Source organism: Micropterus salmoides, unplaced genomic scaffold (genome assembly GCF_014851395.1).
Source record: "Micropterus salmoides isolate LMB-PRFRI ecotype aquatic unplaced genomic scaffold, ASM1485139v1 Ms_hic_scaffold_17, whole genome shotgun sequence".
Classification (NCBI taxonomy): Eukaryota; Metazoa; Chordata; class Actinopteri; order Centrarchiformes; family Centrarchidae; genus Micropterus; species Micropterus salmoides.
In genome coordinates this window covers 32,726,282-33,001,252 of record NW_024040817.1, presented here as the reverse complement: position 1 = coordinate 33,001,252, position 274,971 = coordinate 32,726,282, and the positions used below count along the sequence as shown (strand labels likewise).

Genomic DNA, 274,971 nt, shown 5'->3' with positions numbered 1-274,971 from the left:
AGTTTGTTGAGTCTGTTAGCATCCACTTCCCTCAACCTGCTGCCCCAGCATTCAACAGCAAACAGACTCATAAAACATCCTCAGCATCGTCTGGCAGATGTTGAAGGGCCTCAGCCTCCTCAGAAAAGACACAAGAGACAGCTTTGGCCCTTCCTGTAGAGGGCTTGAGTGTTCTTGGCCCAGTCTGGTTTGTTGTCAGTGTGCACTCCCAGGTACTTTTAGTCCTCCGTAGTGTCCACACCAACCTCCTGGATATAAACAGGGCTCACTGGTGCCTTGGCTCTCCTTAGATCCACAACCAGCTCCTTCGTCTTTGTAACATTGAGCTGTAGATGGTTCTCACACCATGTGACAATGTTACCCACCAGTCCCTTTAATTGCTTTCCAGTTACATTTATAGCATCATGTGGTTTTATTCGGACTAGGTTTGGATGGTATCACAGTATCCTGACTTTTAGTCCAGGTCAAGCTTGAAAAACAGTACACTTCCCATAATGCAGAGCATTATAGTTTTTACCCACCCTAGGTAAATTCCCACATCTCTCAAACTCCACACCTCAAGTTTTTTAACAGAGGCTGTCTTGTCCAAGCTGATATAACCCTAAAGTCATCATGTGGTGGCTCACCATGGCTAGTAAACTCATCAAATGGGAAATCCGTGTGTGTACAATTTTTGTGTGAAATAGCTTAATATTGTTAGAATTATACTGATGATGAATTGATATTAATGTCATTTAATATAGTGACAAGGACAACATTCTGAGGGACACACTGAATGCTGTCCTTGCAGCATGAATACAGATCTGTTCTGCTTCCTGAAACCTTGTTGTTGTTTCTGTGACTCCCATGGCTCCCAACTGAGAGGCCATTATTATTACAACTCTATTATATAATTTGCTTTCTCTGTACCTCGTAATCCTCTTTTCATCTGACCAATGTGCTGTGTCAGATAAAATGCCTGATTATTGTATTGTACAAAGCCTTATATTGAGTGTCGAGTTCTGCCAGGTCCATAATTCAGAATTCACTTTCAGATGTGTCCTGAGAGAGACTCAGAAGCTACTCCATTTCTAGTTTACAAACGCCACGCATTAAAGTGAAAATCCACCCCCCACCCTCTCTCTCACTCTCTCTCTGCCCAACCGGTGAGGCTGATGACCGCCCACACTGAGTCACAGTTCTGTTCAAGGTTTCTGTATCTCCTAAAAGGGAGTTTTTTCTTCCCTGTGTTGCTCATGGTGGGAATTGTTGGGTGTAAGTAATATAACAAAGACTATGGTCTAGACTTGCTCTGTAGTGCAATGACATAACTTTTGTTATGAATTGGCGCTATACAAAAAAAATTGTATACAGTAAAATTATCTCTACTTGTCAGAAGTTTTACAGCTTTCCCCACCTCGCTTTCTCTTTCTTACATCTTCTCTCTACATCCTTTAAAAAAATATTCCCTTCTTCATGACACTCGCTCCAACAGAGCACCAATTGGCTGAAGTCTGCTGCCATGCGTTCTGTGATTGGCTAAAGTCTTTGTTCATGCATGGGGCATGAGGGCAGGGCGTGTCAGTATCCTCTGGAGGAAGTCGGTTTTAACAGTGGTGCTGCTACAGTCAGTTGGCTTCAGACCGGAGGGAAATTCTGCTATTGCCGCTGAGGTTACTTTCACTTTTGGAATTTCAGTTTGATTTCTGCAAAAGGCAGGTCACCTGTCTGTCCTGTGTGTCAGCTGTCTCTATAGAATTAAATCTGTCCCTTCATTGCACATTCACTGTAAATTTACTTTTAGTATGAGTGTTTCATGCCCTTCCCCGTAATCCCAGTGAGATGTTACGATGTAGGTAACACATTCTAGTTTATGTCTTTCAGTCATGCATACACTATTAAGAAACACATTCACCACAAACTGGTGAAAAGAATGTTTTTTTGTTGATGTCATCAGTGCAGTAAAACATCTAGCAGCGTGTCCCTGCATTTCTCCTCCAAAGATATGTTGTACAATCTAGAGAAACAGCAGCTGTTTCAAGAATTCTCCACCATAGTAATTTAAATTTCGAGCAGCACACCACAAAGCTTGTTCAATCATGTTTTTATCAACTTAGAAATATAGCTAAAATTCGATCTATGTTAACTTTTAAGGACACCGAGACCATTTTACACGCCTTCATCTCATCACGCCTGGATTATTGCAACAGCCTTTTCACCTGTTTAACCCAAAAATCTATTGATCGACTCCAGACTGTCCAGAACTCAGCTGCCAGGCTTTTAACCAGAACAAAGAAATATGACCACATTACTCCTATTTTAGCTTCATTACACTGGCTCCCAGTATGTTTTAGAATTGACTTTAAAATTCTATTGATCACTTTTAAAGCTCTTCATGGCCTCTTGCCTTGTTATATTTCTGACCTTTTAGTCCCATACGCACCAGCACGTACCTTGAGATCCTCGGGCAGAGGTCTGTTGTCTGTTCCAGAGTCTCGACTGAAAACTAAAGGGGACAGAGCGTTTGCTGTCAGGGCCCCGAGGCTCTGGAACAGCCTGCCCGAGGAAATCAGGTCGGCTGAGTCAGTGAACTCTTTTAAGTCCCTTCTTAAAACATACTCTTATAGGAGAGCTTTTCCCGATCTTATTTGACTTTATTTTATCCCTTTTATTATATTTTACTAATTTTATATTAAATTTTCATGCTCTTATCTTTTTTTGTATTATTCTTTACACTTGTTAAAGCACTTTGTAACTTGTTTTTGAAAAGTGCTCTACAAATAAGGATTATTATTATTATTATTATAATATGTAATTCGAGTTTAACTCAGTTTTGGGGAAATATAAGCAGAATCATTATATGGAACAACTTTAACTACTTGTCCAGAAATATAATATAGCAATATAATAAGCTATTTCTTTTGATGAAAAGTCAAGAGACAACACACAGATTTGCTTTTTGAGTGGCATTAACCTGAACGTCAGCAACAAGATGTAAAATAAGCAACAGAAATGTGACTGAAAGTAAGTGACAGAAAATGGAGGACAACGACTTTATACATGGTATTTCAAACCTTGCTATCTGGATCATTCTGATCTGATAATCAAATCATTTTTCTTTCATTCAAGGATCCAAATGATGTCACTGACATTCAAATCAAACCAAGCTTATTGTCTAGTGAAATTCATTCTCTGCATTTAACCCATCCTAAGTACTAGAAGAAGCAGGCAGCTACTGTACAACTCCAACCAACTCCACGTACTGACAGGAGAATTAACCTAACATGTTTTTGATGGTAGGGGGAAACCAGAGCACCTGGAGAAAGAACTTACAAACTCCACACAGAAAGACCTGGGACAACCTAGGTTAGAACCCTGGACCTTTTTGCTGTGGCCAAAGTGCTATCCAATAGACCACCGTGCTGCCCTTTGGCTGAGTACATCAAAACAATGGCAGGTTGGATTACAAGGATATGGATTTGACCACACCGGGATTTCCAAAATCCCAGCATCTGGATCTGAAAAGAGAAAAACATGTCAGACTGGCTTTCTCTTTCTAATGTATTGGTTCTTTTTTCTGGCAAATGGACTTGAAATTGAACATTTAATAGTCTTTCCACATAATCCCTTTTTATGTGACCACTATGTAATAACGTTTGAGTTCCTATTACCAGACTACACGCCGTTAGTCAGTGGATCCAGACCAGAATAGGTAGACTTGATAACCACCATGCCTGATCGGGGAGGAAGTGGGTAAATACTGAAATGATCTGAACTCCTATCTTATCTCTAATTGGTGGAATTGGTGTTGTTACAACAATCCTCATGGTGGTGTAGTTTAGTGTCAATGCTTGTATGTGTAAACCTACAGTACAAGCTTATTCTGATTCAGATTCAGATACCTAATTATACTGTATCTATCAATCAAGCCAGATGGAACAAAACTGACAAAACTGAAGTTACTGGTCATCTTTGTGTCACAGAGGTTGTTTGTGACCCTGAGGTGATGGGAACAAGCTAGGGGCGGCTGTATCAGTGTGAGTGCCTGAAGGCAGATTTCTCTCAAGTCAAAAACACCAACAGTCTGCACTGTCTGCTGTTTGGAGAACAGTCTGAGAACGCCCAGACTGAAAAACACATCCAGCCACCAACTGGACTCAATTCAGTTTTATTTATATAGCACCAATTCATAACAGAAGTTCTCTCATTGCACTTTTCTAGACTTTCATCTAGATTTTTAAAGAGCAGCTGTCTGTGGTTATTTGTGTATTGTGTTGTAATAACAGCTTGTTGTGACGGTCAGAAAGGGTTCACTCTTCACTGTCCACCTTATTAATGTAAAATACTGTTTAATTTTTGGCATCTTTGAAACATTTGGTTATTGGTCCCTGATTCCAGGGTGGTGTCGCATATTTATTGATCTTTATTAATAATTGTGTAATATTATTTAACATTATAAATATTTCTAAAATATCTTCAATATTTTGCTAATAACCAGATCCCAACACCACCCTCATACACAGCCCCCCCCCCCCCCCCCCCCCCCCCCACCTAGGTTTTCCACCTGTACACACACAGCCAAACAAAGCATACAAGATGGAACATGCATCACACACACACACACACACACACACACACACACAAATACGTGCATGTGTGTGCAAAACAACACGTACACATGTGTGTGTGTGTGAGGGCCTGTAAGAATGAATGAGAGACTGAGGAAGGAGTGAAGAGACTAAGGGAGTGTGGAATGTCTGGCTGCAACAACAGCAAAACCAGTTTAACCATGAGGACAGAAGGACCTCCACCTGACCTCAGCCTTACTGCTCCTCCCTCCAACCACCCACACCACTGTTTATAAGCAATGGTCAGCATATCAATTATCTAAGAGTTCCTGTTTTCTGTTCTAATATAGAATGGCACCAGAAGTATATAGTAATGGTTGGAGATTAGTTTGTTTATGGAAAGTACAGAGTTTCATGACAACGGAGCAAAGCAGCTAGTGGATCTCATGGTGGTCTCATGTCTCAAGTTTATAAGATGCTGGAAAGATGAGAGCTCAAACAGAGAGGAATTCTCTCCCTGGGCAGCACTCAGTGGAGAGATTACATGAGTGAGCAGAAAGAAATGAGATATTGACATAGCTTGTGGAGAAAAAAATGATTATCTTGACAGGGGTTGAGTGAGCCATTGAGGGAAGCTTGCTAGCTAATGCTAAACTTAGTTTGCGCCCTTCCATGCTCACACTTACTATTTTGAGTGCATAAGCATTTCTGCTGATGCAGTTCTTTTGCTCGTTGCCTCATTGTCATTGGTGTCCAGACAGCATCTTGAACTGAGGGGAACACATTGCCATGGTTCCTCCTGCAGCCCTGTGGTCAGACTCTCACTGCACCTCCATTCCAGAACAGTAGATAGTGTACACAGCATACTGCATGTTAGGCTACATCCACACTACTACATTTTTGTTTTAAAATAGAGTTTTAAAGCAAAAACGCTCTCCGTCCACACCAGCATTTTAGCTGCATATCAGAAATTATCTCCATCTCCATCAAAACAACTAAATTCGTGACTGTCCACAAAACAGATTGTCAGGAAGCAGATTGTCTACTCCGCTTCAGAAGATTCGGCTAAAGAAGAAAGTAGTACTAGAGACAAACAAAGAACAGCAATTGTATCAAATCATTAAACCCTACGCAGAGTCACAGTCTAACACACTTCTCTGTTCCTCCATTTCAGGAGTTACTTAGTGAAAATCCTATAGTGACGGTGTCTGTCCCCCGACCATCGAAATTATTTAAATCAAAGGTAAACAGAAGAGGAGCTGTGCATAAAAACCTCATAGAAATTAAAACCACAAGAGCAATAGTGCAAAACAATAGGAAAATTAAATGTGGACTCTCTCTCTTCTAAAGGTGTACTAGTAAATGAACTAATATCAGATTATGATATTGATTTATTTTGTCTTACTGAAACCTGGCTGTGTGATGTTTTACCCTTAGTCAGCACTTCTATACTAGATATGATCAATCTATCTCTATCAACATGCTATGTACCACAGTACTTTAAAGTAGCTGTAATTAAACCTCTTCTGAAAAAGCCCAAACTTGATCCGGATGTTTTAGCCAACTACAGACCTATATCTAACCTTCCATTTCTCTCTAAGGTTCTGGAGAAAGCAGTTGCTAAACAGCTGTGTGACTTTCTACAGAGCAATAGTTTATTTGAGGATTTTCAGTCAGGATTTAGAGCTCATCATAGCACAGAGACAGCACTGGTGAAAATTACTAACGACCTCCTTATTGCATCAGACAAAGGACTTGTCTCTGTACTGGTTTTATTAGATCTTAGTGCTGCATTTGATACCATTGACCATCAGATCCTATTGCAGAGACTGGAACATTTCATTGGCATTAAAGGAACCGCTCTAAGCTGGTTTAAGTCCTATTTATCAGATCGATTTCAGTTTGTACATGTTAACAATGAGTCCTCCATGCATGCCAAAGTTAGTCATGGAGTTCCTCAAGGATCTGTGCTGGGACCAATCCTCTTCACTTTATATATGCTTCCTTTAGGCAATATTATCAGGAAATATTCCATAAACATTCATTGTTATGCAGATGATACTCAGTTATATCTATCGATCAAGCCAGATGAAACTCATCAGTTAGCTAAACTTCAAATGTGCCTTCAGGATGTTAAAACCTGGATGACCTGTAATTTTCTAATGTTAAACTCAGATAAAACTGAAGTTATTGTTCTGGGGCCTAAGCACCTCTGTGACGCATTATCTAAAGATATAGTTTCTCTTGATGGCATCGCCCTGGCCTCCAGCACCACTGTGAGGAATCTTGGAGTTATTTTTGATCAGGACATGTCGTTTAAGTCTCACATTAAGCAAATTTCAAGGACCGCCTTTTTTCACCTACGTAATATGGCAAAAATCAGGAACATCCTGTCTAAAAATGATGCAGAAAAACTAGTCCATGCATTTGTTACTTCTAGGCTGGATTACTGCAATTCCTTATTATCAGGCTGCTCGAAAAAAGTCCATTAAGACTCTTCAGCTGATCCAGAATGCTGCAGCACGTGTTCTGACAGGAACCAGGAAAAGAGATCATATTTCTCCTGTCTTAGCTCCTCTGCATTGGCTTCCAGTAAAATCCAGAATAGAATTTAAAATCCTTCTTCTTTCCTACAAAGCTCTTAATGGTCAGGCACCATCTTATCTTAAAGAGCTCATAGTACCTTACTACCCCACCAGAGCACTGCGCTCCCAGAATGCAGGATTACTTGTGGTTCCTAGAGTCTCCAAAAGTAGACTAGGAGCCAGAGCGTTCAGCTATCAAGCTCCTCTCCTGCGGAACCAGGTTCCAGTTTGGGTTCAGGAGGCAGACACCATCTCCACATTTAAGAGTAGGCTTAAGACTTTCCTCTTTGATAAAGCTTATAGTTAGGGCTGGCTCAGGTGAGTCTTGAACCATCCCTTAGTTATGCTGCTATAGGCCTAGACTGCAGGTCACCTGCTGCCCCCCGTGTTCCTGCTCGGCGTCCTCTGCTACAACAACTATTGTTACTAGTCCTATTATTATTATTGTTATTATAATCATTAACATTACGATTGTTATCATTAACACTACTTTAGATATCTGTACCATTTTTCATTTAGTCTATAGCAACATCACCTTTACTGTCTGTACCTCTGTGTGTGTATATTGTGTAAGCTGCCTCCCTCCCCTCTCTCCTTCCATCCCTCTCTTTTTCCCTCTGTTCCTTCTCTCTGTCCCCCCCCCACAAACCGGTGGAGGCAGATGACCGCCCACCATGAGCCATGGTTCTGCTCGAGGTTTCTGCCTCTTAAAATTTGCCCCTTCGCCTAGAGCTTGCTCTTGGTGGGAACTGTTTCTGTAAATAACATCACAGAGTACGGTCTAGACCTGCTCTTTTATGAAAAGCGCTGTGAGATAACTGTTGTTGTGATTTGGTGCTATATAATTAAATTGAATTGAAATGAATTGTAAAGAACCATTTTCAAGAAGAACCAGATTTGTTTGCACAGACCAACAACAAGGTGGAACTGTTACTGACAGGGAGTCGTCACAAAGTACAGCGGCATGCACAGAACAAGTGTTTAAGTGTTATTTACACAGTACAAAATAATACCAAAACTAAAACTTTGTCAGTAGCATCATGAGCGTGTACTAACTGAAGTATCCAAACTTGGACAGAGCTATGGTGCAGCTAGAACAAGGCAGCTAGTGTAGCTACTGACGCAGCCTGAGCAGCACCAGCTTAGAAGATAGCAGAAGGATCTTGTCGAACAGCCAGCGGGAATGCAACGTGAACTTCCACAGGCAAAGCAGAGGGATCGAGCAGGCTGAAATAGGTGATGAGAAACTTCAACAGGACGTGCTTAGAGGGACATCTCAGCAACACCGGAGGGGGACAAAGGTTTTACTGAGTGCTGTGTACCTGTAGCTACTCAAGGTGGCTGAGTGTGAAAGGGAGGCAAGCAACAGGTGCACTGCTGTATTATAGGGCATGCATGTAACCACCTGATTGGACGGTGAGTGCAAAATAGGTCTCCTAATGCTGAGGCAGCATTAAGGGAAATAGAAATATTACACACATTATGTTCAGTCCAAGATGTTCAGAGTGTGGTAGTAGATAGAGATGAGATGCAGCCTCATTTGTATAAAGCTGTTGTGAAATTTCATTTCAGGGAAATTGTGTTCCTTGAAAGGCTTGTGGTAGGTCATACTAAAGTTATATCACACAGCTACAACTTTTGCTTCAAACTATCTCATGTTTGAGTCTAAAGCTTTCAAGCAGTTCATCTCCTGCATTCTGTCGTCATCTGCAGCATAAATGTCATATTCATTCCATTTTGTTTTGCATGCATCTCTCAAAATGTGCAATGTCTTCCAACTGCTATGTGGTTGTCCTTGAGGCAGGCCTGTGGTAAACAGTCAAAGGACTGCACGTTCCACACGTTCAACAATGTTCCACAGAGTGCAGGCCCCACCCACTGTCACATAGTGTACCATAGAGACACCACCGCCCTCAGACACGCTTAACAGGTCACATGACAGCTTTTGTGTTGTGTAATGCGTTTTCCCCCTGCACACAGAGAGCCAGAGGTGCAGCTATTTGTAGGCCATTTCAGAGTAGGCCCATAGCAGGTGGTTTATTATGAGTGACTTATCAATAGATGAGGGCAATGGCAAACGAGAGTCAAAGCCAGCATAGCCCAAAGCACCAGTTTATGGTAAGATTGATGATGATCTAGCTTATTTATTTATTTATTTATTGTACTCAAGGACTCAGCTGAGTTGAATTAAAAGTCTTTGTTAGGCCAATGGCATGTCATCAGAGTTTGCGCTGAAGACAGTTCTGTGTTCACAAACATTTGTTGCAGGGAGATTCAGGGCCAAGTGAGACACAGGAAATATCACAGACAGCTCACAAGTGTAACATTAGGATAACTAAATACATTTGTACTGTGGCTAGCTACATTAACTAGCAGCTGTTCCATGTTTTTCATAGTAGGAAGTCAGTGGAGTTTTGTATTATACTCAGTCTCTGTGACTGTGCACCCGAGCCACACTAATAAGTACATTGTGTTTTCAAAAGTCATTAGGAATGAGCATTGAAGTGCTTTATTTAAATTAAAAAAAATGGGGCGGGGGGGCGCATGCCCTTGAACCCCCCTAGCATTTCAGTGTCTCCCCCAGGTTCAAAGTTGCTTCTATGCCCCTGGATAGAGCTACATAAATGTGTAAAAGCTGAGAGGAGTAGCTGGGTTGTAGTTTCCTAAAATGTATGTTTCAGTTAATGAGATTGTGATTTTTAATGTAATATTAAGATTCAACCATGCATTATCCCAATCAGGCTCCCATCAGGCTCTTCATCTTGCAACTACTGGCTTCCATAATTATATAACCAGAGGACAGAATGTCCCCTTGAGGGTTGCTGAGGCAGTACAGTAGTGGAGTGTTTATGTCTATATGTGTCAACCCTGTGATAAACGTCTGTGAAGTTGTACACTGCCTCTCACCGAGTGAGTGCTGAAATATCCATCACCATGAGCATCATGAGTGGGTATAGATGTTTAGATGATGGATGGATGGATGGATGAAAAACACTTTAATGATAAGACCTAGGATGAAAACATTGCTCAAAATCATTAAAAGTTTTAACATGTAAAATCTCAGCCAATCCTAACCTTAGCCTGGATGAAGACTGTGTGACACAGTGAAAAGCTCCATTACTAACCTGGGAAACTCAACTCAGATTAATACAAAGTAATATTATAGTAGTTTTTGGAGACTTTTTTATTAACCTGTCCCACCCAGCAGCCTGGTATGCAGTATGAGGAGCTGGATACCTAATGTGCTAGACAGATTTTGCTTTAACTAGAGAGTTTTAGAGAGATTGACTGACTTTAGACCCACAGATCCAAAGCCCCGAACCACAGGCCCCCATACATCCCCAAGGCAGCTCAGCACAGCCCCAACCCGAAGCCCACCAACCCCACCCTTGCCAGAGCCCCCTCGATAGTCAGGCAGTCGCTGGAGACCATACCAAGAGCAGTCTCAGTGCTGTGGTGTGGTCTAAACAGTTGTTTAGTGCCAAGAAGTTGTTCGGCTTTTTCAATTATTTTACAGAGCACACTGGGTTGTAAATATAAAAATATATATATATGTTGCTTCACACCTTCAGAAAGTCAATCCTGGATGGCAACTCAGTGAGAGGACACCATCCTGCCATCTAGTGGTTGGTATAGGATGAACAAGGATTCAGGGCTCCCTTGCTTCCAATCTCAAAACTGAAACTCAAAAATCAAAATTACTTTAGGCTTGAAAATTTTGTCTAAAGGAGCAGGTCCCGTGTCACAGTTCTTCATTTTCAGCACACTAAAATTAACCTGATTCTGTTCAATTCTGTACCATAAACTATTTACAGCTTGGCACTGTACTCACTGTACAGGTGCGTCTGAAAAAAAAAAAAATTGTGAAAAGTAAATTTTTTCGTAATTTGTGAAACTTTCATATATTGTACTTTCATTACACATAAAGTGAAATATTTCAGGCTTTTTTGTTTTAATCTTAAAGATTACGGCTTACAGCTCATGGCTCAATCAATCTCAAAATATTTAGATTATTACAATAAAGAATTAAATTTCGACCTGAGAAGAGCCTTTAATCTCTCAGTCTGGTTCAGAACACACAACAACAATCATGGGTAACCACAGAAGGTCGCTTCTGAAAGGGCTGGCTGTTCACAGTGCTGGATCAAAGCATATTCATGGAAAGTTGAGGTCCCAGAGTCTGGAGGATAAGTGGAGAGGCACAGGATCCAAGTTTCTTAAGTCCAGTGTGAAGTTTCCACAGTCAGGGATGTTTTGGGGTGCCATGTCATTTGCTGGAGTTGGTCCACTGTGTTTTAGCAAGTCCAGAGTCAATGCAGCATCTACCTGGAGATTTTAGAGCTTTATGGAGATGCTGATTTTCTTTTCCAGCAGGACCTGGCGCCTGCCCACAGGACCAAAACCACTAGGAACTGGCTTGCTGACCATGATGTTACTGTGATTGGCCAGCCAACTCACCTGACCTGAATCCCATAGAGAACATATTGTCAAGAGGAAAATGAGAGAAACCAGACCAACAATACAGACGAGTTGAAGGCCTCTGTCAGAGCAACCTGGGCTTCCATCACACCTCAGCAGCCACAGGCCTCCGTGCCACGCCGCACTGAAGTAATTCATGCAAAAGGAGCCCCGATGAAGTACTGAGTGCATAAATGAACCTTTTTGAGAAAGGTTCAACTTTTCAGAAGGTCGATATTTCTGCATTACACATTCTTTACTCTAATATTTTGAGATATGGATCTTTGATTTCCATGAGCTGTAAGCTGTAATCATCACGATTAAAACAATAAAAAGCCTGAATATGTACTTTATGTGTAATGAATCTAGAATATTTGTGTCACTTGTTGACGTAAATTATGGGGAAAAATGACTTTTTCACAATATTCAAATTTCTTGACTCAGAAGACACAAAAACAAAGGTCTAAATCTGTGCAGCAGAGTCTGACATAAACAGCTGATTCTCTGTGGTGTAGGTATAGTTGGCTGTCTGATAGCAAAACGCTGAAAATGTTAAACACATAGCGTACACTTGAACTTATATTGATATTTTTCAGTGGGCCTTCTTTTAGGGGGCTAAAACCCATTATCTGCTACCCCTGTCCACAGCTGGACATTGCTTAGCTTTAGTGCTGGTACACGCTGACTGCCATCTACTGCAGGTAAAACACTGAAGCAGTGAAAGCAGACTGAAAGTTGGATTTTTTGGAAAATCTGGATGAGGTTGTTGGGTGAACTTCAGCTCCCATGAAGAGTTGAGTCACATTATGAAATAAAGAGTTAATAATAGGGCCACTGTTAGGAGGTAGACCATTTCCAACAGTTTGACACACTGTCCAGTGTTCCAGTCATATGACAGAAATGTTAATGAAGTCACACTTGGAAGCAAATTGTTTCAACCTTTATTAAACATAGCTTGCAAGAGATAAATATTACAAAGTTATTTCCTCCAAAATTAGCTTATTTTTTTAATCAATGCATAATTGTCAATCAACTGGCAGTATTCAAACAGCATTATTTTCTTTTACTTTTTTGAAGACCGTTAAATATCAAGTATGTGCAAAAGGTCAGGATTGATGTAAGCAAAACAAAATGGACTTCAATTAGTCTCAGGTCGATTTCATCATCTGTCTCTGCTTCCACAGATGTTTATTTCAACATTATCAACATTATGCAAAAGAAACTCTTCTACAGGCAAATTGAAAATTGATAAAACTGATTTTGCAATTAAATGTTTCCCTGCATTAGCAACAACAACTAATAGAAGATAAAACCAAACAGTAGAGGACCATACATGTTGTATGCTGGTGTTGGCAGGAAAAGTGGTCACTGATTCAGTGTCAGCTCTTCTTGGGTCAAACAGCAACTGTGGCCATTTAACTAAAACCATTGTATAGGGTCAGGCCAGGGTTCCACTGATGAAAGAGATTAAACATGGATGGAATATTTAGTGCCACACTTCTGTATAAAACTGACTATTTTTATGCCAAACATTCCAATAGTGTTCCCTCCAGAAATCCCTTCTTAGAGGACAGGTATTAAGTTAGTAAAAGCAAGTAAATCGCGTGGAAAAGCTGGAACCCTCCTGAAAGCCAGGTTAGGATCATGTCATTGTTCTTGTGTGTTTAAGCCCATTATGTAATTTATTGTCTCACTTACCCCCAATAGTATACATGCCTATAGATATAGCTCTTTCTAGAATCAATGTCCCTGTTGACCTCTGCCACTGTGAAGAGCTGGAACTCTTTTCTATCGAAGATGTACTATGAGAACCGTCTTCAGTGTATTCTTTGGATTCTTCAGAGCAGCAGAGACTGTGGAAACAATGGATTTTGGAGATGTTGCTGTTTAGTTTTTAAATGTCATCTTACAATGCCAGTCCTGTCCTTTAGTGACAGGACCAGAACCAGTATCACTGATACATCAGTCTGACCCTGAATCAAACCATTAGTTCAGGAAGGTCCCTCAGTTCTGCCCATTTAATCCCACACACACATAGTGAAACATTCAAAGTGCTTTTATCTAAAGCAAGGTCAGGAAACCATTATGTAAGAAACAAAGTTATTTCAAGTTTCAATGCCCCAAAAGAAAACAAAAGAATTGTGTAATGTGTACCCAACTGCAGACCCAGTCTGTCTGAACCAATGAACACTTTCCTGCCAACTAACTAGTCCACAACCAAAGCAAATGCATTCAGGGAGACCGCTGCAAGAAACAGAGGAGGGGGGAAAAGAATCCCAAACATTTTGCACATTTGTTACACAATAATACACAGTGATCACAAAACGAAATGACAAGCTTCACAATATTCATGGCTTTTTGTTTGCTTTTCTACACAATATACAACCATTTAATTTCTTTTTTCAGTACAAGGGAGGAAAAAATGCTTATGTACAATAAGTCATTATTACTTCAAACCTAGCAAATATCGTGTCATTTATTTCATAGTCAATACATTTTTCTTTTTTTAAAACTGCAATAGAAGGAAAACAGAACTCAATTGAGACCTCAGAAAAAGAATGACTTTTGAATAAAAATTGAAAAGAATCTGCAGTCCAAATACAAAGGTGTGTGGATGCATCTTCAGAAGAGCAAGAGACAGGAGCTTTTTTTCTAAACTTCAGCTTGGCAGCAATAGGAGATGTATGACAAAAACATTGCTAAAAATTTACCCCCGATATTTAAAACACATGAAAATATATCTCTACATCCAATTTCAACTGTTCCACCAAAGGGAAAATCCATTCATGTTTTTTTTTATAATAAACAAGAACGATGTTGTTGTTCCAAGTGTAAGTTAGTCTACACTTCTGAATCGAATCCTAGGTAGTTTTATTGTCTTGGCCTAAGTCTTGTTTACCATCGGGTCATTCTGATGTGGTGACGGGCAGGTCTGGATTCCTCAAACACATTTTCCTAGCATCATAACGTGATGAACCAGAACAGATCCATCTGGCAGTCTGGCTGGAAAAAACACCACGAACCACTGTGCATATATCAATGCAGAGGCAAAGTGTAAGTGTGGACACACAGATTCACATAAACAAATACACGTGACAATATGGACCTGGAGTTGTGCAGAGGCTGTGCAAGTACACCACAAATCTCTCAACCCTGTGGAGCTCCATCAAGGACATCCACTGGAGAGGTAATGTATATCTTACTGTGGTTCCGTTTTGGGTTTATCCTAAATAGTCTTGGCTGGAGAACAGGAGCTAATGAGAGAACTGAAGTCCTTCCCCTTAGCCACACAAGGTGGTTTTGTTTCATTGGCCTTTCAAAAAAGGCTCAAACTATAACACATTCTGCTACTGCATTAGCCTGAAAAAACAAAAAAAACAAAACAAGCCCTTCATCACCCAACATACAACAATTATTTTGTTACAATGACAATTTCCCAGTTAAACCGTAGAGTGTTAAGATTTTCCTAGCAATCAGAAGAGCTGATAGAAATTTAGTTCAGAACATGGACCCCAGAAAACCCCGGTATCACATATTAGCTTTTCAGCCAGGATGAGAAATAACACTGAGCAATGAAGACTAGTGGAACGGTGGTGAACCCAGAAGTGGGGCTTTGTTAGCCACTAGCTAACTAGCTGGTGGGCTAAATTAACAAACATTAACACTTCTACTGCCAGCTTCTACTACTGTGCAGACAGTAGTTATGTTTCAATCAAAGGCGTTGACAAGACTGAGCAGTTTTACACACACACACACACACACACACACGAAGTGCTTTACTTTCTTTTCTCATTTGATTCTTAGTGAGCTAAAACTTAGCTGTTTGAAAATAATGTATACTTGTATAAAAGGGGTTTTAACTGCCACCTTAGCTTCTCTTGCTTTTTAGCTTACAGCTTACATTTTAGCATTGCTTGCCATCCAGCAGAAAAAGCTTTAACAAGAATATGCCACATGTGGCTTTACTTAGTATAGCAGTGCATTGAGCTACATGCCAACATCAGGATGCTAACATACTCACAATGACAAAGTTAACCAAGTAAGTTGCAGGTATACTGTTTGCCATGTTCACCATGTGAGTTTAGATTGTTAGTATGCTAACATTTGCCAACAAACATGGAGTGCAGCTGAAGCTGATGAGGCTGTCGCTAGTTTTGCAGGTGTTTGGTCAAAAACAAAAGTGCCCAACAAAGTGACATTTGGAATGTGAGTGTCTGCACAAAGTTGTACAGAGGATTAAAAGCTGAGTGCGAGTCCAGAATGAAGTAGCTGAGTGCAATGTAACCAGACAAACGGTTGGATATTATCCAAACACAAACGTAATCAGTGACTGTTCCATTCACACACATTACCTACACAGAAACTGAGATAAACATTATGTTGCACATCAGCTGTTGCCCAGGACTGAAGGAATCCAACATGGCTGCCAGAACACACGTTAGACCTGTAACCCTCTGCAACAGTGTCTGTCTCATGTCAATGATGAAGCCGTGCCATGCTATTTCACCACAAACGGATGATCTCTATGAACACTTTATGTGCACGTGCTTGGAAGATGTTTTCCATGGATTTGGTGTCCCAAAATAAGTCACTAAACAGTCTTTGCATGGTATTTTGCACATTACCAAATCAGACATAAGATTTGTGGAAGTAGTGAGACTTCTCTGTAAACTTCATCTACTTGATGAACTTGACTAATCAGACTGAAATGTGTTGGAGGGTCAGCTCAGAGCCCACTGCCTGCTTCTTCCATCTCAAACCAAAACTGATGTTCCAGCCTCTGTGTCATTCTGTAAGGACTCCCCATGTTCCATGAAATAATACTGCACATGTACTGAACACTGCTTGAAATGCTTTCTACTGTAAACTGGGAGCCCACCACTCCTGAGGAAAGCACTGAAATGTTGTTAGTACATTAGGGTTATGCCAATTTGGGTGATTTACAGCCACTACCCAAGGTTCAACATACATTATTTACCCCTCACTTGCCCGAGGTCAATTTTAACATGCCCCTATACAAACTGTTTGTCGGCAGCCCTCTAAGCTGCCATGCAAGTGATGCTGTGAGCTCTGTAATGCCACTCCAGCGAAGTGTTTCGGAAACTTGACTTGCCTTTGAAAAACGACCCTGTTTGCTCGCAGACTTGTGGCAAACTGCACAATATTAGTTATTAGTTATTCTGAAAAACCACCCAGCTAAACTCCTGTTTCCAGGATAACTGAAATGCTCGCTTGCGCTTCAGCTCATTCTCGCAAGTGCCTGAATGGCCCTGCACGTGTGCAGCTCTCAACAGAGATGAGAAGGAAACGAGATGCCTCACTCCTTAGCTATCATCAGGTCCGAAGAAACCCCATCGGGCAAGTGAGTTGCTAGATTTACCAGCCTGACGTGGCATTTTACTTGCCCTGGGCAATCGGGCAATCCTTACTGTTGAGCCCTGCAACAAAAAAATCACAGAATTGAGCTGAACATTTCCTTCTTGTTGGGCTGTGCAAAAGACAAAACACTCATTAAAACCCTTTTCAATGAAATTCTTTAGACTGTAGTTAAGGTGCATTCCCAGTGGTCTCAATTGCCCGTTGCTCTTCATTATTCCTGCTAATGTGTGCACAACGTCAGTGTTTATGCTTGCTTCAGAAGGTTTTTAACAGAACAAGATCATCTATCACAAGAAACAGGTCAGGGTGGGTCTGACACAGTGAAGTTAGTATTTTATACACTGTCAGTATTTCAGCACCAGAGTGGATCCAAGCAGATTACCAGATCAGCTCTGGGGACAAATTTCGAAATATGAGGTGGGATTGCTTTGGTGACACTGCATTAAAAGGTGAGTCAATGGGACCCTGTGCTAATGCTGGTACATCTACCAACAGCAGCTGAGTAAGTAGGTAAATTATGATTAGACCATTCATCACTCATTACAACATACCTTGATGCAATCCACAATGCTCAGAACATCTCCCCTGGCCATCAGCCAGCATCCAGACCTTAGCCACTCTCAATTGTAACATTCTTTTCCTCTTTAAAAAAATGTTTTTCCAATTGGAAATATGCAAAGTGCTCCTCTGGAGTGAGGCAATTTGTGTGCAGAGCATGCACACGATGATTGATCCATGTCTCTCCCATAAAGATATAATCCACAACCTTTCCCCCCTCTGAAGCTAGGTATCTATACATAATCCATACCCATGTTTCAATAGTTTCTGTTTTTAAGCTATGTTGATTATTATCGTCTCCAGGGGCTAATACCTCTCAGGTACGCCACCATTTCATCAGGAGACGCCGCAAAAAACAAACAAATAAACAAACCAAAAAAAGGGGGGTTGGAGGGCAACAATCAGAAAACAATTAAAAAATATAACAAGAAAAGGAGCCCATGTTTCTAGGTACATAATCTGTGGTTTGGATTCACAAATTGTGTTTCCACCTTCAGATGTGAGTTCTTTTCACTTTCTCAAAAAACATGTGATGCCAAGAGGAGGTGCTGGGTAAAAAGGGTTCAGTCTGTGCATACTGGATAACCAAAGGTATTGGGGGGACATGAAGGGGTCAGTGGCAGGTAGTGAGATGGGATGGAACTAGGAGGGAAAATCAACTTGCTTCGTTCTGAGTGGAGACCATCGTTCCCCTGTGTACACTGGGTGAGTTTCTAGATGATCAGCTCCCTCCTCACTGGAATCCCTGTCGACTGCTGATCCGCTGAAGTTGCAGTCGCAACGTTGCTGTATCCGTCAGTCCTGATTAGTAGAACTACAGTATGTCCCACGTGCATCCGTCTGGTAACTGTTAAAATCTGAGCAACAAGAGCAGGCTGACATCTGAAATGAAGAAACGGATGATGACCTTTTGATGGGGAATGGTGGGAGCCCACTAGCATAGGAAAAGGTTTTCCAAACTCTGATCACACAGGATTCTCTTTTGTACACATCTGCAACTTTAGTCAGTCATTTCCAGTTATTAGCTCTGATGGTAGCAGAGGTTCTCCTCAAGATTTGGGGGTACTACCCTGAACTCCATGTTGAACATGGAACACGTATCAGTGTGAAATCAGCTCTTGAAACTGGCCCTTTGGACGAGTGTGGGTGCCCCATTTTCACAATGGGCTCTTCATCCGAGCAGTTACTAACTAAACAGTCTGTCTGTCTTTGTTCCTATCAGTATTTTCCACTTTGTTACTTCAAGTTAGCAAGCTAACACTTTTTACAAAGCTTCAAAGTTGATAAACTTTATGTTGCATAGCAACCAGAATGCACCCTGTTGATCTTCTGTTACTAGCAATAGTCACATCTAAGCTTTATAATAGAGTTGAGAAAACAAAACCTTACATGATTGTGGCCTAAAGTGGCCCTACAATGATTCACTGTCACTCCCCAAAGTAAAGGTGTGACAGCAGAAACAGAAAATTAACAAAAAACACTTAGAAAAGAAAAAAGCATAATGAGTAATAGTAACTGAAGCAGAACTGGTAGTTGCAGGTATAATAATAGTGCTACCAACAGCGATAATAATGGGAATTATAATTGTTAAACAACGCTGACGAAGAAGATTTTTACTATAATAAGAACATTTGAGATGCACTGACAGTTTAGTGTCTTTGTCCGACTTGGTGGGTTGTCATGGGTTGGTTTAAAGTAGGCACACGGACAGGCACTGCATGCTATGGGGAGTTGGGGTGGGGATGTTGGTTGGTCTGGGAGTGCATCGGTATGGGGTAGGAAGGCAGGATGGGAGTGGCTTCAGAGGGGCAGGAGGGCTGGGCGGTGCTCATTTCTGTCCGGTGATGGACTGCGATATGGATCGAGGTGGGATCATGTCCAACAGGTACTCTCTCTGCCGGTCTGCTAAGCTGGAGCTCTTATGGGCTCCAACTGCCGCTGGGTTCAGATAGGCAATATTTAACCCTGGGGGAACAAGACAGACACAGAAGGAGAATATTGTAAGACCCATCAACAGCTTACTTTAACTTAAGGCTTGGGAGTTTCCATAAACTCTCAAATAGTGACTGGAGCCTTTATTTACTTATGATATCCATTTCTTTATTTGAAACAGGCTTCTATTAGAGACATGCTGTTAACCCTGATACTACTAGTATATTTTTTCATAGTCCCTCTTTTGTGATCTGCTCAGCAATTCCTCTATGTTTTGTCACTCAATTATTAATTCCAGTCATTTCTACTTTTCGGGGGGGGGGGGGGGGGGTTGGTTCAGTGTTAATATACTGTCAAAAAAGCCAACATTCCTGCTAAATACATACATATGTCATACAGAGTCTACAGCCATGTAGAACCTTCTTGCATTTCTTCACTGAAGAAAGCCTCACAAGTTCTTAAAAGTACAAACCGGGTTACAATTCTTGTGGTGGAAAAGGACTAAATGTGAGCATCTGAGAAGGAGCAGAGAAACATTCTAGACCTGCACTATATGAACAGTGCAATGAGATAACTTCTGGTATGCTTTATAAATAAAATTAAACTGAATATCGCCGTTTCTCCCTTCCTTCATCATAGGGAACATGAGATCTCTGGCTTATGATAAATGAGTAATCTGCTTTTGTGAGGAGTCAGAGGGAATATCGGGCATCCATCAAGACCAGCGCCATCTTCCATCCTACCGTGTGCTAGGCCCGAAGTGAGAAGGCAACAAGCTTGTTAGGGAAGGCAGGCTCAGTAACGGGAGGAGGAATTGAGCTGGACTCTCTGGAGGCGGTGACGGAGAAGAGGATGCTGCCCAAGATGGTTAGCATCCTGAACATTGATACTGTGGCGTGTCGTGTTGCCCCCCTCCCTTCAGGCCTCCCCTTAACTCCCTTCCACCAGAATAATTGATGCTGTTTTGAAGGCAAAGAGTTTGGTTTGATTTAGATTTTTCTGTTCACTCACTTTGTATTTTGTTAAGTGATCTATTATTCACAATCTATTAACGTCTATTTTTGAAAACATTCTTACTTTACAGCATTTTCCACACCTGCCTAAAACTCTTGCACAGCACTGTAAGCGTCACATCAGAGTCGGTATCAGCAGATCCCCAGTTTTAAAGGACTCATCAACATGATCAAGATGTCTCTGAAGAACATGAAATAAATCAGGCACATAAACACACAGCAGACACTGTACACTAGGTACCTGGGATGTTGTAGATCTGGCGACGGCTGTCATGCTGCAGTCTATTGCTGCTGCTGCCGCTGCTGCTCCCACCGCTGCCACAGTGCTTGGCACTAGTCATTCCCATGAGGCTGCTGGCCACTGACAGCTGGGAGGCCTGGGCGAAGTTGGACAGGACACCTCGTGCCGAGTTGGACAGACCTCGCTGCAGAGAGGCCTGAGGCTGGGGAGCCTGAAGATGGTACAGACATCCCATTAACTTCATAATCACTGGCACACAGTGCACTAATTACATAGTGACCGTTAGCAGATGGAGTCCATTACTGAATTTATTCAGTTATCAATTACAAATACCAGATTTGCTGGTACAGCCAATCCAGTTAGGGCACATTTCTTTGTTTCATGTCGTTATGAACTTTTCAGCTAATAATCTTTGTTGGGCTCTTGTAACTTGTTAGGAGCAGTGATTTTAATAGCCAACTCAATAGTCAATTCACACACACACAAAAAAAGAATGTTCACTAATATAAAGTGAACAGAGTTGTTAACGTTAGCCCTACTTTATCCAGTTTACATGAGCTTTGTTCATCAAGGACTCATCATGGGCACTTGTTTGGCTGTTGTTCCAAACTTACAGGCAGACAAACAGAACTATTTAAGACAAGTGAAGGCACGTGTGAGGTGTGCGTCCAATGGCATGCTGTAGAGTACCTGGCGGAGGGCATGATGTCGGATCATTGTGTCAGTCTTGGAGGCGTTGGGGCCAGTAGGGGCCGAGCTGGGAGAGAGGGCCGCCTGCTGCTGCAGCCTCTGTTCAATCTCCTGAAATGGAGACACAAACACATTTAGTAATATACATGGATAAGCACAAAAAAACAAAACAAAAGAAAAAACAAGTTAGTGGTTCTCAACTGTGAACACATTCACCAGGCACACCAGGTCTAGATCAGCCCTCTTAGATGGCCTCTGTAAAGGCCAGCATTGCTCATGGTGGTGACATGTTAACTTTAAATGACTCACAATTTGCACCGTCACAATTCTTCACTCATATCCATTTCTTAAAGACACAATGTACTCAAAAGTAAAGGAAACTGTATACCAAATAATAAAATAATATATAAATAAATAATAAAAATAATAAATAAAATCACTTTACGGATTTAGGGTGTACGGCTGGGAAGTAAAATGAAGATGATATTCAGTAAGTGATAGAACTTGTTAATACAAATATATCAGACATTTCATTTAAATTCCAAGAAAGAAGAACTTCTTAATAGGAAAACTACAAATAAGAGTAGAAAGAATACGGCCAACATGGTATAGAGGGGCAGTGGTGCTGACCTGCTCCTGCTGCAGGGCCTTCACAAAGGCGTTCTTCAGCCTGTTGGTGTGCTCTGCTTTCAGAGCCTTCTTCTGATTGGACGTCATGCACTGCTCGCAGAGGATTCGCCCGCTCTTCTCTTGCTTCCAGTGCGGGGTGAAGTCGGTTCTGCATTGGGCACAGAAGAAAGGCTCCATGCGGGCCAGCGTCCCTCTGAGTTTACCTACAGAGAAGACTCTCCTTCAGCCAACAGTAACAATCTCAAGCCCAGGAGATGTGTTGTTTGGAGTCTAAAAGTGATGGGCATCTGAATGTAGAACTATTCTCACATTCCTTTTAGGTAGAGAAGGTACAAGGACTGCTGCCCCCCTTTAGGTTGTGCAGAGAAGTTTGGTGTAACATTTTGGTACGTTGTCAAAAACAACAGCTTTTTGTACCTTACTTTATCCAGCAGTTTGATCTCTGAAGTTTTAAGCTCAGACTATAAGAGAGTGACACAGATGAGTGTGAGCTGCTTACCCTGACTGTCGAGAACACTCTGCACCACCTCCTCCAGGCCCACCATGTAGATGAACTCGCTGTTGGCGGCAGAGGGCAGGAAGTGAAGGAGCGGGGCGGGGGGTTTGGGAGGAGGGATCTCCAGCAGGGTTTTCTCCAGCTGCTTCCTCAGGGCCAGCTTGGCCGCCGCCTGGCTGCTGGCCTGGTCGGCCATGGAACTCACCCCTCCGCTGGCCGAGCTGGACATGGTGGATGGGCTGACAGCTGAAGTTCCGCCAAGGCCGCCCGCCACCCCGCCTGCCCCCGCTGCTGCCGCCGCCTGCATGTGGGCCAGGTTCATGTACATGGCACTGGAGCTTGAGCGCTGGGAAGCTGCCACCTGCTGGCTGGCCTGCAGTGAGACACACATTTGCTGTTGCTTAGCAAAGTAGTCACTTAAGGTTTAAGCTGCCAGAATAACAAAAAATGTGCTGGCTGGCCTTGTAAAAGTGAAGTCATAAGAAATGTTATGTTGCTTTTGTCTATTGACTATTTGCCAGTGAGCCAGGCTCGGTATGATTCCATACCTGCTGGTAGCTGACGGCATTGGCCATGCTGCTGGAGCTGGAGCGAGACATCCCAGGCTTGGAGGAGACCCGCTGGCCCTGCAGCTGGGCAGGGTTGGGGGCTATCACTCGCTGGGACATCAGCATGGGCGGCAGGTTGGCATTGGCTGCTGACCTGATGACTGTATGGCCCTATAGAAAGGAAAAAACAAAGAAGAGTTTTAATGAAAGGCTCAAAGTACACGTCCTCCTCTATAATAGTTAAACTTCATCTAATGTATGTGTTTACATATTACTAGATGGCAGGTTTGAGGGGTGAGGAGTATGGATTTTCTTGGTTCTTTGAAGCCGGTTTAAAATTCTCCTGAAACTGTTGCCAGAGCAACAAGTCCTTAACAGTCCAACACCTACTAAAGTGCAGACTTACTGACCAAGATGTTTCACGGTCATTTTTCATTTTTATAGCAGGCCCCCCCATGTTTACATCATCACTTTTTACAGCTCAATGCTGGTTGGTTCTGGTTGTTACTCCAAAAAAGGCTGCCCCATGATTCTGGAAAGTACTGAGTCTCTTCTCCTCTGCTGCCCACTCCAACCTGTGAGACCCAGGAGTAATTGATCAATCCTCATCATTTGACACCCACAATTATCTTCATGTGTACCGTTAAGCACCAATATACCAAGGCAAATTCCTCGTATGTGGGAATAAACCTGATTCCTATTCAGATCTTGTATATACTAATGTAACGCATTGTTCTCGTCTCTTGCTCTTGGCTGTCTGCAGGTAATCCAGAATGCTGGCTATTCTCTAGGACAAATAGATGATCTCTCATCACCCCTATACTTAGATCTCTTCACTGGATCCCTGCGCATACAGGATCCAGTTCAATACTCTCATCATTGCTTAGAGAGTGAGCACTGCACGGTCAGGGTCCTGCATATGTGGCTGAACTTACACCCTTCCTCATCAGTTTGCTCTATTAGGTCTAATCATAATAATTTCTTCACGTGGCTCGAGTGGTCATTTGTGATTTCTTTCTTGTGTATTAATGTTTTGTGAAAAGTGCTACACAAATGAAGTTTACTTATGATTATTACTGAAAAGTCTCTTGCACATCCATCAGGAACCTCCACCAATCATGTACCAACATCACTTCTAGTCTGACAACACTCACTGGTAATATCTAATGTTTAACTGAGGTAAAAGTGTGGAAACATTGTGGAGGACAGCGTAGAACAAATGACACACCTGTAACAACAAAGGAACATGTGAAATGAGACTTATGTCCATGAATCTGTTGCCAAAGTCCCAACACGCCTCTACCTCATGTACATGCAATTACATGATCAGCACACAGTTACTTCAAAAATAATGAAAGCTAAACATCAATTCTAACCTTCATGGATGTGGGATTTATTGCAGGGCTGTTGTATTAGCCTGCATTAGAGTTAGCTAGGTGGACATAATAAACTGACAACAAGTGTTTGATACTGCATAAAGCTCCTTTTTAAAATATGAGGCACTTATGTAGCCATGTTTTAGTTGTACACAGATTCATACGGTTATACGCAGTGTGGGCAGCAGAGGGCAGCAGCTGTTTGGTGAGTTAACTGGAAACAAACTAGTGAGAACATCACCTGCCACACAAAGCAGACTGATGAGACAATCCAGCACACACACACACACACACACACACACACACACCTGCTGAATATTTAATACCATCTCAACATGTAATGGAGGAGCAGGGCTTCATCGTGCAGGAACAAAGGCTTCCAGCAGGAGGCCGTCTAATAGTCAGAATAGGGCCTTCTACAAACCCATTTGTTCTCTGAACTTAAGCCAGTTCTAACGGCAGTCTACATGATGTCTTAACCCAGTGGTTCCTACACAGAGCACTTCTGTTTGTTTATGTCACCACATGAATCTTTAGGTCTGCTCAACATCCACGACCCACCTAAAGTGGCTGTTGTAGGTTGAACCCTACTTAACCTTTACTCTGATACAACCTTTAGCCTGATCTCACATAGTAGACGTCGGTCTCTCCACACTCACAGTGCTGAAATGAACACGTCATCACTGTCATGATGAGACTTTTGGAAAACTTAAAGTTAGAGATTAATAACATCTTACATTTACTCATTTAGCTGACACTTTTATCCAAAGCGACTTACAATTGTTATACATGTCAGAGGTCACACGCCTCTAGAGCAACTAGGGGTTAAGTGTCTTGCTCAGGGACACAATGGTGGACGTGTCACAGTGGGGAATTGAACCCAGGTCTCTCACACTAAAGGCATGTGTCTTATCCACTGATCCATCACCACCACCCTCTTCATCAAAAGGCATCAGTACTTTGTTTAAGAATTCATCTAAATGGGATTTTAGGGGGTGGACTAAAGACCACTTCAGGTCAAGTCCAAGACAAGCACAGTCACATTTAAATGAAATAATCCCTCTCCCAAAACCAAGCTGGAACATGGACGTTTGTCCTGTTAACGGGGTCCTTCAGTGATTTCAAAAAGAGACAGATTTTTTTGAAATGTCTAAATCTGTGCAGTAGAGGCTGAGACACTCTGACCTTATACTTTCTCAGAGGGCGTACACGAAGGCTCTGTGTGGAGATCAGGCTGCCTCCTACACATTACTACGCTACCAGGGCACCAGCTGATCAACTGCGCATGTGTGGAACGAGTACGCCAATCTGACTCCGGGACTTAATATAAAGCCTCGAATACACTCCAATGCGGACGCACACACGGACAGCTGCAGACTCAAACTACTTCTTTTTATACTACTTTCTGGAGACAGCTTGGCAGACTGCAAAAGTGTAAGCTAAATAGCTGTTTCTTAAGATTAAACCTCAGGAGCCTCACTAACTGTAACTTCAAACACAGATGATTCAAGTAACTTTTAACTGAACTTAACTTTTCCGGTGGAGGCAGATGGCCGCCCACCCTGAGCCATGGTTCTGCTCGAGGTTTCTGCCTCTTAAAAGGAAGTTTTTCCTTGCCTCTGTCGCCTAGTGCTGCTCTTGGTGGGAACTGTTGGGCTTCTGTAAATATCATCATAGAGTACGGTCTAGACCTGCTCTTTTATGAAAAGCGCTGTGAGATAACTGTTGTTGTGATTTGGCGCTATATATATATAAAATTGAATTGAATGATAAATTCCCAAACTGACCATCAACGTTATCCTTGAAAATATGTACAAATAAATAGTGCTAAAATATATAGACATTTAGATGGACAAAATGATGCCCAACAACAAATCAAACCTAAAACAAGTGAAACATATTACAGATAACTGAGTTCAGCACATCAAGTCAGTTTATGTCCAACAGCTCACAGCAGCTGTTTCTGCTGATTTCTAACCACCTCAGAGGAAAATAGACGTTACATCCTCACTCTGGAGGTGTGGAAATGAAATGATTACATGTATAAGAACACACAAACACACACAGACCTGTGCAGTGCGGAGATTCTGGGGCTCAGGGTTGTGCAGGCCGGGCCTCACAGGCAGCTTTCCCAGGCCAGGAGAGCTGTGGATGGGAGGGGGCTGCACAGAGGACGCGGCGTTCTGGACCACTGGGACCTGCACACAGCCATCAACACAGCATTAACAGAGCAATACAACAACTACCAGTTCTGTGATGCCAACCCCTGCTCTTTGACTTCTCACAACACATATTTCAGATCATATTACAGTAGCCATTTACAGCCTGACCATGATAATGGCCAAGAATTAGATGTTTAATTACAATACTGATCACATATTTCAAATACTGGCAAATGTTTTACACCACACTGTGTTCTAAATGTTGCAATTAGTTTTTTAAGGATTTTTAAGACAGAACAATTCTGATTTGAGGATTTTAAAATCCATTACAATATATCGGCCAATACTCTTTTTCCTTCCATCTCTGTGTCTTTTCAAATTGTCATTTATGGGCTGTTATAAACACTGACACACATTAATCTACAGTTTGCTCCTATCAGCCGATAATATCGGCATGATACTTTACTGGTCAGGCTCTACCAGAGTATGACTTGACTGACACAAGAGACATTGAATCCTGTTGGACCCCGACCAATCAGTGCAATCAGGTAAAGGGTGCCAAGGAGCGACACAACTGTTTCACCTGCAAGTACAAACAACAGCATTCCTCTTTCTCTACTCCATCTTTACAGCAGAGGAGCTCTGTGCTACTGTTGGTCAACATCAAACACCACATATTAGAAACTCGGCAGGAACAACCACAATGACACACTACACTGGACAAACTACTTTAATTTTCCATCTTGACAGCCCATGTATGTCACGTCGGGCCGTTACTTGGCTGATATCAATCCTTCATAGTGATCATCCTGTCTGCTTCTGTTGCTGTCCAAGTTAGCATCACTAATGTTGCAGCTGGGAAAGGTGGAGCTGGACTGACAAGACTTTACTGTTTCACTGTTAACTCTGTTGCTGTGTAATGCGACCTTGTTTGAATGCGTTTACTTGTTTTTTTATGTTGTTGTTTCTGGTGTTTGGTGAACCAAAGACTTGCTCACTGAAGATTTTTTCAAGAATCGGTTTGGCTATTATTTATGTACTTCTTAACCTATAATAACATATCATAGTCCAATAATCTGAATCTGCAGCAACCAGAAACCAGCTGTCAGATAAATGTAGTGCAGCAAAAAGAACATTTCCCTCTGAGACGTAGTAGGTAAGAAGTTTAAAGTTGCATAAAATAAAAGCACTTAAAACTGCATCTATGTACAGTAGAGAAGCAAACGCTCGTTCCAGCAACAGACTGGACTCTGCTGGACACTGTGTTGGGTGTGTGTTGGCTATCAGCAGCAGCACTGACCTTCTGCACCACGTTCTCCTTCTGCATCTGACTCTGTCGGAGCTTCTTGAGCAGCACCAGACGAGCCTCCTCCAGACGCAGCTCCTCTCTCAGAGCTTTGATCATCTGCTGCCTCTCTTCTCCGGTCTTCCCCTGGATACACACAATCATGGTATCCAGATCCAGACACGTTAAAGGCAACTTATTACACAGCTTTAAATAAAGGTGCTAATGAAGTTAAAAGCAGCTATTTGACCTCTGTGTGAAGTGTTCAGTTAAAGGAAATGTTTGGATCCTCTTACATTCTGATATTTGGTGCATTTAACCAGCTATTTGTGATGAGGTATTTTTTTCTTTCCTTGACATGCCTGATATCCTGTACTTCTACTTCAGTCAAGGAGCCCCAACAGGTAACTGCATTTCTACTGTAAAATGTAGTTACCTGTATCAGTTTCTGATTTTTTCCTCATTTATGGCTTTCCATGTGATGCGCCACAGATAATCCTACAGAGAGAAGCATGCTCTACAGCTTTAATGTCTTACTAAAGTACTAATTCGGCTTATTAATCCAGGCCTGCGTCTGACGTGCTGCAGTATATATAGTGGACCTCTTAAAGCTGTGCTGATGTGGAGTAACCGTTGGTGGTGGTTTTACCTTGAACATGTCCAGGTTGGCCTGGTGCAGGCGCTCTTCAGGGCGAGGTGTTGTTCTGGGACTGGACGCCTCATTGTCTGACAAGATAATGACATCTGGAGACGGAGTTCGTCTGTCATGGTCCGCATCACTTCATGGGAAAACAAGAAAAACCAATTGTCCAGTCAACTTTTGTAGCTAATGGTAACTAATCACACAGCGTTTACAAAGTGCCACAGGTGAATACAGAAAGGAGGAAAATGTCTGATCTGTGTTATTAGTGAGTTTGGTTACTTTGTAGCAGCATGGTGTTGTTTGAATGTAATGTCTTAACATACACACAGCAGACGGGTGTGCATAATGACAGCACAGTTTAATCACACATATCTGTCCTGAGCATGGCATGAAAATACCAGACACATAGACAGACAGGTGAAGTGATTTTCAAGGTCAAGTGACCAAACTGTCAGGACGCTGGTCGCAGCACAGCCACCAAACAGGGCCTAGTGTGTTGCCACTGAGAACAGCAGTCTGCAGGTTTTAATTCCAACCACAGGCTCGACCCACTGGTTAGTACTCACTCAGGTAGAGGGGAACTCCTTTTGCTTTTCCACAGATCATATGTCGACACGTGACAGTAGAAAAGTAGGAAATAATCACGACTGATGGCTGAGGTTTCTAAGTCCAGGTACTGGTTGTAGTATGCAGTACATACTACATACAGCATACTGCTAGGAAATGCAGTATGAAACTGTTAAATGGATTGATTTTGCAGTATGTCTATAATAGAAGGAATATAAATTCTAAGTACCGCTTATAACATTTTTGTCTAATTACAAAGCTGCAACAACTACAGATGCACCGAGAGATGCATTTTTCATTTTAATTCTACTTAATTCTCCAAACTTCTTCAGTGTTTAATCACAAACTACAGTCATCTGCTCACCTTGCTTTTCCCTTCAGACACACACACCTACACCTGTTTGTCTCTCTCTCTCTCTCTCTTTCTTTCTGCTCTGCTGACTTTGTCGACAGTTTTTTAAAGATAACTCGAGATTTGAAATTTTTCGTCCGCGATTCTAATTCGTTTTTTTTTGTTGTTAATTACTGAACGAGACCACCTTGGTGGTTACTGCTTTACCTGGTCTGTGCTTTAGAATATCCACGTGTGTCCACGTCTGTTTTATATGTGTGCGTGGCTGACAATAGCCTGTTTTTTTTTGTCTTTATTACAACTCCAATACAAAGACAGAAACTAAATTAAAATAAAATAAAAAGTAAGTTCAGCTCAGGAAATTAAGTAATTTACATATATCAAAAAGGCTTTGGGGTTTGAAAAGTGCTTAAAAGCTTGTATGTATTATTGCATTTCATTCATAAAAACTTTAAATAAAGGTCTGCGGTTACAAAATTTACTTTTGAGAATGTGAAATTTTGCTAAGATAATAAATAGATTCATGATAAATACTGTTTTTGTTCTAAAATGCAGACATCAATAAAGCCAAACAGCACATCTTTGTACAGCAAAGAAAACTGGGCAAAGATGTTACAGATGATATTTTGGGTAAAGTCTTTCCAAAAAGTAACAGTACTGGGAAAGTGTGGCAGAGGCAGAGTCGTCCACTGCAAAGAAGAGCAGCGCTGTGCCCCCTGTGCAGCTGGAGGATACTGTGGAAGCTGAACTGAACAGCTACCAGATGACTCCTACCTAGATCTCCTGGCCTAGTGGAAGTTGTTCACTTTTCTCTTTCGTGTGACATTTATATTCCTATTATTATTTAATTATCACTTTTTTGATAATCATGCCGTGGTTTGTCAACTAAAAGGCTATATGGTGGATATCAGTAAATAATGTTCTATTGACAACCTAATAAGTCCTATTAGTAGAAAAGGCCAAAGTCCACCCCAAAGGGAGTTCCCATCTCCCACAGAAAACACTGCTCCTGAACTACCTGAAAACAGCTGCCAGCCTTTTCTTCCGTAACCTATTTGCGTCACTTTGTAAGACAGGTCATGATGCTCGCCCAGCAGCTAGTGTGGCACGCCCTCAAAAACACTGGTGGAGAAACCCAGTGACTTTGATATCAAGTTATCAGAATTTTCACTAGTCCCAAAGATAACCCCTACTGACTCCCATCCCAGACATAATGCATGGAATGACAGCAGAAATGTTCTTTCCTCTGATTCAGATAGAAGCTCTAGTGATTTTATTCCCTTGCTGGCCTTCTCTTCGACCCCTGCCTGCTTTGGTTCTTATGTGTGAATACTTTATTCTCACCATCTTCTCCCAGCGCTCATATCCACCGGCTCATCCAGGATGTTCTCCTTCCCATTCTTACTGGGTCCAACATGGCCACCATGGCCTCCAAGCCTCAGACTCCCATTCAGCTTCTCCTCGTAAGCAGCACCCATTAGGCTCTGGTGGTGCAAGGTGCTGGCTCCGGGGCCCTTGCCATCTCCCAGGGGCCCCGTGACCTCCAGGGCTGCTAGGTCAGCTAGGTCCTTGCGTTTCAGTAGTGCCAGCATCTTAAGGCGCTCCATGGCCTCGTGGCCTTCCATTTTGAGACGCTTAGCCAGTGCCTCCTCTCTTTCGCTGGGTGACTCCAGACCTCGCTTCAGCAGGTTAAGCCTCAGCGCCTCCTCAGACATCCGCTCCATCCTGGAGGAGACAGGAGTGGGCAGAAGGGTTAGCAGAGCCACATCAAACATCAGCTATCAGGATTGGAAGATGTGTTCCAAGCTAAAACCACATTTGATTTCTGACATGGTTGGACAGCAAGTCAGAACCTGAACCTTTTTGATTCTGAAAAGTTATCATTATTATTAAAAGTGTAAACTTCTTGCATGTCTTTATGCTCCTATGAACACTGAATATTAATACTCTTAGTGGTAATTGAACTGGATCTGTTTTCACATGGTATTAACATGTGATTGGTTTTTAGATATTCAAATCTGGATCAGGAAAAGCCTAATGTATGTTTTAAAATTACAGATGATGAACAAAGACATTAAAACATAATGCTATGCGGTGTTAAAATATGTAAGTTTGTAAAAATATGAGACTCACGTAGCTGCTATAGGAGTTTAGCGTGTGGGTGGGGGGGTACGGAGGGAAAAACCATCAGTTATAATACTGAATTTGTAAAAAATAGGAACTACAAGCACAACAAATTAAAAATACTTAACTAAAACAAAAATACTAATCAAATAATGTGATTCAGGTTAAAAGCAAACATGAACAATCAGAGACTAGCTACAGCATACCTAAACAGGTGATAGGTGAAGATGGCAGTCAATAAGACACATGCCTGATTCAGTTCCGCTGTGACATTGATAGCGTGAATAAAAGCGTCAACTAAATGATTTTAAAGGACTGCTGGGGTAAAATAAGTGAAGGTTTATATAGCCCACTTCATACAACGGAACCCAATACTCATGCTCAAACCCCATTGGCTCACAAAACTGGGGCCTCAGGAGGGAGGACTGCGGTTGGACTATTCACGAGCAAGGAGTGTTTCATATCCAACACCACCTGAGTCAAATTAAGGTTTTTAACTACCCAATAACCCCCGTGACCTAAGAATCCGTGCAGTGAAATACCAGGATGCAACAGGGATAAATAAATAACCAGGCAATGAGCAGCTGATGGTAAGCTCATTCAGATGGAAGTGGGTTAACACAGTAGCCTAAGAATAGCCTGGATCTCTGTACTTGACGGTGACAAATACATTTGATTGTGTGTGCGCGCGTGTGTGTGTGTGTGTGTGTGTGTGTGTGTGTGTGTGTGCTTGTGTGAACATGTGATTCATACCAGCAAGGAAGACTTCTGTTAAGACGACAACAAGCCAAGTCTTATGAGCACATTAGCTTAGTCATGTGATTTGTCTTTAGCACGGGGCCGACAGAGCAATGAACCAATCAAGATACTGCAGCAGAGCACAGAGCTGGACCAGGAAATGACAAAGCAGAAACACTCACTGCAGACTTCCTGCAGGCCCAGTTTCAACCCATTACCTTTTTAAACTCTTACTGCAGGAACCCTACAGTGCATCTGAAATGACTGAAACGGGGTCTCATCTGGACTCACAGTATGTCATTATGGTTGAGTTATGCAGTAATTGCTTTATGATTATTTTGAGCTAGTAGCACTGTTTTGTGCTTGTCCTTCTGAGCAGGTCTGGACTGTATTCTTTGTAATATTACTAACAGAGATGCAACAATTCCCACCATAAGCAAGCGCTTGGCGACAGAGGGAAGGAAAAACTTCCTTTTAGGAGCTAGAGAACAACGCACCTGCAATAAATATGATCTTTACAATTTTATAGTTAGAATCATTGAAAGAGTTGTGACCAGAGGAATCTTTCCCACTGCTAATGTGTGAACGCAGCATATTGCTCTGGCATGTGTAAGAAACTAATAGAGGTAAACCAGGTACAATGCATTACAGTCACATAAAGCCACAACAACCTAGGAAGTGGCTCAAATATATCAATCCGAACAAGGGACAATGTGAAGACAACAGATCTAGCAACTATGAGACACTAAATGACTAAACACAGACTTTTGTAACTTAAAGGTCACACTTGACAGATGTCTACAGGCAGCTAAGCTAACAGTAGTTGACCCTTCGCTAAGCCACGGCCACCTTAGTTACTGCTGCTAAGTCTGACAAACGTTCGGAGCTGTTAGACTTTCATCACGGCGCTGCCACTGTCTATTACTGCACTCCCCAGAGAAATATTGTCACATTTGTTGGAAAAAGCGATCTCACAAAGAAGCAGACACTTTTGCACTTGCATTATACATTTGAAGGTTGTATTCAGGCTGTCAGACTGACTCAAACTGATGTGATAAAAATGAAAGATAGAAGCCAAAGCCTACCGATCACACAGTACAAGTGAACCATCGCATCCCCCGACGATTGAGACAAAAGACAACGATATGAACGATCAACACTGATTCTGTAAAGCTGGGTAGACCTCTATTCATTATTACAATCATTAAAAAGCAGAATAGTAGGGCTTTCTTACGTTAGAGTCAGCAGGAAGTTTGCTAGCATTAGCTAACTAATATTACATTAGGAACGACATTCTTTTGGATTTATTTTAGGTTTTGGAAAGAGAATAAATCGTACTTCTATCAACCTCTCTGGGTAGCTGCTGTAACTATTACAAGTGCCCCAAGAACAGTGTTCGACCATATCTTGGAAAAATACAGCAGATGAAAGCAAGAAAACGACGCCTTTTGCATTAGAGTCAATGGAACGCATCCATGAAAGTGTCGGACTTCAGTTAGAGCGAGTCCTATACTGTGCTGTGATTGGCCAGCTCTGTATTCGGGGGGTGGCTTAGCGAAGTGTCAATTCTAACAATGCTAGCCAAGCTTTCAGCAGGTAACACCACGGCAAAGCTGGCAGTACTCATAATCATAGTGAGTTCCAGTTGTAAGAAACTTACTGCTGCAGATGAAGGACACATAATGCTTACAACACTTACTGACAGAACAGTGCCATCAGCTCAGAGCTGCAGAAAACAGTGGGACCCTGGAACACCATCTACTGTCCAGAGAAGTCTGCTCAGAAGTGGCCTTCATGGAAGACTTGTGGGCAAAAAGACATACCTCCGACATGGAAACAAGGTCACGTGACTCCGCTATGCATGGAAACACAGGAAGTGGGGTGCAGAAAAAAGGCAGTTTTTCGCTGAAGGGCTGGAGAGCGGTACAAGAACAAGTGTCTGCAGGCAACAGTGAAGCATGATGGAGGTTCTTGCAAGTTTGGGGCTGCATTTCTGCAGACGGAGTTGGGGAGAATGGTCTCCTCAGTGCTGAGAAGTACAGGCAGATACTTATTCATCATGCAGTACCATCATGGAGGCATCTGACGGGCCCCAGATTTATTGTGCAGCATGACAACGAGCCCAACCATACAGCGAAAGTCATTAAGAACTATCTGCAGCGTAAAAAACAACAAGGAGTCCTGGAAGTGATGTGGCCCTCAGAGCCCTGATCTCAACATCATGCAGTCTGTCTGGGATTACATGAAGAGACAGACGCAACTGAGGCTAAAACCCACAGAAGGACTGTGGGGGGTTCTCCAGGCTACCTGCCGAGGTCCTTCAAAAACTATGTGAGAGTGGACCTAAAAGAAGTGATGCTGTTTGAAGGCAAAGGGAGGTCACACCAAATACTGATTTGAATTTTCTGTTCACTCACTTTGCATTTTGTTAATTGATAAAATGGAGTTCTGGGATTAAAACATATCCTCCGTGTTTTCTGTCCTCCATGTCAGACTGTTCGGTATGAGTGATTGGAAACAGTTGTTTTTCTGGGTGTGAACAACTAAATGTGCAGGCTTCTCCTCCATCATGACAGACATCATCGTGTGTGGCCAGGCAACATGCAAATGGATGCTTTCATTTCCAGCACTGCACCACGGCAACACCTGAACTGACAGAATTTGGCAAAATGGCATGTACGCCGGAGCGCCAGTGACTGTAATTCAGACCGAGATTTAATTGGCTCCGTTATCACTTAATCAGCTTCCTATTAGCAGATTATTCCTGCTGGTATCATTTCCCCTCATCTATTGTATCATGTTGCTGTGGCTGCCACCGCTCTAATCTGTTCATTCTGCCCTCCTCCAACATATCTGTTATCCTTCTCACATCTACAGCAGCTTCTTTGATACAGGGAGGAGTCTTAATGATCTCACAATCCGGGCCTCCCCGCCGCTGCTTCTTCTTCTCTAATTAATTTGTGACGCAGCTACAGATCCCAGTCATCGCCTCCATTTGCAGAGAGAAAAACACAAGCAGCTCCTGCAACCTCTCGGCCAAGCCTCCACCTTTAATGAGCCAGAGAGCACCACTGAGAATGGCGCTGATGAGCCAATCAGGGTCTGCCTTGTGCTGCGCGTCAGTAACTGGCACCCCACACCCTTCCCCTCCCCCTTCTCCAGGCCACTGCCGCCGCCGACTGCCTTTACATAATATAATGACTGTTTCAGTCAGCTGCTACACAAGCCACACACTCTTTCCCTCAACCAAACCCCCTACCCCTCCCACAATCCCGCCCACCATCCCCCACCCACCCCACCCCTCTAGCTTTGGCGCTCTGCCAGGCCAATGCAATAAAGGAAAAAGAAAAGAAAGAGACATGGCAAGAGAGAGGTAGACAGAGACAGGGTGGAGGTTGATAAAAGGTGAATGAAGCTCCACCAAGACAAAGTTGGACAGGTAGATATCTTATTCCTCACACTGGCACCACTTTGTAGAGGTCTAAACGGTGCCATCCACGTACAGCACAGCATTCCAACAGTAACCCCCTCTCCTGCTCCAGCTGTACAGTACCACAAAGAAACCCCTCCCTGCTCCTCTACCCTCCCCCAATTCCTCAAACCCTCCGTCTCCCCCCGCCCTTTCACTGTAAAAATAAACACATGCTTACTTCCAGGGGCCCCTTAAATGTAGCCAGAGCTGAGGGCTTCATTTGTCTGTGCAGGCATGTGTGCATGTGTGTGCATGTGTGTGTGTGTGTGTGTGTGGGGGGGGGGTAATAAAGGAGTGACATAGCCAAGACACACTGAGAGCGGAGGGATGTTTTTTCTTCATCTTGCGCTATCCTCGCACAAGTCTTTGTGTAGGAAGAGAGAGAGAGTGTGTGTGTGTGTGTGTGTGTGTGTGTGTGTGTGTGTGTACGTGTACTGGGCTAGAAAGGAGGCAGAGATGGCAGCTCTTTCCTGACATAATGCCAACACCCCCCCCCCCCAAACACACACCATGTTCTTTATGCACAAAGCTGTCGATCAGACAGCTACTGCTAAAATGTCCTCCTCAGAATGAAACCTTTCGTCACACTACTCCTGTAAGTCCACAGCAGAGAGCCCCCTCCTGTCCTGGTCTGGCCCATGTGGCTCAACACCAGGTTAACACTGTTTGCCAAACAGTCACATTGTCAGCTAACTGGGTCTAATGGTAATAAGGCCATTTGCAACTGCACTGTGGAATCTGCTGTTCATTTCACGCATGATCTGCATCATGACAATTCATTTGGCTGATGCAACTCCACTCCTCCCAGTCCGCCTTCTGTCTCTCCACCACCTCCACCTTCTCCATTTCCTGGACGCTTTTTAACAGTTTGATTCATCAGTGAATGTCAGGCTTATCGTTGAGGTGCAGGAGCCAGATGTGTCAGCCCTGACTTCCCATCTCTACCCAAAGACAAAAAAGGAAAAAATGTGCAACTACTGATCTGGTGCTGTGAATTACTAACCGCCTCCATTCATGCCATTAATCCTACAGTCAAAATGGTGGTGATGGGTGCAAAATGGCGGATGTGGCAAAAAACTGGCAGGGCCAAACCCAAATCAAAATTTTAAATCATACCTTTTCCAATTTTACACTGGATTTTCTTGTTATGTGATGTAAAGAAAAGTAGTTGTCACGGCACAGATAGTACTGGTAAAATGATTTTAGGTACAAAGCGGCTGTGTTGTTTAAGATGGCGGCGAGACAATGAAACATGCAGCTGCAGTAACAGATTAATGACTTAAAAGGTTTATCCGACGGTTTATAATACTGGCAGACAGGAGTTTACAACTCTGGATAGTTATCACAGGAGGAACTATTTTATCTTGGAGGTTAACCGTAGAGATAAGTAATCCACCAGGAACGTGCTGTGGCATGTGTGACTGCTCAATGTAGCCCTTCACAAGACCTGCCCTCTTGACAATGGCAACCAATCCCAAAATAAACGCCAATTGTGAAGTACAGGCAGAAAGAGTAGGGTCTGTCGGTTGCGGTTTGAACCATGCCATTCAAAGTTGGCCACCTGCAGAGAGAGAGAGCAGCGGTGGTTGAGCCAGCTAGTGAGTAAACGAGGAGATCGAGCGGGTTAACAAGAACAAAGCAGCTAATCAGAAAAAACTTTGTTTTTACAGCGATGGTTACGTTCTAATAGCACAAACAAACATCCTGCAGGAAGGAGCCACACAGCAGAAACCTCACCTGTCCACAGAGGACAGAGGACACACACCCCTGACAGAGAGCAGAGGACACACACACCCCTCACAGAGGACACACACCCCTGACAGAGAGCAGAGGACACACACACCCCTCACAGAGGACACACACCCCTGACAGAGAGCAGAGGACACACACACCCGACAGAATGTCAAATGTTGAGTTGAATGTTATAAAGGAAGCTTCGATCTCCTCAGTAAAGCCCTGCAAAAGACACTGAATTCATCACACATCTGCTTTCGGAGGCTGAGTTATACTAATGATGTTAAATAAAGCAGATCCCTGTGGAAAACTGCTGGAGTGCCCCTTAAATGTGAGATGGTATCAGCAGCACTGATCCAAAGCATCATCTTTGTGTCTGCACTGAAACTCAGGTATCCAATCACCATCATCAGTTAATCTGATGATGGTGATGATGATAATAGCTGATTTGATTAAACACAAATTTGTTTTGGAATAAGCAACATGTAAGCATGTTGTCATGGTAAAAACAACTAGATTTTAAGGTAGGAATTACAGCAGGACTCAGCTTAAAACCCTTATCATGTCATTATTTCCATTTGCTATTGTGAACCAGGGGCTTTTGGAGGCCCCAGGGAATCCGGCACCCTGGGAATGTTTTGGTAATCCAGTCTCAGGAATTGGTGCAGAAATTCTGGTATCATCTTAACACTGATGTGAGACGTCTTCAAACAAAACCCAGTCCTACTGCCATAGTAGGGTATTGAGTATGTAACTGTGAAACAACATAAAACCTTGGCTCATCTACAAATGAAGGGTGAAAAAAAAGACAGACCTGCCTTTCCAAAACCTAGGAGGCTGTACGTTTCCCCTCAACATGCTGCTCTGCCTCACCTCAGGTGTTTCATGGTTCCAGTCCCACAGTGCTTCTGTTCAACAGCCAAGAGGAGATTTAAAGTTTTCCAGCAAAACATAAGATGCATGATGCTAGCAGTCCACATAACAGTCAGTATCATATAAAGTAGCATGAGGGCAGCCCTCAGCAGCTGTGTTTGCTGGCATTTAGGTCATGTTAACTGTGGCAGTGCTGAGCTTTGCGCTGTGTACGGTCAGGCTTGTGCTGAGGTCACACTGGGTGAACAGCAGGAAGCGCTGCACACATTACCATCACAGCCAACACACACAGCATCCAATGTCCACTGGAAACGCTTTCTGGTCTTCAGCCGCCACATTTATTATATATAGTTTAGATGTTTTTGTCGACATGTTTTGTGTTTTACAGCAGCCAGCTCTTTGGCTGTATTTAATGTGACATTCTGTTGCCTCTAACTTTCACTGTCATCATTTTAAATTCAGTAGAGCATTGTCATTAAAGATTTTATCTCAGCAGCTTGGTAGTGACTGCTGATCAACATAGCATTCATACTCGTTCAGTTGTCTGTCAACAGAAACAGAACAATATATATATATAAAACTATATGGTGAATTTAGGTGCATAAAAACACAGGGTGATCACACTTCTCTCTCCAACATGATCAGAATACTGACTTTGGTTCAGTGTGTCTGTTTTGTAAAGTGCAGACTTCATACTCCACCTGTTGCCTGCTGGGCCAGCTGTTCTGACTGGGCCGCAACTGGCAACAGTTTTTTGGTCTTGAAAGTAAAAGTTTTGTGACAAACAAAAAAAAACAAACAACAAAAAAATTCAGCACAGTAAAGGGACTGTACTGGTATAGCGCCTTTCCTGGAAGAGCAGAGGACTGACTTGCCGACCTTTTGTTTAGTGGCGACTCCACCTCCTGAGCCACATACACAGTAGAGTAGGGAAAAGAGCTTCACGTGGAACTCTCTGGTCGCAGACTTGGGGAATTTTACCCCAAAAGGAAGGAGAGTCCCCACAATGTCAGTAATACACGCTCTCACACACGAATGACAACGGACTGTCTCCGGGAGCCACAACGCAGTTGGATGCTTTACATCACGTCACTAATAGGGTGCATGTATAGGCAAGTGAGACAGTCAGAGGGTGTCTATGAACAGAAAGAGAGCGGACAGTGAAACTGAACCAGAATGTGGTCATTCCTGGATATAAGTGAACACACTTCTCTGGTTTTTCAGTGAAGTACAAACCGCGATGCTACTGCTCACAATCAGAAAATAACCTGTTGCAGCTGTCTCACATGAGTAGGTCCAATGTACGTAGGTGGAAGCAGGTTGAGCAGGCCCACATCACACACCTGTCTCCTACACAAGAGGAATCAGAACGTTGGCTGGGAGCATCGAGTGTAGTCCACAGTAGGGCTAGGCAATTAATCATTTCGTTTTTTTTCCCCCAATTCCAATTCTGACTTCCAAACTTATTAAAAACAAGATAATCGAGATAAAACAATTGTTGTGTCACATTCTGCTTTGCAATGACGGATTTGTTTTGTGTTATAAATCCAGTGCCCCCCTTTCCCCCTTACAGTGGTGACTCCCACCCAAACGCACTCTTACCCAGGCTGTGAGCTCGAGCCAAGATGACGGAAAGAGAGCCTTTGGTCAACAAGAAAGGTAAAACCAATTTGGCTGTTTGGAAATACTTTGGTTTCAAGTAGTCCGACGAGGACCATTACAGTGTTTCCCACACAGACTTTACTTGGGCAGGCCACCCAGGTATGTGAGCAGCCGCCATAGTATATTTGGCGACTCATTTGAATTAACTCTAATATTACTTTAGAAGACGCAGACACGGTGGATGCACAGTTACAAGCACTGACCAGGTAAAGCAACAGTGAACACACCTGTTGGTACTGATGTCATTCAGTACCACATTGTTCTTTTTGGTTTCAATCTGCGACGTCATTTTTTTGGACTGTGAACTTAGTTTAAAATTGTATGAATTGAAGTATGAAGTATGAATGTGAATTATGTGTTAAGTGAGTGTGATTATGAGTGTGAACTTGCACTGAACACTGATCACGCCGCAGCATGGCTCTGTAGCTGATAGTGTGATGTTATACAGTGATACACGGACCTATAGCAAACAGACAGTGACATGTGAGACACTGCCAAAACATGCTTCATCTGCATCTACATCAAAATGCACAGCGACACGGACCAGATTTAAGGATCAGTTGTGTGTGAACATATTACAAAAAGGATGCACCAGTAATGTACATTCTTGGTTTAGTATATGGATCCAGATTTCCACCAAACCAAAAAATTCACCTCCTGAAAAGACTACATGGAAACCAACGGTTGTTTCAATTGTAGTAGCAAGTATCCACGGTACCAGTCATTCTCATTCTCACTCTAAGACATTAGGGAAAATAAAACAGGCAAATCGGAAAGATCCATTCAAAGAGTGAATATTCGCCATCTACCCGTTACGTCCTTGCTAATGCCAACTCCAGTAACAAAGATGTGGATCATCACCATCAGAGGAAGAAGACCCAGTGGATTAACTTTCTTTTTGGAAGAATTGTCCCTCCAACAACTAGAAAACACTTATATGTGTGCACTAACCATTTTATAGTGGCTTGCTTTCTCAACAAGGACCAATAACATAAGACTCTGTGGCTAATGTGGCTTGTGTCTGCTGTACACACACTGGAGATTTGTTGTCAAGAGAAGGTGTGTGAACGTTAAGTCAACTGAAGCCAATTAAATAACCAGAGTTGGAGGATGGTTGCTTTTTGAGGAACTTCAGACTGCAACGCTAGCTCAGCTGGCTCTGTTGGTACCATAGACAGTATATAGGTTGGTGCGCTGACTGGTAGGCTACTTGTTCATGTAAAGGTCTATCTGCCACACACACGTTTTGCCCCATTTCAGAAATAATTCCAGCGTCCCTGACTCAGACTAGGGTTGCAATGGATCACAAAGCTGCGTGTTCGGATCATACTGAGGTTTTGAGTCACAGATCAGATCATTTTTCAGCAAAAAATATTAGGGTTAACTTCAGGCTTCGGCCCTGATGAGCCACCTCTTACTGACAGTTCCACCTGTATTTGTTTCACTGACGCTGCTGGACAGCAGAAATAAAGATGTGTCCTGTCCACAGTGCTGTGACTGTCTGGTAGAAGCTGCTGTGTGTGGTAGAAACTCCTGGTTGCTAATCACACAACAGTCCTTCAGGAAAGTGCCAGAGGCAGCCAGTGCTAGAAAAGATGGAGAGATGTCCGGGAACAACAAACCCCTCCCTGTGCCGACAGGAGGCAGTGGCTCGGCTCTTTGGTCCAGCTGAATCACACACACACACACACACACACACACACACACTGACAGTCTGGCTGTAAAGGATGCTGATGACAGGGCTGCTGGGAATATGACCAAAATTTGCATATGGCCAGATCTTGACACTAATGAGGCCAATCAGAATGGAGCCCATAGCAACAGAGTTGTAATTGGTCGTGTGGGGCGGCTCAGGAGTTTATGGTTGTGGGATGCAGATTAGAGCCAATGGGAGAGAAGATGCTGGTGTTGTTTTGTCGTTGATTGAATTGATTCTACTTACAGAAGTCACAACATACAGGACGGCAGTGTGATAACTCCACACACCTCCACCTGCTGACTGTGATCCACAGCACGTAAGACACACACACCTAGCGCTAAGACACAATGCTGCTCTTTATTAAACTAGACAACAGCTCATTGTGGGCGTTGCTATGACAACCAGTCGTCTATTTTTAAGCCGTGCCACTAATCAATTCCTGTTCTGCTGTCGCCTGAGGGGTGGGGTGTGCATGTGTATGTGAGGGTGGAGGGTACTGATGGGAGGGGATGGGGGCAGTGGTAGGGGGCAAAGGGGAGGAGGAGGAGGGGTGAGTGTGCAGTTGGAGACAAAGAGCAACGCAAAAGTAGTGAGAGAAGGAGACAGTGTCGAGGATTAATCTCATACCAACACACTCCACAGCAGTTCTCCATCCACATTCCTGCCTGAACGCGTCCACACCACCCAGACGGCTTCTGACATCATTAGGTACTGGTGATCATTTTAATAACTGGTTAATCACTTTGAACCATTCAGTTAGTATAAATTACAAACATTTCCTGGTTACAGCCTCTCCACTGTGAGGACTGGCTTTCATTACTTTGGACAGTATGGCATTGTTATTATAATATATTCTATCATTAGAATTAAACTAATCATTAGTTGCAGCTAAATATATCTTTAGGCGTAAAAAAAGCTTTCTTAGTGAAAGTGGGATTTGTCCACCTCAGCCTGCTAGTGTCCCAGCACTCCTCCTTAATGCCAGCTGGCTCTACAGCACCAACATCTAGCAGTGAAAATGAGTGTGCGTGTATGTGAAAAAATGAGTTGGGCACGCAGCTGAGTGACTCAGAGTTCAGACGGTGAGGTTGGTAAAATGCAGAGATTCACTAAGCTACGACTCCAACAAATCTGCCACCCCTCTCTCTCTCTTTCTCTCTCATTGGCAAAGAGCAGCAGCGTACATGTAGCAGCTTCTTCTTTTAGCCGCCACGGACCATCACTTTCACTGGGTAAAATGTCTAAAACTTCTGAACCAGGACGCCAGTATTTGGATCAAGTCGCTTGTGAAGAACAAGGTGAAAAAGCCAGTAGGTAAAAGGTGTTGTTTATTCTACATATTTAATCAACATGTCATATCTTCTGCTACTCATACAATCGTCAGGTTGTAGTTACAGGTTGTCAACATTAATTAACCTGCCAGTAAAAAATGGTTTCTGCCTCTGCCAGATTTGATAAGGGATAAGAAAGGATTTGGATTTGAAATGAAATGCCACCAAACCCCAACCTTAGTGAGCGGCTTCACCTGGAGGACATAACAGGTTCACGACTCAACAACCCCAACCTCCACCATGCAGGCAATTGGGACAATCTGTAGTGTTGCAGTAACTAAGCTATGATCACTAGCCAGCTCCCCACCCATTAACTGCCAGGTGACACCCATGTACAATATAACTATTAGGTGTTTATCTATATTACACACATTATATGATACATATCTCACATACCCCACAAAACCAGAACCAACTTGAATGCCATGAGGTTTACTAAGCACAGTCTGCCCACTAGTTGATTGTTTGGAATGGTAGGAAAGGCCACATAATGATGAAAATGGACAAACATCCTCCAGAAAAAGGGCTCTAATGTTCACAGCAGCCTGCCATTGGATGATGCAATATGAGCACAGAAGTGTAAAAAAAAACAGTGGAAGGGTTGCAACAGAGAAAAGATCAATCATTCATCATAAGCGGCTGGATTCATCCCCCGGTGATCATGAATATTTTCAACACATTTTATAACAAACCCAAAACTAGACAGGCTGACCTGAAGATGGTGCAAGAGGAAAGATCAGGGGGTCACCAAAAGTAAACTGAAGCTCTCCGTGTTACCTACTATTCCCACTATTACCTACTGAGTCTATTCACTCACTGCACATGATAACATGTTACGTAGTTTAGTCACCCAACCAACAGATCTTGTTCATTTCAAATCCATTCGGAACTCAAATGTTTGCTAAAAAAAAACAGCAGCAAGAGGAAAAGCACTGTAGACTGGATGTATGTCAATTACTATATCATTATCTTCTTAAGACTCATTAGCATTTATGAAAATTGTGCATGGGATCACTGCATAACCTTTAGAACATCTTTAATGCACATTTGATATGGTGTTTTATTTCAGATAAAGGTATTAGTTGTTATTTGAATGTTTATGCAAAACACAAAGTGCACAGTACAAGTCATCTGTAAAATTTCACCCACATGGCGTTTACTGTGTAAACTCTAGGAAATGGACCTTCTCTTTTTTGATATTAATGTGGAAAAATTCTCTCTCTAAAAGTGTTAATTTCTCTGAGGAATACACCGTGAACGTCTTGTTATCACAGTGTTTACACATTTACAAGGGGGATATTCTGCTGTCGGACTTCCCCTGAAAGCAACTAATGCAACCCCAGCGAGTGCCGTGATAGTAATCAAGTGGACCCACCTTGTGCTGTGAATCTGTTGTTTGTACCCAAGCCATAACGTGACATGTAGAGTTGCAATATAAACATGTAATGTTAAAAACTGAGGAGTTATCTTGCTGTTTTTGGGACTGTGAGCTACACTTTCTCAGAGCAGCTGAAATACACACCCTCCCATTTTCCCGGGATTCTCCCATATTTTACCATTCTATCCCGCAGTTATCCCATTTAAATACATGCACAGAAAACCTGCTCAGAGGAGCTAGCCTATTAAAGTCCATGAGTTAATAACATAGACTGTATATAAAAAGGTTGATAACTGAATTAAAATGAATTAATTTATCATTAAGGTGAAAAGACAGCTCAATCACATTTACCGAGGTTACTTCCCCAAACAAAAGACACAAAGAGGAGGGAAGACTAAATCTTGCCAGCATGTGAGCAGACTCAGCAGGGATGATAATAAATAAATTGATCTACAGGAGAAACATATTCAAAAGCAATAAAGAATGCCTGAGAACATCACTGCATTATATTCTATTGTATTTATGTATTTAGAATTGTCACCTGCCGCATGAATTTTGTTTCCCTTCATATAAATAAAAACATTTCCACCATAAATTGGTGCAGAAAAAAAATCTGGAAATTAAGTCTTCAAAGTTCAAAAATATTCTGGCCCCCAGAACCCCCACTTATTAAGTTCCTCATCAGTCTCTGGATTTACACAAAGATTCTGAGAGGAACATTGGCTTATTAATTAAATATATTTACTATTCACATGGCTTTTTTGTTCCCTGGGAAAGAAATCAATCTGTTGTTTGTCATTCAATTATTACATCTTTTTGGATAGGGGGTGGTAAGGGACCTGGATTATGGATAGAACCATTGATCTAGGTGATTGCATCATTGAATATTCACAAAGTTGGCTGTTGAATGTCATGAACACTTTTGAGAACACAATGTCAAAAGCACTAATGTAATATCTTACTGAAGATGGCTTCATTGTAAACGTTTTTCCAACTGACTGGCTGTTTTTAAAAAAAAGTGATGGCCTCATCTATCGGCCCAACCCCACCGGCAACTGAGTTTATCACAATGTGGCAAATGTGTGCATAATTATTAAAAAATAATGCAGTTTAGGAAAAACCAACTAGACTGATGTATAGTTTGATAAAGTGCAATCAATAGATGTTTATGGTTTAATAAAAACCACAAACAACCCCCAAAAAACATATGATCTGTTGACCAGGCTCGCGTGGTTTCACAGCATACCAGGGTATTTAGAAATCCTGGTATGGCTTTCAGTACTGTCAACATTTCCACATGCCCCTCTCTATTAAACTGATACAGAGATGCTATATTGAGCCAATATAGTGTACACCCTCAACACAGGCGGGCGAGGCCGCGTGAACCTGCCTGACATCATCTACAACGTATGATGATAATCCTTCACTTTTCCAGCAGCTGGTAAACAACGCACACAGGAGCTGTAGCTGCAGCCTTTATTCTGTGATAGACTGTAACCGACACTGTACATTTACTACTGAACTTCCTGCTCACCTGTTCCTCCGCTCCGCTGCATTCACCTGCTGCTCGCTCTCTCTCGCTCAGCCACACACTGACTACGCTCAGCAAAGCAGCGACTCGTCGGCGACTGTGAGTGGTGGGATAACACTACAGGACTAGCGAACGAGGCTCTGCCCCTGTTAGGGTTTTGGGTTTAATCCCGATGAGAAAGGTGAGCCAGCCAACAGGATGACATCTTCTCTGTTCAGCCCACTGAACTGTTGGTATCTGCCGCAGCAACAAGTGCCATCAGGTCCTCCAGCAAGAATCTATGGAAGAATGCATTTAATCCAGCAAGACTTGTTGAAGCTCAGATTTTATTCTTTTTTAATTTTACACAAATATGTATGGTGATGAAAAGTCAGGAAGGTAAAGAAATACCACCCAGTCCTGCTGTGGATCATAAAGCAGTCAAGTGGACTACTGTGATCCTTTGTGTTAAAGTGAGCGTTCCCTTATGAGGCCAGTAACAGAAAAACCACCAACTAAAATGGAAATGGTGTTATTGTGTTCCCTGAGGTAAAAGCAGAGAAACTGTTTACAGAAATTGTTACTAATTATTCTTATTGTTAAACAGCAGAGGTGTGTGTTTCTTGTTGCTGTGGCACTCCTTCTGCAAATTAGCCTCATGTTCCTTTAAAAAAGGCACAGACGTAATATTCTCTCTGTTTTTTTATTTTTGCCCAGGGAACACAGCACAGTCAAAACGCATTGAGCCAGTCTGAGCCGGTTTGTAACCTCAGGGTATGGAATTATCTCTTAATATGTAGCCGTTAGCGGTCAAGACGTCACACAGTAAGAGAGACAGAGAAGCAGGGTGGGAGGTGAGGGGGAGGAGCAGCCTCTGTGTTTTTAGAGCAGAAACAGAAAAATCTCTTCCTTTAAGAGCTGGCCCTCTGACAAGAAAAGACTGAGTGCAGAACTTCAGACCACAGGGTGGGGCAGACGCTGTTTCACCAGCCAAACGAGAGAAAAAAGCAGCGGGAACATGAGACATGAAGTCAGAGCAAGGCACTCGGAGGTAGCAGACATCTTAAAATGGGGCTCAGTGTGGCAGCCAGGAGGACTATCAATACACTGCACAGAAATATGCCACATAAAATTACAGGATCTCTCTCTCTCTCTCTCTCTCACACACACACACACACACACACACAATGACAAATGAAAATTGAACAATGATGAACAACATGGGTAGAGTAACATTTACTTCATTACATCAGTAAATTGGACTTGAAGTTTTAATGCAGCTCGCTTTTTACTCAAATACATTTTTAGAGAAAACTGTTTTACTCCATTACATTTGCATACATTCATCATGCTATTATATTTAGCATGAATAATGCATAGTATTTTACATATACATGTACATATATCTGCTGTTATAAACGGACGATGCCAATTAAATGGTCTACTAATCCCAGGTCTGCTCCCGCTCTGTTATCCTACCACAGCCATGCCCCCTCATGACTCTGTTCTTTGGCTCAATATGGCTGAAGCTACACCAGGAGATTCAGATAAGACAAAACATTTTTGGCCAAACTTTTTCCATTGTCAGAGTACGGCTTTCAAAGACGCTAGCGGCTAATATTAACAGAGCACAGTGCAGCAAGCTCCAGTTGTGAATGCTGGTTTAAGGTCAGCTCCTGGAGACCTCACTCAGAAGGGATAAAAAGGGTGACGGGTTTGCAAATCAAACCCTTGCGGGGGGAACAACATTTATCACACATTGCAAACAAATTTGGGAGGTATGGTGTCTCGTCTGTGGGGTTATGTTTTTTTAATTAAAAATATTAAATTTCACATCCTTTTGGGCCATTATTATTACCATATATGTGTACAAAAAGTTGGAAAAGCTACAGGAGATTATAAACAAACAACACTCAAAAAGCTAAACTTGCTAAAGATGTCTACTGCGGATGAAATACAGCCACTAGATGTGGGAAACGTTAGTTAGTTTTGATGCTCTCCACAATGATTTACATTAATGGAACAGCAGCGGCTTTGGGCCTCACCTCCTTATAACAGCAGGAAACCCTGTATATGACCTCTTTTGCGTCTTAATTTACTGCATTTGACATTTATTTATAGAAATTAATATAAAGTAGACAACATGAGAACCACCTACCTTCTGTACAATTACCAAGAATTTCATTCGTACATTGAAATTTGGGTTGCACGATTTGGAGAAAATGTCATATTGCAACTATTGTGCACAATATTGCAATTACTATTACTGAGTCTACTTGCTTTATTATCAAGGAACATGCAAAAAAACCTGACATTTTGAAATACAGTTTGCCACCAGTCCAAAAATTCAGATTTTGCCACACTGCACACAGCAGAGGAATTAGTTTATTACTAATAAAAAGTATAATGTTCAGTTAATAGTATACTGTTAGCATTATTATATTAATATATAAATTACTATAGTTATTATAGTTTCATATAATATTATACTTTTTTACTAGTTTACTAATTTCTGTGGGTTGTTTTCATTCATTAAATCACTGTGCAAGAAAAATGTTCTACACTGGTCTCTAATTTGTTAATAATTACGAACTTGTCTATAATCATGTGTGGGCATGGATAACGAGCAGACTGCAGTGCACACAGAGACGAACACAGCACACTTTTTTGTTTAATTAAATCGCAGCCTTTTTGCGGTTCTGAAATCACACAGAATGACATCGCGATTGCAATTGCGATTAGATTAACTTAATCGTGCAGCCCTAATTAAAATACAAAAGAAACCTCTCCTCATTAGCTTAAAAGGGTTAGCTTTCATCCCTAATTTGCTTTACTAACCTCAGCTCCTCCATGGTCACCATCGTCCTTTAACAACCAGTTTTCAGACTGCATAATGTTACTGAAATATAATGCAACTATCAGGAGGTGCAGTATGCGTATAGGACAGTTCAGTCTAAGCTTGTACCTGATGTTCTCAACCCTGGAGCGCTAGGCAGTAATGACTAATTGCTAAACTGCTAAACTGCTAATTAACGTTGCTGCCTATGAATGTAGTTAACGTTACACACATACTGTTAGCTTTCCTGCTCAGTTTCCACACCGGACTCTGAAGCCCAGGGCAGATGTTAGCAAACGCTAAAGCCCTTCTCTTTCCATCTGCCCGACTGACAGCTTCCTGCTAATATTTAACTGTGCTATGCTAGCTTTTGCCGTCACTTTCTGCCGGTCAATCTCACTCGCTCACACACACACACACACACACACACACACACACACACACACACGCACACACACACACGCACACACACTCGCAAAGCACACACATTAAACACGGCCCTATTCTTCAAAGGAGCTACGCTGCTCTAACAGCGCCTCTCACGTAGATGTCCTTTGAAGAATGAGCAGGAGGAGCTAGCCAACAGTGTGTTACTGTGCTCGCATTTATAATAATGATAGTTGTAGCTTAGTAGCTGCGCTCATTCATTCAGGCCCCCTCCTGATGACATGAGACAACATTTAATGGGGACATGACCGATATAATATTTTGACCACGGACGAAGTGTATACAGTACACCTGTACTTAAAGGACAATTTGTGTTGTAACGTCACATCATTATGACCTAACGAGCCTAAATGAGTAATATGATATCAGACATGTTCTTCAAAAAAAATACTTACTCGACTCAACCTATAACATGTTAGAATAATGCAATCTATAAATGTGCATCAAACTGTTGTGCCTTACACTGTTTAATGATGTGCTGTGTTCACTAGTTCGTTATTCAAGTATAGGCCTATTTTCAGAAAGATATTAGGGACTGGTCTGGCCAAGTGTGTAATCTTTACTGGAATTTTAATAGTTTAAGGCCACTGTAACAGGTTGACATGCTTTATATTTACATTTTGAAATGACAGACAACATGTTTGATTTGCTGATTTATTCCCAAATCGTAATACAATATAACATAGGAGACAACTAGCATAAAAATGTGATAATAACTTGGGATTTTGTGATCACACTGCCGTATATGCAGCAGATGATCTAATCAGGATATGATGGCTGACCATTTCATCACACACAGACCATAAATGCAGGTGTATGTTCAATTCTTTGAAATGTCAGAGTAGATCATTTTCTGCTCTAACTCAAGTAGTTATTTTGATGACCACTTTTGCTTGTACTTGACTATTCGTTATTACAGAGAAGAGTACTTTAACTTGAGTACGTTTTTTGGCTACTTTACCCCCCTCTGAAGAAACTGAAGGGTGTAAAGTGAAAGTTAACAACATATGGAATCTGACCAGACATTTGATGCTAACTTTTGGCATTTCACTTTAGTGGGGTAACAGATCCAGTGGATCCACGATCCGCTTGTCATCACAGAATAGATAATCAGATTGTGTCTTTGTTGCCGCATTAGTAATATCTGCTGCCTTCCCTTCATCTCACAGCTCTGCTGCCTGTCTGTTGCACAGCAGCCTTCAGTGTTGATAGGCTCTTACACTCTGATGTGTAACCAATCAGATGCTGTAGGCAGTAGACTATGAGGACTATAGACAGAGAGAGGTGGCTCATCAGTGCCAAAGTAGCACATTTTAAAATGAATTTAATCCTAACTTTTTTGTTTTTGCTGATCTGAAAAATTATTATTATTATTATTATTATTAAATTATCTGATCCGTGACTCAAAACCCTGGCCCCTCGTGCGCCTCGAGGAAGCAACAGCCATAGTCTCATTGCCGTAGGCCGGCAGACACGCCTCTGAAGTATACACTGAACTTATCAAGCGTGAAATGTGCAAAAGATGTGACAATGTGTGATCAAGGTGTCATAATTTATTATTTCAAAATACTGAATCTCTTAGCACGCTTCTTTATTTTGGAAAATCGGCAATGTTCAAATTCACCACATTGCCATGGAAATGCCGTTTGACAAATTCTATCAAGTTTCGCAATTTAGCATCGCAAAGGTCATTAGATTGCACTGCCAACATTTATAGTTGATCAGATTTATTCTCTAGGAGATTCATTAAAGTACATTTTTTGTAAATGGCAAAAAATGTCACATTCAATTCAAAATGGCTGACTTTCTATATGGCTCCATGAGGCTTTTTCAAATGTTTAGAGACGTTATATCTGTCTCCAAAATTTTGTACTTCTAGGCAAAAAGTAAGGCAGGGGCTGCCTCGTTAAACTTTATAGGCCTCCTGGCCTGAGCCTAATTGTTGAAACACTTTGCGATTTCCGCCAGTCCTGACATGATTGCAAAATGTTTTGAGTTTTCAGGCATCCCAAGCCTGTGACAAATGCATTACCAAAGTAGAATAATAATCTTTTCTACTACAAACAATACACAGACAGAGAACGTGTCCCAGGGACAGAGAGGGAATAAAAAATAAAAAATAAATAAATAGATAGATGCAAAGTAGAATAATAATCTTTATAAAAACAATAGGTTCCTTGCACTTTCTGTGCCAGGGACTGCTGGGCCCTGGTAAATCAGGATATCATTTGTAAAGATCCCATAGAGTACCATATTTCATCAAGACCCTGATCCTGGCTGCACCCTTCAATGTACAGTGAGCATTAGGAGGATTGCATTCAGACAAATTGACTCGGGTGACCTTGTGCAGCACCTGGCTAAATGCAGCACAGCAATGCAGCAATGATCTGCACACTACTTGCTCACCGGCTGGATTAGTCACAGCTGCACTACCAGACTGCTGGGCCAGTTCTATAACTGACTTTGAGGCGATCATTTCCACACATTTTACTACAGTTAGCAGATACCATTCCCTGCTTTTATACTTTGCACACATTCATTGAAATCACACTAATCAATTTACAGGTATCACCCAGAATAAAATACAGATTTCTCTTCTCAAACACAGTATAGCATACAGACTTCTGCAACTTTACTGTGACAAAGCAAGCCTTCAGATTCATTTGATTTTATCATCAGAATAACTGAAATGTGTCTTGCGTCCAAAGATGTACACTGTTTCACATAGATAACAAAACACAACATTTAACCAAAACAAATACTCAGGGCTCCAGACTAGCTCTTTTTACTAGGAGCACGGTAGCCCCTAACGGAATATTTTAGGGGCACAGGCAGAAAATTTAAGGGTACGATCTAGGATTGGGCTGATAGATGATCCCATTGTCCATCCTGATGTTTCATTGTAAACAGCCCTAGCACACATCTTAAATCAACGTGCAAAACACTTTTTTCCCCATTTTAACTGTATTACTTTTAAGTGCTTCGGTGATTAATACAGAAACTACAATATGCTGTTTTTATTTTAGTTCACAGTCCCATTTTAATTGAATGGTCCTTAACAAACGCACATAAGATACGATAAGATATACTTTTATTAATCGGCCATAGGGGAAATTCAGGGTGTGGTGATGCCGTTTCATTTGTGTATCTGTCAGCATATTTTATGTTTTAAGCTGCTGTTGTGCTTCATCAAGGTGTTGTGTTTAAAGTGTGTGCTGTCAGTTGCCTCAGCAATCTTGGTTTACCCCGCATTTTGTGGACTACATCTAGTGCAGTAGATAAAGTTCATTGTGTTGGTATTTTTGCTAAATCTAAGCCATGTAAACTCCCTCAGCCACGGGCGGACTGGCTCAATAATTCAGGCCGGGAATTTGTCTCAATCCCAGACCACCCTGTTCACACAAACCACCGCTAATTTTGTAGACTAACCCTATTTACTGATGAAACAGGTACTAAACTAGGAATAGGTTTGGCCACTTTGTTCATCTGGGAAGAAAGTTACCCACATTACAAAATACAAATATTTGGAATGTTATTGTGATAACCATTCTATTGATAATTATCACAGTAAATGTAAATTCTTTATTACTTTCAAGTTTAAAGGCTGATTTTTGCTCCTGACTTAAAATTGAAGAAACAAGATGGTTAATTGTGGTGTTAAACTTTTCTTTATGGTCAGAACATGACTGCAACATTTGATGTCAGTAGATCACTTCACAAATCTTAGGGAGAAGTTTCAAAACAATTATGATCAATCTTTTTTTCAAAAAATATCACTTTTCCTCAAGAAAATAAATATCTTAATAGAAAAATTAAGAGCTAATTTGTTTGTGAGTCAAAGAATTAAATCAAACATTTATTGATGATATACTGAACATTTGTTATATTGTTATAGAGTAAAATTTGATTGCGATAATGATCATTGTTTTATTGCCCAGGTCTACTTAGAACAGCCACTATTTTGCTTCCTTATGCGAGGACACGGGGTTGAGATGTAGCTACATTCTCGCTCCCGAGGCTCTCTCCGACTACAACAAAACACTGCAGCTATCGACATGCAGTCCACTAACACTACAAAACAACAGGCTCCCAGCACAACGTAAGTCTAAAAACAACAGTAAATCTTTATGAGATAAGGCCTGTCACACCAAATGAGATTCAGTTGATGTCAGAAAAAAGTCACATCTGAAAGTCACAGAGAGAGTCACATTAACTCGCTGGCAAACTTCCTCATCCGGTGCAAAGTTGTATCGCTTTCCAAATTACTCCAGCTAACGTGATCCACATTACTATCCTGTGAACCACCGGTATAATGTCAAAGTGATTTAGCCTGAAAGAAAGGATGGAACGGTAAACAGCAAATTTGGAGCAGATTGTTTACTAGCCTATAGCAAGGCAGGGCAGCCAGCTAACATTACATTAGCTCAGACCTGCCGCTGTTTGCTCCGTAATGTTTAATATAGATTTATTGCCTTCCACAGATACTCAAGTACCCTGCTTCTCCACAGTCACAGTCACTGTAACTAACGTAACCCACATAATATACAATAGGGTACTGCAACAAAATGACGACAACAACACAGAGGAAGAGCCATCCACTAACGTTACAGTAAAGTTACTTACTGTGGTCTAACTGTTATAAAGTGTGGACAGAATCTCGTTATAATGATCAGTCCAGCTCACTAACCGTTTAGTTATCACCCAGTACATTTAGCTATGTTGACGTTGCTGAGCCTCCGGTGAAAGACACACAAATAGTAATGATAGTTACCGAAAAGCAGACAGGTGAGCTAACAACGATGTAGATAGGGCTGAAACGATTCATCGATTAATTAGACTACTAAAAAGCATCAACGCAAATTCTTTTCTTTAATCCATATAACACTGTTTTGCATGGACATTTATTACTGCTGCACTTCGTGCTTACGCTGTGAACACGACATGATTATGATGGCGCTGTTTGCAAAGCGGAGGAAGAGACAGAAAATAGCGATGGACGAAGAAGAAAGTGTCTCAAGTATGGGATTATTTCAAGCTAAAGAAAACAGCAACTCTAGTGTTACTGTCTGTCCACTGTAAAACAAAACTTGCTGTGGCCTTTACGGTCACTGGATCTCAACCCATTTTCACAGCTGGAAGATTCTGGACCACCGTGTAAGACAATGCGCTCCAGCACCAACTCAATAGGACCAAATGATATAAAACTCATCTTCAGATCTACTGTATGCAGTGATGTCTGTGACCATCTCTGGCGCTGTGTCCTGTTGTTCTCTCTGGTTTATGTTTCTTTCTCTCGGCTTGTACTTGGCTCTATCTGGATCTCAATGAGATGACCTGATTAAATAAAGGTGGTGTATAGAAATGAGGGAGAATCTGTCAGAGGGATGGTGTTCATCCGGCTGGCACCTCTAACCTTGCAGGTGCTTGTGGAGCTTGTCGAAAATGTTTAAGCACATTTTGGATTCGCCATCACCTTTGTAAAACAACAGCCAATTTTCAAGTTCTACACATGATTTATTGCCTCAAAACCTCTCAAAGTGTATTTAGTGATTAAATGGCGTACAAAACTTATAATAGAAAAAACATTTTCTTGTTAGCCTCTCTCTTCGCTGCTTTTCGCTCTCACATGAATGCTTCTTCGTGAGTAATCTTACAGTCTAGCAGTCATGGCAGACAGTGGAAGCGATACTGCCCCCAGCACTTCCGGTAGTAAGAAGATTGCCATCTCTCCCTTAAACAGCATCTCTGTAACAACGCATTGACAATGAAATTTCACGTCGACAATTTTTTATTGTCGACGTCGTCGATTACGTCGACTAATCGTTGCAGCCCTAGTAACAATCCAACTACATAGATGGTTGAAATGCAGCTATTTAAATTTAGCTAGCGTAACATGGCATTATCACATATTACAGCATTATTACTGACCTCTATTGCTGCTATTTTCATTTCTTATGCTGATGTTATTAGTAGGGCCGCACGATTAATCTAATGGCAATCGTGATGTCGTCATGTGTGATTACATAACCGCAAAAAGGCTGCGATTTAAAAGTGAGTGTGACGTTCTCTTTTCTGTGTGCGCTGCAGTCTGCTCATTATCCATGCCCACACCAGGTGTGCCTCTCACATGTGCCTCTACAAACAAATGGGCCTACGTGCAATCAGAAAAATGATCAGGACAGACAGAAGAAAACTGGGAGAAGATAAGGGAGGTTTGGGTTTGGCTCACTGGCCATTTAACGTTAGCTGCATCAGTGCCTTTTGTTGTTCAACATGTTCAACTTTTCATAAAGCGACGTGTCTGTCAGTTTCACTTTTCGTTAACTGACCAATCAAAGCCTGGATGGGGCGGGACTTAGACGTACTACAGCAAACTTTACTGTTTAATGTTGAACAATATGATTATTGACAAGTTAGTACTTGTCAATTAAGAAAGCAATGTAGAGCCTTTTTCTTGCACAAGGATTTAATAAATAAATAACCCCCCACAAAAATGAAACAGCTGTAACTGGATTTAATATTCTACTAGTGGTAAAATAGTAGGCTATACTATTATATGAAATTATAATGAATATAGTAATTAATATAGGCTACTAGATTATTGTTATACTAACAGGATACTATTAACTGAACAATTTACTCTCTACACTCTCTATTCCTCCTCTAGATTGTGGATAGAGCCTCTGCAGTTCACTAATGTAGATTTAAGTGCAATTTATACTTCTGCGTTGAATCGCCAGCGTAGCCTCTGTGTAGCCCCTGCGTAGCCTGACGTACACCTCCTCAAAAATGTAACTACACGTCAAGGCAACATGGACCGTAAGCACTGTGACTGAGCAGATGGGTAGCCTCGCAATGCCGCCGAGCCAACAGTAAGTGCCCCGTGCTTTGAAGTAACTTTTACAGCGGCTTTAACGCGGTGGATCAATAGATTTGGCCGTCACAACCCGAGCAAAATGACTCGTTTCACTCAGGCATCAGAATGTGATCCATTGTGTACCAGCTGCACATATACAATTTTATCCCCATTCACGTTAATGGAGGGCTTAACCGGAAGTTAGTCTGCTCTGCTGCCAAAAATCAACACAGTGGACGCTGTAGCGCTACTGCTGATCAGCGTTTGGGAGCGTAATTGCAGAATGACAGACACCAACGCACAAGTATAAATGCATGGCTACGTGCGTACCTTATGCAGGAGTATAAATCAAGCATTAGCCGTTGCCAGTGTGCCAATATTTGCTCATTCTAGCTGCCTCCTCCATAGACCAACAAGCTCCCTTGGTTCTTTTTTACTAGTTATTGTTATAAATGCTGTTTAACTTTGTTCAAGTGGAGAAAAACATTTTAAAATGTCAGTATTTTGTGCATTTTCCTTTATAATCAAGCAAGTAGTCCCATTTATTCCATTATAATCGAATTGCAAATCGCAATATTGTCCACAATAATCTCAATATGACTTTTTCTCCAAATCGTGCAGCTCTAGGTATTAGTGTAGATTCAGATACTGGTTGAACTACGTACTTTACAATGCTCTAGCCACACCATGTTCACTCCACCTTAATAGATCTGCTCCTTTTCTGTCCCGTCTAGTGTAGTTATATGGCTGTGTCTTGTCGTCTAAGTTGATTTTTGTAATCTTGTATTGAGTAACAAGGACTGTGAGAAACGGCCCTTTGTTCATTTGAGTACTCGATATGTGGATGAATGACAATAAACAAACTTTAACTAGCAGCTAAAAAACATACTGTTAGCTTTCCTGCACAGCTTCCAGACCGCAGTCTGAAGAGATGTTAGCTAGCACTAACCGCCTTCACTTTTCCAGCAGTTGGAAAACAACCGCTGGCTAAAAAGGAGAGGCTGCTAGCTGTAGGTTTGGAAAGCTGCTGTTGAATTTTAAAGCACTAAAGAGTTCAATTGGTTACCTTAAAAACATAAAAAGTCAAAATACACACAGTGAGACAGTTCTGTTGATTGTTTGATGAAAACCATGTCTTTTTGAAGAAACAGCTGTGGTAGGCAAAAGTTGGAGAAACTAGCAAAAGACAGATAGATTTTGAAAAAAACAACAACAAACAAACAAAAAAAACCACACCACATCCCTCCAGGTCTGCCTCCAAAGACACTCTCCCATAACACGTGTTCCTGCCTGGTTCCTGCGCAGCGAGATCTCCAAATGCTACATATCTGGCCATAGCTACCACAGACACTGGATTTGTGTGTCAGAGCACTGAAATTTATTGATTGATGTTGGGATGCAAAGAAAATCTGAACCTATAGAGAACAATCGCCCCACTTCTTACAGCATTTTAGCTAGTTGTTTTTACTGACCACACCTTCTGCTTCCTGCTGAAGGGAGACAAATTAACAACTCGCTGGTGAGCATATGGAGCAGCTGAAGAGACTAAAGCGAAGCCATCAGTAATGTTATTAGTACTACTACGACAAGTCAACATGTCTGCTGTGAAAGCTTTGGAGAAAATACTGAACAAACAGTAATTCAAACACTGTATTGTATAGGTAAGGTGCATCTTTTATTGTGAAGCAACCACAGCTTCCTGTGGACTTAGTTAACACCATTACCCACAATGACCTACTCAGCGAGTAACAATTGGTCTACATAAAGATAAGTAGGAATGCACCGATCCCAAAGTGACATCGACCTGATACTGACTCAAATAGCTAGATCGGGTATCGTGACAAGGGGCCCAATATATGTGCGATACAGGTCAATGGATGATGCTGTCAACTTGGGACAGCATTACATCCTGCAACACCTCGACGCTCCAGGGACATGCAAGGCTCCTGTTCTTGGACTTCAGCTCGGCGTTCAACACCATCATCCCGGACATCCTCAGCACCAAAGTAACCCAGCTCACTGTGCCAGCCTCCACCTGTCAGTGGATCACAGACTTCCTGACTGACAGGAGTCAGCAGGTGAGGCTGGGAAACATCACATCCAGCTCCCGGACTATCAGCACTGGCGCCCCCCAGGGGTGTGTGCTCTCCCCACTGCTCTTCTCCCTCTACACCAACGACTGCACCTCAGGAGACCCATCTGTCCAACTCCTGAAGTTTGCTGATGACACAACGGTCATCGGCCTCATCCGGGACGGTGACGAGTCAGCCTACAGACGGGAGGTTGATCAGCTGGCTCTCTGGTGCGGTCAGAACAACCTGGAGCTTAACACACTCAAAACTGTGGAGATGACCGTGGACTTCAGGAGGAGCCCCCCCACTCTGCCCCCCATCACCATACTCAACAGACCTGTGTATGCTGTGGAATCCTTCAGGTTTCTGGGTTCCACTATATCCCAGGACCTGAAGTGGGAGCCCAACACTGACACCATCATCAAGAAGGCCCAGCAGAGGATGTACTTCCTACGCCAGCTCAGGAAGCTCAACCTGCCTAAGGACCTGCTGATCCACTTCTACACAGCCATCATCTAGTCTGTCCTCTGCACCTCCATCACTGTCTGGTTTGGATCTGCCACCAAAAATGGACAGGAGCAGACTACAACAGACAGTCAGGACTGCAGAAAAGATCTTCGGTGCCAACCTGCCCTCCATTCAGGACATTTCCAGAGTCAGGAAACGGGCAGGACATCACTGCAGATCCATCTCACCCCGGACACAACATGTTCTAGCTCCTCCCCTCTGGTAGGCGCTACAGAGCACTGTACACCAAAACCAACAGACACAGAAGCAGTTTCTTCCCACAAGCCATCACTCTGATGAACACCTGATTTCTGACTCACAGTGTCAGGAACATTTCCTGTGCAATAACCCCGTAACTCTGTCTCTAATCAGCCACCTGTTTACTAGCTAACATTATTTATTCACCATTTTCAATTTCAGTGCTGTTCATACAGTTACATATTGTCATATTGTAGATACTGTATACCAATCCACCTACCTTAAGTCATAACTCCTGCACAAAATACTTATACCTATTTATTCCAGCATCCTTTGCACTATGCTTCATCGCACTGTGTACATGTGTCCATGTATGCATGTATATGTACCTGTATATCACATCCACTACTCCTGCATCCTTTGCACTCTGCTCACTGCATTATTTGTCTATGTCTATATTGTTTTTGTTCATAGTGTGTATATTTGTGTTGTCTACACTTTAGACTATGTCTGATTTTAGTTTATTTTTATTATTGTGATTTTGTATGAGTAAGCACATCTTGAGCAATGTACAATCCTGAGTCAAATTCCTTGTATGTGTACACATACCTGGCAATAAAGCTGATTCTGAGTCTGATGACAATTCATTTGACAACAGAAAACTGTCTATCGTGTACAATTATGCTCTATCGTTTATTTCGTTGTGTTGAAAATTCCACACTTCACTTTAATATTTTGGTGAGAGCTTTGTACTGCGGTGAAGTTAGCTTATGTGCAACTGCTGTTGGACTCAACAGTAATAACGTATTAGCTTGTGTCGAGCCGGAGCCGGGGGCGAGTTGGCAACATAACCGGGCTCAGCAGCCTCTATAGAGACAAAGTTAGCTTATGGCAGAGGCAAAGAGACCAAAGAGGATGTTGACAAAGGAAGCTAAGAAGAGAAAAAGAGAGCAACCAAGTCGAGAGCTTCGTGAAGCTAAAGGCTGCAGGACAGGCGCCCAGCTGGCCTTCTTTCTGTTGGACTACTCAGTAATATTGCTGTGTCTTGTGTTGTCGCACACGCTTGCTAGTTTTGGATCGTAATGTAATAATAACAAATGCTCATGTACAACTGTCCTCCTTTAGAGAGTGGCAAATTACACTAATCCCACCAAATCTTACATAATGTTGCCTTACACACGATGAATGGTTCCCAGTCTCTTCCTAACAGTGAGGAATACAGTTTATTAATTTTACACTGGTATCCCATTGGCCCATACCCAACGCCCAGACACTGGTATCGTTTCAGGACTAAAAAAGCTGGATCGATGCATCCCCAAAGATATGGTTGTTTTGTGACTCTTCTTTGTCAGCACATACACTGTAGATACAGCAGGGAGGAACGGTGAGGGAGAAGCAGCCACTGTGAGGGGTAAGATGAAGAGATGCATGTGACTACAGTTTGAGAGAAAGAAGCCAGTCGGCCAATATGCACATGAAAATGGATCCAACCTGTCCTGAAGAGAGACCCATGGTTCTGTCCCATGATCCACACTGGTCCACAATGCCCCACACTGCTGGCTTCATTATTTGAAAGTTGCTTTTTAAAATGATCTTAATGCTATTTTATGGGAGTACAGATGGTATTTTGACATTTATATTTATTCAGTGTCAAATGAATATCTATCAGGTAGCCTAAACACTTTATTTGACCTTGTATATCATTAATTTATTACTGAAATGGCGAAGTTTGGACTTGAGCCTGAGACCAGCTGTATGTGTCCAACATGTTAGGCTTAGTTTTGCCTGAAGCCTAAGCTGTGACTGAGACGTCCTGGTCCCCAGTGAACAACTACAGAGAGTGCTTCATGTCATACAAACTGCCCCTGCAGCATGCAGCACACCAGGTATAATGTCAGAAATGTTTGGATTAAATATTATACCATGCTGTCTAGACACTTTCATTTGAAGTAATTGTTACATGTCATGTCATCACTCCCACCAGCGGGTGGTATATGAAGATTGTTTAAATGAAGGTTGTTGAATATATAGATTTAGAAGTTCGTACAAAAGTGGCTCAGGTGGAAAAAGGCTATACTAAAAATTGTGAGGTTTCATACCCAGCTACACTGGGAAACAAAGTTTAATAAAGCTGAATGACTGCTGATTGACAGGTAGGTAACCAGCTACAAAAACTACACTACAATACTCTGCAGGTACTGCACCCATCTGTCATAACAGTATGGTAGTCTTCATCTGGATGCTACTGGGGCTGCCAGGGGACTCTGGGCTGGAAATAGGAAGAGGAAGGGCTCCATCATTGAGAATACTACAGTTCATTCACACTCTTCAACAGCAGGGACCATTCATTCATACAGACCCACTATCACTATGTGAGTGGAGGGCTGTGTGTATCAAGGTCTGCCAACTTTTATCTCAGAAGCAAAGGCTGTAGGGCTACTTCACTGCCACGCTCAGATGAAAATGTGTGAAGTGAGCACGGGGAGACACCACCAGAAACAAACAGCCGGTTGATAGTAATACACTGCTGAAGAAAGTGAAAGGGATGCATGTTTCATGGCACAAAGTGATGAAGCAACGCAACCGCCTTTCTGCTGTCTGTCAACTTTTCATTTTACCAAAAATCCAAGTTTTTATTGACAAAGCTTTCCTTATCCAAAGCTGCTGTAAATGACTAAACTAAATATGTATCAACTGGAACTTAAAACGACCAATTCATTTAATGTCTTGTAACCTTTTGTAATGGAGGAAGGTAACATCATTTGACTATCCACCTCTCCATCTCAGACTGTAAGCCTACAGATTCGAAGGAACAATCCAATCCAACCACAAAGACAGTGATAGCAGTCAGATGTGAATCAATCTGCATGTGACTCCTGAAATCTTGAGGAGCAGAGACCCATTATGGTCAACAGACACAAAATGAGCTCCTGTGTACTGCAGAATAATAGGCAGCACACATTAAATATTGATTCCCGTTTGGTCTCTAACGTCATCTAGACGTCCACCTCCGTTAATCCGCCGCTCGGCCTGAATAAAGCCCTTACAGTAAAATGTTGGCTGTGCTGTCAGGCGCCAGGCAGCCATTTAGGTGCATATGGAGCCAGTTGAGTCTCTACGTAAATGGCTGATGCATTTCGAATTTTTCTTCCTAATTGCCGTGAGCCATGAGCACCCCCGGCCTCCTCCTAACGCCTTCTATTTCAATCCGCCACTTCAGGCAGCTTTGCTTCAAGAAAACCCTTCTCCCATCTCATCTCATCCCGGTGCTCTTTAAATAAGCATTAACACGTATTTGGAGGACCCTGGCTCTTTCTCCAGTCTGAGTTAACCCCTAGAGACTCTGGATCAAACAATGAAACGGATTGGAGGCATACCGCACACCGTTTCCATCACAATGAAAACACAACATCTCCGTTACAGTTATTATCAAAGCACAACGAAGCGGCTAACGTTAGATTAGATGCAGATATCCACCAATGTTTCTGCCGCGACTCCAGACCTTTAAATGTAAATTAACGGTTCAAGGCGACGGCTGCTGGTCGCCAACATGTCAGCCTGCATCAACACACAGCAAAGCAAAGCCGCTCTATTGTCTATCAGAAAATCAGCATATCCACCGGCAGGAAAACGACACAGCTAGCCGTCCTGCCGCGGCACGAATCCCGCCGCTGCCATTTCAAAACATCTCCCGCCGGAGCCAGGCCTCGCGCACATCCTCGGACTCACCTGTGTCTCCTTCGCCTCGGTGTGTACCGTCTCCGGGTTCACGGTCCGGTCCTGACGCGCTGCAGCGGTTCCTCACCACCAGTCCCCGGCACCGGCAGGCAGCACTGAGCCGCTGATTGGGCCTCGAAAGACGCTCACCCCCTCGCTGCAGCCAGACAGACAGCTCATTGGTCAGGCAGTCACTCCGTGAAGCCCAGACAAACAGCTGAATGGCTGTTTGTCTCCCAAGCAAATCCAGACAGACAGCTGATTGGTCCTCCGGGTCTGATAGCTGGAGTCATTCAGACAGCTGATTGGTACTTCATTTCCGCGGCGGAGATAGACAGAGAGCTGATTGGTTGGTAGTAGTGTTGTTGTCTGTGTCTGGATGGAGAGCCATGTTAACTCCAATGAGGCTAAAGAAACAATGTGTTCGTTTACATTCATGAAAGGAACGCGTTGGAAGCTTTATATTTCAATTGTTTAACGTAGAGTAGGCCGGTTTTCTTGACGGAGTCAGGGATTAAGAGAAACGTGGTTGTTTCTTATTTACAGCAGATACCTAATTTCTTGTTACACCGGGTATCTATACATGCATGTTCATGACAAAGCCCGAAGACAGGGCAAACACAGCTGTGACAGCAGCGCGGGCGGATGAACGGAAACGTCATTAGTAGGCTACTATCAAACTGCTGTCTGCGCGCCGTCAGTCCAGAGAGGAAACTTCAGCCTGCAGCATCGAATGTGCCACAGTTAAAACACATTGTCAGGGATAGGAGAAGAATGTGACAACTGGTCAGCTGTATTCAACTGCGTGGTTTACTGTAACCAGGTTATTGCAGTGCAAGTATGCGTTAACCTAATTTCTGCATGTGCAGACGGGTACAGTGTGAACGATGTCAACAACTTGGCTTGCAATGAAACAGGTCGACCGTCGTACACCGCTATTGTCAATTTAGCCTAGTTGTTACAGCCGCTCATTAAGACAGAAGAATGACTTTGACCGGAAATGTTTAAACATTTGAAATGTCAATTCGAGATTTATTTTTTACATAGATGTCACCTGTGAATGGACAATGGCCATCACAAATAAAATGCCGGTGGACTTGCGGACCTAATTTGCATCTTGATAAATTAAATGATTTATTATCTACTTTTTTTATTTTCAGTTGTGTTTGAAGCAGGCACTGTATGCATGTCAAGGGAACCTTTTGTTTTCCGATGTCAGTTCTGGCATGCAGCAGCTCTGTAGATTACTGGTATATAACATATATGCGTTTCATATGTGCCTCTATTTATATGAGGATCAAATTAATACACATCTTAGTTTTGGAAATGAAAACGGGGTTTTCCCACAATCTTGTGGAACTGTGTCACAGTGGAACATGCAGGTCCGGAGGCACAGTCAGGCAATGCTATAGCCTAATACACATTTTAACATTGCCTTACAGTCTGCTGACAATGAATGAAGTTAGATGTTGCTGGTAGCAGCTGTTCATACTGATTCCCATGTTACTCCCGTGGAAATTGAGCCCTCTAGTGGATTCACTGGTTTTAACACATTTCAATTATAATGAAGGTCTGCAGGAGACCTATTGTTTTTGTTCTCATTAGGAGTCCAAGCCCTAGGGGGCTGGGGGGGGGGGACGGACACACGCATGCAAAGCAGTTCGGATCCAAGTAAGAGCGTTGCTGGGAATCCTATTGAACTTGCTCGCTTCCCCTTTTTGGTTTTGGCCTGTAACTCCCACATAGTATGTCGCACATTCAAAAACCTTATATCCACACATTCTGTAAGTTGAGCTGCATCTTGTGATATAGGCCACGCCCATATTGGCCTATAATTGTTTTGCCCACAAAATTGCAAAATGTGTAAAACCAACAACCAGTGGCGTTGAGATTACAGTCACAGGAAGTGTGACGGAACAGGAAGTGATCTCATATTTCCATATAACTCAGTTGGAACACAAAATGTAGGCTAGTGCCTTCCATGTCAAACTGACGCTCTGTCCAAAATTTGGCGCCAATCTGCCAAACGGTGGCACTTCAGCTACAAGACCTACTTTTTCAAACTCGTAGGTGGTCAGTCCAATCGACACGGAAATTTGCAAGTAGAATTTATGGAGCCTTATGATCAAAAGTTACTCAAATAATTTTGTTAAGAAGTTAAAGAACTTACTGTGGGTTGAACAAAACAGGAATGATGTCATAGCTCCAGAGGTCTACCCGATTACCACAAAAGTTGGGCCTGTATTTCCCATGCTCCACTAAGGCATACCTGTAAACTTTGGGATTTGAAAATAAGGAACATTTTGAGGCACCCTGCCCCAGGCCGTCTCACCACGCCCCACATACAGCTTACATTTAGACAAGGGTACACACAGTGAAGTAAAATGTTTTCCAATCTCTGCTGCTCACCTCCTCTGGTCGCCGGGAGCCAGCAGTTTAGTTCACTATCTATTCATGTTAATCTATTGCTGTCTATGAAACACCAGAGAAGTAATTACAATTACATTTGTGGGCACATTTAGATCCAGTTACTAGATTTGGGGATGGTGGGTCCCAGGCACTCTGAAGGCCTCAGTATGATTTGGTGCGTCTTTGCAGTCTTGAAGAGATTAATCGTACAAATGCAGGTAATACTGCACACTTTTAGACAGGCTTTGTAAGACATTCGTGGCATTGCACTCACTGAAAAGTGACAGAGGTAGTTGAAGTATTAAAGAAATAGAGCTTGAGAGACAAGTTATAGCCTGCCCACTTTTCACCTGCACAAGTCTGACTAGAATCAGGGGGCTGCATTGGATTGCATCCATTGAGACATGAAGTCCAGTATGAGCACAGGGTTTGAGTATGAAGGCTTTGTAGATGCCAAAACACTGCACAGCAGTTTATACTACACCGACACTGTAACTTTTCTTGCGACAATGGAGAGATATACAGTAGAAATGTAGTGTTCATGTTACAAAGTAATCCACCAGGAATGTGAACATGGATCTATGTGACCGGCAAATGCAGCACCGTGCTGGATGACGCTGCAATGCACTGCATCAGAAATTGAGCCCGGTTGAACTTTTCTGTCAGACAACACTGCCATGCAGAAGTTGGCCCCCCTGGGGACTACGATTGTCTGCTCAAAATGTCATGGCGCTCCATTTAGTAGCTGATATTTCAGCATTTCTGTACCAAAGTGGCAAACTAACACTGCCGTACATAAAGCCATTCTGCTAGCATGGCTAAAAAGACAGCTTTAAAGAGCAGTTCAAACCCTGCTTACTTTCACAGCTTTCAGTGGGCAGGTGGACAGGTGGTGGTGAGGGAGTTTCTGGGGCTATTAGGCAATCTGACAAGACAAACACTTTGTTTAAAGCATATTGAGTCCTTAACCTCTGTGGCTCATTCAGGCCATGTCACATGAGAATTGTTGAGGTCTTAAAAATCCACATGGCGGTCTTAAGACAACAGTGCACGAACCAAGGTGAGAAACTGCCTCAGAGCAGGTGTTCAGATAGCACTGTAAGTAGCGGACAGCCAGTAAGGGATTTTGTCCTTGTTGCACTAATGGCTCTTTCTGGTTGGACAGGGCATTTGGGACTGGGATCTGGGAGGATAGTGTGAACCTTTGTGCACATTATGCTCTGTTCTTCAAACATGGTTCAACTAACCCAGGCTTAGGTAATGTTAGCAAGCTAAAATGATCCTGTTGATTTTTATCCAACTGACTGGGTTCTTTAAAGGACTGACTAAAATTAAGTTAACTTTAATAACTGCACTTTATTTCTTAACAAAAACAAAATGAGCATCTCATCTAATCGGTTGGGTGCTCATGAGATTGTATTGTTTTAGCATTTTTTGTCCCATTAATCTTACAGATCACTGTAACTTTTACTGAGTTTCTCTTGTATCCCAAACTATATTGGGGCGGCAGTAGCTCAGTCTTTAAGGACTTGGCTGGAAACTGGAGGGTTCAAGTCCAGCTTGGACCAGAGATATGGAGTGTGGACTGGTAGCTAGAGAGGAGCACTGGGCAATGCCGAAGGTGGCCTTGAGCCCCCTGAACCCTCAAACGCTCAGAGTGCCGCCCTGGCAGGGCCCTCACTCTGACATCTCTCCATATGTTTGTGCATGTGTGTATTTCAGACCTGTGTGTATAATACTAACTTGTTAACAACAGAGTGGAAAACATTTCCCCTTGCGGGATTAAAGTATGTCTTTTTTTCATATTCAACATTGACACGTTGTATTGATTAACACGCTTTAGCCTACTTTAGCTTACTGAATAGCCTCTTTTATCATTAATAGATTTTTAAATCTGTAATGAATGAGTTCTCCTCTAAAAGTAAGTTTATGTAATAAAGTAAAGTAAGTCTTGGTCATGGTCCAGCTTACTGTTAATAAGCTGCACTTCTGCAGGTTTGGGTAAAGACTTGTTGCTAAGACAGCAACTCTTGATATACATTAAGCCACCGCTGAAGAGCTGAAAAATCCAGGCTTGTGTCAACTCATCAACAATCAAATCAACTTCTATATATAAATATTCTGTTATCCATGTATGAAGAACAGGACACTGGAAACAAAAAAATATAACATCGTTGTATTACTTTAGCACACCTGGTGCTAAAAATTGTGCATATTACAAGTAGTAGATACTTTAAAGTCTGAACAAAATATTCTGTCTTTAGTGACTCAGTATCAAGAGAGACATTGGGCCTTATGCAAGCGCCATGCGTAGGTTTATACAAGTGATTTAAGAGAACTTGCCGCATTCACCAATTTCTCGTATTTTGAATTTTCTCTTAGGCATGAATACAATTTACAAGGTCCAGGCCAGTCGTAGGAGTAATGTGCATGTTATTCTGCCTTATCCAGTCCTTTGTTTTTCACTAATGGATTGTACGTTCAATTAATTTTGAAATCAGAATAACATCAATGACCTTTTAATTCCACAAATTATATTCATATTATTCTGTTTGCCTCTGCAATTTAGTTCATAATTCAAAATGTATTCATATAGCCTAACGATATCATCACTCATTTCAATTGGTAATTGATGATATTGTAACACACTGTATCTAAACAACTTAACTGAAGCACTAAGGCTATGTTCAGACTGCAGGCCAATGTGACCCAAATCAGATTGTTTTGCCCATATGCGACTCAGATCTGACACAGTGTGAACAGGCCAAGTCACATGGAATCTGATCTTTTCCAGTTCGGAATTGGGCCACTTCCATATGTGGTCCAAATCCTATACAGATCGGATCTTTTTAAATGCGACCTCAGTCTGGACACTCAGGTCGCGGCAAAACTGCTGCAGACAGAACCGCGCTCAACGAAAAAGCTCCAAAAAAAGCCATAATTAAACACGTGGCTCTCTTCCTTCTCTACCTCGCTATCATCTGCTCACAAATTTCTTTTCTTATAACTAAAATCCACCGGACCGCAAGCTCTCTTCTGAGTTACGTGCATGCTATTTGTCCGAGCAGACACAGTGGGGGGAGAGAGGGAGGGAGTTGTGGGGCAGATGCGTTGTACATCGACAGAAACCGTAAAGAAAAGAATAGAAAGCTGGGAACACTTGCCATAATTCGGGTTAAATGTGACCCGTGAGAGGACAATGAAAAACGGGAGTCTCCCGCTAACCGGAGCTAACCTCTGTTGCTCCTTGTTTACTTCTGTAGCCTGCAACAGCGTGCTGCGTGACATTGTGGTATTGTTCTGCGCATGCGGGTCACTTTTAGGCCGTGGACAGTTCACACGGGAGTCTGATATGGGCCACATTTAAACTATAATGTGAACTGTCAAACAAAAAAAATCGGATCTGGGAAAAAACATCGGAATTGGGCGTTAAGGCCTGCAGTCTGAACCTAGCCTAATTGAAGGTCACGTCTCTGTATATAAAGTGTAACCTTGCTTTGCGCATCAGGCCATTGGGAGAGAGTGACAGCATGCTGATCTACTGGCAGACACAGATGATTGGTTGTTGTCGCAGTTTCGATTACCAGGGGCTGTGTTTCAGGCTTCTCTAGTCTGCATGTCCATTTGTCCTTGGGCATTGCTCCTGAAGGCCATCAGTGTGTGAATGATTAGTTCTATTCTGATTAGCAGTTGGCACCTTGCATGGCAGCCTCTGCTAGAAAGGAGCTATATTTTCCATTATGGATCTCTGATAGCAGGACTTCAAGTGAATGAACACTTCCTGACAAATGCGCCAGGACACGTAGCCCTTATATATATCTTAGACTGAACAAAATTATAAACTCAACACTTGCCACCATTCATCAAGAATGAAAGAACGAATGGGCTGAGAGCAAAACAGTCTCCACCAACTTTCACCACTGACTGTTTCATTTTTATACAAACCAAAATATGTCAGGATAATTCCAAATAGGGTATATTCACGTAACTTTTCTTCTTATGGGGGCTATAATGACAATTTCATATGAGCATTGATGGAGGGAGCCTGAGAACAAGAATTTCATTGTCAACAATTGCTTATGTGGTCAGTTTGTTTTGTAGTCTATCATTGTCAAGTCAATGTCTGAAATATCTTTTTTTTGGTTTGTATTGATGTCATTTTCGATTTAAGATTTGATTGTTTAATTTTACATTGCAGGTGTCTGCATTTGAATGTTTGAATGTTATGTTATCAGTGTGTTTTGTAGAGCCATAAATAAATCAAAAATATGTTTTGTTTCAAATTCAGAATTGTCTGTATTCACAGAACATTTCAATGGCTTTGTATACTTGAATAAGATCCATTACCATGACTAATTTCATTTATGTCCATACAAAAATAATCCATACTAAGAAGAAAATGTGTTCCGTTTCAGCAGTAAATGGGCTCTGGTAAGCTGGATGTCGCATGGTCCTGCTCTGTGGAGATGTCTGATTGCTGCCAGTGACACTCGATCAGAGCATCATACAGTTCCTCACTGAGCTCCATGAACTTCCTGTTGGCCTCCACCACATCAAGCGTCGGACTGGGATCTGCAACAGAGACAGGGGCTATGAATTTTCCCAAAGTACCAGAACTTTGGAGGGGGGACTTGCCTTGCAGTGCATTTCTGAATTGTCAAGTAGAGGCTGCTCACTTTAAGTTGAGCATTTCTGGTGTTTTGCTTGTCTCTTTCCCACTGTTGACTCTATTACATTAGCAAACCAATAAATCACAATCAACACCCAGATAGCACACACACAAGTCGGAAATAGCAGCCGATGTGCAGTTAGTCCTGCTGTGTGTTTACAGTTAACTGCTGATAGAGTAGGGTTGGGCGATGTCTACAAAATTTCCATTGGACGATGTCTACATTGAAACATCGGGATGGACGAGGACATCGGGGGCACGTGCACGGTGGGATAGCGGTCATCTTATGTGCATGTGTTCACTCACACAGACTTCACTTGGTTAAAAACTTGGTAGCCTATGACGTTACAAGTTGCGGTGGAAATTTTTCAAGCAGGGACCAGGTAAAGCAGCAGTGAACACACAGGGTGCAGACGTTGGTTTCCTTTGTTTGAAAGGCTGCGTCAGGATTTTACAATCAAGATGCCTGCTTAACATCGTGACGTCTGTCAGCCATTGCCGATAGACGATGCCATCGTTAAGTTTTCATTTCTACAAGGAGCCGAAGTAATGTCCATCTGCGCTGGAGGTGCCCTATTCTGTTTCCAGACCTACCAAACTGTTGTGTTTCTTTCTCTGTGCTGGAGTTCTTTTAATAACTTGATGGCTTTATCCAGTTTGTTATTAAACTTGTTATGAACTTGAATTGTGTGTCTCTTAAACTCCCACAGACAAAAAAAATATTTTTAGTGGTCATCTCGGGGGGAATGCCCCCCCGGAAGAAAGTTTTGTACATTTAAAGTTAAACATTCATTTGGTGCAAAATTAAGAGGTTATCTATGAATAACTTTGCACTCTTGTAAACAATGTTGTGCTCTAGTAAACTATTTCATCATAAACCCATTTTATAGCTATAAAGGTGTTGAAACAGCAACAAAAGTCAGCAAATTTATTTAATGTTTTTCCAGCAACCCAAATTAAAGAATAGAAAATAAGCAATTTCCCAATTTTATTGTTGTTGTTTTATACTTTCTGTGAATATAATCCAATTAATCTTATTTCCATACTGTATAAACACCTTATTTTGAAAACCGTATGCTGTCACGTGTATCCTCGCGCTAAATTCATCAAGTCCAACCCGGTCTGACCATAGACCATATATAATTAATATAACATATATATTGTATGTGGTTCTCGTACGGCGTAACAAGAAGACTTCATAGCCTCTCTTCAGGTAGGACTTTCATACTGCAACACTTGTCTTTGAAAAGAGAGAAACTGACAGGATGAAGTCGCTAACGTCTTTGTCAGCTCGCTCTGGTCCGTTTCAGTTACCATGAAGGCTTTAATACGTGTGCACTCCAAATTTAGGCGTGGCTAGCTTAAAAACGAGTGACAGAAACAGGCCGTTAACGTTACTGTAGTTACCTCAAAAGAAAAACGGTTGGCCGAGACACGCTGTCTCACAGAGCTAGATTAATCACTTGGAATTGATATATTAGATAACCTACAGTGGGTACGGAAAGTATTCAGACCCCTTTAAATTTTTCACTCTTTGTTTCATTGCAGCCATTTTCCAAAAATCAAAAAAGTTCATTTTATTTCTCAGTAATGTACACTCAGCACCCCATCTTGACAGAAAAAAACAGAAATGTAGAAATGTTTGCAAATTTATTAAAAAAGAAAAACTGAAATATCACATGGTCATAAGTATTCAGACCCTTTGCTCAGTATTTAGTAGAAGCACCCTTTTGATCTAATACAGCCATGAGTCGTTTTGGGAAAGATGCAACAAGTTTTTCACATCTGGATTTGGGTATCCTCTGCCATTCCTCCTTACAGATCCTCTCCAGTTCTGTCAGGTTGGATGGTAAACGTTGGTGGACAGCCATTTTCAGGTCTCTCCAGAGATGCTCAATTGGGTTTAAGTCAGGGCTCTGGCTGGGCCATTCAAGAACAGCCACGGAGTTGTTGTGAAGCCACTCCTTCGTTATTTTAGCGGTGTGCTTAGGCTCATTGTCTTGTTGGAAGGTAAACCTTCGGCCCAGTCTGAGGTCCAGAGCACTCTGGAAAAGGTTTTCGTCCAGGATATCCCTGTACTTGGCCGCATTCATCTTTCCCTCGATTGCAACCAGTCGTCCTGTCCCTGCAGCTGAAAAACACCCCCACAGCATGATGCTGCCACCACCGTGCTTCACTGTTGAGACTGTATTGGACAGGTGATGAGCAGTGCCTGGTGTTCTCCACACATACCGCTTAGAATTAAGGCCAAAAAGTTCTATCTTGGTCTCATCAGACCAGAGGATCTTATTTATCACCATATTGGAGTCCTTCAGGTGTTTTTTAGCAAACTCCATGCGGGCTTTCATGTGTCTTGCACTGAGGAGAGGCTTCCGTCGGGCCACTCTGCCATAAAGCCCCGACTGGTGGATTGCTGCAGTGATGGTTGACTTACAACAACTTTCTCCCATCTCCCGACTGCATCTCTGGAGCTCAGCCACAGTGACCTTTGGGTTCTTCTTTACCTCTCTCACCAAGGCTCTTCTCCCCCGATAGCTCAGTTTGGCCGGACGGCCAGCTCTAGGAAGGGTTCTGGTCGTCCCAAACGTCTTCCATTTGAGGATTATGGAGGCCACTGTGCTCTTAGGAACCTTAAGTGCAGCAGAAATTTTTTTGTAACCTTGGCCAGATCTGTGCCTTGCCACAATTCTGTCTCTGAGCTCTTCAGGCAGTTCCTTTGACCTCATGATTCTCATTTGCTCTGACATGCACTGTGAGCTGTAAGGTCTTATATAGACAGGTGTGTGGCTTTCCTAATCAAGTCCAATCAGTATAATCAAACACAGCTGGACTCAAATGAAGGTGTAGAACCATCTCAAGGATGATCAGAAGAAATAGACAGCACCTGAGTTAAATATGAGTGTCACAGCAAAGGGTCTGAATACTTATGACCATGTGATATTTCAGTTTTTCTTTTTTAATACATTTGCAAAAATTTCTACATTTCTGTTTTTTTCTGTCAAGATGGGGTGCTGAGTGTACATTACTGAGAAATAAAATGAACTTTTTTGATTTTTGGAAAATGGCTGCAATGAAACAAAGAGTGAAAAATTTAAAGGGGTCTGAATACTTTCCGTACCCACTGTATAGTAATATTCATACTGGTTTAAATAAATAATTTTATAGTATTTTCCATCTTTCCTGAGCAACCTTTCAGTGAAAGGAATTACAGGCCTGTCCCAAATACAGGCAGGGTGAGTTCAGTGATTGAGGAAATAAAAGCCAGAGCTATTAATTTAGCTTTTATGGTGTTTTTTAAAGTTTTTATTCTAAAAACATTTTATTTGGGGAGGTTGTTGCAGTATTGGTTTCAAATTATATCCTAAGTGTCATTCCTGTCATGACCCATGTTTATTTATGCAATAAATTTGGACTGTTAATCAGCAAAAATAAACAATGTGAAGCAATCACCTTAGGGCTAAACAATGGAAAATAAAACTGATACACCAGTCAGAAATGAAACAGTGATTTGCAGTCCGCATTACCAACCTTCAAGTCCATCCTCCTCAACAGCTTCACTTTCCTGAAAAAAAAAAACAACAACATTAAAATGATTCACAATTGATAGACATGAATAAGTGATGGGTGTCAATACTAGCTTTTAACAGAGAGAGCTTACCTGAGGTGGGGGATACTGTGTGTAATCATACTGCTGATAGTTGTAGCCATACTCTCCTCCAGTCTGATCGTAGCCCCAGGAGGAGTAATACCCAGGATAGGCATGCTGCTGGTACTGGTTGTACTGGTCATGGTTGTGTCTGTATCCTGTGCTGGACTGCCACGATGATCTGTGCTCTGACTGCTGCTGCTGCCGGTTCCTTAAACTCAAGAGGGAGCAAGAGACACACTGCTGTACTCTACAAATCATTTGGCTTGTGTTCCAGGCCCAAATAAGTCAGCTGCTGACAAGAGGAGTGAATTCCTTAAGGAAAAAAAAAACCAACTCACTTGTTAGCAGCCAGGCTCAATCTCAGAGGTTTAGCACCCAGTCCCACAGCACCCTGACACTCCTCTAAGGCCCGCTTCTGCAGCCGCTCGTCTGGGAACTGAACAAAGCCACAGCCCCTGCAGCAGACACACAGGCAGTGCTCATGTTTGCTGCTTTACTCCAATGAAAACAACTCAGCATAGGTGTACTGTACTGGGTGTACATGAGGAGTGTAGGTTACTCAGTCTAAGTATTTTGATGAGTACAGCTAGTCTGAACCCCTCTAACCTACTAACACAAGTGAAATAATGAAACCAGAGATGTGGCTCCTCATGGCCCACAATTAAATTCTTACAACATACACTCACCTAAAGGATTATTAGGAACACCATACTAATACTGTGTTTGATCCCCTTTCGCCTTCAGAACTGCCTTAATTCTACGTGGCATTGATTCAACAAGGTGCTGAAAGCATTCTTTAGAAATGTTGGCCCATATTGATAGGATAGCATCTTGCAGTTGATGGAGATTTGTGGGATGCGCATCCAGGGCACGAAGCTCCCGTTCCACCACATCCCAAAGATGCTCTATTGGGTTGAGATCTGGTGACTGTGGGGGCCATTTTAGTACAGTGAACTCATTGTCATGTTCAAGAAACCAATTTGAAATGATTGGAGCTTTGTGACATGGTGCATTATCCTGCTGGAAGTAGCCATCAGAGGATGGGTACATGGTGGCCATAAAGGGATGGACATGGTCAGAAACAATGCTCAGGTAGGCCGTGGCATTTAAACGATGCCCAATTGGCACTAAGGGGCCTAAAGTGTGCCAAGAAAACATCCCCCACACCATTACACCACCACCACCAGCCTGCACAGTGGTAACAAGGCATGATGGATCCATGTTCTCATTCTGTTTACGCCAAATTCTGACTCTGCCATCTGAATGTCTCAACAGAAATCGAGACTCATCAGACCAGGCAACATTTTTCCAGTCTTCAACTGTCCAATTTTGGTGAGCTCTTGCAAATTGTAGCCTCTTTTTCCTATTTGTAGTGGAGATGAGTGGTACGCGGTGGGGTCTTCTGCTGTTGTAGCCCATCCGCCTCAAGGTTGTGCGTGTTGTGGCTTCACAAATGCTTTGCTGCATACCTCGGTTGTAACGAGTGGTTATTTCAGTCAAAGTTGCTCTTCTATCAGCTTGAATCAGTCGGCCCATTCTCCTCTGACCTCTAGCATCAACAAGGCATTTTCGCCCACAGGACTGACGCATACTGGATGTTTTTCCCTTTTCACACCATTCTTTGTAAACCCTAGAAATGGTTGTGCGTGAAAATCCCAGTAACTGAGCAGATTGTGAAATACTCAGACCGGCCCGTCTGGCACCAACAACCGTGCCAAGCTCAAAATTGCTTAAATCACCTTTCTTTCCCATTCTGACATTCAGTTTGGAGTTCAGGAGATTGTCTTGACCAGGACCACACCCCTAAATGCATTGAAGCAACTGCATGTGATTGGTTGATTAGATAATTGCATTAATGAGAAATTGAACAGGTGTTCCTAATAATCCTTTAGGTGAGGTGTATACACTCACACAAGGTTGGCTAATGCCTCGAGCAGACTACACGACTTTCAGTGTCGGCCGATGGCTGTGCTGTTCACACTACACAACTTGCCGTCATGTGACGGGAGTCTTGAAGTCGTTCTGACTGATCGGTGACAGGGGGTCACACACTACAGAGGTTGTGTCACCCGACGCTGGTCTCCAAATCATGTTTTGTCAGGAAAACACAGGTGAAATGTATATATAGAAAGAACATGCCTGAAAGCACACGCAGGTGGCAGAGACTATCTGAGCTACAGAAAGCTGGAGGTGAGTAAAAAGTGTTTTGCAGTGAAAAGTAGCTGCCTGCTCTCATTGGCTGGATGTGGATGTTGAGTCGGCCGACTCCTCCAGATATTTGGCATGCTAGATATCTGGCAGACGTCGGCGATGTGTCAGGGAGCCGTTTTGATGCGTCGTAGAGTAATTCACACATAAAGACTGGCGACCGCTGATCAACCACTGATTTACCCCTGATCACAGCCTCACGGTCGCTGAGCTCTCTGACCGGCAAATTGGGCTTAAAACTGTGTAGTGTGAACTAGGCTTAACCAACAGCAACAACTGAATATGGCCACAATAGGTGGGTTCATTTATGCAGTGTTTCTCAACAGGTGGGCTCTATGGTATGTAAATGAGTTTCACACTTCTGTCACACTACTTCTATCCATATATATTCTCTCTCCCATCCATTTCAAGGCAGACAGGGGTTTCCAGATCTGCTGTCCAAGCTCTTTCGAAGAAGCAGTGGTCGGCCAAAGAAACTTACAGCAGCAGGTGAAAAACACAACATGATTACTTCCCTGTAGCAGTGCCAGCAGCTCAGAGCTGCTGAATCCATCTCCAGTCCAATCCAACTTTATTTCTAAAGCACATTTAAAAATGAGCAGGATGACTACTGTGACACAATAATGGCAACAATGTTATTTACAGCTGTCGAAAATACATCTCCTCCCTGTTCTCATGTCTTCCTTTAGCTTTTTGGCTTCAAGTGGGTCAGATTTTCAGGTCGGAAAATCTGGAATTCCAGATTAATCTGGAAAAATCACATCCCTGGTGCTGTACATTGAAATGAATCAATACATAGACAAACACAACGGCAACAAACAGCAACATACAGCTCTCGTCCTTGATTAAAAGCCAAGGAGTAAAAACTTGTTTTAAGTCGCGATTTAAAAACCAGAAGGCTGGGGGACAGTCTGACATGCAGAGGCAATTCATTCCATAGTCTTGTGGCTGCACCTGAGAAAACTCAATCCCCTCTGTTCTTCAACCGTGTTTTAGGGACAACAACAAGTGACTGGTTTGCGGACCTTAATGACCTTGAAGGAGCATGCAGATTCAATATAGCAATATAGGCTGAAGCTAGTCCATGAAGGGCTTTAAAACCAAACAACAGAATCATTAAAATCAATCCTAAAATTAACTGGGAGCCAGTGAAGGGAGGCAAGAACAGGGTTGATATCAGTCTTGCTTACAAGTTCCAGTAAGAAGACAGCATTTTAAAAACAGTGGGACCCTGATACACCATCTACTGTCATTCCCTAGTAACATTTGCTGTATGGTTGGGCTCGTTGTCATGCTGCACAATAAATCTGGGGCCCGTCAGATGCCTCCATGATGGTACTGCATGATGAATAAGTATCTGCCTGTACTTCTCAGCACTGAGGAGACCATTCTCCCCAACTCCGTCTGCAGAAATGCAGCCCCAAACTTGCAAGAACCTCCATCATGCTTCACTGTTGCCTGCAGGCACTTGTTCTTGTACCGCTCTCCAGCCCTTCAGCGAAAAACTGCCTTCTGCTGCAGCCAAATATTATCAGTTACCACATCTAGAAACCCCAGACTGCCTTGAAATGTCTGCTAGGACAAGTACTTCTTAAAAGACGCATCGATGAATTGTTGAAATAATCTATAGACGTTTCGAGTACTAAAATCATCGTTAGCTGCAGCCCTATAGGAGAGACCTTGCTGATGCAGTATAGCCACCTTGTGCCTTGTTGCTGTGCTCAGTCTTGCCATGGTGTATGACTTTGACAGTAAACTGTGTTCAGCAGCCTCACCTTGTTAGCGGAGTTTGGCTGTTTCTCACCCAGCTGGATTCCTCCTACACAGCTGTTTCTGTTTCACTTAATTATTGTGTTTCAACCTACATATTGAATTGGTGATCATTAGCACCTGTTTGTATAAACGTTTTTTTGATTTATTTTTTTCTTCTGTTCACTCCCTTTGCATTTTGTTAATTGATACACGTCTATTTTTGAACGCATTCTGACTTTACAGCATTTTTCCAAACCTGCCTAAAACCTTTGCACAGTACTGTATATGCACACAAACACATTTGTTACATATTTTCTCCATATTGTGATATTGTGTGGTGACATGTGAATACTCACTTGGAGTTGCCCATGCTGTCCAGCACCACTTTTCCACCGCGACAGGAAGGGTAGCGGTTGTAGAAGAACTCATAAAGCATCCCATCATCCACCTCTGGAGTTAGATCTCCCACAAACAGAGAATACATCTGACTACAACAAGAGGGAATATAGAGGGAGGTTTTTATCACAGTCCAGCTAAGAAGCCATATGATGTGTTAATAAAAAGGGGGAGTCAATGACAAGTAAACATCTTAATGTGAAAGTCATCTTTGATATCCTGCTTCTCAATTTGTACTCACCCGCTGTCTTGTTTCCCAAAGGTGGCTCGGTTTAACTTAAATCTTGTGGGCTGTGAGAAAGAAACACAAGTCCAGCATGCCATTTATCAGGGGTCTTCATTAATTGAGATATGGAAAAAAGCATGGTTACTGTGAATTATAAATGCTCTTCATACCGGATTGGCTCCTGGTAAGGCTTTTCCATTGATTTTACGGAGACACCTCTCAGCTGTGGCCTCGTCTGTCATTTCCACAAAACAGTAACCCAGAGCCCCCCTGGGTGACAACACACTGTTTAACATCAGAATACAGCAACTGCAAAAGGACAACTGCTCGTGGATTTAGTTCTCACCCTGTCATCTTGTTGCGTATGATTCGCACATTAATCGCCTGCTCTCCCATGGTGGAAAAGGCTCTGGTGATAAACTTCTCATCCATGTAGGTTTCTAGCTACAGAGCAACACAAAAACATACTGGAAAACAGAGCTGAGGAATCATTCTGTAAGGGTGAGGTGGTTAATACAAGGCATTCAGTCCACAAAATCCAATTTGCAAGTTAAGTGGGAAGTGAAAGTGATCGGCCGATTCTCCACCATTACACCACTCAAAGCTGTGAAGCAGGTGCTGGAAATTATAAGAACATCCAAGTCAAAGTCCATTTTCACATTTTTAAATCTGTGTACAAACTGAAAATGGGTGATGGCAATTTTTTCTCCATCCAGACAATGTCAGACTGATCTATATACAAACTGCTTAAAAAATAATAACAAAAGGTTTCACAACTGTTAAAGGTGTTTTAATAGTTGTGAGGGTCTCCTTGCTAATCTGTTCCAGGTTTGACAATCTAAGTCCAATGGTGTTTGACCTGCACCTGGTCTGGAGGGACCTGGATGTAGAAAATACGTGACAAACAGAATAACGTTAAATGTTTCATAATGTTCTTCTAGTCCGTGTTTGACAGATGTAAGCACACCGGGGTTTAATGTAGACCTGGTCTGCTTTCATTTGGATTGAGAAAAAACTGTGAAATCGCCCTTTTTCTATTTTTACATACAGAATAAATGTTCCACAAGTTTCCCTTTAATGTTCCTTTCTGTTTAAACTTGTTTCATCCTCGTATAGCTGTTCGCAGACTCCATCGTCCGCAGCGGAGGAGCAATCACCAAACAGTTAACGTTAACGTTAGGCTTTACGTTACGTGTTGCATTACTAGCGTGCCGAATCAGCAACATTAACGTTAATCAGCAGTTTTTCCATCTACTCGACACAAAGATCAATGCATTATTAAAGTGCTAGTTTTCTAAAGGGAGTCTTGAACTAACGTTACATTCCACTTACAACGTAACATTAAGTGCTTTTGTAGAGACAGCTAACTTAACACGGTGGTTACAGTTACGTTAAATGATATATCGCAATAAAAAGTCATCAACTCACGTTCCCCATCCATAACGTACTCATGGTGTTGCCGAAGACGTGAATATTCCAATGTGTATTTACAGAAAATGCAAGTCGTAAATTAAGCCGAACCTCAAAACATACACATGCTAACTAGCACAGTAGTAGACAAACAGATAGGCACCAACATCACGTCCGTACGTCTTCTTCTTCTTCTTCTTCTTCCTGGCGGTGGACATCCATAAACGTCGCATTACCGCCATCTGTTGATTGAACAACGCCCGAAGACAGTCTGCGTTTGACTATTAATGCAACATCCAAGGATGTATTCAACACATAAAAGATTCAAAGGTACATATAGCTAGGGGGACTACTTCAAAATAAGAGAAAAATATAAAAAACAAAAAAAATAATATCACAGAAAGACCTTCAAACGTGTACAGAGATTAAGTAGGGTGAATTCAGGTTGAGTGGGACACTTAAGCTTCTGAGTACAGGGTTAATTTTGTAAGCCAATCACAACAATTGTGTTGTGGACTGGGTTCTTAACAAATAGAAATTCACACAGCTGCTACCCCCGAATCAATAGGCCTCCTTCAAATACCATGCTGTCTTTGTGTCCGCTCCGGTAAAGGTCTCTGTGATTGTCATATACCGTTCACCAGGACAAACTGGTAACTTTGTGGAGGAGCTAGACACACTGCTGTCTTCAATCCCAGAGCATGACTGTCCCCTACTTGTCCTTGGTGACATGAGCATTCACTTAGACAATTCAAACTCAGTAGATTTCCTGTCTTTGATTCAGTCCTTTGAGCTAACACGGGTTCTCAGCCCCCCGACCCACAAAGCTAGCAAGGTGCTTGACTTCGTTCTTGTCCGAAACTGTGCCACAGAGTGCCTAACAGTCACACCTCTACATGTGTCTGACCACTATGTCATTCAGTTCAAGGTATGCCTACAGGAAAAGCCCATTCTTCCAACACCATTGGTTTCTCACCGCCGCAACCTCCGCAACCTGTCTGCCACTCACTTTGCCTCAGTGGTAGCTTCCGCTCTACCCTCCCTCAACACATTTTCCTCACTTGAGGTCAATGATGCCACACAATCTCTGTGCTCTACACTAAGCTCGTGCCTGGATAGCCTGTGTCCTCTATCCACCAAGCCTGCTCGCCCAAACCAGCCCCACCCGTGGCTAACTGATACCATCTGTGGGCTCCGTACCGATCTCAGAGCGGCTGAAAGAAAATGGCGAAAAAACAAAGACCACGCCGACCTTAAGGGCTACCAATTGCTCCTATCCTCCTTCTCAACAAGCATCAGTGCTGCCAAAACTGCGTTCTGTAATGACAGAATAAGCGGTGCCACTGACTCAAGGAAATTATTTTCCACATTTAAAGCGCTACTAAATCCTCCTCCACCACCCACAAACTTGTCTACTGATACCTTTGCTGCCTTCTTCACAGGCAAAGTGGAGGCTATAACTAGCCAATTCTTTGAAACACTCAAACTCAATCATTGTAGCAGTCCTACTACATCTTTTCCTCTGCCCTTCCAGGTCAGTGGTGGTTCACTCTCCTCGTTTACTCCTCTCACAGAGAGCGAAGTATCAGAACTCTTGACCCGTAGCCGTCCATCTACATGCCCACTGGAACCGATTCCTAAGAATCTCCTCCAAGTCATATTGTGGTCCCGACAATCACTCATGTGATAAATACTTCTCTGGCTTCAGGAACCTTCCCGACCACTTTCAAAAGGGCTCGGGTTACACCCTTGCTCAAAAAGCCTATCGAAGAGTGTCTCTCCTACCTTTTTTATCCAAAACTATTGAACAGGCAGTATTCAAACAGGTCTCAGAATTCCTCTCAGGGAATGACCTCCTAGATCCATATCAGTCTGGTTTTAAGAGTGCCCACTCTACTGAAACGGCTCTTCTGTCTGTAACAGAAGCCCTAAGGTCAGCTAAAGCTGCAGCCCAATCCTCGGTTCTTATCCTGGTTGACCTATCAGCTGCCTTTGACACAGTCAACCACAGGATCCTGCTATCCGCTCTCTCAGCAATGGGCATCTCGAGTAAAGCACTCCTGTGGTTCGAATCCTACCTCTCGGGGCGTTCCTACAATATTTTCTCTATACAACATAAGGAAAATCAGGCCCTGCCTCACTCAGTACGCCACCCGGCTTCTGGTACAGGCCATGGTTATCTCTCACCTCGACTATTGCAATGCCCTCCTAGCAGGTCTCCCAGCTTGTGCGGTGAAACCCTTACAAATGGTTCAGAATGCAGCGGCACGTCTGGTTTTTGATCAGCCCAAAAGGACTCATGTCACTCCATTACTCAGTGACCTCCACTGGCTCCCCGTGGCCTCCAGAATCAAATTCAAGTCACTAATGCTGCATACAGAGTGACTACTGGGTCTGTGCCCATCTACCTAAACTCCATAATACAAACTTACGTTCCTTCTCGGCCGCTACGCTCCTCCAACGAACGCCGCCTGGCTCTGCCATCCCTTCACACAAAGCAGTCCCAGTCCCTGTTCTCATCTGTGACACCACGATGGTGGAACGAGCTACCACACGCCATCAGAGCAGGGCGTCCCTCTCTAACTTAATGAAGCTCTTGAAAACTCATCTCTTCCGAGAACACTTCCTCTTATAACACCTCTAACTCCTAACCTCTAACATGCACTTCCTGTGCTCTTCTTCTTCTATCCCCTACAATGATCTTGTATTGATTGCACTTTTTGTTTTGATTGCATTTTTTGTTAACTCTTACTTCCTTCCCTAGGTATCTACCCCATTGATGTGATATGTACTGTGAGCTCTTACTAGTATTTATTGCTGCTCTTACTAGTATGTATTGTCAGTTGTAGATCTGTAGTTGATGCTCTGTTGATGCTTGTATGTTGTTCCTCAAATGTAAGTCGCTTTGGATAAAAGCATCTGCCAAATGAGTAAATGTAAATGTTGTTGTTGAATGTCTATTGGATATGAAACAGAGGTTGTGATTGGTGTGACATCAAAGAAAAAAAGATAACATTTTAAAGTTGCTGGTAAGAATAATGTATCTGAGTATCAAATTTATGGTTGGTAATTTCTTAAATACACTAGGGAAGAAAACTCAACAAGTGGACGGAAGAGAAAATGGCAGCGGACGTTGAGGAATATAAAGGACAGTAACCTAAGGTAAGGTTTTTAGCCAAGGCATAGAACACCCTGAAATTGACATTACAAAAGTGAGTGAAAGGGCTGGTGAGAGGCATCAGGTAAAAGCCCCACATAGTTTCAGAAATGCATTTAATAACTTACATAGCCTAGTATTAATAAACTGAAGACATTTTGCCTTTAGGCTACTCGCAAACATGATTTTTTTTCACACATTGTTGAATATTTTTAACTAAATTATATCTCTTTGAGTTACTGTATGCTAACACATTGTATATGCTGTTAAATGTTAATATCATTTTAAAATGCCTATTAATGTGTTATTAAATGTTGTAAAAAGTATTTCTCATGTTTCTCAAATAATATAGTGTCCCACTTTATCTAACAAAGTGTCCCACTCAACCTCATTGCTTCCAGTTTGCCGAAGATGGTGACAGATGATGTTTAAAGATAAACAATTTGATAATAAATAAATAAATAGGCTTAATTTCACCGTAGGTGTCTTCACAACAACCTATTTAAAAAAAATACATACAATTTTAATACATTCTAACTGATTTAGGTTGTTTAAAAGGCAATTTACCAAAAAGTGTCCCACTTTACCTGACTTCACCCTAGGCCTACCTTCAGAGCCTTTTGTTGGAAGAGAAACGAATTTTTCTACAATAAAGTTCAGTTTCCTTCTCAAAGACTATAAATATTTTTTTTTGTTTGTAAATTTGCATTTACATCTTTATTTAAGAAATTTTTCCAGAAACAAAATAAAATTTATTAGAAAATAATGGTCGCAGTGCTGCTTTTCATTACTGAAACCTCCAAAAAGGACATTCTGCTAGAACCAGCTGAGACCTGGATATATATAATCATTAATAAATATACAAACATCCTGCCAAAATTGTTTTACAAAAGTACAGTGCCAAAACAAATGTAATATCGTTTCTATATGAGTCTCATAGAAAGTACATTTAGGATCGATGTCATTTTTAAACCTCTTCAGATCATTAACAAACTGGTCCCAAATGCTGGTTAGAAATCGTGTCTGACTTTCACCGGCGCTTCAAAACGTCACCACGTCACATGACATTAAAACCTTGTGGGAGCAAGGCGGCTGCAGGCCCCGAGTCCGGCGGCTTTTGCTTTTCTCTGACTGCATAAAGTCGGAACCCCACTATTGCCTGGTTTGGTCATTGATGCAGGTAAAATGTGTCAGACTTGACGGCGCCGTTGTTAAACCCTGCCCCTGCAGTCGCCTGCGTTACGTCACGTTAGACCACCAAGTCAGCGAAAGTCAGTCTCGAACGCACGAGACTTTAATATAGCCATGAACAAAATGTTAGACAGGGCACCAAGGAGATCTGGGTTGTCTAGCTCTGCTTTAAATCGTTTTATGAATAAGTTTGATCTGATTGATGTGTGGAGAAAACTGCAACCAGAGGAGCGTTAATTTACCTGGTCCAATAAGGACTGCTCAAGACAATCTAGAACTGACTACTGGCTGCTATCCAGATGTTTTTTGGATAATAAAATTTCAGGCAATATCTGTAACACTCCTATCCCTAATCGATCATAAAGTGATTTATATTTCCATATCGCTGTCCTTGGACCAATCTTCAGGCCCAGAAGCCTCATTCTGGAAGCTAAATAGTTCCCTCCCTGAGCATGAACAGGTCAAACTACAAATTAAGGAAATGATCAATACTTTTTGGAGCAGAGCAAAATCTCAGAGTTCCTATGGGAGGAACTGGGAGCTCCTAAAATATGAGATAGGTAAGTTTCTAAGGAAATTTGGTGGTGATCAAGCCAAGGAGAAAAGAGCAGTGGAGGATGATGTTATTGTGCAGCTAGCTTCTCTTTCCCAGCAGGAGGACCTCTCTAATGAGGAGAGTATAATAAATTTCAAAATAAGTTAGATGGCATATATAAAGCAAAAGCTAAAGGAGCATATGTTAGATCAGGAAAAAGTGGATAGCAAAGAGCAAAACTCTGCCTACTTCTTAGATTGGAAAAAAGGCAATCCTCACTGGTTACTGTGGATCAGATTAAGGTAGATGGTCAACTCCTTTATAGAGTCTATCGGCCCCTGCAAAGTTATATCCCCAGAGGAAAGAGAATTCTGTGATTACAGTATTTCCCAGGGGGAGGTGTTAACAGCTACCAGAGGTCTGAAATTTAACAGAAGCCCAGGGTGTGATGGCCTAACAGCAAAATGTTCATGAGAAAACGACATATTGCAAACAACATTAGATTAGTACTGGACATATTAGATTATTGAGCTTGTTAATGACGATAGTTTCACACTATTGCTTGATTTTTACAAGGCGTTTGATTCACTTGAACACTGTTTTATTTTGAAAGCCCTTAAAAAACTTGGATTTGGAGATGGTTTCTTCAGAACTGTCGGAACCCTATATAAGAATCGCAGTAGTGTGGTCAAACTGAAATTTGGCACTTCGCCTAGACTCAGTTTGTGACGTGGCAACAAGCAAGGCTGCCCAATTTCTCCTTATTTGGTTTTGATCGCTTCACAACTCCTTGCTGTTCATGTCTCTAACAGTGCCTTGGAGGGGATAACTATAGCTAATAGACTAATATTATTATTAGTCAGCTGGCCGATGACACCACTGTTTTCCTGAGAGATGCTTCCCAGATTCCTCCTCTATTAGATTTAATCCATGGTTTCTCGCTCTCCAAAGACCCAAATGCAAGAAGTCTGCTAAATTTTAACCCAATCATCGACAAAACACACAAGAAATGAAACCATTGGCTTCTAAGGGATTTATCTAAAGCAGAAGGCATATCCAGACTCACTTACTTGGCTCTGTCTTTGGATGTTGACACTGTGTTATCCAAAAGAACTGACAATATGTTGTTTAATTTTGTGTGGAAAAACTCACTATGTTAAAAGGTCTGTGAAAGTATTGATCACTTTTAAAGCTCTTCATGGCCTCTCGCCTTGTTATATCTCTTAACTTTTAGTCCCATACACACCAGCACGTACCTTGAGATCCTCGGGCAGAGGTCTGTTGTCTGTTCCAGAGTCTCGACTGAAAACTAAAGGGGACAGAGCGTTTGCTGTCAGGGCCCCGAGGCTCTGGAACAGCCTGCCCGAGGAAATCAGGTCGGCTGAGTCAGTGAACTCTTTTAAGTCCCTTCTTAAAACATACTTTTATAGGAGAGCCTTTCCCGATCTTATTTGACTTTATTTTACCCCTTTTATTTTATTCTATTTTACTTATTTTATATTTATCTTAAACATGTATTTTAGTCTTTTCATCTTGCACTCTTGTATTGTTTTTGTATTATTGTCTTTTGTGTATTATTGTCTTTGTAACTTGTTTTTGAAAAGTGCTCTACAAATAAAGATTATTATTATTATTATTATTATTATTATTATTATTATTATTATGAACACTACTCAGTGTGGGGGTTTGAATTTTCTGGACTTCACAACTTGGCCTAGACAATTTGTTAATAATTCTTCGTCATTATGGAACTTTATTCCAAATGCAATCTTTTCCAAGATTGGTGGCCTGGACTTTATTTTATTGTGTAATTATAATATCAGCAAAATCCTTGTCAAACTATCAAACTTTCACAGGCAGATGCTTTTATCCTGGTCTCCCTTATTTACACATCCAACTTCTCTCCACACCAATACTATATATATTGGTGAAAATTACTAAAAACCTCCTAATTGCATCAGACAAAGGACTTGTCTCTGTACTGGTTTTATTAGATCTTAGTGCTGCATTTGATACCATTGACCATCAGATCCTATTGCAGAGACTGGAATATTTCATTGGCATTAAAGGAACCGCTCTAAGCTGGTTTAAGTCCTATTTATCAGATCGATTTCAGTTTGTACATGTTAACAATGAGTCATCCATGCACACTAAAGTCAGTCATGGAGTTCCTCAAGGATCTGTCCTCGGACCAATCCTCTTCACTTTATATATGCTTCCTTTAGGCAATATTATCAGGAAATATTCAATAAGCTTTCATTGTTATGCAGATGATACTCAGTTATATCTATCAATCAAGCCAGATGAAACTCATCAGTTAGCTAAACTTCAAATGTGCCTTCAGGATGTTAAAACCTGGATGACCTGTAATTTTCTAATGTTAAACTCAGATAAAACTGAAGTTATTGTTCTGGGGCCTAAGCACCTCCGTGACGCATTATGTAAAGATATAGTTTCCCTTGATGGCAGTGCCCTGGCCTCCAGCACCACTGTGAGGAATCTTGGAGTTATCTTTGATCAGGACATGTCGTTTAAGTCTCACATTAAGCAAATTTCAAGGACCACCTTTTTTCACCTACGTAATATTGCGAAAATCAGGAACATCCTGTTTAAAAGCGATGCAGGAAAACTAGTCCATGCATTTGTTACTTCTAGGCTGGATTACTGCAATTCCTTATTATCAGGCTGCTCGAAAAAGTCCATTAAGACTCGTCAGCTGATCCAGAATGCTGCAGCACGTGTTCTGACAGGAGCCAGGAAAAGAGATCACATTTCTCCTGTCTTAGCTTCTTTGCATTGGCTTCCAGTAAAATCCAGAATAGAATTTAAAATCCTTCTTCTTACCTACAAAGCTCTTAATGGTCAGGCACCATCTTATCTTAAAGAGCTCATAGTACCTTACTACCCCACCAGAGCACTGCGCTCCCAGAATGCAGGGTTACTTGTGGTTCCTAGAGTCTCCAAAAGTAGACTAGGAGCCAGAGTGTCCAGCTATCAAGCTCCTCTCCTGTGGAACCAGGTTCCAGTTTGGGTTCAGGAGGCAGACACCATCTCCACATTTAAGAGTAGGCTTAAGACTTTCCTCTTTGATAAAGCTTATAGTTAGGGCTGGCTCAGGTGAGTCCTGAACCATCCCTTAGTTATGCTACTATAGGCCTAGACTGCTGGGGGATTTCCCATGATGCACTGAGCTCCTCTCTCCTCTACTTTCTCTCCCTCTGTATGCAACCTCATCCCATTGCATGTTACTAACAAAACTTCTCCCCTTTCTGGTAGTCTTGTGCTTTCTCGTCCCTCTCCTCTCTCCTCCTATCACTTCCTGCAGGTTTTCTGGCTCTGGAGCTGTGGAGTCTGGATCTGTGGCTGCGGGTCACCTGCTGCCCCCGTGTTCCTGCTCGACACCCTCTGCTACAACGACTATTGTTACTAGTCCTATTGTTATTATTGTTATTATAATCATTAACATTACGATTGTTATAACAATAACACTACTATAAATATCTGTAACATTTTTCATTTAGTCTATAGTAACATCACCTTCACTGTCTGTACCTCTGTGTGTGTATATTATGTAGGCTGCCTCCCTCCCCTCTCTCTCCTTCCATCCCTCTCTTTTTCTCTCTGTTCCTCTCTTGCCCTCTCTCTCTCTCTCGTCGTCTCTCTCTCTCTCTCTCTCTCCCTCTCTCTCTCTCACCCCCAACCGGTCGAGGCAGATGGCCGCCCACCCTGAGCCATGGTTCTGCTCGAGGTTTCTGCCTCTTAAAAGGAAGTTTTTCCTTGCCTCTGTCGCCTAGTGCTGCTCTTGGTGGGAATTGTTGGGCTTCTGTAAATAACATCATAGAGTATGGTCTAGACCTGCTCTTTTATGAAAAGCGCTGTGAGATAACTGTTGTTGTGATTTGGTGCTATATAAATAAAATTTAATTGAATTGAATTGAATATATTTGGAATAATAAGGACATTCTCTATAAAAACAAGTCAATATTTTTTCAAAACTAGTTTAACAATAATATTTTACGTGTCGGTCAACTGTTTGATACCAATGGGAGACTATATAGCTACTCAGATTTTTTGACGATGTATCAAATTCCCATATCAGTTAAAGAGTATGTGATTGTTTTTGATGCCGTTCCTTCAAGAGTCAGGATGCTGCTGGGAGGCATTAACTTCCCATGGCCACTTAATCACACTATAAATTTATTTGACGCTGCTGTGGGGAGTTTTCAATTCCTGCTACAGGCAAAAACTAAAGCTCTGTAAACCTGTAGTGAGGACAAGAAGTGGACTAGTAAAGCTATTGAGGATCTTCAGGCGTGTTTGGACTGCACTGACTGGGACTTTTTCAAGAATGCTACCAACAATCTGGATGAGTTTACAGAGGCTGTGATGTCCTACATCAGCTTCTGTGAGGACACATGTATAACAACACGCACCAGGGAGTTGAACAATGACAAACCCTGGTTCACAGCTAAACTCAGACAGCTAAGGTTGGAAAAGGAGGAGGCATTTAGGAGTGGTAACAGGGTGTTAAAGTACAGGTTTAGCAAGGAGGTGCAAGCAGGTAAACGGCTGTACTCAGAGAGACTAAAGAACCAGTTCTCTGCAAACGACACCACTTCTGTCTGGAGGGGGTTCAGACAGATCACAAACTATAAACTCAAAGTCCCCCACTCAATAAACGATTCTCGCCTGGCAAATGAGCTGAACCAGTTCTACTGCCGCTTTGAGAGTCAATCAGACACCATCCCCCGTGATGGTGCGGAGGAGTCCGCACCATCTGAGCGGAGAAGTCCGATCAGCTTCAGTCTCAGTCCACCACTTCTTCCCCTCCCTCCTCAGAGCTGGCCAGCTCCACCCCCTCCCCTCCTCCCTCCATCAAAGAGAGGGAAGTCAATGGTCTTTTCAGGAGGCAGAAACCCCGCAAAGCAGCTGGGCTGGACTCTGTCCCCCCTTCCACCCTGAAGCACTGTGCTGATCAGCTGTCTCCGGTGTTCACAGACATTTTAACACCTCACTGGAGACATGCCATGTGCCAGCCTGCTTCAAAGCCTCCACCATCATCCCTGTCCCCAAAAAACAAAGGACCACAGGACTAAATGACTACAGACCCGTCGCCCTGACCTCTGTGGTTATGAAGTCCTTTGAACGCCTTGTGTTGTCCCACCTAAAATTCATTACAGACCCACTCCTGGACCCCCTGCAGTTCGCCTACAGAGCCAACAGGTCTTCCTTCTCTTCTGGACCTGTACTCCTCGAGGACTCTGAGGCGAGCAGGAAAGATTGCAGCTGACTCCTCCCACCCCGGACACAAATTGTTTCAGACTCTCCCTTCTGGCAGGAGGCTGCCGTCCATCAGGACCAAAACCTCTCGCCACAAAAACAACTTCTTCCCGTCTGCAGCTAGCCTCATTAACAAGGCTCAGGTCCCACACTAACACTCCCCCTTGCAAATGATACAAATGTCTCATGTAAATACTGTTTCATCTCGTGTCGGGCTCAGACCTGGCACGTTGCACATATTTGTTGTTGATTGTTGATCTTTGTTGTTGTATATTTTTATGTTGTCAGTTTATATATTTATATGTATACAATATTCTCTTCCGTTGCGTTACTTCTGCACAGCACAGACCCAGAATAATGCACATGTATATATCTGCAACGTTGCTCTTCTATTCCATATTTATTTATTTATGTTGACTGTATGTTTGTCTACGTGTAGCACCTTATCACCACAGCAAATTCCTTGTCTGTGTAAAACACAACTTGGCAATAAAACTCCTTCTGATTCTGATTCTGGGGAGTTTATGCTTTTCCTCAAAGCAACAGGTAAATAAAAAAACTAATTAGACATTTATTCCAAAAAGGCATTGTGACTTTTGTTTTACCACCTTTCAAGGCCATCAGAACTGCTGCAGATTCAGAGCAGATAAGGCTTCACTTATATTCACATCCTCAATCCACCGCAGAGCCCAAATAATCACCAGTTGCTTTGTTGTAAAGACAGTTTGTAATTTTCTGGAGATCCTCAGGTCCAGTTGCGCTATATATACCCCAAAACCTGCTCTCCCACTCTCTGGTTCCCTAGCACTATTTGTAAAAATTTGTTGATATGATCCCATACAAGTGTTCAGATATTGTTCCAATATTAAGGCAATCACATGTTTATTCTTTTCTTCTAAAAAAGTTAAATCAATACGTCCTTACCTCACTCAACAGAGATCATTACATATTGCGTTAGCAGCCATGGCCAATGGCCGGTCCGGCTTTTTACCTTAATATTTTATTGAAAATTTACAAACAAACATGGCAGTATATAACCCATTTTTCCAGAAAAAGCTTTATAGAAAATATAGCCAGAGGGAACTCTTAACAAAAATATAGTCTTTGGTAACAAGAATAATATTAACTTACATTGAAATAAATTAAAATTTATAAGTGGTGAGAAATTATCATACAAGGGGAGAATTCAATCTACTCTCAGCTATTTACTTCAGTGGGAAAGTGATTTAGGATATCATATAATATTTATTCTTTTGGGCCTACAATTTAAATTAATTTCAAGAAAAACAAATTTGAGGGATGATTTCACAGTTCTACACTGCTTGAGCCTCCAGTTAAAAGAAGATGGCCTATGAAGACAGCATTAGAAGCTGCAATCTGGCAAAAACACAAAGCTGCTTACCATGGACAAATGATTAGAACTCTTATTCTCTGTACATTCACACTGCTTTCTGTAACAACATACAATGGGACTATTAACTGTTAATACTGCTAGCTAATACTGCTAATTTAAAGCTTCCTTTAAAAAAATATTAAACACAAGAACACATATGCAGGAACTCGTGGAGAATACATACAAAATGAAAAGAAATGGGGGGATTTATAAGAATAAAAATATAGAAAAATTAAAAATAGTAAATACAAACAAAAAATTTCATTTGAAATTATTTAAAAAACATACACTATCCATATATCCAAAGATCCAATTCTTTATGTGTGACCAAAATCTTTTGGACAGAGGACATGTGCTAATGATTCGCTTGCCATGTTACAAAAGGTACAGGATCCACTTAAAATCTAAACATTTCTTTAAGAAATTGAATGAGTTTCTTTGGCCTTAGGGGAAATGTGCCATTTGATACATTTAGAATGTGTTATTGAATGTGTTTTTTCATGATAGGGAAAGTTTGTGCAGCAGGAACGTGGGTATGCAACCCGCTATTATAGTCATGTTACACTTTTCACTTAAAAACCGCACAGATAAATTAAAATTTATCCTTAAAGTTGCAATCAGTCACTTTTTTATGGTAAATTATGGTATTTTGGATTAACTGAATCAGCAAGTGAGGGATCTCTTTACAGATCTTACTGAACTCTCATGAATACAATTTAAATTATTTTTGTCTATAAAGGCCATATGATCCAAAAGGTCACCATAGTGATACAATAAATGATCAAAGTTGTCAAAAGTCTATGGACATTTGACAACTTAATATCCCTTAAATCACATTCTAAAAGAAACTCAAGCCCACCTATTTTTGTACAGTACAATAAAACAGTAAATAGGTTAGGTTTAACACATGCAATAATGCAAAAGTTGAGACAAGGGTCTGTCAGGGGTTTTTGTTATTCATTCCAGTCGTTGGCTGCTGGGAACTAAAAGTAGTAGCAGTCAAAAGAGGTATGGACTTTTGAGGTAACCAGAGAGATAAACCTGTTTGATCACAGGTTGGTAATGACACTGAAACTAATGAATTTAAGTACAATGGAGATTTGCCTAAGAAGGACTTGTAGATGAGCTGGTACCAGTGAGTTAGGAGGAGTGTGTGTAACGAGGGCCAACCAACTAGTACATGTCTCAGTGATGGGTGTTGTATGGGGCTCCGGTATTAAAGTGGATTGCAACATGATATGCCACATCTAGTTTCTTCAAGAAAGGGTTACAGGCATTTCTATATTCCACATCACTGAAATCGAGAATCAGTTTGATAGTCATCTTCACCAGAGCATGTTTAGCAGCGCGGGTAAAGAAAGCCCCTGTGACGGTTTATGCAAGACTTGAAGAAGAGTGAGCTATCTATCAAGACACCTAGATATTTATTTATCTGGTTTCCTTTCGTAAAGGATGGCCCAGTGTACCCTATACTAAAGGAGATAAGAAATGCACTGAAGCACCTTTCCTTAGCATGTAGAGAATTCGACCAGCTCTTCATAGCTGCCACTTCAATACTTTTGGGTCACTTCACTCAGTTAGGAACCTTCCTAAGCAAAAAAGACTTTTTGACTGCAGCCCAGGTCTACTGGGTCAACAACTATTCTGGAAGATGAATCTTTCTCAAGTTTCATCTCCTTAAGTAGTGAGCGTGTTCCTCACATGAATTTGTTGTTTTCTTTCTGAAGATCACCAGTTTTCTTCTGAAGTGCAGAAAATTCTTCCTTGTTTTCTTCAATTGCTGTTGTCTTTGCTTCAATGCGTCTCTCAAAACGTTCAAAGAGTTGAGTCTGTTCATATGTCTTATGTGTTAGAACTTGCATGTGGAGAATCACATCACTGGTACTGTCATCCTTTCTTTTGGATCTCTTTGCTTCTATTTTATTGGGGTTATGGCTTTTTATCGGTATGTGCGTCATATTAATATGTTCCTTAGAAGTCTGTTCATCCATTTCAGTATCTTCTATATCGCTGTCATCAAATGCCTCATGGAGAGCTGACAGATTGTAGCTCTCCATGAGGGACATTTTCACTTAGGGGTGTTCTCACTTTTGTTGCCAGCAGTTTAGATATTAATGGCTGTGTGATGTATTTTGAGGGGACAGCAAAGTTACACTGTTATACAAGCTGTACACTCACTACTTTATATTATAGCAGTGTCATTTCTTCAGTGTTACATGAAAAGATATAATCAAATATTTACAACAATGTGAGGGGTGTACTTTTGTGAGATACTATATCTGCGGCTTTTTTGTCCAGCATAGTCTCGGCCTATAAAACAGCAGCTGGATGTAATAGATCTTCAGCTACAGTGAATGGTATTTTGGCTTTAGCTACGAGCAAAGACCTCACATAAGAAGCCTTGAATGCTTTGCTGATGTTGTGGAGAAGTTTTGATCATTTTTTGAGATGAAGTCAGAAATTTTTCATGACACGATGTTTTGTGCTGGGATGTTGTCGGAGTTGCACTGGCTTCAAGCAACTGTTGGCTAATTTCTCTCCACAAAAAAAACACAATGCACTGAGAAAGTTGCAGCTCATTTCAACACATCCTCATACCTAAATGACAAAATGGGTCAATTATCAAGTGTCCCAAAACAACACGTATGAGCGTTGGCAATCCGGACAGGCTTACCGGTCCTTTAGTACATTACATAAGTGAAGTCACATGACGTGGAAACAACACGTGGAAAACATTGTGAAATGGTGGTAGTTTGGTTAGGTTTAGGAACAGACCGTTAAGCAAGTAACGTGATATAACTCATCTACAAAAAGTCTTTTAACTTCAAACATGTCCACTTTGACTTTCTTTCACCGGGACTCCAACCTCGGCATCCTGAGTAACATTCCTGAATTGCCTTCCCTCATCCATCCATCCACCTCAACACCTCCTTACACAGACTTTGTCGCTCTTTATACCACATCACCTGACATCTTCTGCTGCTAGAGATTGAGGTCTGACAAAAAACATAAACATGGATCATAATAATAAACTGCTGCATAATCGACCTATACAGCTGTTTCTCTGGTGAGGAGGGGCTGCTCCTTAAGATAAATCCAGACATGGATCTGTTGTTGTTTTGGGCTTTGGGCTTGTCATATTTTCCTGTTTTGTTCTTGTTTATACCCTTCCTCATGGGGTTATTGCTCTGTGACTCTGTATTGTCGTCCCTTCCTTCATTTGTTAGGTCAGTTGTTCATTTGTTCTGAGTTTTCTGTTTTATTTTATTAGATTCATACTCGCAAATTTCCGCATACTTCGCTTCCTGCGTGATTTTGTAGTGTTCAGTCTCATGTGTCTTTGTCTAGCTTTGTTTCCTGTTTAGCTGGTTAGTTACCTTAAGGTTTCCTCTCAGCTACTATGTGTGTTTGTATTTATTGTCTTCAGTTCTGTTATGTCTTTGTCGCATTGTCTTCGTATGTCGAGTGTTTCCTGCCTGTCTCTGTTCATTCTGCTGTGGATAATTTACTCAGTCTGGATTAGTACATTTTTATAGAATGGTTGCACCAGCGATTTTTACTGGCTCTTACTGATGCCAATCATTGTTCACTTTGAACACCAGAGACCTCTCAAGCCTTCAACGTGGGATGTGTCAAGGCAACTTTGAGGTTTCTTGAGAATTGCATGTACTATGTATGAATCCCAACAATGTTTCGCAAACAACTGTTCACAATAATTTGGTTCAGTATTCTACAATTATGCTCAGAAGTATGCAATATTGTAATGTAAAAAATGTAATATTGTCACACAAAGTACTGTGCAAGAGTGTAGGGCAGGTGTGGAAAAAGTCTGTAACGTAAGAATGCATTCAAAAATAGATATGTTAATAGATTATATTTATCAATTAACAAAATGCAAAGTGAGTGAACAGAAGAAAAATCTAAATCAAATCAATATAAGATGTGACCACCCTTTGTCTTCAAAACAGTTCTTCATGGTACACATCAGGTGTATGACTAAACAATTTTACCTAACAGGTGCTAATGATCACCAATTCAATATGTAGGTTGAAACACAATAATTAAGTGAAACAGAAACAGCTGTGTAGGAGGAATCCAGCTGGGTGAGAAACAGCCAAACTCCGCTAACAAGGTGAGGCTGCTGAACACAGTTTACTGTCAAAGTCATACACCATGGCAAGACTGAGCACAGCAACAAGGCACAAGGTGGCTATACTGCATCAGCAAGGTCTCTCCTGGGAGACATTTCAAGGTAGACAGGGGTTTCCAGATCTGCTGTCCAAGCTCCTTTGAAGAAGCACAAAGAAATGGGCAATGCTGAGGACTGTAGACTCAGTGGTCAGCCAAAGAAACTTACTGCTGCAGATGAAGGACACATAATGCTTACAACACTTACTGACAGAACAGTGCCATCAGCTCAGAGCTGCAGAAAACAGTGGGACCCTGGAACACCATCTACTGTCCAGAGAAGTCTGCTCAGAAGTGGCCTTCATGGAAGACTTGTGGGCAAAAAGACATACCTCCGACATGGAAACAAGGTCACGTGACTCCGCTATGCATGGAAACACAGGAAGTGGGGTGCAGAAAAATGGCTGCAGTTCTGGACTGATGTGTCCACATTTGAAATATTTGGCTGCAGCAGAAGGCAGTTTTTCGCTGAAGGGCTGGAGAGCGGTACAAGAACAAGTGTCTGCAGGCAACAGTGAAGCATGATGGAGGTTCTTGCAAGTTTGGGGCTGCATTTCTGCAGACGGAGTTGGGGAGAATGGTCTCCTCAGTGCTGAGAAGTACAGGCAGATACTTATTCATCATGCAGTACCATCATGGAGGCATCTGACGGGCCCCAGATTTATTGTGCAGCATGACAACGAGCCCAACCATACAGCGAAAGTCATTAAGAACTATCTGCAGCGTAAAAAACAACAAGGAGTCCTGGAAGTGATGTGGCCCTCAGAGCCCTGATCTCAACATCATGCAGTCTGTCTGGGATTACATGAAGAGACAGACGCAACTGAGGCTAAAACCCACAGAAGGACTGTGGGGGGTTCTCCAGGCTACCTGCCGAGGTCCTTCAAAAACTATGTGAGAGTGGACCTAAAAGAAGTGATGCTGTTTGAAGGCAAAGGGAGGTCACACCAAATACTGATTTGAATTAAAAGTTTTCTTCTGTTCATGTGTTTGTTCCAGTTTCCTCAAAGGAAGCTAAGGGCCTGGTTCCAACTTAATACAATGTGTTGTTGTAGTGCAGTGAAGTTTGCAAGTCATGTTATATCACATACATATCATAACAATTTAGTTGAGCAGGATTTTATGTTATTGGCTCCATTATTATGTTTATAAACAAAACATATTCAAAAAACAGAGAAAAGACATAATCAGATCCAGACACAAATCAACATATACTGTATAACTGTGGAACCTTCAGGCTTCTTTATAACTGCAGCTGTACATGATGGAAAAAATAATGATATTAGGGTACAATGTCCAAACATTCTTCAAAAAAGGTGCTGCTGACTGACTGTTGCTGCTTGTCTAGACAAACACTTCCATCCACAAATGACATCTGTAAATACAAATGTCATTTTAAAATGTACAGACATCACAAGGATATGTCCATGACAGATTTCACCTACACTGCACAAATTACATGAAAGTGAATGTGAGCATTCTAGAGAGTTTGTGAATGAAAATCTTTACTCAAGGCTCACATACTACTGTAGCGTACTAGCAACTCCACAACAACTGAGCATACAACTCCATTTGCTGATACAGACCATAAATGCAGTTGAAAGTCTAGTAAATACCTGAAGTCCTGAAAGATGATTTTAAGTAATCTTGTTCACACAAGTAATCATCTTGTTTGCACAAGTAATGTTTGCACAAGATAATACAGCACATAATGTTTGCAGGAATAATCTGAAACACATAATTGAAAGTTAACACCACATAGGTTGTATGTGAAATCATACACAACAAGAAAGCATGGTGACCAATTCTGCTAAAACTATCAACATGAGAGGAAGGTTTCAAAGCCCATACGGGCAGGTATGTAAGGCAATGATCCAACATTGGATTTGGACTAATTCTCTTCTAGACCCCTGTGAGCGAGCAGGAAACTGAACCAGACTGAGAACAGGTGCACGGTAGACTTCCTGGTTAGTAATATGTTTTTAGCTGAGATCCCAGTTTAATTACTGTAAATAACATCGATACAACAACAGTTTTTGTGGTGTTTCTATAACAGGAAATTTAATGTATTATTTTGTAACATTGGGTGTAGGCCTTTTCCTTTCACCTCAGTCTTATCTTGAGGAACATCCCCTTCTTTGTGTAGAATTTGAAACTGTGGCTTACCCTAGCCGTATCAGAAAAATACACTGTGGCAGACAGCAATGCATGCTGCCATGGAGCAACCCAGGGACACTGAGATGAACAAGCTTGGTTCCACACCTCTGAATAGCTGCTCACATCTCCAATTTGTTCAGAGATTTAAACAGGCCTGATGTAGTTATCAAACCATTATGTGAAGAAACAATGAACTAACCATAGCTTTAGTAGGTGGAATCAAGAACAGGGATGTTATCTTCCTGCATAACTAGCTAGCTAACTAGCAACATCAATGAAAAATAGCTGAAAATTGACCACAGAAATTGCAACAAGTTGACAGACGTGTGCAGCTGTACAGGTTGCTGTAGCTCTATATACAGAAATGGCAACTCTTAAATGGACATTTCTCTGATTGACATAAAATGTTTATTGCAGCCGCTAACGCAGCTTCTGTGTTGACTGAAAAGGACAAAAAAATGACCTTAGAATAAAAGGCATTCAAAACTCAAGAAGTGAACCATTTGTTATTGTTTTCAAGCTAATGAAACCATTAAATCATTAACCAAGGATAAAGGTCTTAAAGACTTGAATATTATCACACAATAATTCAGTTTCTTTAGATAATGAAGTTATCACCACAAAAAAACAGTATGTTGACTGGAGATAGAAAGAAGTGTTAGTTGTGAGCTCAAGATATCATGTGGCAAAAAACATCCAGGCAATGTCCTTTTCAGTCAACAGCAAAGCTGTTAGTGGTTTCTTGGAGTAGCTTTTCATTGATGTAGCCAAGTAGCCAACGTAGACCTGTAGGTAGATGCCTTCCTCATTCTTAATCCTCCCTACAAAGCTCTAAATTGGTCAGTTTGTTTCTCCCGTGGTCTCAACACCAAACCTATTTCAATCACTGTAGGAATTAGGCTGAGAAAACCACAGACTGAGTACTAACACTCAGTACAAATGACTGATAGCGGTATGCAGGCAGCACATTTCATCGTTCTCCAAAGTGCAAAATCACTATACTCTCCTACGTTAGCGCACTAGGAAGACAAATTGTTCACTCCAGTTATACACAGATTAGCCAAATATTTATATTTCATATGCAAGTTTGTAAGGCTTATTACATTCAAAACTCAACAGGTACATACTGTATAGAGTGCTCTCTTCATCACTATGTGCATGTTTAAGTTCCATATATTTGAGTGTGACTGTTTAGGGTTAATTGACATCAATGCCCTGTTTGGGACGAATACAACTACGTTCAGTATCTTAAAAGCTGCACTAATCAATCTGTTTATATTAATAATGGATTACATGACTATGCGTAATGTGGAAGTGGTCATTTGTTGTGACAAACCCACAGAGAATTATCATCAGCTCTGAAGTGCTACAGAGCTTTTTAGTGTCTTTCAGCTCATTGTTTAAGCTAATATCATTTCCAGCAGCAGGCAGCTGTTGGCAGTAAAAAAGCTCCGATACCCTCCGGTACACTACCCGCCCAACACCAGATGAACAACTTTATATGGTGAGATTATGTCAGATATCTTGTTTTCAGCTTGCAGCAGTTCTCACAAGTTGTCAAAAAAGTGAATGCAGCTTTAAAGCCCCTAGCTACCCATAGTCCAGCCACACAGGTGTTTTAACATGTACAAACTCCACTTGAAATCTCCCCCATGCTTCTGTTGGTTTTGTTGTACCTGTACCAGGGCTGGATATCTCACAACCTTTATCATTTTGTATTAGTATAGAGTTTGGTGACATCACCTAATTTCCAGCACAGAAAGACCTGATTTGAGGTCTGATCAGCCAGAGGAATTTAAAATACCTGTGTGGGTGTGCGGGACTAAAATGTGTTTAATGAAGCACAATGGGAAAATGCTTGTTGTAACATTTTTTATGAAAGAGAAATTAATTCTAAGAATGTTAAAGAGATAAGAACAGTAGTAACAGTAGTGCTATTGTATAGAAATTTAATTTGTTGTGGATAGAATACTGAGACAACACAGACCCTCGGTGTAACTGACAACATAACACCAACAAAACCAACATATAAGCAAAACTAACCTAAAGATACAGTATGAGGAAAGTAGGAAAGAAATGGAAACCATGTAAAGGAGTGTGTGCATTACAACTGAAGAAGGTCAAATATGTCCAAAGGCGGCAGAGGGCAGGCAGCAGATCTGTGTAGAGTGCAGACCTGGGGAAGAAGATGGTGAGGATGACGAGGTATATGAGCCTGCTGGGTGCAGCTAATCCTCACATACACCCACACACACGCACACTCAGTCCATCTTCTCCTTGTGAACCAGTTTGGGGGCGTCCACAAAGTCTTGGCCATTAAACAGGATGATAGTGGCTGTAATCGCACTAGCAGCCCCCCAGAACATCACATAAGCCAGGGTCTCTGTCCACGTGTCGCCTGGAAGACAAAGAGAAGTCATTTATGCTGTGTTTCAAAACCACAGTGAGAACTCGTCACCTGAAGCTCTTTAGCTAAAGGCCATCTGAAATGTTTCAGCCGCAGGTTTTATTCGTCCATCTCACTGATGGAACAGATTCACTTCTATTTTAATCAATACAGCTGCAGCGTAGCCCCTTGCGTTTCACTCGTGATATTCACACATAACTGCAAACCGAACATGTTTTTTTTTGTTCACAGAAAAAGATTTCAGCAGTGCTGGGTGAACCAACAGAGAACAACTTACCAGCCATGAGGAGACAGACGATGCACATGGAAAATGCCACCAGCATAATGATGGGCAGCTGCAAAAGGAACAGGATTCCAAGAATTAAACTAACAGTCACATTCACTGCTGTTGCTGGTAACAGGAAAAATACTCAAGTACTGACCGTAAGGAATTTCCAGTCCTTCTGCACTCGAAGAGGAGTGGGTCCATCTGACTCATCGACAGCAAAGTTACCCAGAAACAGGTCAATGGAATCCTGAAAACAACAAAAGCACGTGTTAAACATGAAATGCTACAGGAGTAAAGCTTTGAGCTTACAGCGTGGCATGAGCAGGAGATGTACACAAGTAATTATGTGGAATTTCATGCTAGTCTTCATTGTCAATAGGTAGTCAACTTGAACTCCTGATTGCAATCTTCTCAAGAATCTTTTACTATAGAGGATGTGTGTAGTTATCAGACCATTATATGCAGTTACTGTGTGTGCATTTATTAGATGTGCTGATATCTTATTCTCTTCACTGCCAAATTCAAGGAAGCTTTGTGTTCAGTTTAGCATACTGCAGAGTTCTCTAAACACACCATGACTGGGCATTAAGATTGAAACTGTGGATTTTTCTGGCACTGTACTCAAAGCATGTCATAGACATCATACCTGTCTGAACCCATCAGAGAAGTTGTTTTTGTAGTAGCGGATCATGGAGTTCCAGCCATCCATCAGAAGCCCCCACCTGGTCCTCTTCCCCGTCCTGATGGTAAAATTAACTTTAATTAGACAGCACCCCTGATAATAATACTGCAGTGGGACTCCAGAAAACAACACACATATTAGTCAACTGGTGTGTGGTATAGGATGTTACAGCACTGTACCTTGTGAAGTCTGTTTTCAAGGCTCCAGTTCCTGCGTACTGTACAGCGCATGCATTGGCATTGTCAGCCCATGCTGGTTAGGGATCACACGCAGAGAACAGTGAGGGCACACTCAGAGGCTACACTTTCTACTAATGACAAAGCACAACTAACAATCCATCACACGCACAGGATATTACCGTTCTTGTAGATTTTCTCAAACTCAGCCTGCTCTTCAATCCGCTGACCCACATTCAGAACCCCCATCCTCTGTGGACACACAGACACAGTACATATACTGACCAATAAGATTCCAGCCTCTCAATGTGAGCAAAATGTGAAATTCCATAAGTTATCATTAAGTTAACAGTATTATGGCAGACAAGGTCTCTCTACTGTTTATGCAGATGGATTTTGCTCAGTTAAGTTTAATGTTGCGTCTTTTCAGCTTTTAGTTTTTAAGTTTACGAGTGTCACTCCATCCACCAATGAAGAAACAATCAATTTCCGAGGTAAAGAATCTTTGAAACTTAATGTTTAACACAAAAAATAACAGCTATAGTGACCTGTGGACAGAGAACTGAGTGGACCTGTGTTTGGACTGTTTTGTCAAAAAATGTGTAAACTGGATTAACACTTAACTGTGTGACACATATACATATATATATATATATCACATACATACATTATTTTGCTATAGGCTTTGCTAAGAGGCTTAGCAGTAGTGGGGTTAAAAATACCTGAAGCTGAGACTGTAGGGAGCGTCGGGCCAGCAGGCTCTGGATGACGTTGGTCCTGTCCAGGCAGTCCATGCAGTTACTGCGGAAGACTCCTCTCTGCTGAGCCACTGTCTTCCCCTCTGAGTTCATCATGAAGTAACTACATCCAGAAAAAAAGTCTGAATACTTTTTCCCAGTACACAACTAGATATTAGCCCAGAGCAGCTGCTGGTTAAGTTACCTGTATTCATCTTGTGTCTCAGCGACAGCATCCACTAAGATCTGGAGACGGTCCCATCTCATGTGGCTGCACTCCTTGTGGAAGTCGAAGGCTATGTAACTGAAGACACAGGAGACAATGTCACTGTGTGAAAGTCCTATAATAAGATTAGGAGGAGATGTCCTGATCAAGTCCCCTTTCAGTCGGTTCACTAAGTACAACACATATAGCATGGCCTGACTGAAGACAGCTCTCTTCATGCCTTTAAGGCAGATGGCCTGTGGTAACGCCTGCACATATATTCATCCGTCATCACGGTCATCCCTCACTTCTTCCGCTCTTCTCCTCTATCAAATTGGCCTAGCTAGCTACAGCTAAGCAGCTCCGTTTCTTCAGTAGGCACCCTGCCACCCTTTGCAAAACTAGGACCAGCATGAGGAATGACGCAAGACTCGTGCATTTTGTTTGCATGACTCCTTCCTCTCTGAGTTGACTCATGCTGGAGAGGGACAGGACCGTTTATTTGGATGAGCCAATTTCTGCTGAGGGTTCATTTGGGTAGTGGCTCACCGAGGAAGAAGCAGCATCATTCCCAGACGTGATGTGAGAGCCAAACCACCCCAAGTGCTACCATTCAGTACCATTCCAGTCGAAAAAGGCATTGCCTTGCCCCGTCTACCAAGCACAACCCACCCATTCACACAAATGTTGAAAACCTCTTACTTTTGACGGTCCAAAGCTCCTGAGCTAGCAGTGTAAACTCACACCTTGTGTTACAAGAGAAAAGGTCTGTGCTGCGTCCCCTCTAGAGACGGCAAACTAATTTTTGTATTCAATAAAGAGGGGAAAAAGCTGTTGTAAACTAGATTTCCTTCCATTTCAGCGGTAAAATCAAACGCACTTTGGTTTTGTAGTTGCTGTACATGACAACTATAAGTCACACATTTTGAGGCGCATAGAGCCGTGTTCACCAACGCAGACTTCCAATTGCTATTTTAAAACTATATTAAAACATCAATTGACAACAAAAAAAAAAAATTGTTTTCTTTAGAGATTATTTTTTTTATCTCTCACTGTCTGTCTGCTAGGGCAGAGCCAACACAGCTTAAAAAAGGGTCTGGAGTAACAGTTATTCTTCCAATAATACAGTAAAAATAAGAAAGCAGTACTTCCAAAATAGGGTCAGGGGTCAGAGAAATGTGATGACTGACCTGCTGTATGTATACATGGTACAGTAACCAGGTTAGTGCATGTAAACGCAGTCCCGGTTACTGCACAGGATGACACTCATGAATGTGAAAATAAAAAGTGGAGAAAGCATTGAGTGACACTTACTTGAGCATACCATTGTTCATCCCAGAAACCATTTTGGCAAAGGCCTGTTCTAGTGGCTTCTCTGAGCCCTTCTGATTCACCTGAAAACAAGTAAACACAAACTGGCCTCATAAATCTTTTCTTATATTTACTTTTAAACAAATAATGAAAAAATACCTTTAAAATAGTGTCCTCACCAGGTTGAGAATAGTTTGCTTCCCATAGATGAGGAGCTGAGAGTCGAAATGCCTCTGGAAACCATCCATCTATACAAAGTTTTCAAGAGGTTAGCGTCAGATTTTCACACCTATCACTATTTTAAAAAAGCAAACAAACATGAAAACGCCTGCTCTTACGTGATTGGTGGTTTTGCTGATGATAGGTTTAGGTTTGTATTTCAGGTTGGGCCTCTGACTCCAGTAAAAGGGCATGGAGCCTCGTGTCTGGGGATGAAAAAAACAGTTTGTCTTGAAAAGTAATTTCTTTAGTTTAAAGTATCGAACACAGAAAGATGTAGACAAATCCAGGTACAAACATAGACTGTATAAAAGAAGTGGACGTAGTCATCATGACGTCACCCGTTGGTTTGTGGACTTCCGTTTTGAAGCCTCGAGTTTAGCAGTTAGGGCGCCGCCATGTAGAGTTTTTGCGACCAGGAAGTGCCCACAAGTGACCATATTTGGACAAGATGGTGGAGCTAACGGCCGTGTGTGGAGCTAGCTAGCTTGCTTAGCTAGGTGCATTTGTAATTCACGTTAACTGTTATTTTAACAGGGCTGATAACTTTGTCTAGCGAACAACAGTCTTAAAACTAAATGTACTCACCAGAGAAAGTGAACAGCCGACTCCTAATACGTTTTTTTAACAGCGCTGGTGAAATTTACACAGTGCCGTGAGTACGAGTCACACTAGCCTGATTGACAGGTCGCCATGGTAAGGACATGTCAATCATAGATAATCCCACCCTAAAGCATACTCTGCTTTGTGGTCTATTTTCCTCTAAATAGGACCATAATTTACTAAATGAACATCATGCTGTGTTGAAGAAGACTTGAAACTGCGACTGAGACCATAAACTCATTAGGAAAGTGTTTACTGATGTAATAAATCAGATTCATTCAGGGTCATTTTACCATTATTTCTAATGGAACCGGACTTCTTTTTGCAACCGGAAGAGTCCTCCCCTGCTGGCTGTTCAATAGAATGCAGGTTTATGGGACTTCCGCACTGGATTCACGTCTCAGACCGGAAGCTTCTAGCTTTCATACAAATGAGCCACAATTCAAGTATTCAAGTAGTCTTTAACTGGCCCTCATACTTGCCTGAATAAATGAAGCCTTTGCTCCCTCATACAAAACTATCTGCTCAGTCTCCACAAAGTTAGCAGCATGGCCTTCAGAGTCGATGCCTGCGGAGACAGCAGAACAAAAAAAACATCCATAAGCAGTCAGCAGTCAGGCAGACAATGTTACCTTCTGCTACTGTTGATTAGAGCAAGAGAAGCTAAACTAAGCTCACACACTATAAGGCACCGGAATTAAACTAGAACACTTTATGAAAATGTATGGGCCCCTTTGCTCTCCATTAGTCAAGATGCACAGTGCACCCGGAAAGTATTCACAGCGCTTCACTTGGTGCACATTTTGTTATGTTACAGCCTTATTTCTAAATTGTACAAACAATACCCCATAATGACAACGTGAAAGCGTGACAGGTGATGAGCAGTGCCAAAGAGATGAATCTTTGTTTCATCAGACAAGATAATTTTGTTTCTCATGGTCTGAGAGTCCTTTAGGTGCCTTTTGGCAAACTCCAGGTGGGCTGTCATGTGCCTTTTACTGAGATATGGCTTCCATCCGGCCACTCTACAACTACCATACAGCCATGACATTACTACCATGCTTCACAGATGAGCTTGTTTGCTTTGGATCATAAGCAGTTCCTTTCTTTCTCCACACTTTGGCCTTTCCATCACTTTGCTAGAGATTAATCTTGGTCTCATCAGTCCATAAGATTGTGTTCCAGAACTTTTACAGCTCATCTCTGTACTTCAATCTGGCCTTGCGATTCTTCCTGCTGATGAGTGATTTGCATCTTGTGGTTTGGCCTCTATATTTCTGCTCTCTGAGTCTTCTTCCAACAGTGGATTGTGATACCTTCACCCTGCACTGTGGAGGTCATTGATGATGTCACTTACTGATGTTTTAGGGGTTTTCTTCACAGCTCTCACCATATTTCTGTCATCAACTACTGTAGTTTTCCTTGGCTGACCTGTTGGACGTCTGTTGCTCAGTACACTAGTAGTTTCTTTCTTTTTCAGGACATTCCAAATTGTTGTGCTTGCTATGCCCAATGTTTGTCCAATGGCTCTGCTCGATTTTCCTTCTTTTCTCAGCTTGACAGTGGCTTGCTTTTCTCCCATAGACAGCTCTCTGGTCTTCATGTTGGTTTATCCTCTTTAACATGAAATGCAGTCTTTATAGGTTTGAACCAAGGATGAAAACTTAGACTAGTCATGCAGAGCTATTTAATGTTTGGACAATCAACCTAAAAGGCAACACCTGGGCAACAAGAAACATCTGGCAGTCACATGTTCCAATAGTTTTGCTCACTTGAAAAATGGGTGGGTTCAAACAAAGGGTGGTTTGTCCTGAGTTATTTAACACATCTAGATGTGAATACCAGGAAATGAGAGCTGAAATTCTGAACTCTTGTCTCATCTTTTGATCTTAAACCCAAATGTCTTGGGTGAACAACAAAAACAAAGGAATTTGCAATTTACCAATACTTTTGGAGGGGACTGTATGTACATGTGCTTTATGATTTTTAGATATAATAAATTTGCAAGGATTTCAAACAAACTTCTTTCACGTTGTCACTATGGGGTATTGTTTGTAGAATTTTGAGGAAAATAATGAATTGCGTCTCTAAATTGTCCTTAGGTGTGAATGTGAGTGTGAGTGGTTGTTTGTCTATGTGTGGCCCTGCGATGGACTGGCAACCTGTCCAGGATGCACCCTGCCTTTCGCCCAATGTCAGCTGGGATTGGCTCCAGCCCCCCCGCGACCCTGTACACAGGATAAGCGGTTGACGATGGATGGATGGAAAATAAATTGCATCCATTTTGGAATAAGACTGTAATAACAAAATGTCGAAAAAGTGAAGTACTGTGAATTTAGAACACTATTTGATGCAGTAGAACAAAAACGATGATTTTGTGTCATGCATCATGGTTTTTTACCTCTAACGTAGTATCTGACACCGGCACGGAAGCAGCTTCTCCTGGATATGAGGATCCACTCAAAGATTTTCCCATTGATACGACACGGCTTCATGACGATGACTGAACCAGGCGGGTCAAGGAAAGGCATTTGCTCAGGAACTTATCTTAAGGATTTGTATGAATGTGTGTGACTGGTGAATGCAGATGTAGTGTAAAAGCGCTTTGAGTGGTCGAAAAGACTAGAAAGGCGCTATACAAGTACGGAGCATTTACATTTACAAGGATAAGGTAAGACACTCCATGAGAACATTTAAAAATATTAGACATTTAGTAAAAAGGATACATCCATGGACAACAGGAAGTGCAAACTTATGAAGCTATGGAGAAATATTGAAAGTTATTCTAATTAAATTGTACAAAAACATTTACTAGCATGACTGAAAAGCAATTTGTGTTACCTCTGGCTGTGCAGCTAGATCTCTCAGGAGATTTCCATTCCACACAAACCGCTGATCTGCCTGAAAGCAACATGATCCACAGATTGAGTCATCAACACATTATTCACCAGTCACATAAGCAAAGCATATGCAACACTTTTTATAATAATGATTACAGTGATTAAAAATACATATACTATACACACATTATTTATAGATATAAATCTTATCATATGTGAACAATTCTAACAGTATTTTTATGTAAGTTAAGATAATGTCACACAGGATTTTGAGAGACTATGGTGGGTGGATCTCAGACCCCCCAGGGGGAAATTTTTGTAAATTTAACTGAAATGTTAAAGTAGTTAAATGCATTAATCTGAAAGCAAAACAAATAGGCTATATATGTATATTGCACTCCTGTTAAAAATGTTGTGCTTTAGTAAACAATTTGATATACGTATACATAAACGCATTGTTGATACATGGAGATGATGCAGCAAAAAAGTGAACATATTTATTTAATGTTTTTTCAGCAACACTAGATCAAAGATTAGTAAGCAATTTTCCAAACATTAATTGTTTTTTAAAATTTGAATGGACACATGTAACATGTTTTATACTTCCTGTGAATATAATACAATCAATCATGTTTCCATACCGTATATATACTGAACAAAATTATAAACGCAACACTTTGGTTTTTGCCCTCATTCATCATGAGTTGAACTCAAAGATCTAAGACTTTCTCTATGTATCTCACAGGTGTGGCATATCAAGATGCTCATCAGACAGCATGGCTATTGCACAGGTGTGCCTTACGCTGGCCACAATAAAAGTAAACTATACGCTACAACCAACAACATAATGAAAACATTTAAATTATTATATTAGGCCGATTGTAGAAGAATATTTAGAAGGCTATAATCAAAGTTAAAAGCGAATTTTGCGTAATAATGTGTTTCTGCTACTGGAAATAGCTCTCATCCCATCTGCTCTCTGGACCCCCGCCCAAAGTACCAAGGTTAAAGTTTTTGGTAATAATAACTTGGTGTTGTAGTTAGCCTATACTATGAGAATAAAGAAATGGAGCACTCTCTCTCTTTCTGTCACACAGACTTCTTGGCCAATCATCCTTCTGCTGTTCTGCTTGTGTATATCAAATATATAGCTGTAGCTTGTGAAATGACAGCCTGTTAATGTTAATTACTATTGAAGCTTCAAAGCTCAAACCATGACATTCAGGCCAGCACTAGTCTGCACATGGGGTTTGCACACATTAAGGAAAATGCAGAATATTCCCCGATCCCTGGTGAGGTTTGACTGCTAGTGTCTTTGTAGAGTAATTTTGTGCATGTGCTCAACCAGCACATGCAGAAGGACGCACGTGTATGCCACAAATTTTGGGGTGTGCTACAGATGGCCAGCATGACTGAGCACAACCATAAAACCACTTCTGATCAGGGTCTATTTTTGGCATTTCTGACCACAAGTGTTTCTGACCTCTTTATGGTAAGAACATGAACATAGTGTGGACTTCTGTAAGGCAATTTATTGGATGTCTCACCCTCTCCAGCAGACTCATCTCCTGGAAGTCGGGGCTAGTGTTGGCCAGCCGCTGCAGAGTGTGTGTCAGGTCGTAGTGAGTGCAGAAGTAGAAGCCGTCTGTAGTCAGCACATTGTTAATCATGGACAGGAAAGTCTTATTCTCCTGAGACTAGAAGAGGAAAGAAAACAGACTTTTAGTTTTCAGAAAACTGCATACTCATACTGTTTACTGGCACTGCATATGTTAAGGATGGACCTATCAAATGTTACCTCTCTTTAGACCTCAACTCTATCTAGTATCTGCTGATAGAGTACCAATATGATACTCTCTCTCTTTTACCCAGATTTACAATCTGTATATCTCACTGCATGGACCATCTTTTCAAAGTAACATCAAGCCTTTGAGTGCTGTGGCCATTGGTGTCGCCAGGTAATTTTTCCGGGGCTTTAGCCCTGGATGTTTTGACAGTAGCCCCGAATGTAACTCAACAACAGCGACAAAAGTATTTTCCATGTTAATATGCAGTAATCTTCATGATGCAGCCTGTCTCACAGGTCTTCAAAGAGCGGAGACTACTCGCAATAATATTGCTACATTTTGTTTAAAGTTCACGTAATGTGACCCCCCCAGAGAATTTCTCACAGCTTCAGGGCTTGTCTGCGACTTCTGAACTGTCCCCAGCAAAATTGTAATCAATACATTTAAATGTAAATGTTGTCAGTCAGTGTCTTTGCTACACAAATGATTAACAGTTGCACTTTTCAGAGGTGCTGAAGTGAACATTTGTGTGGAATTGTGGTGATATTTCTGTCTGATCACAAGTGTTTTCAGCTTCGGTTTTCTTCCTCTGATGAAGAGCAGCACGCTTGCCTCATCGAGTAGGCTACATGTCAAATTATTTATTTATATTGGCCTAACTGTTTTTTTCAAAAATGGGCCAACGATCAGCCCATAAAGCATCAGGTCTATACTGACATTGGGCTGGCCGAATCACATCTCTTACAGCACTCACTCCCTCACCCTCTGCTGGAGCCGTTTCTTGTGTTGTGACCAAAAAAAACAATAATTCGCCAAATGCGCGAAAATAACCGATATATAGATATGAGCTAAAAAAATAATAAGCTACTGATTACTGCATTACATTATATTATATTTTTATATTCTGAATTGTCACTTGCCACCTAAATCTTTTCCGTCCCTTTATAAAAATAAAGACTTTTCCACCATAAATTGGTGCAGAAAATGTCTCCAGAATTCAGGAAATAAGGTGTTTAATGCTCAAAATCTGAAATGGTGCCATATGCACATTTGAAAGTTGATCTACAGGAGAAACATATCTGACAGCCTTGCTGCATTATATTACACTATAGCACTTTGTAACTTGTTTTTGAAAAGTGCTCTACAAATAAGGATTATTATTATTTTTATTCTTATTTTGAATTGTCACCTGAGACATTTCCTCAATAAATTGGTGCAAAGAAATTCACCAGAATGCAGAAAAGTAAGTGTTTAAAGCCCAAATTTTTCAGGGGGAGGAGCCCCAGACCCCCCAGTTTAATATTTGTTAATTATTATCAATAGCAATTATAAAATTCATAATAAATGTAGGCTATATATGTAATTTACTGTTGCTGTATAGATGTACTTTGGGTAGACGGCACTGGGGGGTGGGGGGTTAAAACATGAAAGATTTCTGTGCTGGGCTAAGCCCCCAAAGTGATTACTTACTAGTAAAATGATAGTTTAAAATTTGGACTGGCAATGAAGCTACTGTTAAAGTCTTACTACCAGTGGGGCTTAAAATGTGTCTTGAAGGTTCTGTAAGAAGAAAGGTCATGAGGTCATAATATCAAAATGATTTATGAGGTATCTAATGACTGCCAGGCATAAAAGTCATTGCAATGTGTTTAATGGACACATTTCATTGGTCAAACACTAATTTCTGAAATTTCGAAAGAAACAACTCTGTAAGATTTCCTATCACATAATTTTAGCCTTTGATTTACATAAAAGGTGTAGAAACACAAGCTAACTACCTGCTTTCAGTGAACATCTCACATAAACATTCAGAGCCGCCTTAACATTTTTATTCATAATTAAATAAACAAATACAATTCTTTTTTATAATACTGTAAAATATTACCAGGACTAACTAGCTCTACGCTGCAATATCACACCAATGCTGCTCCTTCATTTCCATGTCTTCTACATGAATCATCAACTGGTGAGGATGCTGACTTTTTACCTTTAGCATCACATCATGTATGTAGCCATCATGAGCATTAAGACCCTTTTACACATTTCTAGTTTAAAAAAAAGTCAGCTGGAAACATTAAAAAGTAAGACTGCATTTTCAACTAGTACAGCCACTGAAATCTGCCAATGACCGTTTTCATGTTAGCTGACAAGGTTGGAAACATTACCACTGTAAACTGCATTGGGAAGTGCTGGAGTGTTAAGCTTGACAGGTGTAGCAACAGTAATTACGTGGCTTAGTGAAGGGTCTAAGTGAAGGGTCAATTTAGGTCTCTTTCAGATTTTTTAACTTTTGATAGCTTGTGCTTTCAGTCGTAAGTCATTCAGTCATGAATAGGAAACCAACAGGGCTGAGTCTTATGCTTTGTGCATCTCTGCTGAGCTAATAGGATCTGGCTGCTAAACCAGTTAGCACACAGAGTGAAGCCTGACGTTACACCTGCACCGTTCAACTGTTCACACACTGCTTTCAAATACTCCCCTCCACAGATCAGCTCTATGCCGTCCTGTTTGACCAGAGATTATACTTACAGACTAGTTTGTATTTGCTACTAACATACAAAAAACACTAGTATTTGTAATAAAAAAGAAAGAAAGTAATATCTGCTTGATAAAGCCACACAGTCTAATCTACTACAACCAACAGTGTGTTTTCTATTATACTTTCTACCCTTCATACTGTATTTTACCATGTGGCGCATAGCTTTAAGCCAAGGCTGCTCTTTCAATTAGTATACTAAGAACAGAGGCAGAAGCAGATTAATAATGCACTGCCTGCTCCACTGAAATTAGATAGCACAGTGTGATTCCAGACTGCAAAGAATGACTGATCCTGAAACATGAGGTCTCACTCAGAGAGACACCCATGCAAGTTGTCTAATTTCCATAGCACTCAACAGAAAGAGCGCGATAGTATACTGAATTACAGTACTACTAACAGTAGGGGTAGCCGTGGACTGGGTTGAGGACATCATTTGAAAATTTAAGTTCAATTTTGACTGCTCGTTGTCAAAAATGATAAACTGATGTAATATGAGTGAATAGGAGTACACTGGGTGCTTAGTCAGTCAATCAAGCTGATTCTGTAGTTATTTGCACCAAATGAGAGCAAAAGACCTGGGACATCCAGCTGTCTCTGGACAGAGCTGGGGTTAGGAATTCATACAGTCTTATCATTTGATTCCTTGAAGACCCCTTGTTATAAGGGAGTTCTTGATGGCGACTATTTATACATTTTCAACTGTCAGCTGTAAACAACAAATATACAAGTTTATTTATCCTTATGTAAATTAATGTTAGATAACAAACCAGTAACTTTGATTAATGTAAATATCTCCCCATAGGAGGAACAATAATTTATCATTGTCATTACTCTACTGACACATTACTTTATTTGTTTGCATTAAGTAAAGGATTTCTGATAGCAGCGAGGGGTTTTAATATAGTCCCAGATGCCAAAGTAGATTTTCAGAGTCATAGGTCTCCCTATGATTAAAGAGTAGCAATCATTTTGAGAAAAGCCCAGGAGGAATTTGGAATTATTGATGTGTGGAGAACTTTGCACTCTGGTGAAAAGGATTATAGTTATAGTATATTTACTCAAAATATTACTCTATTCAAGACTGTGTTCAGTAAAGATCTAACATAAAATTTAAGGCTGTCAAATCCATCAGATAACTTTATCTAATCATTTTATGACCCTACAAAAGTCATAAAAAAAAAAAGAATATTAAGCAGGATACTCATTCAATTCAATTCAATTACAATTTCAAAAATAAAATAAGATCCATCATTACAGATTATATTTTAAATAATGACAATAGTGACATCAATCCCTGTAATTATGGGAAAGACTTTTGGATTATATAAAAAAAAAAAAAAAACACAAAAGACCACAAAAAGACTTCAGAAAGAACTTAATTAACTAGACAATTTCTGGAAAAATTGCGGTGTGAATGCTGGCTGTTGAAGGCCGACGCTAACCTGGATTGCTAACCTTAAACTTTGTATCATTTTGAATGATTCAAAGGGTTACAGCCCCAGAATGCAAGCTCTCATTTCAGCCAGAGAGACAGGTGGACTATAAGACTGTGAGAGGGACTGTGGGACAGAGACACAGGGGGACTATAAGACTGTGAGAAGGACTGTGGGACAGAGACACAGGGGGACTATAAGACTGTGAGAAGGACTGTGGGACAGAGACACAGGGGGACTATAAGACTGTGAGAAGGACTGTGAGACAGAGACACAGGTGGACTATAAGACTGAGACTGTGAGATACAGAGACCCAACTGTTCCCAATGAAGAGAACTGTGTGTGTGTGTGTGTGTGTGTGTGTGTGTGTGTGTGTGTGTGTCTCTCTCTCTTTGTCTCTCTCTTTGTGTGTTAGTTGTAGTACCCGGTAGTACTAGTAGTAATTAATGCAGTAGTGGTGGTTGTAGTAGCAGATGCAGTACTCTGGATGCAGTACACTTAACTTCATACAAGAAATAGCTTAACGTCTGTCCACCAATCAGAACACAGGACCAAGTATGTATGTATGTATGTATGTATGTATGTATGTATGTATGTATGTATGTATGTATGTGTGTTAGTGAGTGAGTGAGAATGTGTTATTAACATCACCTGGGCAACCAGCACAATATGAACAATATGATGTTTTTGTTTGGATAAAGTTGAAAAAAGTGACCACTTTGGCGAGTTGAAAAACTGGTACGTCACTCTTGTCCTTTGGAAGGACACAGAGACAAATCTATAACTCCGAGGGATTTAAAAAGCCCATGTGAGGAACCACAACAAAATTTACTAAATTTCTTTACCATTTTATTGTACTGTTAAAATTGTGGTCAAGCCAGCGAGTTAAAGAGAAAATTCTAAGAAGATTTTCTGAGCCATAAAATATATCAAAATACTGAATACATCATTAATAGATTAACTTCTTGTGACCAATTTACAGTTTAAATCAAGTCTGTAATGGCTGAAAATATGCTGAGCTGCTGAGCTTTCAAAGTAGAGTAGGTATGAGGAGGATTTCGACAGTCTCTCCATTCACTTACAATGGGAGAATTTTCCAGGAAAACCTTGAATATTTTGAAAAGTATTCAAGGTATCAATGACAAAAGTAATAGCACCCCATTCCTCATTGAGCCGGACAACTTGGAGTTTGAACGAGTTTGAGTTTTTACGTCAAAAGCTGTGGGACTAGTTGAAGGACAAAAAAACGTGACGGAAGAATAATAAAGGTTAGCAATACATAGCATGCGAATGGTTGCAGCATTTACACCCAATTAATTAAAGCTGCAGCGTGCAAGAGGAGGGGGGCTGCGCAGTGTGTGCACGAGCAGTGACACTGCATTAAAGCGTTAGAAAGGAGAATTACTCCTCCTGGCTCTGATTGCCTCGGGACTGGTGGATTCTTGCAAATGGTATTAGAAGCAGTAGGAAGAGCCTCATTTTTGCACAGATTAGCTGTCTCACACACTTTTGCACATATAACATTTACATTCATTAATTTAGTGTAATGTAATTTTATCCAAAGCGACTTACAATTGCTATACATGTCAGAGGTCGTACGCCTCTGGAGCAACTAGGAGTTAAGTGTCTTTCTCAGGGACACAATGGCGGGGGGGGGTCCCAGTGGGGGATTGAACCCGGGTCTCTCACACCAAAGGCATGTATCTTATCCATTGCGCCATCACCAAACAACACAAAAAGTTATTTTTAAAAGAATTCCCTTCTGCAGCTTTAATGATAGATTCACACACGCTGGGGGAGGCACCATTACATTCAAAGTCAATGCAAAGATGTGGAAAAATCCTGCCGAGCAGTGCGCTGGTTGCGCTGGAGACAATGCAAATCCACAGTCGTTACTTGGATTTTTTGGGATAAAAACGTTGATTAATCTTTACCTGTGCTTCTTAGCAGCGAGCTGCAGTGTTTCCAGCCCCACTGTTCTACTTGTAGCTGCCAGTGCTCTGTGGGAATACTTCATATAAATACAGACCGGACACAACAGAAGACTGCTTGGAGAAAAGTAAGGGAGGAAGTTGAACTACTTGCTAAGTTCAGAAAATATGTATACTTGATTCCAGCCATCATTGTACTTTGTAGTACAGCTGTAGTAATGGCAGGTTGTGTTTATTTGCAATTTTGCGTTGTGTGTGAACACTTGTGAGAGTAGTGAAGTGGTCAAACTCACAGTATGAAAGCGATGCGAATTTAAAAAGTGTGTGAAACCAGCATTAGGAACAAAAGGGACCAAATATTATATTATTTATATTAATATCAAACAAAGTATTATGACAGTGGGAATATAAAAAAATGGAAAGTCTAGTTCATAGATTTATAAAATTCAAGCACAATGACATGTATCCACAATTATATGTAAATAAATAATAAACATATATAGTAACCAAGAAATTGAACAAGACTGCAAATTATTATAGACAACGCTATGATAGGGATAGGAAACGGCTCTCTAAAGAACAAATACATTTTTTTTTTTATTCCACTAACTTTTTATATGTCAAGACCTTCCTGAGACCATATGTTACCATATGCCATCCTGGAGCTAATGTCCCATGGAAGGAATGCATGCAGACCTAATCAGAGACTGCCACAGAGGCTGGAGGGCATCACAGGAGGAGAGCCATCCGCAACAGCATAGGGCTGCAGAGAAAGCCTCCAGGTGGCTCTGGATACAGAGAGTGGATCCGTGGTAGAATCCTGCCAGGGCACAAGCTGAGGCCTCATAAACCTCAGCTGGGTCATCTGGGTGAAGGAGTCTGATATTGCGAGACCTGAAACACCTGGTGAGCCCAGTGTACATCACTGATGATGCCCTAGCTAAGCATCAGATTATGTACCTTAGTCACTATTTACTTAAAGAGAACAGTTAAAATATGCTGAACTGGAGGTTACAAACCCAGTACACACATAATTAAAACATTAAATTTTTGTAATTTTTTTTAAATCCGTTTGTTTTTCCCTTGATCATCCACTTCCTAAATTTAACTGGATGATGATTTTATTTTTGAGTTGAGTGCATGTGACATCATTTAAGCTTTTGGTTAATGTTTTGCTCATGAATAGTTTCTACTGCCAAACGTTTGCTATTCTGAGCCATGGACTCCTACCCATTAAATTATTTTACAAGAGAGATTTTCTGTATTTTGTGTTTTGTGTCTGTGCTCTTCTTACTGCTTTTAAGTGAGTAACATGGTTGGAAAAATGTGCTGTAATATATTTCTGCTGAGGATTTAGCAACATCTGAATCAAAATGTAATGTGAGTTGTGTGGTTGTTTGCTTCTGTCGTTGTTTGCAAATCAGTCAAATCTGATCAAACCACACCAACCAACTACATAGTCCTGGATGAAACAGATTAGAGTGTTTGATAGTAACATGCAAACATTTTGGGAAATACTCTTGTCTCACACAGAGTCAGAAAAAAATCAGTTCATTAGATTTTGTCCAGTACAAAGACTGGTCCGAAAAAAGTCTAGACGCACAGGAAAACTAGCAGTAAGTAAGGCAGCTCTAGAATTGTTCAAATGTATGGTTTTTTTCACTTTTGAGAGGGCTAGGACATTGAAGATCATTTTTGAAATACCACTGACTTGAGGTTGTAAATAAACCACTACTTATTCCATGTGTGGGAAATATTTCTATTAGTAAACTCATCCCCACCATTATTTAATTTGGCAAATGTATGGTGAATCTGCAGCTAATTTTACAGTGTTAATGTACTTGCTTAATTGCTAAGTGTATTTTTTATTCATTGGTATTAAATGGTCTTACTGACCTGGATCTCTGAGAGATGCAGCACTGTCTTCTTATAAGAGATGACATCAAAATCCACAGCCTTCCACACAGCGTGGCCCAGGAGGCTGCCCACATTCCTCTTCCTGGTGATAACAATCAGGTACATTCCTGTGTGGTGTAAGTGGTCAGTCACAGCTATTTTATTGTACAGGCTTCAAAGACATGCTCATCAGAGCACTGACAACACAATGCTGGATCACCACAGAACCTACCTGCTACCAAGCGAATGGTTCCCATGATACCACATATAGGCCTGGTGACCGCTGAGGGAGGAACATCTTTTTTACCTGTGAAAGCACCACAATGGTTAACAAATTAGATGCTTTATAAAACGAGCAACACTTTAACTTTTTATTTAATCTGGATTCTCAACTGCCAGCTATGGGCTTCAGCTATTAAATGTAAAGCCAGTGTTTCCCATAAGTTCATTTATTTGTGGTGGCCCGCCACAATATCAGCGCTGACCGCCACATATTGATTTTCGATTTTTTTTATTTTTTACTAGGCCTATTTACAATCGCATTTGATTGCAGAGCACCGTAGCGCATTCGCGCAGCACATCCTCTCGCTCGTCCCTCTCTAACCCTAACATAAACCCCTAACCCGAATTTGAAAAGCCCTTCCACCAATATGTCTGGGCTGCAGTGCGTCAGGATTCATTGGATGACCCAGGTACTAATCTGGTGAATTGTTTTAAGTGACATAAATGGTACACTGAAAGATTTACTTAATAAAATAGTGTTATATTTTCCATAACAGCAAGCAGCGCATCACAGGCAACAAACATGTGATAACATATGAAACTATACACTTGAAAACGGCATCAATTTAAATGTAATTTGTCCTCCTGTTCACCTTACCTCACCTTATAAAAATACACTGCATTGCATGCAAGTATTAATTATTATGATTCTTGATTAAACTGTACAACATATTTGAGGTGTTCTTTTGCAGAAACAGATATCTCTGTTTGTGGTCATTATCCTAAATCTGGTTCTTTTTGTGCGCCGCAAATGATCTTAAATTATGTTTTATTTGCATACTTCAGGGAAAATCATCAAACAGTGTTTTTTTATTCAGAAAAGGCTTTAAGCCTATAATACTCAGAGGTAAGATTTATTTTACACAATAGTAGGCCTATTCATTTCAAACCGTTTCATCCTTCTGCCATATGAGTCGCCTCCTCTTTATGTCCGTACGCAAGGTTTACTTACAGGACGCAAATTCTCCCGTCAAGTTTGTTTTTTTTATAGATCACAACCTTTGCTTGGGAAGTGGCGTACGCACGTTTCCAGCCCTGTTTTGTACGTACACACCGTTTATAAATGAGACCCATGGGCCGTGCACATCCCATGTCAGTTAGTGATGTATTCAGTCAGGATAAGTTTCCTTAAGAAATCCAGCTGTTTCTGGGCTTTCTTCACCAGTGTGAAAATGTGAGATTTATAGAACTTTCTTTTTATAGAACTGGAACTTAGAATAGAATATGAAAGTTCAACGGTTGAGAAAATGTAGCTCCAGAGGCCATGGCTGTCTGACGGCAACGTGAACCACTGAAAATGTTAAAACTGAAAATGTTGAACTGAAATTGATCATTTTCAGTGAGCCTTCTTTTAGGCGGCTAAAACCCATTAGCTGCTGACCCTGTCATAGCAGTACATTGCTTAGCTTCAGTGCCCATACAACTCTTTCAACCCAACTATCCTTTTACACTTTCCTGTGGAATAGAATAAATATACCTCTGCCAGACCACTAAAGCCATTTTAGCAGCACATAGAGCATTTCTTGCATCATCTAATCAGACTTAAAGAATTAATATCGGCTAATGATCCTTGGCAGATCGTTTGGCGCAGCCTTGGTAGTAAGGCTCAGAATGTCCCACCAAATAACCTTATATATCACTGAAGTACTGAAACTGTCCTCTGTCCATTTAAAAATATATTCACTGTGTGTTGAAAACCTGTGGTCATAAAAGCAAAAGACCCTCCTAGAACGTACAGTAGCCCTCACAAGGCAATTGATGGCTAGCTGCAAGGTACAATTTTTGGATATTTCTGATTCTGAGAATAGAAATATATGGCATACCTGCCTCTCTAATACATGTAGACAAAAAACAAAGCTCAAGGCCTGAGGTTCAAAAGGTGGTCAACTGTAACTTGAACAGTTGTGTCTTTGTAAATAACATCTCTCTCTATGTTTCTCTGCAAACCGCTAAAAGTAAAGTCTATATGTGGGGAAAAACTGCTGATTGCACATCAATCAATTCTAGATTTTCTACCTGTGAGGGTCATCTCATTTGAGACCCTGTCAATTGCCAGCACAGCATCAGCCCCCTCATCGCAGGCCTCAATGAAGAACTTCTCTGGGGTTGTGTGCCTGGGAGAGAACAAGGGAGATGTTAAGAGTTTTCCATCCAGGGGTAAGATAATGTTTCGTCAGGTTTACCAAACATCCCAATGTGCTATGGAAAAGGATTTGGAATGATAATGTTCTCCTCCACAACTGTAAATGGAGAGTACAGAATATATTTCCTCATTGTTAGACATTTCCCTGTTTTATAATCTGTTCTCACTTTGCTGTTAATGCAAACTAAACACTTCCTTCAGGCTTATCTGTTGTCTTGATAAAGTCACTATAAGGTACATTTCCCTCGCACCTCAGTACATCAACAGAGTGACATAAACAAACAAAAGTGCTCTGATGCTAGCAAGGCTAATTTGCAAACCTAAATCGTGTTTATTTCAGTTGCCTGTTTTGTTAATGATTGATTCAAATGAAATCCACTTTTGCTGGGGTGGGGGTCCATGAACTTTTTATGGCTTCCTTAAGGGAGGTGTGACAATAAGTTCGGGAACCACTGGGTTAAGCAGAGGTTGGAAGTTGGTCTGATACATCTTTTGAAGCACAGGGTTAATACACATACCTAAGTAAACAAAACCTTGCATTGCCCATCTGAAGAGTGACAAACCAGGGGGTGGAGCGTAACTTGCTTGACCCAATTTCATCACCTCAGATTTATTAAAATGTATTTCGTAACCAGAGAATTGGCTAAATTGATTAACAACATCAAGAATTGAAGCAGTAGATATCTCTAGCTGTGTGACAAACAATAAAACATTGTCCGTATACAACCACATCTTATGTTGCTTTTGATTTATTGGTAAATTTCTATGGGCTTCCGCCAGCAGCCCAATCGCAAATAATAAAGGCAATTTCTTCCCCTAGCTCTTCTGCAGGATAGCCTGCATATACTGCTCCAACGCACAGAAAATACAGCATCTCTGTATCAATTGAATAGAAAGAGGAGTGTTTGTATTTTTGACGGTATTGAAAGTCCTACCGTCAGGATTTCTAAATACCCTGACATAACATAATACCGTCCAAGCCTACAGAGCAGGCACATACAAGGAGGGAGAAACAAAGGTGTATGAGGGTGTCTGTAGGGAAAAGCAAGGTGAGAGTTTGTGAAAGTACTTTGTGAGTAAACACTATAGGTGGAAAATTAAGTAGAATATGTAGAATTAAAATGTTGAGATAAAGTAAAGTTACGAAAACATTTGTGTATGCTGTCACTTATAGTTCTTTGAAAGACATTGTGGTTATATGGTAGGCACCTTGACCACTACGGCTCCCAAGACCCACCTTTCCTATAAAGCCACTTGATTCCGTATTTTAAATGGACCAGAGATCATGCAGCTTGAGAAATACACAGCTTTAAATCCCTTCAGCAGAAAAATGTGACCTCCTGTTTAGTGACGTTTCAGGGTGATACTGTCAAAGACTCAGCTCCTGTAGTGACACAACCACACAAACACTCTATTGTTGGCCTTCCATAATCAAGACCACACTAAACATGCCAGTGCTACACCAGCACCAAGTAGTATTACTGAGACACGAACTGTTTAAGGACCACACCAAACTTGCATTTTTTTTTTACTTATTTACTACAAACCATGTGTTTGTATTAAGTAAGTTAAAAAAATGCATTTGACAATTTTGTTTCCAATTTTTGGATGGGTTCTAGTGCTGCTCTTGGTGGGAATGGTTGGGTTTCTGTAAATAATACCACAGAGTACAGTCTAGACCTGCTCTTTTATGATAAACGCTCTGAGATAACTGTTGTTGTAATTTGGCGCTATATAAATAAGATTGAACTGAATTGAATAGGTTCTTCCTACATTTCAAGAAACCACTGATTTATATTAATTTCAGTTTAACATAAAAAACATCTTGCAGAGACTTTGTTTTAGTTAGATGATCCTAATCCATCACAGAGAACATCATGATTTTATTGTTGTGGTAGTGTGGACCGATTAACAATTAAGCATCATGTAATAATATCTAAATATTTGATTTGTATATTAAATTTGAAAATAATAATAATTAATATACGTAATGTTCACAGGGACAATCAAGGTTCAAGACTTCTCAAAATGATGACCACACCATAACAAATGAGTAGAAGTAAATGGCTGCCTGGGATGTTGAGAATCTATTTGAAAGGCAAAAATATTAGTATGGTAATGATTCCAATGGTTCCAAAACTCTGGTTCAGAACCCCCTACACAGTCGCAAGCTAAATCTGAGGAATCACAAGATGACTAATATGATATTAAACATATTTCTGCTACACAAATCATCTATTCTCTATATTTATCTTTCTATTGTGAAACACTGGAAAGTTCGACCTCTACAAAGTATTCCAATGAAACAAAGGGAATGATAATCTTAGGTTAAACTTGTTGCAACTAATGTACTACTAGTGACATGGGGTAGTGAGTACACGTTCTTGAACTTGCCCTTTCATACCTCACTGTAGCCAGGATTAAGATTAACTCTGAGGTTATGAGTTTATATTTTTACTTCTCATTTTATATTAAATTAATTATTAAATTTTGTTTTCTGTAAATATTATCTCCTCACACAATGGTCTAAATGCTGTTTCAAAGCCTTCTCCACAATGATGTATCAGGTGGAGAGATGCAAACCCCCTCTATTTAAATTTATATTGGGGCATAGAGAAGAGCCTTTAAACTCACCATGTGTAATGTATGTAACTGTGACAGGTAACAGGTAACATGCAAAACGGTGATGTGATCCTTAAAGTGATCTGTTTAAACGCCGAGGTACACTCCAAGTTAGCACTGACGGCCCAGCACACACTACAGGTTGTAGAGTGTAGCTGGGTAGTTCGCACTTTGAATGAGGTGACTTGTTTGAACAAGGGCGTGTCTGGAAAAGTACAGAAGATCTATCAACGTTCAGTCAAGTTACAGACGGCAATACGGCATCGTTACATTTCACCAAACGTCAGTATTCGGTTCACAGTCAGCTGACTGGTATTCGTTAGTCACGAGAGTGAATAAACCATTCTTGTTTAAAATAAACGTCATAAAACGACTGCCACCCCTGAATGAAACTGACAATAATAGACCCTGATAATGTTATACAATTAACGACAACCCCATAGCGTAAAACAACCATTTGCTGCTAGCTGCCTTACGTTAACGTAACTAACTTTCTGCCCCATTATCCGCACTGAGGCAGATAAAGACACGGGGCATTTGGCAGCCATACACACCTCCTGCAAAGTCTCTATAATAATGCCAACATATGTTGTTCATAATGAATGAGTGTTGAGAAACTTAACAGATTCCTGTTCTACCAGCCGAGCCTGTCAACGAACTTCAGCCGCTGGGTCATCTAACGCTACCTCTTAACTCCAGCTGCTGTTTCAACTCAGCCATCAGCTTCGCATCCTGTTTGCATTTTGAAAGACTTGGAAATAAGAAGAGTTTTTTAAACGATTAACTATAGTATATGTACTTACAAATTGTATCTCTCGTAGGCGGTCGCCATCTTCGCTCCGTCTACCTGACCTCAGTGACGACAGTAGTGCGAGTGGGTTGTGTTGCCAGATACGAGTTGTAGCACCCGTAGACAACATAGCGCCTAAAATGCAGCTTTCACTTCCAATCTAAGACAACCTGGCAACCATGAAAGGCGTGACGATGGCTGTTTTGTATTTACGGGGTGCTACTTGTAGTTCAGTCATTGTAACTGGGTGAGTCAGTGCCATACACTGTAGAAAACACAGAAAACGCAAAAAGCACAGCTACATATTTGGTATTGATGTTGGTTATAAAAATAAATAAATGCAAAACATGGTGGCTGCATCACTTCTTAACATTTTCTATACATTTGTATAATGTGCCAATAAACTGCCCTGACACATTTAGCTGGCCAGTGTGACAGGATCTGACATGCGACCTGAAAGCGCTGCTTTAAAAAAAAATAATTATTTCAGTCTGTCAACAATACAACACTCACATACAGATAAATCTATTATTGCTCTGTTTTACATTTATAAGCACAAATTTTTCATTAACTGTACTCATATTTGCATTTGTAATAAATTTGTTATTAATGGCCAGTAGGCTATGTGTCATGTGATTTGGCTTTAAATTAAATTATCTTTTTTATTAAAAAAGACCATTGTTTTCAGAAAGGGCTGGCCAGTAACTGTATCAATAAAATTGTAATGTCTGTTTCTAACAGTAATAAACAAGCAGAAGACATCCACAGATTATGCACAACTTATTTTGAGGCTAACTGAAGAAATCAGGTTAGTGACGGTACAGTTATTGTATGTCAAGACCCTGACACATCCTCTATAACATTAAGTTTGGAGATGCAGTTACAGGTGCATTTCTCTATAATACTTTCTGGTCATGGGAGGGTGCTCAGTTCAATTCAGTTCAGTTTTACTTATATAGCGCCAATTCAGTTACTTCATTGCACTTTTCATATAGAGCAGGTCTGGACCATACTCTTTGTAATATTATTAACAGATGATCCGGTAATTCCCACCATGAGCAAGCACTTGGCAACAGAGGCAAAGAAACACCCCCTTTTTCAAACAAAACTCAGGGGGCTGAGTGGAGGGCATTGGAGATGGCATCCTCTGTGGATCTGTTGGTTCTGAAAGCAAACTGGTGAGGGTCCAGGCTGGCTGGGATGTTGTTCTTTATGTGCTGAAGAACCAGTTTCTCAAAGCACTTCATCAGAATGGGGGTGAGAGCCACAGAGTGGTAGTCGTTCAGAGTAGACACTGCAGAATTTTTAGGTCCAGTAACGATGGTGGCTGTTTTGAAGCAGGTTGGAACCCTCTCCTCTGATGTTTTTGATGGCCTCTCCAGTCTCTGCTGATGTCTCCGCTTTGACTCCTTGATGCCAGCTTTCAGTGTCGCTCTGGCGGTGCTGTAAACTTCTTTACCCCCTGACCGAAAAGCAGCTTTTTTGGCTCTGGATAGAGCCCTCACCTCTCCATTCATAAAGGCCTTCTGATTGGGGAATGATTTTATCGTCTGAAAAGAAGCAGAAGAAGCAGTTATACTACCACCATCATTCCTACCTATTTATACTCACATGCCTCTCTCCTGTGACAGAAACAGGTGGGTGGTGATACAGTGATGTGATTTATCAAATAGATCACCAATCAATAATTCTAATTGAGCTCATTCACAGGACAAGTTTACACCTGGATTTTTATATTGCTAAACTGCCATAACAGTGATATACACAAAATAAACTTTGGTTCTAAAAATTTAATGCTTTTAATGCTTTTCCATTCTTTGTTGATTCAACAGACTCAAATTTCAAGATTCATTTAAAGTTAAAGATCCACCTTCACACTCATATTCATTGCATGTTTGATACCAACCTTCTTTAACATGTCTTTTTTAATTAAACTGGATTCTTTTCTGGGCAGGTTTTATTGTCATTTAGTAAAAGGGCTGCAGCAGTCCCTGTGTGTTAGCTGATCCAGCAGCAGTCCCTATAGCCAGTGTTAGCTGATAGAGAAGCAGGTTCCTGAGTTTGAAGCTGAATCTTCACACTGCCTTTTCAGCTACAAGAATCGCTAGTTTCAAGATCTTTCCATAGAAACAAAGAATTAATATATTTTCCCATTTCCCTTGTGTCTCTAAAAGCAATGATTAAATTTTTCTCTACATGCATACAACATGCCATTTACTTTACAGATGGGATGCCAGCAAATGTTGATGGGTACAGAAGCAGAAGCACTGGGTGACGCTGCTCATCATTTTAACAAAAGATTGACAGATGATGTTCCCAAGCAATACAATAGATCTCAGATTTGTGAAATCAGATATATCATATAAAAAGCTCACAAAGAAACAACTACTTCTAAAATACTAATATAAGACATTTCTGTGTTGCACAATGTGCAAACATTTACAGTTAAAGTGGAATAACGAAGTAGGGGCACTGTTAATTTGTGTTAAAAGTATCCTCCTTAAAATCCCCAGATCCAAGTGTTTAGCGCAATCTTTGAGTTTAATTTAACCTGCATTTAACTCGGTTGGACGGATATTTCTTTCCGGCACTTTTCTAATGCTGCGTCAATCTGGGTTTACTTTTGTGTCTTTACGTACAATTTTACATAAATGCCCGTAAATCAAAATTGGCTTAAGCTATTGTTACCAAACTCAATGCGTTGTTCAAATGCTCGGCCCGAGCTTCGCTGAGCAGTTCTGGGATATTCTTTCCACTTGTAAAAAGTTTATACCTCGTAATGCGCTGAATGTATTCGTCCAAAATTCCGTAATGACTGCGCAAAGTGGGCGTGGCTTATTTCAAGAAATGTAAATTTCTAGACATTTCTCATTCCTAACTTCAAAAAATCTAAGAAAATCACCCGCACGTCCTAGAAAGCTGAAACTTTTTCAGCTCATCCACTGATTTTTGGCTAACGTTTGCCTCACTGCAACCTATGGTCAATTCAGAAGTCACTCTATATTTTTCAGAATATGCTAATTCAATTAAAATCTATATCTCCACAAGTCTTTCTTCAAACACTACCAAACTCGACAGAGTTGTTCTCCAGATGGCTGATATCAAGTGTTTCAAAGGGTTTTCAGATCGGTCAAACAGTGAGTCTGCAGTGATATTCAGTATCTTGCTGTAACATTTTCTTTTTAACTCAGTTTTGGATCAAATGCCACCAAAATAATTAACAACACACCCAAAACCAGCAGAAGAAGTGTGATTTTTTTCAGAATTATTTCACCTACATCTTGAATGTTGTAAGCGTTTTAAGTTTAAATTGACAAAACTATCCGGCTCTGGCACATGTGACATCACCACCTCAACTTGTAAGAAGGTGTGTGAAAACAGCCTTTCACCCGTATCTCAGACAGTATATCACCTGCCCTGGAGATCTGCAGGTCTAGGGTTCAAAGCTCCAGTTGACCGAGTCAGACTTGCTGACAATGGGGGTGTTGCGGTCATAACAGTTGACTATTTTATTTGGATCGCGTGACACTTTCTTCTTATTTTTCTCTGCTTAAAAGTGTTTGTGCAGCTTAAACTTTAAATCTTGGAAACACAAAATGTCGCAGGCGGGTTGAACATTTCACCCAGTAGTCTGAAAACGTCAAATGTTGCGTTTTCGCGACTTGCTTAGATCCCGATCATTGCCGCTTGCAGCTATATTTATTTTTGTAATACTACTGTCATTTGATGTCCGCTCTGTTCTTTGCTTAACCTGATGTCCAGGATGTAGTGATATATAAGACGTGATAAGATGCCTGGTTTCTTTGTATTTTTCGTATCTTTCTGGAATGAAAACCAACTACAAATACGTCATGCATGTCGGACCCCAAACATAGCCGCCTGCTCTAATTGCCAGAAAAAGTCACCTGGAAAAGTAACAAAAGATATGCATTTAGTACGAGTGGCAACAATTTTTGTTTCATTTGTTGAGAACAGTTAAAGCGGAATTACAACACGACCAATTTCGAAACAGGCAGTTTTCAGGACATCAAAAGCGCGGTGGTGTAGTTAAGGACCCGCGTATATAAGCCATGGGCAGACTGCAGTTCAGCCTCTTGTTGGCGGCTTTCTACACAGTTGGGCGTGAATGTGAAGTCCTTAAGTTTAGTCACGCAGTTTAATCCCTTATAGGAAAGGATGGAAGGCAAATTTCTTATTAAGCGTGTCGAGTGTCCCAAGGACGGGTTAGCCACATGTAGTCATTGGACTACATGTGGCTAACAGCAGCAATGGTTGTTCCGTGCTCAGCACGTGGTACCACTGTAATGGAGGAAAAAGAGACTGACTCCAACCTGTGAGCTCTTTGTTCTGTCAGCAGACCTAGAATGAATCGGAGTTCCTGGAGAACCAAGTTTCCAGATGGATGAAGAAGGTGAGTGGTTGTTTTTATTGGACCACGGGGGTTTAGATAAAGTTGAGCTAAGGAATGCAGCCTTTGGCCAAGAACGTTTTTTTTTTATACAGGATGCAGATTTTCATTTAAATTACTTAAAAACTATTGGTTTAGTCTTACTAAACGTTTAAACAGACCATGACAGAACGGGTACCGTAACACTTAAGTAGTTAATATTAAGTAATTTGTCGTGGTCCCAGAAAATGTTATTTGAACTGACAACCTCGATCATGAATTTTTTTTTAAATGTGAAATGCTAATGTTGCTAGTTTAACACTTGTGCAAAGAATTGACTAATGACAGTCACTTTGTCTTTGATACTTAAACAGAACGTTCTAGAATTAATTACCAAAAGTATTTGCAGACTGGTGTAATGAAAATGACCACCTCTGTTTCAGGATCACTCTGACGATGGATGAGCTGCCGCCTCAGAGCACATGCAACAGGAGTACTATTACTACATTGAGACTGCAGCCATGAGCGCATGGTGAGTGTCAGAGTGGGTCAATTTTTGCTGTGAGGATCAATATGCTATGATGATTCACAAGACTAGAGTCTCTGATTATGCCATGAAGCTCTTTCACAGTGCACTGAGCATGCCTACTACTGATTCTCAATACAAACTGCAAAGAACTTGTTCTAATACTGATTTCTCTGTACTCAGCAGGTGTACAAGGCAAGCAGATGACAAGTACACCCCTAGGTAGGTCTGGCATCTGAAAACCTGTTGTGCTTTTATGTGGAATGATGATTTCATAGACTAGAGTCTCTGAGAATTTATGAAGATGTCTTCACAGTGCACTGACCACATAACCACACCAGTGATCACATGTTTTAACCAGTTTACTGCAAGTCATGTTCACCTTATTTACATGTACATCGCGTCAACTGGCTCAAGCGGACACTCCGAATAACGAATGACAATTATCACATCAAAGAATATATTGATAAATAAAAGTGCCCCAGTCAACATTAAATCAAATGCACATTAAAGCCTATGTGTTAATTTACAGTAGGCAAACGGTAAGTTTGAAATTAAACCTTACATCAGCTGTTTTCATTTCTAGTTCAGGGTCCCCTTGTTGTGTAGCTGAGAGAAATTCCTGGATATTAAATGTTAATCTGCATTTATGAAATTATTGCTGAAGCATGCATGTCACATGACCTGGTTACCTCCTGAGACTGAGAACATCAAATGCAGATACTAAATTTTATTTCCTGATTAAAATGATTTGCTTGTGTTGGTGTATGCTGCAGTCATGTTCCTTATATGTAGGGGTGGTGATGGCGCAATGGATTAGCCACATGCCTTTGGTGTGAGACCTGGGTTCAGTTCCCGCTGTGACATCCACCATTGTGTCCCTGAGCAAGACACTTAACCCCTAGTTGCTCCAGAGGCGTGTGACCTGACATGTATAGCAATTGTAAGTTGCTTTGGATAAAAGCATCAGCTAAATGTAATGAAGATGTTACCAGGGAAACGCCACTGTGCCCCTCCAGACCTAAAGTTTGTGCTAATCACTTCATTGTAATTCCACGGTTTTGGTAAACATAAAACTTGACTATGTAACTCAAAAGTGTTCCACCCAAATTACAAAAGCAAATTTTTCGTGCCGGTCATAATTTAGACAAGTTACAGATCTCTGGTAAGCAGATGATTTCTGTTTAGTACAGCGGAGGGCAATAAGGTTTATAACTTTAGGCATTGAAAACTAATTTGTGTTAATGTTTTAATTGAAAGCATGACTGCAGTAAATGGACTAAAACATCCAAACACACTGGTGTGGTATCAACCATCATAATTTTGGCATGCTGAGGTACTGATTGTGGGTTTTTTCCCTCCCCACTGTAGCTCATGCTTTTCCTCACATTGATGGAAAGGAGATGGAGTAACTGTCTGATAGCTGTAAGTACCAACTTCTCTAGAAATAAAGCCTCATTAGGATGTGCAACATGTGAGGGTCTGGGCTTTTGATCATGTTATCAAGAGTCTTATTTCAAAAGTGCACCTGTCTTCATTATGAGGTGAACTAGTAATGATCCAACCTTGATTATTCAAAGTCATCCAAATGAGGCTTGAAGGGATTTGTGTATTTGTCTGAGTTTGGTCAATGATGATGCAGTTATTTGGTTCAACTGATGATAAATGAAGTCTACTCGCAGCGCACTGAGACACTCAGACTGTTGCCCTTCTGTTGAGGGTGTGGAAGCCGAACTGGTGAATCAATTTGTATCTCCACAGGTCAGACTGTGGCAGCCAAAGCTGGATGACATTTGAAATGATCAATGAACCAGGTTGGTATTGATTGGGACCTTGAATTTTCTTACATGCTATAAGTGTTTGGATGAGTGACACTGAAGTCTAAATTATAAACAATTTATAAAATTTGTTGTCCCTTCACAGGTTCTCCAACTCAAAGATGATCAAATATCAAGTCATCCAGGAAATGGAAGCGGTCACATCTGATTTACAATCTTGCTGTGAAAACAGGCTGCCTTGTCTCTGTGCAACTCAACTGACATGGCTTTAAGGCTTGAAATGTAGAAGTGTCCATGTTTAAAGGAATGTATGTTTCACAACAAAAGGAGGCGGTTTTTTTTTTCTTGATGGCATGTTTGCATGAAATGACTCATGACAGCTGAAATTCTGCTTTGGGATATTGATTGTGCTATGCTTTGAGGTGAGAAGTAATTGCATACATTGACTTAACTATAAAACTTTGGGGTAGTTGGGTATTTACATTGGTTATTATGGACTTGACTGAACTTATCTGACATCCTAGTTACAGTGTAAACTTGAAATGCACTTTGTATTTCCCTTTATGCCTCATAAAGCAGATGTTAAATTATAAACTGAAATAAAACTACTTTACATGGTGTGGTGCAGAAGATGAATTTAAGTCTGACTGCCTGAAGGATGAACCTGCTCTGCAGTCTGACAGCAGATACTTGTGTATCTTTCCACATGGCAGCAGGGTGAACAGGCTGTGAATTAAAATCCTGCTTTACCAGATTATAATTTGTTGCTTAATGTTACTTAGACGATCATCTAATGTATGTAAAATAAACTTGAAGGGGGTATTCTTTGTAAAGAGATCTTTGCTTAATGCTGAGTACATCTTACTGAGGAAAACGTCTTCATAAAATGAACCCAAGAATGCATGCTTTTGATCAGGGGAGAAACGGGCATAATTGTAATTAAAGCCTTGAGACGTGTCCGGTGTAGTAGGACTCAATTGTAACGTTAGTGCTCACTGGGTCACAATAGAGGCTATTAAAACGCATTAGCAATCACTACCCGTGCTACATGAGACCAATTAAGCATACGTCCAATTTTCAGTGATTATGGCAGTACAAAGATGGCTTAAAATAAGTTTGTCGTCCAAACTCAGTGATGGTCACACCCCAGAGCTCGGAGACAGCGCTAACCATCGGCCTACTGCCAACACTGCGTGAAACGGATCCGCTGGGCCCGGAGCGAGCTGCACCATATCAGAAATAACGTTAGTGTGTGTGTGGTGATGCTATGCGGAGGTTTGTACGGCCGAAATACTGTTTGTGTGTAACAAGTTCTGAAAAGGACAAGCACAAGAGGCTTAGCAGAAACCATAGACTGTATATAAAAAAGAACACCACAGATGGTTTTATTTTGAAGGTTGAAACAAGCGGTAGTCCGTTGTCTTTGTCTCGTGAGTTGGTGACGTGAACCGTCTCGGTGTACCTGGCAGGAGGAGCGTCCGCTTGTGTTTTTGCTGGATAACAATAACATTACCTTCAGTGGTAGCTGTCGCGAGTAAGCTTTGGATGGAACTGATTTTATACTCACATAAACACGTTGGTGTGAGACAGTTCTCTATCCAGAGATTTAGGAACTCGGTCTGTCGAATTATTTGATGCTAACACGGAGAGCTAGCTGTGTCTGACAGGCACACTCAAGCTAATGTCGATGAAGGTGGGCATTTATCCATGATCAGATTAGCTACTTTAGAAACAACGAAAACTGTTTTCTTTCGAGAAAAATGTTTTCACGAAATGTGTTTGCTGTAAATTAAACCAACTGACGTTAGTTGCTAACCAAAACATGCAGGTTAACGTTAGCTAAAACAACAAAGTTAACGTTATCAAGACCTGTGTAACTTCACATTAGCTAACGTTAACTCCCATTGATGAGGAGTGGAATTGGGAGGAATGTTTAATGCAAAACTAACTGTAAATGTCTTTTCCTTTATTTGCAGGCATGAGGAGAGGCGCAGTGTGTTTCTGGAGACGCTGAAAAAAGTTTATTGAGCAGTAACTTTAGAGTTAGATGACTGACGTCACAAGTCTTGGCCAACTCAACTTATTCACATAGTAGCTAGCCGGTGCTAACTTTCTTATTAAGCATATTTGATGGTAATGCTGAGTTAAGACATAGAAGAGAAGCTTATAAATGCCAATAAGGGCACTGTAAGTCATTGAAGGAGGGGGGGTCACCCCTTGTTTCTGTTTACTGCTCAAACACACCCACAGGTGTGTCTATGGTTTGAGGACGTCATTTTGCCCAGACCCGAGTCCTTGCGAACAAGTATTACAACTTCCCAACTAAACTGGCAGCACATGCCTGCTTTTCCAGTTAGCTCTCAGGGCTGCCTGGCCAACTGAAGCAAGAGGAACTGAGAACTGAATGTCTGCTGGTTTTAATTCAATTCCAACAAGCTCGGTGAGGAAGCATGACAGCTGTCGTAGGCAGAGCATGGGGGTGGGTGCGCTCATGGGCCAGCAGTGCCGTCTCAGAAAATACCACAACAGTGATAGCTGAGGGCCAGAAACATGGCTGTGGCAGCCAGGGCCTCAGGGGCTGGACCTCCTGGATCTGGGGCGGGCGGAAATGTCAAAGTGACCAAAGTAGTTCAGTAGAGGAGTACTGGGAGGCACAGGAGAAGCTTCAGCCCATGGAAATCGAAGATCTCAGCGCAGTGAAACCAGAGACGATGACAAAATCAGAGCATGTTTATAGATGGTGGAATAAATATCTCCCAACCTCTTACCTTTTGTGGCCGAGGAAAACGGAGCCAAGCAGACAAAGGGGAAGGCGGCGTTACGGTCAGAGTGCAGATGTGTGGGACCGTGATATTGATGAAGACTTTTCTGACTACGGAACGCCTCCTCCATCTCCTACACCTCCTTCCTCTCAGCTGACATCTCCTTTCCGACTGTTTGTAAACAGCTGGAAGGTTGAAATCCTACCAGAACACCACGAGATCTGTTTCAACTTCCTCCGCCACTTGTTCGACCTGTTTGTCATTGGCTTCCTGTGGACTGTGTCCCCCCCTGCCAAACTGATCCTGGAGGTGTTGGGGGTCCAGGGAGCTCTAAGGCTGTGGTTTCATGGTATGGCCATGTTTTTTGTCTCCACAGTTGGAATGGCAGGATTACTTTGGTTAATCCAGGAGTATCTCCCTCAGTTTGCGCTCATCTATGGCATCATACAGGCAGTGGTGATCTCTGTCAGTGTTCGGCAGAGTGTGATCCTCGGCGTAGAGGAAGAAAAAGCAGAAAAGGATGCGGAGGGCAAGGAGACTGATGAAATGAAAGACAGTAGGGAACATAAAGAAGCTTGTGTCCGTAAAAGACAAGCTGAAGACAAGTTAAACTTAAGGTAAGCACCTTCATTCCTCTGATGTGGTTTAGGTTGGGATGTAAAACTGAATTAATTTTCCATTCCACCTGCAGTGTCCGCTGTTGTTGTTTTAACAAGCACAGCTTATAATGTTTATCTTATTTTGCCACAAATGTCTTCAGAGAGACACCACATTCATTCAGAGCTAGATAAGTCCTCTGCTGATTCCTTACTCTAGAAATGTGCTAGTACTTAGTAAAGTACTGTAAATGTCTGCTGATCAGTAACACATGTTATGTAATGTAGAAATCACATCTCCATTCCATAGTTAGTCCACTAGAGACTACTGACATGTTGATCGTTCAGCTTTATAATGTCCCAGTCAGCATGTATCTTGGTCATGATGCATCTGAGGTATCCCTATCTGGATTGTTTGTTTACGCTTGGATCTGAATTGGATCTGTGGTTTTATTGTTGTTGTATATTTTTTAACTTCCAAATATCAGTATCAATATCTCCCTCACTTGTTAGTTTGCAGACTCAGATTTCAAGTTCAAAATATATTATAGTTTGATATAATAAAGATTAAACTATGCAACTTTATATAAATTAGTTTAATGTGCACGTCATTACTACCTACTAGGATGGATCATTACAAATGCTTTGCTGCTGTAGTTACACAGTGAGGAAAAAGTCCTCCCGGATCTGCATCAATTTCTGTATAGAAAATAAAGAAGCATCAAGATGCATCTAATTGTTTTATAATGGCATCGTAGCCCTCTGAATTGAATCATGAGGTGTCTAGAGATTCTCACCCCTATTGTCTTCATGCTGTCATGGATTTGATATTACAGTTCTTGTTAGTTGGCATTAAAGCCTCTGCTTGGCATATATACAGTACACGCTGGCTGTTTTTTCTAGTCAGATGATACCATGCTCTTTTAATGATGCCTTTCCCTGTGGGATGTGTGTGTTGTATTAACTTTGGTCTAAAGAGAGAGTGGTCCTTTTGGTAAGATCAGAGTATGTAGGTGAGTGAGTCAAATATGAACTGCTCTCTCAGCTAGCATACAATAGACTCACTCTCTCACACACACACACACACACACACACACACACACACACACACACACACACACACACACACACACACACACACACACACACACAGTAAGGCCATCTTGAATCTATTTTGGTCCTGTTACCATAGAAAAAGCAGTGTGACATTCTCTGAGTGGTGTGGAAGCAGCTGGAACGCCTGACAGAATGGAAGCATGGAAGCTGATTTAGTTTATTTGCCAGAGGCCTGCTTCAGTTTTCAGCATCATCTGTTCCCAGGGAAATATACCGTCAGGGCTGTGGTAGTTCATCTCTTCCACGTGTCACCACATTGACCTAATGCGAGCCAACTCACACTTTTTTTTATTAAGTAGAGTTGTGGTTTATTAAAATTATTGGGACTTGTTTTTGTAGTAACACAGTGAACTGCTCCAACCAGGCCTGACAGGCCAAGAAACACAAGCAGTGAGATGATCAGACAGGTTGGAAACCAACCGAGGTTTGGTGAGTCCAAAACAACGTGGAGAAAGACATCAACTGCCCTGATACACTCTCCTGTAGTTTAGTTGAGTATTGATGGGTACATATTTGACCTATTTTGAGTATAGTACACGGTGTGCCGTTTTCAGTAATTCCGCTCCAGCGTCTGTACACACCCGCCACTGCTCAGAGTACTGTGTTTTCCAGATGAGCTGTTTTTTAAGAGTTGTCTTTTCCACAGATGGTGAGAAGCAGCTGTCTGTTCAGGAGTCCACCATCATCATCAGTCCACCTGTATCCTCGAGTGTTTGACATCACAGCAGTGGGACTACACAGAGACTGTTGCCTGCACCACTGTGTTCTGCCGTGTAACTTAAGAATTGTGTTGCACCCTCATTACAGACTCATAGAAGTTGTACTTGTGTCACTTTATGTTCAACACTAATGATCTGCATTTTAAAGATGTCTGTCCTCACTTAATCTGAATGTCGTCAGCAGAATGTTGACATCGATAGCCGTGCAAAGTTTAGTATCACAAAGTCTCCCGCTCTAATTGAGGTCAGGAAAGAAAGGGACCAAGAATGTTCAAGAAATGCCTTTAACTCAAGGAAGAGTTTTACTGTGTTTAAACTTGTTTTCCACAGAGCCCCTGAAGTCCCATAAGATTATATTTTTTATCTTGTGGGAACAAGATAATAACTTGGGTGCACATGATAAAAAAAAAATTAATCATCTTATGGGTCTTCTGGGGATCTGTAGATTTCTTATGATTCACCATGAGATATTCACCAGGGGACCAGGTGATTGCCTTTGGTGCATTCCAAAAATACACAGCTTGAATTAGTAGAAATGTTAGGCATCACCACCAGGAGGACAGAAAAGGCAACCCGATACAAACCATGGCATTAAATTGTATGGTTAAACAGGTAAAAAGTTTTATTTGATTGAAAGAAGCAGGGTTTGAGGACAGGAGCCTTCAGAGCCTCACACGTTCACAGACAAATCTGAGTACTACAAAAATATCAGTTCCCCTGACAGGCAGGCCAGAAGGGAGGAAGGAATTACCTGTTCTGAAGCTGGAATTTGAGTTTTGAGTTTTTACCTAAGGTACATGTTTCTCATTACATGTCTCCCCTGCAAATATGAACCCATCTTTAAGTGAAGCTCATATGACAAATTCAAGCATGCATTTCCTGTTCTGGTGCAAACTCTAGCTGACTCCGGTAGACTGCTTGAATTTGTTCATTGTTCAGCTTTGACCACTAGAATCTGTCCCACTGTTTGGAAAAGGACAAGCAGTTATTCTGTGTCCTTACCTAGTTTTGTTGAATAGTACACTCCTGGACTACAGACTGCAACATCGTGTTTAACAGCCTGTGGTCACGCTGCTTAATATTTATTTACTTCTCACATCAGACCTGTGACCTCACATTCCTGTGCACGGTCATTTTGTTGAACAGAAGGCTAATGTGAATGTGCCTTTGCTGGAGTGAAAAACCAAATTTGGTCAACAGAGAGGAAGTAGCAACCACCAATGCTCTCTCATAGGTTTAGACGCCTGTCAATCAAGCACACACGGACATTACTAAATATACTGTATGAAAGCCATAAGCTCTCCTTTACTCTTTAACCTCAAATTGTGATTCTTCAAAATAAAATGTGTGTTTTCAGACACAAAACTAATTGAATGGATTTCAATGGGGATTTTTTTGTTGTCTCGGAACAAGCACTTAATAGCCACAGAGGAAGTAGCTTCAGTACTCGGCTGTGATGGATACTATAAATCATCTGTTTTGTACTTTATATATTTTCACACATTGAACTGAAAAAGGAGTGTGCCTGGAATGACCTGTGGAAGAGGCATTTCCTGAAGACCTTAACACATGCTGTACATGGATTACGTTACATTGAGATTTCTCAAATATGAACTGAAGAACATGGCAACAAGATGTATCTGTTTAGAGAAGTGTTGACACTACCAGCAGCACGTTTTAGTGTGTTCACTGTACACACTTGTTATTTTTGCCTGATGTCATTTTCAGTGCCATGATGTTGCTTGTTTAAAACTTTACTGGATGTAGGCCTCACGTATTTTCCATTATGTATTTTAATGGATTTTTACTTGTCTTGCTTTAGATGAAATACCAACATCTAATTTGGTTTTAGTGCACAATAGCATGTTTTGCACTCAACACTCCTTACTTGTATTACAGTCCGTACGATGTGGAAGACTGTGGCTGATCATAGAAATGGAAGTCATTTTATTTAACAAAAATTTTAGAATACAAACATTCAAATCTAGTGTTCATAAATATGTGTAACTACTGCAAAATTAGAATACAAACTTGAGTGACAAGCCATTTGTGTAACACTGCCACAGCGACCTGAAATTGAATGTGAAATCTCAGTGTCATTTTCAAATTGCCACACGGCAACCTAAACGTGATAGATTTTTAAACTGTTGATTGCAGAAAATGAATCGATTATTTTATGTTTGATTGTTGAGCCAAACATTGCCTATTTCCAGCTTTTCAGTTGTGAGTTTGCTGCATTTCTTTGTTTTATGTGATAGTAAGTTAACTATCTTTGGGTTTTGAATCGTGTGGCAAAGCAAGCCATTGTGAAAATGACACCTTGGGGTTTAGGAAATTGTGATGGGCATATTTCTGCATTTTTTGACATCTTATAGATAATAAGAAAATAATTGGCAGATAAATCCATAATCAAAAATGTTATTTGCAACCCTATATCAATTGAAATATTCTTTTGATATATATTGTGACTAATTAAATGAAATGTAATAGTGTTTTTTATGGCCAATTTATAATAGTTGAGTCTAACAGATTTCATAGAAGAGGCCTGTAAGCTTCCATCTTTTAATTTCATTAGTAACAAGCTGAAAGTCCAGAGTGCACTTTGATTTTCAAGTTTAGGTTTCACATTATCTGTCAATTTTATTTTCAATTTCGTTTTTATTGTGATGTTATGCTAAGGAGTAAACTGAACATTTTGTCATTTGTTCTTCCTAATTTTGTAAGAATTTGTGAATTTCCAAACATTAAAATTAGATTTTGAAATTGTAATTTCAAGATTTTATGGAAAACTACATTTTGATTGGAAGGATTTGATTAGGTGGTTTCATTTTAATATGAGCAGCTAGAGACTTCCATTGTGAGAATGCTCAACTTGGGCTTTTTTATATTGCACCAAATTTCTATTAACAATCATTCCCAAGGAGGTGATACAATGTATACAACTCTCTGTCGCCTTTATTCATTTGCTTATGTGGAGCTTTTATCGCAGTATATTAATGCGGTAATCCCTTGTAAATAAAGCTATTTTTATATGAGCAGTAAACACACCTAACAAGTGCAGGATCACTGGAGCTGAAGAAACTGGCTTGTTTCCTTTAATACCCCTGGTGTCATTTTAAATAAAGGAAGGCAGTATCTGCTGTGACCCATTACTGTACATCTAATTTATAGCCACTTTGAACCCAACAACTACTAGGTTAACGGATTCTACTGGCATAAATAAAACTGATGGTCTTTTATTAAAATTGTCTTGGTTTTGATTTCCTACGCGTTGTTTTTAAAATCCAACATAAAATGAAACAAATGCAGTTATGGTATGTTGATTATGCTGGACTGAATTTTTCAGCAGAGAGTATAAAATGATCCAGCTGAAGAGTCCTGGTTTTGCATGTTGTAAATTTCAGAGATTACATAAAATCATTTTTGAACGTGTTTTTTTTCCTTCCTTCCTAGCATCTTATTTATTTCAGTATGCTTTGAAAATAACCTTGCAGACACTAGAAATTAATTTCCAAGTAGTAGCTTTAGCAGGTCAATACAGTGTGCAGTATTAACCTATTAAACATCAACATCCGGACTACGTTATTATTAAATGTCTTCCAGAGTCACTGCAGGAAACATTTGGTCTTTGTACATTTTGCATGAAAGTGACCTTCAGAAATTAATCTAGCAGTTTATAATGATTGTATGACAAAACTTCCATGAAATGTAGTTACACACATTCAATTATCAAAATGAGTTTTAGGCCAACTTAAAAATCAATCCATGGTCACCTTCTGGGGGCCTCAGGACAACTTTAACCCTGTTTCTACATTGTGTACAGTATTTACATGCTGTACACCTGGCCCCAGGTTTGCTGGTGCCAATTTAACTTAACACAAGTTTATATAAGATTATGCACCATGTAAGCACAGTATCAGTAGTACTCATGACTTTAAAGACTCAAAAGGTGAAACTAATATATAGACTCATTACATGCAAAGTGAGATATTTCAAGCCATAGATAGATAGATAGATAGATAGATAGAGCTTGCTGGCCAATCAAGCACAGTAATCCCATGGTCATTGAACCAGGTTTTGGTACTTTTGGCAGTGTGGGCAGGTGCCAAGTCCTGCTGGAAAATTAAGTCAGCATCTCCATAAAGCTCGTCTGCTGAAGGAAGCATAAAGTGCTCTAAAATGTCCTGGTAGGCGGCTGCGCTGACGCTGGACTTAATAAAGCACAGTGGACCAACACCAGCAGAGGACATGGCTCCCCAAACCATCACTGACTGGGAAAACTTCACACTGGACTTCAAGCATCTTGGATTGTGTGCCTCTCAATTCTTCCTCCAGACTCTGGGACCTTGGTTTCCAATTGAGATGCAAAATTTGCTCTCATCAGAAAAGAGAAACAGACAAGTTATTTTTTTTCTCCTGACGTTGTTTGTTGTTCAGGAGCAGCTTGACAAGAGGAATACGACATTTGAATGTCCAGGACCCGTCTGCGTGTGGTGGCTCTTGATGCAGTAACTCCAGCCTCAGTCCACTCCTTGTGAAGCTCCCCCACACATTTGAATGGCCTTTTCCTGACAATCCTCTCCAGGCTACGGTCATCCCTGCTGCTTGTGCACCTTTTTCTTCCACACTTTTCCCTTCCACTTAACTTTCTATTAATGTGCTTTGATACAGCACTTTGAGAACATCCAACTTCTTTTGCAATTACCTTTTGAGGCTTTCCCTCCTTGTGGAGGGTGTCAGTGATGGTTTTCTGCACAACTGTCAGCTCAGCAGTCTTCCCCATGATTGTGAATTCCACTGAACCAGACTGAGAGACCAATTAAAGGCTCAGGAACCCTTTGCAGGTGTTTTGGATTAATTTGCTGATTAGAGTGTGACACTTTGAGCCTACAATACTGAACCTTTTCACAATATTCTAATTTTCTGAGATTTTGAATTTGGGGTTTTCATAAGCTGTACGCAATAATCATTGAAATTATATCAAATAAAGGCTTGAAATTTCTCACTTTGCATGTAATGAGTCTATATATTAGTTTTACCTTTTAAGTTGAATTACTGAAATAAATGAACTTTTTCACGATATTTAAATTTTGTGAGATGCAACTGTATAACACACATTCGTCAACCAGTTTAATCACAGTTCAAAACTTTAATTCAGATTATATCTGCTTTCATTATGTTTAATAGTATATACAGAAAGGTGCATTACCAGTACAAGAACAATGTACATATGTAACAATATCAGTGTGTGAAGAGGTGTGTACAGAAAGTGGTGGCATAAATGAACTGAGTGTAATCCACACAACTGTTGCATAACAAACATGGTGTGAAACTGTAGAAGAGAAGGACGATGGAGCCTGTACCAGGTGGGTTTCGGTCATAGCTGAGACATGAGAACAAAGCCCAGGCCAGCAGTCATGCACGTCTCTTCTCCTGTACAGCACATTAGCTGTGATCCAGTTCCATATTTACAGCCTGTCAGGAATGGCCCTCCAATCAGAATGCTCACAGAAATGACATGTCAGTCACTCAGCAGAGCACAGCAGGAAAAGCAAAAATAGCCATTGTCTTTAAACAGAGTTGAAATAATCAAACTGCAGAATTGTTACGACCGGCGTGCAGCTCAATTCAAAGAGAACCTATGGGTGCTTTGTCCAAAGAGTTAAGCGAATTAGTATATTAACAGAAATTAAATTCTCTTTTTCGTTCACACTGGTGTTGTCAACTCTGCTATCCACCAGTTTGACTTCGCTCATTACCATCCTATGCAAAGAAACAAATCTAAAAACCAGTGGACACACTGGAATTAACTAAAAAACAATCAAGCAAATGAAAACCAGCAGAGGATTTACAAGTTAAAAATATGCTTCTCTTTATGAGATTTCATCCAATCCAATACTATTCCAAAATTAAATACAAAGTGATCAATAAGGTGAGAGCTAACTGCAGCCTAAACGGAGGGGAATGATTCTGTCTGTTTAGTTTGAGGCCACAGACATGGCTCACTACCCAGGCCCCCATCCTTCATACGTAGGTTAACTAATCCAGGTTTACATGGTGTTAGCCAGATAAAGAAATCCAACCACTCGTTACAGCAAACTATTATTTTGACATAACAGCAACATGAGTAAAAAGTAGAATCAGCACAAGTATTACTTATTAAATTACACTTAGACCTTAGACTGCCTATACCTCTACTGAACAGCTGGTAGTGAAGACAGTGTAAAACAAGTCATGGATTTGTATGATCAATCTGTGAACTGTGTTCAGTAATCTGACTGATCATTTTTGAGACTGGTTCTAGTTTAATATAAACTGACCTCTTACATCCAGCGTTTGCTTATTTCGTGATTGTACAGTTTGAAGAAGAATTTATTCCTTTTGCTTATAGTACTTACAACCAAAGTTATTTTTAACGTAATGATTTCATCTTATAGTACTTTTAGCATGCATATGTGTTTATTGAGATGAACACAGATCTTGATATTTCAATAATGTTTGTTTCAGAGACGTCTCCATTTATCACTGAATGTGTTTAAACCTTATTTACTGAAGGGTTTGTTGATCTGACATCACCTCCACAAAGATCTGTCTCAGAAGAACTGAAAATCCTGGATGATGTTAAATCTTCAACATTTAGATCATCATCCATCTGGTTAAACACCTCAGATGATCAGGTAACCCAGCAACAACGATCTGTTCATTCTCATCCGGCTGCCTTGGTCCTTTTGATTTGTTTGTATAAACTGATCACCTATATTGGTCTTTGTTGATAAAGTTTTGAATTAAAAAATGTGATGTGTTTTCTTATCTTTTACATGTTGTCATCTAAAAGGATAAATAGATCAGCATTTCTCTGAGGAAATGAGTTATCTGTATCGGAGAATGACTTCCCTCTAAAGCTTTCAGTCACGATACAGCAAACCGTGAGTAAGCCGCCTTTTGCAGGCTTGGGCTGATGGTCTTGCTGGTACGCTAACAGCTCCAGATGAAGTTTAAAACAAGGCTTGTGTTATCCACATATGAAGAACAGGGCCAGGGCAGGGTTCTATAATATTGATTACTTCTAACAGATGATACTGATGGTGCTAAAGCATGTGGAGTCCTGTGTAATATGTTCTGTCAGCAATTGTCACAACAGTTGGCATAAACTTTAAAACTGCTCTACAAATCAGTAACAGCAAATACTCACTCAACTAAATATAAAGGGGAGAGCTTTGTTGGTGTCCAGTTTTCCATCCTCTCTATTCTGTTGCTCACACATGCTTTGTCATCAGAATGCTACTGCACAGACTGCGGTCCACTATATGGCAATTATTATTTAGAGTAAAGACCAGCAAATAAATAAAAAACAATGTGCTGTATTATATACAAATAACTCCAGCCAGTTTGTCAAAAGGAAAAACACACCGCCAGACAACATAGGATGACCTCTCTATGACCATCTCCTCAAAGCTTCTAACATGTATGCTGCATTCCAGTCAGAAAGTCCAGTATGATGATGGGGACATTGCCATGTTGGAATCACAAGCACGGAGTCTGGGCAAATGTTTGTCAACTCTGCTTTCATGTGTTTTAGCTACAGACAGATCACATTCCTGCTGCTGATGACCATTTTCCAAAGCACTGACCGGTTTTAGTTTTTTTAATAGGCAGCCATTGGTTTTTGTTCATTTTACTATAGTTTAAAATACATACGTTTAAGAGACATGGAGCTCTTCAACACCATCACTGCCTGAAAACAGTCAGCAGTAATGTAATGTACATAAATGTGATTTGAAGTAAAAGGGTGAACACAGGCATAAACATGCAAAAACTCTGGCCCATTAGTCCAGTTATCTTATCAGCTGCATGGCCTTCGATCTGTACGTCAAAGGGTTAAACACCTACCGTTATCATTCCATGGTAATTATGTCAGTTGGCACAATATCAAATGTGTTTTAGCTGTTGAATGCAGTGCAGCCCTGACATGGTTGACAATAGTTTGAATTGTTTAATCAGAAAAATGTGCCAATATGTGAATACACTGGCATTTATTTGTAAAGTGAATACCTTTGGGCTTTAACCTGCAAAAATAAAAGCAAACAGGATATTCACTGTGATGGATTACAAACGTTAAGTTTATTTTCATAGCACAGTGAAATGAACGGAAACCAATAGATGCCTGGAAAAAAGGAAAGGATTTCAAATTGTACCATTCTACGAAATGCTTTGGAAAATGCTTAGCAGTGATGCATACTGTGTGGGATTTAAAACATGCTAACAGGCCGGCATGGCCCTTAAAATTCTATCATCATCACAGCATATCCCCTTCCTAAAGACTTTAAAAGACATCACTCCATTCCGTGTGTCAGTTGGTACAATACTGAGCATGCTTTTAGTTGTTGAAGTCGGGTTAATTAAATAATCCATGTTGCTCTTTGCTTTTCAGACTGTAATCCTACTGAAGTAACTGGATTTTCTGACCCATGACTGGAACGCAGCATCAGGTCTGCCTGTACCTCAGTGGTGGAACTAAACTAAAAAAAGAGTGCAGTTTTGTAATCTGTCATTGTGGTGAGAACCCCCTCAGAGCCCACAATCAGCCTGCAGTGCTAATTAGTGGGTGTGTGACCCTCCAGAGTTTGGGGGCACTGTGGTCCCCCCGCCCTCTCTCTGTCCAGGGCCTCTCCTGCCATGGCCCAGGATACAGTGAGCACTGCCACACCCTTCATCATCATCGTCTCCCTCGCTTTCAGAGGACGACTCTCCGAACTGTCGGGGCTTCTCATAAATACAGCAGCCTGAAACACAACAGAAAGGATTAGGACTGATCCAGGTCATCTGCATGTGATGCCTTCTCTGTCACTGTAAACTCCTAATTTTAAAAAAGAAAACATGACATTCCATAAGACACAAGAGTTCCGTTCTAACTACAGGGAGCGTGTGGTAAAAACAGCTCCCAGCTGATGGTTGTTCTGATAAATCATGTTGTGCAGCAGGAGGATGAAGAGGCCCAGGTGTGTGTCAAGGAGGTTATTAACATTTGAAAGTGCACCAAGTCTTATGAATGCATGCGTATTAAAGAAGATTAAGGCTGTGTGAAAAATGTATTATTTAAATTCTGATATGAATTATATTCTGGGGGAATTTAATTAAGGTCAGAATTCTGAGATTTTTTTGTCAGGTGATCCTAATTGCCCAAGCAACACTTTTAAAGCCAGGCACTCGTGTGCTCAGTTTTCATTCCTTTGATGTACAGGCTTATTGCACGGTCGCAATTTTTTGCATGTCACAGAATTTTTTCTAGAATTAGTTAGGTGGCCATTATTTGGCATGCCAATTGTACTGTCTAATAGGACAGTTCATATGATTTTACACAATTTGAAATGATTTGTGTTGTGCATGTCCACGGGGTTCCAACAGACAGGAAATCTGTGCATGTTAATGGGTAGAGGAGAGTTTCACTGGTCAAAGATGTATGATGTATTTTTGGTTCTGTTTCACTTATTTCTATTTGACTTTAAAAAAATCCATAAGCTTTTGAAACCATCATGCTTTGAGTGAAACAAACCGGAAGTATAATGTTGCCATGGAATCAGTTACCTGTAGCCCAAATTGATTCTTTATTAATGTATATTGTCTGCTATGTAGCAGAAGGGAGTTACAAAACTCAATTTCAGAATGAGAATGTTCACCTTAACAACTCATGCTGCATTAACATCTGCACTCTGGGTTTACAGGCAATCACTTGATTGATTTGATACTTAAATCAACTAAGAGTGCCGTGCTGATTCCAGCATGTTGTGCTGCAATGTAAATAGAAAAAAGGCAAGCAAAAATAAAATGTCAGTTTGTTCTACATTGTTTCATGTCATATTCTGATTGGTTGATTTGCAGATGTGGGTTGTGACAGCAGTTACAGTTATATGGGCTAAGACAGCCCAAAGTCACACTGTGTATAGGAACCTTCAAACAGCATTCAGAAGCAGCAAAGAAAAGTTACCGCTGCAATAATTACATTTCAGCGTGTGCTGATGAGGAAGATGAACTCACATTTTGAAGACCTTCTTCCCAGGTGCTCATTGTCTACAGTGTCACTGGACCACTCCACCTTCTTCTCAGTCTTCCTCTTCCTCAGCTTTATTGTCAGGCTTCGTCCCTCCTGCAACATGACAGGTCTGCTGTGAGATGCTGGGCATCAAGTGTAAACCAGGCATAGTGCTTAACTGTGTCATCCCACAGCAAGAAGGTCCCGGGTCCATCCCAACAAGACTGGTCTCTGGGACTTTCTGTGTGGAGTTTTTGTGTTCTCTCCATGTCTTTGGTTGCAAATGTTCCCTTTACCTGCTTTCCTACAGCAATGCATGTTAAGTACTATAAACTTTCAAGGCTCTGGCGTGCAGTTCATGAACACGGATCCTTGGCAAATGCAAATCATGATGCAAAGGGATAAAATGCTGCATGTAAAACGTAGAATTAGATGGTAAATTAGAGCTTAAGGATTTGGAGAAAAAGTCATATTGTGATTATATTATATTATTAACTGCAATATAATAGAACTAGGGCTGGGCAAAAATGTTATCAAGATAAAGAATGCAGTTGCGTTCTGCCGATTGTTTAAGTCTGCTGGCTGTCACGAGCTGCAGCTATGTATTTCATGTCTGTGTGAGTGAGAGAAAGAGAAAAAGAGAGAGCGCTCAGTTATTATAATTCTCACAGCGTAGGCTAACTAAAACAGCAAGTTATTATTACCAAACCATTGTTTTTAACTTTGTTATGTTTAGGCTAGTAGACCCTAGTGCAGGACTGGAGACGGAGGAGTTGGATTAAAGAATATTTACCGCAGGGTTGAAGAGGTCAGATTTGATCCGGGGAAGAGCGAGATAGACTGGAAGGATAGATTTTGGAAGAAGTGACTGGTGTGCAGAGCAGGTGGAAACAGGCCCAAGGGCCTGCAGGATTTGAGCTTGGAGATAACTTTGGGGTTAACCCTGGGTTTTCAGTACCATGACAGTGGTTCAACTTCTTACTGGGGTGGATCGCCATGGTAACTTATGCTTAACAGCCAACCTGCTCTGGAGCAGGTTATGTTCCAGATAAGAGATCAACTCTGTAAAAGTACTGCCTATTGACCAATCAGCTCTCTTGGAAAATGACATCACCATGTGTAAAAACAGCACAGGCTGCCTTTATATTTGCTGTGGTGATGCGGAGAAACTGCGATATAACCTTGCAGAGACAGAGACAGTTTGTAGTAGGCTACTAAAGCCATTAAGATTTGAACATATGACAGTAAGCCTACTTGTGGATTTGAATTGTGTTTTATTATTTATTGGGTCCCAAGTCTGTTTGACCCAGCCTGTTGCAGCCGATAAGATAAATGGGATAAAAAAAAATTTTTCCTTCTTTTTTTTTTTTACATGAGGCTGAATATTATGAGTATATAGTTTGGTAGGCCTATTGAAATTAAGTTTAATATGAATGTGTTTAATTTAGGCTAGGTTAGTAGTTATCTTGCATTATAGAGACTGGTTACACTATTCCACCTCTTGTGGACACAGGTTGTGGTGAGTTTACAGTAAATGAGATTCAGTCTTTCGACCACTATTTGAGCACCTTTCATGGCATAAATAGACTTTTCATTTTGTTGCTTTATTAGGTTAATTGAGAACAATGTTTGGAACACTTTTGAGTGTGTTAAATATATTTAAGTTCTTGTGAGGTGAGGTGGAACGACCCAGATTGAGAGGCTGAGCTGAGCAGGTCCAGAGCAGAATACAGGAATATTTTATTTAGACGGACGGGGGTACAGGGAGAGCAGACGGGATGAGTGCTATTTCCGGTAGCAGAACTAAGATATCGTCATTATTCATTTTTAACTTTTATTATAGCTTCCTTCATGTTCTTCTTCTACAATCGGCCCGGTATAATTATTTATGCGTTCATTATGTTGTTTATTTGTTGTAGCCTACAGTTTAGGCTACGGATTAATTCAAAAATGTAGGCTATTTGACTGTTTTGATCTGTAGGCTTATGAAATTAAGCAATTGTGAAAATAATAAACTTCATAACTGTCGCAGTCATCACTCATTTTAAAAGCGCTGCCGCACAGCTGAGGTCTTCATTTTATTTTCCCTTTGATGTGAACTGGAGCGTTACGTTCACTGCTGTGAGGGGAGGTCAGGCGTGCGAAAAAACCAGAATACATTAATTTGCAAATCCTTTTCAACCTATATTCAATTTAATACACTACAAAGACAAGATATTTAATGTTCAAACTGATAAACTTTATTGTTTTTTGCAAATATTCACTCACTTTGAATTTGATGCCTGCAACATGTTCCAAAAAAGCTGGGAACCAGCTGAAACTCTGCTGTCTGAGATTCCTCAGGTCTGACCGCTAAGTTTTGAGAATTAAATGTCTGTTGGGCCAACACCAGGACAGCTAGCTTATCAACAACAGTTTGGTGGGCTTGTTTAATACTTCAGTGATGTTGAAAGGGAAGATGTTTCCAACCTCGAGGTTCTTTATAGAGGTTGCAGGGTCCAGCTGGTGCCTTGCTCAATTGATTGTATTAGCACCTTTATTTACTTAGCACTACTCTGTACAGACACTTGCATATTGGCTTGCTTGTATTCTTTGTCAGCATCCAATTACAAGTGACAAGTATTAGCCAATCACAGCATAGCAGGGCAGGACTTGACGAAAAGGCACGAAAAATTAAAGTAAAGCAAATCAAGCGGAGCTAATGAGATAAATTGGCATCTGCGTTTATAACAGCCGATTTATGACCATTACAAAAGAAATGCTGGAGAGTGTTTGATTTTCCCCTCATGTAATGAGTGTTGTATCGTTTGTCCGGCTCCATTAGAAATAATGGTAAAATGAGCCTACTTCTCACGTGATTTATTACCTCAGTAAACACTTTCCTAATGAGTTTATGGTCTCAATCGCTAGTTTCACGTCTTCTTCAACACAGCATGATGTTCATTTAGTAAATTATGGTCTCATTTAGAGAAAAATAGTCCATAAAGCAGAGTATGCTTTAGGGCGGGATTATCTGTCATTGACAAGTTGTTAATGTTCATGTTAATGTTGTTAATCAAGTTGTAAATTTAACCAGCTCCGTTGAAAAAGTTGTTATTAGGAGTTGGCTGTTTACTTTCTCTGGTGAGGACACCTAGCTAAGCTAGCTAGCTCCACACACGGCCATTAGCTCCACCGTCTCGTCTAAATATGGTCACATCTGGTGCTGCTGGTTACAAAAAAAATCAACATGGCAGCACCCTATCGGCCAAACATGAGGCTTAAAAACGGAAGTCCACAAACGGGTGACGTCACGATGACTACGTGCACTTCTTATATACAGTCTATGACCGGACGAGTAGAAACAACTAGGAAGAGTAGCTCCTGGTAGCTCTCACACTCAGTGCTCACGGTGAGCTGGTCATTTGGTCAATTGCAGGATTTAATAATAAAAATAGCCATCATCACTTCTCCTCTCCTGAAAACATTCATGACCAAAGCTTGTTAGTCATTACCCTCTCCTGTTTTCCATATTTACTTTAATGTTCATTTGTAGTAGTGCTCTATAATTGATAACAAATCAGATATTTGTAAAATGTTTTCTGTAAGTACTATTTATAACAATCAAAGAAAAATCTATTTAAAGTGCATTATATCATGGTATCTTGGTGAGGTACTAACATAACAAATGTTAGGAATTGAGGGGGAAAAAGAATATCGGCCAATATATATTCGCATGTCAGATTTTAAAATCCTCGAAGATCGAAATTGGTATCGACTTAAAAATCCCGTTTCAGTCGGGCTCTAATTGATACTGCGGGAAAAGAGTATTAAAACCATTTAAAATATTCAGAATCAATATGTATGTAACACTAGACCAATAGTAAGGCTGCAGCTAACAATGATTTTAATACTTGAAGCTTCTACAGATTATTTCATCGATTCATCATTTAAGAAGTACTTTTGCTTGGCGGCGGCGTGGTTGCTGCCGGGTGCTTTCTGATCAGGTGCCATCGTGCTGTTGGTAGTCCACATAAGTTTCGTTTTACGGTGGCCAGACTGTAACATTACAGAGTTGTTGTTTTCTTTTAGCTTGAAACTATCCCATACTTTGGACACTTTGCAAACAGCGGCAGCATAGTCATGCTGTGTTCACACAGCGAACCCGTGAAGTGCGACAGTAATAAATGTTCGTGCGAAACAGTGTGCTGTATAGTTATATGGATTAAACGAAGTATCGATGCAGATAATTTGCATCAATGTTTTTCAGTAATGAAATGAATCGATTTACGCGATCAATTGTTTCAGCCCTATCCAATACTTACAAAAGTTGCAAGATATCTTTCATAACAATGTTGAACCACGTGTGTGAAACTATTTAGAAAATGTTTTGGCATTAAAAAATTTGAACATGTAAATCACCGCTCGTGGCTGTATTTATTTATTTATTTATATTCTGTTGTGAATTCATTATTGAATAACCCAGAATATGAACACTGAAAATGATTGATTAGGCTAAATGTTTCAGGGAAATTTAATTTTGATGTAACTCATATCAAAGGCGACATTCAGGAATTATCAGCCTCACATGTGAACTGAATGGAAATTATGTAAAAAGTGTTTCTTGCTGACTCTCTCTGACTTTAATTGTCTCCATAAGATCAATCTAATCAGCTACAGTGTCCAGTAATAACTGATATCCAATAAGAGGGCATGTCGGCAAGTTAAAGACTTCTATGAAGGCTGCTCTCATGTATCCTCGCTCATGGCTCCTCATAGATCCCTCCTTGCTCCTCCTCTCACAAATAAGACAGCCTGCAAGATGGCGGAGCAGAAGGACTTCCGGTTCAGTGAGGATTGAAAAAATATCAAATTAACAGCTGGTTGGATTCGCTAAATGTTTCCTTTCTTATCTCATTTAGTATAGCATACACTGGACCCTCCTTTACTAAAGGAAAGGAGATAATACCATCCCAGTTCTTTGCCGTAGCGACATCTGACGCACCATTAGTCATTTCACAAAGCAGACTCGCAGCAGACAGAGAGGCAGCGTGCTAATAAGTTTGGACAGGAGTCTCATCCTGATATAATAACTCTGCAATTCTGTGGTTTATCAGTGAAGTGTCTGAACCAGAACAACTTCCGGTTTAAGCGAGTAAATATTCAATACATAACCTCCCCCCAAGATGCGAGTGGCAGAAATTAGACGTCCTCGCTTCAGAGGCGTCATTGTGAAGCAACGTCAGTTAAATATAACATGTCACAGCTGCAGCATCTGTCCTTGTTCTGTTCCAGCCTGCTGCGATCTTTGAGAGGAGCAGACCAGCTGCCAGCACCATCACATAAAGGCTACAGATCATATCTTCACTATCAAGAAACATGTTATGACATGTAGAAACATCTTGAGGCTGCAATAAACATTATAGCATCTGTTGAAAGCAGCAACAGTTACCAGTTACAGAATCATGCACTACACAGAAATCCAGTGACTCACACCTGTATATACCTGTACAGCTGTATACAGGAGATCATTTCAGCCCTCAGCCTGATCAAGTGAGCGTTTCATCATCAGTGTAAGAAATAATACAGTAACACAAAATATTTTGATAATCGACACATTGTTTCAGTAAAAAAATTGTTTTTTTTACAAAAATGTTAAACATTTGCTGCTTTCATCTTAAATGTAAGGAATTGATGCTATTTTTTGTCATTAATAATAGTAAATGAAGAGTTTTTTAGCGTTTTGGACTGTTGGTTGGACTAAAAAAAAAAAAAAAAAAAAAATCAATCAATCAATCAGAACATTGTACCATCTTCTAGACAAGTTAAACGGATCATAAATAAACATTCAAATACCTTAGAATGTGACCCAAATTTGAGCCATTTATCAGTTTCTAGACTTCGTTTTTGCTCCAGGAGAGGCAGAAATGTCAGAGATTTTGTTGTCAGTTCCATGTATAATGAGCCCACTCAAACTAATTGGCTTTCACAACAGCTTTATGGGAACTATAGATGTGGCAAATGTGCACATTGTTCTAACACACTGACACAAAAACATCATTTAATCATATGTTCCATATGTAACCATATTCAGGAAAGAAATATAACAAAAGAATTCAATGTCTGTCTATCCATGTTGACTATATTAAGTGTCCCATGTATGTGGGCCAAACTAAACGGAAACTTAAAATGAGAGTGGCAGAGCATAAGGCTGCCAGTAGAAATGGGAACATGGATTATGCTAGACATTATGAAGAGAAAAACCATGGATCGGCTACTTCCCTTACATTTATGGGTATTGAAAGATGATTTCTCATCCAAGAAGGGGGTACCGTGATTAACCATAAAAATTTTAATCTCAATCAATCTCTTGATTTTCTGCAAGTAAACCCATAGCTATGCGCAAAATTGAATCATGAATTCTATTTTCAATTCCATTTGATTTTTTTTATATAGCGCCAAATCACAACAACTGTTATCTCAGAGTTCTAAAGTAGTGTATTGCGCACCTTTAATTTAAATGTACTGCTATATATATACAAAAGTGCAATAACATGTGGTTTGCAAACACTTTAAACAATTAAGGTGCATTTTAGCAGCAGTATTCCCTTTAGAAAGTAGCAACAGGTTAACAGATATAAATCTGTGTTTTTGTTTCTTGTTTTTTTTTCTGAACAGGTATCAGCAGAAACATTTTTCTTTTATCAGGGAGCAGTCTATGTTCAGTTTCAAGTGTCCCTGTTAGAGTGAGGTGAAGTGGTCTACTCACGCACACGCCCGCCTGCTGCTAAGTTCAATTAAAAATTAAACTTTTTTTAGGCTACGCTGAGGACAATCATTGGAAGAGAGACTGATCCTCGCTCTTTGTGAGTTTCCAGAATCTATTACTGTTTACTAAATAGGACCTCAACAGGAGGGAATTCACATGGCAGAGCATCGGCATTATCTGCTTTCCTTTCGTAAGGGATGTCCAGTGTACCTTATGTTAAATGAAATAAGAAAGGAAGCACTGAGGTTCCTTTCCTTAGCATTTAGAGAATTTGACAATCTCTTCATGGCTGCCACTAATTTTGTCAGAGCTGCAGAAGTTAACATGTGGATTTGTCCGAGATTTCTGCCTGATCACAAGTATTACTTTTGGTTTCGGTTTGCGCCTTTCTAGTCTTTTCGACCGCTCAAAGCGAAATGCATTCACCAGTCACACACAGTGCTCAAACGGAAACTAACATTCACACTCACTCATACACTGGCGGAATAGCCGCCAGGGGCAATTCGGGGTTCAGTATCTTGCCCAAGGACACTTCGACACGCAACCAGGGGGAGCCAGGGATTGAACCGCCGATTAACAGCCAACCCGCTCTATCTCCTGAGCCACAGCCGCCCAAGTGCAGTGCACTTGTCTCATTCACTACAGTCTGAATGGGAGCACAGCAGAGTATAGATCAGGTAGACTTTTAAAAAATATTATGAATTCTCATTAAATAATGTTAGTCTCATATTATGATTTTATTCTGGACATGTCAGAGAAAACAGATTTGTTGGAGAGATTCTGAATGTGCAAAAAGTTTTGAACATCAGCAGAAAACCTGCTGAAACACAGGAGCTATTAAAGTGAATTAAAATTAAATCATTTATCATCGAGGTAAAAAGGTGCCCCAACAGATAACTTTTCAGTTTTGTTTTTAAATCTTTTTGATTGAATTGGGCAAAATAATTATATTTTTTTTATCAATTCATCATCATTTATTATGTCACTAACAACTATCGAGGATAATAACAAAGTAAAGGAACAACATTTTGATTTTGGGACACTTTACATTAACTTCAGGACGGTTTAAATTGTTTTTCAGGATGGTTCCGGGATGGAGGTCAAAAAAAGTTTGTCTGGAGCCCTGCGTCTCCTCCACTTTGTAGGGCAAGAGCCTGCAAGACTTAAAAATCAGGTAAAAATTCAATAAAATAAAAAGTGTGCAACTTTCAGCGTTGTCAAGGCAACGTAATATCGTGGCAAAGTGCAGTCCCCTTTCTTTTTACAGCATTTTGAGCCCTTGCAGCCTCTTGCACTCAATCACTTTCTAAGTGACGTCCAAGATACTTGGAATGTACCCTATTCGACCAAAACCCTCTTGTGTGTCTAGGTCCAGAACCGTGCCTGAACCTGCTCCGCAAAACCGCATCCTGGTTACTGTTACTGTTAATGCACAGCATCACATGAGAAACGTAGCGAACATCCTAACGGGCATGGTCATTTTTGAAGCTTAACGAAATGAACACATTAGGGCTCCTGATGCATCATAAGCAGGGCTGAGAGTCGTGTTATCATTTCAGGCAAATAACATGAACGCTGTCAACAAGCTGTACGGCCTCGCTGGTGCTGGACACAAATGAAACCGTTTGTACTCTGCAGTACCATTAGTTAGCAAAACTGTCTACATGTCTTCACGACCAGTCCTTCATCATTTACCTGCTGGGGCGGCGGCGGTGTGTTAGTCTCAACAGTCTCCGTTATCGTTTCACTTGATGTCCCGGGAACCTCCGCCATACCAGGAGCTGCTTTGCTAACGCTACCGTTAGCTAGCGTTAAGCTGTAAAGAACCGGAGTCGACCGGCAGTGATACTAGACAGTGTCTGAAATATAACGTTACGATAGCTGCAATGACTGACCTTGGTTCTTTAAATCACTAATAGGGGAGGTTGCTGAAGATTAGGATGCGTTGACTAACGTTACTTTGCTGATATGTGGCCAACATAAAGTCAAGTTGCAGAATGAGTTAGCCAGACTCAAAACGGAAGTTTAATGTTTTCACGTCAAAACGGTTAACGTTAGCTGTCTGAATCGTAGTGTTGCACAAATCACGCCAAACCTCACTTACGTTAATATTATATACGCAATGAATCAGCATTCAAGACATTAATATTGCATCTTTGGTGCAAATTATTTCCAGAAATACTTTTATTTCTAAATGTAGGTCGGATGCGTTATTTCTTTTTTTGGCTCCGCTTGACATCAGTAGTGTTGTGGGGAAGACATTTACAGACGGACAGTGATTATTTCCTGTTGTACGTAAAGTTTAGCAGTTCGTCAACAAACAGCATCCCCATGCTGACAATAAGATAAACATATATCAGTTATTTGAAATGACACAATCATTCTACGAGGTTATATAACGTACTGTTTACATATGATTAGAAACATTGTAGAAATGCACTTTCGCGGGTTTACAAAGACGAAGCTAAATGAAGCTAATTTAAAAGGTCGTAGATGGCACCCATGCTGAGCACTCAGTGAAAGAGAGAAAGTACAGTAAGTAACTTAAACTTTGCCCGCGTTAACGTTATCAAATATTAACTGTCATCGCAGATAAACCTTTTTACATGACCTGACTGTGGTTCTCTGTGTTTGTTACTTGTGTAGGATGTTACTGAGGATGTGGAGGGCAGGTCGTGTCCTGAGGCTGGCAGGAAGAGGAGCAGCCCGACTCTGTTCCAGCAACCCACGAAACCCGGCGTCCTTCTCTTCATCGAAGTCAAACTCCACTCCACGGCCCCAAGCTGAGAAACAGAGGCGTAGACGAGAGCGAGAAGAGGCCATACTGTCAAGTCAGCATAGTGTAAGTAGGGAAGAGGCAATTAACATGTCCATCCTAAGCTAAACATGTAGTCTAACGTCTTCATCCAACAGGTTCATAAGGAAAGAATATTAAAGCGATAATAACAGTGTGTTTCATTTATGACCTGTCAATTCTGGTGTATCCCTTACGTGAAAAGTCTGGAGTTCATGAGTAATCCTAGGGTAATATTGGGTTAGTACTTTACCCATAAATGTAGGCATGATAAAGAGGTACAACAGCAACTGGAATGGGTGAAGCACCTATAACACTGGATCCTACACATCCCATTATGCAACTTGCTAGCGTATTTCATTAGACAATTCCTGCTAGGTAAACGGCTTTCTCTGTCATTTCCAAACAAATTTGTGACAAATTCAGTCAAAATTGAAGTAGCAAGACTGTTAAAGGAACACCGTGTCAGATCAGATGGAGGTTAGATTTTTGCCCCTGAGAATTTAGTCATTTCTGTACCCTAAAGAAGCCACTTTAAGGGTTCAATATCTTCAAACATATAAATCCTAAATGCACAAGCAGATTTTTCATTACTGGCCCTTGAAAATGGAAAAAAAATGCAAATGGGTGGTTTGGGGTTCCTCGGGAGTCTGCCAAAGTATTTATGTTGGACATTTCCATTAATTCAGTGTTTGATTAATGTTAAATCAAATTTGAGGGGCTCTAACATTAACAGAATCCGATTTATAGAAAGTATGTAAAACCAAGGTAGCAATTTGTTGCCTTTGTGAGATGTGGACTCATTCTTCAATGAACATTTGTATAAAAAATTTAAAGTTTCTTCCATATGAGGCATTCTGTACATAACTGACTACAGTCACAACTGACTGGCGTTCAGTTAGAGAGAGAGAGAGAGAGAGAGAGAAAATAGCAAGGGATGAAGAAGAGTGTCCAAATATGGTATTATTTCAAGCTAAAGAAAACAACAACTTTGTAATGTTATAGTCGGTCCACGTAAAACGAAACTTATGTCGCCTCGGCAACAGCACGATGGCACCTGATCAGAAAGCAGCCGGTGTTCTGCCGGCGGACCACAGACGAGGTAACAGCAACTTTAGCATTTAACTGAAATCATGACTGATTGTTGAGTTGAGGGCTAGCCACAATCCTCAGCTGAAAATGTAAACACCTGCGGTTGCTGTTCTCCTGTTCTCCTGGTTGGCCTGTGAATTTGTAACGTCACAGTGATGAGTTAAACGGGTATCAGCTGCACATTAGTAAGTTGTCGCATTCGGGTGATGTTTGTGTTGGTAAAGCAGCAAGCAAACAATGCTTGAATTGATGAAATAATATGTAGAAGCTTCGAGTATTAAAATCATCGTTAGCTGCAGCCCTAGTAACTCCCTTCTGCTACATAGCAGACTATATACATTAATATAGAAGCAATTATAAAAATGGTAAACAGAAATAAACTATAATCACTGGAGCAGTGCTGAGGATGAATCAGAGTTTATATAGCTTCTAGCTAGTCTGATAGCTTGGGGGAAAAATCTGCTCTGCAGTCTGGTGGTGTTGCAGCTGAAACTTCTATATCTCTTCCCAGAAGGCAGCAGGGTGAACAGGCTGTGGCTGGGTGGGTACTGTCCTTTAGTATCCTTTGGGCTCTGCACAGACACCTCACCTCACCGATATCACTGATGCTCGGGAGATGGGTACCAATGATCTTCAGAGCAGTTTCAATCACCTGCTGCAGAGCCCTCCGGTCCTGGGCCGTGCACATCCCATGCCAGTTAGTGATGTTTCCAGTCAGGATGCTTTCTATTGCTCCTCTGTAAAAGCTGACAAGAACTTGGCGTGGGAATTTGGCCTTCTTAAGCTTCTGAGTTTTTGAGCTTTCTTCATCAGCGTGGAGATGTGAGATGACCATGTCAGGTTCTCTGTGATCCTGATTCCCAGGAACCTGAAACTGTTCACCTGCTCCACCTCAGCGCCACTGATGTAGACAGGAGTGTGTGTCTTTATCTCCTTCCTAAAATCAACGATCAGCTCCTTGGTTTTGCTGACATTGAGCAGTAGGTTGTTCTCTGAGCACCACTCAGCAAGATTATCAATTTCCTCCCGATATGAAGTCTCATCATTGTTTGAAATCGGGCCATTGATGGTGGTGTCACCCACAAACTTCACAACAGAGTTCTCTTCATGTCGGGGAATGCAGTCAGGAGCGGGCTGAGCACACAGTCCTGGGGGGCTCCCGTGTTGAGCACTAGAGTGGAGGAGGTGAGTCCGCCAAGCCGAACTGACTGGGGTCTGTTTGTGAGGAAGTCCAATATCCAGTTGCAGAGTGTTGTATTTAAACCCGGAGTTTGCTGATCAGTTTCATGGGGAGATTGTGTTGAATGCTGAGCTGAAATCCACAAACAGCATTCTGATGTAGGTGTTGTTTTTCTCAAGGTGTGTGAGGGCTGAGTGGAGGGCATTGGAGATGGCATCCTCTGTGGATCTGTTGGTTCTGAAAGCAAACTGGTGAGGGTCCAGGCTGGCTGGGATGTTGTTCTTTATGTGCTGAAGAACCAGTTTCTCAAAGCACTTCATCAGAATGGGGGTGAGAGCCACAGAGTGGTAGTCGTTCAGAGTAGACACTGCAGAATTTTTAGGTCCAGTAACGATGGTGGCTGTTTTGAAGCAGTTTGGAACCCTCTCCTGAGACAGTGAGATGTTGAAAATGTCAGTAATAACATCAACCAGCTGATTGGCTCAGGTTTTTAGTACACGGCCAGGAATGTTATCTGGCTCAGCTGATGTACTTATTAACTCTCAACAGGACTCTCCTCACATCTGCTGTGGACACATGGCCGGTCCTCTGGATGTGGAGTAGACTTTACAGCTGACTTCTTGTTGAGGAGATCACAGCGGGCGTAAAAGGTGTTAAGTTCATCTGGTAATGTGGCCTCACATGATGGGGGAGCTCCTGCTTTTGTCGCCTCTGATGTTTTTGATGGCCTGCCACATATCTTTAGTGTTGTTGGTGTTGAGGTCTCTCTCCAGTTTCTGCTGATGTCTCCGCTTTGCCTCCTTGATGCCAGCTTTCAGTGTCGCTCTGGCAGTGCTGTAAGCTTCTTTATCACCCAACCGAAAAGCAGCTTTTTGGCTCTGAATAGAGCCCTCGCCTCTCCATTCATCCATGCCTTCTGATTGGGGAATGATTTTATCGTCTTGTGATCACCACATCATCAGCACATTTGCTGATGTATGATGTCTCTGATGATGTATCCATAAGGTTGATGTGGCTCTGCTGGGTGGCGGCCTCTCTGAACATACTCGAATCTGTGCTCCCAAAACAGTCCTGCAGAGCTGCTGTAGATTCACCTGTCCACACTTTCACTGTTTCAATTATTGGCTTGACCCTTTTAATCAGCTGGGTGGAAGTGGGCTGAAGAAGCAGAGAAATATGGTCTGATAAACCAAACTTAGGACGGGGGAGGGCTTTGTAGCTGCCAGGAATATTGATGTAGACGTGTTTGTTCCTCTGGTGGGGATGTGGACATGCTGGTGGAATTTAAGTAAAACAGTTCTGAGATTTGTTTGATTTTTGTTTTAAAAGAACCAGCAACAATAGAAACACCATCACCATCTTTTGTCTTCAGTGTGAAAGGATACAATCAGCACTCACTACTAGGTCAAATGACTCTGTAGTAGTCACAGGTAGTTATCGGCTACAGCTGTGATTGGCAGATATGTAAATTTGACTCCCGGGTGAATACACTAATCATTTGTTTCGATCTGCGGTTGTCTATAAATGTTTTATCCATATGTTTACGTAATATTAACATGCTAACACGCCATCAGTTGTGACTTTATCCACGCTGTGTTCTCTCAGAGAACACAAACACCGTAAACACACCTGTCACCTGCCCAGAACGGTACTGTTAACCAGAAACACTGCGGCTACATCTTAGTTTTATACAGCGTATAGGATAAACACAACAACCACCGTAACATTGTAAGTTACGCTGGTTGCGCTGCATTCTACCGTTTACTAATCCCGTTGCTCCTTCTCTGGGGCTTGGGTACTTGTTGGTTTGTCGTCAGCTTGGTAAAGGACAAAGGATTAAACTTTGCCATCACAGCACAGCAGCTGCTGATAGTTGACCTTATCACAGCAACAGGATCAGCCATAAGGGAAGCAGCTTAAAAGAGGTAATTTGTAATACAGTTTAATATTTACACACTATCTATGCTGTGGTCCAGTTCTGCTCCTGCTAACTCGGTCTGGAAAGATTGTAGATTGTGTCATTTGCACAAATACGACACAGGAAAAAGACCAGCTGGTATATCGGATTTTAAAATCCTCAAATATCAAACTCTCATATCAGTCAGCTCTTCTTACTAGTAGTCAAAAACTCCTCACCTTACGGATTTCTAAAAACAGCATTATTATCTTCAAACTCCAAAGCGGTGGTTTCATTTTTGTACATGTACATACCTATCTGTTAAAGCAAGCAGAATATTGATATTTGTAAGAATTTGATTATCTTTTTATGTCTGTTTATTATGGCATTCCATAGCTTTGTGTCTGTGTCCTCATGTTTTTGCCCAAACCTTCACATTAAACAACCAAAACAGAATTTTGTTACATTTTTAGCAAATCATAGTCATCATACTAGCCCCAGATTGTGGGTCTGTGGTTAGGGGGTGGGTAATGTGGATATGCTCCTATAGCTCAGTATATATATTTTATATCACTATATTGATATTGTAAATTAATAGAGAATGGATAAAATTACTAGACAAGCATATCTGTTTTGCCTAATGAATACATGACAAATCAGTTCTTCATCACGTTGATGCAAATAATCATATAATCACTTTAAATTGGCATAAAGCAATTTTGTCCACTAATTTGTGATATTGCCCACACTGTCTAACCTTCAACCCAGATGTATTAAATACTTAGTTACTATAGAATAAATGGTATAGAAAAAACTCTTGACAATTGACTTAGTCCTGTTTGTACTCTGTACTTTGATATTTTTTGTTTCCAGACTACTGAAGATAAAGCAGTGAAATGGAGTGAGAAGCAGAAGATAGTGTACACTGCTCAAACATCTCCCGGGTCAAAGAAAGGTGATTGCATTTTCCAGCATCAGCTTGTCTACCTGTTGTCTCTGCAGACTTAGAAGAGTTTTTATGTCTTTGCAGATACCAGCTCGCTGTTCCCATCCTCGTACAGTCCAGAATATGTGGAGTCCAGCTGGTATCAGTGGTGGGAGAAAGAAGGATTCTTCAGTCCAGAGCAACATGTGAGGATTTTAGAGCAGAACAACACATTAAACTATAACTTCTTGAATAAAGCTGCTGTTCATAAACTAAAGTAATGGCCTCAGATATAAGGTTATTCAAAAATAACTTTCATGTCACTTGAATACAGCTTTTCTTATAAGTAAAATTAAATAAAACATAGCAATTGTGTTTAATGTTACAGAATCTTTAATGTCTAGCTGAAATTTCTCTTTCCAAGATTTATTTCTTGAATATCAGTGTGGAACAATACAAATAAACATCAAACCAGAAGTTCCATTCTTTCCTGTTAACCCAGCCCCAGGCATCAAGCTGACATATGACATACACGCATGAAGCTTAAGCATACACACACAAACACATATGACACAAATGACAGTGACAAAAAAGGTTGTATATGAAAGTTACAAAAAACAAAACGCACAATAAATAGAAAAAAACCCTGATTTGCCGGTTGGAGAGCTCGGCGACCATCAGGCTGTGACAGAAAGTTTGAAATTGTAGAGTACAGAACTGACATAGATCCTTTCAGGGTATTTAATAGGGATGCACGATAATTACCAATCTAATAAATTACCATTAACATGACATTATCAGCTACATGAAGTGCAGTGACTGTGCAGAGCCCAAAGGATACTAAAGGACACTAAAGGACAGCACCCACCCAGCCACAGCCTGTTCACCCTGCTGCCTTCTGGGAAGAGATATAGAAGTTTCTGCTGTTGCACCACCAGACTGCAGTGCAGCTTTTCCCCCCAAGCTATCAGGCTCTTAAACTCTAATTCATTGTCTGCTACGTAACAGAAGGGAGTTACTCTGTAACCTGTTGTATTGTGACATAAATAAATCTACCTACCTAAACTGAAATGAAATACTGTCCACAATCCATACCGCAACTGTATTTATTTTTTTAAACGGCAGCTAAACTGCTCCTTTTAACGTTAAACCACTAAACTGGCATTTAACTGACTTGTATGATATAATATCTCATGGAGAATGTTGTATTATTTATTTTATTGATTATGTTATGTAATTAATCTGGTTGTACTTTTTACTATGTAATTGTATCTCTCATGTCCTTTGTTAAAGAACTTGAAGAAAAGTGCTATACAAATAATTAAAATAAATGTATTTTTTCACTTTGACATGTTTTTTTTTTTTTTACAGTAAATAGTGATGACTAATTAGCTGCATTTCAAACTTTAAAATGTCCTACTGTCATGTCCATCAGGAGAGGTTATCTCACGCTGTGGATCAGACCTTCTCTCTGTGTATCCCTCCACCAAACGTGACTGGTACTCTGCACCTGGGCCATGCTCTAACTGTAGCTGTAGAAGACTCTCTGGTTCGATGGTAACTGCCACCACCACATTAGAATCAGAAATACAGAATGTTGTGCAAAGTAATTGTCGCTAGTAAAGAATTGAGTCAGACTGTTTCAGAAGGCATATCTTTTGATGGAGCAGTAATATATGAATTTTTAATCCATCAGGAGGAGGATGCAGGGCTACAGAGTATTGTGGGTCCCTGGTTGTGACCATGCGGGTATTGCAACACAGGTATGACATCATCTTCTCTTCTTCCTCTTCTATGACAGTTTGTGATTTAAAGGAAAGGCTCATTTTCTTAGTTCTCCCTCAGAACAATTTTTACATAACCATATGTAAGTTAAAACGGTTATTTGTGGCTTTATATGTTTTTCCTGTCCACTCCTTACATAGTCCCAGTGCAAGGGGGACAAAATCCACAGTCCTCGTTGGTCTGTAGCTTTGGAAGATACCCAATTGAATTGACTAACTCAGACTGCTGACACTTCATATTAGCTACTATTCAGCTGAACTTCAGAATGAATTTTTGCACAGAATGGGGATAGTGGATTATGTCCTTCATCACTTACATTGGAACTGCATTAGGAGATTTTTTTTACAGCCAGTAACCAATAACAGTTATAATGTGCATATGGGCATGTGGGTATTGTATGAAGATAGACTTGAAAAAATGTGAACCTATCCTTTATTTGCCATTTTTAATTTTGCTACCTGTTGGTTCCGCTGATGACAGTAATGTTACTGGATTTGATAGCTTGAACGGTCTTGTCCCCTGCAAACAGTGAAGATCAGTGTTGCCAACTCTTTTCAATGGAAGGTTGTGGTTCAATAAGTCACTAGAAGTCATCAGATGATGCACCAATCTGAGTATCAGTTGCAATTTGAGTATTGTTTGTTTGTAGCCTTCATGTGTAGGATTTAAAATTTTCAGACTCTTGTGTCTTCCAGTTGTAGTAAAGAGGACATTGTGACAGACATCTGTCCATGCATGCAAACATAGACCATACCTGTTCTGTTCTGTCTTCTTTTTATACAAACAAAAAATAATTTGAAAGATGTATCACATAAAGTGTGTAGTCTCTATGCTCAAGTCGAGATGTGTTATTTTTTCACACTTTGGAAAGCTTCCTCCAGAACCAGTATGTAATTGTTTTCATATACAGATTAGTACTTAAGAAAACTGATCTTAAGACAGCACCTTCATATAAAAGACATCTCTCAGAGCCATGGAAATAAAAAGCTCCGTAGGACAACCTAGAAAGTGTGGGAGAAGCATAATAATTGTTGTTTCGTTATTATGAGGTAAATTAAGTTCACGTTCCGGATTTATATCAGCTTCGTATCATATCTACGACAGATTTTTTTAGACAACCTTAAAAAATGTCATCACGAAGTAATTGTATAAGCTACTTTTGAACCATGCATCAACTTGTGTGTGTAGACAGTGGTGGAGAGGAGACTGCTGAGGGAAGAAGGGAAGGGCAGACAGGACTTGACCAGGCAAGAGTTTCTACGGGAGGTGTGGAAATGGAAGAACGAGTGAGTCTTCACGTTAACATCATCACTTCTCATCTACTATTTGGTCTACATGATGTTGGCTTCAGTGAGGTGAACCCTTTTGTCCCTGTGTGTCCTAGGAAAGGAGAAGCGATCTACCACCAGCTGAGGACACTCGGAGCTTCTCTGGACTGGAGCAGAGCGTGTTTCACTATGGATCCAGTAAGTCTGCCGTCACATACCTTACTGACTTACTGTATTATGGTACCTGCAAAAAGTTGGTTGAAAACCTGTATGTGTAGAAGTTTAAAATAATTTTTGCAAATGATTCGAATGGCGTTTCACTTGTGGACCATATGTTCTAAAAAATATTTGTTCATGGGAATAATAAGACTTCTGAGTCATCATAAGTCATTTGTTATTTATACCCACTAAATTAAAGCATGGATTAAAAATTAATGTAAAAAAATTCTGTCCAATTTTATACACTGCACATAACATAAATTAGACACTGTTTGATTATTAATGCATTTATTTATATGTGAGGATAAAGTACAGGCCAGGAGAGGTATTTTGAGATAGAACCAACGCTTAAATAATCAAAGAAGAATTTACAGTGGCCGTTGGATATTCTTTCACTAATAAATACTTTTGCTTCTTTTCTGACACCGGTTATTACGCCATGCTTTAATTCGGTATGACTAATAATAGTAATAATATGCTGCATTATAGTACTTTTCCTTTTATTATTCCTGCTTGTGCTCAAAATGACACATGTATATTCCTGCAGTCTTACTCACTCCCTCACTCATCTGTGTGTGTCACATCAATATTTAGTTTTCTACCATATATCAAATGTGAATGTCAAGAGACATTTTCAAATACTACACAGAATAGTACACAGAGGGTACAGTACATATTATGTGAGCTTTCCTTTTGTATGCTTCAGTATATTGAAATTTATCACAGGCTATAAGGAGTGATGAGTAAGTTTTTATAGTAAAGTGAAACAAATACACACCTTTGAACTGTTTGTACTGGTTGAGATGTTTTATATTTCATTTCAGGGCTTCAGCAGGGCTGTGACTGAGGCCTTTGTCAGGCTGTGTGACTCTGGTCTCATCTATCGCTCAGAGGGTTTAGTTAACTGGAGCTGTGCTCTGCAATCTGCCATCTCTGACATAGAGGTAAAACAGCATCACATGGGTGTACAGTAAATACCACAGGTGGACAAAGTAATGGAAAACCACATATAAGGGATGTAAATGGCTCCTCCTTTTCCATGGAGCTGTGGCCCCCCCTCGCTCAACATCCAAAAGCTATTCTCATCATTCTAGGCAGTGATTAGGACTTGAAGAGTTGTATATCTGATTAATAGCTAACTTAAAATATTGGTATCCATTTCTAAGGATAGTCCATTAAATATAAAGCTTAAAATCAATGTTTGAATTTTCAGTTTTTAAAACAGAAACAGATTTAATGTCAATATGAAAATTAATCTCTACAAATGAATCTAAACGAATTACAGTTTTAAAACATAGAAGTTTACAGATTTACTGAAGAGGAATGCCTTAAAGGGGATGCGAATCTGCTTAATTCTTTCAACAAAATCATAGGTGTCTTTGATATAACTGGCATGCAAGATCAAGAGAGGATTTAGGAAATGATCAGTGAACTCAGCTGTATAGTAGGTCTCGCTGCTACAGTCAGACACAGTAGGACGTCCTTGAGGGATCTCATGAGGTTTGCTCCAACTTGCAGGAGTCTTATGAATTTTGGGCAGCATGTAGAACAGCCTGGGTCAAGGAACGCTGTCACCCTTCAAATATAAAATCTGTTTGTGACTAACCACAGAGGTCAGGGCGACGGGTCTGAAGTCCTTTAGTCCTGTGGTCCTTTGTTTTTTGGGGACAGGGATGATGGTGGAGGCTTTGAAGCAGGCTGGCACATGGCATGTCTCCAGTGAGGTGTTAAAAATGTCTGTGAATACTGGAGACAGCTGATCAGCACAGTGCTTCAGGGTGGATGGGGAGACAGAGTCCAGCCCAGCTGCTTTGCGGGGTTTCTGCCTCCTGAAAAGACCATTGACTTCCCTCTCTTTGATGGAGGGAGGAGGGGAGGGGGTGGAGCTGGCCAGCTCTGAGGAGGGAGGGGAAGAAGTGGTGGACTGAGACTGAAGCTGATCGGACTTCTCCGCTCAGATGGTGCGGACTCCTCCGCACCATCACGGGGGATGGTGTCTGATTGACTCTCAAAGCGGCAGTAGAACTGGTTCAGCTCATTTGCCAGGCGAGAATCGTTTATGGAGTGGGGGACTTTGAGTTTATAGTTTGTGATCTGTCTGAACTCCCTCCAGACAGAAGTGGTGTCGTTTGCAGAGAACTGTTTTTTTAGTCTCTCTGAGTACAGCCGTTTAGCTACTCGCACCTCCTTGCTAAAGATGTACTTTAACGCCCTGTCACCACTCCTAAAAGCCTCCTCCTTTTCCAACCTCAGCTGTCTGAGTTTAGCTGTAAACCAGGGTTTGTCATTTTAATGCAGCTGTCCTCACAGAAGAAGAAGAAAATGGCATTGCGCAGATGTGTGCTGCAGGCTTCCTAGAGTTTGTGGCTGCAATCTGTGTGTTTTTAGCAAGTGATTTATTAAAGCAGCAGCTCCTTAAGCAGTCATTCCCTGGACTGAACCTGGTATTGAACCTCCAGGTGCATGCTGGTAGAGCTCATAAGCGAAGTTCAGAGGTGGGATTTCTATGAGATTGCTAAACTCAGAAAATAAACAATGGTAACAACATGGTAAACAAAAATCAGATTAAATATAAGATAAATCAAAGATGCAAAAAATGGGGACAGAGTGAGAGAAAGACAGAGGTAGGTGGAGATGGTGTTGATATTGATGTTAACACTGAGTTAGAGGCTGTAGTGATTTTACAGTTCATTGGTCAAGTTCAAATTCAAGTTTAATGGACACAAACCACCATATCCATCCACTATTCTGTGCTTTACAGTAATCAGATATTGTGTTTATTTATAATATCTTGATTGCTTCATTTTTTTCATATTGACAGGTCTTTGGTTATATACAAGTTTCTTTTCCCACTGCAACCTTACTTATGGCTCTTGTAAACTCCATCTGCATTATGTTTACACCTCCATTCAAGAAGCGGAGAATATCCTCCACAAAACTGATAGCAACCGAGACAAATGCATAATCAGCCTGTGTTAACATGTCTCCTCCCATTATTTGCCTGATCCTCCCTTAAATCCATATGCAATGAAGAGAGAGGCTCACCTTGGAGACACTCACACAAATGACACTCAAACTGTAACTCCAGCTTGCTGCATCTGATTGCCACACGTCAATAGCTATTTTCAAGCCCTGTCTACCTTTGATAGACCAGTATTTTTAGGCTTCACTTGTGCGTAAGCAGCTTATACAGCCATAAGTGATGTTTTCTCAGTGTTTTTCTGAGTAAGTGAGTGAGTTTTATTTTTCGGTTGTAGCTAATGAAAAGCTAACAGTAAACATAGGTTGTTATAAACCTACACCATCTAGGCATAGGTCTAATATTTGATGTTTCAACCCTGGGAACTCCCCCAATACACTCACAAACGGGAATTTTTGACAGCAAATTGATGTAACTTTAGATAATAGAGGATAATAGAGTTTAATGGTCTTTAAGAGGTCTGATCCTTTTTATATAATTTTTAATGTATGTCTCTCACTATGCACAGTAAAGCAGGTGGATAAAAACACACAACAAAACACAGACATACAGTTAGACAAGAAAGACAAGAACGTACAGCAGTAAACCTATGCACCGGATAACTTACACCAATAGGTCGTTTTAGATCATCTGAAGCAAGCTGCAAGTGTCCACCACAGCTGCAACGGGCCTGCTTAATACATAGCACATCAACCCTAGCACCGCAATTCCATATCATCATGTGACACATCACCACTACCCAACAAGACACTACGTGTCCATTTTAGTCTGGGTATCTGCGCCACCACGAGGTCAACACCACGGACAAGCTTCATTGTACTACAAATATGTTCATCACCAATATTTTGCACTACAAATTGATATATTGCACTGCAGATAAGATATATTGCACCACTATTGCACTACAGATAAACATATTTCACTGCAGACAAAACACTTCAGATAAGATACATTACACTTCAATACAATTTAAAACCAATGAAAACACAATTGCCTCAAACTCTGTAGTTGTTGTTATCATCATCATTCTCATCAACAAAACCCCTCTACACCTTCACCTCCCCCTCCGTTATCTTCTTTAACAACGCCTTTTAGCACAGCCCAGATGGTAACAATGCATACTCAGAGTTAAGGGAATGGGCGCTCTCTGAGCGGATGGCCTTTGTTTTTGTAAGCACCTGCTTAATAAACATATCTTTCAGACTGCTGAACTGAACTCCCACTATCTTACTGGCCACTTTAACAATCCTAGCCAGGGCATTTTTCTCTTTGGTACCAAGGTTGCCATTCCAGCAGATGAAAAGATAGATTCAATGAACGCTCTGTAGAACAGAGTCATTGGAGTCTTGTCAATCTGGAATTTAGCAAGTTTCCATAAACAAAAAAGCTGTTGCTGGCCCTTTTTGCGCAGCGGTGCAGTATTAGAATCACATTTCCAGCTGGTAAACATAGTCCATCTCTATTGCCACAGCTGTTGATGCCTTGGTAAACAAGACAAGGTTTTCATCAACAGCAGGTTGACCGGTATTCTAGCACCCCTCATAAAACAAAAATGATATTGTCACATTGACGCATTTCTTAGCTTTTATCCAATTTTGTCCACCTGTTGTACTTTTTTTTTTTAGCATTATTCATTTTAATCTGTGCATGATCTTGGTCTTTGCAGTAACATAAAAGTTCTATGGATGTCAACTTTAAAGTTGTGGATTTGCCGTCAGGTTGACTCAAAGGAGCTGTCTGAGCAGACCATGTTGTCTGTTCCTGGTTATGAAAACAAGGTCGAGTTTGGGACAATGCTTACCTTTGCATACCCTATAGAAGGCCATGGTGAGTATTTGTTAATGTCTAGAAAGTTATACATATTGTTCTTGGGGTTGTTCTGTTTTATATTTTTTTATGATATCCATTCCTGCCATTTTTCCTTCTATATTAGATGGAGAGGTGGCAGTGTCCACCACCCGTCCTGAGACTATGCTGGGAGATGTGGCTATAGCTGTTCATCCTGATGATCTTCGATATCAGGCTAGTACCAATTTTTGATTAAGTTTTAATGAGGATGAGGCAATGAATTTCACTGAATTTAGATAGCTAGACACATAGTTAGGAAATATGAATATAAATATTTTCCCAGTTTGTTTTACATATTCATTGCATCTGGCTTTTTTGGCCGAATGGACCGAACTGTATACATTAACATGCTGAACAAACGAGCATGTTACAATGTGTACAAAGTAGTTTGACTTCAAACTAGAGAAAACAATGATATATAGAGATTAAAGATTTCACCATATGCTAATCTGGAAACACAGTACTGTACACAGTACACAGTGGTTAGTGTGTACAGATGCTGGTGCTGAATTTCTGAAAACTGCACACCGTGTACTGCGGTCAAAATAGGTCAAATATGTACCCATCAATACTCAACTAAACTACAGGAGAGTTGTTCTCTTGCTCTACGTGGTTTTCAACTCACCAAATTATTTTTTACTTTTGAATATGAACTCTTCAAACAGTACACTGCTTCTACAGGATGAGGAAGTATTCAAAGTCAGTATCATAAGAAAATGTTGATGTTTCTAGTTTTTTAAAACTCTGTAGTTATGTGGTCTGACGCGTCTGACTTCCCAGAAAGGATCAAAACGGCCAAAAAAACCCTCAGTTTGTAGGAAAGTGGAATCAACCTTTAAGTAAAATCTACAAAATCTATATAATGATACTCACACATACACATCATCCTAACTATATGTCAATGCATACACAGTCATGTCTAATACATACTAAACCTGTCACTAATATACATACGTAGACACATGCATATTCAAATGCACTTTTATTTAACCGTTTTAACCTGAATTTAACAGCCTAAATAGGTACGGGCACTGTACACTACCTTCTGCTAACCCCTTTATACACTATACCTGCTGCAATGTCTCTACCAATTTTTATCTGTATTGCCCCGATAAATATGTATGCAACAAGATGTACATGTATGTATGGATTAGGATGGATAAAATCTGCCATGGTCAGTGATGGATGAAATACTCAAATATTTTACTTAAGTAAAAGTACCAATAACACATGTAAAAATACTCCAATAAAAGTCATGCGTTCAAACTCAAACAAGTGTTAAAAGTAATATGAATAATTAATATTAATAAATTACATAATTAGAACTGATTCATCAATGTGTAAGCAGCATTTTACTGTTGTAGCTTATCATGTGTTTCTGTATGTAAAAAAACAGCTACTGAGGCTGTCAGATAAATGTAGTGGAGTACAACGTGTCCTTTTTACTTACAGTGGAGTATAAAGGTAGGATTAAATGGAAATGGTTCTTGAGTAAATGTGATTAGCTCATGAAGATGCGGCTGCCAGTAGCTCTCTAAAACGTCACTACATTTTTGTTTGGGTTTTTTTGTTCACTTATTATTGAAGCACATATGACAGAAGAACACCCATCAACATCTGGAAAAGAAGAACAGGGATTGGATGTTGAGCAGACCTTGAGACACAACATCTTCCGACCACCCAGCCTGACTAGTTGGACCAAACATTACCCCAAGGGAATGGGGAAGAGAGCCAGGATAAGAGCTAAGCTAAATCAGTTTGGACCTACGGCTACTCCACCAGCCAGCCTACTCTTGGCTAATGTCTGGACACAGGAAAACAAAACGGATGAAATAAGACTCAGGGACTGCCGTGCCCACATCTTTACTTTGTTTATTTCCCAGATGTCACATTGCTAGATGTCAGAATTCACAGGTGTTTTTGTTGCTGCTGTTTACATTCCCTCAGATGCAAATTCATGACAAAACAACCATGTGATATTTTTATTTTACCTTTTACCTAAATTCCACCAGCATATACACATATACGTATAGGGGAAGCAATAACCTAGACCAGAAAGCCTGGATGAATGGAGAGGTGAGGGTTCTATCCAGAACCAAAAAAACTGCCTTTGGTTGAAGTGACAAAGAAGCAAAGAGCATCACCAGAGCAAGACTGAAATGTGGCATTAAAGAGGTGAAGTGGAGGCATCAGGAGAGACTGGAGGGAGACCTCAACACCAAAGACATGTGGCAGGCAATCCAGACCATCACACGCTACAAAAGCTACAAAAACGTCTCCTCAACAAAGAGTCAGCTGGAAAGTCTACTCCACCTCCAGAGGACCGGCCACTGTCAGTATCCACAGCAGATGTGAGAAGAGTCCTGCTGAAAGTGAATACGAGTAGTTACTTAGTTGCAGAAAATACTGCAAACGGAGAACAGCAATGGCAAAAAGTAAAATATAGCAGGCAGTCAGCATGGTAAACATATATTGGGAGTAGACGCAAATCCAGTGCAGCTTAGTATGGATGGAGCCTAAAGCTGCTGGGCCTGATAACATCCCTGGCAGTGTACTAAGAACAAACACCATCAACCTATCAGGCTGCACCTGAACTGATAAGAGGCCTGGATCAGGCCCTGCTCTGACTCTCCAATTGTTTCCTGCAGCAAGTTGACTGTGCTCCGGATGCATTATTTGAGATTTGTTATAGTTATTGTTTCTTTGTTCAGTGGTGAATAAGTGATTTGATAGTCATCTGTCAGTCAACTACTTAAGTGGAAATCCTTTGAAAGGACAGACTGTTGAACAGCTCTCATCTCTGGTCTTCATGCTTTAAATGGTACCAATGCAGAGGCTCTTTAAATAACCCAGCTACCACAAAGTCACATTTCTTCATCGTCCTTCGAGATCGGATGAGTGTAACATCCCTTGTCCTGTAAAGCAAAGACAACTGCATATTTTCTGTGATGCCTCTGAAAGGACTTACAACTCTGTAGCCTCGTTCACGATAAAGGACGAGAAAGGAGGGACTCAGCTTTCATTCTTTGTGGCTAGAACCCGGGTAGTTCCCAAAAAACAGCTCACTATTCCTCCTTAAGCTTTCTGCAGCCCTGATGGGAGCACAGCTGGCTCAGTCACTGAAAGGGACCCTATTAATCTTTGCTTTATTTTCTGTCGTATTTATAACGTTACAGTGTGCATGTTCATACTAAACATGGCCAAAGTTTCAAATAATGTGGTAAATGTTTGTAAAAGTAATCCGTGTGAGCACAAAGCTCAGGATTCAGACTGCTCTGAATCTACTAGGTTTCCAAATTTTTTTTCTACTTTCTCAGACTAGGACCTCGGAGTCTGGGCCTAAAAACCTCCTCCTCCCGGCGGTACAAAGCTCCTGTGCTAGTGGTGTAAACATCAAACATTTCAGAGAGCTCGAGCTCCCTGTCTGGGTAGAGGCAGCTAAGCTAATGGGGCAGATAGCAACACAGCTAACTGAGCTAACTAGCTAACTGCTCAGTTAGTACTTACTTTAAAGCTAACTCCATTAAATATGATCCATTTTACCAAAGTCAGAGAATAAAGTTATAAAAGTTGTGTTTTTGTTCAGTAATCATTAAAGATGGGTACCAAAACCTGCTATTAAACGGGCTCTGGGGCTGTAGTATTGATAAGCTCCAACTTTACCATTTCTTTTATTGGTACTGTTTAATATGTTGGTGTGATTTATTATCACACTGTGTCTGTTGGGGCTGAACTCCTTCACATAAACTAGCACACACAATGGCTACCGCTTAAACTGGTAATGGTTAGTTGATTAATTATTAAATGTTTTATCACATTTGAGGGGCAGAAGTTGAAAATCCTCCTTCCTGCCTTGAGGAAGTTATGGATATATTTCTATGGGCTCTCATGATCAAATTAGCCTTTTCGACATTAATCTGTGTCAGTCAGCTATTTAAAGGAATGTTTCGTGTGGACTAGTCCTTTAAATGAAACAACTGACAAGTCAAGCTACAGTATTTCATCACATAGATGTAAACCTGTAATACATCCTGTAATTACAATATTGCCTACGACTCCTGCTCACTGATCTGTTCACACTATTCCAATACAAACAGAACAAAGGGGACAGCTACCACAATATAAAATGCATAGCAGTTCATATATTTCTGTTGTCTCATGGTAGATAACATTATGTTGCTCAACCCTGCAAGATCCAAATTCAGACCAGATCAGAAACAAATGATAACTGACTAAAGCATGACATTTGTTAAGATAGCTGTGTTCATATCTTTCTACTTCTCTCTACTCTTCTTTGTTCCAGGCTGTTCATGGGAAGCAGTGTAGACACCCCTTCACCAACAGACTCCTGCCCATCATCACTGATTCAGTGGTGGACATGGAGCAAGGAACTGGTGAGGAAATGTGTGGATTTTAAGATTGTTGGACTAGTTAATGGAGATTAAAGGGGAAGCATATCAGAAACAGTGCCCATCAACTTGCATTTTCACATATGTATAGGAATATCGTTATCAAAATATTCATGATCAATATTGCAATTTCACATTTTGTCAAATCAAGCAACCCTCTGAGCTGCTTCTGTTGATCAGTTCACTGTGGTTGTGTTTTGTAGGTGCAGTGAAGGTGACTCCTTCTCATGACCACACTGACTTCCTGCTGTCACAAAGACACTCACTGCCACGCCTTACTGTGATTGGAGGAGATGGGACCATGACGCCGGCCTGCGGACAGTGGCTGGAGGTGCATGAAGCACACTGCACACAACTGTTATTAGGGCTCAAAGCACAAGGGTGCTGGGAACCCTATTGAAATCACTGAGCATATTATTAAGGGTCTAAGGGACTGGGCCAGATGATGAGTCTGGACTTCTTCACCAACACTTAACCATCAGAAAAAATAGACAGCTATTGGAGTCTCAAAGATTCACTGGAGATGATCAGAGTTCAACGCAATAGAGTTTATTCTTTCACAAGACAAAGCCGACTAAGGCTCCAGAACCATACCGACTACACACTGGCTGTGCTCTGTGTTATAAAGCCCAGATTCTCATCCCTTTCCAGGTGGAGTCTTGGTAAAGTCTCCACCTATTTCTAAAAATGAACCAATCATACCGCAGGTCATATTTTGGGCACATCATCCTATTTTCTACTGAAATTTGCCTAGTAGGCATCTTCCAGGCTTAATTATCTGACTCCAGTGTTTTAGGGAAGTTCCAACTCAGATAAGACTTGGCCAAGGGGATCAGACATCTGTCCTTGGCACGTAACTCCACTGGATCAGGGGACCTAATTACCAATTAGATCACCTGGCACCATTATAAACGGGAATTTCCAGAGTGTGTGTTTTCAAAACCTACATAATATTACAGGACCAGCTTTCAACTAAGGCTGATTAAATGTGACAACAGAGTTTTTCTATCATGCAAACTTACCATCAAATGGGAATATAACAGATATTATTTTTATATTATATTGGTTCCCAGTACCAGCGCTGCTGGAAACCCTATGAAAATTACTCAGATTTGTTTTTATTCTTCTGTTGATAAAAGTCATACTGTAGCCTAAACTATAAAAGTTCAAATTCACATGGGTGGTAAAGACTGGGGCACACACATCAGACACAAGAAAAGGACACGTCAACCAGCAGGTGGCTCTATAAACACGTTTTGGCTCATAACTCCCACACAGTATGTCCCACATTCAAAAATCTTATATCCATGGTTTCCCTTAATTAAGCTGCATCTAGTGATGTACGTCACTCCCATTTGTGCCTATACTTATTTTTTTTAAATAAGTATAAATATGCAAAACCTACTTTTTCTATCTAGACAGTGAGTCTGAAAACGTTGCATGTAGAATTTATGGACCCTCATGATCAGAAGTTGTATAAAGAATTTTGATAAACATGAAGTGATGTCATATCTCCTCATAGGTCTTACCGATTAACACAAAACCTGGCCTAAAAGTTTCCATCCAGCACTGGGGCTCTGTGCAACATTTGGCACCATTCAGCCACTAGATGGTACTGTAGTTGAAAATCATGAAATATGCTAAAATTATTTTTCCAAAGTACTGTATTTGAACTAAATGTTTTCTCTGTCCTGCTCTCCGCCTGCCACTTGCGTTACACCTGCGGGGCTGCTGGTCCAACTTGCCTCACCTTCATTGGTTGCCGGGTGCGGCTTGCACTGGGGGCTTTGGACCCTGTTTACACCTGCTTTCAGGTCTAGTTATATGTAGTACCATATAAGTGGCGAAGAAATATGGTTCACCTGTAAAAGTCAGGTCCATTTATTTTAGACACTGGCACAAGTTTTGTTATTTTGTCTGTTTATCAAAACATATTGAAGTTACAGTTAAATAATGAATATGGACTTAAAGTGTAGTCTCTCAGCTTTAATTTGAGGTTATTCATATACAAATTGGAGGGAGGGTTTAGGAATTACAGCTCTTTAATACACCTATCAGCCACAACTTTGACTACCTGCCTAATATTGTGTAGATCCTCGTTTCACCCTCAAAACTGCCCTGACCCGTCGGGGCACGGACACCACTAGACCTCTGAGGGTGTGCTGGTAGGTTGTTCTGTGGCAGGGAGCATTATCCTGCTGAAAGAGGCCACTGCTATTTAGGGCTGGACAATAAAACAATAACAAAAATTGTCAATTTCAATAACTATATAACAAATGTTAATATAAATAAATAAATATTCAATAAATGTTTGATTTTATTCACTTGAATCATACACGATTTAGGACTTAATTAAACCATCAGGTTTCTTCAACTTTCAATCAGGCTTTAAACTCAAAATAAAGAACAAATTTATATTTATCGTGATAATTATCGATATCGAAAGATATGAAACTCTTTATCGTGATAACATTTTTAGCCATATCGTCCAGCCCTACTGCTATCAGAGAATACTGTTTCCATTAAAGTGCATTTGTTACAGACCATGCATGGTAGGTGGTACGTGTCAAAGTAACATCTACATGAATCGCAGTACCCAGTGTTTCCCAGCAGAACATTGCCTAAAGCATCACACTGCCTCTGCTGGCTTGCCTTCTTCCTGTAGTGCATCCTGGTGCCATGTGTTCGCCAGTAAGCGTGTAAGCGACACACCCAGCCATCCACGTGATGCAAAAGAAAACATGATTCATCAGACCAGGCCAACTTCTTCCAGCAAATTGAACTACAGTAGCTTGTCTGTTGGATCGGACCACACCTTCCTTTGTTCCCCACATGCATCAATGACCCTGTTACCGGTTCACCTCTTTTCTTCTTTGGACCACTTTTGATAGGTACTGACCACTACAGACCGGGAACACCCCACAAGAGCTGCAGTTTTGAAAATGCTTAGACCCAATTATCTAGCCATCACTATTTGGCCCTCACTCAAATCCTGACGCTCATTTTTCCTGCTTCTAACACATCAACTTTGAGGACAAAATGTTCACTGTCTAATGTCTATAGACATATATACGTATATCGCACCCACTGACAGGTGCCATGGTAACAAGATAATCAGTGTCATTCAGTTCCTCTTTTTCCAGGGAACAAAAGCAATTAGAGAATTCACTCTAAAGCTGTTTCATGGACAGGTGTGGTCTAAAGTTGATCCCATGTGTGGCATTTGCATCTGGAAGCTGCAATGAAGCTTCACTGCAATGAAGCTGCCATTTGAACCCACAGCATGTGGTCAAAGGAGCTCTCAGTGCTAGTGAAACAGGCCATCCATAGGCTGCAGAGAGATAGCAGTAATTAGGAGGGGCCAAATCAACAGTATGATACATTCTGAGAAAAAACCCACAAAAAGGCCTGGACATTCACGGAAGGCAAAAGTGGTGAATAGTCGTAGGATCCTTTTCATAGTAAATAAAAACCCCTTCACAACATCCAGCCAAGTGGAGAACACTCCCCAGGAGGATCATTGTCCAAGTCTACCATAAAGAGAAGACTTCACCACAAGGTTCATAAGTCTTAACATAAGTCTTAGGTTAACCTGTACCAGAATGATGGGAAAAAAATAAGTAATGGAGAAGGTTTGGAATGGCTGAAGCATACATCATAATCTGCAAAACACGGTGGGGGCAGTGTGATGGCATGGGCAAGCATGGCTGCCCCTGGCACTGGGTCACTAGTGTTAGTTGATGATGTGACAGAAGCAGCCTGCTGAATACTGAAGTATATAGGGATGTACAGTATTGTCTGCCCAGATTCACTTCACTTTCAAGATGGACAGTGACCTAAAACATACTGTGAAAGTCACCTGATCTCAATTTCTCATAAATTGCACTTGCTGAAGACAAAACTTAAGGCAGTAAGACCCACGAACAAAACATTTTTGGTGAAATAAGCGGGGTGTGTATAAAAATATTTGCAATTCCTAAACTTTTTGTACTATTTTTGTTCAACCTATTGAATCAAAGCTGAAAGTCTGCACTTCAGTTGAATCAGTTGTTTCATTTCAAATCCTGGTGGCGTACAGAGCCAAAAATATGAAGATTTATTGTCATCATTATGTGTCACTTTTGTCTCTTATAAGGGAGTGAAGCGTTTTGATGCCAGACAGCTTGTTGTGGATGCCCTGGTTGAGAAGAAGCTCTTCAGAGGAAAGAAGAATCACGCCATGATTTTACCCATCTGCAGGTAGATGAATACACAAAACACTGGACTTATCTGAGCTAGACTGACTTCCTGTGTGCATCTGTGTCTCTGCTCCTGCTCCTTGATACAAAGTTACAAAGCAGCACTGTTTAATTTAAACTTAATTTACTCTGATTGCTGTTAATGATACACAACACAGCCCACACTGAAAAGTTGTTGCCTTCTTTCCTACAAGTAACATCTATAAGCGGCCGATAACACAACAACAGCAGAGTTAATATTATCCAAATAGACACTAGTAAAGAACATAAATAAAGTAAAGCACTGAGCTCATAATAAAGATGAAAATACAACATTATCTATCATCTCTTTCAGGGAAATTACATGATTTTCAGTAGGGTTAGTGCATAAAGCGCAACAATACAGCAACAGTTTACATAGAATTTGAATTTGTAATTCTTTTATGATACTATCATTAATATGCAAAACCCAATATCATCATACTTTCCTATGTGTTATGATACTAGGGGTCCAAGCCCAAGGTGGGAGTCACGCTACTGCTCAGATTTTATTTTTATTCATCCGATGGTAAAAGCCATACTGCAGCCAACAGTAAACTTTATGTAAGTGAAATTCAAAGGGGTAGTATAGACCCCTGGACACACCTCAGATACAAAAAATGTCACATGTCAACCAGCAAGTGGCGCTATAATAAAGGTGAACATGTTTTGGCCAGTAACTCCCACATAGTATGTGGCTATGTAACAATAACTGCTCTAACAAATTTACAGCTATATTAAGTCACAGTGTTATTAAAAACAGGACATGTAGAGGTTTTGTTCTGCATTGAGGGTGATAAATGTGAGCGCAAAAGCAGCTGTTCAAAGAAATGACTGACAGCACGTAAAAGCGGAAACTTTAGACTTCTTAGTAAGTAACTGATATCCAACATACGGTAAACCTCCTCTAACTAATGTGTTTCAATACATGCTTTGATACGGAAGGTATCAATGAAGAAATGACGTTTGTCTGGCAGAGCAAGTCTGACCTGCAGTCCCACAGGCATCACCTGAAGAAGAACTTTAAGTGCACTATCACTCTGCAGAACATTGCATAAATCAGTGCATCTTGCTTGCTTTCCTTCATCCTTCTGAAACAATAGAGACTGCAATGTAATGTGGCAATTTTTGTGTTTTCTCTCATCCCCATGTTTTTTTCTCAGCCGCTCTGGAGATGTCATTGAACCTCTTCTAAAGAAGCAGTGGTTTGTCCGCTGTGATGAAATGGCTAAAAAAGCTATACAGGTAAGTTTGTGGCTGTGAGATATAGATATTTAGGTCAACCCTTATGTATTAATGGTTTAATTTGTAGTACAAGTGGCATCACATGTTTATAAGTAACCATGTCAGGTTTCAATACGAAAACATAGTGAAGAATTAAGCAGTCAAGTGATCTTATCTCATCATTGAACTTCTTGAAAGCATTTAGTAAACACTCAAATTTGAGTATTTCTTTCCCTGTCAGGTTGTGGAAGACGGACAGCTGGAAATCATTCCTCATTTCTACACCAAGAAATGGAAGAATTGGCTGTCCAACATCAGGTAGGCTGTCCTGACCTTTGACTTGGACAAAATTCTTGTATTTGAAAAGTGGTGTGAGGACAAACAATGGTTGTTACTGGTATGACATGTGGGTGACATTACCCCTCTCTGATAATGAATGAGCTCTTGTTATAACAGATGGGTTACACCAACAATGTACCTCTGTTTGCTTGACAGTGATTGGTGCATTTCCAGGCAGCTTTGGTGGGGTCATCAGATCCCTGCTTACCGAGTGGAGCTTCCTCATTTTACTGAAAAACAAGAGGTTGTGTCTGTGGATATTTGTATGTTTTGAAATATTAGATTTATGTGTTTTCGCATTGTTGGAATGCAATTCAATGTGTGTGTGTGTGTGTGTGTGTGTGTGTGTGTGTGTGTGTGTGTGTGTGTGTGTGTGTGTGTGTGTGTGTGTGTGTGTGTGTGTGTGTGTGTGTGTGTGTGTGTGTGTGTGGTAGGAGCAGTGGGTTTGGGGACGGAGCGAGGATGAGGCCCGACAGAGAGCTGCTGTCAAATATAGAGTGAAGCCGGAAGCCATCAATTTGACTCAGGGTGACCTACCTCTTTTTAACCTCTTAACTTGCTCTGCTGATGAAAATCTTACTCGACACTGGCCTTGCAAGGCAGCATGCGTGGCTGTACAGTATCCAGTACAGTCCCAAGCAGGGTTCTACATCTGTCAGACAGTCTGAAGCAGATATCAGCAGAGCAAGAACATAGGTCAGTGTACAGCAGAGTATAGGGCAGGTAGCTTTTGTTAAAATATTATGACTTTATTCTTATTATCTGATGATGCAGATGTGTGGAAGAGATTTCGAATTGCCGTTGGTTCACCTCAAGATGCTTCTAAAACGTACACACTGAACCTTTAAAGTCCAGGGGTTGATGAATCAAAATTAATTTTTTATTTTTGACGTGAATAGGTGCCACATGCACATTTAAAAATGTTACTTCAGTCAATGCCTGCGTGTGTGCTGACTCCGCAGGGATGATATTATGTGAGAAAAGCCGATCTACCAGAGAATACATATCTGAAAGCAATACAGAATGCCTGTGAACCTTACTGCATTCCATTATACTTTTATATTTGAAATTGTCACCTGCCATCAGAATTTTGTTTCCCTATACGTAACTAAAGACATGCCCACTATAAATTGATGCAGAAAAGCCACGAATCTGTGATTTAGCAAATTGCGAAATGTGCGAAACCTACTTTTTCAAATTCCTCATAGTCTGTGAGTCCCATATGCAGGTGGGATAGAATTCTGTACACATGGCAGGCGTCAAAAATTATACATGTCATCCAGCAGGTGGTGGCATAATCAACCTGTTTTGGCCTGGAACTCCCATATAGCCCATTCAAAAACCTTATATGCACTCGACACACAAAAAAGTTGGACTGTTGGAAAAAAGTTGGAAGTATGTCCTGCTCAATGCAGATTTTTTTATAATTATCAAATTTAATCAAAACAACCAAATGTAAACGTTCAGTGTGTAAGATAAAGGGTCTCTATTTGCAGAATAAGTATGTTTTCATTACTGTATAACCACCTAAAATCAATACCAGTATCAGTAATCGGTCAGACTACTTCTACTTTTGCTGCTCATACTATTACAACAACAAAATGAGAGGCAAAACCAACTTCATGAAATAGGTTAAAAAACTAATTATTAAAAGCCTGCCACTACATTAATAGGTTTGTCATTGTAGTGCTGCTCTGGTGTAATTGGCATTTATGTAAATGTACACCTTTTTCCTTTCTGCTTACATCTCTGCACATTCCCTATGTCAGACCCTGATGTCCTGGACACATGGTTCTCCTCTGGACTGTTTCCCTTCGCCATGCTTGGCTGGCCTGAGCAGGTACCACACTTCCTCCAACAGCCTCCACAGTCCTCAGTATATGAATAACCAACTCGAAGTATTTCTCCCAAATATTCTTCTTTTGTGCGCTCACCATTCTGGTATCAGACCTATGTATTGTACCTTCTCTGCTGTTACATTCATTGTAAACGATATTGTGTCTTGTATGGACAAAAGGAAGCATTGACGTCATTGACTTAAATTTAGTGGCTTGTAGATGGTTTCAGAATTATTTTTATGAAAGATTTCAGTGTCAGAGCTAGAAATATCCAATCAGATGTTTTATCAGTAACAAAAGGTGTTCCACATGGATCAATTCTGGGTCCTGTCTTGTTCAATTTATATTAATAATATTACTCTTCTTTGACTGTAATGTCCATCTTTACACAGACACACGCTATTCTGTATTGTTTTTCTGACTCTGTACAACTTGCTGTTGAGAACTGACAACTTTCTTTTAGTCCTCTTCAAGATCCACTTGTCAGCCTTAAATTAATACTTAATGGCTTAGGCTTCAAGTCCCACGGGTTTATTCTGAACTTGACACCTCAATTATTTTTGAAGCTTAAATAAATGTTTGATTGAATTAATACTGGTACCTTTGTATTTTAATCTCACCCTCACTTCCTACAGACCACTGACCTTCAACGCTTCTACCCCAATTCCATTCTGGAGACGGGTAGTGACCTTATCTTCTTCTGGGTGGCAAGGATGGTGATGCTGGGCACAGAGCTAACTGGAAAGCTGCCTTTTAAACAGGTACTTATAAGTATAATGAGAAACAAACAAAAGATAAGTATTCATACAAACACTACTGATGAATACAGTGTAAGCCCATCCTGTTGTTTTTCTCTCTCCTGTTCCTGTTCCCATTGTGCCTCTCAGGTGCTACTTCACTCTCTGGTGAGAGATAAACATGGCAGGAAAATGAGTAAATCTCTGGGAAATGTCATCGATCCATTAGATGTTATACATGGAGTCTCTCTAGAGGTAGGTAGCATGTGAGCTTGGTCCAGGAGGCAAATTACTGTTAAAGACTTGCTGATATCATTCACACTTTAAAGTGGTCTCTGAAATATTATAATCTGAGCCCACCCAAGCACCCCAGTTAAGTAGTAAAGTGGAAATTTATGGAAATAGAACAGCATCTCCATCAATATACAGTACAACTTTTTGCTATCAATGTGTAGTGGGGTTTTTTAATACCACATTTCCAATATACCCTTTCATATCCTGTCTGCTTCCTATTTTTGAAAGAGAAAAAGAAAAACATTGTAATTCTTCCACTATCAGTAGTAAACAGAAACTGAAAACTTTATTTATAGCATAGTCATTCGAATGAATATTTATTTGTAAATCTGTTAATAATATTGTATTTCTTTTATTTTTAATCTCATGTTTGTTGACCTACCTCAATTCAAACCACAAAACTTAATAGTTTTCAAAGTAAAGCAAAGCAAACAACTGCTTTTGTGAGACGCTATTTTGTTTTTATTTTGCATGAAACCACTGGATTACCACAAAAAAAAGTATGATTTCCACACTCAGAAGGAGTTGATGAAAAGTCATCAAATATTGTCTGGAATGTGAGAAGTATTGCCGGAGAACTGATAAGGTTTTTCTGTGGTGAAGTGAAGAACAGCTGATGGTAGTTGGATTTAGCCTTCGGAGACAGCCATCTGTTCCCTCAAAAGACATTTTGTTTGGAAACTCTTTCTCCCTTGTTTTTCTTTTTCCTCGCAGAGACTTCAAGAGAAAGTCAAGAAGGGGAACCTTGATCCCAGGGAGCATCTGGTTGCCATGGAAGCACAGGTCATCTCCCCTCTCTCCTATCTGTTTCTTTCTGGCTGACTGAGCACACTCATTACTTCCTCTCTTATCTTTCTGCTCCATATGCTTCCTCACAGAGAAGAGACTTCCCTAAAGGGATTCCTGAGTGTGGGACTGATGCTCTGAGATTTGCCCTTTGCTCTCACAAGATGCAGGGTGAGTGACTTACCTCTGCTCACTTTATCTGACAATGAATGCCATTTGTCAAGAGTGAATGAATGTGTGGTGCTGTGTGCATGTGAAACAGTGTTCAGGGAAAAGAAGATGCAGTGCAACTTTAACTAGAATCAGAGAGATGAGTTGTGATGGACTAGAGTGAAAAAGTGACAGGACTACAGATTGTTTTTCACAGATCTTTTCAATCACTTGTTGCCCGTTACAGTTTGGTGGGTGATTTGTTCTGTATCTTCTTAAAAGTTGAGCTGTTTTTAGTTTATTTCATTTTGCAACAAAGAAATGCAGCTGCACTGCACTGCAAGAATGTCACTTGTTCCTGTGCTCCTACACTTTCCCATGCTTGTGCCTGGAAGGATTTACTCTCATGGAATAATGAATGTGTTCAGCAAATATGATGTGATAATGAATACGATTCAGTTAGTCCAGTTGAGGGGCTTATCAGAAACTAAAACACAGGATTTTTAAACTCTGGAAAGTTATCACAGTGGCAACTATTTTATCTTTCATTTCAAGGTAAACTGTAGAAATACATCGTTCACAGTACCAAGTAATCCACCAGGAATGTGCGCATGTGAATGGATGGACGGATTACAGTATGTTGATTCATTCCATTTGATCACTGCTACAACAGCCAGAAGCTGGCGATAGCGAGCAACATGGCTTTTCTGGCGGGCTCTCTGGATATTTCGCTACAGAGATTCCTCAGTGGTCCAGACGACGGCAGCCTCAGGTGCCCCATAGAGAGGCAAGCCATCGCTGGACTTCCCAACCAGTCCTGCGAACTGTTCATGCCGCTGCCTCTGGCCAGCCTGGAGACAGTGCCACCATCAGCTGCCCAATTCTTTTAATAAGAGGTGTAACCATTGCTATGGCCTATGAGTGTATTTTTGTCCGTCACTGTACATCATAGCTGTGTTCGAAATGAGTAAAAATGCTGTCTCAATAGGTGTCTCACAGGACAGTGAGGCATCAAGTGTGGTTCAAACTGGATTGAATGATCTTTTCCTGTCTCGTAAGATGCCTTCATCCTGCCCCTGTAACAGTCAGTCTGTGCGCCAGCGGTAGCTCATGAAAAATGGAAAAGATGGCAGACAAACAAGCTGAAATTCTTCTACAAATATTTTTAGTAGTTTTTTTGCTTCAATTTTTTGAAACATTGGCAAGAACTAAACACTGAACTATCATATTAGCCCATGACTGTAACCAACCAAGTTTGTTTCGTCTGATTTCAGAGGCTTCTGCTAGCTAACTAGCTGACGCTAAGGATAGTGACTAACTGAAGAGAGGCAAGACAGGTTGCTGACGTCACACGTAACTGTAAATGCTGCCCTAAAAGACTGTTCGTAACTAATGTTCATAGAGATGACTTCACTCGAAAGTGATTCCTTCTGAGTCACCTATTACAGTAGTAAGAAAGCGATTCTGTTTCAAACAGAGCCCGATCTTATACAGTTTTATGGCTAGTTGAAACATATTTTAGCCCGTCATTTTTTTTTGTTTTCATCAAAAAGTTAATTTTGGACCCTGTACAAGCACACTGTATTTTTTTCTGCCTCTCTCTCAGGAGAAGACATCAGTCTGTCCATCTCTCAGGTCCTGAGCTGCAGACACTTCTGTAATAAAATGTGGCAGACGCTGAGATTCACACTGGGAGTTCTGGGTGACAACACAACACCAGTGGGAAAACTGGACGAGGTACAGCAAAGAACCCACCCACTGGACTTTTAATTATTTTTAGGGTTCCTGCACGAAATTGTTATAAAGAAACGACTTCCTGTAGGTTACAGTCAACACAGAAAGTGTCGTTTTAACACGAAACGTTGCACAGTACCTTCCAAGGCCCCCGCCACTAGACGGCATTAAAAATTAAGTCATATCATATCTCCACATCAGTCCATCTAATTATCACCAATTCTGGTGGTATAGAATGGTGCACATGTGGCAGATGCCAAAATTCACCAGCAGTTGGTAGGTAGGTTTATTGTCACAATATAACAAGTTATAAAGTGAAATTGAGTTTCTAACTCCCTTCTGCTACATAGCAGACAATATACATTAATAAAGAATCAATTATGAAAAATGGTAAACAGGAATAAACTATCATCAGTGGAGCAGTGCTGAGGATGAATAAGAGTTTTAGAGTCTGATAGTTTGGGGGAAAAAGCTGCTCTGCAGTCTGGTCGTGCGGCAGCAGAAACTTCTATATCTCTTCCCAGAAGGCAGCAGGGTGAACAGTCTGTGGCTGGGTGGGTACTGTCCTTTAGGATTCTTTGGGCTCTGCGTAGGCACCTCACCTCACCGATATCACTGATGCTCTAGAGATGGGTACCAATGATCTTCAGAGCAGTTTCAATCACCTGCTGCAGAGCCCTCCGTTCCTGGGCCGTGCACATCCCATGCCAGTTAGTGATGTTTCCAGTCAGGATGCTTTCTATTGCTCCTCTGTAAAAGCTGACAAGAACTTGGCATGGGAATTTGGCCTTCTTAAGCTTCCTCAAGAAATACAGTCACCAGCGTGGAGATGTGAGATGTGCGTTGAGTTGGCACTATAATCAAGGTATGAGCATTGATCCTACATAGTAAGTCACACATTCCCAGAACTGAGCTGCATCTTGTGATATAGGCCGTGCCCATTTTTGCTTAGACTTTAATTTGTCTACCCATGTTTTGAGTCATGTCACTTCAAACTGAACTGGTAACAAAAAAAAAAGAAGAATCTGTAACTCAAACAGACACTGGTTCCAACCAAAGGTGTTGACGTTGAAATTGACAAATCTACTGTGACACAATGAAGGGAGCCCAGCGGAAGCTCCGTTTTGAGATGTAGTTTCATAAAACATGATTTTTTGTAGAGGGCTCTGTAATGTAGCTTAAGCAACAGTTTTTCCCTTTTCCAAAATTCAGACGACTCCCCTGAGCAGCATGGACCGGTGGATCTGCTCCAGACTCTACAGCACAGTAGTACACTGTGAGCAGGCCTTTGAATCTTACGAACTGCATACAGTCACATCTGCCCTGTACTCCTTCTGGGTACACAGCATGTGTGATGTCTACATGGTGAGGAACATTAGTTTTTATATAACATTATGAAAGTGTGTGGCATTCTTTGATGTTATCAATAAAAGGACATACCTGAATTGAGATCAGTACTTGTTTCCTTTGTATTAGCAGGGATCACTCACGTGATATATTTAAAAAAGTTTAAAAAAAGAAAGGTTTGTTTGTTAAGTTGGATGTTAACAGATTAATGTAAAGTGTGTTTGAGTTGAGCACACAGTAGTTATGCCATTATGGAAATATAACCAGTGTCATTTTATTCTGTTTGTATGGGTATCCTGTAGGAGTATCTGAAGCCTGTGCTGATCCAGCAGGATGAGGTGGCAGTGGTCCAGACTAACACAGTAAGGCAGGTGGCCAGCAGTGTCCTCTATCACTGTGTGTCCACTTCTCTGGCCCTGCTGTCCCCCTTCATGCCCTTCATCACTGAGGAGCTGTGGCAGAGACTCCAGCCATTTAGACCTGAAGCTGCTGCCCAGACCAGCCTGTCTTTACAGCGGTACCCCCACTCCTCTCAGCTGGTAGGACTACAACTACTAAAGGGGATCTATTATGCTTTCCCTTATTTTAATTTTTAACCTTTATTTGACCAGGAGTAAATGACTCATTTGGATTAAGAACCTCTTTTTGCACAAGTGTCCTGTGTTGGGATCTGGTAGGGGCAGGTTTGATTATCAGCAACAAATCAAAGACAATATTAATACAGCTATTAGTATTATGAAATTATTAATAAAGATTAATAGATAACCAGGTACTTCCCCGTAATCAGGGACCAATAATCAAACATGAAAAACAGTCTCAAGAGGGGTTTTCTTGCGTATGAATGCTAATAATAAACACCGTTGTACATTTATAGACAGACAGCGAAGGGTGAATCAGCACACTGGCCATCACAACCAGCTGTTATTACAACGCAATACACAAAGCACCTCTGGATTACAGATGTGTCTGTATACAGATGTTTGTGTGGTGTGTGAGCGTGTATATGTGCAGTTGTGACTGATCTGTATTTAAGTATGTTACCTCCTGCAGCAGATGCTATCAGCGGAGGTGGAGAGCGATATGTGCTCTCTCCTTTTAAAGGTTCAGCATTACTCAGGTGTGATTGAACTACAGCCCGACCGATATGAGATTTTTAAGTCCGATACTGATTTCGATATTTGAAAAATCTGATAGCCGATATATCGTCCGATATTCTTTTCCCCCTTATTTTAAGAAACGCCTAAATTCTCTGAGGAAAGTTTCCAACACCTTTTTTATGAATATTATTATTGGATATTAGTTTTTTAGTCATATCTCCAACTTAAAATTAACTTCACTGCGGTGCAAAGCGTGGAGTGTGGAATTTGCGACACAACATAATAAACGATAAAGCATAATTTTAAACGATAGACGTTTTTTCATTGTCAAACGATAGATATCGTCAGATCGCACAGCCCTAATCTAGATGGTCTTTTTCATTGTTGGTATGGAGAACTTGACACCCATTTTTCCCAAAAACAAGCTGAAATGTGGAATCATCTGACCACAGCACACAGTACCACTGTCTTTTTGTCCATCTGAGAGGATGTTGGGCCCGGAGAACTCTGCAGCGTTTCTGCATAAAATTGATGTATGGCTTCCTCTTTGCATAATACAGTTTCAGGTTGCATTTCTGGATGCAATGGTGGACTGTGTTAATAGACAATGGTTTTCTGATACACCCGAGCCCATGTGGCTTTATTTGTCTCAGAAGCATGATGGTTTCTAAAGCTGCCTGCACACTGCTCAGACAGCGCCCAACTAACACCAACATTCTAAAGTTGGCAGTAGATGTTTCAGTCTTTAGAATGTTCAGAAAACCAACTGTCAGTCCACTCTGCCCAGACAGCAACTGACCAGACAGACTTTTGTTGCCTATTTTTTCTTATTTAAGTCACAGGGTCGAGGCTGCACTTTTTGGAAAGTGGAAAACTACCTGTTACTGGTTGTATTGGCCCTTTTAAAGGTATTTCAACAGGTTGAAAGGACTGGGTGAGCTATAATTAGCCTCAACTAAAATATAACGCTTATAACTGAAATCGATTCATTTTGAGATCCTTTTAGTCACAAGTAGTGAGATGGAACCAGTTTTTTGGCAAGTGCAAAACTGTATTGGTTATATGGGCTGTATTGGCCATTGCAACAGCTAAAAAGGTGGATTGGTTGGCACAGAGCAAGCAAAACTAATGTCATATGTATAATTGCAAGAGAGACACTTTCTTTATTTTATTTATAGCCTAACCCAGCTGTGAAACATGTTAATTAAAGACTACAGTCTGTCATTCGTATTTGAATGTTATGACTGTTTGATCCAGATAAAAGCAGCTGTAGATGTATAGACACTAGGCATTACAGCTTTAACATGCTGCCCGACTGGACATGTCAAACTCTAAAGACACCATCCGACTGACACCGACTGACGGCACACACAGATCCAACAATAGGTGTTGCGCACATAGACAGCTGCAGACCCCACGGATGCGGACTACTTCTGTTTATATTACTTTCTGGAGTCAGCTTGACGGACTTGTTCCACACATGTGCAGTAGATTGGTTAGTTCCCTGGTAGCGTAGTTGGCGCATGAAGATCATAAAAAACGCAGAGCCTACGCATATCCCCTTTAATGACGATTTTTTCGTCTCGTGGACCCTCACGTACACGGAAAGTACAATCCTTGCTTAAGGCAGTGCCGCCTGAGGGCTCAAAAGTGACGCACTGAACAGTGGTTCCGACCTTGCCCTTTACGCACTGAGATGTCTCCAAATTCTCTGAAACTTTTCACAATATTATGAACTGCTGGTTTTGAAAGGCTGAAATTCTCTGCAATCCTGCGTTGAGAAACGTTCCCTTTGAACTGACAACTGACATGTTGTACCATTTTCTCACGAATGTTAGCACAAAGGGGTGAGCCCTGGCCCATCTTTACTTGCAAAGACTGAGCCTTTGGTGGCTACTTTTATATCCAATCATGACACCTCACTGTTACCAGTTAGCCTGCTTATTGTGGAGTCTTCCCAACAGGTGTTACTTGAATATTCTGTGCACTCTTCAATCTTATTTTATTCTAACTTTGTTTATATTTACAAAATACAATTACGCTGGTCAGTAAAACTATTGAAGATCTTTTCTTTGTACTTTTGTTAGTTAAATAAATGTTCAAATCAATGAACAAATCACTGATTTCATTTTTATTGCATTTTGGAAAATATCCCAAATTTTCTGGAAATGGGTTTTGTAAACAAAAGCAGACAGTGCAGACAGACCACCCAGTAGGGGGTCACTGGAGCTGTGACAGTGATGTGCCAACTGGACAATGCTGGTAACTGCGCCAGATCTCCAGGGGTCCCCAAAACAGCTAAATTTTGAAAGTATTTAACTGAAATAATCCCACCCCTGTCTCCAGGCCTCTCTCCAAAGCCACTTCCCCAAAGCACATGTTCATGTTAACGTGAATCATGATCATACATGCTTTAACTCCTAAATGTGTTCTGTTATTTTTAAAGGATTCTCAACTTTCCATTTATTTTAGCAGCTGTGTTTTTGTAACCTCCCCATCCTGCCAGGTACACTGGCATTTCCCTGAAGAGGAAAGAGATTTCCTGCTGGTCCAGGAAGTGATCCGAGTGACCCGCTCACTACGAGCCCAGTGTGGCATGACCAAAGAAAAACCTACAAGTAAGCAATTTAACAATTGAAAACAACCATTTATTTACCAAAAATAGCACTTCATGGATGAATGCTAGATTTAAACCAAATAGCAAAATACATTACGTTACGTTTTTGGTTTAAAATAAATGAATGGATTGCTTACTTAACATGTGGAAAAAGTGGTTTACTTCCATGTTGCGTGTATGTTGTGTTTTTCAGTGTGGGCAGAATGTTCACCAAGCCAGGCCGAAGTTCTCCTTCGCTTTAGCTCAGCTGTTTGTACTTTGAGCCGGATCTCTAGCCTCCATATCTACAGTCCTCATAGAGCAGACAACCTCCTCTCTGTCCACGTCACTCCTCCACCTAAAGGAAGCCTCATCGGTGTGGTAGACCACACATGTCAGCTACATCTTCACGTTCAGGTATGTACAGTGGGTACGGAAAGTATTCAGACCCCTTTAAATTTTTCACTCTTGGTTTCATTGCAGTCATTTTCCAAAAATCAAAAAAGTTCATTTTATTTCTCAGTAATGTACACTCAGATGGACTCACATGGTCATAAGTATTCAGACGCTTTGCTCAGTATTTAGTAGAAGCACCCTTTGATCTAATACAGCCATGAGTCGTTTTGGGAAAGATGCAACAAGTTTTTCACATCTGGATTTGGGTATCCTCTGCCATTCCTCCTTGCAGATCCTCTCCAGTTCTGTCAGGTTGGATGGTAAACGTTGGTGGACAGCCATTTTCAGGTCTCTCCAGAGATGCTCAATTGGGTTTAAGTCAGGGCTCTGGCTGGGCCATTCAAGAACAGCCACGGAGTTGTTGTGAAGCCACTCCTTCGTTATTTTAGCGGTGTGCTTAGGCTCATTGTCTTGTTGGAAGGTAAACCTTCGGCCCAGTCTGAGGTCCAGAGCACTCTGGAAAAGGTTTTCGTCCAGGATATCCCTGTACTTGGCCGCATTCATCTTTCCCTCGATTGCAACCAGTCGTCCTGTCCCTGCAGCTGAAAAACACCCCCACAGCATGATGCTGCCACCACCATGCTTCACTGTTGAGACTGTATTGGACAGGTGATGAGCAGTGCCTGGTTTTCTCCACACATACCGCTTAGAATTAAGGCCAAAAAGTTCTATCTTGGTCTCATCAGACCAGAGGATCTTATTTATCACCATCTTGGAGTCCTTCAGGTGTTTTTTAGCAAACTCCATGCGGGCTTTCATGTGTCTTGCACTGAGGAGAGGCACAATTCTGTCTCTGAGCTCTTCAGGCAGTTCCTTTGACCTCATGATTCTCATTTGCTCTGACATGCACTGTGAGCTGTAAGGTCTTATATAGACAGGTGTATGGCTTTCCTAATCAAGTCCAATCAGTATAATCAAACACAGCTGGACTCAAATGAAGGTGTAGAACCATCTCAAGGATGATCAGAAGAAATAGACAGCACCCGAGTTAAATATGAGTGTCACGGCAAAGGGTCTGAATACTTATGACCATGTGATATTTCAGTTTTTCTTTTTTAATAAATTTGCAAAAATTTCTACATTTCTGTTTTTTTCTGTCAAGATGGGGTGCTGAGTGTACATTACTGAGAAATAAAATGAACTTTTTTGATTTTTGGAAAATGGCTGCAATGAAACAAAGAGTGAAAAATTTAAAGGGGTCTGAATACTTTCCGTACCCACTGTATCATCTTCCTTGCGACTGTAATATCATGCCCCCCAACAAATCCAGTGCCCCCCCCACCTCCACCCAAAACAACCTCCACTCTTCTCTAAAGAGTTACAAAGAATATATTATCAGGCTATATTAAAAAACAAAACAAAAAACCCCCAAGGGAGATGCACAAGATAAACCTTTTTCAGACACACAAATACACACACACGCAGGCAACTTTGCTTCTCGCTCGTTGTAACGAGCCAAGTTCATTTCATTTGAACTTAGGTCGCGCAACGTTGTTCTAGTGTTTACCTACGCTGCTTCTGTCCTCTCTGTGTCTGTGTTTCAGCGAGTGCAGGCCTCAACAGCTCCTCCACACACACACACACACACTTAAGCTGATGATACACGGGGGTAACTTTCTGAGCAATGTTGCTGGGCAATCTTGCTGATGGCAAGTCTGACTATGTTTTGAACGGGCGCGGGCGGAGTGGGTGGTGGAGTGATGGCAGAAGGGGATTACGGTAGTAATCTTTACTCATTAACATTGACGGCAACATTGCCCAGCACCATTGCTCTAAAAGTTGCACCATGTATCATCAGCTGTACACCCACACACCGTCCAGTCAGGCTTTGTAAACATGAAGGTTTTTTTCCCATGTGAGAGTAGCCTCCATCAGACCCACTTATACCATGTGTTCAGCAGCATATGGAGGCTGTCAAGTAATAACTTATTTGATAGGGGAAAGTTCACAATGCATGTTTTGCAACAATTGCAAACATTGTGAATTGTCCCCATAAATAATTGCACATACATTTGAATATTTCTATATGCATATTTGCATGATACATCAAATTCATTGATATTATTCCATTTGTAATGTTTTCTTCTTGAATTGTTGACATTTTATTTATCCACCACATGATTACACACTCTGATGACAAAATGTACTTAACACAGAATTCAGAAAAAATTAAAGGGACCACTGAAAACATAGTTATGGATATTATATTGCATTTCTGGCAATAAATCCTCAGAAATAATACACACTGGATCTTTACGATGAAAATTATTGACAAATAATTTTCCCTACCATATTAGAAATTGAATGTGAAATTGTAGCATTGAATTTGCAATGTTCTTCCTACATTTCAAAATCAAAATGCAAACTGGTATGACATGGAATGTATTATATGATTTCCTCTTTCAGAGTGGGATGAACATTGAGAAACAGATCCTGCAGCTCTCCCAGAGCAGAGAAAAGCTTGTTCCAAAGCTAGAGGAAATCCTCTGCAGAGTCCAATCTCCAGACTACCTGACCAAAGTTCCTGCTCATGTCAGGCAGCAGACGGACAGTAAGGTGAGCAGTGGGCAGTGAGGCACAGAGGGCCAGAGCAGCGATCGCTGCAACATCCCTATTGTATTGCAAGAAATATTTTCTTTTCCCCCCAATTGAATAACATTTTTAAGTGGCTTAAGGTGCTAAAAAACTCAGGAAACATTGTACACACGTCAGAAATAACAAAGATTTGAGTGTGATACGGTTCTAGTGAAATGGCTCGCCAGTTCCCCCTACAGAGCAGCCCTGTGGCACTTTTCACCCAGATTTACAAGATGTATTTTGTTGTATCACCCCAAGACTTAAAAGAGCCTCTTGAAGTCATACCCTAATCAGAACAGGAAGTTGGACATTTTGTGAATTTATTGGTAATTTTTTTGCAATTTACAGATTCCATATCTTTAACAAACTCTTTCTAGAGAATTAATCTGATTGACTTAAAGTTTGGGCAGTAGCAAGGCTTCGCCATGAGAGAGGAAGTTGTTTGTAACTTGAGTGTACTTGGCCAAACCTTTACCAACCTGTTAGATAAGAGTCTCAGCCTGAAGACATCTACATGCCAGTATTGACAGGTGTAACTGCAGCGGATATCCATACAGTGGCTATCCGGACCAAGACTTCCTCTACCGTGCGCTGTTACAATCTAATAATAGGATAATAAAAAGCAAATCTGTAGGGTTATAAGATTGAAAAAAGTTAAATTGACATCTGACGATAGCCACTGGGTTGCGAGATTGCATTTCAGACAATGGGTTCCGCCTCTTTTGCTCTCCACACAGATCGTTTAGCTGCATGCAACCATAGCCCGCTCATACGAGATCGGTCAATACTATTTGGAATACAAATGGAAAGCAGAACCAATACCAAAACCTTTTCCCTTGCCTACAGATTCTGTCCGCCTAATCCAGTTACATTAAAAGATCTTAAAGTGTTAAATTTGGAAGGGTCTGTTATTAATATAAAATACCATTTGACCATAATTCTTTTAATTCTGAAATAGTTTCTTTTAATACTTTTTAAAATTTATTCATTACTTAGTTTTTCTGTATTTTTAGATTCTAATTCTAATCATAATTATTTATGTCTTATTTATTTAATAGTATCCATTAGTACTGTACCACATGGTTGTCTAACTTCCCAATGATTCTTTTTGATCCCCCATAGGGGAAATTCAGGTGTTACAGCAGCACAAAGGTTGAGGTAAATTGACATAGATATATTAAATAAGTATATAAAATAAAATAAGACTTACTGGCAATGACATTACACATAATAGTACCCACAACTAGTGTTGTACATGAACTGATACTGCAATACCGTCTCAAGCAAAGTGACATAGTGGTGTGATTAGTAGCAGTCAGCATTTAGCATACAATTAAGACAACCATGTGTGAAAATTTTCATGTGATTAATATTTTTAACCCTTCCTTGTGTTTCTTCCTTCTCCTTTGTGTTCAGGTGTCAGCTTTACAGCAGAAACTAAAGACCATTGAGGACCAGCTGAAGGTCCTGCAAGACACTCAACCAACAGAATAAACACAGCCAGCCGGTATTACAATAACTATGGACTACTGGACTGGGCTGAACTGTAGTTTATTGAGTATTGAGTTGGAGATCTCTACACCACTTGATTGAAGGAGAAATAGCATCATAAAATCATTGTGTTGTTCATATAATGCAATATCTCTCTCTCAAACTACTGCATGATACTGCAGTACTGCACTGTATAACTAACAACTCACCTACACACAGCGCTGTGGCCGGCTGAAGGTATCCATGGCAAGAGACTTAAATGTATGTGTTGTTGGTAATACATGGCCTTTTAAGAGTTAAGATTACAGAATGGCCATACTGTTAACAATTCTTCGTAGTTATCATTGTTTTGAAAACAAATGTGTATTGTTGGGGATGGAGAGGGAGAGAATCTTCTCAATCTCCCAATTGTAGTGACGACAAGGAAAAAATCACTTCAGGAAAGCTTGGGGTCTGGACAACATTAAAACAAAAATGCTCAAACATGGTAAGATATTAACTTATTTTATTGATTTTAATAAAGCTTTCGACTTTGTTTATCATGAAGGGCTTTATTACGGACTGGTAGACAATCTGGTTAAATCACTGTAACAGCTGTGCTGTTAAAATTGGAGACAAACAAACTGAATTCTTCACTTATTAGAATGGTGTTCATCAGGGCTGCATCTAAAGTCTGACTTTCTTTAAAGGGACTATATATAGTTTTTCAATTAAAACACTTATGAATAGATCACTTTTTTACTGCCCTTTTGTCAAGGGCTCTAACCTCACTTAAAAATGAACCACACGCCTGTTTTCTATGTTACTATTACTATTCTGCTTTTTATGCGAAGGAATCGGAATCTACAAAAAAACAACCCAGAGATGGCTTTGTCCTATTGGACAGGTAAACTAACATTACTGCAAAGCATGTGAAATATATTGTGATTTTGTGCTTTAGCTGGCTCAAGTTAGATAAGGCTTGCCGGCTAGCGCAGACCAGTTGCTGACATTTTTCAGTGCAAAATACTGAATGGCTTTCCACATTACTTCACCAGCCAACGCGACCTATATTACTATCCAAATGTGGAGCGACTTTTTTACTAGCCAGTGATGAACAAGGCAGGAACTGCTAGCTAACGGACTAACTTGCTGTTAGTTTTGAATTATTGTTGTTTTAGCGATACTCAGGTACACACCTTCTCCACAGTCTTAGACTCCGTAACTTACATGACCCACATAATATACAATAATGCAACATAATGGGGCAGGACAACAACACAGTGACAGAAGACCCATTCACCACAGTAACATTACTCACTTGAGTTTAAAGCTAATGATACACTTTTAGAGCAATCGTGCGTTGCCGTCAATGGTAATGAGTAAAGATTTCTACTGTAATCCCCTTCCCCCACCACTCCACCACCCGCACCGCCGCTATCCGTTCAAAACATAGTCGGACTTGCCACTAGCAAGATTGCCCAGCAGCAGTGCTCAAAAAGTTGCCCCGTGTATCATCAGCTTAACTGTTGTAAAGTTTGGCAACAATCTCATATAGAATATTCAGTCTAGCTCACTAACCGTTTTGTTATCATCCAATAAATTTTGCTGTTCTCATATTGCTGAGCCTCTGGTGAAAGATTAATAAATAACGATAGTTACGGAAAAGCGGCAAGTGAGCTAACGCAGACATACAGTATACCATTATCATGTAATGAGCATGAATTAGTTCAACCTCAAGCTGATAAAAATATTACTGTAACATTGCAGTGGGAGTTTATTTGAGTTTCCAGCATGTTGTCTGCAGCTGTATCTCGCGTTTTGCTCTCTGTGTGTTGCATTTTGCTCGCTCGAGTTTGAGCACAAGTATGAGCACACACCTGGTTGTAATCTAAAAACCACACCGCTAGTGACTGCTGAAAACTACATAATTTGTTTAATATATACATGAACTTGCTTTTGAGTTGGATTAGTGTGTCCTCCCTCCTAGATAGAGCTGAAGGCTCTGTTTTATGCTGATGACCTTGTCCTACTGTCTCCTACTGAACTATACTCCAGGACTATAGCAACAGCTGGACATAGCAGAACAGTCCTGTCAGAACTGGACCCTGGCAGGAAACATGAAGAAAACTAATGTCATGATTTTTCAGAAACGCCCCAGATGTCAGGAGAATAGATACCAGTTTAACATAAATAATCATATAATTGAACATAGCATGAGACGACATCACAGAGTTTAAACATTCTAATTAATTCAATTATATTTCTATTATTTCCAGATTCCACTTTAAATCCACCTTCAAATATTTGACAGTGTCATCAGCCCATTGTGCTGTATGGTAGTCCACTCAGTCATCATACCCATTTAGATGTACAGAATCTTTCCCTGCCTTAATTCTGAAGATACATTTTACACAGAGAAACACCAACAAATGCACGTAGAGCAGAATGAGGCAGATACCCAGTGATGATAACATTCAGAAGAGAGAACTCATGTTCAATCAGCTTAAATCCAAGCGAGAGTCCCCTCTGTCAGCTGGCGATGAGACTAACTGCCCAGGCACTCATCCAGTCTCACAAAAACGCTGCTTTCCTAACATCAGTCACAGGCAACAAAATTATAATGCACTGTAAAAAACTGTTTGGAACAGTGGAAAGAAGAAACTAAAGCCAAAGTAGTTCAGAATGTTATCTGGCCCTAAAAAGAGATGATGAACTGCAGAATATCTCTCTTCTGTCAGAGATAGTAGAAAATTGTCTCGATAGCCCCCCCTACAATGTTTCAATGAAGCAGCCCCATTTGTACAAAATTTAGGGGGCAGATGTATCATTTCTAGCCTGTTGAATTGTAAACCCAACTGGAAGTCAGACATTTTGAATTGAATGTGCAGTTTTAGGGTATTTTTTGGCTATTTACAGGCTCCATACTTTAACGCTGTCCTCCTAGAGTATTAATCAGATCGACTATAAATTGTTTGATGATGTTGAACCTGTGTGATGTTGCATTGCAAAGCTTTTAAGGTTCCTTTGAACGGTGCCTCCTTGGCATTGAATTTCAATGTTTCACAATTTCTACCAGTGCTTTCTTGTTTGATGTTTCAAATGCAACCTTTACATAAGCTGTATTAATTCAGTGGTTTAGCCTCTTAGCAGCAGAAACCTGAAAACATCACTCTCAGTGAAGTAAATGTAAAATGTAAAGTGCTCCGTACTTGTATAGCGCCTTTCTAGTCTTTTCGACCACTCAAAGCACTTTTACACTACATCTGCATTCACCAGTCACACACATTCATACACTGAGCCTAAGTGCTCAAACAGAAACTAACATTCACACTCACTCATACACTGGCGGAACAGCCGCCAGGGGCAAATCGGGGGTTCAGTATCTTGCCACGCACACGCACACGACACGCAACCAGGGCCTTCCGATTAACGGCCAACCCGTTCTACCTCCTGAGCCACAGCCGCAACAGTGTTTCAGTTGTCGTTGAGATTCTGTTGGGTGAATGAGTTAATGCACTTTGAGTTAACAATTTTGTATTTCTTGACACTTGATATACAGCAACAGAATGCTACTAATAATAATAATCAGAATATTAATAATTACTACAACCTATCATTAATAATTATAATATTTTTATTTTATTTACAGAACACTTGATAAAACAAAGTATATAGCACATTACAAAGGGAACAATTAGATAAAATACCAAAATGAATGAAAAACTCTCCAGCGGGTGATTAAAACTGCTCATTAGTACCCATCTCCCGAGCATCAGTGATATCGGTGAGGTGAGGTGTCTGCAGAGCCCAAAGGATACTAAAGGACAGCAGCCACCCAGCCACAGCCTGTTCACCCTGCTGCCTTCTGGGAAGAGATATAGAAATTTCTGCTGCCACACCGCCAGACTGCAGAGCAGCTTTTTCCCCCAAACTATCAGACTCTTAAACTCTAATTCATCCTCAGCACTGCTCCACTGATGATAGTTTATAGAGATAGTTTACCATTTTTATAATTGATTCTATATTAATGTATATTGTCTGCTATAAGAAGGGAGTTACAAACTCAGTTTCACTTTATAGCCTGTTATATTGAGACAAAATAAATCTACCTACCCACCTAATTATTATTATTTTAATTCGACTTTCTGTATATACATTTTTAATAGCACAATTCTTCTGTTTACGTACATGTTTATTTCACACTAGCTTTGGCAGTGTAAACCCCTGAATTGCCGTGTTACAGCAGCCCAGTCATAAAACAAATGATCTCAACAACTATATATTAAACATACACTGTATAATGATAGTGCCTAGTAATACACTATACAGTAGTGGTGCAAGTCAACAATTGCATTATCCTTGCATATTAAAATAGAATTAACATTAAATATATTTATACTGTTTCTGTTACGTCATATTGTTGTTAGAATACAGTTTACTCAAACGTAGTTCTACTGAAAGATGCTACTGGGAAGTGAAAGCATGCAGGTGTTTTTGGAGCGTGACACATTCTAGAGAATAAAAGTCAAGAAATCTCTCTGGTGCTTCAGTTTTGACCAGCCTTTTATCTTTCTCAGTCCCGGTTATTAGTGTGCAGTGTGGCAGGTTTGTAGTAAGAAAAGTAGGCCTAATTGTTGGGGTCAACTCGGTCCTAAACGAGTCGATAATCCGGAAGTGTACTTTGTTGAGTATGCCGTCATCATACAGGAGAAGAGGCATCCTGTGGTGGACCCCGCTGGAGTGCCAGGAGCCGAGCCAGGGAAGAGGAAAATACTTTTCGCAGCAAAGTGTCATTGTGGATACAAAGCCAGCGGCAGAGGAACGTTTGTAGCGGAGTAGACGCTGTGGGCTGCTAGCATTAGCAGCTGTGGTGCTGGCGAAAGAACCCGGGGTGGGGGTAATTGGAACCAGAGGTGGAGGTGCAAGCAGCGCTGGCTCCGCTGTGTGCCAACACAGAGATGTGCTGTGAATGTGACACCGAAGGAAATAGAGTGGCTCGGCTAGCAAACGCCAGCTAGCTAGCCAACTAGCTGATTAGTGCTGCAAATTGATGTGTCATTTCCACTCAAGATGCGAGCAGCATCGACTCGTTCAGATCGGCATGTGAGAGGTGAGTGGGACCGGCTTCAGCTGCTACAACCAGGTCTTTGGTCAGGAAGACTGATGACTAAAAAAACCTTCGCTGCTGCTGCTCGGCGTTAGCCGGTTAGCTAACAGCATGTCTGCGGCTATTAAGACATCATGAATAAATACGTTCTGATGCTCAGAAATCATTGTAGAGGTACTGCATGTAACATCCATTGTGTCCTTGGTTTAACTTAGCTAGCCAACAGTTTGGTGTCAGCTCGTTTAATAGCTTTAAAGAAGTGTGAAGCTTAACGTTAACCCAGCCGTTTCAGCTGCACCGCTGGTGACCTGTTTGCAGCGTGGACACTTGCATCAGTTTAATGTAACGTTGCATGTAAATGTTTAGTGGGAGCAAACTAAGAGGGGTCTCCTGCCACCAGTCCTCATCGGCCTTTCCACAGTGTAGTCATGAACCATGAGCTGGATGGTACACGTCCCGTCGCATGTTCCACTGTTCGGTCCCCCAGTTAGCCCAGTCAGCCCAGTCAGGAGGAGGGGTTACAGAAGAACAGAGTTCCAGCTGGTACAGTTTGAGAGAAGAGCAACAGTTCCCTCCCTCTGCCCCCCTCCCGTTTACAACTAGATCATCTTGTCTGTAACTTACTGCAGTATTGGATGGAAGACCTGACAGATGTGTTGACAGCCCTGAGCTCAGGTACGGGTAGTTTTACACTTTATTCCTTAGCTCTGGAGTTCACTTCTTTTTGAGCATGTTACTTCATACTTTAGACCTGACTGCTACTATTTGACACTTCTCTGCTCACTTCCAGGACTTTACATACTCCACTTTGTCTGCCTCGTTTTCCTCATTTTTCAGCATGTAGTGTTTTTTTTTTTTTTTTTAGGTCAAGACGGTCCTTACAGGGCCAGGCTGCTGCAGAGTGTTAATGTTGTCTCTTTCTTTTTAAGAGGATCAACTCTTTAAAATCACATTAGTAAACTAGAGAGAGGGTGTGAGGGCTAGAAGTTGAAAAGCTGATGTTAAACTGCATTGTTGGCTGTAAAAGTAGAATAATCTGAAAGATTTGAAACATTTTAAGGTTTGAGTATGGTTGGTAAAGTATGATTGAGTAGATATTCACTTTTATTTAAATATCGCCAGTTCAGAAATGATCTCATGGACTTTTCATATAGAGCAGTGCTGTGTCTCAGTTTGCATCCTTCCATACTCACACTTAGATTTTTGAGTATATACAGTATGTGCAGTGTGTCCCCTAGGATGGAGTTGTAGCAGCGGTGGTGAAGCGAAATTATTTATGTGCACATATTGTGCATGCTGTATCTCTGAATCTAAAACGTGTCTCAGCTGCAGTGCTGTCGTGCCCATTAGCAAATGATGCCAATCAGAATAGCTTAAAATTTCAGTGTTTTCCCATAGGTTTAGGTCAGCGATAGATGAAAGGTTTTGGTGGTGATGGTGGTCAGGGGGTTTGTCTCCCCCAAGAAAAGAAAGGCTAGAGCAGGTAATAACCAAACAACACCCAAAAGGCTTTAGGACTAAACTTGCTAAAGAAGTCACTGGGAAGGAACTACAATCGTTACATTTAGGTTAACATTTTGTTTTGATGCTCTCCACAATGATTTTACATTAATGTCACAGCACACAAACAGTTTGGGGCATCACAGCCTAAGCCTTATAACGGCAAGAAAACCCTGTTAATATAACTTCAGACATTAGATACAATTGTTCCGGCTTTTGACATTTATCTGTAAAAATTAAAGTATAAGCAACATGAGAACCACCTCCCTTCTGTATAATTACCAACCATTTCATAAGCACATTAAATCCTAAAGAAACGTCTCGTCATTAGCTTTAAAGCACTAGTTTACATCCCTAATTTGCTTTACTAACCTCAGCTCCTCCTCGATCACCACCGTCCTTTCTTTTCATAACAACCAGTTTGTCAGACTCATCTGAAAACTGAAAAATAATGAAACCACTATGATGTAGGCTACTAGTATGTGTACAAGACAGAGCTGTACACCAGTTTAGTCTCAACTTGTACCTGATATTCTCAAACCTGGACTAGGTAGTAATGACATGCAGCTAACTTAGAAGTCACTTGTAGCTAATGTTAAGGTACATAGCACCCAAAGGACGTACTGTCAGCTTTTCTGCGCAGTCTGATGTTTGTTAGCGCAGAACGGGCTTCACTTTTCCAGTTTGGGAAGTAACAGACAGATCTTTGTTGGTCTTGAGAAGTTGAAGCATTTATTTCCTGACGCACTGTAACCGACACCGTACAATTCTGCCGCTCGGACACACACTCTGCGCACATCCCGAATCCTTAAAGGAGTTACGCTGTTCTTATAACAGCACCTGTCATGTAGATGTCCTTGAGGAGATGGAAGCTAGCCAAGCGATTAGTGTTACTGTGCTCGCAAAGTGTGTGAGGGAAAATGGTTAACACACTTATATTAATTATCGTTACATCACATTCTATACCTTTATTGGGACTAGGCTGCATATAGATGGAGAGCAAGAGGAGGAGAGAGGAGCTCAGTGCATCATGGGAAATCCCCCGGCAGTCTAGGCCTATAGCGGCATAACTAAGGGATGGTTCAGGACTCACCTGAGCCAGCCCTAACTATAAGCTTTATCAAAGAGGACAGTCTTTACTGGTTTCACACACAGTTTGATGCGAGCGCTGGGGGCGGTGCAATTAAATTCAAAGTCAATGCAAAGACGTGGAGGGATGTGATTTGCTGTAGGGCGTGCGCTGGTCACGCTGTAGGTGATGCACAGGAAAATCAGATTGTCCTGATGTCACCAACTGCTTCAGAGTGTTGTGTGTGTAGAGGACAGGGACACCGGGCAGAGCGGAGGGACAGAGTCTGTGCTCACTGAAAAACAGCTGCTGAACTACGGGGAGCTCTGGAAGAGAGAGCCGGGGCTTTGGACAAATAAAATCCGCAGTCGGACTGGATTCTGCTCTGATAACAGAGCCGTTTAACAGCGAGGGCAGCTTGTGCGAGTAGTCGAGCAGTCAAACTCGCGCAGTAAACGCGATGTGAATTTAAAATTTGTGTGTGAAACTGGCATTAACCCTCCTCTTGAATGTGGAGATGGTGTCTGCCTCCTGAACCCAAACTGGAACCTGGTTCCACAGGAGAGGAGCTTGATAGCTGAACGCTCTTTCTCCTATTCTACTTTTGGAGACTCTGGCAGTGTGTCTCAATTTGAATACTTCCATTAGTACACATACATGTCAGGGAAGTGTTGTCTCAAATCTAAAAAGGCCGTTGTTCACTTACCTGAAATGATGATCACAACATTTGACTTTCAAAATATCTGCCTTCACGATTTTGCGGGCCTTTTTATTGATTGTTGTGGCCCAAAATACCTGATCTTACAGTAGCCTTTCAAAAAATAGCTATGCAATGTTCTTGGGCATTTTTGTGATGAAATTGTGGGAATAAGTCAAAACTGCAAAGGTAGATTTTTTTTTCTTTTTCAAGGACTAGACTTTTTATTCCTAAACTACGTTCTTAAATCCCACACTCACACACACAATGTTCAGTGTCATGCAAACAAGACAGTAGGCTGTGCCTGTCACTCTTTGATAAACTACACTAATGTTACCCGACGCTGCCCCCTCCTCACATGCTCTCACTCAGCAAGCTCAACATCTTCAGCAAACACAACATCTGGGAAACAACCAGCAGCAGTGAAAGAACTGCCCGTCCCTCCTGCTAGCAACAGTGAGAACAAAACGCGTGAATACGTCCTGGTTCCACACAAAGCTTTGGGCACATTATGTTTGATGCCATGACACTTGGATCGACAAGTGGCAAAGAGACATGATGACTAACAGTGGGGAATAACTTTCTAATAACTGAGGGGGCAGAGGTGTACCGGCCTTGTTCCAGCTACATCTGAAGCCTGAGGTGCTTTGTATATATAATGCCTTTATTTTGTACCTATCTTTTTAAATATTTACATAAAGCACTTGTTGCATGACGTGCTGTACAGATAAACGTGTAATTTACTTGTGATTGACTAAAGATTTTGCATAACAGTAATGACAGAGCAGGTAATGAGTTATTTGTTTTATTTGTGGAGTAATTTCTCGAGGCCTGCCAGGAGGCGCTCCTCCCTAACAGCATTCTTCCTGTCACTCTCCACAGCCTCAGCCTGTCTCCTCCCTCACAGCATATTCTCTGGCTCTGGTCTCCTCTCTGTCCCTGCCCCCTTTGTTATGCAGATCCCTAAAAATCTCCAACATCCGCCAGCTACCTTTTTGGTAGGATGCTGTGGCTGGGTCCCCTCCTTCACCACGTCACCACAGAGGGGGGGGTTCGACGACCTCCACATTTTGGGAGGATGAGTCAATGAGGACAGGCGTTACAGATGGCACCCAAGTGCCTAATCCATCCACCCCCCTCAGAGCTGATCCCAGTTCTGGCGTACACCAAACATCGTTAAACGGTGTGAAATAATTCTGTGGTGGTCCACCACTACTGTTAAAGCATATGAGGGGAAACACAGGTGTTACAAGTGTAGGAATGTAATGAGTAGCCGCGAATACACTATTACACGGACATATTTTAAAGTTACCTCTTCGTCCTCTCTGACCCTTGGGAAAGTGGGAATGGGCTTAAGGATACACAACATGCTGTAAGCTATAAGCTGGCCTACAGTGTTGTGTTAGTATGAAGGTTCGTTATGTTCCGTTTTTGTTGATTCAACTCTGTGGTCATTTCAGAGGGTTTACTTTGTGGTGCTGTTTAACTGTATTGCATATCAGAGGTGTTTCTGTTATTTAGCCTGCCCTCACTGATATTCTAAAAACAGAACATTAGAAACTTTATGAAGGTAAAATTTACTGCAGGCCTGTTGTATTAGACTGCAGTTTTAGCAAGGTGTACCTAATAAACTGGCAACTGAGTGTATATCTCTTCTTTGACAAACACCTTTTACAAGTAGAGCTGAAATAGTTTGTTGATAAATCAATTATTGACAGAATATTAATCAGCAACTGATTAATTGTCATGTTCAGCTTTGGGAAATTGTGATGGCCTGTCACATACAAATTGTGGACATTTTATAGGCAAAATGAAAAAAAATCAGAAGATCAATGAAAAAATCTACAGTGTAGGTGTTTCTCAAATCCCAGAATGCTAAGTCTGTGTTTTTGGAGAGAACGTTCTTGGAAGAATGAACTTGCAATGTCGCAAGCACACCGAACACTGCTGAAAGTCTATTTTATTTATCAGGGATGTGATTTTTGCAGATTAACCCGGAATTCAGGATTTTCCGATGTGAAAATCTGACCCACGTGAATCATGCATATCTGTAATTAAAAAAGGGGGGGGGTTACAGGAGCTGGCCGAGTGAAATGGAGAGGATTTGAGGACATCTACAGGCTGAACTGTAGAGTTTTCTTACTTTGAAGGTATCAGCAACTATTTCTTTCCACACCTGCGCAGTGTGTACCACAGTCGCTCTCGCGCGTCAGTGGTAACTTGTCGGGCAGTAATACTGCAATATTACTTTTCCCTGTAAAGAGTAATGTAACGGATTACTATTTCCTTTAAAACGGTTACTAATCCAAGTAACGCTGCGCTACTAAACGCGCTGCAGGGCACCGGACCTTATGTTGTTCAAGTCAGCTGTTAGCCAAAAAGCCAAAGGAAGACAGGAGAACAGGGAGGAGAGTTATATTTGACAGCTGTAAGTAACGTTATTGCCATTATTATGTCACAGTCTAAGATGCAAAGAACGTTGTCGTCCATTGTAAACTTTGTGCGACCAGCAAAAAGCTTTCAACCGCCAACAATTCTACATCTTTACTTAATTAAAACATAAGCTAAAGCAGCACAGCAACGTGAAACTCGGAAAAACTCCAGCCGCTGCTGCCACTGATGGTTTGGACTCGTCAGGATAGAGTGCCGTTATATCACCCAGTAATAAATAGAGTAGCTAATATTACTTTTTTAAGGAGTAGCCTATATGCTAAGTAACTAGTAAGTAGCTGTATTATTTCTGAGTAATTTGCCCAACACTGAGTTGACCATAAGGATCGGATAAATTGGGTATGTTTTGTCTAATGTTTACTTTGACGTTGTTGTGGATTGATCACTCATGTAGCCTATATACACTTTGCTGTATGAATGGTTGCTTTTGAAGTCGTTCTTATGTTAAAGGTTTTTTTTTTTTTAAAGGCACGTTATAAATTCATTACTTGTGAATGGTTGTGACAGGGTTTATATGAGGCCTTTTCATAAGGCTTTGATCCACGGGGGTCGCTCTGCGCTCCTCATCAACAGACAGACAAACAAGCCTTCCGCAAGGTAACCATGGTAACAGCCTTTGTGTAGCTGGCGTGATCCCGTGAAACTGTCGCGGTCGTTCTCGTCTCACGCACACGCCCGCTGCCAGAGTTGAAATGTCAAACTTTTTCCTACAGTTTATCAACAGACAGAGACTGATCTGCTGTTTGATCAGAGTTTCCTGAAGAATATAACTGTATCTTTAGGCCACCAGGTCTCCACGCCTGATTTATATAGAGCCACTTCACATGAACAGTTATCTCAAAGCGCTTTTCATATAGAGCAGGTCTAGACCGTACTCTGTGCTATTATTTACAGAGACCCAACAATTCCCACTATGAGCAAGCACTATATGACACAGGCAAGGAAAAAATCCCTTCTAAGAGGCAGAAACCTCGAGCAGAACCATGGCTCAAGGTGGGCGGCCATCTGCCTCCACCGATGCGTTCTTGCTGATATTGCACAATAAACCCCAGCACAGGTCTGTCTGCAGAGCTCCAAGAACAGCTTAACACCCAAAACAATAAGCTCACAATTGGGTCTGTTGCCAAGTAGGTTTTAACTTACAAGAAATTTGTAAAAAATATTGATGCATAAATAAGAATTATATCAAATAAAAGTAAATAAAAAGGAAGTACTGTAACCACAATTGTAAGCTAACAGTGTGAAGTACATTTATAATAATAAAGCAAGGGTCACGGTTGTAGCGTGTGGGTGGGGGTTCTCTGTTAGGTGCCAGTAATATGGAGATAAACAGGTGTGGAGTTGTTACTAGCCTGCAGAGCTGAGCAGTGAAGCACAGTCAGGGATTCATTACTAATCGGAGTGCTTGTTTCTCGTAGTCCAACATCCATCCTTACGAGATTATTGTTGGCCTATATTTATCAGCACTAATTGGTTTAGGCTTTTCTAATGCTGTGGAGCTCCTGTGGAGGAGTTGGTGTGACCTTCACCCTCCACTCACTCACTTCTTTCATCCATCCATCAGTTTACAACAGTTCTCATACACACTGTCGACAGTCCTTGTATTTGGAAATCTGTGTATGCATTTCAGCATTTGTTCTGTAGCCTGTTGGTTCATGGGAGGTTGGACTTTGACTGTACAGCTAAATCTCAGGTACTGATAGTTAAGGCCTTGTGTTGTAGCGGCTGGCTAACTGAGCTGGCTTGTAGGGATCTCAGGCTGGCACTCATGTTGCTGCAGCTTGGAAGAGAGTTTCCTCTCCCAGGCCATGCAAGGCCACGCTGGAGACAGCTGCTGCTGCTGTCAACAGCTTTGGTGGTCGGGTTTAGAGAAAAAGAGAGTGAGCAGAAGTTGTTGAGCACATGACATCACAGGTCACTGACCAATCATAGCTGAAAGCTGAGTTCACACCTAGGTCTCCCCATTTGCTCATTTTCCTTTGTCAGGGGCCATTAATGGAAAATATAACTAGGGCCCTATGATATCCACAAAAACACAGATGGAATTTTGGCATTTGATAATAAAAATGGAATCAACTGTAAAATGCAGAATGCTATGTTTTGGTGTCATTTGTGGGTGTTGCAGTCATATTGAAGAGAGTCAGAGCTCATAACTTCAGTAAACTCTCAGAAGTGCAAAAACATCGGCAGATCCAAGACACAAGCTCATTTAAGACTTTGTGGCTGTGTGGGCGGAGTCAGATATTCCACTGGAAAAAATGGAAAAGCGTCCGGTCAGACTTTGTAAGGCTGGAGGAGTGCTGCCCATGTGAGAGTAGCCTCCGTCAGACCCACTTATTACCACGAGTCCAGCAGCATATGGAGGCTGTCCTAGTCAAGTAATAACCTATTTAATAGGACAATTCAGAGTACATATACTGCAACAATGCATTGTCAATTGTCCCCTATATAACAGTATTACAGTTTTTTATATCCAATATATTTACTGTGAATTGTCCCCATAAATAATTGCGCAAACAATACATCTGAATATTTCTATATGCATAGATGCATCATATTCATTGATATTGATTACATTTGTAATACTTTCTTATTGAATAGTTGACATTTTATTAATCTACCACATGATTCCACAGACTTTCTGAAGACAAACTGTGCTTAAATCGTAAAACAGAAATCAGAAATATTTAAGCAGAAAACACGGAAATAAACTCAATGGAATCTTAAAAAATTAACAGATTTCACAGCTGCTTGTGCCTTTCAATCATTTGGACTGTTGTATACTGTTTTGTCCTTGCCCATACCAAATGCCATGAGTAGGCCAATAGCTCTGCAGATATTAAACCCTGTCTTGGGGTTTAGTGTATGAAAATGAAATATTTTACAGAATAACCTTTTGTTGTTAAATAGCATATACATAGATTGAACAAAATCTAAAATATAAACTATACATGTCTCTTTTTGAAATGGAATGACCTTTAAATGGACTGTACTTGTATAGCTCCTTTTAGTCTTCCGAACACTCAAAGCGCTTTACGCTACATGTCTCTCTCTCTCACACACACACACACACACACACACACACACACACACACACACACACACACACTGATGGCTATCATGCCAGGGGCTCATCAGAAACTAATACATTCACACTCTGGCACAGAAATCAGGAGCACTTTGAGGTTTAGTATTGCCTAAGGACACTTTGACATGCAGACTGGAGGACGTTCTGATTAGTGGAGGACCCGCTCTGCCTCCTGAGCCACATCCAACCCATAGTAGCCTCTGGTGCATTCAAGATCAGTTTGTTTATTGACTTGTAGAATGAATCTATACTAGTGTTTTTTTCTGAGACACCTATCAACAAGCTTTTCTAATTGTTTCACCTCAGGTGGGACACGCATTACAATTTTTGAGCCGATGACAAATACAAATTGGATATGTCAGCTGATAGGAGCAAGTCTGTTTCACCCTAGGACAGGAGGTGTTGAGAGCTGGGAGACATTATCATACAGTGTGGTGTTTGATGTAGGCCCTCTGATCCAGTCGCTGCCCATTATTCTCATTAAGATTTTTTTTTTACGTGTCAGATCACAGTGAGCAAGTGGAAAACTAGAGCAACGTGGTGTAAGAGAGGGTGGCTAGTATTTTATAAGCGCTCTTCACCCTCTCCATCAGGTCTTAACGCTCTCATCCATATGGAACATTTTCCTGTTTCTTTACAATTTTTTTTTTCTTCATAGATTGCAGCATAAATTTGCAAAGAAGAATCCATTTCTAAATTGGTGCAAGAATACACAGGAGTTAATGTTTCTCAGAGGTTAATGACTGAATGATTGTTTCAGCACTGGACTAACCTGTTGACCATTGCTTTACCGATTGTATTGTTATGATATAATTCATCTGAGAGTTTTTGTGTCCCGATGGTCCAAATGCAGTTTCTGCTGCTGGTACTTGTAACTACAGTTTGAGGCTTCAGTGCAAAAATATAGTAGGGCTGCCTCCGTGCTGAAGATAAAGTAGTTGGTGCACATATATGATATTCATTTCGTTATTTAAATATGTTTTGGGGGCATCAGAAAATATATTAAGTTCCAAGGCTAAGAAAGAATGTTACCAGTAAGACTGCTGAAACTGTGCTGCATTACAGAGGAATAACAAACCGTAATAATGAGTCCCTTAAAAAAAATTAATTAATATTGGTTTGTTAACGACTAACTGTACTATTTCTGAATGAGTTGAACAACCAGCCAATGAGACTGAACTGTGATGTTTATTTCAACACAGGTGTAACATCATCAGTCTTGTTGTTCAAAACACAGGAATAAATAACTTCCAAGACTTTTCTCAACAGTTTAGTAGATTATTAGGGGGCAGTCCTAAAATATTGTTAGTAGATATTTTACAACCACATCTGCCAGTATCTCATTAAGTCATCTGGATTCTTTGCACTGCTGAATTAAGGTCTGTTAACTAATTGATTTTTAACATTGTCTCATCATTCTAAAACAGATTTTCAGAATTGACTTGAATCTGGTCCTGCCATGAGTACTTGGTAGGCAGGAAAAGACAGCAGTACGCTGCCATTTTTGGCTTCAGTGGAAAACAGTGAATCATTAAAATAGTCTGAACTGTTTAACTGCATTCTCCTCTTACGAGAATCCTCATAATCATTGATAATGAAGGAAATAATGAAGGAAATGCATAGCAGGAATGTATGAATGTGGTATAGAGATGTGCAGGATGTCCTGGCAGGTCCTCTGAACATCTCGGATAAAGTGTCAGCGTTCAGGGTCGTGAGCCTCCAGAAATACCTAAACACTTCACGTCCATCCCCACTTCTCCAGAGGAATGTAACACTGCTGGGCCTCTGCACTGGAAAACATCCATATTGATTCTGTTTAAACCTGACCGTACCATTAACAGAAAGTACTGCAGTGCCTGTTTGACATTAAATGTGGGCAGTTAAATAGTATAAGGGCAGTATAATAAATGAGATGAGAGGTTTTTGCAATATGCAGTTACACTGTCAAGAGTAGGGCTGAGCATTACATTTTCTGACACTAGTGCCGATATGATGCTGTACAGAAATATAATTTTTTCCCCCTATACTACATCAACAAGAACCCTTTTTTATTTAGTAAAATAATCCAATGTTCTTAAATGTTTAAATGTTGTCTAACACAAGGAGCTGCACAAGAGGTTTAAAGTCTAAAATTGGCAAAATTTGATTTAAATTAACTGATCAAAGAATAAGTGAACAAGATAATCTTGGTGCTACAGACAGCTGGACATGTTTTAGTTGTTAAAAGTATTGCAGTTCATGTTGTTTTGCCCTTTGCATCAAGGGAAAGGAATTCTCTAATTTTGTGGACAAACCAAATAAGAACTGTTTTCAGTAACAGTTACTCTGTCAACATTTTTTTCTGTTTCATTTATTAATCATTTAGTCTAAAAAAAAAATACTGGAAAAACAACAAGCAAAATTTTCCAGATGACCCAGGTGACATTTTGTAGTTGCTTGTTTTGTCCTACCAACAATCCAAAGAGATTCAGTTTACAGTGATGTAAAGCTGAGGAACCAGCAAATGTTCAACTGAGTGACATGGTTATACATACATGCATAATACAGTATTATTGCAGTAATGTTAATACCACTACATATTAAGGGTGTAGAAAATAATTGATTTTTAGATGCATCGTGAGGCGACTTGGACGATTCTGAATTGATTCACAAATGTCAATAATCGATTATCTTAAGAGGTTAATTGATAACGTAATGTCTGTGGTGTGCACACAACAGAGATGTGTCTGTTCAGCACAGAGAGGCAGCGGTTGAATGAATGACTGCTGCTACTAAACTTTCACATGATCAATAAAATCAATTAACGTTAATGATTGTCACCTGCACACTGTGCAGCATAATAACGCTTAGCTAGCGTCCTCTCCTCATTCTTCAAAGGACAACTACGTGGCAGAAAGTGACGGTGAAAACGAGCGGAGCAGAGGAAAATATGAGCGCTAGGTTTCAGTCACTGCGGTAACATGAGCTGCTGGATGCGAAACCTTGGTAAAGCCAGCCGCCATCTGGTTTTTGTTGTGCCTAAGTGGTGGAATTATGGTAAGAGCAGGCGGGGAGGGAGTCAAAGGTCCTGAAAGATACATATTCAGAATTGTTTTTTGGGGGGGGTTCTTAGGGATTATGAACACTAATATATATTACGATAATATGATAATAATAAGAAAAACATTGGTATTGCACATAGTACATTTAGTGAAATTTTGCTGTACCAAATTGGAGAGGTCACACGCTAAAAATCCCTCCTACAGCAAACATTAAAGACATTTAACATTTCTGCGATCTTTGATCTTTGGCCAAAACAATTAATAGGGGACATCACCGTTATATCATATTTGTTATAATTTATAAAAAACTAGTTTTAAATTAAGACAGAATTGTTCTTTGTGGTGATTTTAATATTCATGTTGATGACCCCACCAATGTTAATGCAACTGACTTTTTAAATATGGCCACTTCTTTTAACTTCAGACAACATGTCAAAGGGCAAACACATAACCGTGGTCATACACTGGACTTGGTTTTTACCCTGGGTGTCAGCATTTCCTCTGTGGAATTAGTGGACATGACCATATCTGACCACAGATGTATTGTTTTTAACTGTGATTCGCCTGTTACTCATGCCGCCTCACCAAGCTCCGTGTGTTCTCGCATCTTTAATGAACAAAGTGTTTCAAAGTTTTGCGCATTCTTTCAGAGCCAAAGCCAACACCTGTCTGATTCCAACACCAACAATCTGGTCGATCACTTCAATCATATCTGCTTGTTGTCACTAAATATTACTGCTCCTCTAAAGGTTAGGCCTACATCTAAAGCTAGTAAGCAACCCTGGATAAATGACAGCATTCGCAGCCTAAAAAGGGAATGCAGGAAAGCAGAGCGCAGATGGAAATAATCCAGTCTCCAAGTCCATTACCTCAGTCTGAAGGATTTATTAATTAATTACAATAACATGGTTAAGGATGCGAGAACACACTATTTTTCTGGTCCCTCACCAGCAACAAGAGAGTTTTAACCAGTTTTATCCCATCGACTTATCTGAGCTTTTAAAAACAGTATTACAAATGAGAGTGTCCTCCAGCCCACTTGATATAATACCTACAAATTTTTTACTGAAAGTAATGGATTCTTTTGGGCCCCATTTGATCTCTGTTTTCAACAGCTCCCTATCTACTGGTTGTGTACCTGATTATTTTAAAACGGCTTGCGTGAACCCACTTTTAAAGAAACCTGGTTTAGATCCCTCCCTCCCACAAAACTTTTGACAAATTTCAAAACTGCCTTTTATTGCAAAGATTCTAGAAAGAATTGTGTCCAAACAGCTGCTGGAAAATAACAAATTATTTGAAAAGTTTCAGTCTGGTTTCAGGAAGTACCACAGCACTGAGACTGCCCTGCTTAAAGTCACCAATGACCTTTTAATGTCTGCTGATGAAGGCATGTGCTCACTCCTGGTACTCCTGGACCTTAGCGCTGCTTTTGACACCATTGATCACAACATCATGTTAGACAGACTGAGGCACTGGGTGGGGATCTCTGGTACTGCCCTAGAATGGTTTTCATCCTACCTGTCAAATAGGAAGTTTTGCGTGTCTGTAAACAACTATGTCTCTTCGTTCTGTCCAGTTAAATATGGTGTGCCTCAGGGGTTGGTCTTAGGACCCATTTTGTTTTCCTTGTATCTGCTTCCCCTTGGACATATTATCCATAAACATGGTATTTCTTTTCATATTTATGCTGACGACACACAAATGTACTTGTCAGTCAGATCCACAGACCCTGGAATGCTGAGTTCACTTACCGGACTGCCTTTGTGAAGTAAAAAAGTGGATGTCAAATAATTTCCTCCAGCTGAACTCAGACAAAACAGAAATCCTGGTCATCGGGTCCCAACAGCCTTTTCACTTGTTTAACCCAAAAATCTATTGATCGACTCCAGACTGTCCAGAACTCAGCTGCAAGGCTTTTAACCAGAACAAAGAAATATGACCACATTACTCCTATTTTAGCTTCATTACACTGGCTCCCAGTATGTTTTAGAATTGACTTTAAAATTTTATTGATCACTTTTAAAGCTCTTCATGGCCTCTGACCTTGTTATATTTCTGACCTTTTAGTCCCATACGCATCAGCACATACCTTGAGATCCTCGGGCAGAGGTCTGCTGTCTGTTCCGGAGTCTCGACTGAAAACTAAAGGGGACAGAGCGTTTGCTGTCAGGGCCCTGAGGCTCTGGAACAGCCTGTCCGAGGAAATCAGGTCGGCTGAGTCAGTTAACTCTTTTAAGTCCCTTCTTAAAACATACTTTTATAGGAGAGCCTTTCCCGATCTTATTTGACTTTATTTTATCCCTTTTTATTTTATTCTATTTTACTTATTTTATATTCATCTTGCTTTTATCGTGTATTGTTTTTGTATTATTGTCTTTTGTGTATTATTGTCTTTTCACTTCTTAAAGCACTTTGTAACTTGTTAAAGCACTTTGTAACTTGTTTTTGAAAAGTGCTCTACAAATAAAGATTATTATTATTATTATCTCCTTCCTAGTGTCTATCACTGGTAAAAATATCATTACATTTTACTGTAATACCTTGAAGAGGACACACCTGACAGAGTCAGCATTATCTTTGAAGCTTGAAAGTATTCGGTACAGTCAAAACCTAAATAAATGTGAGCCATGGTTTTCTTAGAAGTTTAGTTTTCTCTTTTGCTGCGTTTATTCTGCTGATTTGTTTTCCTGCTTTGTTTTCAGGATAATGGCTGAAGGATAACCTCCAAGGAGTTACATTCCCTCAACCCAACGTGACCCTCTTTCCCCTTTTTTTTAACTTTCATCTGCCCTTTTGCAACCTCCCCTGCCTAAACCTCTAAGTCCTGTCTCAGCTAAGTACACAATCTCTATGGGATTTCATGGAATGCATGCATTCCACAGTAGGACCATGTAGATTCATTTTAAATTGTACAGCCCTCCTCCTGACTTCCTCCTGACTAAAAGACAGTATGACTCTCAAATTTGAATTACAATGTGACCGGATATCAAGCCTGTCTTGATTCTCACTCTGGTTCCATCACTTGTTCCCTACCTGCAGCCTCTTCCACTACCCCATCCCTTTTCTCCTGTCAGTGGGCCATGGTGCGCAAGAAAGGTTCTCTTATACTATGCGGTGCTTTTCTGTTTATCGCCTGGAATGCTTTGCTTCTACTTTATCTTTGGGGTCGCCCTCCTATTGGTCGCCTCGGAGAAGGTGGTGGAGCCGAACCAGGAGGAAAGGAGGAGTGGGGGGGCATGAGCAGAGGGAAAGGAGGCCGGGTCAACCTGGCTGGGGAGGTGATCCGGCTGGCAGAAGAAGTCGAAATCCAGCTCGAGACCCAGAAGAAGCTACTGAAGCAGATTGAGAGTTACAGGGCAGTATGGGCTCGGCAGAAAGACATCGGGAAAAGAGAAACGTATGATGGAAAAGAAGTCAAAGAACTGGTTGTCCATCAGCCAACGAAGCCGCCACTTCCCCTCAAAGACGGCGTGGGTGACGCGGACCAAACTGAAGTAAAACATACACAGAAGCCTGTTCATACGATAGCCTCAGACTTCAATGTAGAACAGCATCAGGCCACTGAAAATAAGAAAGAGATTGTTAGTAACAATATTTTGGCGACTTCCGTCGGCAGCCCAGAGGTCGTCATTCCGATTTTAGTTATTGCTTGTGACAGAGTGACGGTAAAACGGAGCCTGGACAGACTAATACAGTACCGCCCTTCTCCAAAACTGTATCCTGTCATTGTCAGCCAAGACTGTGGCCACGCCGAGACAGCTCGTGTGATTGCCTCATATGGAGATCAAGTGACACACATAAGCCAACCAGACCTGTCAGACATCAGGGTCCGGCCGGAGCACAGGAAGTTCCAGGGCTACTACAAAATCGCCCGACATTACCGCTGGGCACTCAACCAAGTGTTCAACACATTCTCCCACTCTACTGTGGTCATAGTGGAGGATGACCTGGAGGTGAGTGCTGTCAGATGTTGTTATTCACATTACCCTGCAGGACAGTAGGCATTATCATCCATGATACATGGACATAGGAGAGGTTTGTATAGTGTGCTTAGTGGTAGTTACAGGTTAACAGTGCAACACTATGCGATGTTGGCAGTGGAGTTTCAGCCATCCTCAAGTGTAGCAGAGACACCGAGTCCTGGTTTTTGCATTTGTGCATGTTTCCACAGTGTTGGGCCTTATCTGGGGTCTCCAGCAGAACTGAAACAGTAAAAGTCTGAGGGTTTAAACAGTGTCTGGAGACACACCATGAGCTTGTAATTATGCTCCCACTGGTAGGCAGGTTAACATTTCCAGGGTTAAAGTGAAATTACATGTGGCTTACATTCAAATGTGGGTTAATGATGACTGGGGCTAGTCCCACTGTTTCCATGATTGTCTCAAGAATTCATCACTGAAGACCGCTTCCTCAGCTTCAGACTTTGTAATAGCTTTACGCTCTAACCACTGCCCATATTAGTGGGCTGACAAAAAACCCAGACTGATTTGAGCAGTGAAGAGGCAGACAGAGGTCACTGGTCACATGGGAACCGGTGGCATTGCGTTTTTGTGGCATGTGCTATAACCTCTCAGCTACCAAGGTGTGCCAAGAGATTAGCGTATTTAACTTATGATTGTATTACATGTGCTGGCGCTGAACAGATGAGTTGTAAAATTAGAAATGGACAAAAAACATCAGTGTGAACTTTTGGCTGCTGAATTTATAAATGACAGGAAATTTATTTTGACTTCAACCAGCAGCTCCAGGGAGAAACTGAGTAAATCAGCAATTATTTTGCCAGTGAGCAAGGAAAATCTGGGTTTACTTATGTAACTGTTCTTCTCTGGCTTCCTCTGTTTTTATTACTGAAAACTCAGGAACTAACTCTCCCCGTTTGTTTTGGCCAATCTCTCTAAACTCTCTCTAAAGACTATGGCACCCTCTAAAAAAAAGCATTCTAAAACCTGATGCAATGTTCGAAAACAACCCCCTGAAACTTTGAGGTTTTCTGAAAAACTTCTCAGCCTCTGTAGCAGCTTACACCTTTGGCTTTTATTGGAAATGATTGCTTATGCACTTGTGTTCATGTTTTGTTTTTTTTAAATCAATAAACAAAGAAAAATGTTATTATTATTACCTCCAGGTCATTGCGGATCTGTCTGGGTTTTTTTAGGGTAAATTTGTCTGAAAAAGCTACTCCCCATGTCATTTTAACAGGGCTGATAATTTTGTCTAGCGAACAACTGTTCTAAAACTAACCCCTAATAAGCTTTTTCAAAGGCGCTGGTTAAATTTACAGGTGCTGGTCATTTAATTTGAATATCATCAAAAAGTTGATTTATTTCAGTAATTCCATTCAAAAAGTGAAACTTGTATAATACATTCATTCCACACAGACTGATATATTTCAAGTGTTCATTCCTTTTAATTTTGATGATTATAACTGATAATGAAAACCCCCAAATCAGTATCTCAGAAAATTAGGATATTGTGAAAAGGTTCAATATTGAAGACACCTGGTGCCACACTCTAATCAGCTAATTAACTCACCTGCAAAGTCCTTTAAATGGTCTCTCAGTCTAGTTCTGTAGGCTACACAATCATGGGGAAGACTGCTGACTTGACAGCTGTCCAAAAGACGACCATTGACACCTTGCACAAGGAGGGCAAGACACAAAAGGTCATTGCTAAAGAGGCTGGCTGTTCACAGCCAGTGTACAAGCAATAGGGATAACCGCATCCTGGAGAGGATTGTGAAACAAATCCCATTCAAAAATGTGGGGGAGATTCACAAAGAGTGGACTGCAGCTAGAGTCAGTGCTTCAAGAACCACCACGCACAGACGTATGCAAGACATGGCTTTCAGCTGTCGCATTCCTTGTGTCAAGCCACTCTTGAACAAGACAGCGTCAGAAGCGTCTCGCCTGGGCTAAAGACAAAAAGGACTGGACTGCTGCTGAGTGGTCCAAAGTTATGTTCTCTGATGAAAGTAAATTTTGCATTTCCTTTGGAAATCAAGGTCCCAGAGTCTGGAGGAAGAGAGGAGAGGCACAGAATCCACGTTGCTTGAAGTCCAGTGTAAAGTTTCCACAGTCAGTGATGGTTAGGGGTGCCATGTCATCTGCTGGTGTTGGTCCACTGTGTTTTCTGAGGTCCAAGGTCAACGCAGCTGTCTACCAGGAAGTTTTAGAGCACTTCATGCTTCCTGCTGCTGACCAACTTTATGGTGATGCAGATTTCATTTTCCAACAGGACTTGGCACCTGCACACAGTGCCAAAGCTACCAGTACCTGGTTTAAGGACCATGGTATCCCTGTTCTTAATTGGCCAGCAAACTCACCTGATCTTAACCCTATAGAAAATCTATGGGGTATTGTGAAGAGGAAGATGCGATACGCCAGACCCAACAATGCAGAAGAGCTGAAGGCCACTATCAGAGCAACCTGGGCTCTCATAACACCTGAGCAGTGCCACAGACTGCTCAACTCCATGCCACGCCGCATTGCTGCAGTAATTCAGGCAAAAGTATTGAGTGCTGTACATGCTCATACTTTTCATGTTCATACTTTCAGTTGGCCAACATTTCTAAAAATCCTTTTTTTGTATTGGTCTTAAGTAATATTCTAATTTTCGGAGATACTGAATTTGGGATTTCATAAGTTCTCAGTTTTAATCATCACAATTAAATGAAATAAATATTTGAAATATATCAGTCTGTGTGGAATGAATGAATATAATATCCAAGTTTCACTTTTTGAATGGAATTACTGAAATAAATCAACTTTTTGATGATATTCTAATTATATGACCAGCACCTGCACAAGCCGCGTGCTGTAGGTACGAGTCACTCTAGCCTGATTGACAGGTCACCCCGGTAACGACTTGTCAATCACAGATAATCCCGCCCTAAAACATACTCTGCTTTATGGTCTAAATGAGACCATAATTTACTAAATGAACATCATGTTGTGTTGAAGAAGACTTGAAACTAGCAATTGAAACCATAAATTCATTATGAAAGTGTTTACTGAGGTAATAAATCACGTGAGAAGTAGGCTCATTTTACCATTATTTCTAATGGAGCTGGACTTCTTTTTGCAACCTGAAGAGTCTTCCCCTACTGGCCGTACACACAGTAGATAGAATAGCAGGTTTAAGGGACTTGTGCATTCGCCTCAGTTCTCTGACCAGAAACTTCCCACTTGGTCCACCCAGAGGCTAAAAACGTTTTAAAATACAAGTCCCATAATGCATTTTGCCTCCCCCACTGGTATTTCAGTAGATCACGATGCTTTTCATCAGTCATGTGTCTTTAAAAAACGATGACATCTTCTCAAACGGCCACATGTCGCATCCAGTCTTAAAGGGAGAAGCACGCAGACGTTGCATCCAGTGGACCTACCATACAGACGTATTGCAATCAGTGTTTTGTGCATTTGCCTTTTTCATTGCCAACAGTGGAGATGATAGGAAATGAGGGGAGAGAGATATGGGGGATTCAGCAAGTTTCCTAGGATGGAATTGAACCACGGAAATAGCAATAACACTGTCAGTGGCTTAAACTCCTATACTCCTGTTATTGGTGGGAGTTTTTCCTTCTCTGAATCTAGGGTCTAAAGATAGAGGCTGTTCTAAGTTGGCAAGTAACAAGTACATTTACCCAAGTACTGTAAAATTTTGAGGTACTTGCACTTTATGTGAATGTCTCTATTTTAGGCTACCTTTTAAATATCCTTCACTACATTTCAGAGAGAAATATTTTTACTCCACTATATTTATTTGACAGCTGTAGTCACCAGTTACTTTTCAGATGAAGACTTTACATTTAAAAGATATGATATGCTGAGAAAATACAATGCATTGCATTGTGACTCCATACAAAAAGCTGTCTAGGTGAGGCCTCACATTTCAGTTTTCTATGATTCGTTAGCAATTTTGCTAGAAGAGAAACATTTCCCCTCTGAACTTCTCACATGATTTCATTCAAAAACATTATCTCACCAGGCCTCAGATGTATCTTGTCAACTTTTGACGGTGCCTGACCCCTAGATCAAGTACCACTGGATTAAACTGAAGTTGCTCAACACTGCGCGGCCACAACAGTAAAATGCTGCTCACACAATATTAACAACCTAATGTATTTATTAGTCTTTGATACTTTCAGGATATTTAGCTGATAAATTCTGTTAATTTGTTAAGATTGGTGGGAAAATGTGGAGTGAAACGACTAAAATAGCAGCAAATAGGCAGACATTTTGACATTAACACTTAATTACAGTAATTGCTGTACTTGAGTAATTGTTGGAACAGAGCCATCATTAATGTTTTTAGTACCAAGTTAAAATGTCTGTCTGTGATGTAATTCATGTTGCAGCCATAAAAAAGTGTGCACTGATGCTAGCAAGAATATCAAGTTTGAGGTTAGCAAGATTTGTTCGAACAGCAAAACAAACAGACCTCCCTGTCCAATGTTTTTGGTACTTGTCCTAATAAAAACTGCTGCTGTGTATCCAAAAGTATTTTTCTTTTGAGCAAAACATACATTTAAATAATACTTCCAGTTTATCAGACTTTGGGTTTTGTTTGTAAATTAATTGCATTGTAATCACCAAGTTAAAGCAGCATTATGTGAGTTTTTTGTGTGATTTGGTGTCCTTACTATTTCAGAGTGTAGTTCACCACTGTCATGAATAAAGACAGCGGTACACGTGCATTTGCTATGATAATAAAAAACTAGCAAGACAACGACTCTGCTAACAGCCAAACATCAAGCAAGTGTGACAACACAAGACACAGCAATATTACGGACTTGTCCAAAAGAAAGTCCAGCTCTGCGTCTGTATCTCAGCCTTTTGTTTGAAGAAACTGGGAATGATATAGACGCCATTCTACCTAATTAAGTGTACCATCAAAATGATTTTTGAAATTGTTATTTTAAGAATAAATAAATAAATTAAAAAAATAAGAAAAATAAAATTATTACCCAAACTTTCTTTTGTAAACATCAGTTTGCAGACCAATGTCCTGTTTCAACCTTGACTTACTGTTGTTACTTACTCAGCAAAGAACTTGGTGAGTACAATTGTATTATTACTAGAAATTATGGGCAAAGCTGTGAAAATAAGAATTATTCTTTAAAGGCCTATAGGTTCTGTGGTACATAAATGATCAGCCCAAACTAACTAAGAGTTAAGTGAAGTAAATTCATTGCAGTGACCTGACCTTTCAATGAAGGTCTGTTGAACTGTGTGGACTGTATCTCTGAAACAGTACCATCTCACTACTTTGCATCTCCCTCCTCTCATTTAGGTGGCACCAGACTTCTTTGAGTATTTCCGAGCCCTGTACCCGATCTTGCGCTCTGACCCCACCCTGTGGTGTGTTTCTGCCTGGAATGATAATGGCAGAGATGCCCTGGTGGATCCATCCAAAGCTGAGCTTCTTTACAGAACAGACTTCTTCCCTGGTCTGGGATGGATGCTGCTGAAGGAGATGTGGGATGAACTGGAACTCAAATGGCCCTCTGCCTTCTGGGACGACTGGATGCGTCAGCCAGAGCAGCGCAAGGACCGCTCCTGCATCCGGCCGGAAATCTCCCGGACTATCACTTTTGGCCGGAAAGGCGTCAGTTTAGGTCAGTTCTTTGACCAGTACCTTCGCTATATTAAGCTAAACACTGAATTTGTGCCTTTTACCAAACAGGATTTATCGTATTTGCGAAAAGAGAAATATGATGAACAGTTTATCAAAGAGATTTACAGTGCCCCACTGGTGAAGATTGAGGACCTGCAACAAGGGGGCAGCTTAAAAGGCCCTGGACCGTACAGGGTGCAGTACTCCAGCCGGGATAGTTTTAAAGTTTTTGCTCGAAATCTGGGAGTGATGGACGACTTGAAATCTGGCGTTCCTCGTACAGGTTACAGGGGCATAGTCTGTTTCCTGTATCGGGGTCGAAGGGTGTTCTTGGCTCCACCAGAGGGCTGGACGCATTATGACGTCAGCTGGAGCTAAGAGACTGATCCAGACTATACAGTGTGAATGGTGTTGTAGAGGGGAGAGAGCCTTACTCAGAGGGGCGCCCTCTCAGACCAAAGAATACCACCAGATGCAGTGGTTCATGAAGGAACTAAAGCAGCGCAGATGAGGCTGCACATCATCGGAGCTGGGCGATCAAGTGTTGTCCCAGGCCTGTTTGTTAGGGTGCTCATTCAGGATCAGCTGTTTAACGTCCACACAGACTTAATAAAGCGTTAAACTTTTTGGAAAGGAAAATTCCACCCTTCAACACTGTTTGAAAACAGCTACTGGCAACGTGCCTTGCTTTCTGGGCCCATTTTCTTTGGTGTTTTTTTTTATTCCTGTGAATAACTGGCCAAATGTAGACCTAACATCACAGCAGCTGTATGTGCAGTTTGATAACAGAAAATAATTTGAACTGTCAACAGGAAGAGCATGTTTCAGTGTTGGTGATGATACACTGGAGGCCAAACACAAGCAGTGATCATCTCTAGAACTTTGGAGAAAAATGTGTTATGCTTAAAATAGTGGGTCATCTTTTTTTTATTTTTTTTTTACATTCAGCCGTTTTTGAAAGAAGCTGTTAAAAAAGATCTTCAGATTGTGTTAATGTATAAGTCTATAAAATGAATCAGAAGCAGAGATTTGTAGGAAATGAAGGAAAATGAAAAGCTTCTACAATGTTTTAGATGGTAAACAAAGGCCATACCCAGTGCTGAACCAAGTCATTAAATGAACTCCTAGCCCTAATGGTTAACAATAGAGTTATGATAAATGATTGAAAGAGAATGAATTGCAGAGGAAGCAGAGAGACCAACTTCCCACACAACAGTAGCCCTTATCCAGGACCAACAAAACTACCTACGACTGTCCTGCTTTGCTGTCTTCTCAAATTCCAGCATTTCAGTCACTGAGCAGCTCATAACATTTGTGATGGGAAGAATGTTAAAAATATTCAACAACATTGAAAGAAACCTATAAGGTGGGGACAAATGATGTATGACAAGGGCAACATAAACAGTAACATGATTTGGTTAGACCAGGAATGGTCTGATCTATTGAAGTCACTACCAACCTGTTGTAATGTCACAAATAAATCTACCTTTGTTGATATGTAGGATAACCAAAAAGGATGGAAAACTATAATAAGGAGGCTGATTTTATTCAGTGGTATTGTTGTGATAAACCTTCCATTTACCAGTGGCAGCACAGAGTGCACTGCTGCTGACTAGCAGTCCTGTCAATAACACCCGCCTGTTGCTCTGAAGATTACCTACTAGCAGGTGAGTTTGTATTTTTAACATTCTTTGTATAACACATTTCATGAGCTGTTCAGTGACTGAGATCTCCGAGTTCCAGGAGATAACAGCAGGACCATGGCATGTGGTAAGTCCAGAATCGGGGCTACGCTTACTTCACTAGACCAGAACCTTAAGGAAATCTGTTGTATTTCCATAGGGGACAAAGTTTTTGTTGCAAAGGTAAGAAATAATAAGTTGAAGTAAAACATTAATACTCCACTACAAAATACCCCTGAGGATATACAAGAGTAGCAGATGTACAACAGTGTTGTAGGAGTGTGATGACTGTGCACAAACACTAAATCAAAGCAGAGAGATGATCTCAGTGTTAAGGCCTCAATAAGTAGTTATGCTCAAATAAGCAGGTCAGACCCGTTTAAAAGAAAAGGTTTTGATACCTGATCTGAATGGTCATACTCGAAGATGTTAACTCAGTTGTTCACGTGAGAAGTGACAGAAGTAGTTATGTGAAGAATGAAGAAAGCCTCGCACACTTTCACACTTACACACACAAGTCACTGTATAAAGTGGGTGTGCCCGATGGCCAGTGGAGCGTCCAGACTTGGCTGGGGTGGCACACGCACACACGCAATAGCATTAATTTAGCCTTTCTGTCTCTTTAATTCCGTGACATCCAAATCATAGTTTGGTCAGCTTAGGTTTGTTGAAAAACCACTGATTGATTGATAGTTTTTGTTTCTGCAACAATAAGGTTCTGGAGTGACTAGAGAAATGATTATCACTGTACTGTAATTAGCTTTGGGAGGTTATCCACAAGATTGGTTGTTTCCCATGTCTTTATGGTGATGTGTAAAACCACTGCCTGATGTGTTTATAACTTTAATACAGTATAAATAAAATCAACTATTTTGATATTTGTCCATACGCTGAAGGAGCCTCTTTTGTTGACAGCAGTACATTCAGCTGTGTAATCCACAGTGAAGAACAGTGGCTTGTGTCATATTTGTCCATTATGAACAATTGATAATCAGGGCATCTTGCTTTCTTAATGACTAATGATGCACAAAACTCTCCTGCAATGTTGGCAGGGGTCAAGACAGCAGGAGATGATCCAAGGTGCTGGTTTGCAGTTCTACCATGTGTCCAGACTTTCAGCTGTTTACAATGAACAAATCCAACAAAAGCAATTTAAATACCTCAACACAACAAATGCTTTAAGTGGTTTCCTATGTCTTTGTAGAGATACATAGCCAGACACCAGCTTTTGGCAACATTCCTGATGGGCAATGGCCTCCAGTTCAGAAATATTCCTGGGTTTGTGTACTGCAACCACCTTCTTCAAGTCCCCCCGGAGATTTTCTCTGGGGTTCAAGTCAGGTGACTGTGATGGCCACTGTAGACTGGACTTCTTTAATTTGAGGTATGCTTGGGATGTCCTGTTGAAAGGTTTAGTGACGCCCAAGCTTCTGCTTCCTCACAGATAGCATGATGCTTTCTCCTAGGGTTTCCTCATATTCCAATAAATCCATCTTGCTTTCCATACGCTGCTGGTTTCTAGTGCCAGAGGATGCAAAGCAGCCCCAGAGCATCACTGAGCCACCAACATGCTTAACTGTGGGACGAGTAATCTTATCAGTGGATGCTTCATTCTTCTTCCTCCAGACATACCAGATCCATCGAAACAGAAAGGTCCACTTTTGTTTCTCAAAACATCTGTGGCTTATTTATGATTTTGAGCATAGTGGAGTGGACGTTTCTTGTGCCTTTGGGACAGTAGTGGTGTATGTCTTGGAGTTCTGGCATGGAAATGTCTGCATTCAGTACACTCCTGACTGTACTCACTGAAACCTCAGTGCCTGTTGCCACTAGGTCTTGCTGCAGGTCTTTTGCAGTCGCTCGATGGTTTTTCAAAACCTGTCTTCTCAGAAATCTGGTTGCAGCCCTTGGTGTCTCTAGGAACATTCAGTGCCTTCACTATCTTTTTGTATCCTGTTCCTTGATTGTGATGGCTGATGATCTCTTAACTTTCTTTTGCCATATTTCTAACATGCAGTCAAATGTGACACTCAACAAACCCATAGTCAGTTCAGGTATTTCATGTGTTTCAGCTCAACCACACCTGGTGCAGCTAATAAAGCCCTTGATTAGTTGCATCAGGTGTGCTTGAGACAACACCTGTTTTGCATATCTGTGCTGTTGTGAAGGATTCTATTCAGGGGGCTGAATAATTTTGAGACTGAAGAAGTCATTGTGAGTTGCATTTTCAGTTGAATTTGGGGAAAACATTTGAAGCATTTGTTGTGTTGAGCTTTGTCAATTGCTTTTGTTTGAATTGTTCATTGCAAACAGCTGAAAGTCCAGTACATTTTGACAGTAAACCTGATTTGCAGTCGGATTCTCCTCTGGATGTCCTTGAAAGGCTGGTAGCAAGACAAACTACAGACAAAAAAAAAAAAGAACATTGCTTCCCATGCACGTCTTTGTCCCTTGATGCCGAAAAGTGCCCTTTTGTCAAGGCAAAATTTCCTTTTATCTTTTGTAAAGGCCCTTTTGTGAAGGCCTGCCCAATCTAACTATAAATAAAATGAATGAATAACAATTTTGCCGTAAATTAAATGACCTTAGGCTGTTGAAAATGACCCAAGTGATGACCTTTTACCTGACGACCTCATCCATGACGAGCCCTCACGCTCAGACGCCTTATTCAGAAGCGCTTCGTTGCCCCGGGTAAGTGGGGTGTGCAGTGGTGTGCTTTTATTTGTATGTATTGTATGTATGTATTTTAAAAGAATGATGTGAAGACAGCATGCACAGTGTCTGAAGATTCCTTTCTAACAATTTTGGTAACTTTCAAAAGGGACAATCCCACATTCACATCCTCTTTGGCAGCGATTGGTGTGTGGAGGAAACAAAGTAGGCTGGGTTGATAGTTCTCTTGTTCATGGTGTCTTTGAGGAGAGACTGCCCATATTGCCCCATCAATACCCAATTGTATAATTCATCATATTAACATTATATTACATTAATTTGGCAGACTCCAAAGAAACAACACCTAGATGTCCTAAAAAATTGGAAGTGCATATCTCTCAAAGAAACAAATTGTGTTCAGAGTGTTACAGTACAATTTCCTTTTTCACTTTTCACACTCACATTTTTTTATTATCAATCTTTTACATGTCGAACAAACAGTTATACATGCACTCAGTCATGGGTAACAAGGCAGTACAACTATATATGAAAGAAATAAAACAAAACAAAAAGACACAAACAAAAATAATGAAATGGGCCTAAATAAAGATAAAGAAAATGCAGTTGGGAGATATATTCTCTTTAGTCAGTATATTTGTTCCCATTAAATTAACTCTTCGTCACTGATTTGGATCTTTAATTATGTCCACTTCTCCCATTTTTCAGCCAGTTGTGTTTCTTGCAGTCTCAAACTATGTGTAAGTTATTCCATCATATTTATTTCCTTTACTATCTTTATCCATTGTTCTTGAGTAGGAGGTTCCACCTTCCACTATTTCTTGGTTATAGCTTTTTTGCTAGCTATTAACATTCACATCCCTCAGGGAAGTTACACAGATAATATTCCAATGACAGATCAAGTCATAGCAATATCATATACCAGAATTTTTTGTACCACTTTGTGTATCAATTTAATTTCTCCTCAGCATGGAATATTTATGTTTGTAGAACTTTGGGTGTAATTAAAAAATCCAATCAAAATTTTCCAAGAGAATTCCCTACATATCTGTGAACTGGTGGATGTTTGATGTTTTGTCCACATGTTTTGCCAATCGTCATCAAAATATTTTGTCTTAAGTTTAAAAACATTTTTAATTAAAGTGAAGGCTTGCGTGGAGTGTAGGTGTTGTCCGAAATGGTACGTTTCCAACTTTCGATGAAAGATGGGCAATGACTGCTGTCAGCAAGAAGTTCATTCAACGCTGTGTGGTCCTGAGACTGACGTGAAGGCCAACTGTCCAGAAGCAGTAGAGAAGAAGAGAAGTGCAATGGTCGCACCAGAGTGTAGGGTTTGACCATGGCTAGAAGGTAAGAAGGAGCAGGTGTCTTAGTCAATTCTGAACTATAGCTGCTCAAAGGGTGTAGGAGCTCCAGTAAGGGAGTGGCTTGCAAGATTCCTGGCAGGAGATTGCAACCAACTGAATAAGCACATAAGTCACCTCCCTAGTGAAAACCGAAACCTTCCTTCTTCCTGATGCTGCCTAGGAGAAATTTAGAGGAGCGGGCTCCTTGCAGTCAGAGTTAGCACCACCATGGTATGGTCAATGCTCATAGACAAGTCTTGGGACATGCATCATTTCCTTTGAGGGACTACAAGCTCAGTCTTTTCCAGGTTCAGCTTTAGGCAATGCATTGACATCCAAATATCTACCAGGCAAGCAACTAATGCATGTATCCACTTGAGGGGAATGAGGCGAACAGATGGATGTCATGTGGTAGGAGAAGCCTAGCACTAGCCCACATCAACACAGTAAAGACATGCAAAATGACAGTGGGGGGACATCAAGATGCAATTGGATGCAGTCAAAAGGAGGCCTAAATAAAACTTTGCAATATTTTTGCCAAGGTTAAAAGGGGGGCTGAACAGGAAGCAGAGTTGACATATACAGTGGTGTGAAAAAGTGTTTGCCCCCTTCCGGATCTCTTTTTTTGCATGTTTCAAGTTTTAACTGCTTTTTTAAAGTCATGCCACAACATCTCAATCGGATTCAGGTCAGGACTTTGACTAGGCCACTCCAGAGTCTTCATTTTGTTTTTCTTTTTTGTTTCTTGGGACTTGCTGGTGGAGTTTTGGATCATTGTCCTGCTGCAGAACCCAAGTGCACTTCAGCTTGAGGTCAAACAGATGGCCAAACATTCTCCTTCAGGATTTTTTGGTAGACAGCAGAATTCATAGTTCCATTTACCCAGGTCCGGATTAAGAAGTCAGAGGCCCTGGGCAGAATGTCTTTTAGGGCCCCCACCCGCCGACCCACACACACACACGTGCGCACAATCAAGATTTTGAATTGTAGAGTATTATTTGTTGGAAACACATAGTTAATACAGGACTGATTTATCTGCTGGGTGATATTATCAGCCAATATGAACTAATTGCATTTAAATTGGTATCTACATTGATAGCAGCTGATTAATGACTATTAAAAATTAAACGCAGAGACAGATCTTTTAGTCATGTCATGACTGTTGCAACTCCCCTGTTGATAACAGTGCCACAAATCCACCACAAAACAAAGCAATCAGCTGACCAGAGTCAAGTAAAGCATATAGAACCTATGAGTTCACAATGAGTTGGTCATTTGTCACGTGGAATACATTACTTAAATAATAAAAATAGTGCTCATCACTTCTCTTCAAATAAGTCTGACAAAATTTATGACCATACCAACCCACCCATTTTTCTTGGGAGACTCCAATTTTTTATTGCCCTCCCCCTGCTGGGTCACAGCAGTATTGTTAATGTCACAGTAGTTGAGTGGTGGAGGCTACGCTGCTGACAGACGTGATTGTAGATTTATTTCTGAAACAGTGTTCTAGCAAAGGGTCCTTGATTTCTCCTTGTTCATCACTTACTTACTGACTTACTTAAATATTCTCTAATATCGCTTACAGCAGCCTGTTGCTAAATTAGATTAAGCACAAAGCTATTTAAAGCCATGTTAATGTGTTTAGGAGCACTAACATGGTAAAATTATAGAATTTAACTAAATATATGCGAGCTGAGTGTCTTTAGTTACAGTCCAATATATAAATAAAAGTGACCTGAACCTAGCAAAGCTTCCTGCCAAATAAAGTTATCTAGCTCCTCTTTCAAATGTGCAACAGTGTGAAATCTCAAAGTTGTAGACAGATTTTAACATGTTCAGTTGTTGAGACTGTAATCTAAGTTTTTTTTTTTTTTAAACATAATCCATTTAGGAAAAGGTTTTATAGCCCACATACATAACAGCTTTTAATATCGGCCTGTTCTAAGTAGTAGTTAGTAGTAGGAAAGGGGTCTTCTATCCAAACATTTTCAAAATCAATATCTCAACTTAAAAATTCTCTTTTTCACTTTAATATTGGCATTTGCCCCCAAAACCCCATATCGGTTAGGCTCTACAGGATTTCCACTGATCAACACCTGTACAAATCCTCCATCATACAGGATTTACACCACATGATTGCAACAATGCTTTCCTTGACCAGCAGCAACAATGTCAATACATTCCATTGCTTACTGATAATCACTTATGCAAGCACATACTGCCTCACCTTTAATCCAGTTAGATGAAGAAGATTCTTTTATAACTCACACACAAACACAAGGCTAACATTAATAACAGTGCTCTGTGATTTTCTCACGCAGAAGATCGGTGTGTTTCGATTCAGAAAAAACACCAACAAATTGATTTTTCTTAGTTGAATAAAGCATACAGGCAATATGCTGCTAACACAATCTCTGGTTAGCTTGCTCGTCATCTTCTACAACTTCTTCACCCTGATTGTCTTCCTAGCTCCTTTTGAATGGATGGATCCTGTTCTCTTTATATATGTTGCCGTTAGGGGCTATCATAGACAAGCACAACCTGTCATTTCATTGTTATGCAGATGACCTGCAAATCTATCTGCCTATGAAACCTAATGACAGTGTTGCACTAAATTGCCTGCTTAATGGCATTAATGATATTAAGCTGTGGCTCTCTCTGAATGAAGATAAAACTAACTAAATGCATGTGCATTTTAGAAGGCTTAAATGGCCTAGCCCTGGAGTATTTGTCCGAGCTTTTAACTTTGGGTGGGCAAAATCAGTTTTCGGATCAACAGGCTTTAAATCAAAACTCTTCTTGTGATGTATTTAGGTAACCTTATCTGGCTTACAGTTTTCTATGCTTCATGTTTTTTTTTTCTTGCCTTTTATTGAATGCTGTGTTGTTTATTCTTTTTGATGTCAAGCACTTTGGACACCTGTTGGTTGCTGTAAAGTGCAATATAAATAAATGTTGATTGAGATGGCACATGTCTCAATAAAGACGCCTCCCTCATCTCTTCTTCTCTGTTTCGTTTGCATTTACAACCACTTTCAACCCCTTTTCTTACTCATTTTGAGCTACGACAACTAAATTATTCCCACGGTCCATTTGAATGAGCACTGGGTTATGAGATGACCACTGTTAAGGGTGGGCTGTTACGTGCTTACCACACTTGGGCTTGACCAATGATATAATTCGGTTTAAATAAAAAATATCAGCAAGCTTTTTATTGGTTATACATGATGTCAATATCTGAAATGTAAACAATAAAAAAGGAGGAAAAACCTTATTTTTTCTTCCTCTCGCTTGGGCCCCAAGTGTGCATGGGCCCCTGGGCCCGTACCTGGAATGCCCATTGGATAATCAGAGCATTTCCCCAAAAGTCTTGGGGATCATCAAGATGTTTTCTGGCAAAACTGAGACGGGCCTTTGTTTTTTTTTTTGCTCAGCAGTGGTTTTCGTCTTGGAACTCTGCCATGCAGGCCATTTTGTCCAGTCTCTTTCTTATGGTGGAGGCATGAACACTGACCTTAACTGAGGCAAGTGAAGCCTGCAGTTCTTTGGATGTTGTTGAGGGTTTTTTTGTGACCTCTTGGATGAGTCGTCGCTGCGCTCTTGGGGTGATTTTGGTCGGCCGGCCACTCCTTGGAAGGTTCACCATTGCTTCATGTTTTCACAGTTTGTGGATAATGGATCTCACTGTGGTTCACTTGAGTCCCAAAGCTTTAGAAATGGCTTTATAAACTTTTCTAGACTGGTAAATCTCAAGTACTCTGTTTCTCATTTGTTCCTGAATTTCTTTGGATTGCAGCATGATGATCTTTTGGTCTACTTCACTTTGTGAGGCAGGTCCTGTTTAAGTAATTTCTTGATTGAGAACAGGTGTGGCAGTAATCATGCCTGGGTGTGGCTAGAGAAATTGAACGTAGCTGTCCAAAGATGTGATAAACCACAGTTGATTTATGTTTTAACAGGGGGGGCTATCACTTTTTCACACAGGGCCATGTAGGTTTGGAGTTCCCTCAATAATAAGAATCTTCATTTAAAAACTGCATTTTGTGTTTACTTGTATTATCTTTGTCTAATATTTCAATTTGTTTGATGATCTGAAAAATTTCAGTGTGACAAATATGCAAAAAAAATAGAAATCAGGAAGGAGGCAAAACCTTTTTCACACCCCTGTAGCATGGTACCTAGTTGAACTCTTAAAGAGCTTCCTGTTTTTCTCATTGTCCTTAAGCTTGACATAGTACTGCTGCAGCAGTCAGCTTGCAGAGTCAGCTTGGTCTCATCATCCACAAAGATTTCCATCGGCTGGAGCAGTCAGGAGTTGTAAAGGGTTTGGGTGTGTTGAGAAGATTGAAGGAAGGACATGGCTGTGAAATAAGTAATGTGGAGTTTATTAAAGCAGGTCAGACAGGTTGTGACAGCATGAAGGGAGAGTTTTTCAGAGATATAGAATAGTAGAGCATAAATGTTTGTGTGTAGGGGATGCAGGAAAATCAGTAATGCAGGCACCATGTGTAAATATCAGAGAGCAAAATCAGAAAGATGAGACAGAACATAATTAACAGAAAAGCAGAGGAAGCAGTGGAGGACGGGCAGCAGAGAGAAGACAGAGAGAGGGAAGGTTGGGAGGTTATGGACACTCATGAAACAACCACACACACCTTATCAGGCAAAAATCAACAAACTGATTGGAAGTGCTATTGAGAAGATTTTCTATTTCTATGATCACTCTGGTTGAACCTTCAACTCAGGTTGACAGCATGCAACAATGCAGACCCCTCAAACGATGCACTAATGTCTAATGTAATGAGACAACTAATCACATCAATACACCAACCTAAAGCTGCCATTTTCTAACAATATACAATTATCAAGCATTTAATGGAACCAACTGGTCCTGGGTTATAATCATTCTACAATGATTACAACCGGCTGTGATGAGCCATTATAACCAGTGCTGTCATAGCTTTCTTTTATGAAAATCTGTATTGAAAAAAGAGGAAAAACCAAAGGGTAAGGTTACAATTTTGGATTCACTCACACACTTTAAAAAATATAATTAAAAGCATCTTTCTTTTCATCATTATAAGTTGATATTCATATCATGATAGGCTTTATATTAACTTAGTGGGAGGACACGTTAGTTCTATGTAAAATCAGACCATTAGCACCCCCATATCGCAAAAATGGTAAGATCGTCGTTTTATAACTCTGCTGCGAAGATTCAACCGTGAGACTGACAAGGCAGTTGAATCGGGCCCCATCCATTGAAGCATTGAATCTTCTTCTCTGACTGTTCGGGGTCAGCCCTAGTCCCCACAGCCAAAAAGCCTGCCTTCCTGTACAAACTGTACAGGCGACTGCAAAGGCGACTGTCAAAAAAGGTCACACATACTTCATTGGTTCAGCATTCTGCAGTTTCCTCGGCCAAAACTGGCTCAACAGTAGGTTCCTGTTATGATGAACGCCCTGTACCCCTAGCTCCTCATTTCAGAGAAACACACCGTTGCTATGGGGAACCCAAACGTATTGCTTGTCAAGCACTTTAATATTAGTAGCAAAATAAGAAAAAGGTCAAGCAGTTAAAATACATTTTCCATTTGTTGATGAGAACAAAGATGGAAGGCCAGAAGACTAGCAATGCTGACTGCATATAATAAAGAAAAAGATTTTAGTGATCAATTTTAAAGCATGTCTGGGTGTGGCCCCAAGACCCCATAAAAGCTAGTTTGCAGCTTTAAATCCTCAGGTGGGGCCCGTCTTTCCATTCCAAAGTCCAGACTTAAAGGCATAGTGAGTAGGATGTGTCAGTTGCTGTTTGTAAACACACAATTCAAAGTTGGCCCCTCCTCCCTCACTAAACGAGGGAGAGAGCGTGAGCAGCGGTGGTCGAGTGAGCTAGAGAGTGATTGAAAAGAGGGAGTGATTTTCATCGTGGTTATATTCTTAAGCACAAATAAGCGTGGTCACACCTCCACAAAATCCTGCAGGAAGAAGTCACGTTGTTAGATTCAGGCTGTGTGAAACGCAGGGGTGAAAAACAAAAAAACAGGGCACCCACATAGGGGGAACTTGGAGGGCACTATATCACGTTTTTTTCACACTTTGGGGCACTCATTATTTTGTTTTATTTATGAAAGGTGCATTTGAGAAGGCACTTTTGCAGTTTTTTTTTAACACGGTACATGTTACACACCAACAGTGCCAATGGCAGAAGAGAAAACTCACAACTTTAAGTTATGATATTATTTATATATTATACTACAGTTTGTGTGTCATGGAATGGAACAGCCAGTATACCTCACCAGCTAGCAAGATGACCAGGCGGCCAGCACTCATGGTACCCGGCAGAGAACAGCCAATTTCTCGGCTAGTACTCTTGAAATTAGCCGCTGGCTCTGATGTCTCTGTAGTGGTTAAACAATGGATAATTTGTTTTGGGTCGATCTAACGGGCAATCTTTGGTCCCACAGTCTAAATCTATTAATTGTTTTGGGAAAATAGGTTTGGCTGAAGGCAACGTTAAGGTTCATACCTTTAATGCTTTTTAGCTTTTTTGTCTTCGTCACTGTCACCCAAAGTCCAGCCCAAAGGGAGTTCCCATCTCTCACAGAAAACTCTGCTCTGAACTGCCTGAAAACAACTCGTTTGTAGTCTAGCCTTTTCTTCCACTTTCTTGTGACATCACAAAAAACACACGTCATAACACTCGCCTAGTGGCTCGTCAGACACGCCCCCTCAAAAACACCAGTGGAAAAACACTGAGCTGCAGCACACACCTTTCCTTGCCCTTCCAAACACTAGCTACCCTCCAGGCAGTCAATGGACACAAAGTTGCTACTATGATGTAGAGACATAGCTCAGTTAAAACTTTATGGATGAAAGATACTTTACGTTACAGATTAATAACTCACAACTCTGAAACTTGCTCCCTAAAGGTGCTTGCCCACTGCTCAGACTGTGCCCAACTAACCCCAACATTCTAAAGTTGGAAGTAGTTGGTTTCAGTCTTTAGATCAGTCCACACTGACCAGACAGACTTTTGTTGCATATTTTTATTATTTAAGTCACAAGGTCGAGGCTGCAATCACTTTTTGGCAAGTGGAAAACTAGGCTACTTGTTACTGGTTGTATGGTTGTAGCCTACTGGTTGTGGCCCTTTCGTCATGGTCTATCCATGACCAGTCTTGTGAGTGTGTTGTGGTTTGGCCAGTCTCTCTGTGTGTGGTGTGGGTGTGGTCTTCCCAGGTTCCTGGCTCTCAGCACAGCTGCTGACTATCTGCCAATCAATCTATTCCCAATCTATTCCACTCATTGTCTATATTATCATTAAAACCCTCTTCCAAACCTCACTCGCTGTCTCAGTCTGCTCCTGAGTCCTAACCGCACCCGACATAACAGAACAATCTGGCCAGAAATGGACTTAGCAGACTCAAACACTTTCCGCCAAGCCCTCGCCGCCCAAGGTGTTCTGGTAGGGAGCCACGAACAAGCCATCCAGGAGACTAGACACTCGCTACAGCAACTAGCTTCCAGTGTTGCTCAACTTAGCGGTAAGCTAGAACACATCATCCGTCACCTCACCCCAACTGCAGGTGCGAGTCAGGCTACCAGTTCAGCTCCCTTGACCACCCCCGCTGTCTCCCCCTCTGTTTCCAGCCAGCCGCTGTTAGCCCGTGAGCCCTTTTTCCCTCTTCCTGAACGATATTCTGGAGACTTAGGTACCTGTGGTAGCTTCCGTCTCCAGTGCTCCCTTGTTTTCCAGCAGCAACAGGCGACCTACGCTACTGATAGATCTCGTATTTCTTTTATAATTAGTCTACTCACTGGGAAGGCTGCACAATGGGCCACAGCATTATGGGAGAGGGGTTCTGACATTTGTGAGTCTTATTTAGTGTTTGTTAGCGAGATGCTCAAGATTTTTGACCACCCAGTACAGGGAAGGGAGGCAGGGGGCAGGCTTTTCACATGCAGTCAGAATTCAGGCTCTGTAGCTGAGTTTGCTGTAGAGTTTCGCATCTTGGCAGCTGAGAGTGGGTGGGATGAGACTGCTTCACGGGCAGCCTTTATCCGCTGCCTTTCTGAGGAGGTAAAGGATGAGTTTAGCAGCGAGAGATGAGACCACCAGCTTAGATTCACTCATCTCTCTTGCCATCCGCCTTGATAACCGCCTTAGGGAACGGAATAGGGAGAGAAATAGGGGCAGGTCTAGTTCTCTCTCTCAGTTTAGAGCCATTACCACTAGTGCTCCGGCTAGTCATCCATCTCTTAGTGTATCCGTTCAGCAGAGACCCCCAGAGAATTCTGAGGAACCCATGCAGTTAGGAAGAGCTCATTTAACTCCCGCAGAACGTCAGCGTTGTCTCCGTGCTGGTTTATGTTTTTACTGTGGTGAGGCCGGTCACACTCGCGCTAGCTGCCCCCAGTTAAACTCTCGGGCTCATCAGTAAGAGAGGGGATGCTGATGAGCCACACGATCACACCAAACCCCGACCCTAATCTACGCGTGCAGCTGGAGGCCGCCATCTTGAGGCCTGAGGGCAACATCCCCCTACAGGTTTTAGTGGATTCTGAAGCAGACGACAATTTCATTGATGGCTCGCTGGTGGACCAAGCTGGCATTCCTGTGGAACCTGTTCCTGATCCTAAGGAAGTAAACGTTCTGGATGGACGACGACTGGCACGTATTACTCACATCACAGCACCTTTAAACCTACTACTGTCAGGTAACCATAGAGAGACAATAAAACTATTGGTTATTCATTCACCCCATACTCCTGTGGTGTTAGGTCTGACTTGGCTAAAATTACATAACCCACACATAGATTGGTCTACATGTTCCATAGCTAGTTGGAGCCCATTCTGTCTGTCACACTGTTTGCAGTCAGCCGTAGCTCCCAACCAGATTCCCAGCACACCCTAGCTGGAACCACCTGATTTATCCCTAGTTCCAAAGACCTATCATGACCTCAGAGAGGTTTTCAGCAAGCAGAGAGCATTGTCCCTACCCCCTCACCGTCCCTACGACTGTGCAATAGAACTTCTTCCTGGTTCTCCTCTGCCCTCTAGCCGGCTCTACAACCTTTCTAGACCTGAGAGAGAAGCAATGGAAAATTATATCACTGACTCTTTAGCTGCAGGCATCATTCGCCCATCTTCCTGGGTGGGTGCTGTTTTTTTCTTTGTTAAGAAGAAAGACTCAACGCTCCGTCCCTGCATTGATTACCGGGGCCTGAATGATATAACTGTGAAAAATAAGTATCCTCTACCCCTGATTGAGTCCGCCTTTGAGCCCTTGAGCCACGCCACGGTGTTCACTAAGTTGGACCTCAGAAATACATATCACCTTGTTCGCATCCGAGCAGGTGATGAATGGAAGACTGCATTCAATACACCACTTGGCCATTTCGAATATCTAGTTATGCCTTTTGGACTCACCAATGCCCCAGCTGTGTTTCAGGCTCTCGTGAACGACATTCTCAGGGACATGTTGAACCATTTCATCTTCGTTTACCTGGACGACATTATAATTTTCTCTCGGAACATGGAGGACCATGTACGGTATGTCAGGTTGGTGTTGCAGCGACTATTGGAAAATAAGTTGTTTGTGAAAGCAGAAAAATGCGAGTTCCATGTCCCCTCTGTGAGTTTTCTGGGTTTCATCATTGAGCAGGGACAGCTTGGACCGGATCCATGCAAGATCAAAGCTGTAACTGAGTGGTCTATCCCTTCCTCACGGAAACAGCTTCAGCGTTTTCTCGGATTTGCCAACTTCTACCGGAGATTCATCAGAGATTACAGTACGGTGGCTGCACCCCTCACTCAGCTCACCTCTCCCGTGGTTCCCTTCCACTGGAGTCCTGAGGTGAGCTCAGCATTCAATAAGCTTAGGCAATTATTCTCCTCAGCTCCTGTGTTGGTTAACCCTGACCCTTCTCTCCAGTTTATTGTGGAAGTTGATGCATCTGGTACTGGTGTGGGAGCGATACTTTCTCAGAGGTCTCCTCTACGGAATAAATTACACCCCTGCGCTTACTTCTCCCGGCATCTGTCCCCAGCTGAACATAACTATGATGTGGGAGATCGGGAGTTACTGGCAGTGGTGTTGGCATTACAGGAGTGGCGACATTGGTTGGAGGGAGCAGAACAGCCCTTTTTGGTTTTCACTGACCATAAGAATCAAGTGTACCTTCGCTCTGCCAAGCGGCTAAACTCTCGTCAGGCCCGGTGGGCCTTGTTTTTGGGAAGGTTTAACTTCACCATTACTTACAGACCTGGTTCAAAGAACACTAAACCTGATGCTCTCTCCCGCCAGTTGGAGCCAGAGGTGTCTGGTACAGAACCAGAGACCATTCTGCCCCCCACCTGTGTTGCGGCTGCTGCCTCATGGGATATTGAGGCAGTTGTGAGGAACGCTCAACGCACACACCCAGTCCCTGGTACTGCTCCTCCTAATCTGTTGTTTGTGCCCAATCCTGTCAAGTCTCAAGCCCTTCAGTGGGGACACTCTTCTAAACTCACCTGTCATCCTGGTTTCCATCGCACCCTCTCTTTCCTCCGTCAAAGATTCTGGTGGCCTACTATGACTACTGATACCAGAGCTTTTGTGTCTGCATGCTCCATCTGTGCTCGGAGCAAATCCTCTCACCTTCCACCTTCTGGATTGTTACGGCCTCTCCCTGTCCCCGGCAGACCGTGGTCCCATATTGCTGTGGATTTTGTCACCGGCTTACCTCCATCTGAAGGTAATACAGTCATACTCACCATAGTCGATAGGTTCTCTAAGGCCGTACACTTCATTCCCCTCATTAAGTTACCTTCTGCCTCAGAAACTGCTGAACTCATGATTCAACATGTTTTCAGATTGCACGGTATACCCCAGGACATTGTTTCTGATTGTGGTCCCCAGTTTGCATCTCAGGTGTGGAAGGCTTTCTGTAAGGCATTGGGTGCTTCTGCCAGCCTTTCCTCAGGATATCACCCACAGACTAATGGTCAAACGGAGCGGACTAACCAAGACCTGGAGACGGCTCTGCGATGTGTTACGACGCGCAATCCCGAGTCCTGGGCCAAACAACTAGCCTGGGTGGAATATGCGCACAATTCCCTATCTAGCGCAGCCACAGGTATGTCCCCCTTTATGGTGATGTTGGGCTACCAACCACCTCTCTTCCCAGAACAGGAATGGGAGGTTGCCGTCCCGTCGATCCAGGCTAACATCCGTCGGTGCCGGCAAGTGTGGAGAGAGGCCCGAGCGTTTCTGGAACGGACTAGGACCCGTAATCAACGTTTGGCAGACTGCCACCGGATCCCTGCACCTACGTATACCCCTGGACAGATGGTTTGGTTGTCCTAGAGGTGGAGTCTCAGAAGCTGGCACCCCGGTATGTTGGCCCTTTCAAAATTGAGAGGGTAATCAATCCTTCTGCCATGAGACTGAAATTACCTGCATCTATGAGAGTACATCCTGTGTTTCACGAGTCTCTTCTCAAGCCTGTGTCTGCCTGTCCACTGAGCCCTCCAGCCGAACCCCCTCCACCCCCTCGGGTTGTAGATGATCACCCGGCTTTCACGGTGCGGGCCATTTTGGATGTTCGCCGTCGGGGTTGAGGTTTTCAGTTTCTGGTTGGTCTGAGTCCTAACCGCACCCGACGTAACACTTTAAAAGTATTTCAACAGGACTTAAAAAGGACTGGGTGAGCTACAGTTAGCCAACTCATAACGCTCATAAATGAAATCAATTCATTTTGAGAACCTTTCAGTCGGCAATTGCAAAACTGCATTGGCCATTTAAATGTATAGCAATTGGTAATAAGGACTGATTAAGCTATTTTCTTTGTCAAGTGCAATACTACAAACTACATATTTCAACTGGTAAAAAGGTGGATTGGTTGGCACAGACCAAGCTGAATTAATGTCATGGTGGGAGCAACACTTTTATTTACACCTTTATTTTATTTATAGCCTATCCCAGCCATTAATCATGTTAAATAAAGACTACAGTCCGTTTTCCAAATATAAACAATATACAGTACAATAAACAAATATTCTTAAACCAAACCAAATTTCATCTGCAACAAAACAAGCATTTTATTGATTATGTTTGTTTTGTCAGGCCCGATAAACTGATTATTCCATTACAAGAAACATTAAAGTTTCACAAAGACATACCTTTGCTACCACGGACATAAAGTGATGTTTATTTGGACGTTATGACTGTTTGATCCAGATAAAAGCAGCTGTAGGCTACATGTAGGTTATAGATAGGACAGCTTTAATATGATGCGTGCGCTCCGAGTTTTGCCTGCATGCCGAGAATTGCGTGCACCTCCAAATACTGCTTTTAAACTCTATATTATTCTTTATGGGGTCCATCAAAGGTGTTAAATGATTCTAAGTATATATTTTATGAACGTTTAGAGTCTTGAATATTTCAATACACTTAGTAGAAGTACCATTCCTTGACATTCAGTAAATATATGTGGTGATAACGCCGTTTGATCAATGAGCACAGCAAAGTGTCTGAAAAGGACCTAAAGAGGTCAGAATCAGAATCAGAAGGAGCTTTATTGCCAAGTTGTGTTTTACACATACGAGGAATTTGCTGTGGTGATAAGGTGCTACACGTAGACAAACATACAGTCAACATAAATAAATGTAGGAGTATATAAATATGGAATGGAAGAGCAACGTTGCAGATATATACATGTGCATTATTCTGGGTCTGTTCCGTGCAGAAGTAACATAACGGAAGAGAATATTGTGTACATATAAATATATAAACTGACAACATAAAAATATACAACAACAAATATCAACAATCAACAACAAATACGTGCAACGTGCCAGGTCTGTGTCCGACACGAGATGAAACAGTATTTACATATGCAGAGACATTTGTGTCATTTGCAAGGGGGAGTGTTAGTGTGGGACCCGGGCCTTGTTAATGAGGCTAGCTGCAGACGGGAAGAAGCTGTTTTTGTGGCGAGAGGTTTTGGTCCTGATGTCCTGATCAATTTGTGTCCAGGGTGGGAGGGGTCAGCGCAATCTTTCCTGCTCGCCTCAGAGTCCTCGAGGTGTACAGGTCCAGAAGAGAAGGAAGATTGCAGCCAATCATCTTCTCTGCAGAGCGAATGATGCGCTGCAGCCTGCCCTTGTCCCTGGCAGTGGCAGCAGCGCATCAGGTGGTGATGTTCAGCTCCCACTTGAGGTCCTGGGAGAGGATGGTGCCCAGGAAGCGGAAGGAGTCCACAGTGGTGACTGGGGAGTCACACAGGATGATGGGGGAGGGTGGGGCTGTGCTCTTTCTAAAATCCACGACCATCTCCACTGTCTTCTGAGCGTTGAGCTGCACCAGGTCACCAGATGGTCGATCTCACACCTGAGATGAGCCCAATGAGGGTGGTGTCGTCCACAAACTTCAGGAGCTTGACAGACTGGTGACTGGAGGTGCAGCTGTTGGTGTACAGGGAGAAGAGAAGGGGGGAAAGAACGCAGCCTTGAGGGGAACCAGTGCTGATGGTCCTGGAATCAGAGACATGTTTTCCCAGCTTCATGTGCTGCTTCCTGTCCGTCAGGAAGTTTGTGATCCACCTGCAGGTGGAGTCAGGCACGCTCAGCTGGGAGAGCTTGTCCTGCAGCAGGGCCGGGATGATGGTGTTAAAAGCACAGCTGAAATCCACAAACAGGATCCTGGCGTAGGTTCCTGGGGAGTCCAGGTGCTGGAGGATGTAGTGAAGGTTCATGTTTACTGCATCGTCTACAGACCTGTTGGCTCTGTAGGCGAACTGCAGGGGGTCCAGGAGTGGGTCTGTAATGAATATTAGGTGGGACAACACAAGGCGTTCAAAGGACTTCATAACCACAGAGGTCAAGGCGAAAGGGTCTGAAGTCGGGGAGACAGAGTCTGGCCCACCTGCTTTGCGGGGTTTCTGCCTCCTGAAAAGACTGTTGACTTCCCTCTCTGTGATGGAGAGAGGGGAGGAAGGGGTTCAGCTCATTTGCCAGCTGAGAATCGTTTACGGAGTGGGGGACTTTGGGTTTATAGTTTGTGATCTGTCTGAACCCCCTCCAGACAGAAGTGGCGTCGTTTGCAGAGAACTGGTTCTTTAGTCTCTCTGAGTACAGTCGTTTAGCTTCTCGCACCTCCTTGCTAAACCTGTACTTTAACACCCTGTTACCACTCCTAAATGCCTCCTCCTTTTTCATCCTTAGCTGTCTGAGTTTAGCTGTGAACCAGGGTTTGTCATTGTTATAACTCACAGGACATCACAGCCTCTGTAAACTCATCCAGATTGTTGGTAACATTGTTGAAAACATCCCAGTCAGTGCAGTCCAAACACACCTGAAGATCCTCAATAGCTTTACTAGTCCACTTCTTTGATGTCCTCACTACAGGTTTACAGAGCTTTAGTTTTTTCCTGTAAGCAGGAATCAGATGGACCATCACGTGATCAGAGTGTCCCAGTGGAGCGTGTGTGATGGCGTGATAGGCACTGGTAACTGTGGTGTAGCAGTGATCCAAAGTGTTCCCCTCTCTGTTTGGACACTTTATAAACGGTCTATATTTGGGGAGTTCTTGGCTGAGATTTCCCCTGTTAAAGTCACCGAGAACAATAACAAGGGAGTCCGGGTTTGTCTGCTCCATACACAGTATCTGGTCGGCCAGCATGCGCTTTGCGTTTGCGTGCAGCGAGATGTAAACACCGACCAGAGTGAATGAAGCAAACTCACGGGGGGAGTAAAATGGTTTACAATTAATGATAAGAAATTCCAGATTAGGAGTGTGCTGCTGAATTACTGTAACGTCGGTATACCAGCCATTGTTAATATAAAAACAGACACCTCCACCTTTTGTTTTGCCGGAGAGTTCTGTGTTGCGGTCCGCTCTGTAGAGTTGGAAGCCAGCCAGCTGCAGCGCGGAGTACGGTATCAGTTCAGACAGCCAGGTCTCCGTGAAGCACAGAACAGAAGATCAATAAAAGTCTCTGTTTTTCCCCCCCAGAAGCTGAAGTTCGTCCAGTTTGTCGCACAGTGCTCACACGTTGGAGAGAAATATTACCGGTAGCTGTGTGCGGAGTCCCCGCCAGCGAAGACGCTCGAGCAACCGCCACTTTTTCCTCTCCTGCTGTGCTTCACAGCGCAAACGACTGCAAAAGAACCATTCACCAAAATGTCCGATAATTCCACTGATGAAGCAAGAAAAGTGGGAATTAAATCCGTGGGAGTTGTTCCCCTTATGTTCATGAGCTCCTCCCTGGTGAAAGAGCTCTGGGAATCACAGCCGAAAAACACACACAAAAACAAAACAAAACAAAGCGCACCTAACACCGAGGCAGCAATACTCAGCGCCATCTTGGAGAAGGTGGATGCATAATTCGGCAGATCAAATTTTGTAGGCTAGGCTACCTGCAGACATTTGTATCCACCTCTTTTCTCAGCATAAATGACGTTATCACCCACGAGGTGTATGCAATTGTCGGCAGGCAGGCAGAATTCGGCACAACACCGGAAGGCAATCAGTTTTTCGGCGGATGATCACTTTTCATCCGTCGCTTCCTCCAGCGCATGTTCTGAATGTGATTGTGCACAAAGTGGAGGGGCTGTTCACAGACAGGTCCGTTGTCAATGAGAGAGAGAGAGAGAGGAGCGAGTAATGGATACCTTGCTAATTGACATCAAAGAAAATAGTATAGGCTTAGTTGTAAAGGGAACACTCTCACTCAATGTTGCAGTTTGTTGGAAAACAGTGCACACTGGTCCGACTTTCTATGACTAGACCCGACCCAACTGGACATGTCAAACTCTAAAGACTCCATCCAACTGACACAGACGAACACGAACACCGACTGACGGTGCACACTGATCCAACCATCAGTGTTGGTTGGAATTGGTCGGCGTTTGTCGGGGCAGTGTGCAAGCACCATAAGCTGGTAAGGGGATATACAGCTGAACCGTGTAACTGGCTTATCCAGGTAACTTCAGGAGTAACTTTGTGACGTTGGGTGTAACGTCCCGGTTAACCCTTACTACGAAAGGTGGATAGGTGTTACCCGAGGTCTGTTGCCATGGCAATTTACGTTGCATCTCTAAACTGCTCCAAGCAGGTTTTGTTCGTGGGTAACTCGAGGTTACCCTGTACGTGGACTACACACCACATCTGTACTCAGTGTTAATGATGAGAAGTAGGATATTAATACACACCAATTCATAAAATGTTTAGGTTTCATCCTGATTTGTTCCACTGCGGTTGCAATGAAGTTCTGAACACATCAATATTATGTTCAGACAGCGAGCCCTGCAGCCTCTGTGATTTTAGAGAGGAATCTTAATTAATTAACGGGATTCTTAGATGTAGCCCATCTGTAGTCTATAGCTAATTGAATTCTCTATATTTAGATGGGTGGGGGTTAATAACCGAAAAAAAAAATCCTAGATGAAAGTGTGAAATTTACAAGAAGAAAATTCGGAAATTGCCTGAAATTAATGTAAAAAATCGAAAATCACTCTGGTGTTTTCTTCTGAATGCGCCCAATCCAAGGCAAAGTCTCTAAGGCGCATGGTAGTGATTGTGAGCTAAACTCAGGAGTATTTCCTCACTGCTAAATCCGATTGCAAAGTTCATGCATAATTTCCAGTGCATGCATAATACACGGCAGACGTGTGTGATGTTTTCTCTCATAAATGTGTGACTATAAAGTCAGAGAATATTCAAGATTTTTACTTCTGTCGGATTATTAGGACTACCCCTCCGCTGGATCCTTTTTTTCTATTACAATGGACCTTATGGGCAGTTGTACCTTAACATAATATTAAACATAAGAAGAGCACATAAAATACATAGGCCTAATAGAGATTTGATCTACAATAAGAACACTGTGAAGATAATTAGGCTACAAATTTACTCCATGCGATGCCAACAAGCCTCCCTGGCTTTGTCGTGCGCCACGATATTAGATTTAGCCGTAAATTTAGCCGAAAAATTCAGGCAAATCTGGAATGGAGTGAGTATTGATTGAAGTGCTTGTATGATTGCCTGTATGTCTGGGGAAGGGTTGGAGCCAGATTTGGGCAGTCTCCATCCATGATGATTAATATATTATTGAAGTGGCAGTGTATCACTCTTTGTTTATGTTTTTGTTTTGCCCAGGGACTTTGTTATCATTTCTGGCCTTGAAACTGGCCAAAAACTTGAGTAGGTAGTACAAGTAAGTAAGTAAGAACAAGGTAGTCTGCCTGTTTCTCTGCTTTGTATTATATATCGAGTGCCTTCCTGAGATTCCTTTTAAAGAAACTACTTAGCTTTAGTTTGAATGAATTCTAACACAAACAACACTACAGGTGTAGTGGCCCTCGAAATATAAGGTTACTTTGGACTGTGAATATATTCAACAATCAGTCTGTTAATCTCTTTTTCAGGAGCTTAGGGGCCTGCCCACAGGCAAAGGGGTAGAGGCCAGTAGTGTAACTGCTGCCACCTGGCAGTGGGACAGTGCACTCAGTCAGACCTGGTTGTTGCAACAGACCTGGCTGCCCCTGCAGGAGGCGCGTTCAGCACACCGCTGCTGCTTCTGCAGAGGAATCCAGGGCCAACCAGCTGAGCAGGAAGAGGCCCAGTGACAGCCAGGCTCTGCTGGACTTCCTGAGATAGCAGGCAGAAAGGGAAGAAGAGCAAGGGAGAGGGGCAGTAGCCAGAGAAGAGGGGAGGGAGTGGGCAGCCACAGTTCAAGCAGAAAGATATCTGTGTCTGTTCTAGAAATGAGATAAATTGTAAATAAATAGTATTAACTTTGAAATTCATTCAGGCAAATCATTCGTGATAGCTATGGTGTATTTTGTATATTTACATTCTATTGACATGTTTGACATTTGTCTTTTGTCTGTCTCTACAATGTTTTTGTGCCTTTTGTCATGTTTTAATTTGACCTTAGCTTTGCCTTGCTCTTGTTTGACCTTACTGTTTGGCTGTATGGCCTACTGGATACTATCTATCTATCTATCTATCTATCTATCTATCTATCTATCTATCTATCTGCAGATAGTACTGGGTTGGACCCACTTTTGCCTTCAGAACTTAATTCTAATTCTAATTCACATCCATGTGAATCTCCCGTTCTACCACATCCCAAAGGTGCTCTATTGGACTGAGATCTAGTGACTGTGGAGGCCACTGGAGTACAATGAACTCATTGTCATGTTCAAGAAACCAGTTTGAGATCATTTGAGCTTTGTGACATGGTGCATGATCCTGCTGGAAGTAGCCATCAGAAGATGGTACACTGTGGTCATCAAGGGGTGGACATGGTCAGCAACAATACTAACTCAAACGATGTGGGCTTTGTAGATCATTGGCAGACTTTCTGGGGAAGACCTGGTCTGATTCAGCTCTCATTTCTAGAAATCTGGCCAAGTTTATTAGTGGACCAAATCCATGACAAACCAGAGTTGAGACCAGGAGGCAGAGTCGCAGTTTAACACACTTCTCTGCCCTTCTTTTTCAGCAGTTACCCACCCAAAACCCTACGCAGAGTCGCAGTCTAACACACTTCTCTGCTCCTCCATTTCAGGAGTTACTTAGTGAAAATCTTATAGTGACGGTGTCTGTCCCCCGACCATCGAAATTATTTAAAAAGGTAAACAGAAGAGGAGCTGTGCATAAAAACCTCATAAAAATTAAAACCACAAGAGCAATAGTGCAAACGAATAGGAGAGTTAAATGTGGACTCTTAAACATCAGATCTCTCTCCTCTAAAGGTGTACTAGTAAATGAACTAATATCAGATTATGATATTGATTTATTTTGTCTTACTGAAACCTGGCTGGGTGATGGAGAATATGTTAGCCTAAATTAATCCACCCCTCCCAGTCATATTAATACTCACATTCCTCGAGGCACAGGCCGAGGAGGTGGAGTTGCAGCTATCTTCCACTCTAGCCTACTAATCAGCTCTAAACCTAAACTAAATTATAACTCATTTGAAAGCCTTGTTCTTAGTCTTTCACACCCAATTTGGAAATCTTCGCAACCAATTGTTTTTGTTATAGTGTATCGAGCACCTGGTCCGTACTCTGAATTCTTATCTGAATTTGCAGAGTTTTTGTCAACTTTAGTCCTTAAAACGGACAAAGTTATTATTGTAGGGGATTTTAGTATTCATGTGGATGTTGAGAATGACAGCTTTAGTACTGCGTTTATCTCTCTGTTAGATTCCATTGGCTTCTCTCAGAGTGTTCATGAACCGACTCACTGTTTTAACCACACACTCGATTTTGTTTTGGTATATGGGATTGAAATTGAACATTTAATAGTGTTCCCACAGAATCCCTCTTTATCTGACCACTGATTGATAACTTTTGAGTTTGTATTGCTGAACTTTGCTTCCCTCAATCTTTACCAAGTAACTGCTTAAAGAAGTTTTACCCCTGGTCAGCACTTCTATACTAAGTACTGTACCACAGTACTTTAAAGTAGCTGTAATTAAACCTCTTCTGAAAAAGCCCAAACTTGATCCGGATGTTTTAGCCAACTATAGACCTATATCTAACCTTCCATTTCTCTCTAAGATCCTGGAGAAAGCAGTTGCTAAACAGCTGTGTGACTTTCTACATAGCAATAATTTATTTGAGGATTTTCAGTCAGGATTTAGAGCTCATCATAGCACAGAGACAGCACTGGTGAAAATTACTAATGACCTCCTCATTGCATCAGACAAAGGACTTGTCTCTGTACTGGTTTTATTAGATCTTAGTGCTGTATTTGATACCATTGACCATCAGATCCTATTACAGAGACAGGAACATTTCATTGGTATTAAAGGAACCGCTCTAAGCTGGTTTAAGTCCTATTTATCAGATCGATTTCAGTTTGTACATGTTAACAATGAGTCCTCCATGCATGCCAAAGTTAGTCATGGAGTTCCACAAGGATCTGTCCTCGGACCAATCCTCTTCACTTTATATATGCTTCCTTTAGGCAATATTATCAGGAAATATTCATTGTTATGCAGATGATACTCCGTTATATCTATCGATCAAGCCAGATGAAACTCATCAGTTAGCTAAACTTCAAATGTGCCTTCAGGATATTAAAACCTGGATGACCTGTAATTTTCTAATGTTAAACTCAGATAAAACTGAAGTTATTGTCCTGGGGCCCAAGCACCTCCGTGCTGCATTATCTAAAGATATAGTTTCCCTTGATGGCATCGCCCTGGCCTTCAGCACCACTGTGAGGAATCTTGGAATTATCTTTGATCAGGACATGTCGTTTAAGTCTCACATTAAGCAAATTTCAAGGACCGCCTTTTTTCACCTACGTAATATTGCGAAAATTACACTTAGAAGAGCGTTTAAAGTTTAAAATGTTTGATTTCTTATTTTTGGATTATCCATAATCATTTAAAAAAATGAAGCATTCCGTTTTAAAAGTTCAATAAAAGCACGATGTTTCAATGTTTCAATCAATAATTGTGTTAATAATCAAGATCTCCATTATAGCCAAAATGATGATGATTTTTGCCATAATCGAGCAGCCCTACAGCAAACAACAAAAAATTTACAAAAAATAAATATATAAAATAAAAAAATATAAAATAAATTAAGGGGATTAAATCAAAAAACAATGGAGGTAACTCAGAGTCTTAAGGCACCATTCCTTTCCAGTTTTTTCAACGACTGAACAAATCTTCAGATCATTTATAAAAGCTTTAAAATATCTACACTTATGAATATAAATTGTGAAATATTAGCTATTATGATGAACCTCTTTCATTTTAGGAAACAGTGGAAATGATAGAAATATAGTTCGAACTTTGAAGGTGTCCACTCTTGAAAATATCTCAGACAAAAACCTTCTTTTCACATGAAGAGGAAAACATTCTGTCGTCATTAATGACCTCTCTTCTAACATGTGTATTTAAAATGTTTACCATGCTGTTTGTCAATAAAAGCTTCTTCTTTTTTCTAAGTTTTTGCCTCTCCTATCTAATGGGAAATCTTGCTTGTCAACTTCCGTCAAACTGATGAACCATTGTTCACTTCTTCCCTACACAGTTATAGTTTGGAATCTTAACATGGCAGAGTACTCTGTGCAAGGAACAACCATAGACTGTGGGAACAACTAGGTGAACGTAAGAGAAGGGTCCAGCTGCAGCCCGCAGACAAACCATAGACTGTATATAAAAACCATAGACAAATGTGACGGAAGTTGACGGAAGTTGAACTTCCATATATGGGTTGTCCCAGAAGCCACCGCGCACAAAACGTGATGATGTTTATCTCGACCGCTCAGTTGTTAAATAAAAAAAAGAGCTGGCTTTTGCCACACAAGTTTTTTTTAACCAACAAAGTCAAAGAGATCTCATTCAAAATGCTTCACAGATTTTATCCCACTAAGGGTTACCTGCAAAAACTGAAAAAGGACTTTCTTTGGAGAACTCAGTGAAACATGCCCACATACCAAGAAACTTTGGAGTAAAGTTTCTCAATTTACTTATTATTTTTAACAAAGTTTTATTTGCAGTCAGAAGAAAAAAGAAACCAAGCTTTTTGGAGCTTGCTGCTAACATTAAGCACTATGTTCTTTCAATATCTAAGTGTAAAAACAAAAAAGCTGTTAAATCATATGACCTCTGTAAGCTTTACAAGATATTTATTAAAAGACACTTTTTTTTTTTTTTTTTGCTTTTGTTAAAATTATACTTTCTTTCCATAACCCTTGACCTCCCTGGCCTATTTGTGATATGTCCATAGACTTTACCGATGTACAGAAGATGTTGTTTTCCTGCTGTATATCCTAATTTTGAATAAAGTTTTTGGAAAATAAATAAATAATAAAAAAAGAGGTGTCAAGTGTCAACGTAGTAATCAGTGTACGTTATGTGTTAATATTTACTATACTATAATTATATATTATTAATATAGTATATTTATGCTATAATTCCTGCAAATACTTTTTTTTAAATAGCCTAATGATGATAATAAAGCAATGTTTCAATTCATACCACTATATATATATATATCTCTCTCTTATTTCTTCCAAAGTGATTTTAAGTTTCACAAACCAAGAATATTCTGTAATGTTACATAACGAGCCAGATGTGTCTTGATTTAGGTTAAAACGTAACATTACTGAGAATTTATTGACAGAATAACAGTGGTACAAACATTATCAGCTGTTGCTGGACACGTCTGCTGTGTTGGCTGCAGTGGTCTGTGTGACTGGGCCTGTGGGAGCTAACCGTAGCTAGCTAGCTATTCCTGACAGCCCCCCGAAGTATATTCCTCTTACCCCAACCAGGGTATGTGCCTAAAGTTATTGATTATATGCATGTCGACCGGTTAACTCTACAGCGGCGCACATATTTAAAGTTCTGTTGTTGGCTTCTAAAGAATAAAATGGTTTGCATTAGGATCCATCATGTACGTAAGCCGAGATGAATGTCATCGGTCTGCAGGCTGCAGCTGGATATACTTGGAACGGACAAATCTAGTATAATTCCAAGTAATTATTGTTTTAACAATCTCCCCATATTGCTGCACCGAAATGAGACCTTATTTTGTTTTTTATAGGCTTTTTACTAACTGGTACCCCCATTCTCCTTTCTGTTTATTCATTTATTTTCATTTATTTCCTGTGTTTGTAAGACTGGTTTTTGATTTGTACCAAGTGATCTATTTTTTGTTCCCCATACGAGAGTGTTGTATGTTAATGTGTCATAACAATAATAATAATAATAATAAAAAAATACTTGGAACGGAACGCACCCCCTCCGTTCCGTGACGGAGTGGAAAGGGTCCGGTTTGAGAAAGGCCCCAAAAGTAATTGAATCAGCGAATCAGCTCGCCTGTTAAACCAGTTCACTTTTCAAATATGAACTTTAAAAATGTAACAAATATATACGGTTGCTTGAAGTGCTAATACTGTTGGTTTAAAATGAGTTTTAGCAATGAAGATACCTAAACTACAAGAGAAATTGTTTTTACCACGACGCCTACCCATATGACGTCTCAGTCTGCGACGGTGAAGAGTTGAAAGACCCTGCAGAGTGTAACCGATACTAAGATGCTAATTGCACACTAACATTACAGACAGGCAACGTTTAATATTTTCTCCTAAAATGCGTATTATTTGTGCGTGGTAACATCATTAAACAGGTAGGTAACTAAATTCTGCTCTGAAAGCTAATGTTTGATTTATTTAAAGTTGAATAGACCGTCAGCTGTTAGAGATTGGGTCCATTTATTCTCACGTGCTTAAGGGACGTACTCAGTTACATGTTGTGCAGTTCTTTTGTGCTTTAATTTGTTATGGACACGCAATGTTATTATTTTAAATTTATTTGGAAAGTCATAATATCTCACAGAACAATCTGTGAAGTTAAGCAAACGTGTCACCTCACCTTCATGCCTTTTGAAAAGGAACTGACAGATCTGCCAACAAGAACTACAGCCAGCCATTTAATTATGGCAGTTATGTTTGTGTGCATTGTAAAAAAACAACAGCTATTGTATATTGTGTTTAACAGTGACTGTAATTTAGTCTACAGTACCACTGCTCCTTTTCTGCAGAGATGTCGTGTTTTGGTGGTGATCCCAATTTCTGCCCAGAATGTGGGAACATTCTTCCTCTTCCAGGAATGCAGGACACAGTCCGCTGTCCCCGCTGCTCCTTCTGCATCCCTGTAACAGGTACCAACTTTTTGTCATGTCCTGCACACTCTCTGAACACCCCATCCCAGTTACATAGAATGTTAATGACATATTGATTGTATGTGGTGTGTATACAGTTTGTATATTATATCGATGCAAGAATGCTTACTGATTCTACTTTTATTGCATTTTTGTTCTTTACCATTCCTGTGTGCTGCTGTGCCAACACCAATTTCCCTACAGGGATTAATAAAGGAATATGTTATCACAGTCGATGAGTGTGATGACTGGAGACGTTTCTATTGAATCATAGGAGCAGAGAAGCTCACATTTAGAGGGTTGGTTAAACAAATTACAAAAACCTATTTTCTTACTTTCCTCTGCTGGTATTTATCCATTCAGATAGTTTGTAATCCACACACCTCACTGTGAACAATTTTCGTTTGGGAATATAGATTTAGATTGATTATCCCATTCATGTATTTTATTGTCCAGAGATCTCGGGCCATGAGATCCGCTCTACAGTCATCTTCAACCCTGTGGAGCAGTCGTCAGTGGCTCTAGAGGACGAGGAGGACTCTGAACTGAAGGGACCTGTGGTAAGACCAGTCTTGTCTGCTACTCACTGACTGCTGTTGACGGTAACAACTGTACACTGTGTTAATGAGGTTACCTGCTCCCTTTAGATTGACAGACGCTGCTCTCGTTGTAATAAAGAAGGGATGATTTACCACACCAGGCAGATGAGGTCTGCAGATGAAGGACAGACTGTCTTCTTCACCTGTGTAAACTGCAGGTAATCAATATGAACACTTTATGTTAAGGAACTTGATTGCAGCATTTTGTGCTGCTGCGTGATCATTTTGTGATTTCCATGTTACAGGTATCAAGAGAAGGAGGACTCCTGAAAAGAAATCCAGCCCACCTTGTCCATTCCCCCACATGCATTTGCTCTCATGTCTGCCAGTGCTGATTTCAGATGGTTGGATGCTTTCTCAACACATGTATAACACATGGAGCAAACGCCTCACTGGGCCTTTCCCCCAAAGCTTTCAGTTGTGTCTCAGTCTTCACTCAGTTTTCTTGGAAGTAGTGTAGCTCACTTGTCATAGATGATCTTCTACAGATAAAAAAACAACGTGGTACAGCTGAAAGCTGCAGAAAGAGCTTGTAAGATGACCATAGGAATTTCTTTTGTTAAACTACATTTTCCAAGGTCAAGAATGAAGAACTTTAATGCTTTACAAAACTTGTTAATTTAAGATGTGACATTTTTACAACTAAAATTGTTTATAATAAAATGTTGTTAAAGCTGCATGAATGTGTTTTGGCCTCTTGGGGCATCAAGCAAGCTGTAAACACAACATATCAGTTTTGTCCAATATTCGCCTTTTTAGCTCTTGTAGTGAGATCACATTCTGGTTTGGTCAACATCTGGCTCTTTAGCTGCTAAACGCACAACTGTTCACTAGCTTGTTGCTCTCTGCGGGTTGGCGCTGGACAGGAAGTGTGCAGTGGTTTTACATACAGGTGCTGGTCATATAATTAGAATATCATCAAAAAGTTGATTTATTTCAGTAATTCCATTCAAAAAGTGAAACTTGGATATTATATTCATTTGTTACACACAGAATGATATATTTCAAATGTTTATTTTATTTAATTGTGATGATTAAAACTGACAACTAATGAAAATCCCAAATTCAGCATCTCTGAAAATTAGAATATTACTTAAGACCAATACAAAAAAAGGATTTTTAGAAATATGAACATGTACAGCACTCAATACTTAGTTGGGGCTCCTTTTGCCTGAATTACTGCAGCAATGCTGCGTGGCATGGAGTCGATCAGTCTGTGGCACTGCTCAGGTGTTATGAGAGCCCAGGTTGCTCTGATAGTGGCCTTCAGCTCTTCTGCATTGTTGGGTCTGGTGTATCGCATCTTCCTCTTCACAATACTCCATAGATTTTCTATAGCGTTAAGGTCAGGCGGGTTTGCTGGCCAATTAAGAACAGGGATACCATGGTCCTTAAACCAGGTACTGGTAGCTTTGGCACTGTGTGCAGGTGCCAAGTCCTGTTGGAAAATGAAATCTGCATCTCCATAAAGTTGGTCAGCAGCAGGAAGCATGAAGTGCTCTAAAACTTCCTGGTAGACGGCCGCGTTGACCTTGGACCTCAGAAAACACAGTGGACCAACACCAGCAGATGACATGGCACCCCAAACCATCACTGACTGTGGAAACTTTACACTGGACTTCAAGCAACGTGGATTCTGTGCCTCTCCTCTCTTCCTCCAGACTCTGGAAGTATTTCTTGAATGTGTGTGATTGCTGTGCGTCTTGAAGCTGATTGGTTTTAATTAATTGATAATCATATGAAAACTCATTGGCCTTAATGGGAGTAAATGGAAGTTTTAAATACTTCTGTATTAGGCTTTAATGCATTACCATATATTACTCATATACTATACATACATGTTATAGTAATGAGCAGAACAGTTTGCAGTTTGAGTGGCAATTATACCATGTACAAGTGCTGAGTTATAAATACAATGAGACTGAATGGGCCTCCATAGGCTTTAAAGCAATATTATGTAGTGATTCAAAACTGGTATCTAAAAAAAGAGCTTCAAGACCATTTTGATGGTACACTGACTTGTAATAGGGATAATGGCGTCTCTGCCACTCTGGGTCGGGAGCGCCTGAAATTACAACCAAGGAGCTGATCGTTGATTTTAGGAAGAAGGAGATAAAGAAACACACTCCTGTCTACATCGGTGGAGCAGGTGAACAGTTTCAGGTTCCTAGGAATCGGCATAACAGAGAACCTGACATGGTCGTCTCACATCTCCACGCCGGTGAAGAAAGCTCAGAAATGACTGGATTTCTTGAGGAAGCTTAAGAAGGCCAAATTCCCAAAGTTCTTGTCAGCTTTTACAGAGGAGCAATAGGAAGCATAGTGAGCAGTAACTAAGTGCGTTTACTAAAGGAATGTACTTAAGTACAAATTAGAGGTATTTGTACTGTGTATCATGCCACTTTCCACTTCTATTCCACCACATCTCAGAGGGAGATATTGTACTTTTAACTTCACTACAGAGCTTCGGTTACTAGTTACTTTACAAAGTAAGATTTTTACACACAAAACATATGAATAATTTAAAAAAATGTGATGATTTGCTATAAATTAAACTACTCAGTTTATACAAGTACAGGTAGTACATTGGCTAATTGACAGAAATTTAATTGGCAATTTTGATAATCACTTTTCATGTAAAAATTTGTTCCAGCTTCAGAAATGTGAAGATCTGCTGCTTTTCCTTCTGATTATTTAACCTATTTTTAATCATGTTTAGTTTAGACTGAGTACGGTCTAGACCTGCTCTTTTATGAAAAGCGCTGTGAGATAACTGTTGTTGTGATTTTTTGGCGCTATATAAATAAAATTGAATTGAAATTGAATTGAACAAAGCAAGCACTGTGAAGGCTTTGTGTAACTGTGATGACTAATGTCACCATTTTCAGAATTTTTACAATCGATCAATGGAGAAAATAATCAACAGATTAATCCAAAATGAAAAAGTCATTCATTGCAAATTTATGCAAAATAGTTCAACTTCTATCAACTATATGAATGCATGAGTAATAATAATCTAATATATAGTAGCATAATAGTCACAGGGGACATTTTTCTTTCTGCTTTGAGTACTTTTATTTTTAATACAAAAGTACATTTTCCTGATCCTATTTACATACATTTACTTAAGTAACATCAGTGCAGTAGCCTACTTTTACTTGTAACATAGGATTTTTACAGTGAAGTATTAGTACTTTTACTTAAGTAAAGGATCTGAATACCTATAGATGATATGATAAAAACTGCTCAGGAGATCATTGCCCATCGATGGCCGTGGGAAGAGGTTTTAAGTTGGGGATGCTGTAGTGGGAGGTGCATTTTTTCGTGTCAGGTGGACATCTCTTAATAACGTCTAAGTCTAATAACACAGGAAACACACAATATTAAGAATCAAACATATTTATACCAGTCTCGTAACCCGACTCCATAGCTGAATAGCATGGGCAAACTGTTGGATAATATCACTTTGTATGGTGTTGGACATCCAGTTGCCTCTTCTCATCACCCACTCTCATTCTTTAGGGAGATAATAGGTTTGTTCCAACATCAGTTCGTAAAGGATTCCATCACGAGTGGTGTCAACCCTGCCCAGAAATCTGAACAGTAGTTCCAAAACATGTCGAGCAGTCCTCTGCTGTTCAGCAAGCGCATCAGACAGGAGAGAATTGATGGGCACATTATCCAAAGCAGCGTGTCTTTGAACTGAAACCATGTGTAACTTGGATCATTCATGTTCCTTGAATTTTGCAGTGGCTTTACGCCAGTTTCCAAAGCCGCCTGACACGAATGGGTTGTCTGCCCCAAAACTGTCTGCATTGATGTTTTTTTTCTATTGCTTTCAGACAAGCAAAACACAAAACTCGACTGGTCTCAGCCACGTAATGCAGCCACTTCCAAGCTGGTGTGAATGCACGATTGAAAGTTTCTGTTCCAAAGTCTACTAGGAAAAACAAAGTTAGATGGCTGGAAAGGCTCCTCGAATGCAGCTAGCAGGCTAAATCCACCACCAGTGCTTGCAGCATAGCATGTAGGAGCGGCGGGCTCGTGAGGGTTTTTACAGCAGTTCTTGGCGGTCTCTGAGGCAAAACTAGCAGTCCTACTAGGCGGTGGCGAAGAGCTGGTCGGTGTTGGCATGCTTTCCCTAAAAATTAAAACCACAAGAGCAATAGTGCAAACGAATAGGAGAGTTAAATGTGGACTCTTAAACATCAGATCTCTCTTTTCTAAAGGTGTACTAGTAAAATGAACTAATATCAGATTATGATATTGATTTATTTTGTCTTACCGAAACCTGGTTGGGTGATAGAGAATATGTTAGCCTAAATGAATCCACCCCTCCTAGTCATATTAATACTCACATTCCTCGAGGCACAGGCCGAGGAGGTGGAGTTGCAGCTATCTTCCACTCTAGCCTACTAATCAGCTCTAAACCTAAACTAAATTATAACTCATTTGAAAGCCTTGTTCTTAGTCTTTCACACCCAAGTTGGAAATCACTGCAACCAATTCTTTTCGTTATAGTGTACCGAGCACCTGGCCCGTACTCTGAATTCTTATCTGTTATTTGTCAACTTTAGTCTTTAAAACGGACAAAGTTATTATTGTAGGGGATTTTAATATTCATGTGGACGTTGAGAATGACAGCTTCGGTACTGCATTTATCTCTCTGTTAGATTCCATTGGCTCACTGTTTTAACCACACACTCGACCTTGTTTTGGTGTATGGTATTGAAATTGAACATTTAGTGGTGTTCCCACAGAATCCCTCTTTATCTGACCACTGTTTGATAACTTTTGAGTTTGTATTGCTGAACTACACGCCATTGGGTAAAATTTTCTATACAAGATGTCTGTCTGATAGTGCTGTAGCTAAATTTAAGGATGCGATTCCATCAGCTCTAAATTCATTATCAGATCACAAAGTAACGGAGGACTCCTATGCTAATTTCAGTCCCTCCCAAATCGACCATCTTGTTGATAGTGCTGCAGGCTCGCTGCGAATGACACTCGACTCTGTAGACCCTCTAAAAAAGAAAATAATAGGCCCTCCGTAATGCCAGAGCAGCGTACTACTCGTCATTAACAGACCAAAATAGGAATAACCCCAGGTTTCTTTTCAGCACTGTAGCCAGGCTGACAGAGAGTCACAGCTCTATTGAGCCAAGTATTCCCATAACTCTCAGTAGTTACGACTTCATGAGCTTCTTTAATGATAAAATTCTAACTATTAGAAACAAAATTCACCAAGACCTGCCCTCAACTTGCACCGACTTATCTCTAAACTCAGGAACCTTAGAAACAGCTGTAAAACCAGATATATGTTGATCCTGATCAAAGATAATTCCAAGATTCCTCACAGTGGTGCTGGAGGCCAGGGCGATGCCATCAAGGGAAACTATATCTTTAGATAATGTGTCACAAAGGTGCTTAGGCCCCAGAACAATAACTTCAGTTTTATCTGAGTTTAACATTAGAAAATTACAGGTCATCCAGGTTTTAAAATCCTGAAGGCACATTTGAAGTTTAGCAAAAGTTTGATGAAGATGAGAGATGATGAGATGAGATGAAAGATGAGTTTCATCTGGTTTGGTCGATAGATATAACTGATAACTGCATAACAATGAAAGTTTATGGAATATTTCCTGATAATATTGCCTAAAGGAAGCATATATAAAGTGAAGAGGATTGGTCTGAGGACAGATCCTTGTGGAACTCCATGACTAACTTTGGCATGCATGGAGGACTCATTGTTAACATGTACAAACTGAAATCGATCTGATAAATAGGACTTAAACCAGCTTAGAGCGGTTCCTTTAATGCCAGTCTCTGTAATAGGATCTGATGGTCAATGGTATCAAATGCAGCTCTAAGATCTAATAAAACCAGTACAGAGACAAGTCCTTTGTCTGATGCAATGAGGAGGTCATTAGTAAGTTTAGTAATTTTCACCAGTGCTGTCTCTGTGCTATGATGAGCTCTAAATCCTGACTGAAAATCCTCAAATAAACTATTGCTCTGTAGAACGTCACACAGCTGTTTAGTAACTGCTTTCTCCAGGATCTTAGAGAGAAATGGAAGGTTAGATATAGGTCTATAGTTAGCTAAAACATCTGGATCAAGGTTGGGCTTTTTCAGAAGAGGTTTAATTACAGCTACTTTAAAGTACTGTGGTACATAGCCTGTTGATAAAGATAGATTGATCATATCTAGTATAGAGGTGCTGACTAAGGGTAGAACATCTTTAAGCAACCTAGTCGGGATGGGGTCTAAGAGGCAGGTTGATGGTTTAGATTAAATTATTGAAGTTAGTTGGTAAAGATTGAGGGAAGCAAAACAGTCTAAACATATATCTGGTTTTACAGCTGTTCCTCTACAAGGTTCCTGAGTTTAGAGATAAGTCGGTGCCAGTTAAGGGCAGGTCTTGGTGAATTTTGTTTCTAATAGTTAGAATTTTATCATTAAAGAAGCTCATGAAGTCATAACTACTGAGAGCTATGGGAATACTTGGCTCAATAGAGCTGTGACTCTCTGTCAGCCTGGCTACAGTGCTGAAAAGAAACCTGGGGTTGCTCCTATTTTCCTCTATTAATGATGAGTAGTACGCTGCTCTGGCATTACGGAGGGCCTTCCTATAAGTTTTAAGACTATCTTGCCAAATTAAACGAGAATTTTCCACTTTGGTGGAACGCCAATTCCTCTCAAGATTCCGCAATATTTGCTTTAAGTTGGGAGTTTTAGTATTATACCATGGAGCTAACCGTCTTTGTTTTATTATTTTCTTTTTTAGAGGGGCTACAGAGTCCAGTGTCATTCGCAGCGAGCCTGCAGCACTATCAACAAGATGATCGATTTGGGAGGGACTGAAATTAGCATAGGAGTCCTTACTTTGTGACTAGATAATGAATTTAGAGCTGATGGAATCGCATCCTTAAATTTAGCTACAGCACTATCAGACAGACATCTTGTATAGAAATTTTTGCCCAATGGCGTGTAGTTCAGCAATACAAACTCAAAAGTTATCAAACAGTGGTCGGATAAAGAGGGATCCTGTGGGAACAATATGCTGCAGCACGTGTTCTGACAGGAACCAGGAAAAGAGATCATATTTCTCCTGTTTTAGCTTCTCTGCATTGGCTTCCAGTAAAATCCACAATAGAATTTAAAATCATTCTTCTTACCTACAAAGCTCTTAATGGTCAGGCACCATCTTATCTTAAAGAGCTCATAGTACCTTACTACCCCACCAGAGCACTGCGCTCCCAGAATGCAGGATTACTTGTGGTTCCTAGAGTCTCCAAAAGTAGACTAGGAGCCAGAGCGTTCAGCTATCAAGCTCCTCTCCTGTGGAACCAGGTTCCAGTTTGGGTTCAGAAGGCAGACACCATCTCCACATTTAAGAGTAGGCTTAAGACTTTCCTCTTTGATAAAGCTTATAGTTAGGGCTGGCTCAGGTGAGTCCTGAACCATCCCTTAGTTATGCTGCTATAGGCGTAGACTGCTGGGGGATTTCCCATGATGCACTGAGCTCCTCTCTCCTCTACTTTCTCTCCCTCTGTATGCAACCTCATCCCATTATTGCATGTTACTAACACAACTTCTCCCCTTTCCGGTAGTCTTGTGCTTTCTCGTCTCTCTCCTCTCTCCTCCTATCACTTCCTGCAAGTTTTCTGGCTCTGGAGCTGTGGAGTCTGGATCTGTGGCTGCGGGTCATCTGCTGCCCCCGTGTTCCTGCTTGACACCCTCTGCTACAACTATTGTTACTAGTCCTATTGTTATTATTGTTATTATTATCATTAACACTACTATAAATATCTGTACCATTTTTCATTTAGTCTATAGCAACATCACCTTTACTGTCTGTACCTCTGTGTGTGTATATTGTGTAGGCTGCCTCCCTCCCCTCTCTCTCATTCCATCCCTCTCTCTCTCTCTCTCTCTCTCTCTCCTTCCTTCACCCCCAACCGGTTGACACAGATGGCCGCCCACCCTGAGCCATGGTTCTGCTCGAGGTTTCTGCCTCTTAAAAGGAAGTTTTTCCTTGCCTCTGTCTCCTAGTGCTGCTCTTGGTGGGAATTGTTGGGCTTCTGTAAATATCATCACAGAGTACGGTCTAGACCTGCTCTTTTATGAAAAGCACTGTGAGATAACTGTTATTGTGATTTGGCGCTATATAAATACAATTGAATTGAATTGAGAGCCAGAAACACCCTCCAAGCACGAAAGAAATCTACAAACGGGCAGGTGTTGCTCAGTGGTAGAATGTTGTTTTTGTGTCACTAACCAGAACGTTTCCTTCAGTAATGACACCACCAAGTGGGTATCATATCCAGTCAGGAATATCCCTTCCCATTGGGAGGAGCCCACTGCAGCAGGAACTTTAGGTTTTAAATGTTGATGCTGGTAGAAATGATGTCTGAATTTATGAATTTGCCCTCTTCATATTTCAGATGTGTATGTACTTGCAAACCAAAGATTAAAACTACTTTGTATAAGTGGAAGAGTTTTGTTCTTTTGTGTCTCAGCTCTTTGTTTGTCCGAGCCTTGCAGTGGTTATTTATTAACGTTATTGAAGGCTGATCGACGAAAACTGTTCCTTGTATGTGTACACATACATGCCAGAAAAGCTGATTCTGATTAGTTAGCTTTAGAGGTGCTGAAATGTATTTGTTTCCCCCTGCTTCCAGGTTTTATGTGAATAACATTAGATTGATTGTGCATCTTATCAGGTCACACTTGGAATGTTTTTTTCAAAATGTTGAACTATTAATTTGTTAAATAACTTTATTTATATAGCACCTTTCTATATCAGAAAGGGAACAGAAAGGTACTTAGCAAAATGCATGGCAAGTTTCTGTCATAATTACATTATGATATACAGTATCTTGTGTGCAAAGGCGACATTTTTGCTGGAGTGTGAATTTTATTTAAACCATCTGTTGCGCGTGTTGTGTACAAACAAAATTACAATTTCATATTAGTGTGGCCTTGAAGTAGAAAAAAACATGAAAGCAAGTTTATTTTCATAGCACAGTCTGAACAAGAACTTACAACAACAACAGGGGAGGTAAAAACATCTTGGCAAATTAATATATGAAGCATAACATGCTGCTTGGTTAATACTCATTTGTGGTTAAACGCTTATTGACAGACTGCGAAGGCCACAGAAACAATCATGATGGGACAGCTCTGCTGGTTGCCTAATAACACATTAACCCTATAAACAGCGAAGTTGACTGTCTAATGAAGAAATGAGAAGACTAAGTCTACAGATTATGGAACAGCTTATATCAGATTTTTGGGAGTCTGGTTTGATTCTGGGTTTACAGGGGCCACTGACACAATGATTGGATTGCTGTAAAATGGCTTCAAGTGGCATGAATTAGAATGGATCAGTAGGTTTGAAAGCTGTAAGATTTGAAAGATCAGCTGTGGATTGTGGGTGTAAGGCCGGTGTGTCACCTTGAAGAACCCAACTCTCTTCAGCCTCAACTTAGCTTAAAAACTTAGCTGTGGGTTTTTTGAAGCATATGTGGGCTTTAGAAGTAGAGATGCTGGAAATGTCACAAAAGTTAGAAGTCAACAGTTACCTTGATGTGTTAGGCCATGTCAAAAGGAAGTGGTGTATAACTGTACTGCGTTATACAGAATGTATCTGCTTCTATTATTTATCCTATCCTCGATATAAATGGGTTGGGCAAAATAGTAGAAATGCCACCATTTTAACAGTTTAACAGCACCACAAACTAAACCCTCTAAAATTACCATTGATCCAGCACTGCTATAAAACAACAAAAACTGAACATTGGAATCTTCATAAAGGTGGGATTTATTGCAGGACTGTTTTATTAGACTGCATTAATTTTAGCAACTCCCACCACAGCACAGCACAAATTTCCATTCAATCTTTTTTAAAGGAGAGCAGAGGCTCAAACAGAAGGTAACACATTCATACACACTCATAGCAGTGTGGAGGACAGTATATCGCCCAAGGACACTTTGACATGCAGACTGGGGGAGCAGGGGATCAAACCACCGACCTTCACAACCACAGCCCCCCCGCAAGTATTTACTTCTGATATATCTTTATTGATTTTAATCTTCTTCTTCTAGTGATGAACGGCCTAACAGAAAGACGTTTTCTAAACTTCTTTACCAGGTCATATATCCCGTTCCATTCTCACCTTTCAGCAGGTGGCGGTACTGCTCTTCAAGCTGTTCCACGATCGCCATTGAAAATTGCTGAAGAAGAACAAGACCAATAAGAGCGCCCATTTTAAGGTCACATGACCTGGAAACGCACGCTTAGCGAAAGGAATTCGACTGTGGAATGACAACAATGCAGTTATTTTGTTGTATAAAATAATTTTACAGCCAGGAAGTCGTCGATATATTATATCCATCTTCACGGTAAATGACGCCTTTTATATGCACATGACAAACATGCTAATGAGTTTATTTCAAGCTCCTAGTCTACTGTAACGTTAGTTACTTTGTTGTGATCATGAATGCAACTTCCACATCATTTGGAAATTGTTGCCAGACTTATATAAAAGCTATACGTTGAATATACCTCTGCCGAATTAAACGGTGGACCCAAGGAATGAATGATTTTCTGTCGGTGGTTATCAAATCATTAGGTCTGTTTAGGAATGACCAAAGCAACAATACATCGCTACATTTCAAAGGGATTTGGTGCGACGTTCTGCTCCCCTGCGTATGCACGACGTGATCAGGAGGACCGAATGGGACTGTTCACAGTGCCGGTGCATTTGATGGCTTTCTTCTTTATTTTGGTAGATAATGAAGCTGCGTGTCCAGCTGCAGTGTAAGAATTTGCATGAATACCTGAAAGAGCTGAGTCCTGAGGTCTTGGACAGACTGTACAACCATCCAGCAACATGTCTGGCCGTATACAGGTATGATTGCTTTAACACATACTCACTGATGGTAATGATCAGGGCTGCCAACTTTTCACTTTAGTTTGGAGTGAGATTTGTGATCAGTGACGTCAGTGCATTTTATGAGTAGCCTTCTGTGACATATTCCACGCAGGGATCCTAGCGCCTTAACCCTCAAGAATCAAGTTTTAAAGTTCAGCAGCCAAATTCACAATTTTAAAGCATGTATGAAATGCCAAGTCAACAATCATGGTGAGTGATAATTGGTTGATCAGCGTACTTGCCAACCTCCAGCCATATATATCCTAAATCAGAACCGAACCTAACCTGGCTATCTGGGGTCTTCCCCCAGAAAATTGGTAATTTTAGAGTCTGCTTTCCTGCATTCTAGTGAATTTCTGGAGTCATTTTCTTGACGAAATGTGGAGTCCAGAGGGTTGGGGGAAAGGGGCGTTACAAAATGGTACTCTTAGGAGAATCAGAATCCCAGAGGGGAAATTCTTGTGTTACAGTTGCACACATTGCACATCAAGGCATAAGGAATAGAAATGATTATAGAAAGAAGGTAGTTAAGAAGGCAATAAGAAAGAAGGTAGATAAGAAGGTAAATATATAAATATAAGGCTATAGAAATGAAATCTAAAGAAAAATATAAAGGGGTATGGGTATGTACAATATTTACATTATTAAAGAATTGCAATGGAGAACAGTACATTGAATAAATAGCAGCAGAATTGCAGCATAGTATTGCACATTAATTATTGACAGATAATATTGCACAAAAACAGATAATAATGTCTAGTTGAATAACTAACTAAATGCCCATTTGTCAGACACTTAGAGGGAGGAGTTATAAAGCTTGATGGCCACAGGAAGTCATTTCTGCCTGTGGCCATCACTCTGTGGTGCATTTTGGGGGAAGAAGTCTTGCACTGAAAGTGCTCCTGTGTTTAAGCAACACGTCATGGAGTGGGTGGGAGACATTGTCCAAGATGACATAGTTTGGACAGCATCCTCCTCCTGACACCACCGAGTCCAGCTCCACCTCTGAAAGGTTAAACATATGAGCAGATATGATTGAATCGAATTTTCAATACAGGCTATGATTTTCACACATACACTGTTACCATTGGTGATTTTGAATTTCAAAATACTACTCATAGTAGTATGCTTAGTTTAATCATACCCCAGAGAAATGCAGGTTTAACCCAGAAACCTACTGAAAATTTGCAAATTACTTCATCTTTGATAAATGAAGGACTGCATAGTAATTTTGTCTGTGGATCTCACCACACTGCCCAGCGAACCGCTAAATGCAGTTTAATGGTCTGAGCAAGCTTGCTGCTGGGTGCTTGTCATTGGGTGCTAATTTTACGCAACGTTGCTGTGCAAATTAATTTCTGCAGTTTGACCATGTCTTTTTGACACGTAGCCTTATTCTTAACTTCTGATCTGGAGAAGGTCTGTATGGAGGAGTGGGCCAAAATCCCTGCTGCAGTGTGTGCAAACCTGGTCAAGAACTACAGGAAACGTATCTCTGTAATTGCAAACAAAGGTTTCTGTACCAAATATTAAGCTCTGCTTTTCTGATGTATCAAATACTTATGTCATGCAATAAAATGCAAATGAATTATTTAAAAATCATACATGTGATTTTCTGGATTTTCATTTTAGATTCCGTCTCTCACAGTTGAAGTGTACCTATGATAAAAATTACAGACCTCTACATGCTTTGTAAGTAGGAAAACCTGCAAAATCAGCAGTGTATCAAATACTTGTTATCCCCACTGTAGCTATAAATGGTGTTGAAACAGCAACAAAAGTCACCAAATTTATTTAATATTTTTCCAGCAACCCTAAATCAAAGAATAGAAGTAATTTCCCTAACATTTTATTGTTGCTGTCAGCTCACACTGGTGCATTTAAGTGTACTACAAATTTAGGTGCGGCTAGCTTAATTGCCTTCTCAAACAAGTGACAGAAACGGACGTCAACGTTACCATAGTTATCTAAAATGGTAAGTCTCGAGTCGGATGCCAAAGTGTGTGAGTGTGGGAGCTTACAGCAGCACTGACAAAACTCAATGTTGGAGGTCTGTAATGTTGTTATGAGATGTGGAAAAAAAATTCGGTTCATTTTGAAGCTATGGCGGAACAAATTAAACTCGTTAATTAATGGAAAACACTCCACACACACACACGCGCGCGAAATGTCAGAAACACGGCACTGAGAACTTTTAAAAAATTAAATAAACGATGTATAGCCACCATGTCATTGTCTTTAAGGTTCAGTGTGTAGGTTTTAGTGGCATGTAGTGGGGAGGGCTGTGAATTGCAGCCAACGGCTCTCAAATATCCATATTTAACCTTTTACATTATAAGATTGTAAAACATCAATTAATGACACAGGGAGATCAAACTTGCAGCTATCCTTTCATCACTTCCCAGGAAATTCAATAAACGTAACCTGTTGACCTCAGGTGAAGATACCAACGATGGTCGTTCAGTCTTGGCCACCGGTAGTCCTAACGACTGTAACGACTGTCGTCACAGCAACCAGGAACACTAACGAACCAGCGGTATCGACGATCCAGGCAAACGACCCCACTGAGGTTAAATAGCTGAGTTTCCCTGCCAGTCAGTCAGAACTGAAGAAGTCCTTCAGTTCTTCAACCAAGTCCAGTTGCCCTTGACTTTAACCTTCGTTGGATAACTATGACCTGGATGACTGAGAATCTCCATAGACATCTTGCTGCTGTTGGCAACTATTTATTTTTAAAAGATTTTATCGCAAAACTCTATCAGTAGCCTAACGTTACCCCTCTAGTGAAATTGTGTGTGACTCACAGTGCAGACTGGGTCCACTTGATAACTATCCTGGTGTACGCTGGTGTTGCATCAACTATGCAGAGTTGATTGGTGCTGTGACGTTATCAGTTAGAAATGAGTTTTTCACTGTGTGGAAAATGGACATATTTAGTGAGAGCATGTGAAAAGTGTCATTTGTGAGTCCTTAGTCAGTGTGTGAGAGTTGGCAGCCCTGGTTATGGTGTTGATAAAATATGACTCGTGAGGATTGTTTTGTGTAATTTTACAGTGTGTCTGAACCTCTATAGGGAACTCCCCTCTCTGGCCAAGAATTATGTGATGCGTATGCTGTTCCTGGATCAGCCTCTCCCCCAGGCAGCAGTGGCATTGTGGGTGAAAAAAGACAAAAAAAGTCAAAAGTGAGTCACTTGTCATGTCCTTATTGCACTTCTAGCAGCATTGTAAGTGTACTCCTGTACCACTGTGTGACATTTGCCACACAGACATGTTACTGGGGAATTTAATTTGTGCTAATTATTTTTTTTAATTTATATTCACATTAGTTCTGTAAACTTTACAGAACTAATGTGAATATAAATAAAAAAACATCTTTGTAATGAATGCATCCTGTGGGCCAACACACTCCCTGTAGTTGGTGGTAATTTTTGTGATGCTAGGTCCAACAATTGACAGCAGATGGGTCAAACTGTCCCAGACTCATCCTCAATCAACATAAGCCTTGAACTGACCATCATCCAGGCGAAGCTCCTACACCAGCTGGTGGTAAAGTTGTGATTTCTCCTCTTACTGATGGTCCTAAGTACATTTATCTCAGTTTTCCTGTCAAGGGTCTATTAGAGATCAGCGTCTCATCCTCAATCACAGCCAGAGCAAGTATTCCCGCCTGTTATTTTATTTTTTGTATCTATAAGCTACTTTTTTGTTTAGTTGCAGGCTTCAACAAAAAAGGCAGCACACCACTTTTTCTTTTTTTTTTTTACCTGCTCTGTCTGATCAGGCTCTAAGAAGACCGAATCAGCTTTTCCAATTAACCTCAACTCAGGATATCTTAATAATTAGTCATTTAGCTGGTGCTTTTATCCAGAGCGACTTACAATAGCTATGTGTGTCAGAGGTCGCACGCCACTGGAGCAACAATGTCTTTTGTATATGGGTTAAGTGTCTTGCTCAGGGACACATTGGTGAATGTCACTGTGAGAATCACACCCAGGTCTCCCACACCAAGGTATGTGTCTTATCCACTACATCATCGCCACCCATCTCACTTTTTCCCAAATGTAAATTCTGTGTGCCTCACTGTGTGGAACTCATTGCAGTCATTTTATATCAGGTAATATGAGGCCAGTTATTACTTACTGTGACACTTAAAGGCTCAGTGTGTAATATTTAAGAGGATCTATTGACAGAAATGCAAAATAATATACATAACTATGTTTTCAGTGGTGTATAAAGACCTTACATAATGTTATGTTTTTAATTGCCTTAGAATGAGACATTTTTATCATGCACTGCTGGTCCCCTTTCATGGAAGTCGCCATGTTGTGCCGCCACCGTAGCCCAAACGGACAAACTGCTCTATAGAGAGTGTTTCGTCACTATGTAGAACACATAGGAGGAAGAGACGTGAAATTTTGACAAATGGAGGTCCACACATATTATTTAGCACAAGAGCTGACGGAGCGTGTTGAGCAGCTGGTTGCAAATTTGCAACCCTCACCACTAGATGCCACTAAAACTTACACACTGAACCTTTAACCTTTAAAGTGAGCAGGCTGTTGTGACTAACTGAATAAATGTAACTGGAAAAATTGCATTTTATAATGGCATTGACAAAGAAGCTGTATTTGATGTGGATCAGCTGTGCTTTCTGGTTCAATCCAAAGGTAATCTGTATAGGGATGTTGTTACTGATGTTATCGGTTCTACATTGTGCTACAGTGTTCCCTCAAATTACGCTCTTGCATTGTTATGCACAGTACAAAGTGTTGAAAGTTTCCTGCTTTGTCTGCTGCTGTTTCTGTTGTTACAAGGGCAACGTTAGCAGCTCTTTTATCACCTAAAAAAAACCAACACATTTCAGAGCAATAACCAGTTAATTTTTTTTTGTCTCTGGTGTCTACTTGCAGGGATCATGATGAATGTGTCTCAGTGTTGGCAGGACTCCGCCTTTGGCACAGTCCACAGCTGCAGGGTGGTCTGCAGGGATACATTTTAAATCCTGTGTTCAAAGACAACCTCAGGATAGCACTGCTTGGCGGGTAGGTGTACTCCCTGTGGACACACTGTTTAATCACAAGGCTGCAGCACTATTCTCGCTATGTTTTTATAACTGTTCATTCCACAATGAAAATGAGCTAATGCGCACAAAACTTTTCAATGTTTGTACAAGGTTAAATGCTGGAATATGTGTAGAAAACTAGGTGTAATGAAAACCAAACACACCTGCTACATGCTTGGTTTCACTTCCCTCCACTTCCTTCTCATCCTAGTTCAGCTGGGTGTGGGTGTGTGTGTGAAGAAAAAGAGGGGGTCATAACTGCTGCTTTCTGCCGCCCAGTTAGCCATGCAGCTAACTTAGCGGCCCTATTAGCAGCCTGGAATGGGCAATGGAACCGGATTCAGCAGCTTCCCAGTGATCTCTGCTGGGCCAAGACCGAAAAAAATCTGAGACCCAATGGAGACAAGTTTGACGACAGGGAATACAATATTGATGTGATTTACAGCAGCTCCAACCAGGACTCTTGACTCCAGGGACAATGAAGACACGGCAGGTTCAGGCGGGGACAGGAGCGTCAAGTGGGAGAGGAAAGAGGGAGGTCGGACATCAGAGGCAGCAACAGCGTGTAGAGCCAGAATATTTATACATCTAACTCTGCGAAATTTGTTTTAACTGATTTGGTTAGATTTATTTTGTTTCTGTCGAGTTTGAATCAAGTGTGTTTTATGATGAGGTAAGGAGGCGATTTGGTTCGGTGAAAGAAAGAAACTTGTTTTCAGAAGGTGTAATAGTTCCTTTCTTGACATTTTGAATTTATTTTTTTTATTAGACTGAAAAAGCTAAGAGAGCCTGTGAAACGTACCGAACTCACCACTTGCACACATCTCCTAGCTGAAACTACAGGGGAGAAGCCCAACTGTGTATTCAGACCAAACGCAAATTTAATCCTCGCGTTGCTTTTCTCGGGGTTTTATCGTTGGCCTACTGCCAAGTTACATGACTATATAACTTTAGTCTTTAGCTTTGTTGTGAGTCTGATAAATAACTTTTGGAGGAGGGACCGTAACAATTGTCTTGGGGCCTGTAAGTTTCAAACCCACTGGTCCAGTCCCCTTTTTCCTGCATAACCGACAGTGACAATAGTAGGATTTACAAAATTATAATCAGTACCCGGCACAACAAGAGTCCAACACAAAGCTAACATTATGTGAAATATATTGTAATATGTTTTGCTGGCTAATTTTAGATAATGTAAGCTTGCTCATGCAAACAAATTGCTATGACTGGGGCTTGGCTGCTCGCCGTGGGTCGGGCGTGTGTCGAGTCGGCTGATGGGGTGATTTTGAAACGGCAAGCTAGTCAGTATAATGGAACAAACAGCCCAAATGAAATATATGGACATTACAGATACTAACGTTCTAAAAATGGTTGTAATTTCTTTTCCAGCATTCATTGTTCATTTCAGCCCAGGATGATGCTGACTCCTAATTAAAAGGCGTGTCTTTAAAGAGGTGGTATTATGCTTTTTAGCTTTTTCCCTCTCCTTTATTGAGTTATGTCTTTTTTTTAATGCATGTAACAGGGTTGCAAAGTGAAAAAGTCCAGCCCAAAGGGAGTTCGCATCTCCCACAGAAAGCACTGCCTGAAAACAGCTCGTTTGTAGTCTAGCCGCTTCCTTGAATGCTAAATGCCCCTCATAACGCTCGCCAAGCGGCTAGTCAGACATGCCCTCAAAAACACCGGTGGAAAAACATTGAGCTGCAGCACACAGCGACAAGACGTCCGCCTGCTGCCTCTCTTCTCCCTTCCAAACGCTAGCTACCCTCCAGGCAGTCAATGGACATAAAGTTGTTACTGTGATGTAGAAACAGAGCTCAGTTAAAACTTTATGGATGAAAGATACATTTGTTACAGATTAATAACTCACCACTCTGAAACTCTTGCCCCAGTCCATGTTGCCAAGCTGGTCGGCAACATGTACAACTGAACTGAAGCCGTGTTTGCTTCTCGCTGACCCGCCCTTCTCTGCTTCTGATTGGCTAGTAGTCCTTAACTAGGAACTGCGCATGTGCAACTCCCAACAAAGATCATTTAGAGACAAGATGTATCACTCCATAGCTAAACGAAGCTTTAACACAGGGTGAAAAGAGGAGCTGCAGCAATGTGCAGTATGAAAAAATGATGGTGTTTTTTCAAAATTTAACCATGTAAACCTGTTCTGGTACAACAACTAAATAAGATTTTGAACCTGAATATGAGCATAATACCACCTCTTTAATAACAGTTTTCTGAGCTGATATTATGACCTTAAGTAAAAGACTCTACTGCTGTGTCGACACACAGGGGCAGAGCATGGGCAGATGAGGGGAGCACTCTGGGTCCTGACCGCCACGCACGGGACATTGAGAGTCTTGACCGCTACGCTATAGAGCGCTGGGAGGTCATCCTGCATTTCATGGTGGGTTCACCCTGTGCTGCTGTCAGTCAGGACCTGGCACAGCTGCTGGTTCAAGCAGGCCTCATGAAAAGGTACACGGTGGTAGTAGTAGTAATAGTAGAGAGGACTAACAAGTTTATTTTTATAGTGTAAAATTGACTCGCTCATTACATATTTTGGTCTTTAAAGCGAGCTAGTAGGTTATGTATTTCAGAAGAATTTCTATGTTATATTTGTTGAAATTCTCTTTACAACCTGACAGCAATCGATGCTCTGGAATTTTCTTTTAAAAATCAGGCGGCATCTGTGGTTGTTGCAGGCCTGTAATAAGACCGTCCAATCATTTTTTTCGGCCTGAATGGAAATGATTGGCCGGCCTACCTGCCGATCTACCTGCACGCACTCTGACCGTGCACTTATTGCACATGAATGTGTTTTGAGTGGCTTTGGGTGGAGGTTTAAAGGGTTGGGATTTTTTTGGTTGGATATTTTTAAAATCTAGCTGCTTGCTAGATTTGTCAACTTTACCTTTTATAAAAGCAAACTAGATTTCCACAAAAAGCACTGGAAATGATGGGTTGTTGATTTAAGACACAATAGCAATATAATATGTTAGCTCTAGAATTATACATATCAGAATGTTTTTCATTCAGATGTTTGCTGTAGAAATGCACTTGGGACAAGCAACACAGAGGTTAACTTTATTCTACGTATTTTCAAACTATGTGTCACTTTTACATGGGAAAAGGTTTGGAGGATGAGGAAAATTAAAATTCATCTTGGTAAACTATGCCAAATCCTGGTAACCCCTTTTAAAAGAAAATGATTAGCTAATATGCTAATTAGCCAGGCACAGTAGCATTAGAAGCTTAGATTTGATCAGATATATGCTCTCTTTAAACCATTCCTTACACTTTCACTCTTGTGATTTGGGTTTTGAAAAGGGGATAAAACAGACACCGCATTATAAACACTCTCTTACTACAACCATCTAAAGTTTGACAGACCTGCCATGTCTCGTAACTGCTTTAATTGCTAATCTATGACTGGACAGTCACTTATAGGGGGAAGGGGTTGGTCAACGGTCAGTTCTTGAAAGTATACAAACCTGAATCAGAGGAAATGCATAGTGAATATAATTTATATATTTGCATCAGATAAGACCATTCCATAGCACTTTCTCTTCAATTTATGTAGAATTATGGAAAATCAGACATTCTCTGTCTCAAGTCTCTGAACTGTAGCTATAGGTTGACTTATTGAAGTGTTCGTGACCACGACCACAGGTTTTATGCTGTACCTGATGTTGTCCTGTCATCTTTGTTTGTCAGTGAGGCGGGAGAGGCACCCTACATCACCTCAGCTGGTTTCCAGTTCCTCCTTCTGGACACAACCTCCCAGCTTTGGTATTTCACCCTGCAGTACCTTAAAACTGCTCAGGTACCTATGTATCACGTTTATTGACCAGAGTCATTAGCGACTGACATTTATTTGTTCATGCTGGCTATTACTACCCACTTTTAATTGAGAATATCTACTTGTATACATTTCATGCTTTCTTTTGTAGTCCAGAGGGATGGACCTGGTGGAGATCTTGTCATTCTTATTCCAGCTCAGTTTTTCTACTCTTGGCAGAGTGAGTGCACAGCAGTTTGCTTCCGTTTGATTCTCAGAGCATGTGCATGTGGAAAGCTAACATAAAAAGTTTGAAGATTTAAAAATTCCTGTTTCTTTGTTGTTACTGATCACGTCGTGTTGCCTGTGTGCCTCAGGATTACTCAGTGGAGGGCATGAGCGAGTCATTACTCACCTTCCTGCAGCACCTGCGGGAGTTTGGACTGGTCTTCCAGAGGAAGGTGAGGCACTGAGAAGGAGAGGGAAGATCCACTAACACTTAAAATATTGTCAGCATCAGTGTCTCTTTTTAGATGAGAAGCAGCTGTAATGATCTTCATGGGGAAGCTGGGTCAATGGAGTACAAAAACAGTGATGTTATACACCAAAACATACTTATACGTATTGCCACTAGAAAATGAACCAAAAAAGATGCACGCAATTCAAATAAAAGAGGAGCAAATGGTTTGGATAATTATTTCAATTCAATTTTATTTATATAGCGCCAAATTACAACAACAGATATCTCTGAGCGCTTTTCATAAAAGCGCGGGTCTAGACTGTACTGATATTTACAGAAACCCAACAGTTCCCACCAAGAGCAGCACTAGGGGACAGAAATTTGGGTATGTGTAAGCAACATTCAGCTCTAGAACATGTTAATGAAGTAAAATTTAATAAATAAATAATAAATATAACAGCTTGCGCAGTACAGAAGCACCAGAAATGACTGAGGTATACAAAGTATGTTGACAGTAATAATACTGTAAAACATGTACATATGTTTTTAAAGGGGTACTCATCATATTTCCATAAAGTTTTTCTGATGCAGCAGATGTGCTGACTTTTAGTGCCTGATATGGTTCAAGATTCTGGATCCTACAATTCCCTTAAGATCATCCCTGCTTTGCAGGCTAAATGCCCCGTCTTTCAAACTCCAGACCTCCAGTTAGTAAAAAGGCTTCCTGTTATAAATTTGGTGTATTTAAACCCATGCTGAAGACATCACTATGACATCATCAGTTATTTTTTCAGACCCGACAAAGCTTCTCCTGATGCACACAAGACATTATACAACTGTTGTTGTTGAATTTTAAGTAGCTTTTCTGAAGATATGTGATACATGTTTGTTAATATTTAAAAATTAAAAAAGCATGTTAACTTGTGAATCAGGCCTTAATGAAGTTTACTAGTTTGAATTTATTTAATTTGGAATACTAATCCTGGTTCTGAATTGGATTACTTTACAGAAAAGTGTAGTGATCAGTAAAAGAAAGCATTCTTACATTTGACCATTTTTAAGGATTCAGTTGGAATTACTTGAATTTGCAATAAAATATTCACCTCAAATTCAACTAATCCTCTGGTTGTTTGCAATAGACTTCGCAATAAAAGCTCAGAAAAGTGAAAAGGTATATTTATGTCTTTTAAGCCATAAAACTTTTACATTAAGGTAGACTGACTGACAGCCAGATGTGATGGGTGTAATTTTGTCCCGATGTGACTTATAAAAGCAGATTCGCTGTTCACTCAGTTCAAAATATCTGTATGAAACTAAACAATTAGAATTTGGTGAAGTTTGTTCAGATATACTTCATATAGTTATGATAAGTATGTATAGTTGTGTGATTGTACTGTATTCTATCATCAGAGGAAGTCAAGGCGGTACTACCCCACCAGACTGGCAATCAGTCTGGCTGCAGGAGTCACTAGCAGCTCCTCTTCGTCGTCCTCTAACTTGGCTTCCACTCCTGGTACTGGAGATGCAGGCTTCATTGTGGTAGAAACCAATTATCGTATCTACGCCTACACAAGTATGTCTGAACACTGGAAGCTTTTTGTGCTGCATGTTCACACTAATAAATACATTTGACACAATGTTCAGGTCTCTGTTCATATGAAACAGTTGTTGAGAAGGCTGGTAGACTTGCTGTATATACTGGAATTTGGCAACACCAGATGTTCAGATGGATCTCATGTCTGTGTGTTACAGAGCTGGAGTCAGGATGTTTTTTTGTTTTTTTTAGTTTAGCATAAAGACTGTCTGCAGGGGGAAACTGCTAGTCAGGCTCTGCCCAAAGTATATACCTACCAGCACCTCTATAACTTTACACCTTTGTATCCAGTGTGTTTAAAAATGCTTCACAAGTACCTGTACTGACTTGTTTGCTTTTATGTGCCCATCCCAGACTCAGAACTCCAGATCGCTCTGGTGGCTCTCTTCAGTGAAATGCTGTATCGCTTCCCTAATGTAGTGGTGGCTCAGGTTACAAGGGAGTCAGTGCAACAGGCCATCGCCAACGGCATCACAGCACAACAGGTACTCCACTACTGCACCCACTGTAGTACTACTTCAACTACTACAGGGGAAGTTTGGGGTATTTAAGGGGGAAAATCCTGACCAGTAGAACTGTACCATAAATCCATTGTAAATACCCTTCATATTTAGGCTTTTCTCACTAAAACAACAAAAATATTAGATATAGTAATAGTGAAACATATATGGTGCGGTAATAGTGTCAGTTGCCTCCCAAACTCACTGTTAAGGTATGTATATTTTGGTAAATGAGCTTTTCTGGTCTACTGACTAGTGCTTTACAGCACTCATACTTCTTACACTAATTGAAGAGGCTGCAAGGGGCCAACTGGACTCGTGTAACACGGCACCTGAGCCACAGTCGCGTTACATTATAAAATCAGGGAGCGTATCTAAAAATCCTAGCATTCCTTAAAATTAAAAAATCTGTAAATAACTAAGGCATACATATTATGTACTCTGTAAAGTACAGCCTTTCATCTTACTGTAGGATGGAGCAAGAGAAGCTTAAACGACCTGACCCATCATGAACATACTGAAAAACAGCCAGTGCAACCAGACAAGTAATGGACATATTTAACTGACGAATAATACTGACTTGGTGTGCAAAGGTACACTTTACATTGCGATTTAACCAAAAATGTTAAAAAATACCTCAGAAGTCCAATTGTTCTTATACTGTAGGAATGTGGTATGGTGGGTGGATAGGTGGGTTTTTTTTGTCCCCAAAGGCTAAAATGTGCCTATTCATCTCAGTATCCTGTATCTACGTGGGTAGTAGGTAGCAGAAAAATGTGTTAAATAGAAAATGCATATTTTGTGCTTAGTATCTGTATCAAATGTCATGGAAATGTTTATCATCTAACCGTCTGTGTGGACCAGATTTTCCTTGAAAAATGGTCTAATCCATCTAAATATGTGTAATAAATCTTTTGTTTTTACACTCCAGATTATCCACTTTCTAAGGACCAGAGCTCACCCTGTCATGCTCAAACAGGTACACCCATCCATTCTTTTCACACTTAACTCTAATAATAATGACTGGTTGGCCTTTAACGGGTCTGCACAGTGTCTTCATCTGCCATCTCTGTGCCTTAGACCCCAGTCCTGCCTCCAACCATAACGGATCAGATCAGACTCTGGGAGCTGGAGAGAGATCGACTGCAGTTCACAGAGGGTGAGCATGCTTACTTTTTAGTGTGTGTGTGCGCGCGCAAGCCCTGAGAAGAGATGTTTGTCTTGAATACATTTTTGTTTATGGGTGACGAGCCATTATTTCTAATCTCCCATGTTTTTATAAGTATATTTTGTCATATTTTAATAACACGTCTCCTTGTTTTGTGATCTGTTCCTGTTCTGATGTTAATGCAAACTCAGCACTGCCTCCATGTATTCCTGTTGTTTTGAGAAAGTCCGTCAGTATAATGTACTAATTCCATCAGTACAACAACAGTCATGTCATACTCACAACGCTGCCTCCGTTTTTTTTTGTTTTTTTTTAAACTCAAAGTGTATTACTAAGAAATTGCAGTCACTTCTACTTTTTGATCACGTTTTAAATTAAACCAGTGGCTCAAAGGTCAAAATCCCTGTCTGTCTTGAAAGACTTGAAGAAATGTGCAATATTTGTAGGAAGAGTTGCTGAGTTGGAAATTAGTTTGAAAATAATTGTTTGAGGAACAGTAAAAAAATGTTCATCAACAGAAATCTGTCATTGAAATAAAATGGAAGGACTGTAGTCTATGTAGTAGTAGTAGTAGTCGTCAGTCCTACTTTGCTGTTTTATTTTAGTCGTTAAGGTAGCATCAGTGAAAGCGAAGATTTCCTGCACAGATGTTTCACATTAAAAGCCTTCCAGCAGCTTGAAGGGCATAATCTCTTAATCCCCTAGTTCCTGACAGGCTTTTAATGTGAAACAAATGCAGGAAGTGTTAGAATTTTATTGGCAGTAGCTTAAAAGTGATTAAAAATGGGATTTAGATGTGACTGGAGATAATTGGGGAATGAAAACAGTATTTGTGTTTAAAAAGAGAAAGTTAGAGCAGCACAGTGGTGAGTATGTTGATGGGATTAGTACTGTGGAAATGTACATTATGTTGAATTTACCTGGTTAGCTTTTTACCCAGTCTTCATTAGTGAAGTGACTTTGTTTGTGTTACTCAAACTCTTATTTGATTACTGACTTTTATTTGAGATTACTGTATTTTCAGCTTCAGTAACATGATAAAAACATTTATTTGTATTGTAACAAATGTATATGTTTTAGAAACAGTGTTGAGGAATTTAGAATCCATTAACGGAAAGGAAACCTAGTGGAGAAGTGACTCTGTGTTTGGTGGGCTCTGAGCTTTACAGCTGCTGTGAACTGATAGATTTGAGTCTCATACGTATCGATACAAAGGCCGTCTTCCTTTGTGCTGCCTGAAGGTTATGACTGACAGATAGCTCAGTTAGTAGAGCTGAGCTCTAACTCTTGCGGTCTGAGCTCTTCTACACTCAAATAGTGATAAGTATTGATGTTGTGCTGGCCTTTAAACTAATTTCTCCCCTGTCTGTGTTGTTGATGTCCATGTCTCCTTCAGGAGTGCTCTACAACCAGTTCCTCTCCCAGGCTGACTTTGAGGTGCTGCGAGACAGAGCTCAGGTTGGATTTTGTTTCCTGTCTATAATATAATAATTTATTAATTATTGACATTACATAAATTCATTTTAGCAGACAATTTTATCCAAAACGACTTACCATTGCTATATATGTCACACGCCTCTGGAGCAACGAGGGGTTAAGTGTCTTGCTCAGGGACACACTGGTGGGGAATTGAACCAGGGTCTCTCACACCAGAGGCATGCTTCTTATCCACTGTATCATCAGCACCCATCTGTTTAGATTTATAAATAATTTACATGGTTTTCTGTCTCTGTACATTCTGCTGTGACAGATGACTGCTGTGTTACACCTTATTGCTACAAATGCTAAATATTTGATTATATATTTTCATGTGACAACACTGAAGAAATTACACTTAGCTACAGTGTAAAGTAGTGAGTGTACAGCTTGTATAACAGTGTAAATTTGCTGTCCCCTCAAAATACATCCAACAGCCATTAATGTCTAAACCGCTGGCAACAAAACTGAGTACACCTCTAAGTGAAAATGTATAAATTTGGCCCAATTTGCCATTTTCCCTCCCTGGCGTCATGTGACTCGTTAGTGTTACAAGGTCTCAGGTGTGAATGGGGAGCAGGTTGTTAAATTTGGTGTTATTGCTCTCACTCCCTCCATACTGGTCACTGGAAGTTCAACATGGCAAAGAACTCTCTGAGGATCTGGTTTAAAGAATTTTTGCTCTACATAAGGATGGTCTAGGCTATAAGAAGATTGCAAAGACCCTGAAACTGAGCTGCAGCACGGTGGCCAAGACCATACAGCAGTTCAACAGGACAGGTTCCACTCAGAACAGGCCTCGCTGTGGTCGACCAAATAAGTTGATTGCACGTGCTCAGCGTCATATCCAGAGGTTGTCTTTGGGAAACAGACGTATGAGTGCTGCCAGCATTGCTGCAGAGGTTGAAGGGGTGGGGGGTCAGCCTGTCAGTGCTCAGACCAGATGCCGCACACTGCATCAAACTGGTCTGCATGGCTGTCGTCCCAGAAGGAAGCCTCTTCTAAAGATGATGAAGATGAAGCCCACAATCAGTTTGCTGAAGACAAGCAGACTGAGGGCATGGATTACTGGAACCATGTCCTGTGGTCTGATGAGACAAAGATGAACTTATTTGGTTCAGATGGTGTCGAGCGTGTGAGGAGTACAAAGACAAGTGTGTCTTGCCTACACTCAAGCATGGTGGTGGGAGTGTCCTGGTCTGGGGCTGCATGAGTGCTGCCGGCACTGGGGAGCTACAGGTCATTGAGGGAACCAAGAATGCCGACATGTACTGTGACATACTGAAGCAGAGCAGGATCCCCTCCCTTCAGAGACTGGGCCGAGGGGCAGTATTCCAACATGATAACGACCCCAAACGCACCTCCAAGACGACC

General features: G+C 41.0%; 9 protein-coding genes and 2 non-coding genes across 23 annotated transcripts in view; 7 read left to right on the top strand and 4 right to left on the bottom strand.

Annotated features, from left to right (window-relative positions):
- Positions 1-12,515: 12,515 nt before the first annotated feature.
- Positions 12,516-62,766, bottom strand: gatad2b (GATA zinc finger domain containing 2B). Of its 3 annotated transcripts, none has more exons than XM_038724205.1 (11): positions 62,629-62,766; positions 30,807-31,187; positions 28,550-28,679; positions 27,916-28,047; positions 26,523-26,651; positions 23,078-23,248; positions 22,533-22,902; positions 22,034-22,236; positions 21,404-21,514; positions 20,714-20,924; positions 19,356-19,492 (listed from the first exon to the last, which is right to left on the bottom strand). In XM_038724205.1, exons 2-11 carry the CDS (start codon positions 31,184-31,186, stop codon positions 19,356-19,358), a joined length of 1,974 nt encoding a protein of 657 aa, XP_038580133.1. In that variant the 5' UTR covers position 31,187; positions 62,629-62,766. The 3 variants fall into 3 exon arrangements, with proteins under 3 accessions (XP_038580135.1, XP_038580133.1, XP_038580134.1); XM_038724206.1 differs by lacking the exon at positions 62,629-62,766 and adding an exon at positions 46,008-46,226; XM_038724207.1 differs by lacking the exon at positions 62,629-62,766 and having other exon boundaries at positions 12,516-19,492; positions 30,807-31,186.
- A 6,528-nt stretch (positions 62,767-69,294) lies between these two features.
- On the bottom strand, positions 69,295-79,528 carry LOC119906818 (tRNA selenocysteine 1-associated protein 1-like). 4 transcript variants are annotated; one of them, XM_038724209.1, is made up of 9 exons: positions 79,354-79,528; positions 78,272-78,369; positions 78,096-78,210; positions 77,941-77,990; positions 77,660-77,791; positions 73,682-73,798; positions 73,353-73,551; positions 73,223-73,256; positions 69,295-69,597 (listed from the first exon to the last, which is right to left on the bottom strand). In XM_038724209.1, the coding sequence occupies exons 1-9, from the start codon at positions 79,375-79,377 to the stop codon at positions 69,437-69,439; spliced, it is 930 nt and encodes a 309-aa protein (XP_038580137.1). In that variant the 5' UTR covers positions 79,378-79,528; the 3' UTR covers positions 69,295-69,436. The 4 variants fall into 4 exon arrangements, with proteins under 4 accessions (XP_038580137.1, XP_038580136.1, XP_038580140.1 ...); XM_038724208.1 differs by having other exon boundaries at positions 73,353-73,557; positions 79,354-79,527; XM_038724212.1 differs by having other exon boundaries at positions 78,096-78,195; positions 79,354-79,527.
- A 16,763-nt stretch (positions 79,529-96,291) lies between these two features.
- sacm1la (SAC1 like phosphatidylinositide phosphatase a) lies at positions 96,292-122,149 on the bottom strand. The gene is made up of 20 exons (XM_038724680.1): positions 122,121-122,149; positions 118,569-118,666; positions 116,503-116,577; positions 116,271-116,398; positions 108,232-108,381; positions 106,686-106,745; positions 106,571-106,604; positions 106,246-106,347; positions 104,327-104,412; positions 103,361-103,447; positions 103,202-103,270; positions 103,026-103,105; positions 101,712-101,810; positions 101,492-101,630; positions 100,952-101,021; positions 100,773-100,845; positions 100,558-100,651; positions 100,066-100,158; positions 99,921-99,978; positions 96,292-99,634 (listed from the first exon to the last, which is right to left on the bottom strand). The coding sequence occupies exons 1-20, from the start codon at positions 122,147-122,149 to the stop codon at positions 99,498-99,500; spliced, it is 1,761 nt and encodes a 586-aa protein (XP_038580608.1). The 3' UTR covers positions 96,292-99,497.
- Positions 122,150-126,179: 4,030 nt separating this feature from the next.
- cunh6orf47 (chromosome unknown C6orf47 homolog) lies at positions 126,180-137,251 on the top strand. 4 transcript variants are annotated; one of them, XM_038724588.1, is made up of 8 exons: positions 126,180-126,518; positions 126,938-127,026; positions 127,207-127,242; positions 128,392-128,445; positions 128,782-128,834; positions 128,944-130,491; positions 130,775-132,177; positions 133,919-137,251. In XM_038724588.1, exons 7-8 carry the CDS (start codon positions 131,249-131,251, stop codon positions 133,923-133,925), a joined length of 936 nt encoding a protein of 311 aa, XP_038580516.1. In that variant the 5' UTR covers positions 126,180-126,518; positions 126,938-127,026; positions 127,207-127,242; positions 128,392-128,445; positions 128,782-128,834; positions 128,944-130,491; positions 130,775-131,248; the 3' UTR covers positions 133,926-137,251. The 4 variants fall into 4 exon arrangements, with proteins under 4 accessions (XP_038580516.1, XP_038580515.1, XP_038580518.1 ...); XM_038724587.1 differs by having other exon boundaries at positions 127,204-127,242; XM_038724590.1 differs by lacking the exon at positions 128,782-128,834.
- Positions 127,069-127,136, top strand: LOC119908200. Its single transcript, XR_005445227.1, has one exon. It is a non-coding gene; the product is annotated as a small nucleolar RNA SNORD52 (small nucleolar RNA).
- On the top strand, positions 127,280-127,347 carry LOC119908199. Its single transcript, XR_005445226.1, has one exon. It is a non-coding gene; the product is annotated as a small nucleolar RNA SNORD52 (small nucleolar RNA).
- A 1,869-nt stretch (positions 137,252-139,120) lies between the features above and the next one.
- On the bottom strand, positions 139,121-152,796 carry ppp1r11 (protein phosphatase 1, regulatory (inhibitor) subunit 11). The gene is made up of 3 exons (XM_038724282.1): positions 152,465-152,796; positions 144,027-144,135; positions 139,121-142,774 (listed from the first exon to the last, which is right to left on the bottom strand). The coding sequence occupies exons 1-3, from the start codon at positions 152,540-152,542 to the stop codon at positions 142,590-142,592; spliced, it is 372 nt and encodes a 123-aa protein (XP_038580210.1). The 5' UTR covers positions 152,543-152,796; the 3' UTR covers positions 139,121-142,589.
- A 152-nt stretch (positions 152,797-152,948) lies between these two features.
- vars2 (valyl-tRNA synthetase 2, mitochondrial) lies at positions 152,949-192,623 on the top strand. 2 transcript variants are annotated; one of them, XM_038724281.1, is made up of 30 exons: positions 152,956-153,304; positions 153,416-153,611; positions 158,606-158,687; positions 158,763-158,863; positions 160,093-160,214; positions 160,354-160,420; positions 161,631-161,728; positions 161,827-161,908; positions 162,754-162,873; positions 166,628-166,736; positions 166,843-166,931; positions 171,061-171,151; positions 171,370-171,497; positions 175,302-175,405; positions 176,586-176,667; positions 176,888-176,964; positions 177,142-177,229; positions 177,420-177,513; positions 178,755-178,825; positions 179,459-179,584; positions 179,711-179,815; positions 180,569-180,637; positions 180,733-180,811; positions 182,397-182,527; positions 183,737-183,889; positions 184,174-184,410; positions 187,475-187,586; positions 187,779-187,981; positions 190,427-190,576; positions 192,014-192,623. In XM_038724281.1, the coding sequence occupies exons 2-30, from the start codon at positions 153,417-153,419 to the stop codon at positions 192,089-192,091; spliced, it is 3,243 nt and encodes a 1,080-aa protein (XP_038580209.1). In that variant the 5' UTR covers positions 152,956-153,304; position 153,416; the 3' UTR covers positions 192,092-192,623. The 2 variants fall into 2 exon arrangements, 1 of the variants encoding a protein (XP_038580209.1); XR_005445047.1 differs by lacking the exons at positions 190,427-190,576; positions 192,014-192,623 and having other exon boundaries at positions 152,949-153,304; positions 187,444-187,586; positions 187,779-187,922.
- Positions 192,624-196,493: 3,870 nt separating this feature from the next.
- On the top strand, positions 196,494-221,211 carry mgat1b (alpha-1,3-mannosyl-glycoprotein 2-beta-N-acetylglucosaminyltransferase b). 2 transcript variants are annotated; one of them, XM_038724997.1, is made up of 3 exons: positions 196,494-197,180; positions 211,729-212,979; positions 218,318-221,211. In XM_038724997.1, exons 2-3 carry the CDS (start codon positions 212,107-212,109, stop codon positions 219,017-219,019), a joined length of 1,575 nt encoding a protein of 524 aa, XP_038580925.1. In that variant the 5' UTR covers positions 196,494-197,180; positions 211,729-212,106; the 3' UTR covers positions 219,020-221,211. The 2 variants fall into 2 exon arrangements, with proteins under 2 accessions (XP_038580925.1, XP_038580926.1); XM_038724998.1 differs by lacking the exon at positions 196,494-197,180 and adding an exon at positions 197,190-197,852.
- Positions 221,212-247,334: 26,123 nt separating this feature from the next.
- polr1h (RNA polymerase I subunit H) lies at positions 247,335-249,302 on the top strand. Its single transcript, XM_038725783.1, has 5 exons — positions 247,335-247,490; positions 247,905-248,024; positions 248,481-248,584; positions 248,672-248,781; positions 248,869-249,302. Exons 2-5 carry the CDS (start codon positions 247,907-247,909, stop codon positions 248,891-248,893), a joined length of 357 nt encoding a protein of 118 aa, XP_038581711.1. The 5' UTR covers positions 247,335-247,490; positions 247,905-247,906; the 3' UTR covers positions 248,894-249,302.
- Positions 249,303-258,899: 9,597 nt separating this feature from the next.
- Positions 258,900-274,971, top strand: part of gtf2h4 (general transcription factor IIH, polypeptide 4) — a 16,761-nt gene continuing 689 nt past the window's right edge. The window contains exons 1-13 of one of the 3 annotated variants that reach the window (XM_038724988.1): positions 258,900-259,030; positions 259,421-259,539; positions 262,637-262,747; positions 264,476-264,607; positions 266,911-267,096; positions 268,336-268,444; positions 268,572-268,640; positions 268,777-268,860; positions 270,270-270,432; positions 270,808-270,938; positions 271,885-271,932; positions 272,034-272,112; positions 273,518-273,579. In XM_038724988.1, the coding sequence (XP_038580916.1) occupies positions 259,424-259,539; positions 262,637-262,747; positions 264,476-264,607; positions 266,911-267,096; positions 268,336-268,444; positions 268,572-268,640; positions 268,777-268,860; positions 270,270-270,432; positions 270,808-270,938; positions 271,885-271,932; positions 272,034-272,112; positions 273,518-273,579 (1,290 nt within the window). In that variant the 5' untranslated portion in view covers positions 258,900-259,030; positions 259,421-259,423. Of the gene's footprint in view, positions 259,031-259,420; positions 259,540-262,617; positions 262,748-264,475; positions 264,608-266,910; positions 267,097-268,335; positions 268,445-268,571; positions 268,641-268,776; positions 268,861-270,269; positions 270,433-270,807; positions 270,939-271,884; positions 271,933-272,033; positions 272,113-273,517; positions 273,580-274,971 lie in introns of those variants that run through there. The other 2 variants (XM_038724989.1, XM_038724990.1) reach the window with 2 other exon arrangements.

Bases quoted from the DNA above. Each gene is read 5' to 3' on its own strand.
- mgat1b (XM_038724997.1), top strand. From the start codon at position 212,107: ATGGTGCGCAAGAAAGGTTCTCTTATACTATGCGGTGCTTTTCTGTTT. The intron at 212,980-218,317 runs GTGAGTGCTGTC...CCTCTCATTTAG, and splicing joins TAGTGGAGGATGACCTGGAG to GTGGCACCAGACTTCTTTGA.
- vars2 (XM_038724281.1), top strand. From the start codon at position 153,417: ATGTTACTGAGGATGTGGAGGGCAGGTCGTGTCCTGAGGCTGGCAGGA. The intron at 158,864-160,092 runs GTGAGGATTTTA...CATGTCCATCAG, and splicing joins TCTTCAGTCCAGAGCAACAT to GAGAGGTTATCTCACGCTGT. The intron at 177,230-177,419 runs GTTGTGTCTGTG...TGTGTGTGGTAG, and splicing joins ATTTTACTGAAAAACAAGAG to GAGCAGTGGGTTTGGGGACG.
- ppp1r11 (XM_038724282.1), bottom strand. From the start codon at position 152,542: ATGGCGGAGGTTCCCGGGACATCAAGTGAAACGATAACGGAGACTGTT. The intron at 144,136-152,464 runs GTAAATGATGAA...GTCATGTTGCAG, and splicing joins CACCGCCGCCGCCCCAGCAG to GAGGGACGAAGCCTGACAAT. The intron at 142,775-144,026 runs GTGAGTTCATCT...GTTGTGTTTCAG, and splicing joins GGGAAGAAGGTCTTCAAAAT to GCTGCTGTATTTATGAGAAG.
- LOC119906818 (XM_038724208.1), bottom strand. From the start codon at position 79,377: ATGAGTACGTTATGGATGGGGAAC. The intron at 77,991-78,095 runs GTATGAAGAGCA...TCTTTCTCACAG, and splicing joins CCTTACCAGGAGCCAATCCG to CCCACAAGATTTAAGTTAAA. The intron at 77,792-77,940 runs GTGAGTACAAAT...CTCTTGTTGTAG, and splicing joins TTTGGGAAACAAGACAGCGG to TCAGATGTATTCTCTGTTTG.
- polr1h (XM_038725783.1), top strand. From the start codon at position 247,907: ATGTCGTGTTTTGGTGGTGATCCCAATTTCTGCCCAGAATGTGGGAAC. The intron at 248,025-248,480 runs GTACCAACTTTT...TTTATTGTCCAG, and splicing joins CTTCTGCATCCCTGTAACAG to AGATCTCGGGCCATGAGATC. The intron at 248,782-248,868 runs GTAATCAATATG...TCCATGTTACAG, and splicing joins TTCACCTGTGTAAACTGCAG to GTATCAAGAGAAGGAGGACT.
- sacm1la (XM_038724680.1), bottom strand. From the start codon at position 122,149: ATGGCGACCGCCTACGAGAGATACAATTT. The intron at 106,746-108,231 runs GTGAGACATCCA...TGTTGCTTTCAG, and splicing joins AGATGAGTCTGCTGGAGAGG to GCAGATCAGCGGTTTGTGTG. The intron at 106,348-106,570 runs GTATCCTTTTTA...CGCCTGGTTCAG, and splicing joins ACTTCCTGTTGTCCATGGAT to TCATCGTCATGAAGCCGTGT.
- cunh6orf47 (XM_038724590.1), top strand. From the start codon at position 131,249: ATGACAGCTGTCGTAGGCAGAGCATGGGGGTGGGTGCGCTCATGGGCC.
- gatad2b (XM_038724205.1), bottom strand. From the start codon at position 31,186: ATGGAGCGGATGTCTGAGGAGGCGCTGAGGCTTAACCTGCTGAAGCGA. The intron at 28,680-30,806 runs GTGAGAATAAAG...TTTCCCATGAAG, and splicing joins ATGAGCGCTGGGAGAAGATG to TGATGCGGACCATGACAGAC. The intron at 22,237-22,532 runs GTAAGCAGCTCA...TCTTCTCTGTAG, and splicing joins GAGTGTTCTCGACAGTCAGG to GTAAACTCAGAGGGACGCTG.